At 48.2% G+C, this 285,607-nt stretch overlaps 4 protein-coding genes, 1 long non-coding RNA gene and 1 pseudogene across 14 annotated transcripts; 4 read left to right on the top strand and 2 right to left on the bottom strand.

Annotated features, from left to right (window-relative positions):
- Positions 1 to 257: 257 nt before the first annotated feature.
- LOC132660212 (uncharacterized) lies at positions 258 to 8,672 on the top strand. The gene is made up of 2 exons (XR_009601541.1): positions 258 to 1,333; positions 7,895 to 8,672. It is a non-coding gene; the product is annotated as an uncharacterized LOC132660212 (long non-coding RNA).
- A 7,585-nt stretch (positions 8,673 to 16,257) lies between these two features.
- On the top strand, positions 16,258 to 80,040 carry TMEM181 (transmembrane protein 181). 4 transcript variants are annotated; one of them, XM_027972607.3, is made up of 17 exons: positions 16,258 to 16,446; positions 47,473 to 47,576; positions 54,517 to 54,572; positions 56,024 to 56,114; positions 57,331 to 57,452; positions 60,116 to 60,226; positions 65,984 to 66,064; positions 67,564 to 67,663; positions 68,078 to 68,208; positions 68,422 to 68,513; positions 69,605 to 69,662; positions 72,491 to 72,593; positions 73,135 to 73,186; positions 74,700 to 74,782; positions 75,748 to 75,837; positions 76,642 to 76,708; positions 77,069 to 80,040. In XM_027972607.3, exons 1-17 carry the CDS (start codon positions 16,316 to 16,318, stop codon positions 77,145 to 77,147), a joined length of 1,551 nt encoding a protein of 516 aa, XP_027828408.2. In that variant the 5' UTR covers positions 16,258 to 16,315; the 3' UTR covers positions 77,148 to 80,040. The 4 variants fall into 4 exon arrangements, with proteins under 4 accessions (XP_027828408.2, XP_060275284.1, XP_042109614.1 ...); XM_042253680.2 differs by lacking the exon at positions 16,258 to 16,446 and adding an exon at positions 34,566 to 34,681; XM_042253679.2 differs by lacking the exon at positions 16,258 to 16,446 and adding an exon at positions 34,887 to 36,989.
- Positions 34,887 to 36,971, top strand: LOC132660213 (S-phase kinase-associated protein 1-like; annotated as a pseudogene).
- Positions 80,041 to 80,839: 799 nt separating the features above from the next.
- Positions 80,840 to 89,334, bottom strand: DYNLT1 (dynein light chain Tctex-type 1). Of its 2 annotated transcripts, none has more exons than XM_027972623.3 (5): positions 89,273 to 89,334; positions 86,623 to 86,664; positions 81,991 to 82,114; positions 81,549 to 81,626; positions 80,840 to 81,265 (listed from the first exon to the last, which is right to left on the bottom strand). In XM_027972623.3, exons 1-5 carry the CDS (start codon positions 89,297 to 89,299, stop codon positions 81,195 to 81,197), a joined length of 342 nt encoding a protein of 113 aa, XP_027828424.1. In that variant the 5' UTR covers positions 89,300 to 89,334; the 3' UTR covers positions 80,840 to 81,194. The 2 variants fall into 2 exon arrangements, with proteins under 2 accessions (XP_027828424.1, XP_042109615.1); XM_042253681.2 differs by lacking the exon at positions 80,840 to 81,265 and adding an exon at positions 81,283 to 81,389.
- Positions 89,335 to 92,389: 3,055 nt separating this feature from the next.
- Positions 92,390 to 186,551, top strand: SYTL3 (synaptotagmin like 3). Of its 4 annotated transcripts, XM_060419303.1 has the most exons (17): positions 93,966 to 94,029; positions 104,191 to 104,339; positions 107,217 to 107,826; positions 109,753 to 109,971; positions 123,480 to 123,544; positions 149,454 to 149,505; positions 150,753 to 150,825; positions 153,474 to 153,552; positions 155,081 to 155,205; positions 160,375 to 160,506; positions 172,824 to 173,002; positions 177,674 to 177,776; positions 180,521 to 180,691; positions 182,649 to 182,754; positions 183,746 to 183,851; positions 184,977 to 185,182; positions 186,201 to 186,551. In XM_060419303.1, the coding sequence occupies exons 3-17, from the start codon at positions 107,711 to 107,713 to the stop codon at positions 186,308 to 186,310; spliced, it is 1,842 nt and encodes a 613-aa protein (XP_060275286.1). In that variant the 5' UTR covers positions 93,966 to 94,029; positions 104,191 to 104,339; positions 107,217 to 107,710; the 3' UTR covers positions 186,311 to 186,551. The 4 variants fall into 4 exon arrangements, with proteins under 4 accessions (XP_060275285.1, XP_060275286.1, XP_012038584.2 ...); XM_060419302.1 differs by lacking the exons at positions 93,966 to 94,029; positions 104,191 to 104,339 and adding an exon at positions 92,390 to 92,622; XM_012183194.4 differs by lacking the exon at positions 104,191 to 104,339.
- A 990-nt stretch (positions 186,552 to 187,541) lies between these two features.
- EZR (ezrin) lies at positions 187,542 to 233,175 on the bottom strand. Of its 3 annotated transcripts, none has more exons than XM_060419304.1 (14): positions 232,920 to 233,175; positions 231,595 to 231,682; positions 208,437 to 208,520; positions 206,135 to 206,230; positions 205,017 to 205,291; positions 204,414 to 204,497; positions 203,421 to 203,567; positions 195,096 to 195,192; positions 191,164 to 191,327; positions 190,821 to 190,951; positions 190,046 to 190,206; positions 189,613 to 189,705; positions 188,167 to 188,403; positions 187,542 to 188,075 (listed from the first exon to the last, which is right to left on the bottom strand). In XM_060419304.1, exons 2-14 carry the CDS (start codon positions 231,604 to 231,606, stop codon positions 187,911 to 187,913), a joined length of 1,746 nt encoding a protein of 581 aa, XP_060275287.1. In that variant the 5' UTR covers positions 231,607 to 231,682; positions 232,920 to 233,175; the 3' UTR covers positions 187,542 to 187,910. The 3 variants fall into 3 exon arrangements, with proteins under 3 accessions (XP_060275287.1, XP_027828426.2, XP_027828427.2); XM_027972625.2 differs by lacking the exon at positions 232,920 to 233,175 and adding an exon at positions 232,644 to 232,727; XM_027972626.2 differs by lacking the exon at positions 232,920 to 233,175 and adding an exon at positions 232,565 to 232,727.
- Between the last annotated feature and the right edge of the window lie 52,432 nt (positions 233,176 to 285,607).

The following is a 285,607-nucleotide window of genomic DNA, read 5'->3' on the forward strand; positions in this document are numbered from 1 at the left end:
CGCAGCAAAGAGCTGCATGAGGTAGAAGAGACGGGGGCCTGACCCAGACCTTCCTGCACCCAGGTCCCCTTCTGGTCACTTTGTGCCGTGAAGTGTTTCAGGTTTCATTCCCTCCTCTCACAGAAGCAGTGAAGCACTCAGCTGGGGCCCAGACTCCGAAACTCGTCAGCCCCACCCAGACCTGGTGCCTGGCCTGTGCTGAGTCGGAGGTGCTCTGTGCTGTGCATCGTCAAGGGTACAGGTAAAGGATGTGGGCATATCAGCAGGGTTTGGACATTAACACCCAGGTGGTGTTCTTGGAAACAGTTCAGATTTTATTTAAAACTTATAAAGCATTTATCTCCTTAACAAATGCCCATGTGCACCACTGGATGACAGAGTTATAATTGAGACCAGACTTGCATGGAAAGTTCTTGGTAAAGGCTGGGTCAGAGCACTCTCAATGAGTGGTGACAAGACTATTAACTGTGAGCAGGTTCTAGATCAGTGGTGTGGGATCAGCAGCACTGTTCTGAAAGCTGGGAGATGACGGAACTTATCCTAAGACTCTGTCATCAGAATTGCATCAACAAGTTCAGATATGCAAAGGACACCACACTAATGGCAGAAAGCGAAGAGGAACTAAAGAGCCTCTTGATGAATGTGAAAAAGAAGAGTAAAAAAGCTGGTTTAAAACTCAACATTCAAAAAACTTCATGGCACAAAGTGACTGGTCCCATCACTTCATGGCATGTAAAAGGGGAAAAAGTAGAAACAATAACAGATTTTATTTTCTTGGGCTCCAAAATCACTGCAGACAGTGACTGCAGCCATGAAATTAAAAGAGACTTGCTCCTTGGAAGAAAAGCTATGACAAACCTAGACAGCACATTAGCAGAGACATCACTTTGCCAACAACGGTCCATGTAGTCAAAGCTATGGTTTTTCCAGTAGTCATGTACGGGTATGAGAGCTGAGCCATAAAGAAGGCTGAGGGCTGAAGAATTGATGGCTTAGAATCATGGTGCTGGAGAAGACTCTTGAGTCCCTTGGACTGTAAAGAGATTGAACCAGTCAATCCTAAAGGAGATCAACCCTGAATATTCATTGGAAGGACTGATACTGAAGCTGGAGCTCCGATACTTTGGCCACCTGATGCGAAGAGGTGATTCACTGGAAAAAGACCCTGATTCTGGGAAATGTTGAGGGCAGGAGAAGGGGATGACAGAAGATGAGATGGTTGGATGGCATCAGCAACTCAGTGGACATGAGTTTGAGCAAACTCCGGGAGATGGTGAAGGACAGGGAAGCGTGGTGTGCTGCAGTCCATGGGGTCAGAAAGAGTCGGGCACAGGTGAGTGACAGCTACATATAGATGAGGAGACCAGACTAAGTCCGTATTCCCCAAGGGATGGGTCATACTTCCCCAGTACTTTTAACTCTGATGAAAGGAATACAGACTTCCTTTATTGTAGGGTTTTCTAGAAATAATCAATACTCTAATGTGTTGTGCATGGTAGACCACACAGGGGAAGAAATACTGAAGTTTTTAGTAAACTTTTTTGCCCTTGGATTTTAAGGGAGTGTCTTAGTAAGACCAACGACCCAAGGAATAAATAGAAGTAGGGAAATTGGGTTGGATGCGCTCCATGTTCTTCCTGACTTCAGAATTCTGTGCTTCTGTGAATTTTACTGAAAACCTAAGGCAAGTTTCTTTCACCCTCTTCTCATAGAATAAAAGATCTACTTCGCTCCTGCTCAAGCAGGCGAGAGACCCTTGCTCAAGTGTGGAGTGTGTTTGCTGAGCTGCACAGTTGTAGAGTGCTGGTTTGTTTCTACAGAGTACTTACTGAAGAAGCAGAGCTGATGGAAACAGAGATGAGCTCTTGCCCTTTACAGCCTACCGAGATGCAAATATTCAGCTTGTTTAATTTGCAGTTTAACTCTCGCAAATACAGTCTTTCCTAAGATAATTGAGATTGAGAATGTCAGACTCATTCTGACCTAGCTCATCATCTGTTCCTAGTTAATATTTGGAGAGTTTTGTCTCCAGTTTCACTGGGGCCCTAGACCTTATCTTTCACTCACTTTAGAGAAGAGAACCACGTAGGGTCAGCCCAGTGTTCATCTGGGTTCAAGCCAGTACACCCTAAGGAATGTGATCTCCAAGGGTTGGGGGTTCATATCCAGAAATGCTGGCTCGATAGATGATTTACCAAAGTAAACATCTCTTCTGAGCGCTTGCAAAAGACTTCTTGTCATGTCAATTGCCAGTACTAAGAATATTTGATGACATGAAAGTCAGAGCAGATAATGTCCCCTCAGTTCAGCTCAGTTCAGTCTCTTAGTCGTGTCTGACTCTTTGTGACCCCATGAATCGCAGCACTCTAGGTCTCCCTGTCCATCACCAACTCCCAGAGGTCACTCAGATTCAGGTCCATTGAGTCAGTGATGCCTTCCAGCCATCTCATCCTCTGTCGTCCCCTTCTCCTCCTGCCCCCAATCCCTCCCAGCATCAGAGTCTTTTCCAGTGAGTCAACTCTTTGCATGAGGTGGCCAAAGTACTGGAGTTTCAGCTTCAGCATCATTCCTTCCAAAGAAATCCCAAGGCTGATCTCCTTCAGAATGGACTGGTTGGATCTCCTTGCAGTCCAAGGGACTCTCAAGAGTCTTCTCCAACACCACAGTTCAAAAGCATCAATTCTTCAATGCTCAGCTTTCTTCACAGTCCAACTCTCACATCCATACATGACCACTGGAAAAACCATAGCCTTGACTAGACGGACCTTAGTCAGCAAAGTAATGTCTCTGCTTTTGAATATGCTGTCTAGGTTGGTCATAACTTTTCTTCCAAGGAGTAAGCGTCTTTTAATTTCATGGCTGCAGTCACCATCTGCAGTGATTTTGGAGCCCCCCAAAATAAAGTCTGACACTGTTTCCACTGTTTCCCATCTATTTCCCATGAAGGGATGGGACCAGATGCCATGATCTTTGTTTTCTGAATGTTGAGCTTTAAGCCAAGTTTTTCACTCTCCTCTTTCACTTTCATCAAGAGGCTTTTAGTTCCTCTTCACTTTCTGCCATAAGGGTGGTGTCATCTGCATATCTGAGGTTACTGATATTTCTCCTGGCAATCTTGATTCCAGCTTGTGTTTCTTCCAGCCCAGCGTTTCTCATGATGTACTCTGCAGAGAAGTTAAATAAGCGGGGTGACAATATACAGCCTTGATGTACTCCTTTTCCTCTTTGGAAACAGTCTGTTGTTCCACGTCTAGTTCTAACTGTTGCTTCCTGACCTGCATACAGGTTTCTCAAGAGGCAGGTCAGGTGGTCTGGTATTGCCATCTGTTTCAGAACTTTCCACAGTTTATTGTGATCCACACAGTCAAAGGCTTTGGCATAGTCAATAAAGCAAAAATAGATGTTTTTCTGGAACTCTCTTGCTTTTCCATGATCCAGCAAATGTTGGCAATTTGATCTCTGGTTCCTCTGCCTTTTCTAAAACCAGCTTGAACATCAGGAAGTTCACAGTTCATGTATTGCTGAAGCCTGGCTTGGAGAATTTTGAGCATTACTTTACTAGCATGTGAGATGAGTGCAATTGTGTGGTAGTTTGAGCATTCTTTGGCATTGCCTTTCTTTGGGATTGGAATGAAAACTGACCTTTTCAAGTTCTGTGGCCACTTCTGCGTTTTCCAAATTTGCTGGCATATTGAGTGCAGCACTTTCACTGCATCATCTTTCAGGATTTGAAACAGCTCCACTGGAATTCCATCACCTCCACTAGCTTTGTTCATAGTGATGCTTTCTAAGGCCCACTTGACTTCACATTCCAGGATGTCTGGCTCTAGATGAGTGATCACACCATCATGATTATCCGGGTCGTGAAGATCCTTTTGTACAGTTCTTCTGTGTATTCTTGCCACCTCTTCTTAATATCTTCTGCTTCTGTTAGGTCCATACCATTTCTGTCCTTTATCGAGCCCGTCTTTGCGTGAAATGTTCCCTTGGTATCTCTAATTTTCTTGAAGAGATCTCTAGTCTTTCCCATTCTGTTGTTTTCCTCTATTTCTTTGCATTGATCTCTGACGAAGGCTTTCTTATCTCTTCCTGCTATTCTTTGGAACTCTGTATTCAGATGCTTGTATCTTTCCTTTTCTCCTTTGCCCTTCGCTTCTCTTCTTTTCACAGCTATTTGTAAGGCCTCCTCAGACAGCCATTTTGCTTTTTTGCATTTCTTTTCCATGGGGATGGTCCTGATCCCTGTCTCCTGTACAATGTCACGAACCTCCGTCCATAGTTCATCAGGCACTCATCTATCAGATCTAGTCCCTGAAATCTATTTCTCACTTCCACTGTATTATCATAAGGGATTTGATTTAGGTCATACCTGAATGGTCTGGTGGTTTTCCCTACTTTGTTCAGTTTCATTAGGAGCCCTTGAGGGCTGGCATCCTACTAGGGACTGCCCAAATGGCCGGGGGACAGCTGGTGGCCACCTGGGGACAGCCTCGATGGAAGGGGTCCAGGCCTCACTGTGTGCTCCCAGGAGGGTCCCACGCCCCTGGGGAGCACCTCCCGAGAGGAGGCCAGGGGCTGATGGCCCTGAAAGGGCCGCTGAATGGGGTACTGTGTGGTGCCCGTTGATACCAGGGAGACAGTGCAGGGGTCAGGGCCGCCTCAAGATGATCTGGAAATTCGTTTTTGTCTTACATTTATGGAAGTAAAGACCAACCAGTGGTGACAAGCAAAGCCTGGTTCTTCAGAGCTCGCTCAATGTAGCAGGGGAGTCAGCTCCCATTCAGTGTGATTGGCAGAGACTCAGAGGAGTCAGGGGGAGGGGGCTTCTTAGTGAAGAAAAGACGTGACCCAGGCGTGTCCTGATGGAGGCTTCGGGGAAGCTGCTGCTGCTGCTGCGTCGCTTCAGTTGTGTCCGACTCTGTCCTACCCCATAGACAGCAGCCCACCATGCTCCCCTGTCCCTGGGATTCTCCAGGCAAGAACATTGGAGTGGGTTGCCATTTCCTTCTCGAGTGCATGAAAGAGAAAAGTGAAAGTGAAGCCGCTCAGTCGTGTCCAACTGTATGGACTGCAGCCTACCAGGCTCCTCCATTCATGGGATTTTCCAGGCAAGAGTACTGGAGTGGGGTGCCATTGCCTTCTCTGTCGGGGAAGCTGGAGGTGACTGATTAGAAACCTGGGGTCTGGTGGTTGGTCAGGAATGCATACTGGCTCTCTCTGGTTCGTCCTAAATTGGAAACAGGGATGAAACTAGGGGAACAGTCAGTTGGTAGTCACCTTCTGACCATACGGGGCCATTTGTCAAGGAGATTGTTGCTGGAGGTGGCAGTGTGACTCCCTCTAAGCTGATGTTGAGCACACTGGCCTTTGGGAGTGGCTACTGTGGTGTTGGAGAAGACTCTTGAGAGTCCCTTGGACTGCAAGGAGATCCAACCAGTCCATTCTGAAGGAATCAGCCCTGGGATTTCTTTGGAAGGAATGATGCTAAAGCTGAAACTCCAGTACTTTGGCCACCTGGTGCGAAGAGTTGACTCATTGGAAAAGACTCTGATGCTGGGAGGGATTAGGGGCAGGAGGAGAAGGGGACGACAGAGGATGAGATGGCTGGATGGCATCACGGACTCGATGGACGTGAGTCTGAGTGAACTCTGGGAGTTGGTGATGGACAGGGAGGCCTGGCGTGCTGCGGTTCATGGGGTCTCAAAGAGTCAGACACGACTGAGCAACTGAAGTGAACTGAACAGTGGGTTTCAGGTCAGGGTGTCTGTATAGGGTCTGGCCACTGTCAGTTTATCCCTTCAGCCTCTCAGTTTAAATAAGAGTTTATCATAAGAGTGAAATCAAGCTACCCTCAGTGAACAGTAAATTAACTGGCACTAGTTAAAAAAAAAAAAGCCTTACAGTTCTCTCAATTATATTTTAAATACTGTCCAGAAAGAAGTGCTGTCCAGAAAACACGCATCTCGCTCAGTTTTCTAATTTAGTCTTGTAAAAATGGAAAGGGCACGTGCAGAAACAGTCGTAAGGGATAAACATCATAGGAGCCACTGGAAGTTATGTGAGAAAGATAATTAGGAAATGCTCAGCAGATCGTCATCCAGTTACAGCCACGTTTTGTCACAAACCTCAGTTTTATCTTACTGCCTTAGTTCGCCCCCCAGGAGCACTCAGCGAGTTTGTCAAAGCTTTTTCGCCTTTTCTGTGGCAGACTTGGGACATTCTTATCACTGAAAAAGGCAAGTTCAGGGAACTGGTGCTCACCCACAACAGGGCTAGGCTGCTGCTTGCCTGGCCACCTGCTTCTGACATGTCTGATTACGAACTCTCCCGCCTGTAAATAGGAATACCACCCTGGGGAGGCGGCAGGGGGAGGCGTAGCAACTCTGAGAGAGCTCAGCAGCGCATAAATAGAAAGCCAGTGTGTTCTCGAAAATTCAAGGAGCATCTAATTCTCTACTGACTGACTCACCATGTAGAAGGGGTGGAAGTATAAAATGTCGACAGGTTTATCCACACTCCTTCTTAAGTCAACCAGCCTGCCCTTGTCCGGCTGCTGGACAGACATGGTCATCTTCCCCTCTGCCCCCGCAGGTCCTCTGATGCTTGGGTGTCATCTCCTCTGAGATTCCCTTTCTCAGAGAACCAGACTTTCCACTCAGGGTTGAGTGCACTGACCTGCTGGTAAATATCTATTAATAACAACTAGCTTTCTAGAAACAAACAAAACCCTGAATGCATGATACACCCACATAAGCATTGTAAATTGCCATGATACAAAGAATGGATAGCTCACAATTACAAACAGTAAAATATACAGCACTCTATTATAATTCCATATGGCCATTTGGGTCTCAAAGAATGCATTTGTTGATTTTCTCCAAACGCTTATATCCGTAGCCAACCTATGATTGCAACTGACAAGTTAGTGTAGTTCTGACATGAATGTTGGTTGCGAGTGAGACAGATGTGAAACAACAAAGATGTACATTGCATGCATTGCCAGAACTTTACTTGGAGAGTAATGACACGAGCAGTTCCTGTGCTAAATAGGATAATGGTTTCCAAATACTGGAAGAAAATTTATTAAATTTTTGTGCTATTTACAATGTGGTGGCAACTGACATGATACAATTTTCAAGTTAAACCACATTATTAACATTGTCTCCATGACTTAAGTCTAGAGCCTAGACTGGAAACAATAAACAAAACCAAGGTAACTCCTGATTTATGGCTTTTTGCTGACTTTCATGATGTAAATATTCCCACCAGAGCCCATTTCAAGCAACCAACACATCCCTGAACATGAAGTCAGAAAGAGATAAACAATGAGTAGCAGCTTAATGTTTAAAAATGACTGAGTTAAACAATCAGCTCAAAAGATTCCTAAAAATCGAAACATCAGCTGTTAAGAGCCAGCATGATCTGACTCCAGCACGTTGATGTTTGCATGCGTTGTTTTTCAGAATGCAGAGCAAGCCGGGCCTCAGATCTGACTACAGTGTTGGGATTGTTGAAGCTAAGGGGGCTAAGTGCTTCACCTGAAGTTACTCAGGTGAAGAGGTTCAAGACATAGATATGTAAAACTTTTTCTATGAATTCAGCAGCTATAAACAAAGTGCCTGCTCCATGCCAGATTCCTGTTGAGACAGGTCATCCCAAGATGGATAAAATTGTCCCAGCCCTGCCTCATAGAGTGTATGGTCCCAGCTGGTCACATCCCCTAGGCTTTGCTAAATCCCTTTCCCAGGTCAGCTCTGGAGAAGGCAATGGCAACCCACTCCAGTACTCTTTCCTGGAAAATCCCATGGACAGAGGAGCCTGGTAGGCTGCAGTCCATGGGGTCTCGAAGACTTGGACACAACTGAGCGACTTCACTTTCACTTTTCACTTTCAGGCACTGGAGAAGGAAATGGCAACCCACTCAGTGTTCTTGCCTGGAGAATCCCAAGGACAGGGGAGCCTGGTGGGCTGCCGTCTATGGGGTCACACAGAGTCAGACATGACTGAAGCGACTTAACAGCGGCGGCAGCAGGTCAGCTCATCCTGTCCACTCAAGGCCCAGGGCAAGTGAAACAAGGCAGGACCCCGTGGTCCTTGTCCCCACCACACCACGTGCTCTGCCTGCCTTTTGTCTTTGGAAAGCTTTAGTCAAAGAATAAGTTTATTCAGAGAAGTGAGAAATGTGAAAACAAAGGAGACTAAATTATAATGTAGTCATTAAGCTTAGTCAAGGATATTTAGTTTTTTCTCAAGGGCTATAGATATTATTCTGAGCCATATCCTGTGAGCTATCTCACAGATACAAAACACTAGGCGGAGAAAACTCCATGATGATCAGACTGCACCCAGGAGATGAGCTGCCACAATTCCAAGAACTGGCCTCAGAGAAATGGGAACAAATGGACCCTGGAAATGAAGATTAACTGTACCTAAAACAACCAAGATGACACCTGTCAGACCACCAATGACCAGTTTGAAGATGACTGTCAGAGCTGACTGTGCTGTTACGGCATGTAGCCCCCTCCCCACTTCTGCCTATAAAAGCTCTTGCCCTACTGGTTGCCGGGGTGGTGGTAGTGGGGAAGTTGGGTGGGGAGTTGGCCTTTGGAAAGATGTCCTCCCCCTGCCACCAGTTGCTGGCATCTAAAATAAAACAAACTTCCTTTCCACCAGCCTGGCCTGTTTATTGGCTCTTAAATGGCAAGCTGAGTCCCACACCCCTTTAGGTAACAGAAGCAGACCCCGTTGTGCTGCAGAGGAGCCTGCCTGGCTCACCCCTGTCCTTCGGGTCCTATCCATCTCTCCTCCCACTACTCCACCTCTGCAGCCTTGACCCTGGTACACGCCCTCGTGACCCCCCAACCCAGACTCCTTCCTGCTCCCTCTTCTCCCGGACCGTTTTCTACTAAGCAGCCAGGGTGATTTTTTTAAATAAAAATCCCTGTTTTTATATCACTGCTCAACTTAAAATCCTCTAATGGCAGTCAGGTGTGACAGACCCAGCCCTTGGGCTCTGTTGTTCACCAGCTGGATACCTTGGGGCAGCTCTGTATCTGTTTCCCTGCCTGCATAAAGAGGATCCCAGAGTGCCCGCTGGAGAGGTTCAAATACTCTGAATAGTGTGTCACCATCCTTTCCACTAGGTAAGCATGGTATTAGCATCCTTACCTGCTCCTGACCTCAGCTCTCACACCTCTTTATGCTGAATGATAAATAATGATAAATCACTGCTCTGTATGCCAGAGCCCCGTGCCTCTCCGCGAGCTTCTCACTACACTGACCTTGCCTAAGCGTGCCACTGCCTGACACGCCTTCCCTCGTCAGCCCAGCATCACCTCTCAGCTCATCCTGCAGAGCCCTTTCAAGACCGCATCTGCAACACAGCCTTCCCTTGTCCCAGTCTAGATCAAGTCTCTTGCTGTGTTCCTTCAGAACACACGTCATGTTGTCCTCACACATGGATTAGGATGAATTAACAGTTCATGTCCTGTTTACACAGTGGACTTCGCGAGCATGCCCAGTGCCTTGTAAAGTACCTGGGACAGTGTGGGTGCTCAGTGTGTATAAAATTTCTGTAATAAACAGGGCTTATTTAAGAGACCACTCATCCTAAGCAGTGTCTCATTCAGCAACATTCCAGTGTAAACTGGAAACCTTGGCCAGAAGCCTTGATGTGCCTAAAGGTAGCATTTGGTGTCAACCCTTTCACCCTACTACTCTCATTCCCCCATCCAGCCAGGAGCCCTGCTTAGCTGTGCCACGTGCTCATCCTGACACCAGAAGAACAAGGATAATATCAAGACTTTTCCCAAGAATTCTGCCCTGGAGGATTGTTAGCTGTTGAGCATGCTTGACTTCCCAAGACCATTCCTACAGCTTTCAGGGGGTAAGTAGTCACTTACTGAGCATCTACCAGACACAGGACATCATTGCAGCTGCTTCACACACCTGCCTTGACTCTGTTCTGCCACAGAAGACTGAACTAGAGAAGGGGTCAGCTTTCCCAAAGGAAATCCTGAAAGCCATGAACATTCAGCTTACTAAGGTTGAGCAATTCTTCCCTTGTAGGTGCCACATACTTTGTCTGTTTTAAGTCCTTATGAGAGAAAACTATTAAAGTTAAGTGTTATATCAGGAATTTGCTTTAATACGTCCCAACAGCAAAAACGGTAGGGGAATCAGATGGCACTGGTAACTGAAGCTGGTGGCGAGACGGTGGATGTGTGGGCCGGGAGTGAGCATGGGAATTCAGTAGACTGTTTCTGAGTGTGTGTGAAAATTTCCATAATGAAAGTTTTTTTTTAATTTTTATTTTTACTTTATTTTGCTTTACAATACTGTATTGGTTTTGCCATACATTGACATGAATCAGCCACAGGTGTACATGAGTTCCCAGTCCTGAACCCCTCCTCCCACCTCCCACCTCATATCATCTCTCTGGATCATCCTGGCACACCAGCCCCAAGCATCCTGTATCGAACATAGACTGGCGATTCGTTTCTTACATGAAAGCCAAAACTGATAGAACTACGGGGATTCATTGACAAGTCCACCATTGTGATGGGAGCATACAACATAGTTCTTTTCATTATAGATAAGTCTAAGGCTCAAAAGCCTAATTTCATGGATATAAGTAAAACTTGGCACCCAACAACTAGAGCATCACAAAGTCTTTTAAGACAAAAGTGGAACATTTGTTAAAATTGATCATACAGGAGACCATAAAGCAAGCATCAACAAAGTTCAAATAATCTATAGCAAACAGACTATATTTTTGGAACACAATGCACTTAACGTATAAATCAATGAAAAGACAAAATTGTCTAAATATTTTAAAATTTGAAGTGCATTCTAAATAACCCAGAGATCAAAGAAAAACTGATAATGTCTTGGTCATAGAGAAGATGATTTTGTCACACGAGCAGTGAGCTGCTGGCTATTAATGTTGACAGGAAAAGTTTTCTGTAGACTAGTTAGTGCCTTTCCACTTCTCTATGATATGAAGAGACCCCACCCAATCACTGAAGGGTTTGGGACAGTAATTTAAAGTATTATACATATAAGAAAAGTTTTAAAAAATGTTTACAGTGATTATCAGTGATGGATGGATGGATGATTTCCTTTCTCTTGCCTAAGCTTCTGTATGTTATTTACGTTTCTATAATGAGAAATCATGGATATCAGTGCTTTGGGGGAGAGGAAATACGTAAATGATCCAAGGTAGTTAACCCATTAATGCCCATTCACTGTGGGCCAGGCATGGTATTGAGTGCTCTACATAATCCTACCCACTAACTCATGACTGCAAAGGCGCCAAAACTTAGGGAGTATTCAGCACAAGCTCATTGTTAAAAAGTGGTGGTGTCACTCGTCTCTCTTGGTGGTATCTGTGCTCTTAGCCACAACTGAATGAATGTTTGCCTTCTTGCAGTTTCATAAGAGCATCAGAATAAGATAATGGTCCTTTTGACAAGTGAAAGTGTACAAGGCATAAATTGAGGACGTTCAACAAACATGTATTAAGTACCTATTTGAACTGTGCACACACATAACTGTTATTAGTGTTACTCAGTCCTGTCTCTTTGCAACCCCATGGACTGTAACCCCCCCACCCCCACCCCAGGGTCCTTTGTCCATGGAATTCTCCAGGTAAGAATAGTGGAGTTGGTTGCCATTCCCTTCTTCAAGGGATCTTTGCAACCCAAGGATCGAACCCAGGTTGCCTGCATTGCAGGCAGATTCTTTACTGTCTGAGCCACCAGGCAAGCCCATTAACATTGTTAGTGGTGTGTGTGTGAGTCACTCAGTCATGTCCAGCTCTTGCAACCCCATGGACTGTAGCCCACCAGGCTCCTCTGTCCACGGAGTTCTCCAGGTAAGACTATTGGAGTGGGTTGCCATTTCCTTCTGCAGGGCATCTTCCCAACCCAGGGATTGAACCTGCATCTCCTGCATTGACAGGGAGATTCTTTACTGCCTGAGCCACCAGGGAAGCCCCAGCATTGTTAGTAAGACATGGCTAAAATGAAGGTACTAAACATTCATTCAGTTCAGTTCAGTTCAGTCATTCAGTCGTGTCCGACTCTTTGCGACCCCATGAACCACAGCACGCCAGGCCTCCCTGTCCATCATCAACTCCTGGAGTTCACTCAGATTCACATCCATCGAGTCTGTGATGCAATCCAGCCATCTCATCCTCTGTCACCCCCTTCTCCTCCTGCCCCAAATCCCTCCCAACATCAAAGTCTTTTCCAATGAATCAACTCTTCGCATGAGGTGGCCAAAGTACTGGAGCTTCAGCTTTAGCATCATTCCTTCCAAAGAAATCCCAGGGTTGATCTCCTTCAGAATGGACTGGTTGGATCTCCTTGCAGTCCAAGGGACTCTCAAGAGTCTTCTCTAACACCACAGTTCAAAAGCATCAATCCTTTGGCGCTCAGCCTTCTTCACAGTCCAACTCTCACACCCATACATAACCACTGGAAAAACCATAGCGTTGACTAGACGGACCTTAGTTGGCAAATAAAGTCTCTGCTTTTGACTATGCTATCTAGGTTGGTCATAACTTTTCTTCCAAGGAGTAAGCGTCTTTTAATTTCATGGCTGCAGTCACCATCTGCAGTGAGTTTGGAGCCCAAAAAATAAAGTCTGACACTGTTTCCACTGTTTCCCCATCTATTTCCCATGAAGGGATGGGACCGGATGCCATGATCTTCGTTTTCTGAATGTTGAGCTTTAAGCCAACTTTTCGCTCTCCTCTTTCACTTTCGTCAAGAGGCTTTTGAGTTCCTCTTCACTTTCTGCCATAAGGGTGGTGTCATCTGCACGTCTGAGGTTATTATTTCTCCTGGAAATCTTGATTCCAGCTTGTGTTTCTTCCAGTCCAGCGTTTCTCATGATGTGCTCTGCATGTAAGTTAAATAAGCAGGGTGACAATATATAGCCTTGATGTACTCCTTTTCCTCTTTGGAACCAGTCTGTTGTTCCATGTCCAGTTCTAACTGTTGCTTCCTGACCTGCATACAGATTTCTCAAGAGGCAGGTCAGGTGGTCTGGTATTCCCACCCCTCTCAGAATCTTCCACAGTTTATTGTGATCCACACAGTTAAAGGCTTTGGCATAGTCAATTTGCTAAAACCCCACAACCCCCAACCCAAAACTCCACTGAAACAACAGTAAAGGGATTTTGAAAATATAATAATTCATACACCTCAAGAGCAGGGCAAATGGGAGAGGAGATAATAATAACAAAATTTTGCAAATCATTAAGCAAATGAGCTGGGTTTGATCCCTGGTTGGGAAGATTCCCTGGAGAAGGAAATGGCAACCTACTCCAGTATTCTTGCCTGGAGAATCCCATGGAGGGAGGAGCCTGGTGGGCTACAGTCCACAGTGTCACAAAGAGTTGGACACGACTGAGTGACTTCACTTCACTTTCAAGCAAATGAGCAGATATGCAAAGCCTAGATGCTTTGCCTATAGTGAAGAAAGCTAAAAAACAACCCAGTCTGCACCATAAATTCTTCGAGTATTTTGGGAACTAACAGCAGAGTCACTTTCTTTAGAAGTGAGAGTGAAGATGGGGCAAAACTCAGGATGGGTCCCTGCAAACCACTAGAATGGCTGCAAGTGAAAACCTCAAGGGGGCTCCCCTGGCGGTCCAGTGGTTAAGAATCTGCAGTTCCAGTGCAGAGTCACGGGTTCAATCCCTGATGGGGGAACTAAGATTCCATATGCCACACTACTAATAAATAAATAAAAATCTTGATGAAATCAAGAGTAGTAAGGATATGGAACAACTGGAATTCTTGTACATTGTTGGTGGGAATTAAAATGTCACAATCACTTTGGAAAACCGTTTGACTATATCTACTAAAACCAAATATATGTCTAATCTATAACCCAGTGATTTCACTAGGTATAAACCCTAGTAAAATGAGTGCTTATGCCTTTCCCCAAAAGTACACAAGAAAGTTCATAATCAGAATAACCAAAAGCTGACAAGAGCAGAATGGATAAATTGTGCTATATATAAATATATACACACACAGTGGCATGCTACATAGCAACAACAAAGAGACCAGAGCCACGAAACACTGCTGTCTGGCTGGGTCTGTACTGCTCCACAAAGAAAGTGCTGTCCTGAGACTTCCAGGCACTGGCTTTTAAAAGGCCTGTCCGCTTACGCTATCTTCCGGAGAACCTACCACCGTGCTGTGAGGGAGCCCAAGCAGCTTCATGGAGAAGGCTTTCTGAGAGAGGCCGTTGGCCAGCAGCTCAGCTGAGTTCCCAGCATCAAATCACCAGCAGTGTGAGTGAACCATCCTGGAACTGGATCCTCCAGCTGCCACCAAGAAAGACAGAGGCGTGGGATCCAAAGAACAGAGGGGAGGGAATTCCCCGGCTGACAGTGAAGGGATGGCGTAGATGACAGCTCTGCACAAGGCATAAGGCAGCCAGTTCACAGCTGGTTGTAATTATAGTATATTGTGTGGCTCAAGTGTGTGTGATACAGAATTGTTACATATATACCAGCACCTGTGTACACGTGACATTTTTTCTAGCATTTCCGGCTCTTTGTGATAAAAGAGGTAATGTAGCACATTAGTTACCCCCAGGGTGCTGGAGCCAGAAGATTTGCATTGTCCTTTTAGGGTCTGCAGTAGTTCAAAGTGGAGGGGAGTGTAGGCTGGAGAAACCAGAGGAGGAGTCCTGGAGAAATTTTAAGTTTTCTGGGGGTATCTCTGAGGTTAATTAATATTTCCCTTAATGATAAGCTTTCTGTAGCCAGTCGTAAAATAATTGAAATATGGCATATGCTGGTCTCCTAATCTTTATCATAGTACAGACAGCGTGTGTCTTTCTGCACTGTATTTTTGCTGTATCGAGTTAGTTCTGAGCTCCATTCTTTGTCCTCTTGAGATGGTTAGATACCACGCTCACATTATTGAATTAGGGCTAAAACCTAACTGTACAGTGCAGGACGCTCAGAAGTTATGGGAATACTTGCAAGACCTGAGGGGACAGCTTGGCTACCAGACAGACAAGTTGTTCCCAAATATAAGGGGAGGCAGGAAATAAAACAGGATGATAAAAATAAAGAGCAAGGAAGAGTGGGTGAAATTAGAGCACAGCTAAAAGTAGCAGAAAATACAGGAACTCTGAGAATATCTAAACGTGAGTGATCATTAGACTTACCAGAACTTTGAAAAAATTTAGGTTCCCGAGAACCATATTCTATAATTTAGAGTCAATAGTGAGTTGGGCCCCAAAATGTAAATTTATAAAAGATCTTCTCCCCTGCTTGCACAATTAACCTCACCTGGAAACCTGTCCTGAATTAAGCTGGAAGCACACTGACATCATCTGGAAAAACTGTTTCTCCGCTTGTTATATGGGAAAATTCACAAAAGGAGATGACACTGTCTTTAGATAAGTAGTCCCATGGAGGGTGTGTTGATATGTGAGTTTTATTTTACACACTAGTGTTAAGCTTTGCAGAGGATGAGAAAAACGCCTTTGCACAGACTTGATTTTTTATGTTTTTGGTGGCTATAGAACGTGTGGCGTTTCTTCATCATTAAAAACTATTTATTATAACATAACCGTGATGGGTTTCGTTCAAAATGTTTTTACCAAAAAAAAAATGTTTTTATATCAGGTCAAGTGGAACCGGGGGGGGGGGGGGGGCGGGAGGGGGGGCGCCGGGGCGGAAAATGTCTTTCCGGGAGCTGTCCGTGGTGCTGAACTGATACCCGGCTCCAGCCTTTGACCTTCCAGAAAGGGGGGCTCTGGGTCCCGTCCCCAAGTCTCAGTTTCATTTCAGTTTTCAACTCCTGCGTATTCCCTTTCCCCACCCGAGCAGTAGCAGGGGTGGCCCTTTCTATTTTCGTCCTGGGCGGCAGATGACCTTGTGTTGGACTCCCCTACCCCCACCCCTGTCCGCTCCCTCTCCTCCCTGGGCGGCGGCCGATGGGCGCGGCACCCTCCGCTCCTTAGGGCCCCCTCGGCGGGGCGGGGCGGCGGGGCGGGTACCCCCATCCCCATCCTCCCTGGGCCGGCTCCCCGCGCCGTAGTGCTGGCGCCCTGAGCGCGCCGGGCCTCACCTTGCTGCGCGCCCCCTCCCCACCTCCTCCGCCACCTGCTTCTCCTGCTCCTCGGTCCCGCCCAGCTGGCCACCCCCGCCCCCGGTCCCCGGAGCTGGGAAGAGCGAGGGGGCGAAGGAAGCAATACAAAGGGCGGAGCGGCGGGGAGGAGGGGACGCCGGCGCTCGCGCGGACGGCGGCGGCGCCGGGCGCGGGCGGGCGGCGCGGGCATGGACGCCGAGTACCCTGCTTTCGAGCCCCCGCTCTGCAGCGAGCTCAAGCACCTGTGCAAGCGGCTCCAGGAGGCGTACCGGGAGCTCAAGGAGGACCTCACGCCTTTCCGAGATGACCGCTACTACCGGTAGGGGCGCGCGGGCCGCGAGGCGGGGTGGAGGCGGCGGAGCCGGCCGTGGGGCCGGCCGTGGGGCAGCCCCGCCCCCGCTGACCCCTGTCCCGGGGACGAGCTGAGCTCCGGGGCCAGGCGGGGACCCGCCCTCTCCGCCCCCTCCCCTCCCCCCTGCGCTGGCAAGGGGCGGCAGGCCGGCGGGGTGGGCTGCGGCGTTCGCGTGCTAGGGGTCAAGGGCAACTCCAGGGAGCTGAAGTGGACAGCTTTTTTTTCTGTTCTTGAGCTGAGACCCTCAAGTCCTGAGAAAGGGACCTAGTGGGCTTTGGTCCCCGCTGAGTTCCTCCCTCTCCCCTGCCCTTCCTGTCCCTCCATCCCCACCCCCACCCCTCCACCCTCCGCGGCCTTCGCTCAGGCCTTGCCCAGACCTGGTCTGCGATGACATCTCTCGCCCTCGAGGGCTGCAGGGAGGGCCTTGGCCTCTCCTCCGAGGAACTCAGGCCCCAGGGGCTTTGGTGGAAATCCCCGAGGCCTGGCTGCTGCGGAGGGTTGGGGGCCGAGGGCCTCAGGGCTGGGCGGCACCAAGGGGAAGATGCAGGGGGAAGCGGTGCTCAGCACCCCAGGGAGCGGTGGGTTTGGGCTCGTCTTTGTTCCTCTCCGTCTCCCTCTCCTGTAGCCAGCGTGAGAGCTGTGAGCACCTGCAGCTTCCTCCCTGCGCTTTGCCTTTATCCACTTCTGGTGGCTGCACTTAACTGGTATGTTGCCCTCGAAATGAAAGGACCCTTCAGGAGTCTGGAGACTGGAGCCTAGAGTGATTTTGTTATTAACCTATCTCGCTGACCCTGAGAAACTTAATTGCCAACTCTGCACTTCAGGCTTTCTCATCTGTAAAATGGGAAGCTTGAACCAGAAATCTTGTTTAAGGTGAGCCTTCTAGTGACAGTGCACTGACTCTGTGCTTGAGGATGGCAGGTATGCTGCTCAGCTATCTTTGAAGCAGCGGTGCTCATTTTTGTACAGTCCACTCTGGCTGAAGGTCACATGTATGTATTCACAGGTACTCTGGAGAACAAGTATCACATTTATCATCAGGTTTTTTTCAAAAGCCTAATGGTTTCCCCCTGGGCTAATTGGCACTACACTGCTGACTAATATATTTGTCATAAAATGACTGAGTACAAAAGCCCATTTAAAAAAAAAGTAATCTCAGGATCATATGGGATAGCTTTTAGATAAACCTCACAATCTAGGAGATCTGACCATATGGGTCCCTGATGTCATGGGGCTTATAGGTAATTGGCAAGTGATCGCAGGCTTCAGTGAGTGCTAGGAAGAAAATACGCCAGGTGGCATGACAGAGTGATGGGGTGCTGCTCAGAGAAGGTGGTCCAGGAAGGCCTTTTGAGAAGGTGATGTTTGAGAAGAGAAGAATGAGTTCTACCAGCTAGACAACAATCTGGGGAGGAACAATCTGGGGAGGAGACAACAATCCAGAAGAGGAAGAGGAAGTGCAAGGCCCCTGAAGCCATAATAACGTGATATGTTCAAGGAACAGACCAACACGTTTGGAGCAAAATGGTCAGAGAGATACTCAGGGCCCAGTCATAGCACACTGAAGGCAAGACGAGGAAATATGGGATTCTTTAGAATTCCAGTGTGATGCAATTGGAGGATTTAAGTGATGTGAGCAGTTTGGTTGCCTGTCCCGTACAAGCATTTAAATCTTTGCTCCCAGAGTAACTTCATTGATTGAGTTGGATCTTGAAGACCATGAATTCACTCTAGATGGAAGGAGACACTGAATTCTGGCCTGAGAAGAAGTTTACTGCAGAATCTTTATAATCTTGTATGTCGGTTAGGCTGAATCACAAAGGCTGTTTTTTGGTGAGGAGATGTTTAGGGCATTGAACTGACTTCCCTTGCTCCATTGAATTCTTATATCTATGAGTTGCACCTTTACAAAACTAGGTGAAATACTCTTGAGTTTCTAAGTTGGGAAGCTGGTAGTTACAGCTCCTGTGTTTTGTCTAGCTGGAGATGAACTTGCTACTATAATTTTTGCTCCTGTTCTTCTCACCATCTTCGGTTCCTCATTAGAGATTTATGACTGAAAATCACCAGTCTATTTTTCCCTGGAGGACCAGGATTTGCCTCGTGTAGATGACGGTCCCCCCACAACAGAGTGTGGAAAGGAGAGAGCTTGCTAATGCTGCTTTCAGACGATGGTTGGCCCTTCAGTTAGGTGGCATGGCTGTTTGCATCTTAGCTACGTAATCTGCTATCACTGTAAAAGAGCAGCCACGTCACCAAAGGACTCACAGTCATTTTCGCAAAATGAGACATGACCGCTGTACTAGGAAAGGAGGCGCCGCATAATGTGGGTGAAAAAAACAGGAAGCTGGGTGTCTGAAGTCCTAATGCTTTGCTAATTCCCCTGGCCTTTGCGAAACATTTGAGTTTCACTGGTGATCAGTTTTCACATCAGAAAAATGAAGCAGGGATGTTGTGAGGCTCAAGTGCTTTATGAAGCGAACACTAAAGATACTTTCCAGTACAGATACCAGAAAAACCAAAGCCACCAGCCTAAACGATAAGGTGAAGGACTGACTTGTTGATACCAGCTTAGTGGTGTCTACCAAGTCCTTTCTTTTTTTATGTGGTAGCGATTGACTGTACTTGGCCACTAATAATCCTTTGGGCTATTGCTTCTCATTCATAGTCATGGGGAGAACTGGCTGGCTTTCTATAGCTCTCTAAAAGAGGAGGAATAACTGAAGCCCACAGCAAAAGTCACAGAACCTCTCCTATACCCCCACCAAACGGCACCAATGAAAACAGACATGTGTTAACAAGGACATGGAATTTTCCTGCACTACAGATGGGCGCTAAACTGGTACAATCACCATGGAAAATAGTTTGAGGTATATACTAACATTGAACATGCACATACCTTTTGGCCCAGCATCTCCTCTTAGGTATGTGCCCTGTAGACATGCATATCTGTCAATGGACATACTCTAAAATGTTCATAGCGGCACAATTTGTAATACTCCTGAACTGGAAGGCAGCCAAATACTCACAACAGTAGAACAGATAAATCTGGCTTGTTCCATACTAGAATGGGCATCCCAGGTTATGCTAGTGGTAAAAAATCTGCCTAGAGATGCGGGTTTGATCCCTAGGTCGAGAAGATCTCCTGGAGTAGAAAATGGCAACCCACTCCAGTATTCTTGCCTGGAGAATCCCATGGGCAGAGGAGCCTGGCGGGCTACAATCCGTGGAGTCACAGAGAGTCAGATACGACTGAAGTGACTTAGCATGTGCACATGACATGTCCTTTCTGTGTGTGTGTTATGCTTCGTTAGAAAGCTTTAAAGAACACCAGCTCCTGTGTCTCATTGACTAGATCGGGGCCCTTTGTCCTTTCTTGAACACAGGCTGGCAAGGGGATGGCATCAGACTTTAGCAAGTGTGAGTGCCCCAGAAGCTGAAGGGGAGCCCGTTCCCCGCTCTTTAGGGACTCTTTCCTTCTGTTAGGAAGAAGATGTGGAGAATGGATGTCGGGTAGGCAGTCAGCTATGTCCATGGCATCAAGGGTAAAGGGTAAAGACACATGAAGGACGATAGAAAGTGAAAGTGAAGCCGCTCAGTCGTGTCTGACTCTTGGCGACCCCTTGATACTGTAGCCTACCAGGCTCCTCCATCCATGGGATTTTCCAGGCAAGGGTACTGGAGTGGGTTGCCATTTCCTTCTCCAGGGGATCTTCTCAACCCAGGGATTGAACCCGGGTCTCCCACATTACAGGTAGACGCTTTTACCATCTGAGCCACCAGGGAAGTATATAGACAAGAATATAGAAGTATATAGGACAATAGACGTGACGCTTCAGAGCTCGACTCTCAGGGGATGTGTTGTTGGCTGTTTGGCTGGTCCATCCTTTGCTTCTCAGGTTATTACTTTACCTGTGTAAAAATAGGGGCCATCAAGTTGGGCTTGAGTTTTCTTGGCCAGTGAAGTGATGCTCTGGGGCGTCCTCACCCAGGAGGCTTCTGGAAGCAACATTTATTTCATCCCTTGGTGGATTCTTCAGGACTCTGGGGCTAGCCCTCGGTTCTGTTGGCTTATTTTCACCAGCACATTGAGAAGAACCTCGCTGAGTGAAGCCTTCACATTGACCAAGCTCTGGTCTACTGTGCAGAATCAGAATGCCATTATTTAATTGACCAGTGTGGACCCTTGAGAACACAGGCAGTGGTGGGCATGAAGTCAGTGCTGGGGGCCCTAATCAGATCAGGGCTGCTCAGAGCTGGAATCAACTGGGGGAGCTTTTGAACATGCTGAGGCCCAGGCCCCACCCTCAAGGATTCTGATTTAATCATCCTGGGCTGATCCTCAGCCACGATAGAGAAGTCATGTGTGTGAGGGCAAGGTTGACGAGCATCGAGCTGAATGAGCCTGGAGCACGCACCTCCTTGGCGGGATGGACTTGCCAGCCGGACAGAAGTCTCGGGGTGTTAGCTGAGGCTCCCCCTCCCCTACTCAGAGCTCAGGGCCACGGCCCACTGTCACTTCTGCTGATTCTGCCTTCACCATGCTCCCAGGCTGACTCACCCTCCTTTTTGGATTGAAACATCTGGTCAGTTTGCAGTCAGGTTTAAAGGTCTGAGAACGATTTTTTTTCCCACTTACGGCAAACCTGCCTATCTTTACGCTGTCCCTTGGGTCCTGATGTGAATATTCATGTTTCAGCGGCTGACTTTCTCCTTGTTTTCAGCTTGTTTTCAGACTGTTGAGCACTAATGTCTCCGTCTTTTGTTTCGTTTTTGATGAGAGGAAATGATAAGCGTCGCTGATAAAACATGTGTTGTTAGAACCAGCTTCTCCAGCGCCATCATTTCAAAAGTAGAAAGATCATTTCATGAAGCTTACACACTGGAGAGCTTAGAATTGGGTACAAATCTGGCTCAGTGAGGAAGGCTGGCACTGTTGTTGTCTCTTTGGGACAAGATACAGGTGTCAGATGGGCCGTGGCCCACGGGCCTGAGCAGATGGACATGTGAGCCGCCAGCAGTGATGCCAGAGCAAGTCAGCGACCCCTGGGTGCCCCCCTACCACTGTCTTGGTGGGACATCCCCAGGGAGCATCCCTCCCCCACAGCTCTCCCCTCCCTGCTCTGGGATCCACCTTGTCAGTCACCCCCCCCTGTTCTAAGGTCTGCCCTTCCCCACTCTGACTCCCTCCCTCTGCCTGGCTCCTTTGGGAGCAACCACGCAGTCCTCTCCAGCATATGCTGGTCGGGCTTCCTCCCCCTGTCCCACCCATCCTGTTGTTCTATAAATGGGTTAAAGGTGGTCCTGGCAAGTTGGCTCCCATGTTGTTTGTTTCTTCACTTATTTCACAGAAGACCCCTGACTCCCTCCCACTGGCACCCAACTCAAATGCTCACCATTTAAATAGAGCCGAAAGAAGCACAGCTTCCCCAGGTGGCACAGGGGGTAAAGCACCCGCCTGCCAATGCAGGAGACATAAGAGATGTGGGTTCAATCCCTGGGTTGGGAAGATGCCTTGGCGGAGGGCATGGCAACATGCTCCAGTATTCTTGCCTGGAGTAATCCCGTGGACAGAGTAGCCTGGGGTCACTGTCAGACATGACTGATGCAACTCAGCACACACACAAATAAGCATACTTTGAGCCTTTCAGAGTCCTTGCTTTGCACACCTATGAAACTGCACCCAGCATCTGCTAGTCACTGAGACAGCATTGCTGTGACAGACCCCATGGCTACAAAGACCATGAATCACGTTCCCCTTTGGGAGCCACCCCCTTGGGGTCTGTGAGCAACACCACGGGACACACGGGCCCCCACCCTCCTCCCCCTCTCCTTTGGGAGTTCCCTGCCCTCTCTCCCTGCTTCGTAGTATTCTGGGGCTGGGAGTGGGGGGATGAGGGGTGGGGGGAATCCTCCTGCTAAGAGGGCCCTCCCCTCGTGCAATCTGTCCAAGCGTCACCCAGCAAAGCTTGTTGTGCAACACTGCCACCTCGTGGTCCTGCCTCTTCCTCCATCAGCCCTGAAACCCCGGAACTCGCCACACCTGTCCTGGAGCCACCCTAGCCCAGGTCACCGGGGACCTCAAAGCATCAATCCAGTGGCCCCTTTCAGGCCCTCGCCCAGTGCAACCCTGAAGGATTTGCCCCTGGGTCTGGGACTCTCTCTCAGAGCTCCTTGATTGTTCCAGGGGCCCCAAAAATACCCTTCCCTCACAGTCTCTGGGATTCCCTTGAGGCTCAGCTGGTAAAGAATCTGCCTGCAATGTGGGAGACCTGCATTCGATCCCTGGGTCGGGAAGATTCCCTGGAGAAGGGAAAGGCTCCCCACTCCAGTATTCTGGCCTGGAGAATTCCAAGGACTATATAGTCCACGGGGTCACAAAGAGACAGACATGACTGAGCGACTTTCACTTTCTTTCACGTTCTCCTCTGACACCTTGTCCTCTACATGGTCTCAGCGCATCTTAGGCAAAGTCTCTTCCTGTTTACTGTCTGAGCTTAGAATGGACCCAACTTTTCCTCAAGGCCATGGCACTGTGATTAACGGCGCTAAGCATCTCTGGAAATCACCATTTATTGCTTCAGACCACTCTCAGGCGGGTGACCCTCTTTCCGCCATGCAGTACCGATGTGTAAATTGAATAACGCTGGATCCTATGAGCCAGGCATTAGCAGCTCTCGCTACCTGTTGGGCAGCTTTCCAGGTCCAAAGGAGATGGTGAGTGTGGGTCCCAGAGGCTTGATATGGGGTCAGACCTTTGTCCCTTGGGGACCCCCGGTTAGAGCTTCTGGTTATTCTCTGACTTCTGAAGGTTCCTGGTCCTTATCTTGGCCTGGGGACAGTGTCTTGATCCCAGCTCAGAAACAGGGACATTTGAGGGTGTTTTCTGCTATAAGGTACAGGAAATAGAACACTCAGGTGGGAGTCAAGATATAAATTCAAGTCCCAAGCCACACGTTTTAACCTTGCTATTGGACTGGTCACTATGAGAGAAGACCATGTCATACCTGCTCTCCCTGCCAACCAGCCAGTCAGGAGGGAGACTGGCAGCAAGGGCAGCCTTCTGTCAGCCTTGCCTGACCCCAGGAGGACGTGAGTGTCCTGCTTGCCTGGAATGAGGTCCCGGATGGGAATGGAGGTGCCTGTCGGTTGTCGCCTTCCCCGCCTCTGCCTGTGAGCCATCACAGTGGGGCTCTGATGCGTGCCTTCCAGTTTTCAGTGTTTATGTTTCTGCAGTTAAGACTTGGGTTGGGTTTCTCCATCTCTGGCTGCCACAGGCTGTTCCAGGAACGGCACGTTGACTTCCAGGGGGTCTAAAGAAGGGATTTAGAGGGATTTCTTAATAGGGCAAGGACCACACATTGAGTTATGAATAACACTGAACAGGGATCTGGAGTTTATTTTAAATGAAGGCTCATATGCTCTTTATTCTTTGAAGGGGAATCATGGGATCTGAGAATATTCAAGGTTCAGTTCAGTTCAGTTCGGTTCAATCACTCACTCATGTCCGGCTCTTTGCGACCCCATGAATCACAGCATGCCAGGCCTCCCTGTTCATCACCAACTCCCAGAGTTCACTCAGACTCATGTCCATCGAGTCCGTGATGCCATCCAGCCATCTCATCCTCTGTCGTCCCCTTTTCCTTCTGCCCCCAATCCTTCCCAGCATCAGGGTCTTTTCCAATGAATCAACTCTTTGCATGAGGTGGCCAAAATACTGGAGTTTCAGCTTTAGCATCATTCCTCCCAAAGAACACCCAGGACTGATCTCCTTTAGAATGGACTGGTTGGATCTCCTTGCAGTCCAAGGGACTCTCAAGAGTCTTCTCCAACGGGACCTTAATTGCACTGGCAGAACTTTTTCCCCCTTCAGTGTCCATGAATATGGTCATCTCTCTGCCTGTGTCAACTTAAAAGTCACTCTAAAAATGAGGATGTTCCTGTCTCTAGACAAATTTCAGCTCCCTGTGACTTTCATTAGAAGGTCCTGGTCTTGCTCTCAGGGGCCCAGAATGGATCTACATCTTGGATTACTCAGCAGCCCCTGGGGACACTTTCAGGCAGCTTTGGCAGTGTCCCTCAGTATTCATTTTCTTTTTCCAATTTATAAACACCCTTCAGATGATGCAGTCCTTCAGGTGATGTCGTTTCCTGATGTCTGTACCATACGGGTTATTGTTTTCTGGCCTCTCCCGGTCTGTCTTTAGGATTTAGATTCTTTCTGTACCCCAAGTGATATGATTTCAAGTTATATTGTGTAGTGCAAGAAGGGAAATTATTGGCATTTAACTGAAAAGTCCAGTGACAGATGTAACTTAGCCCAGCTAAATTTAAGAACTCAGAAATGTCACAGGGGCTCACTTTTTCTCTTTCTTGTAGCTTTGCTTTCCTCTTGGCCAAGCTCTTCCCAACAGAGAGCACAGGCAGCCACAGCTGCCGCAGGTTCTCAGGCCCCCAGCTGGGCTGCGTCAGTGAATGCGCGGGCAGTCCGTCATTCGGTCATTCACGTTTCAGGTGTGCGACTGTGCTGGAGGGAAGTCCAGGACGCCTCGAACTGGCTGCTCGCTTCTGTCTGCATCGGGACTCAATAGTGAGGTGCTATGTGCTTCTCAGAGCTCTTCCTGGTGGTTCACCCCAGCTCCGTTTCTATGTGCATCTTAATGTGAGCAGAGCTATGACCCACGCAGCAGAGTCTTTTTTTTTTTTCCTTTAATGCTACATCTTGCCCTGAACCAAGAAGAAAAGAGGAAGATATTTGCTTCCTGGAGAGCAGAGCAGGTGTTAAGCACCCCAGTTATTCTCCGGGGGCCCATCTTTCAGCTGCAGTGATGACTCAGCCCGTGCAGCAGAAAGAGCGTCGTCTGCAAGAGGGGAACAGGCCTCCCATCTGGGGCAGGACGTGCAAGGCTTGAAGCGCGCCTTGTCCCTGAAACAGGAACCCTGGGGCTCTGGATTCGTTTCCAGGGCCACTGTGACAAAGTGCCACGAAATGGGGGCTTAAGCAACAGACATTTATGGTCTCACAGTTCTGGAGGTCAGGATTCTGAGAACAAGATGTCAGCAGGTTTATTTCTTCTGAGGGCTATGAGGGAGAACCTATTCCAAGCCTTTCTCCTAGACTCTGGGGGCCCCGCAGGTCCCTGGGCTCATAGATGGCTGTCTGTCTTCAGATCGTCTTCCTTCTATGCACGTCTGTCTATCCAAATTTCCCTCTATTAAGAAGACACTAGTTCTATTGGGCCAGGGCCCGCTCTGACCTCATCTTAACTTGACCATCTGCAAAGACCCTATTTTCAAATAAGGCCAGAGTCCCAGGTACCGGTGATTAGGACTCCAGTACCTCTTGTGGACTTAGGTTCCTCCCTGCATGTACTTTCTAAGCCAGCAGTGGAATGTTTGGTGAGCAAGAGTCAGGAGGACTGAGTCCTGACTTGGAGCCATTGGTGCCATCTTGGAATCAGGTCTGCACGTCTTGTGGAACCATCCCAGAGCCCCCCTGGCTCTAAAACCAAGTCAGCTGTGGGTCTGAAGGGGGTACCCCAGGGACAGTCTCCCCAGAAGACATGTCTGCAATTTTCTCTGTGATCTGAGCTGCCTGAGGCTTATCAGGTTCAAGTTGGGAAAGGCGTATGTGTATGTGTGCGTGCGTGCGTGCGTGTGTGCCCACATGTGCATATGTGTGTGCATGTGCACACGTGTGAATACCATGTGTGCACACGCATGTGAACGTACGTGTGTTCATCCGTGTACATGTGTGTGTGCACATGCACGCGTGCATGCATGCGTGTACTAAACCTGGGAAAGTCTCAGGAAAACCAGGACAGTCTTCCAGCTAGAAGCCCTCCCACCTCCAAGGGCTGCAGTTGCTGTCCTGCAGCCCCCTTCCCTTTCCTTCCACGGGAAGGTGTCCCCCTTTCTTTAAAACTCTTAGAAAACGTGCTAGTGCAGCACCAGTCATCTGACAAATCCAGTGGTGTCATTTGCCCAGCACCTCTCGGGCTGTGTCTCTACCAGGCTGGTGTCAGGCCTGGGGAGCTGAGGACCAAGAAAGGCCACAGGAGATGGTGGGGGATGCAGCGGTCAAACGCTGAAAATGAAAGGTGCGCACGCTCAGTGCAGGCACTCCGTCAGGTCCAGCTCTTTGCGACACCACGGACTGTAGCCCACCAGGCTCCTCCTCTCTCCATGAAATTCTCCAGGCAAGAATACTGGAGTGGGTAGCTTTTAGGGATCTTCCCAACTTGCATCTCTTGCATCTTTCCTGCACTGGTAGGCAGCCTTTTACCGCCGAGCCATTAGTCTAACAGATTGGGACTGATGCTGAAAAACTCTCCAACTACCAAAATGAGAGAAGGTGAAGGGTGTGGTGTACTGGACACTGATTCCTTGTAAGCAGGGGCACCTGGGGGCCCTGAGTCAGGGCTGTGCTGAGCTGCATATGTGGGATCAGGACTGGGCCCCAGCAGACTCACTAGTCTTCATTTTTGCAAATACCAACAGGTATTGAGGCAAAACAGTGCATTTGGTTTAATGGTCTCTTAGAGGAGAGAATGAGATAATATATGTAAACTCTTTGGCGTGGTAGGAAACTTAAAAAGTGAGTTTGAAAGTTCTGTGCAGTTACCTTACCTTTCAAGATGAAGAAAAGAGTTGAAGCAAACATGTTTGTTTGTGGACTTTAAGACTACGGTAGCTAAACTCCAAAGAGGGTACCCCAAAGAGCCTCTCTTCCCAGGATCCATGCGCTTTTGTTGTCCTTTGCCCTGGGACCCAGGCAGGCTCTGGCTCTCTTTTCACCAATAGAAGGTGGTGGTAGAGATGCTGAATGACGCCTGAGAGTAGGTCACTGCAGCCCTGCAGCTTCAGCTTAGGTGTCTTAGAGCATCTGTCCCAGGAGAAACCAGCCACCATGTGTGAAGTCTGGCTTCCCTGAGACCGTGAGGGGCCCAAGCCAGCCATGTGGAGAAGCCACAGGGAGGAAGGAACACTGCCTGGCCAGCCCCCAGCTTTCTAGCCAGCCTAGCTCAGGCACCAGACATGCCTCCAGCAGAGCGGAGATAAGCCATCGTGTGACTGCAGCCCCAGATGTCATCTGAGTGCATTGTCAAGGGAGACTCCCAGCAAGCACCACCCAGCTGAGCTCAGTCAACACAGGGAACCACGGGAGAGAACCCCTGCTGTCTCAAGTCACCGTAGGAGGCGCCGTCTGCGATGGCTCCCACGGCCCCCTGCACCCTGGCAAGCTCCTCACCCCGTAAGTGCAGGGTGGACCTGTGGTCTGCTGATAAAGGAAGGATCAGAGCAAAGGTGCTGCAATCGTGCATGTGAGATTAGGTGACAGAAGACTGACTTCCACTGACCTCACACTCTCTTTGATTCTCCTCATTTGCTCACTCGGAGGAAACAAAGCTACCGTGTTGTAAGCTGTCCTGTGGGGAGCCCCAGGTGACAAGGAACTGAGCGTGACCTCCAGATCCTGCCAACAACCACAGTGTGAGCCTGGAGGCAGACTCTTCCCCAGGTGAGCCTTGAGAAGGCTTCCGCCATGGCTGACAACTTGACTGCGGCCTGTGAGGGAGCCTGAGCCCGAGGACCCAGCTAAGCTGCACCCGGAATTCCCTACCCCCCGAGACTGAGATATAATAGATGCTGTTCAAGCCACAAAGCCCTGGGGTAATTTGTTCTGTGGCAATAGAAAACCAATAGAGTTACTTCAGGTTAGGGCAAGGAAACCCCAAAAGGGTTACCTCAGGTCATACAGCAATGAAACTTGGGAACAAATACAACTATAATAAGACAGCCAAAACAATAGCCTCATATTGGCCATAAGTGCCAGGCAGAACTCTGCGCTCCTGGTGTCACTGTTGTTCAGTTGCTCAGTCATGTCTGACTCTTGTGAGCCCGTGGACTCTTAATAGCCCACCAGGCTCCTCTGTCCATGGGCCTTCCTGGCAAGAATACTGGAGTGGGCTGCCATTTCCTTCTCCAGGGGATAGTCCCAGACCAGGGATCAAACCCAGGTCTTCTGCATTGGCAGGCAGATTTTTTTTTTTTTTTTAAACCACTGAGCCACCTGGGAAGCTCGCTCCTGGCATTACTAAACTTGATAAACGAGAGAAAGCATTTGAACCACAGTTAGACCCTTGCTTCTAATGGTCAGTTCTTAGGAGCAGAGAAGACATCGAGAAGGAAGCACCCACACGTGATGCAACCAGTGGGCTGGGAAGTCTGCTCCCGCCTACAAACGATGGGGCGGGGCAGTCCTGGGAAGGCAACAGGGGAGAGAACTGAGCGGCTCGTGCAAGTACCTCTGCTTGTTGCAGGGAAGATAAGTCAGCAGCACCGGGCTGTCCAGGAGCTGTCGGACCACAGGCCAACAGATGTTGCTAAACATCAACTGTCATCACGCTCAAGGAAGAGTTAAGGCTGAGATTTTCCTGCCTTGGAACAAAGAGTAGGCAATTACCAAGTTGCTGGCATGGAATTAATTCTATATTCTCTGTACTATCTAGGTCAGAAAAAATTTTCAAGAAATCTGCCACTTAGGAGGGTTCAGTGTAGTTGCTCAGTCGTGTCTGACTCTTTGCAACCCCGTGAACTGCAGCACGCCAGGCTTCCCTGTCTATCACCAACTCCTGAAGTTTACTCAAACTCATGTCCATTGAGTCAGTGATGCCATCCAACCATTTCATCCTCTGTCATCCCCTTCTCCTCCTGCCTTCAGTCTTTTCCAGCATCAGGGTCTTTTCCAATGAGTCAGTTCTTTGCATCAGGTGGCCAAAGTATTGGAGTTTCAGCATCAGTCCTTCCAATGAATATTCAGGACTGATTTCCTTTAGGATGGACTGGTTGGATCTCCTTATAGTGCAAGGGACTCTCAAGAGTCTTCTCCAACACCACAGTTCAAAAGCATCAATTCTTCAGTGCTCAGCTTTCTTTACAGTCTGACTCTCACATCCATACATGACTACTGGAAAAACCATAGCTTTGACTAGATGGACCTTTGTTGACAAAATGATGTCTTTCCTTTTTAATATGCTGTCTAGGTTGGTCATAGTTTTTCTTCCAAGGAGCAAGAGTCTTTTAATTTCACGGCTGCAGGAGGGTTAGGGAAAAAATATTTGTACCCCCTCCAAGTTTCTAGATTGAAGTCTTAACCCCCAGCATGGCCGTATTAGGAGTAAGGAAGTAATTAAAGGTTAAGTGAGCCTCAGTGGTAAAGCAGCCGCCTGCAATGCAGGAGATACAGGTTCGATCCCTGAGTCAGGAAGATCCCCTGGAGGAGGAGATGGCAACCCACTCCATGATTCCTGCCTGGAGAATCCCATGGACAGAGGAGCCTGGTGGGCTACAGTCCACCGGGTCACAAAGAGTCGGACACAACTGAGTGACAACAGAAGGCCTTAGGGTGGGCCCTGGTCTGACAGGACTGTGTCCTGTGAGAAGGGACGGGAGAGACCCTGCACCAGGGAAGGGTCGTGTGAGGACATAGCAGGAGCGTGGCTGTCTGCAAGCCAGGGAGAGCCCTCAGCAGAAACTGAATGGCCAGAACCTGGATCTGGGACTTTTAGCCTCTAGAAGGTGAAGAAACCTTGGAGAAGGGCATTGCAACCCACTCCAGTATTCTTGCCTAGAGAATCCCATGGACAGGGGAGTCTGGGGGTGGGGGGGCTACAGTCCATGGGGTCGCAAAGAGCTGGCCACGACTAAAGCAACTGAACACTCACGCATGCAGTGGGAGGAAATGGACTTCTATTGCATAAGCCAGTCACTCTGCATTTTGTTGAGGCAGCCTGAGCTAAGACAGTAGGTTAGGAGGAACTGGACTAAGCCGTTTCTTTTCCTGAACTGGGGGCCCACTTAGAGCATGAATACTCAGTGTTAGCTGTCACTGGTTATTGTTAACAAAAGAGTCCAGGAAACCACGATGGAGTATCTACAAAATGCTAGACAAACGTCCCTTGTTAAGCTGGGAAATGAGTTGTGTCCCTTGGAGCAGATAGCTGATTTCCTGGGGTAGCACAACTTCTGCAGATGGGCCTCCTGAGTTGTTGCTTTGAACTCTGATAAACAGCTGTGAGTGGGAGTCAGCATGCTGCAGGCTGGTGGGCTTGACTCTGGTCCTATTCTAGAAGGAGATTATTTAAAAGAAATGGTTCACTGACCCTTAGGAGATGAACATCAGGTCTGAGTAGGGTTTTTTAAGAATAAGTGGTATCAGACCAATCTTATTCGTGACATCAAGATCCTTTTTGAAGCAGGTAGTATTAGCAGGCGTGTGGGTAGCTCAGTCGTGTCCAATTCTGCAGTTCCATGGACTGTAGCCTGGCTTCGCTGGTGGCTCAGAGGTTAAAGTGTCTGCCTCCAATGCTGGAGACCTGGGTTCGATCCCTGGGTTGGGAAGATCCCCTGGAGAAGGAAATGGCAACCCACTGCAGTATTCTTGCCAGGCTCCTACGTCCATGGGATTCTCCAGGCAAGGATACTGGAATGTCAATAGGGAGAGTCAATAGTAGACAAGCTGAAATGAGAAAAGGATCAGTAAACTTTAAGACAGGGCAATGGAAATCATCCAATTAGAGGAGCAAAAAGAAGAAAGAAAAAGCATGAAGACAGCAAAAAAAAAAAAAAAAAAAGAATACTGGAATGGACTGCCATTCCCTTCTCCAGAGGATATTCTTGACCCAGATTAGCAAGGCAGGGTGTCAGATGAGCTTCCCAGGTGGCGCTAGTGGTGGAGAACCTAAGAGAAACAGGCTCGATCTCTGGGTCCAGAAGATTCCCTGGAGGTGAAAATGACAACCTACTCCAGTATCCTTCCCTGGAGAATCCCACAGACAGAGGAGCCTGGTGGGCTACAGTCCATAGGGTCGCAGAGAGTCAGACACCACTGAAACAACCTAGCATAGCAGAGCAGGGTTTCAAATACATACATACTCATTTACCCATGGGTCAAATTTCTCAATTCAATAGGATTACTGGAGAATACTGTGGATATACTACAGCTGGATTTTAGAAGGTTTTAAAATAAGAACAAGGTTGACAAATGTGGGCTATCTCTGTGGTTAGAGAGATTCCAGCTGGGGGCTTATTTGCATCGGAGCATCTCTGTGGTTAGAGAGACTCTATCTAGCTGGTGGCCCATTTGCATCGGGCCTCAGCTGGTGGCCCATTTGCATCGGGCCTCAGCTGGTCACGCTGTATCCCTGTCACATTTAATAATGCATGAGACGCCAACACTGGAGGTCCCACGCTGGGGTCAGGTCTTCCTGGGTTCTTTCCAACAGTTCCTGAGAAAAAGCACTTCACCTCTTCAGGCCTGTTTCCTGTCTATAAATGAGGACGATGACCACTGGTAACTGATCAAGCTGTTAAGAGAATTTACAGGCCTTAGGCTTTGTAGGTGCTCAGCAATTGCTGGTTATTCTCATTGGAGAGCATGAATCTGAGCAGAGAGCGGAGGGGGCAACCTGAGACTGGAGTAATGGACCCACGGGGTGGAAGCTGCCCACGCGCTCACTCTCAGGCTGACACAGACTCACCTGCAGCGTGTTCATTCTGAGCTTAACGAGGGAGGTGCCCAACAGCAGCATGCTCGGAGGAGGGGGACCTGGAGGAGGATGTGGAGGGACGTGAGGGATGGCTAAGCATCAGACCAGCTTCCTCCAAACCCCGGCACACGGGGGTCCCACTCCCTTGGTCACAGACACCATCACGGCACCCTTCCATTTCCTCTCCCATCACAGTGCTAACGATGTAATTGTTTGGTTGTTCAGCTAACTGTGTCCCACTAGAAGGTTAGTCCCAGGAGGACAGCGACTCCATGGATTCTGCCTTGTTTCCAGAGCTGAGAAGCATGCCCAGCCCCCATTGAGCACTCAGTTAAGGTTGGAAGAACAGACGAGTGAGGATAAGAGGGATGGAAGTGACGCAGGGCTACAGCTCAAGGGAGGACCACTTCCTGGAGAAGTTACCAGGAGGCAGTGTGGGCCTCAAAGATGTCAACTCTTCTAAGACCTGGAGTCATCTGAAGAGAGCAGGAAGTCTGTGGGGATGTCTCGGGGAGGTGAGGTTGCTGGCCCAGTCCTCCAAGCAGGCATTTCTATACCCGATAAGCCTGGCTGCAACTGAGAGCTCAAAGCCAGCTGTCTCTGGGCAAATGCAGCCACCAACGTGTTTGGTTTCATCCTCAGAGATTAAAATATTTTTTTGAACAAGTTTGCAATGTTTTGGAATCGGAAGGCTGTCACCTGAAAACTCTCATTTGAAGTCAAACTCTTCTCAAAGCGCTGAGTGGCAGCTGTTCCCTTTAGACACTGCTACCCGGCCTGTCCCTGCAGCAACTGGCCTTTACATTTCCTGGTCTTGTCAGGAAGAAACCTGTCCCTCTGAGAGTGTATGAAAAGAATTCGAGAGACAGTCTTTTGTTATTCCTTTAGGAATCGCAGTTTCAGATTGAGTGTGAATGGAATTTCTTGTCCTAATTACCCAGGATTCAGGCTGTTGGTTTGCCTGGTAACCCTGTCCTCACTCCAACTTTCTAACCTTCACCCCATGAGGCCAGACACCATGCATTCTCTTCCACCCCACCCCCACCCCCCAACTGTAGGTGCCCTTCCTCAGAGCCCCCGAGCAAATCCATGCGCGTCACACTTTGCTTTGGTAACTGTTAATACCTCTGCCTCTAAGTTTGCTGAGGGCAGGGGCTGGGTGTTCATGTTGGCATCTTCAAGCTAGTTGACAGCTTAGTGAGTGACTGAGAAACACACAAGGAAGGCAGCTGGAGTCTTTCATTTTCCCTCATTCAGACTGACTTTAAATAGGCCCCCAGCAACATTTCAGGACCTTCAGGGGACATTTCAACCAGTGCTCCAAAAAGGGTCTGGAAATATCTTCATCTGTTCTTGATTTCAGAACTTCAGAACGGTGAGGCAAGATGCTAAATCTAGAAAGTGCTTTTGGTCAGCTCATGTCTCCACACCATTTAGAAACAGCTTGGACTGCGATGTTTCTGAACACTTGCTCCTGTCCGGGTGCCTTAGCTGAACGGTGACCTGCAGGGTCAGGCTGTCAGCTCTGTGGGAGGTGGGACCCCCCACACACACCCCTCCTGAGAGCGCTTGTCCAGGCGCCTTAGCAGAATGGTGACCTGCAGGGTCAGGCTGTCAGCTCTGTGGGAGGTGGGACCCCCCCACACACCCCTCCTGAGAGCGCTTGTCCAGGCGCCTTAGCAGAATGGTGACCTGCAGGGTCAGGCTGTCAGCTCTGTGGGAGGTGGGACCCCCCACACATACCCCTCCTGAGAGCACTTGTCCTGGGAGAGAAAACCTGCACGCTCTGGTAGTCACAGTTCAGAAAAGGTTTGTGGGAGAAGCTGAAAAGCTCCCCTGTCCTCATCACTTGGGTGTGTCAGAGGTTTGCCCCAGTTTTTAACGTCTTTGGGGTCACAAACCTCTTTGTGAAAATGGAAGGTTACAAACCCCATCGCCAGAAAAATGCAGACACCTATGGGGGAGAGCATGGCAACCCACTCCAGAATTCCTGCCTGGAGACTCCCCATGGACAGAGGAGCCTGGTGGGCTACAATTCATGGGGTCGCACAGAGTCAGACACTACAGAAGTCACTTACCACACAGGCATGGGTGTCTATGCAGACACTTTTCAGACAACCGAAGGCATTCCTGGACACCCACGGCCATTCTCTCGCTGAGATGACGCTCTGAAAGCAAAGGGTGGCTGAACTAGCGAGCTGTCCCGTCCGCTGGGCGCAAGGAGTGAGAGGCAGTCCTTCATTCATTCCATTGTGAACCCGTGTCTGACACCCCCCTCCACCCCCTCTCCCCACGGGCCGGCCTCGGCGCTCCAGGGGCTCAGGGGAGGTGGTCGCGCCGCGGGGGCTCTCCCCAGCGGCCTGGAAGCAAGGCATGCCAGGGCTGCCCACCCCTCCACCGGCCCGCTCCCCCTTCCCGGGCCCCTGTCCCTTCCCCAGCCGTGCACCCCCTCCCCCTCCCCCGCCCCCCGGCGCGGCCCCTCCCCGCGGCGAGCCGCTTCCGCGCACGTGACCAGGCCGCGCGTCGCGATCCGGCGAGTCTCCGGGAGCCGGCGCTCCCCCGGCCGCTGTCTCTCCGGCTCCGGCTGCCGCGGCCGCAGTGAGCGCCCCGAGCCCGCCCGGCGCCGAGGGCCGCGCCGCCGCGATGGAACCGTGAGTGCCGGCCCGGGCGAGGGGGAGCGGGGGCTGTGGGGCGGGGAGTCCCTGGTTCCCCCCGGGCCCGGAGTTGGGGCTTCTCCGTCCGGCTCCGGGAGGCCGGCCACGGGACCCCCGCCCACGTGGAGCCCGGGGGCCCGGGGAGGGCGTGCCGCCCGCGCTTCGCGCGGGGCACTCGGCGCAGGGGCCGCTCCACGGGCTCGCCGGCCCAGCTGGAGTTGGCGTCGGAGACCGGGTCAGGGTTCCAGGGCGGGACTCGGCCCCAGCGCAGCGCAGGAAGGCCCTGCTCGCCCCGGGGAGCCGGGGGACCCCGTCTTTCCCCAGCGCAGCGCTATGGAGATGGCTGAGAAGTGCCTTGCCCCCCAGCTGGAGCCCCTGCCCGGCCTTCCTGCTGCAAAGGCAGTGACCCCCTGCCCCGGGCCGAGGCCCTGTTCATCCCTGCTTTCTGTCCAAGCGCCAGGTAGAGGGCGGGGCGCTCCGTGGGCTCTTTGCTGATGCTGCCACGTTGGGAGCTCGCTGCAAGCCTCTTTAGATGTGGGGGACACGAGGCTTACGAGTTTTACAGTCTGCTGACTTCAGGTTTATTATTTCTGTGAAGTGAAGGGGTTTTAATGAGTAAAAAAACCTGTTCGTGGCCTCACAGACGCCGTCCCTGAAGCTTGCAGTTGACGCCACAGAGTCACCTGGGTGTTCCTCAGGGGACATCTGGAAAAGAAGGAGAGAGAATTAGAAAGAAGTTTTTAGTATCTGAGTCCCAAACGGTGGCGAGAAGGGAGTCCCTGTGTCTCTGTGGTGGGGAGCGGCATCTGTGATGGGAGGTGAGGAGGGCAGTTCCCCCAAATCGAAGGCTGCCCTGAGAGGGGACTGTGAGAGTGTCTCTGTGTGTCTGAGGTTTTAGAGGCTGAAAGGTTTGCAGTGCACTTCTGCTCATTTCTCTGTGGACATAGAGAGGCAGGATCTGGGCATGTTGCCTGAATGCAAACACATGTGTTGCAAGGATAGGTTTTTCCTCCTGCTTGTGTAGAAGTTTCTGACCTGATGATTTTAGCTCAACATGGGAAACCTGACTTGCATAACGTATCAGTCCCAGATGGGTGTTTGAAAGGTCTTCCTTTTAATTAACCCCAGAGGGAGGTAGGATAGCGGTAACTGCCTCTGCCCAACTCTGGGGTGCAACATTCATTTCTGAAGTGAGAAGTGAAAGTGTTAGTTGCTCAGTCCTGTCCAACTCTCTGCGACCCCTTGGACTGTAGCCCACCAGGCTCCTCTGTCTATGGGATTTCCCAGGCAAGAATATTGGAGTGGGTTGCCATTTCTTCCTCCAGGGGATCTTCCTGACCCAGGGATCGAACCCACATCTCATGCACTGCAGGCAGATTCTTTTCCATCTGAGCCACCAGGCAAGTCCAGTTATGTGAACAGCACTTCTGAGAACACTGAAATTGTGACCCTGTGGCCTAGTGGCAAGGAGCATGTTGAGGTCCTCATGTACTGAATCTCCTTGGGCCCGCACAGCGTGGCAGTCCGAGTCTTAGAGTCGCTCCCCTGCGGAGGGTCGGCCACCAGATGCTGTCCTGTCGAGCAGGGGGCCCAGTATTGCTTATGCAGAGGTCAGCTGGCCACCATCGTCCAACACTCAGAACCGTACAGACCTGAAAATGAGGAAAACGTCTTTGGCAACAAATGAAAATCCTACCTTCTGGCTGTATTGGCCTTGCTCTCCACCTTTCAGTTTTGCTGTTGGACGCCGCCAACCTGCTGACTCCTGCCCGCCATCTCCTTGAGACCTGACACCATGCCTTCCATTAAGTTGCAGAGCTCTGATGGAGAGATAATCGAAGTTGATATTGAAATTGCAAAACAGTCTGTGACCCTCAAGACTACGTTGGAAGATTTGGGAATGAGTGATGAAGGAGATGATGATCCAGTCCCCCTGCCAAACGTTAATGCGGCAATATTAGAAAAGGTCATTCAGTGGTGCACCCACCACAAGGATGACCCTCCTCCTGAGGATGATGAGAACAAAGGAAGACGAACAGACGATATACCTGTTTGGGATCAAGAATTCCTGAAAGTTGACCAAGGGACACTCTTTGAGCTTATATTGGCAGCAAACTACTTAGACATTAAAGTTTTGCTTGATGTTACCTGCAAGGCTTGGTAATATGATCAACGGGAAAACTCCTGGGATTTGAAAGACATTCAATATCGATAACGATTTTACTGAAGAAGGGGAAGCCCAGGTACACAAAGAGAACCAGTGGTGTGAGGAGAAGTGAAATTTCATGTCTGGTGCCGTAACACTGTAAGGAATATTCCAAATGCTAGTTGCACTGCTTTGTTTATAATGGTTAATATTGGAAAAACAGGCAACAGATGCAGCAGCAAGTCAGCTGTGTTAGCAGAACGTTGTCCTCATTGCACGTGTAGTGTCAGTACAGTTCCCAGACTTGCAGCCCAGTTTCTTCTAATGATCAAAAGTTCCTTTTCTTTGCTCTGAATAAAATTGAACTGTGGGATCCCTATGGAAAGTGGCATTTTGGGCTTTCCCTTTTTGTAAAGCAATTTCTACCTGGTTTATTGTCCAGTTAATTTTGGTTTAGTGACTTTTAAAATTGGCATTGTAAATAAAGCACTTGCAAAACAAAACAAAAAATCCTACCCTCCAAAAAAAGCCTGGAAATCTAAAGCAGGACTCCAGTGCCTGGTGGGGTCAAACCTCGTAAATGTGACGAGGAACCCACGGCACCAAAGGTGAGAAGTGACGGGGCAGGAAGAGAAGCCAGGAGCAAGAACGGGCTAGGGAGACTGGGAGCGAACAGAGCCGCTGCAGGAGCAGGCTTCCGGGCTGGGGGCATTCACGCAGGGCTGTTGCCCTGACCTCTGCTCAGGTGCGTCCCAGCCTATTCTTTTTAAAAGGTCAGGAGAGGTTGCCATCAGAACCAGTCAGAAAAAAAGAGTTCCCAGTTCTTAAAGCTTTATGCTTAAGTTTCCTGCAAACACATTCCTTTTCTGGTAGTACTAGGGAAGCGAGAGGTGCTGGGAGTTAAAGGAGGGGACGGGGGAGGGAGTGTCTCAATTTCTTGCTAAAAGTGACTAACAGGAACACCTGTTTGAGCTGCACGGCCCCAGGTGGCTGAGATTTCTCGGGTTAATTTGTTGCTTTGCTCTGACGCAGGCCATTTCTCTGACGGTTTCCATCAGGTTGCCTCTTGTGTGTGTCTCGATTGGCATTTATGGCCGGTTTTTGAAGAATGTATTTTGCAAGTCTCCTTCCACCTGGGTGCATGTAAGCGTAGAAAAAAAAGGTGTTATTCAGACTTCTGCAGCAGCAAGCAGGTGGCACAGGGGAGCCCTGCGGTGGTGGCTGTATCCCAAGTCTTCTGAGTGTCCTGGGGCCCTAGGGGACAGCAGACCTGAGTGAGTGTCCTGTTCGTTCGTTCAGCTGTAGAGCTATTTAGATTTGCGTCCCTTACTTAGGATGGTCTCTTTTCTGAACCGGAAGGATCTCTGGAACTAACGAAAGATGACAGTGCGTTTACTGTGGGTCAGGTGCTTGTGTGGCAGTTTGTCATTCCACGTAACCCTTATCGCCTCCCTTCCTGGCGAGAGGTTTCTCTTATCCCAGTTTTCCAGATGAGGACACTGAGGCGCAGGGAAGTCCAGGCGAGTTTCTCCAGGTCGCTGAGGACAAAAGCCTGGGAGTGGGCTCCAGGGCCCACGGTCTTGGGGCTCATGCACCCGGCTTCAGTCACAGCTGGCCCTGACCGAGCATTCGCAAAGTTCCCTGTCGTAACTCACCTCGTTATCACAGCAGCCCACGGCAGCAGGGTCCCTCGGTTTCCTGAATTTTACAGTTCAGGAATTAGGGGCTCTGGAAGGTGACGTGGTTCTCCCCAGATCACCCTGCTGGTCGGTGGGGCAAAGGCCTTCCAGCCCGGGCCGCTGGCCTCCGGAGCCTGCAGTTCTTAACCTCTGGGCTGGGGGCTGCCTGGCGCGGGGCCTGCTTCCTTGCTCTGTTTGCCATGGAAAGGGTATTAGATGATCTGACCAACACGCTCCTGGGTCTGTGTCCCTGGGGGTGTGGCCTGGCAAGCAAGGATAACACGTGAATTCATGGCTCCTTGAGCAGCTTGGAACATCGTTCATCAGAATACATTTTGAGTTTGTTGGGCCTTGAATATCTGCCTAATGGCCTTTTGGAATAAGGATAATTTTTTGTGATATATTCAAGTTGGTTGATTGAAATTTCAGAATTCTTGGGACTTGCCTGGTGGTCCAGTGACCGGGACTCTGTTCTCCCAGCGCAGGGGGCCTCAGTCAGGGAACTAGATTCTACGTGCTGTGACGAAGAGTTCGAGTGCGGTAACTAAGATCTGGCACAGCCAAATAAATAAAAATATTTTTTAAAAAGAAATTTCAGAATTCTTACTCTCCTTTGCAAACCCCATTAAATGGTGAGTCGTTTAAAATGGGGAGTTTGGGGAGGCTACGGTAGAGTGGTGGGTCTCCTTTCCACTTCTGACCTTGTGGGTTCAAATCCCACCTCTGTGTCCTGCTGACTGGGACCTTGACGGGTATATGCTCTGCCCAGCCTCTGCTCTCCCATCTGTAAATTGGGTTGATGATACCTACCTCACAGGGAGACACCTGACTGGGTACCAGGTAGGTGCTTAGGGAGTACACCTGATGCATTTCCTGCAGTTGGGTGGGCTCTGATCCAGAGGAGGGGCAATATTACACAGTGGATCTTCAGGGGTATCGGGAGGATGAAAACAGGTTGTTTTTTTTTTTAAGAAAAAGTAGAGGGTAGGGCAAAAGCACCATTCCTATTCATAACTAATGCAGTTGAGTCCCTCCTCTGTGCTTACCACACTCTTCTGAGAGTTTCATTTTTGTCTCCCTTCCTGTGGGTATTATTCTGCCCACCTCTGATTTTTGGACGAGGACACTGATGCCCTGAGAAGTTACCTGCTTGCCCACCCAGCGTCTGCCTAGGAAGTGGGGAAGCCAGTGTTTGAACCCAGCCTGACAGGCACCGGCCGGCCCTTTGGGCCCTGGGAGATGAGACCACTTTTTGATACAGATTGTGAGAAAAATGAAGTCTTAACTGAAACGTGAGAACTAGCCGAGAGATGGAGCATCCCTTTCCACCACCCAGATTCTACGTTTCTAATTCTACAGTGGGAAACCTGGGTATATGGTGAGCAAACAGCAGCATTTGTAATCCTGAAGCAGCTTTAGTCTGTATTTACCCACTGTACCGTGACTCAGTGAGCTGAGCAAAGACAGGTAATTCTTTGGTGTCACGGAGATGCGTCAGAGCTGGACAGGATGTGTGATGGCATCTTCTGGGACAGAAGTCTGCAGGCTGACGCTACATCAGGGCTGGCTAAGGCTCTCACGTGGAGAAAACGTGACTCTGAGCCCCTGCAGCTTCTGGGGCTCTTTCTCCCGCCCGGCTGCATGCTGATCACCCCCTGTGGGCTCTTGTCACCGCAGAAGCTGTGGTGCTCCCTGCCCCCCACCCCTTTCCACCTCGCTGAGACGCACCCTGAAGCGTGTTCTCTGCTCACTCAGGTGTTGTCCACCGCCTGGCCCTTCTGCTCCAGCCGATAAAGAGGCTCATTGAGTGCTCTCCTCCCCCGAGGTTTCTTTCTAATGCTGTTTTATTAACTCTTATGAGGCCTGCGTGGGAAGGAGAAGTGCTTAGTGGGCCAAGGAGCATTGGCCATCAGCCGCTCAGGAGTGCCCTGTGGCCCTGACGGGACCCGGGCTTGTCCGCTGGCCAAGGGTACCCCAGGGCAGGCCCTTGCTGGGAACCGCCTTGGCCAGCTCGCTGACACCAAGGGCAAAGGTCAGAGCCACAGAAGCATTAGAGAAAGAAGTTGCTGCTGCTGCTAAGTCACCTCAGTCGTGTCCAACTCTGTGCGACCTCATAGATGGCAGCCCACTAGGCTTCCCCATCCCTGGGATTCTCAAGGCAAGAACACTGGAGTGGGTTGCCATTTCCTTCTCCAATGCATGAAAGTGAAAAGTGAAAGTGAAGTCGCTCAGTCGTGTCTGACTCTTAGTGACCCCATGGACTGCAGCCTACCAGGCTCCTCTGTCCATGGGATTTTCCAGGCAAGAGTGCTGGAGTGGGGTGCCATTGCCTTCTCCGAGAGAAAGAAGTTACATGTTGACAATTAACGTAGCAGGGAAAATAATGAGAACCTGGGGGAAACCAGGGAAACACTTGGCGTTTGTGAGGCACAGCACACGGCACCCTGAGGGCAGAGGGGAGCTCGAGGTGGGGGTTTTGGGGGGGCTGCAGATGGTTGTAACCCACGGGGAAATCCAGGGACAGGCGTGTGCGCCCCCTCCCTGTCCTGCAGGGGGAGATGGCTGCTTCCTCAGAGCAGCCAGTTGTGGGGGCCCTCCTAGGAGCCAGGACCTCAGCGGGTCCAGGAGGGTGGGGGCTGGAGGGAAGGGCTGGATGGTGGCCTTGGGGACGGATGTCGGCCTCGACAGCAGTGCCTCAGTGCTGGGGACGCCCGGGGACTGTTTCACGTTCAGAAAGGGCCGCCCAGGTGCCTTGAACTAGAAGGTTTCCACGTCTCCATGACTGCCTTGAAGTTTTGCTTTTCGTTTTGGTTTGTTTTTAGGGTATGGGTATCAGTGCGAAGCTTTCGATTCCGATGGAATATTTCATGAAATGTGGCTGACACATCCGGGGGTGGGGGGTGTCTGGAATTTGAGGCGGGAACATCCAGGGTTAATCTGATGGCTCTGGGGACCCGGGCGTGGATGGGGGTGGCTGGCGGTGGGGGGAGGTGTCTCCATCTTTCTGTTCCCGCATCCTCATCTGTGGGCGGCAGCCACCCTCTTACCTGTGGCGTGGTGACAGGCAGTGCCTCCCCTCAGTCACGGGCACTGAAGGCAGGCAGCACCCAGCTGGTTTCCCTCAGGCTCCAGGCCAGCAGAGGGGCAGGCTGGGAAGGGGAGTCTGGCATTTCAGCCTCTGTTGTGGGGGCGCTGGTTTCGGCGTCAGAGGACCAGGGTGGGAGGTGGGCAGAGGATGCTCCTGGAAAGACAGCAGCAGGTAGTGCTTCCTCCGCGCCCTGAAGATCCCTTCCTCCCGCAGCCATGTGTCCCAGCGGACACACCCCCAGGCGTGTAACACGCATGCCCCCAAGAGTCCTGAGGTGCTTGGCTGTCACCGTGAGTGACAGGGGAGTCGCCGGAGGTCTGGCTTCCACGGGAGCGGATGGGGGGACCAGAGCTCGGGGAAGGGGTCAGTGGGAGCTGAGGGGGGTTCACAAGATGACAGGGGCCATGCTGTCCTAGGGAAGCCGGCAGAGGCTCAGCCTGCACAGTGAGAAGGGTCGAGTCTCGTGTAGCTTGAGGGTTTTGTGGACACGTCGACGGTGGGAGCGAGGAAAAGACTCCAGAGGCTTCTGGCCTCAGCAGCCCGGTTGGAGCTGCCCGTTCCTGACGCTGGAAGACTGCAGGGCCTCCGTGGGAGGCCAGGGGTCTGGCTGTCAGCGTGGCACCCCTGAGACGCCCACCCGACGTCGGCGTGGAGACGTTCCGCCCGCGCCAGGCCAGGTCCAGCTGGGCTGAGACAGGACCGTGCTGCGCTCGCCCCTGAAGCAGGCTGCCCTGCCTGGGGAGTGAGAGCTGAGCGGAGCAGCAGGAGCGGCCTCGAGGGGCCCCAGTCAGGTGAAGAGGGTGCTCGCCCAGGAGAGCCCTGCAGGACGGGTGTCCCGCCTTTTCCTCCTGGGAATGGATATCTCCACAAACACCCCTTCCTTGGAAGTGTCCCTGGGAAATGTGATGAATGCCTATGGTGGAGGGGAGGGAGGGCTCGCTGTGATTTGGATTAAAGCTGCAATTTTGGGTGTTGGCTTTCTAAGAAAGGGGTTTGTAGGTTCTCTAGGAACTATGTCTGTGATATCGTAAATCACCTGTGAAACTGAGATTTAATTTAGAAGGGACCCAGAGAGTCCAAGCTGGCGCTAAGGTGATAGTCTTTTCCATCACATTGGAAAGGTCTTCCAAGGGTGGAAAGGCTCCATATAGGCCAGGATTTTTGTGTGTGTGTGTGTGTTAGATGCCTGAGCGTGGAAAGATACACGGACCCAGAGAGGAAGACTGATGTATGGGTCCCCTCAAGAGAAGAAGAGAGACATGGTTGTGAGCCAGCAGGATTGTGTAGGAAGTCTTCCTGCCCTGCTTATCGAGGTAGACTTCATTTGTGGCTGCGCTTGACCCGGCCAGGGTTCATGGGGAGACAGGAGCCGGTTCCCTGCTCCAGAGCCTCTCACCACCAACTAGAGGGAACCGCATGAACACTTTGGTGAAAACTAATAAAAGTTGAGTTGAATAGATGTTTTCTGAGTGCGTACCGTGTGTCTGTCTGGCGTCTGTGCAGCTAATTGATGCTTTATTTTCAAGCTCTCAGCTCTGTAGTGCTGACCACATGTGCTGTAGTGGTTTAATAGTCTGGGCAGCCAGTGCAAGCAATGGAGAAGCAGGAGAAAACTTCATGGAGAAGGTGGGACACAGAGGTGAGCCATGAATACTGGGTCAGATTCTGATAGCAGGGAGAAAAGAGAGCATTTCAGATCGGGAGAGCAGTACATGAATGGGCTTGTCTGGCGGCTGGCTCAACCTCATTGGGAAGCTTTATAGAACTTAAGCCCTATATCCTGGAGTCTGATACTTGTGTGCCTCTGCTCCGTTAAGAATCCACCTGCCATGCAGGAGACCTGGGTTAGATCCCTGGGGTGGGAAGATCCCCTGGAGACAGGAAAGGCTACCCACTCCAGTATTCTAGCCTGGAGAATTCCATGGGCTATACTGTCCATGGAGTCGGACACGACTGAGCGACTTTAACTTTCTCTTTCTGGGTTGAGATCCAGGACAAGTCACCTGCCTCAGTCTGAGCGTTCTCATCTGTGAAATGGGACCGTTAATAGTCCGTACCTCAGAAGCAGGTGTGATGACTCAGGGAGGTAGTAATTCTTGTAGGATACATGCAGGGTGGTAGGAATTTAGGGAAGGATTGGGGGGACCCTCGAAACCCATAGCAAGGAGTTTAAACTGAGTCGAGTTGGCTATGGGAGCCACGGAGGCCTTCTGTGCCGCGGTAACATGTTACGGTGCTGTGATACCCGCAGAGGAAGACGCACCTGGAAGACTGTTCCCGGGCTTACGTGGGAGGGGGACCAGGGCCTGGACTGCGAGGCTGGCATGCAGGGAGCAGAGAGGAGGAAGCGTGGCGACACCTCTTCCGGGCTGGCTGTGCGGGATGAACCTCTTCCGGGCTGGCGGTGCGGGATGAACCTCTTCCTGGCTGGCGGTGCCGGATACGTGAGAGATGGGCGGCGAGTGACCCCAGGGCGCTCGGATGTCAGGATGGAGAAAGGTGGGAGGCAGGAAACAGGCAGTAGAAGCTGAGGTTTCCTTCATGCTATTTTGTTTTTTTCATGGGTTCAGTTTCAAACCTCTTGACCGTGAAGTGAAGTAGGACTTCCGAGATGTTTTGGGAGCCAGTTTCTGAGTGGGGTCCGGGGCAGGCAGAAGGTTGGGGACCGTCCCGGGGGCAGGACTGTTAGAAAGCAGGAGATCCATGGTGGGCGTCCGCGGGTCCGCAGCGTGGGGTCCTGAATCCGGGCTGGAGAGTTTCCAGAAGAGGGTGGGCGACCGTGGAGCAGGAGGGTCTGAGGCCGCGTCCATTTTCTTTTTTTCTGCACCGCTTTCTGGCCTCTTGAGCAGAGATCCGCCCGCTGGTGGCCTGGTCACAGGGCTGCGGGCTGTCTGCTCATGGGTTCATGCTCGGGTATGGGGAGGTTTAGGCTTTAGTTTGACGGCGGGGACGTGTGGGCAGTTCAGCAGGGAGTGGGCTGGGCAGAGGGACCCCCGGGTGCCTGGCCAGGAAAGAACGCCAGGAGGCACAGAGCCCGAGATGCTGGTTGGCTTCAGGGGGCGGTGGCCCGTGCAGTCCTGTGACTTCTTGGCCCGTGTTTCTCCCGTCTGTGGTGGCATCTCGGAGTTCTCTGGACTGGGGTCGGCGGTGCCGGGTTGAAAGCTCTGGGTGAGCTGTTTGAAAGCATTCAGGGACACGTGGCAAGCAGGCCGGTGGAGGAGGGCATGTCGTCAGCCTGTCTGTGGTCTGGGCAGTATCCCGTGGCCCAGGACACCGGGCCACCACATGCCTCCGGCGTGAGGTGGGATCCTGCCACTCGGGAAGTGGGGAGCAGAGAGACATGAGGCCTGGGGCCCAGCCCATTCCCTGCAAACCCCGGCCAGCTGGGCTGGCTGTGTGATGCCATTCGCTCACACTGGGGGCTTATTTTGCCTCCTTGGCATCTTTTTTTTCTGCCCAGGTGGGTAAGACTTGATTGCCGAGCCAGGAAAATAGCTAATAAATTGGATTGAAGTGGAAAGGGAAACGGAAGGTTTTTACTGAGCCCCCAAGGAGAAAATTGGAAGCAAACCCAGAGTGGTCTGTGTGCTGCAGGAACTTCAGCCTTCTCACCTGCTGAGGAACTGTGCTTTTATAGTAAATCACCGATAATGCGTCTTGTTGATGATATGTTTTTAAATTCAAGCATGAAATATAACTATTCTTATTCTGTCCTCTGTTTGGAGGTCATCTATTCTGAGCTGCTGGAAGGCCCTTGGTGCCCTCAGAGCCCCTGAGGGCAGCAGGTGGGGGTGACTTGGTGTAATTCTTTAAAACAACTTTAGGCATACAGAGGAGTGGTGAAGACGGTGCTGGGTGTTTCTGCACCCCTTCGCCAGGCTCCCCTGCATGTCCTCATCCAGCATGTTTGTCAGAGCTCCGGTCCTCACTGGGGCCGTGGCCTTGACGTCTGAGCATGTCTGCACGTCCCCTAGCATCCAGTCCATGTAGCTTTGTGTGCTGTTATGAGCCTGGAGGGCTTCCCAGGTGGCGCTAATGGTAAAGAATCCGCCTACCAATGCAGGAGATGTAAGAGATGCGAGTTTGATCCCTGGGTCGGGAAGATCCCCTGGAGGAAGGCATGGCAATCCTCTCCAGTATTCTTCCCTGGAGAATCCCATGGACAGAGGAGCCTGGCGGGCTGCAGTTCATGGGGTCGCAAAGAGTCGGACATGCCTGAGTGACTGAGCACGCGTGAGTGTGGAGACGCCGCGTGTACCTGCGAGCAAGTCCTCCCTCTGCAGGGTGCACTGAGGCCTCTCACGGGGGTGGGGTGTGTGTGACCCAGGAGACCGTCAGGACTGCCCAGGGCAGAGCTGTGGTATCTCGGGCAAGAATCTACCATCTGTCGGTTTCCCCGCCTGCAAATCCAAGGACTTCCTTGCTGAGCTCGCATCTGGCTCTCATAGTGTCAGGCTTTCAGGCCTCTTACCATCCTTAGGATCCCAAAGTTGAGTTGGGATCAGGCCACTTAATTCACGAGCTCTCGCTTCCCACACCCACCGGGGTTGTTTGTGGTTCTGCGTTCACACCCGAGTCCCAGACAGGAAGACTCCTGTTCCTTCATTCTTTGCCGACCACCCAATCTGAAAGTTCACTCGCGCGGGCCTGGCAGGCCCCGCAGAAGAGCGCTGACTCCGTGTCAGCAGCGCTACGTCAGAGGACTCGGGGGCCCTTTGCTCTGGGAGGCCGCCCTTCTGGGTTCCCGGCCAGCTGTGGCCTTGGGTCTGCAAGGGAAGGGGTGTGTGTGTGTGTGCTCACAGCTATGAACTTGATAAAGAGCAAACAACCTTCCCTCCTTTCCTGGTTCAGAGCCTGAGTCTCCTCCTTCAGGGGATTGTGTCGTCCCCGCCTGCCCCGAAGGCGTGAGAAATTCCTTCCTGCTTCCTCAGCTTCTCAGGCCAGGAAACATTGGGTCATAAAAAGAACAGCGGAAGCAAACCAAAACGGAAAACCCCAGAGGCTCTGATCTCTCCAGGCTTCTGGCATAGGGGGCAGCCTCCCCTTTGGGTCAGGGTCAGGGTCCTCGAAGCCCGCGATCCAGCCTGCCTGGGGCTGCTGGTCGAGGTCCCTGCCACGTCCCGACTGGCCCGCCCCTGATATAGGGAGTTCTGGAAGAGACATGATAACCTTTCACACCACCGTTTGCTTGTGACCGAAGAAGAAAGGAGGGATGAATAAGAGGTGCCAGAGGAATGAGTGTTAGGATGGACCCTCGGGATGGGAAGGCTTTCCTGTTGGCGTACATCTCAGATGCCTGCAGGCGGCTTGCCTAGTGGCGTCAAACCCAGACCCCACAGCAAGGGCCAGGCCGAGCTTCACCCTGACCGGTGGGGCCAGCGAGGGGTCTCAGGCTGAGAGGGACCCTGGACAGGAAGCCCGAAGCCGGGGCCTGGCAGAAGATGAGGTAGACACATGATGCTGGGGGTGCCTGGAACCCCCCCCGACCCCGCCCCGGTCCAGGCTTGACCCTGGCAGCTGATAGTCCCCGTGCAAGGAATTAGGGCCTCCTGGCCTGGGCCCTGCTCTGACCGCTGGAGGTAGGGGAGTGGAGGGGGTCAGCCTCCTGCGTCTCTGACCTGGTCCGTGTGCCCCCAGTGGACTTTGAGATACATCCTCCCCCCATGAGGGTGGGGTTGGCCTGGGGGCCCTGCAGCTCGGGGTGGCAGGAACCCTCCCCATGCCCTGCTGGGCCCAGAACACACCACACGGCCCCCAGCCCGGCCGTGGTCCCTGAGGTTATCTGGACAGTTTGGTGAGCCAGGTCGCCTGGTCTGGGGCTCCCGGGTGGGGGAGGCCCTCGCCTGCCGCCCCTCATCCCGGCTTCTCGCTGCAGGCTGGCGCCCATGCGGCTCTACACGCTCTCCAAGCATCACTTCGTCCTGGTGTTCGTCGTCTTCTTCGTCTGCTTCGGCCTGACCGTCTTCGTTGGGATCAGAGGTAAGGAACAGTTGTGTTTTTTGTTTTTTTGAAATATAATTGATTTATAATGTTGAGTGAGTTTCTGCTGTTCAGGAAAGTGATTCAGCTATACATATATTTATATATATTCTTGTTCATGTTCTTCTCCCTGACGGTTTATCATAAGACGTTGAGTGTAGTTCCACGTGGTATATAGTAGGACCTTGTTTGTCTACCCTGTATGTTATAATTTGCCTCTGCTGACCCCAGACTCCACTCCAGCTCTCTCATGCCTCCCCTCCCCGCCTCAACAACCACAGGTCTGTTCTCTGTACCTGTGACTCTGTTTCTGTTCTGTAAATGAGTTTGTGTCATATTTTAGAGTCCACATAAAAGGGGTATCACCCGGTCTTTGTGTTTCTCTTTCTGATTTACTTCACTCAGTATGGTCATCTCTAGGTCCATCCATGTAGCTGCACCATCATTCCGTTCTTTTTATGGCTGAGTTGTAGACGTGTGCCACAGCTTTATCCACTCATCTGTCGCTGGGCATTTCGGGTGTTTCCAGGCCTGGCTATTGTGAATAGACGTGCGTGTATCTTTTTGAATTATAGTGTTGTCCCAATATAAGCACAAGAGTGGGATTGCACTGGGTCATAGAGCAACTCTATATTTAGTTTTTTGAGAAACCTCTGTACTGTTCTGCGTATGAATTTACATTCCCACCCACAGTGTAGGAGGGTTCCCTTTGCGCCACACCCTCTCCAGCATTATTTGTAGATGTTTTAATGCCGGCCATTCTGACCAGTGTGAAGTGGGACATCGTTATAGTTTTGATTTTCATTTGTCTAGTAATTAGCAACGTTGAGCATCTTTTCCTGGGCCTGTCAGCCATCTGTATATCTTCTTTGGGCTTCCTGTGGCTCAGATGGTGAAGAATCTGCCTGCAATGCAGGAGACCCAGGTTGGGAAGATCCCCTGGAGAAGGGAACGGCTACCGACTCCAGTATTCTTGCCTGGAGAACTCCGTGGACAGAGGAGCCTGGCAGGCTACAGTCCATAGTATCGCAGAGAGTCAGACACAACTGAGTGACTTAGACCTTTTATGTCTTCTTTGGAGAAATGTCTATTTAGATCTTCTGCCTGTTTTTGTTTGGATTGGTTGTTTTTGTTTTTTGGGTTTTTTTTGAGTTGTATGAACTCCTTGTATATTTTGGAAATTAAGACCTTGTCAGTCAGATAATTTGCAGATATTTTCTCCCAGTTCATAGGTTGTCTTTTCATATTGTTTGCAGTTTCCTTTGTTATGCAAAAGCTTGTAAGTTTGATTCGATCCCTTTTGTTTATTTTTGCTTTTATTTCTGTTGCCTTGGGAGACTGACCTAAGAAAACACCGCTAGGATTTTATGTCAGAGAATGTTTTGCTTATTCTCTTCTAGGAATTTTATGTTATCATGTCTTATATTTAAAATTTTAATTCATTTTGAGTTTATTTTTGTGTACGATGTGAGGATGTGTTCCAACTTCGCTGATTTATATGCGGCTGTCCACTTTCCCAGCACCACTTGCTGAGGAGACGGTCTTTTCTCCACTGTATATCCATTCTTGCCTCCCTTGTCAGAGGTCATTGACAGCAGGCGTCTGGGTTTGTCTGTGGGCTCTTTTCTCTGTTCCATTGATTCATGTGTCTGTTTTTGTGCGAATGCCACGCTGTTTTGATTACTCTAATTTTATAGTATTGTCTGAAGTCTGGGAGGGTTATGCCTCCAGCCTTGTTCTTTTTCCTCAGGATTGCTTTAGCAGTCCCAGGTCTTTTATGGTTCTATATAAATTTTAGGATTATTTGTTCCAGTTCTGTGAAAGTTGTTACGGGTAATTTGATAGGGATAGCATTAAATCAGTAGATTGCTTTGGGTAGTAAGGCCATTTTGATAATATTTTTCCAATCTATGGCCATAGGATATTTAACCATTTCTTTAAATCATCTTCAGTTTCCTTTACCAATGTTTATAGTTCTCAGAGTGCAGGTCTTTTACTTCCTTGGCTAGGTTTATTCCTAAGCATTTTATTTTTTTTTATGTGATTTTAAAAGGGATTTTTTTTTTTAACTTTCCCTTTCTAATCTTTCATTGTTGGTGTAAATAAATGCAGCTCATTTCTGTATGTTAATCTTGTATCCCGATGCCTTGCTGGGTTTATCAGCTCTGACAGTTTCATGTGAAGCCCTCAGGGGTCTCTGCACGTGGCACTGTGTCGCCGCTCTACAGTGGCAGGTCTGCCGCTTCCTTTCCGATTCGGGTAACTTTCGTTCTTCCTGTCCAGTCGCCCTTGCTCGGACTTCTAGTGCACTGCTGAGTAATAGTGGTGAGTGTGGGCCTCCTTGCCTTGGTCCAGATTTTAGCAAGAAGGCTTTCTGCATTCTGCCATTGAGTATTGTGTTGACTGTGCGTTTATCATAAATAGCTTTTATTATGTTGAGGTGGGTTCCCTCTTTACCCACTTTGATAAGAGTTTTTGTCATGAGTAGATGTTGAGTTTTATCAAATGTTTTTTCCACATCTATTGAGATGATCATGTGGATTTTATCTTTTATCGACAGGGTATATCACATTGCGTGTGTTGAACCATTCTTGTGACGCTAGGATGAATCCCAGTTGGTCATGGAGTATGATCTTTTTTTTTTTTTTTATGCTGTTGGATTTGGTTTGTTTATATTTTGTTGAGAATTTTTCTGTCTATATTCATCAAACATAGTGGCCTGTAATTTTCTTTTTTGATAGTATCTTTGTCTGGTTTTGGTATCAGGATGATGGTGTCTTCATAGAGTAAATTTGGGAATGTTCCCTGAGGTGAGCAGTTTTTGGCCTTCTTATCATTTACAGTTACCTTGGTGCAGTGCCATTCAGCTCAGCTTAGCTGTACCCACTTGCTCTCAGCCCCTGATGACCCCATCACGAAAGGTGATGCACAGAGGGGTGACCCTGGTCTAGCCCTTCACAGCAGCCAAGGCCTACGCTCAGCTTGGCAGCACTGGGCGCCCTTGACCATGTTCTCTGTGTTGGAAGAGTCTGTTTTGCTCTGGGACCTGCCCTGGGTGTTGGGGAATCCAGAATATGCTGTTTGATGGAGGAGACAGACCATTTAACCGGTTCCAGTGCAGCAGATAAGGGGTGAGAGCAGTGAGCATAGGATAGAGGTAACCATGGAGGCGGAGGGGGGGGGGTGCAGTATGCAGGCTCTGACAGCTGCTGGGTTTATCTATTCAAATTATGGATTCCGGAACTGGGAAATTAACTGTAGGATGGGTTTGGGGACCCCCTGGGCCCACTGTGATGCACATCTGAGGTAAAATCCCATTGATCACCTGGCCTCCATAGGTCCCTACTCTGGTACCACAGCGGAGTTTTGAGTCTCTTAAAATCAGCATCGGTTCAGAGCCAGTGTCCAGCAGTTCCCCAAATTAATCATCTGATTTTCCCCAGTGCTTGTCCTAGGAGAAGACCTGAGGCTCCTCTAGGAGAATGACTGACAGTCCAAGTGTTCGGTGGTGCACTGGGGTGCTTTCTTAAGGAGACCCAGCCTTCCCTTTGTTCAAGGGCCTTTGGGTCTGTGAACTGGCTCATATTTGGAAACTGCTGCTGGGTTATGGTTCTCTGTTTTTATGACGTACATTAGACCTTTGTACGCTTGACTTGAACTTTGCTGCTTATGCAGATCAAGTAAGGGTTTGTTAGGCTTCCTGTGTCTTTCACATCTGGACCACCCCAATCAGGTAGCTCACGCCATAGGTCTGTGGGAATCCGATTGTCTGACTGCCATGACTCTGCTGTCCGTCACAGTGAGCACGCCCACCATGCCTTTGGCAGTTGGTGTCACCTCGTGGCCCCTGCCTCCCCTGGGATCCAGCTCCTGCCCCTGCATCTTGTTTCCCAGCTTCGGGGCCGTAGTTCCCATGGTAAGGCCCGGCCTGCAGAGCAGGACAATCATAGAGCCCTTTAGGGATGCAAAATCACACCAGTGGTGAAAGGCATGTCTTCTGGACTCTCCCAGTAGGTCTTAAATGACAGATCCACCCTAGCAGTCCCACCCCCTAAGTCTGTGACTCCCCCCCCCTCCCCCCGCCATACACTGCACCCGGGCAGGTGCAGCGTCTCTGATTCACTCACTGGAACTACCTTTGGGTCCCTGTGTTAGCCAACCACCCAGTCAGACCCTGGCAGCCCTTTCCGACTCCCTGAGCTACAGCTTTTCAGTGCAGAGTCTCTGCTTAATGAGCCCATATCCATCCGATGGGCCTGAAACGGCTTCACGTTCCTTCTGCTGTCGTCGCACACCGTGTTCCCTGGATTTCTGTCTGCATAAATCAGGAAACTCAGGTCGTTCTTCAGGCACGTAGCGTGCGTCCTCACGGGTCCCGTGCCCCCCCGCCCCGGGCCTGCTGGGATGTGAGTCTAGTTACAGGCCTAGAGGTGAAGAGGGCAGGTCACATGGAGAAGCGGTGTGGTCCCGTGTGGCCACTGCCTCCGAGGAGCCGTCCCTGATTGCTTAGGCGGGGCAGGGCTGGTCCGCAGGAGGAGGCGGGAAGGCCCCTTCCAAGGGGAATGGGGAGAGTGTCCCACTGGGAAAGGACTCGTGGGAATTTAGTGTACCCAGCTTCGTCAGGACCCTCCCGTGTGTCCCTGGAACAGCCTCCTGTTCTCTTCCAGTCAGCACAGTCACTTCAGCAGGGAGACTGCCTGCGAGGCTGGCTGCGAGGCTGGGCTGTAACTCAGCCAGTCGCAGGATGAGATTCCGGTGTGATCTTCAGAAGTCTCAGCCCTGTGGCTGTAGGAAATAAGGGTGTCCATCGGGGCCCACACAGGCGCTTTCAGATCAGGCATGCGGCCCTTGAGCTGAGAATGCAAGTCCCTGAGCCCATCCTTGTCTCTCACCACCTTGTCCAGTCACATGAGGGGCAACCCGCCATCCGCATTAGGTTTGTTAGTTTTCCAAGAATGTTCTGAAGTATCCCTAAACAGAGTCACTTAACTCCTTGCTCCTTGTAATAAATGGCTGGTTAGGCGTATCTAATGAAAATATTTTGCATATGTTCCTGGACCATCCGTGCTCATTTTACTACTGGACATAAGTCGTTAGCATCTTCAATCAGATTAGAGAATCAGTTCCAGAACCCCCAGAGCCAGTGTAGAAAACTCACCCTCTCCCTGCTGATCCTAGGGAACCACTCTGGGTACCAGAATCTGTGTGAGTCAAGGTTCCCCAGAGAAACTGAATCAATGGGAGCTACAGAGGGCGGGGGGAGATAAGAGAGGGATACTTTATCATAAGGCCTTGGCTCTCGTTACTGTGGGGGCTAAGAGCTTCCACAGTCGGCAAGCTGGAGGCCCAGGAGAGCTGACAACGTAGTTCCTGCATCTGAAGAGGGGTGAGGGCTCGTGTTACCAGCTTGAGGACAGAGGAGTGGAGAGCGAATCCTCCCTGACTCCACTTTTGCTGTGTCCAGGCTTCACCGATTTGGACAAGGTCCACCCACACTGGGAGGGCAGCCCGCTTTACTTAGTCTGCTGATTCAGAAGGTGGTCTCATCCAGAAACACCCTCACAGACACGCCCAGAGTAATGCTTCACCAGGTATCTGGGCACCATGGGCCCAGTCGAGTGGAAATACAAAATCGCCATCACAAGCCCTCTGCTCCCAGTGACTGTCTGCTGATACGTGTGCCCAGTCATGTCCAACACTTAGTGATCCTATGGGCCATAGTCCACCAGGCTCCTCTGTCCATAGGATTTTCCAGGCAGGAATACTGGAGTGGGTTGCCATTTCCTTTTCCAGGAGATCTTCCCAATACAAGGATCAAACCTGTGTCTCTGTGTCTCCTGCATTGCCAGGCAGGTTCTGTACCACTAGCGCCAAAGAAAGTTACTTTCTAGACTGAGGCCGTCAGGATTTCAGGGTTAGGAGCGTCTGAGGAGCCATTGGGCTTTGCAGATGAGGGAATGAGATCCAGAGAGCCTTTAGCTGAGGCTCGAGTCAAGACCTCCTGACTCCCAGTTCTTAACCCTTCCTGAGAGACCAAGACTGCCTCACTTCCTGGAGCTGGAGCACACTCGGATTGTGAGTCAGTTTGAAATGAGCCTCTCTTTGGGTTCCAGCCTCCTTCCTGTCTCACTCAGCCTGCGTAGACACACCCCAGAGGGGGGCTCCTGCCCCAGTTGAGTTCTTAACTCAGGCATCTCCTGCTCCAAGCAGAGGGTGGTTGGCAGCAGGCTGGGCGTGGCCACAGGACAGCCCGGAACACCAGCAGGCTGCCGAGGGTTTGCTACAGCACAATCTGGTTCTGAATCGAATCAGGTTCACGGTGTTTCCTTTGACGACTTCTTTTAAGGCCAAAAAGCTCTGAAATATCACGGCGTGAGATTCTTTGAAACTTGATTCTCTGTTGTTTTGGTAAAAACCTTGAGAATATATTAGTATATGTCATGCCTTCTTAAATCCTCAACTTAATATTTTTGGAAGGTTGGATTAATTGGGTGAATGGATCGAGGTGTCTAATCTTTCAGTGGAAGTCTTTATACAAGCTGTGTAGACGGTATCTGTGTCGTTGGTGCTTTCTTAAATCCACACACTGCAGAGAGAGCCTTCTCCTAGAGCAGGGGGCAGTGAGGGGAACTGCGCACGGAATCCCGTGGAAATCGGGTGTGTTGTGTGGTGTCACGTTCTGTTTGCCTGAGCTGGGAGGTCATCGTGTGCAGCGGAGTAGATGTTGTATGTCTGTGTTCGTATGTTTATATATTTTACATATGTATGTATGTGTATTTGTGTATATATATGTGTGTGTGTATAAAGCCTCCAAAGACAGACCAGGAAAAAGACTACCTCTGTATAAAATATGAGAGTTTCTTGGCATTTGGGAAAAAAATCAATAGATGAATTATCAATATAGTTATAACCTGCTTTTTCTTTCTCTGTTGCGCTTTAGGACCCAAAGTGATCCAGACTTCTGCAGCTAATTTTTCACTAAATAATAGCAAAAAGGTAAGACTGGGTCTAAGTGGCAGCTGGTGGGCCCTGTAAATTTCTGAGTCACTAAGAAATGGTCCTGCTTAGAGGGTCATTAAGATCAACCTCCTCCTTGCCCTGCAGCTTGCTTCTCAGGCAACACACATTTCTTACTCCACCTTCAGCTGCTAGCCTCTGGGTCCTAATTTGCTAAAATTACCTTTTCTGCTGTAACTGTGACCTCAGTGTTGAGGATGCATGGTGGTGTTACTCCTTAGGGAGCAGCAGTTCATTTCCAGTGGCTGGTTAGCTCATCCTGATTCCTCTCATGTGCAAATCTTTTTTTTTTTTTTAATCTTTATTGGAATTTTCTTCATACTTTTTGTTCAAATATCCTTCAGTTCAGTCTAGTCTCTCAGTTGTATCCGACTCTGTGACCCCATGGACTGCAGCACACCAGGCTTTCCTGTCCATCACCAACTCCCAGAGCCTGCTCAAACTCATGTCCGTTGAGTCGGTGATGCCATCCAACCATCTCATCCTCTGTCGTCCCCTACTCCTCCTGCCTTTAGTCTGTCCCATCATCAAGGTCTTTTCCAGTGAGTCAGCTCTATGCTGAGGAGCCAAAGTATTGGAGCTTCAGCTCAGCATCTGTCCTTCCAGTGAATATTCAGGGTTGATTTTCTTTAGGATTGACTGATCTCCTTGCAGTCCAAGGGACTCTCAAGAGTCTTCTTCAACACCACAGTTCAAAAGCATCAATTCTTTGGTGCTCAGCCTTCTTTATGGTCCAGTTCTCACATCCATACATGACTGCTGGAAAAACCATAGCTTTGACTATGGAGACCTTTGTGGGTGAAGTGATGTCTCTGCTTTTTAATACACTGTCTAGGTTTATCATAGCTTTTCATCCAAGGAGCAAGTGTCTTTTAATTTCATGGCTGTAGTCACCATCTGCAGTGATTTAGGAGCCTGAGAATGTAAAAGCTCTCACTGTTTGGCAATGTGGCCCCCTCTAATTTTTCTTTCCAGGACCATGAAAGCTGAAAATAACACGTCGGTGATACACCTGGCATATTGATACTAAAAAAATGATTCTTGTGAATATGAAAATACTCATTGTTATCCTTCATTAATTTATTATTTGCATCATCGTATGTACTTTAATTTTTTTTTTTTTCTCCAAGGAGGCCTTTTCTTGTTATTTAAGTGGTTATATTGTCCCAACGCTGTAGAGGGTAGAAACCACCTGCTTAGACGTGGTTGGTGAGAATCAGACGTGGACTGCAGGAGAAGTTAGTCCGTTCTTTTTCGGACGGCAGAATTTCACTTACATTGTCTAAAGGAAAACTACATGTTTCTGTTTCCAAAGCTAATGTTTCAACCTTTTGTGTAAATTTGAATGTTGTATGTTTAAGATGAGGCATTTGGAGACTCAGCTGAAAAAGTCACTCGGATTACTTGACTTCTCTTTCTTTCTGCCTCAGCTAAAGCCAATTCAAATATTTTCCAAACCGCTGTCTACATATAATCAGCAGCTATGGCTGACGTGTGTTGTCGAGTTGGATCAATCAAAAGGTATGAAGCCTGACACTTTAGAATGATTTCTTTTTAAGGTTCAAAGAGCTTTAAAATCTTCTAGCAACTGCCCAAAGATGAATTGTAATGATGGTGATTATTCTTTCTAATACCAGCAAGTTGGAAGCCACCTAAATGTCCTCCAGGGCAAGGGATGATGCCGCCCTCCGGAAGCCCCAAGAGGCCCTCAGGGCTACTGGTCGTGCTCCGGGTGCCAGGCCTCGCCCAGGGGTGCTGGGCAGCCTGGCTCAAAGCCTGCATACTGTGGATGCTCCAGAGGCAGCCTCCTCCAGGGGCTTCCAATGAGAGAACTAGGTCCTGGTGCTCTAGGGACACTTGACAGTGTCCCGGGACACTGTGACATTATGCCCGCCACAGCTGGGGGGCAGGGGCTGCTAGCAGAGAGTGGAGACCAGAGATGCTGCTCACCATCCTGAAGCCACAGGACAGACTCCCCACAGTGAGGAATTAGCCGGCCTCAAAACACCTGCGGTGCAAAGGCCTAGAGATCCCGTCCAAAGCACCCACCGTTGGCGATGACCTCGCTCTGTCCACCCACGGCAGCTCCCGAGAACTGAGAGCATAGGCCACCTCGTTCTCTACATACTGTGATTCAGCGAGGTGCTTCAGTTGAAAGAATTGGAAAGATAACCCAATGACTGCAGTAAATTAAGTGGAAAAAAAATGCTTAGAATAAAAAATCAACGCCTTTTTGTAACATTTTAAAAAGCATTAAAAAATCTGATAGCACTACACATTTGTGTGTCTAGAAAACCGTCTGGAAGCATGGACCCAAACATGAAATCATAGTTTCTCGGGTGATGGGATTATACGTTTAATACTTTATGTATATCTTTGTATTTGTGTTCCTAGATGTTTTTTTAACAATGAGCATATAATCAGAAAAATAAGAGATTATATAATCAGAAAAATAAGAAACTTATGTTTATCTTGGTATGAAGTTAGATTAAAATGTATATGGGAAAGTAAAATATATAACTTTATCAGCCATGAAATAACTTGGCCTTGTGTGAGATGAAGGTTGGTGGTGGGTCAAAGGCAGACCCTCGAGGGAGGGCTCGACTCTGCTGGCGGGTGTCAGCTTTGCCAACTCACAGAGGGACCTCCCTGGGCTGACACACATCCAGGAAGGCGGGCGTGTCTGCTGGTGTGACCGGCCCTCGTGGACTCTAACACCGGGATTCTTCTTCTGTAGAAACATCTATTCAGACAACCTTCACCATGACTGTTAAGGTTGATGGTGTGGCTCAGGACGGGACCACCAAATTCATCCATAACAAAGTTCACAACCGGACGCGGACGCTCACGTGTGCAGAGGTGAGTCCATGCGACCGGTGCACGGCGGAGTCTTGCCGCATTCCTGTGGGTGGAGCTACTTTCTTAGGTAAAGAAGCTAAGTCACACCACTGATTGCATGGAAGACCTACCCAACCCATGCACCAAGACCTTATAAATTCTTAGAAATGTGCACACACGCATGTGCTCACACAGTACACGCACACAAGCACGCACCCTGGCGCCTGATTGTGCTGTCTGTGTCACGCCTGTCTGGCATGGCCACAGATGCCCGCTGATGGGCTCCCTGTCTCACGTGAGCGTGGTCTGCCGCTGTCCGTGGTCTGTCTGGATCGCTCGGGCCTCGGGTTGTTCCCAGCTGTGGGATGCATGTCCCGACCCACGTGGGGCACTGGGAGCCGGGCCTCGTCGGGAGCGGCTGGCCTTTGTTGAACATCCGCCCCACGTGCAGCATGTGGCTCCGGGCTGGGAGGGAGAGGGTCCACAGCGGCAAAGGAGCCCTCATTGTAGGGAACCGTGTTCCGTTGAAACCCAAAGAGTGGCAAGCAGGTCCTGCCGCAGTACGGAGGCTCTGTTGGAACCTAACAGATCAAGGAGGGGCGTGGACAGCACGGGGAGCCCCGAAGAGATTGCGTCTGATTATAGTATCAGGAAGGGCCCCATGGCGGTGCTTTCCACACGTGGTCTCATTCCATTCCTGGGGCAGGAACTGTCCGAGAGCCCCCTTGTGTAGAAGGAGGAACTGAGGCTTAGAGAGGGCGGGACCCTGGCCCAGGATGACACAGATGGCGAGTGCGTGACAGCGCCAGGCCTTCAGCCCAGGCGCTTTGTTCCGAAGCTTGTGTCCTTGACATCCGCGCACACCTCCTGGTAGTAACGGGAGAGGAGACTGGGGAGCCTTTCCCAGCGTGAAGGCGTTCAGATGGGAGTGGTCCTGTCCGAGGCCGGCCGCTGGCTCTGGCCCTTCTGCATCGATGTCTGCTGGACGGTCCTGAGATGGGTCAGAACTGCCACCCGAGCAGACCAGGCCCCCTGGAGGCGAAACTGACGGTGCGCCCTGCCCCTTGTACTCAGGTGGTGTCTGCTGCTCAGCTGAGCCCAGACCCTGCCCTGGGTCCCCTGGGAAGGCCCAGGCCATGGAGCTGGCCCCCTCCTTCTCCTCTGTTCATCCCCTGTGTTAGCGGGGACAGTGGGCCAGTTTCTGAAATGTCTTTTCCTCATCTGTAAAGTTGGGGGGCCATGCCTTCCCTGGGGGTTGGCGGAGAGTGGTGAGGATGGAGGTGGGCGAGGAAGCGAGAGCTGGAGCTGTCTGTGCTGGCATGAGAGCCTGGGCCCCCCCCTCCCTGCTACGCAGGATAGAGAGGAGGGACAGTGGGCGTGGGGGCTGTGGGGACCACCGGCCCAGCAGCTGCCTTCTCCACCCTGCGGACACCACGCACCCCCCTCTCCTCTGCCTCCTCTCCTGTCCCCTGGGGCAGCTCTCCGCCCTGCCAGCTGCCCTCCTGCCGTCTTCAGGACATTCCGGGCTCGGGAAGCCTTGCCCAAGGGCAGGTGACTCAGCCCCAGTCGGAGCCGTGGCTCCAGCAGGTGCCACCGGGAGGCCTGCGTGTTCCTCACAGCCCCGGGCTGGCTTGGCCACTGAGTCCATGTCCACATCTGTGGGGGAGACCCAAGCAGGCCCGTTCTTGATCCTAAAGGATAAAAGCTTGGGGCTTGGCCGGTCCGTGCGTACACACGCTACACCACGGAGACCGCAGGGGCTCTGCGTGGGAGCCACAGGCCAGGGGAGAAAAGGGAAACGCGTGATCCGCCCCGTGCATCCTACAGTGACTGCAGAGATGGGCCACAGAGGAGGGAAGGTTAGGCGGAGGGCTCTGAGCAGTCGTGTCCTCACCAGCGTACCTCCTGCACTAGTGTATTTGTGAAAATGTCAGTTCAGGTTGCATTAACTCACCTTTTTATTCAGGTGACATATTATCATTTAAGTTTATGAAAGTAGGGTTGACTTACAGTGTCGCGTTCCCTTCTGCTGTACAGCGAAGTGATTCAGCTATACATACGTGTATTCTTTTTCGTATTCTTCTCCATTATGGTTTATCACAGGATACTGAATATACTTCCCTGTGCTATCTAGTAGGACTTTGTTGTTGATCCATCCAATATATAATAGTGACCCCCATGGACTGTAGCCTGCCGGGCTCCTCTGTCCATGGGATTCTCCAGGCAACAAGACTGGAGTGGGATGCCGTTTCCTTCTCCAGGGGAATCTTCCTGACCCAGGGATCAAACCCAAATCTCCTGCATTGTAGGCAGATTCTCTACCATCTGCGCCACCAGGGAAGCCCGAATCCCAAACTCCCAGTCCAGCTCTCTCATGCCTCCCCTGCCCATTGGCAACCAGAAGTCTATTCTCGAGGTGATGTACTATTTTGAATCCTATGAAGTAGAGAAGGTCTAGTGATTATAAATCATGCGTTATTTGTTTCTAAATATGTCCATTTGGTTCTTTCTAAGAACTGCTTTTGGCTGGCATCTGAGTTCCCCTGGGCTCCTAGTGAGCTCCCTGGAGGTGCTCTGTGCTGATCCTCTGTGGTTGGAATGGGTCACTTCACAAGTCAGTTGGGAGAGAGAGAGTCTTGCGCGTTTTAAGGACACAGACACAGATCTTGCTTGTGCATTTGCAGAAGTGTGCAGAAATCATCGTGGCTCACCTCAGCTACCTGAATTACACTAAGTATACAGTGACGGTGGGATTCGAACACCTGAAGCGGCCCGTCAAGGATTTGAACTTCACCGTGAGTACACCGGCTGACCACAGCGTTCCCATGGCTCACTTGTGTAGCTCCCATTCTCTGTGGAATGACCGAAATAAATCACAGCTTTGAAATCATGCTCTTTTGGATGGTGGAAGACATGTACAATTCTAAGAACTATTAAAAAAACCGGTTTATTAAGTATACATGGAGTGAAGGATAGCTTGAATTAGCGTGGAATTGGAAGATCGTGGTGTCCTGAGACTTAGCGAGAGTAGCCTTGCAGTTGGAAGGTACTGGGGCAGTCCTCTGGGGAAGGAGGGGCCCCCTCCTCCAGGCCTGAGTGGACTTAGACCCAGCTGACCTCTGGGAGGGGTCCCTGCTCTCAGGTGTGCCCCGAATCGCACAGCTCTGATGGTGGTGTGTGCTGAGTCACTCAGCTGTGCCCGACTCTCTGTGACCCTATGGACTGAAGCCCACTGGGCTCCTCTGTCCACAGGATTCTCCAGGCAAGAAGACTGCAGCAGGTTGCCATACCCTCCTCCAGAGGGTCTTCCCAACCCAGGGATCAAACCCCCGTTTCTTATGTCTTCTGCACTGGCAGACGAGTTCTTTACCACTAGCGCCACCTGGGAAGCTCTGATGGTTAGACTTCCCTGTCTCTCGCCCAGCTGACATTGGCTTCCTTGTCCCCTCTGCTCGTTGGGAGTCAGAATAATGAGCGTGGTGACCGAGAACGCGGGTTTTAGACCAGACAGAAGAGCTGGGTTCAGATCCCGGTGCCACCATTACTTCTGCCGTGAAATAGCTACTTCTCAACAGCCCTGACTGTTGAATGAAGGTGCCAGTGGGTCCTTTCTCGAATCGCGCTGTTCTGTGATGTATTCATGCGACACAGTAATTCACACGACGCAAACGCAGCCTGTGAGCGGTTGGCCCCCGCTTCCCTTCCCCCAGCCCCGCAGTCAGCCATCTGCTGTCTGTCTGTATGGATTTGTCTGTTGCGGACATTTCATACGAGCAGAATCGTGCCCTTCATGCTCTTCCGTGAACGACTTCTTTCGCTGAGCCATGATTTCAAGAGTCCATCCGTGCTTCGCTGGCATCAGCGCTTCATTCCTCCTTTGCTGAATGCTGTTTCACTGTGTGTGTGCCGCCTCTCGTGTACCCAGGCGACAGTGGACGGGCATTGGGTTTGTTTCCATCCTTCAGCTGCTAGGAATAACACTGCTGCGAGTATGTATAGTGAAAGTGAACTCGCTCAGTCGAGACCGACTCTTTGCGACCCCATGGACTCTAGTCAGTGGAATTCTCCAGGCCAGAATACTAGAGTGGATAGCCTTTCCATTCTCCAGCGGATCATTCCAACCCAGGGACGGAACCCAGGTCTCCCATACTGCAGGCAGATTCTTTACCAGCTGAGCCGCAGGGGAAGCCCACGAGTATTTATAGACAGGTTTTTATTTGGATGACCAGGTCCCCTTTACTGAGAGATGTGTGGGCGCCTCCTGCACCCTTAGGTACCTTCCTGCCTCTGCAGTTTCCCCCGTTTCCTGGAGGCCTCTGGACGTCGGCTGGGCTTGGGGCCGTGCCCAGCGCCAGCTCGTTTTGTGTGCTGACAGATGGCGGCCGAGGTCACAGTCACACTACTTTTGTTCCTGTCCTGTCTCTGACCACCCAGAGCGAGTTTATTCATTGCCTGCAGGCGCTGCAGGTGTTTGAAGATGCCTGTCTCATCCCCGCCAAGGACCTTTCTTTTCCTCCCTTACAGATCCCTCGGACTCCGGGTTCTCTCCCCATGGCCCCAGGTCAGCCTGGTCTCCTTTGTTCTGGCCTCTGTGGTTGGTTTCTAACAGTTCAGATGCTGCTCAGACATTACACTCTGCTCCGAAACTTCTTCTCAGAGTTCTGTCTCTCTGCCCCAGCCTCTCCTGATCTTTGAGTTTGAATCTGGATTCTGTTCTTTGTTGTATGACTGATTTCCTCGAACTTTGTCCTCAGAAAATCCAATCAGCGTTCTTCTGTGTCGTGGAGTTCACGAGGTAGGAGTTGAACTCAGAGAGGGCCTGAGACCGATGTCCGAGCTCAGGTGAACTTTGCTCTCGTCCTGTGATGACATCTGTGCTTTAGACCTTGCTGTTTGCATCCTTCTGATTCAAGAATACGGAAGGAAGAGAGCACCGTGTTTCCCCAGCGAGGGATCTCTCCTTTCTGTCGCCTGTCTGAACATCACCCTCTTAAGAGCCTTTTACCAAAGTGCTCAGCAGTGATCCCCCCGCCGACCCCGGGTTTACCTCACTCAACCCTGTCATTTGGGTTTGGGTCACTGTTTGGTTTGTCTTTGATTGTGATTCTCTCCTTTTAACTTTTGTACCTGTTTACATTTCCTCTTACGCAATCATCACAGTAGCTGTATTATTTTGGATTTATTATAGCTGCTCTTATTTGCTGAGCTTTCACTCCTTGCCAGGGTCTGCACTAAGCTTATTCTGTGCATCAGCTTACTTAAATGTTACAATACTTCTACAGAGCAGTTGCTTTATGGAAGTGAAATCTGAGGTTTAATGTGATTTAAGTAAACTGCCCAACTGGGAAATGGAAAAGCTGGAGTTTGAACCCTAATCTCTGATGTCACAATTCATCTGTCCTTAATCACCGTGATTTCCACTTTTCTAGTAACATCAGTTGTTAATAGTTCTGCTTGCATTGCAGACTCACTTGTGTTTTTTTTACAATTCTACGTAAGTGGAGCCGTGCGACAGGTTTGAGTTCTCGCACTCGGCGTAAGTGCCTGGCCGCTGCTGGATGGCGGTGGTGCTCAGTAGTTTAGCCCTCCGTGCTGCTGCGTGAAGGTGGCACGGTTAGTGTATCCACGCACCTGCTAGTGGCGCCTGCGTTGTTTGCAGTTCGGGGCCGTTACAGAGCCGCTGCGAACCCCCGTGTCCAGACCCTCGCGTGGACGCGCGCTCTCGCTTCCCTTGGGTGCGCAGGGATGGGATGCCGACTCCTGCGGCAGGGGCCTGTGTCACTGATGAAGACACGCTGGGTTCACGGCGGCCGTATCGTCTCACATGTCAGTCAGCACCTGTGAGAGTTCCCGCTGTTTCACATCTCGTCTCATCAACACTCGGTGGGTCAGTCTTTGTAATTTTGGCTGTTCTAATAGGTGCGTAGTTCCCACGATGGCTCAGCAGTAAAGAATCCGCCTGCCAATGCAGGAGATTCAGTCCCGCAGTTGGGAAGATCTCCTGGAGGAGGAAATGGCAGTATTCTTGCCTGGAGAATGCCATGGACAGAGGAGCCCAGCGGGCTACAGTCCACGGGGCCGCAAAGAATCAGACATGACTGAGCAGCTAAATGACTGCAACGGTAGGCGTGTGGTGGTATTGTGTTTATTTACAGTACTTTGAAAATACTGGTCTTCTGGCTTGCATTTTTTGACAAGAAATCTCTCATCCTATATTTGTCCTCTATAATGGTTTTCCTCCCCTTTATCCATCCCCTACCCTCACTTTTAAGATTTTTTTCTCCTTTTCTTAAACAGTTTGATTATGGTGTTCCTTGGTGTACTTTTCTTCCTATTTCTTGTCCTTTGAGTACAGTTGAGCTTCTTGGATTCGTGAGTTTATAGTTTTCATCAAATCTGGGAAAATTCTGGCCACTTTCTTCAAATATTTTTTCTATCCTCCTGCCTTCTTTCCGTCGGTAGGAATCCGAGGACTCCAGGTACATTAATACATCTTCTCAGCCGCCTGAAGTTGTCTCAGAGCTTACTGACGCTCTGTGCGTTTTTTCTGTTCCATTTTAAGTCGATTCCTTTGCTCTGTGTTCATGTGTTCACATTTATACCCTCTGCGATGTCTCATCTGCTGTTGATCAGCCTCCCGGTCTCGGCCTCACGCTCCTCTAGCTGCTTGGAGTCCTTATCTACCAATTCTATCATCTGTGATTTCTGGGTCAGTTCGACGGATTACTTTCTTCCTCATCCTGTTCCGTATTTTCTTGCTTTAGTACATGTCTCGTATTTTTGATTCAGTGCCAGAGCTTATGATTGCTGGACTTCTGTACTCTCATAAACATCGCTGAGCTCTGTCCAGGACGTGGACACGATACTTGGAAGCAGCTCAATCTCTTCAGGCCTGGATTTTAAACTCTGCTTGTTGGGAGCAGAGCAGCACCAAGTGTAAGGCTGATGTTGCCCCACCGCCGAGAAAAAATGTGCTGGCAGTGCGCTCCACAGACCCTGTGCGTGTTCCTGCTGCCCGTGGAAGGCGCTGTGCTGGCCCTGCGTGTATGCCAGGGATCCTGCCGTGGAAGGCGCTGCGCTGGCTCTGTGTGCGTGCCAGGGATCCTGCCGTGGAGCAGGCGCTGTGCTGGCCCTGCGTGCATGCCAGGGATCCTGCCGTGGAGCAGGCGCTGTGCTGGCCCTGCGTGCGTGCCAGGGATCCTGCCGTGGAAGACGCTGTGCTGGCCCTGCGTGCGTGCAGGGGATCCTGCCGTGGAAGGCGCTGCGCTGGCCCTGCGTGCGTGCCGGGGATCCTGCCGTGGAAGGCGCTGTGCTGGCCCTGCGTGCGTGCAGGGGATCCTGCCGTGGAAGGCGCTGCGCTGGCCCTGCGTGCGTGCCGGGGATCCTGCCGTGGAAGGCGCTGTGCTGGCCCTGCGTGTGTGCCAGGGATCCTGCTGTGGAAGGCGCTGCGCTGGCCCTGCGTGCGTGCCAGGGCTCCTTTGGGGGATTTCCCGGCCTTGGGTGGCTTATCCACACTCAGGCGCAGATCAACATTAGGCTGAAGGTGTGGGGGCACGACCTTGGCAGGTGTCCAGAGTGAGCTCTGTGCTCTCTGAGTGCTCTGCCCCGTGAGTCACGACTGGTGAGCTCTGTCCCTGCCCTCACCGCGGAGCGTCCACAACTCAGGGAGACCGCAGGCTCGGGTTGGCTTCCTGCACAGTGTGGGGCGACCCGAGGGCGCACCCCTGCCCCATGAGCAGGCCATTATGGCCCTTCACTGCTTCGTGTCCACTGTGTGTGTGTGTCTAATGCTGCAGGCAGGTGAGGGAAATCTGAGTCCTTCACTCAGCTGTTGCTCTGTTACAGTTTTTACATCGCTCAGCTGATTTTAATTCAGCACAGACATGATGGTCCTTCCTGGCACGGTGCAGCGCGTGTCCTGGGGTCTGGGGATGAACCTGGCTGCTGAGCAGGATGGGAAGGGCTGCCTTCCGCCTGCCGTCAGCACACAGGGCCCCTTCCTCGCCCTGTTAGCCGCAGACTTGATATGAGTGAGACTGCTCAGCACGGGAACTGGCAGCTGTGATTCCAGTGTCTTCGTGCGTCAGATTCACGTTTCTGTTTCATTCAGTGTCTTTTAGATCATCATCCCTACTCACATTTTTTGCATTTTTAAAACTGTTTTTTTTCTTTTAATAGAAAGCCTGGCTTTTTCTGTTCCCCCACCCCCCACTCACTGATGGCTTTTTCTAATAAAGAGATTGATAGCAGTGATCAATCTTTGATATGAGATTTAAAAGCCAAATGCTCATTATTATTATAGAATAATTTATCTGCTAGATTCATCATTAGTATGCTACTGTTTAAAACCATTGTCAACTCTTGGTACAAAGTATATGTTCTTTAATATAAAAACATACCAAGTGTTAAAGTGTTAGAACATGTCAGAAAGTGTAGGAGAACATTTTAAATTCCCTGTAATCTCACATTTCAAGATGACTATTGTTAATGATGTGATATACTTCCTTTCAGATGAATTTTTTCCCAAATTGTTTTCCTGCTTTCCATTTTAGTGGAAGACTTACGACCCTGCGTTTTCCCATTTGGAAATCTGGTTCCGGTTCGTCTTTGTGGTGCTTACCTTCATTGTCACTGTGAGTACCGTTCACCTCATGGAATCCTACCAAGGGCAAAGTTAGTTTACAAATTCTGATTGTCTGAACTCTGAAACACTCCATCCAGTGGGCCGACCTGATGGTACTGAATATTCTATACTCTGCCCGGGCGCAGCGCTGCAGGAGTGCGGTGGTGTCATAGTAAGGACTTCTGAGTAGTGTCGTGGCAATTACAGGTGACTGACTCGTAAGTGAATTGTCATCAGCGTTGAGTGACAAGTGCCCTGTAACTTGGGCGGAAGGAGTTCTGCCTTGTTTGAGTGACATTCTCTGAGCGCTGACTCAGCAGGTTTTTGGGTTTTTACATTTGGGGAAGTGGACCAGACCTTTCGGTCTTTGGGCTTTTTTCAGGATTAGGGGATGGATGTGCAGGCTCAGGGCTCCTTTGGGATCCGAGGTGTCTGTCCACAAGGGCACCGTGACTTTGGGGAGCAATCGCTTATTAAAGTAGAAGCAGCCCCATCGGTGCCCAGCCAGCAAGGGTGGGCGTCTGTAAACTGAAGGAAGGAGGAGGGGCCTGCCCCGAGCCGACGTCCAGGGGGTGGGCCCACTCTTTGCAGTGGTGGCTGCTCCAGCTGCCACCCAAGGGACTTGCTGTTTTGCAAACCGACCGCAGAAGGACAGGCTCCCAGGGGACATGGAGGAAGGTGCCAGGCAGTGGTGACCTGGGAGTGGCTGGAGGGCCACACCTGGCCGCAGAGCTCAGAGAGAGTGGGCTCGGCCAGGGCAGCCCCCACCCCACCCCGGGGAGCTCCCTGATGGAGGGAGGTGGGAAAGTGCCATCGACCCTGGGTCAGAGATCCTCGCCATTTCTTAAAGGATTCCTGTTGCCTACGGCTCTGCAGCCAGACTCGGGGGCCTAAAGAACTGGGCCCCATGTTCTCAAATGAGAGAAACGGGCCTGATTCTGACAGACGGGGAGATGGGCCATTAGCCCAGGACGTCCGAATTACTTAGTAGATAACTGGCTTCTGTAAGATCGCAGGAAAAATAAGAAACGGCACCAGGCCCAGAAATCCCAAATTGCGTGATGCTTTAAAGGCTGTAAAGAAGCCTGTCCCAGGAGCCGGGCCTCTTTAGGCACGCGTTTGAAAACAGGCCCACCGTCTGACCGTGGCTGTAAGCCTCGTTCTGGGGCTTTTCCTGTGGGTGCCCTGGTGTCCCCCAGAAGCTGCTGTCCCCTGTGAGTCGCACCTTAGGGGCGTGTGGCCTGTGCCCTGGGCGGTCCTTCCTGATAGAAGCAGCCGGCTCAGGAGGAGGCCAGGCCAGAGGGGTCACGGCCGTGACCATCCTCATCCAACCCCCGTCCTGTGATAACGGCTCCTTCACAGTTGTCCCTGGCGGTCCCGGTGTCAGTTCAGCCCGGGGTTAGTGCAGCAGGTCTGGGCTGGCCCCAGACCTTCGATGCAGGCCAACAGCCGTCAAGGAATGCCGCGTGGCGTGGCCGAGACGGTGACGGGGCCTGGTCTGGTTCGCAGTGCCTGTTCGCGCACTCTCTCCGCAAATTCTCCATGCGAGACTGGGGCATCGAGCAGAAGTGGATGTCCATCCTCTTGCCCCTGCTGCTGCTCTACAACGGTAGGCCCTTCGGCGCGGTCCCCCTCCACACCAAGAGGTGGAGGGCATCCGGGGGCGATGGGGCCCTGAACAGGGAACACACGGGACGTGGCCCCAGGACTCACAGGGGCGGGCATTTTCCCCCCTGCTTGGAGGACTTGGCTCAGGGTGGGAGCCCAGCTGTCTGCCTCTGTCCCTTGCCCCAGAGAACTATTCCTTCCAGAGCTGTGGCTGGCGAGAGCAGGCGGCGCTCTGCAGTCATCCCCAGAGCAATCTGTTCAGTGGCTTTTCAGTTTGCAAAACAAGACAGCCTTTAGTTCACTACCATCCCCTGGGCTCTGGCCGGGGAGAAAGCCATCCTGAGCCCTGCGCTCCTGTGGCTGGGGTGCCCGCCGGCTCCGCCTTCATCAGGCCTGCCTGCCTCTTGCCTTCCAGACCCGTTCTTCCCCCTGTCCTTCCTGGTGAACAGCTGGTTCCCGGGGATGCTGGACGACCTGTTCCAGTCTGTGTTCCTGTGCGCCCTATTGCTCTTCTGGCTGTGCGCGTACCACGGGATCCGGGTGCAGGTGAGCCCTCAGCGCTGACCCTCCCGCTCCAGACGCTGGTGACGGTCCTAAGGTGGACTCGGCCTTGAGAACCTGTCGTCAGCCTCACAGTCCACAGAAGATGTGTGCCGTGTGAACATGATCTGAGTATCTATGATCCAGTGTGGTCTATGAGGGGGTAATGGTTTGCAAGGATTAGTAGCTTCTCTATTTTTTACTTTTTTTTTTTTAAAGGGAGAAAGGAAGTGTTTGACTTTCTATTTGCCTAAATTCTTCATCGTTGGACTACTGTGGTTGGCTTCTGTTACCCTCGGAATATGGCAGACGTGAGTAACTTTCTTCTACGTGAAACCACAGTCTTGGCGAGCATTGAATAATGTGGGCAGACTCAGAGTTGACCGTGTTCTGTGAACTCATCCAGAAGGGAATCTGTCACCCAGGGTTTCAAGGCTTACTCGTGTGACTTGAGCTGCGGGTTCAGTTTTGCTTGAACAGTGTGTAGAGGCATGCCTGAATCTTCTAGTCTCGGGTGGAAAAGGAAAAATACCACGTCATTTGAGATATCTCCTTCCGAGAGGCAGAGGCTTCATTTGTAGGGATGATGCTCCATTTGGCTCCTGGCTTGCCACTGTCCCCAGATGTTTTGATTCTCTCCTTTGGTTTGTGTCTGTAAAGCTTCCTGTCCTCACACCAGCTCCCAGAATTGATCTTTAATATTTCTGTCCGTCAGTAAAAAGGCACCGCGCAGAAGCCTAACGTAGTAACAGCCTGATTCACCCAAACAGAATTTTCTGCAGAAACTAGTTCCATCTCAGGGATATGATTTTGGAAGCTGGCACATCTCATTTCTTGGTACAGTAATGGTAGGACTTAGCTCACATCCACTTCTCTCCCTGCCCACCTGTCATCCAAGTGACCAGTGTTGTTTTGAAATGAGTATCATGAAAGTTTATGTTTACCTTTCTTGCTGTCTTTCCCTGGAGGAGGGCATGGCCGCCCACTCCAGTATTCTTGCCTGGAAGACCCCATGGACAGAGAAGCCTGGCGGGCTGCGGTCCATGGGGTCCAAAGAGCCGGGACTGAGCGGCTGCGCACATTGCTGTCTTCAGGTGCTCATCTGTGTCCTGGTGCCATACGTGCCATAGACGGGGTGCCCGGAAAATCAGCCTCAGAGTTGAGATAGCATAGAGATTCTCTTAATGAAAAATACTATACTTTACAACACTGAGGACTGTGGGCCGTTCAGTAGGTAATTCAAGATTTCTCATAAACCAAGGTTTACTTTTCAAAAATCTTTTATGGTTGGTCAGTGAGTAGATTATATTAGTAAATTTTTTAAAAAGCCAAGGGAGAGAAAGTATAAAATAAACTAGTGATTAATCTATGGCTTTTTTTTTTTCTAACATTGTATCTTTAGAGTCAATGAATTACATGATCCAATGTACCAGTATCGAGTTGACACAGGAAATTTTCAGGTAAGGATTGTTAGTGAAACCTGCGGGTTTTTTTTTTTAGCTGCTGTTTTAAAAAAACAACTCAATTTTTTAACTTAAATTGTGCCGTTGACACAGCTGGCTGGCTAACTGGTTGTTTGACAAGGGCCATAGAAAGCTCATGGGAGGAAAATTGGGGGAGATGTGTGTGAATGGTAGGAGAAAGAAGCCCTGCATTGTCACTCCCCGACCTTGGTTTATGGTTGAAGCGCCAGGGCACAGACGTGCCGATTTCTAGGAACATTGTAGAACAATTAAGACGTTTTGTCCACTTACTTCTCTGAAGCGGAGCGGGGCTGGCTTCGTGGGCCTGCGAGCTCTACAGCCCCAGGGCCTGGCGCTCCGGGTGACGCTGCGCTGTCTCGGTCCTGAAACTTTTCGCACTTTGGGAAGGCGGATCTTTACTTAAGTCTTTACTTAACGCGAGTGACAGCCAGCCGGGAGTGTGGCCTCCTCTCGAGGCCCAGGATGTGTCGGTGCCTCGTGGGTAGCCCGTCCTGGTGCAGCTTCCGCGGAGCCCAGGCATGGAGGTGCCTGGGGCTGAGGGGCACCCGGACCCCCGCCGAGGGGTCTGGAGTCCTGTCCCTGGGCAGGGCGAGCCCCAGAGCTGAATCCTGACCCCAGGTGACTTTCCGGCATTTCCCCGTGCAGCTTTGCAGAGGGTGATCAAGTCTGTGGTTCTTTGTGGGAACTGCTGTCTGAAAAGGAGAGAAGTGTAGTGAATGACGATACCATGTTGAAAAGCGGTTGAGACAGACGTGTCACAGGGATTGGTGCCAGCGCTGATTCTCAATTGGACCCCGGCAGCGGAGTGCCCGTAGCCTTTCCACTCCACTGTTTGTGTGAGGAGTTCTGAAGGTGGTTCAGTGTGTGCCTTACGAACAGCATGTCATAACCTTTGCTCTCAAAGGATATGTGACCTTGTGAGGGAGAGAAGGCATGGGAAGTAGAGACCAGTGTTGCAGCTTGCAGGGGCCCAGCAGGTGTGTCCTTGTGGACCGCAGGCCCCCGTTACTGGGGGGAGGCTGTCTTTATTTGTGTTTTGTCCTTCCTGTCTTTGAATTAGCCCTGGGATGCTATCGTAGGTTTGCAAGGCAGGGTGCCCCTGGAGCTGCAGAGGAGGGGGAGGTGTCCTGGGCCAGACAGAGGAGACACTGTCCCCGAGCTGTGATGGGGCGGGACGGACCCTTGGAGAATCTGACGCCCCAGGAAGGCTCTCGGCTGTGTCTCCTGAGGGGTGAGGCCTCAGGGCGGCCCCTCTGGGGTGGAGACACTAAGGAAGGGGAGGAAGGAGCTGCTTTGACACCTCGTCAGAGAGGATTCTGCAGCCCCGGTGACAGGTGACATTTGACACTGCTGGTTGAGTTTGCACCTCCCAGGCTACTCATTGGAAAAGACCCTGATGCCGGCAAAGAGGAGGCGGGAGGAGAAGGGGACCACAGAGGATGAGGTGGCTGGGTGGCATCACCAACTCAAAGGACATGAGTTTGAGTAAACCCTAGGAGTTGGTGATGGACAGGGAGGCCTGGTGTGCTGCAGTCCATGGGGTTGCAAAGAGTCTGACACAACTAAGCGACTGAACTGAACTGACGCTAATCTACAGTTAGGGAGTTTCTGTCTGGTACGGTCACTGCTCACTTCTCACAGGAGGACGTGGGGCAGGCAGTCCTGCCCAAGGTCACACGCCCGTCCTGCCGAAGGTCACAGGCCGGTCCTGTGCTCTGGCGAGGCTCCCCAGGCCTGCGGGTGAAGCCCACAGTCCTGGGCCACGGCCGCCCCTCCCTCCTCCTCCCCATGTCATCTGTGCAGTGGGCAGTGGTGGGATCTTCCCTCGAGTCGTCGTGAGGATTGAGAGAGAGAAGGAGGGTGAAGCGCTGGGCCAGGCTCCGGCACAGCAGGGTCACTGCGGCTCTGGTCACTTGTCCCCTCCTCAGCCCGGCAGTCAGGGAGGCCAAGGGCTCGGGAGCCCTCGCAGGAAGAACAGACCGAGCAGTCTATTCCTGTTACTAAAGGAAACCCTTGAAATCACGGGCTTCTAGGGAGATAGCTGAAGGGGCCCAGGATGGAGGCCACGAAACCCTTTTCCTTTACAGACGAGAAAACCGAGCCCAGGCTGAAGCCACAGGTTCCGAGGAGGCAGAGCAGATCCTTTGTCTGCTGGCTGTGCGGGGCAGTCCTGGCTCTGAGAAGGAAGCGCTGGGGCGGGAGGAGGGGGTTGGGGGGGGTGTCAGGTGCAGAGGAGGCTTTGAACTCTTGCAGAGGTTCTGCAGAAGGAGGGGCACCATGCACCCAGCCCAGTGGGGCCTGGCCTTCATCAGCCAGCTTCGCTGTCACAGCTCCTGAGTACAGACGAGAGTCGTCCTGTGTTCCCGGCCTCAGGGTCGCAGAACCTAGAGTCTCCTGGATGGTCTGGTTCAGTCCCCTCGGTCCTTAGGAAAGAAAACCGAGGTCCAGAGAAGCTGAGATCTTCCCGAGCAGGGCAGGGAGCCAGGACCTCACCCCGGGGAGGGGCAAGCGGGAGCCACCACGTTTACTGAGCACCTAGTACGTTCTGGGCCCCGGGCCCAGAGCTGCCCGTGCACTGGGGAGGTGTTCGCTCGTCTGCTGAGCAGGGACCGGGGTGTGCCCCTGGGTGAGCCGGCCGCCTGTGCCGCACGAGCAGAGTCTGCGTGTCCTTGTGCTGCTCGCGGCAGTGACCCTCGACCCCGGGTCCTTTTAGAAAGGCTTGGCTTTCCCGCTTACAGCATCGGAGGGAAAGACCACCCTTGAGACCCCACAGTCATTCAAGGGCCCGTCTTGTTTCCTGCCAGGGAATGAAGGTTTTCTTCATGGTGGTGGCCGCCGTGTACATCTTGTACCTTTTGTTCTTGATCGTGCGGGCCTGCTCCGAGCTGGGTCACATGCCTTACGTAGGTGAGTGCTGGTCTCCCACCCTTGGTGCAGGGCCGCCTGCCAGGTCGGGGAGGCGGGCACCTTCAGGCCGGGGGCGGCGGGGGGAACCTCGGCAGGTTTGCTGGGGTGACTGGGCCACGTGGACAGTGCTTCAGGCGAGGGTGAGAGGGAGCGCAGTCAGGGCGGAGGTCAGCTGGGGCCCCGGGGGCCGTGTGTGTGGCTATTGGAGCTGCCTGGATCCTTCTGGAACACACCTTCCGAGCGAGGCAGTGGGGGTGGGGGTTTCCTTCTCTTTGAATCGGGGAAAGTCACCTGATCTCATTGGGTCCTGTCCCCCAGTCTGTGACAACCAAATAGTAACGGCCACAGACCCTTCCAGACTCAGGGAGGTGGGACAGCGTGTCTTCCTGGGCGTCAGGTACTAACAATGGAGTCCACATGGGAGGGGGTTTTGTTCTGAGAGTTTGGCTTTCTTTTCTTCTTTATTTTTAAGCTCTCTGGGATGAGTGGATTTTAATTCCAGTTTGGTGATTTAAGAAGCCTGTATGTATTTCTCTTTCAGATCTCAGGTTAAAATTCTTGACTGCGTTGACTTTTGTCGTGCTCGTCATCAGGTAAGAAGACTTTATTGCTTGATAGAAGCAAACTGTGAGTTTTTGTTCGACTGTCACGAGCATCTTTTGTCCCCGTCTATGGGGTTAGTTTTAGGGTGCTGCTTACCAGGTATCCGCAGGGTCAGAGGCCCTCCCCCGCCTGGCAGGGCCCCGGGAGGCAGGACCGCACTCTGTCCCTGCCCTGATGTTTGTGTGGAATCAGCAGGTGCAGCAGAACACGGGTGGGAGGGTTAGAAGCCAGGGTGCCGTGCTTGGGCGGGTCTGTGGGCGGGAGTTGCTTTTGTTTGCATCCCTCCAGCGGGGGTCCCTGAACCTCACCTGAGGGAGGCGCAGAAGGCCGTGTCTTTGAATGAATCCCAGGTCCTTGCTCCCGAGATCAAAACCCTGAGAGGAGAAGCGAAACCCTGAGAGAAGCGTAGCGTCTGCATTTTGCTCTCCGTTCTTGGTTGTGCGAGCAGCAGAGACGTGGGCGTGAGAGCCTTCCCCTGGTGGGGGCTCTTCGGGGCTCCTCCGGGCCAGCTCCCCACTGCTGCTCTGGGGTCTCAGCTGTGTGGGGTGGAGGATCCTGGAGGCCTCTGGGTTCCTTCGCTGCCCTCACCGAGCCATGTGAACTCAGCCCGCATTTCAAAACGAGCTGGGTTTTATTCCGCCTCTGCGTTCACCTGAAGGTACCGGTGCGTGTGTGGCTGTCACTCGGCTCTCCTCAGCCCTCGTGCGGCCTCACACTCAGCTCACCTCCTTCTACACAAACTCCCCCCACCCCCGCCCCCGCACATCCTCGCCCTCTGGCTGCCCCCGCCCACCGCTTGGGAGCCAGACTCCCTGAAGCGCTTAGGCTTCCTGATCTTTCTTCATCTGACTTTCAAGGGGGTCAGCCCGTTGGTGCAGCAGAGGTTTATGGAGCACCTGCCCTGGTGAACAGGCAGGCAGGCTCCTTCCTCCCTGTTGCAGTGTTTATATTCCAATGGAGGAAGGTGGTGATTAAAAAAAAAAATTAATAAAGAGCGGAAGTGCCATAATGAAAACAGAGGTGTGATGACAGCCGGGGGCTTGTGGCTGCTTTAGCAGGGTGGGGGGGATCTGCTGCCTGAAGTCGGGCCCTGAAGCTCGGGCTCGGGGACAGCAGTGTGTGGGGGTGGAGGATGGGAGGGGAAGGGTGGCCAGGAAGTCAGGTTGAGCCCGGGTTCCCTTCTCAGTGATGGGGGCCCTTCGCAGGGCGTTTGGCCGGGAAGGAAGAGACCTGGTTTACGCTGTATCCAGCAGTCAGTCTGGCCGGAGCGGAGGTTGGACCTCAGGGAGGGGAGGTGGCTCTGGGTACCAGGACCCTGCCGTCACGCGTGTCAGCAGAGTGGCCGTGTGCGCGTGTGTGCACGTGCATGTGTGTGCAAGTCTCCATGCAGAAATAATCGTGACTAGAGTAAGCGAAAGTAGCAAGTCTATTGACATATGAAGCTGGTGCCGTTTCTTGGTACGTTTTTACATATTGTTCCTCCCTCCCTCCCTTCTTTTTCAGCATCGTCATCCTTTATTTAAGGTTCGGAGCACAAGTATTACAGGACAATTTCGTAGCTGAACTGTCGACTCACTACCAGAATTATATCCTTTTCTGGGAAGGCGTCAGGCACACAGCCTAGTGGGGTGGGTAGTGTTTCAGGCCTCTGAGCGTCCGGAAGAGGCAGGTCACCTGTACAGCATACCCTGGGGGCCCCATGCCTGTCCCCCCAAGTGAGAGGCCCCTGAAGGCAGCCGCGGGGCTCAAGCCTGGGGACCCCAGCACCTGCCTCGGCTGTCCTCTTTGTGGGGCGGGGACTGCAGAGGGGCAAGTCACCATCGGCGCCTCCCTCGGGTCAGGCCAGGGCTGCCTGCCTCCCCCTGCTGAGCACTGAGGAGAAGCCGAGGCCTGACTCAGGAGTCCTGTCTCCCAGAGGGCATCCCTTAGCACCTCCCAGGAGTGTCCAGCTGTGGGGGACACTGGTGCCTCAGGGCAGGGCTCCTGCGATCCCTGAGGCCTCGTTGCTCAGTAGTGACCCCCCCTTTCAGATGCATGCCCAAGTCAGCTGTGTGCTCCCCTCTCCGCTCTTAGTGGTGGCATCCATCAGGGGACACTTTGGGGTTCACCCTGGATGTCTTGGGTTCTTTCTTTGGGGCCTCTTACATCCTTGGAGTCAACGCATGATTGTTCACAGTTCAGTAACTGAATCTCACACCAAGCTTTATCAGATGCTCTAAAGGGTCTGTAATTCAGAAAAGACTAAGAAAGACCAGTTTGAGAGTCTTGTTTCCAGGGCATTTCACTGTTGACTCACCCATACCTGTGTGGCCTTCCCACCGTTGTGTGTGCCTTGATGGCAGTAGGTCCTGCCACGGATAGGAGAGGGCACAGCTCACCTGGGGGTTCCAGCTGCCCCGGGAAGGTTACCGTGACCTCTGGCTGGACCTACCCTGTGGCGCCCTGATGTCTGGGCATGGACCCCCGAGGGCCTAGCTGGTTGGGGGCGGGGCCAGCTAACAGGACCAAGGAGACCATGTCTGGGCCTGCTGCTTCCCTTGACTGCTGCCACCAGCTGAATTCTTGTCTTTCTACGGCTTGTTGAACTTTTACCTCTACACTTTGGCCTTTGTGTACTCGCCCTCGAAGAACGCCCTGTATGGTAAGCTGCCCCTGACCCCCTGCCCACCTCCCCTTGGCAGGGCGCCGTGGCTGCAGAACCTGCTCTGGAGCAGGGAGACCAGGTGGGCGCTCACTGTGAGCCCCGAGCCGCAGGTGGAGCCCAGCAGGTTCTTTGTCATTACAGCCCCTCATGCGAGAACCAAGCGAGTCGGTGGGCCCTGACACCAGCATCATGACGCCCCCCCCACCGCCACCGCCCCGGTGCCCTGAAATGATCTGTACAACACGAGTGCCCCGACCATCAGAAGAAAGCCCTGTGTACCCCCAGCCCACCTCCCCAGGGACCAAACCGAAAAGCAAACCCAGCAGCCCTCCCGCCCCGGGATGAGAAGGGGGCGAGCTCTCTGGAGCCCAGGCAGCACTTGGCGCGCCCCGGCCACAGGCTGTCCGTGGAGGAGTTCCCAGCACATGCCCGAGGCCCTGGCGGCGTGCGGTGCTCCCGTCCGCGGTGATGGACCGGCACCGGGGGCTAGCTCAGGCCCCAGGTAGGAGGGTGGCCTGGCTCTTGTGAGGCCCTGGGGGATTCCAGGGGGTGGGGCAGCTGGCTCTCGGTCTCCTCCAGGGGGCTCAGGCCCCTCAGGCTCCCACCAAGCCTCCCCGCGCTGTCCTGGCCTGTGAGTGAGCACATCCCCCGCCAGGACTCGGAACCACCTGTCCAGCTCAACAGCAGCCATAACCGGTGGAGGCAGGACAGGAATCCAGCTCTCTCCGACCCTCATTCTTTTCCTAGGACAGCACCCGGCCTCTCCCGGCTAATGACACAACAATGCTTGTTGGTTTTCAGAGTCGCAGCTGAAGGACAACCCCGCCTTCTCCATGCTCAATGACTCGGATGACGACGTGATCTATGGGTAAGTTATATCCCGCTCTCTGTCCCGCGGGAAGCACTCAGCCTGCCTCTGCGCGTTCACTGAGGAGGCTGGCGAGCCTTCTGAGGCGCTGTTCACGGTATCATCCCTTTCGGTCCACCCGGGCGTGTCTGCGACCCCTGGTTTTTTGTGCTCAGGAGGGGCCTCGTGCCTTCCTGCTGGGCATCTGCGCGCATGGTTCTGGGCGGCGGGCCCTGGCCGTCGAGGGGCTGGAGGAGGGGGAGGCGGTGAGAGGGATGGGGCGAGCCAGCAGGGGCCGGGCTCTCGTCAGGACGGCTCCGCGGCATGGAGAGAAGTCCGCGCTGTCGGAGCCCGGGGTGTCAGAGGTCTCTTCCGTGACAGGAGTGACTATGAAGAGATGCCCCTGCAGAACGGCCAGGCCATCCGGGCCCAGTACAAGGAGGGCTCCGAGAGCGACTGAGGCCCGGCCGCCCGCCGCTGCGAGCGCGCCCCGGCCTGCCTTCCCCGGATGCGTCTGACGCGCAGAGATGCCCTGGCCCTCATTCATTTACACGTTTGAAAGGAAAACCAAAACTGAGGGCTAATTTAAATGTTGGGCCTAAATTTACCGTCACACTGACGGCATTTATTTGGGAAGAGAGGCCCTGACAAAAAATTTTAAGACAGCCAAATAATTTTTTCAGAGATTCCAGATGATGAAAGACAAGCTGTTTTCAATGTTAAGAAATCATTCCTGTTCTTAGTAGAGAGAATTACATGCTTTAAAAAAAAGTTTGCTGATTTTGAGTTCCCGGAAGGCCTTTGTGAATGTGGCCCGCAGCATGGTGGCGTTCCCCCTTCTCGCTTCCTTTCTCCCCTGCCCCGTGGCACCAGTTGTCGACCCTTCAGAGGGAAGCCCGTTTCTGAGGCTGCCCCACGAGGGCGTTCCTTCCCCGCAGGCTGTTGAGGGTCGAGGGAGGCTGGGTGGGCAGGTTCGAGGTGAAGACTGCCACCAAAGCAGAGCCAGGGTCTCGGGAGTTCTGAAGAGGGTTCGACAGGGTTCCTTAAGGATTGACAGGTCGTCAGCTCCGGTTGACAGGGAAGGGTCTCACTGTCAAGAGTCTTTAGAGGCCTGTGAGCCTTACATCGTGAATATGGATGGAGGCCCTTGTGGGTGGGGTGGGAGGAGGGTACCCATGAAATTCCAGTGAGCAGGAGTAGCTCTGTTAAGGACGGTATTCCTGTAGAGCTTTTTTTTTTTTCCCCCCAATAAAAGCTAAACAAGTGACTGATAACAATACTACAGATTCGTTATTGCCAAAAACTTCTTCAGCTTCACATTTGGAAACTAGGTGCAAGAAGGTAACACATTTTTAGATGGTTTATGGAAGAACATCTCTGGGGAGAAGGTAACTTGTGGGGAATCATTCCTGCCCTGTGAGCCTTACACGGTCGTCAGGTAAACGGGTGAACTGCTCTGCGTAAGTGCTGTCTGGAGCTGCTGAATCCAGGAGAAGGCCCTGGAGACCCCCAGCTCCTTTCTGTCAAGGCCAAGTGTGGGAGGTGGAGCTGTCTCCTCTGCCTTTCCTCTGGCGTGCACACTCATCTCTTGAACGGTTCACCTGTGAGCACTGCAGACATCCTGATGCCTACCATCTGGGCAGACACAGCAGGTAGGGACGTGATTGTTCCACCCTGCAAACAGCACCTCCACTGTCTCCATCTGTGCATCAGCTCTCCAGCTACCATGCAGAGCTCAAACGATAGTCCACTTCAGGTAGCGCCGGGGCCTTAGAGAGCTTCATGAAAGACTATTTATTATGACTTCGTACTTCTTAATTTAACGTACCTTTAATATGGATTCCATTTATATTTGTTTTTAAAACCCTGTAAATAAGAAAGTTTGAATTCAGACAGTTGTGTTGTTGCAAGGGTAATTCAAGTTTACATGGTTTTTACATCTGCAGTGATGTGATTCTTTTCTTGATTCTGTATATTCAGAGGTATTAAAATTTTTTTGTTACCAAACTTACTTCTATTAAGACTCACTATAAGTAATTTTATGTAAACTGATGAAAAGTTACTTGTGCTGATTAATGTAGCCTAGTATGTTATAGTTTACAAATTTTAATTGTTATAACTGTCCATAATTTGGAATGTTTTTATCAGTAATTGTAAAGTATCTGAGGCATTTAGCTGTACACATTTAGGCATTTTTACAACTTGTCCTTGTCCTGTAGTGTAACTGTTAACTGATGATTGATCTTCGTACGTTGATTCTTGATAGCATCAGGTCAGTGAAATGAAAAATAAGGGAGTATTTATTAACTTTCTGTAACTAGGTTGGGAACAAGGAAGTTATAAAAGAAAGTACTTTGGGGGAAATGGTTCTTTATTAAATCATGCATTTTCAATTTATCTTCTCTGGTGTATCATATATGTCAACATATTACATCTTCCATGTAAAAATGTGCTTCAAGTATATAGCATTTAGCATGTGCTACAGGTACTAGGTTATAACACTAAAGTCTGCCAGCAACCTTAGATGGTAGCAAGAAAATTATTATTTTTTTGGTCTTGGAGGGTTATCAGAGTACTATAAACTAAAATTAAAAATCCAAAGGGCTGACTTTAGTTCTTCCATGGTAATGGCATGAATAACATCATCTTGGGGATGATTTTTTATACTGGTCTAGTCTGGGGAACCTGGAAGATGACCACAGGCCTTTCCGTTTCCCTAGAGAGAGCTTCATTATCCATGAGGATAAAGGTCCGCTTGATTTATTATTAAATCATTAAAGCAGCACAGTGATGCAGTTTTCTCTCTTAAGCCCCATTTGAAAGGCTAAAGAAGGAGATATATAAAATATATTCAAGGTTTGTAAGATTGTTCCTGTACATAATTACAGATTGCAGTAAAAGTTCAGATTCAGTATGTGAAGCCAGCTTGCTAAATGGGCAGGTTACAGGACAGATGTCACCAGCCTCAAGTATTCTGTGAACTGTTTACTCAAGGTAGAGTTAATGTTCAGTATGTTATGACGTGGTCAGTAGCTTATTTCCTGGAATCCCCTTCACAGGTAGAAACACTGAAGCTTAGAGAAGGGGTGATGAAAAGGGACATCTCATTGAGGACTGGATGTAGGACCCAGGAATGTATTGCCAGACTATGAAACAGGATTTTCTGCTACTGAAAACTGCCTTTTTACAAAAGGACTGTAAATGTTTGTAAAATAAAACAACTCTAAATCTTAGGCTCAATGGGAAAGCTAGAGCTGAATATTAGACCTTGGAAGTGCGTCAGCGAGCACACTACCCTGGGTCCCAGAACGATCACTGTAATCAGAAGTCAATAAACGTTTATTTACGGCAGATTCACACTGTGGGAGTGGCTTCATTGAGACTGTGTTTCTCTGGTTTTTCTTCAAATCGTGTGAATCTTTAGCCTTTTACTACCATTCTGGTGGATGTTAGCACACTGTTAATATTTGATCCTGTTTATGTACAGTGGCTTCCTCTTTGCGTGTGGCATTAAGGTGACCGTTTAGGCACTTTAGGGACGAGAGCAGGGCTTTTTCCAATTCAGCAGGTGATGCAGAGGTGGGTCTACTGTCGTGTAAACGTGGCCCTGGACGAGCCCTGAAGGCGAGTTAAGACCAGGGTTTGGGCCACCCCCCATATAACTTTAAATCAGATAACCTCTCAACACCTTTTTCTGACTCGTTAATGGGCTAATAATTGTGGACCCAAATGAGTCACTGTGAAAACACCGCGTAAGCAGTGAAGTACTAACACGTGTTCCTTGATTGCTGCTGAACGACTGACGCGTAGAAGCTGCGGTGTTGCGGGTCGGGCGCGGGCCGAGAGTGTGGCTTCAGGTCCTTTGGCTAAAAGGACAGTCCAGCCTGCCCACTTCCTGCCCCTGAAGCTCCAGAAGAGGAAGGATCTGAGAGTGAAGAGTGACTGATGCTCGGGGCAGAAATCCAACCAGGACACCGCAGAGCAGCCAAGAGCCCCCAGCCCCCGGGTGGCCAGTCAGCACATTCACTGTACTGGAGAGAACCAAAGCAGAGCTGCAACCTTTCCTGCTCTTTTTACAGTTCGATTCTAAAGCCAGAAGCTAAATATGGAGAATTCACCTGTGATATTATTTAGACAATGAAGAACACACACTTTAAATTGGAATAATTTATTATTCTAACAAAGTACAAAGTATGGAAAATTAGTGTATTTGAATCATTTCAGAGAGTAGAGAAAGTTTCACACTAGCAGACTTCGGCTTTTAGCACCTTTGAGAAGAAACATTCAGAGTTAAGACAAGTGGCAGGACAGGCTCCAGACTACCTGTGATGACAACGCCTCTGACTTGGTGTGCAGGTCACAGAGAGCAGTGTGGTTGTTTCTTTTCTCTACATGTTGAGAGTGCCACAAAAACACACTTAGGATGAGAAAGGTGATCGCTGAATAGCCGGCTGGTGGTTAGAAGATGGGAGGGAAGGGGTGCGGTGGAGGGGGCGGGGCGGGGCTGTCAGATGGACAGTCCGAAGGCGCTGACGATGCAGTACATGGTCTTGTTCTCCCAGCGCACGGTGCAGCTCCCTGCAGGGGGAAGGAGGCAGGCCGCCCTGAAAACCCGAAGAGCTGGGCCTTCCAAGTTCTCAGGATCAGGCCAAACACTCAGGACTCAACTCTGTAGCCAACAAAGAAGGTCGGCCCGTCTCTTCTATAAAACGTTTTGAAAGGTGACTCTAATAAATAATGCATTCAAAGACATGCAACAACCAACACACATTGCCTAGAACACGGCTTTGAATAGTCTAGGTGGCAGCAAGGTCCCTTGGGGACGTGCCGGGGACAAGCCTTCCGGGGAAGGAAAACCTACCGTCAGTGGCGCTGTCCCAGAAGCACGAGCTTGCCGTGTGCAGGCCGGCTCCGTTCTTCTGCATGATCACACAGGTCACTACAGAAAAACAAACTTTTATTAGAGGAATCTACTTGGCAACACACATTCTTCTCTGTCCTCATATGTGTAGATGATCACGTGGCTGACGTTCAAAATGAAAATGATTGTAGGGGTAGAGCGCCTGGTCCTAGGAAGCTGACACCTCACCACGCGCTTACTCTAAAAGCAGCGGATTTGAAGTGCTGTGACGTCCAGGGACGTGGTCCGCAGTCGTTCCCACAGCCACTCGGCCCAGGTGGGTGTGCACAGGCCGGTGACATGCTCCTCCAGAAACCGCCTCTGCTGTCTCCTCTCCCACACTCCCTCTCAGCAGTACTTAAAGAACCACCACCACCATCAACCAGAAGCAAAGGTGCATTACCGATGTACTTAAATGGCTTCCCCAGCTTGGTGAGCTGGCTTAAGGTCTGTTCCACTACGTTTGTGGTCCACTGATTGACTTTGCTGTGCTGATAGGCGTTGCCACCGATGGCACTTTCTATGGCCTGGAAGACAGAGCACAGCCGGTCACTGTCAGCACAGCACCCCTTCCGGCCGCTCCTGAGGGCAGCGCAGTGAGCACTGCGCCCTATGACCTGCTAAGTTATACTCTGCATAAGGTGAAAGTAAGCTTGTTGGGAACCATGAGTACTCCTTTGTAGACATACCTTTTAACTGTATCATATCCCATTCGAATGCTTTATCTTTCACTTTTATTATCATCTTTAAATTTTTGGCTGCACTGGATCTTAGTCGCAGCACTTGGGATCTTTGTTGCAGCGGGTGGGTCTAGTTACTCCATGGCACATGGGATCTTAGTTCCCCAACCAGGGATCGAACCCGTGTCCCCGGCAATGGCAGGCAGATTCTTAATCACTGGGCTATCAAGAAGCCCCTTCATTCATTTTAAACGTTTGTTTATCTATCTTTGGCTGTGCTGGGTCTGCGCTGCTGCACGGGCTTCTCCTCTAGTTGGGACGAGAGGGGGCTACTCTCTAGTTTCGGTGCTTGGACTTTTCATTGCTTCTCTCCTTGTGGCACGTGGGCTCAACTACTCTGGCTCCCGGGCGCTAGAGCAAAAGCTCAACAGCTGTGGCACCCGGGCATGGCTGCTCCTTGGCATATGGGATCGTCCCAGATAAGGGATTGAACCTGTCTCCTGAACTCGCAGGCCGACTCTTTATCACTGAGCCATCAGGAAAGCCCTCGTTATTCATTTTTTTAAAATATGTAATTATATAGCATCTGTCAAATTTTTTAAACATTTTGACTGAATTTAATGTTTGCTGTTGTGATTAATTATCTAGAGATAAGCAATGCATTTTCTTCCCACTGTAGTTAGAAAATACTTCCCTTTGCCTATTGCTTTCTTAAAAGTACAGTAGATAGAGGAATCTTTGTGGGTTGTATAATCAACAATGTACAAACCTATCCAGATAATCATGTGTTTACAAATACTTCCTTTATTCAGCATTTTCTGGTAATGTTATCACAGAAGTATGTTTTTCAGAAAACTAAAGAACTGCTCTATCTATTCCAAAACCTTATTTAAGCTTGTGACACATTTTTTTATTATGAAATTCCTTGTTTTCTCTTCTGCGCTGTATTCTGGGACGGTTCATGCTGTGTGCTTCAGGGGTTATTCAGGAATACACATGATCCCTGGCCTCACCTCTTGGTGAAGTTGGTAGTGAGAATATTCCTATTCTATGATTTTCTGGGCCTTTTATCCTGATGCCTGTCCTGGTTTCAGGGGACAAAGGTATTAACAGGTCTGGGCTCAGCTTTGTCAAATGGGGCTTCCCAGATGGCTCGGTGGTAAAGAATCCACTTGCCAATGCAGGAAGTACAGGAGACTCAGGTTCAACCTCTGGGTCGGAAAGATCCTCTGGAGGAGGAAATAGCGACCCATTCTAGTATTCTTGCTGGGATAATCCCATGGACAGAGGAGCCTGGCAGGCAAGTCCGTGGGGTCACAATGAGTTGGACATGGCTGAGCGAGCAGCTCTGTCAACGTGGGGGCTGTGCTCAAGCTAAACCACTAACTCTAGCCATTCTTTACACATTCACTTTGGAATTCACTGTTTTTCAGGGAGGGAGGAAAACCTTCCTAGAATTTTGGACCCATCCAAGTTTACTATGCAGTACTTAACAATAGCTAGAGCAAGGAATTAACCTACTGCCCAGGGGCAGAAAAAGCTGCTGAAGTTGAGTGATCGGGTGATCAACGAGAAAGGAACGCTGACTGCAATGTTACTTGTGCTTCCAGGGAGACTGGGAAGCTCTGACTGCAGTTGTATCAAACTTGCTGCCTGGCAACCAAGTCAGTTCAGTTCAGTTCAGTTCAGTGGCTCAGTCGTGTCTGACTCTTTGCAACCCCATGAATCGCAGCACGCCAGGCCTCCCTGTCCATCACCAACTCCCGGAGTTCACTCAGACTCACGTCCATCGAGTCCGTGATGCCATCCAGCCATCTCATCCTCTGTCGTCCCCTTCTCCTCCTGCCCCCAGTCCCTCCCAGCATCAGAGTCTTTTCCAGTGAGTCAACTCTTCCCATGACGTGGTCAAAGTACTGGAGTTTCAGCTTTAGCGTCATTCCTTCCAAAGAAATCCCAGGGCTGATCTCCCTCAGAATGGACTGGTTGGATCTCCTTGCAGTCCAAGGGACTCTCAGGAGTCTTTTCCAACACCACAGTTCAAAAGCATCAATTCTTCAGCACTCAGCCTTCTTCACAGTCCAACTCTCACATCCATACATGACCACTGGAAAAACCATAGCCTTGACTAGACGGACCTTAGTCGGCAAAGTAATGTCTCTGCTTTTGAATATGCTATCTAGGTTGGTCATAACTTTTCTTCCAAGGAATAAGCGTCTTTTAATTTCATGGCTGCAGTCACCATCTGCAGTGAGTTTGGATCCCCAAAAAATAAAGTCTGACACTGTTTCCACGGTTTCCCATCTATTTCCCATGGAGTGATGGGACCGGATGCCATGATCTTCGTTTTCTGAATGTTGAGCTTTAAGCCAACTTTTTCGCTCTCCTCTTTCACTTTCAAGAGGCTTTTTGGGTTAACTTAGTGAAAAGAGGGGAACAGATATTCCAGACTGAACAAGTGCAAGGGCCCTGTGGTAAGGAATGTCCTGGTATGTCTGAGGGATTTGTAGGGAGGTGGGGGTGTCTGGACTAGTGCGGGGCACTGGGGAGAGCGCCGGGGCAGGACCAAGGCCAGAAACAGTTTTCCTGGTCGGTTGTTTCCCCAGACCCCTGTACCTTGAGCACATAGTGAAGCTGGTGGCTCAAAGACGGTCATTAGATGATCAGTTGAACAATACCATTTGAAGTTTTCTATATGATTTGGAGTTGACTTTAATGCAAACTGTTGTTAATCCAAGTTATTGACAAATGCCAGAGTGATTAAAGAACTCCAACCTATTTTTGTGAACATCATCAAAAAGCAAAGTGATTAAAAGGCGAAGTGATCTTGTTCTGCCATATACAGTATTCCACACGAGGCATCATTTTCTAGTTGCTTTGCAGGATCTATAACACTCTGCTTTTCATTGTTTTTCAAACTACAGTGTTTCTTAGGAACACAGTGGGGAGCAGGAAGGCGGGTCAGTTTCACTAGAACTGTGAGAAGTGGAGTTGGTTTGTTAGGAAGTCTCCTTGGGTCTCACCTGTTTTCTGCAGTCTTTGACTTGGTTGCCATGGTTTTTCCCGTGGTCATGTATGGATGTGAGAGTTGGACTGTGAAGAAGGCTGAGCGCCGAAGAATTGATGCTTTTGAACTGTGGTGTTGGAAAAGACTCCTGAGAGTCCCTTGGACTGCAAGGAGATCCAACCAGTCCATTCTGAGGGAGATCAGCCCTGGGATTTCTTTGGAAGGAATGACGCTAAAGCTGAAACTCCAGTACTTTGACCACGTCATGGGAAGAGTTGACTCACTGGAAAAGACTCTGATGCTGGGAGGGACTGGGGGCAGGAGGAGAAGGGGACGACAGAGGATGAGATGGCTGGATGGCATCACGGACTCGATGGACGTGAGTCTGAGTCAACTCCGGGAGTTGGTGATGGACAGGGAGGCCTGGCGTGCTGCGATTCATGGGGTCACAAAGAGTTGGACACGACTGAGCGACTCAACTGAACTGAACCCTACGTTTGCGGCTACCCCGGTAGCTCAGCTGGTAAAGAATCCGCCTGCAATTTGAAAGATCTGGCTTAGATCCCTGGATTAGGAAGATCCCCTGAAGGAGGGCATGGCAATCCTCTCCAGTATTCTCGCCTGGAAAATCCCCACGGACAGAAAAGCCTGGCGGGCTACAGTCCGTGGGGTCACGAAGAGTCAGAAACAACTGAGCAACTAAGCACAACACACACAGGAACCCTCCTCTTCTGTTTCCTCCAGATCCCAGCTCTGAGCTCACTAGATGGGTTAATCCCTCACAGCAGCACACGAGGAATGCAGTGTGATTATCTGATAAATGTCTGCCCTCCCCTCCCCATTTTGTAACCTCTCTGGGCGTCAGTCCCCTGCACACACCCTTGACATGTATTTTTGAATGAACGAGCCCATTCCTATCATCTAAAGCGGGTACCACGGTCAATAGAGTGGATGGTTTAGGAATGTAAAGAAAAAAAATGAGCCCCAAGTGTAGCAACAGGTCTTGAGTGACTAGAAGTTGTTCAATTTTTTAATATTCACTCTCCATTAAACATTAGAAGTATTTATTTGTATATCATGAGTCTTTTATGCTAAAAGATTATAGAACCAAGCCTTAGTGACAGTCAATAATAATGCCAGTATATAAAACCTCCTGTCTCATTCAAAATATATAATTTACATAATATGGGAGTAATTCTTATTTAGATATTCATTGAAGTAACAACTGTTATTTGAAATGCCAAAACACAGGCTCAGCTGAAACAACTCCAAGATAGTATTTAAAACACATTATTTTCACTCATATAAGCCATTAATCAAACATTCAAAAAAGAAGCACTTCTCCTCTTACCTCCTTTACGATGTTGCTCACTTCATCAACAACAAAAGCAGTCTGTAAGGGAAAAAATTAGTTAAGCCCGATTGATTTAAAAGATCCTTTCCCACTGCATTGATTAATGCAAATTTAGGTAATGAATATAATTTAGAAATGAAGACCTTAAAAATAATCTAACCAGGCTGTTCATTTTACTGAGGAAAACATTAAGTAGCTCTGAGGACCACAAAGCTAGTGAGAGGCAGGAGACTCAGGGTACACGTATACAGTTTCAAGGTTTTTTGTTTTTTTTTTAATTATGCCATGACCCATAAGACTAAGTTCACTTTAGATCTCAACCTGTCCATCCATTTCAGCCGGCTGCGAGGATCATTAACAAATATGGAAGTTCAATGAGTTACTTGACTTTTGTATGAATTAACTCTTTTCCTAATGTAAACTAATCAGGAGGTTTGAAACTTAAGACGTTTTGGATTTTGAAACCACTCTTAGTGGTAAAATTTACAATGACTTTCCTATTTCTGGTTAATATTTTCCTTCTCAACTGTGTCCGGCTTCAGGACTATACAGTCAGCTGAAGGCATGGGGGTTCTCAGCCAGTATGTCAAGATGAACTGGGAGGTGGGCTGCCAGCAGTCAGAGTTTTAGTGGTTTTCTTTCTTTTTACATGGGGTGCATGTGAATGGGTACAAGGTCCCCTGAGTCCAGGAACCTCATTTCCTGAGCTCTGTGAGCGCTTTCCAGGGGGCAGCCCTAGCCCTCAGCCCCAGTGCATCCTGGTGGGACAAAGGCAGAGAGGTGGGCAGGGAGTATTCTCCCCCGCTGGGCTGCTGACCACGAAGCCCAGTTCCAGCGATGCCCCTTCCTCTGCAGGAGAGTCAGGAGCTGACTGCTTGAAGCCCCTCACCCACTGTACTCAGAAGTCATGCCTGGAGACAAAGCCAGCTCACCAAGGTAACGAAACTCTGTAGTATCTTAAATTACTTCTCCAAGTTTAAAAGACCCTTCCAAGAGGCCTCAGTGGTTCTAAACCATACAAGAAAGTCCCTGTGTGAGCTTCCATGCGGTTAAAATATGAGAAAGGGTGAGGGGTATTTCAGTGGACTTTTAGTGGAAAGTACAGCAGTTGTACAGAATCCACTGGCAGTTTCAGCTTCTGCAGGAAAGATGAACGGAGCAGAGTTACAAAGATGCCAGTGTCCACGTGAAGTTAGGTGTCCACGTGAAGTCAGCAGACGTGGGGGTCAGGTCTGTTACTGTAGGTCAGTAAACAGGGAAGGCAGGCCTACTAGAGAGAAGACAGTCATGGTCCAGCCTCCAGGGCTTTATCTTATGTAAAACACACACCATTCTGTTCAGCCCCTTCATTTCTCAGATATGCAGTTGAGATCTGGAATAAGGAAGTCACTGAGCCACCTCCTTGGTGAGGGCCAGAATGAGAAGGCAGAGTATTAAAAACTCCGGTTTAAAGGACTTCCTCTATATTTCCTTCCTCAAAGTTACTCAATAATTCCTGTAATACAAGCCATTCTCCAATGACTGCAGTTGACAGGGAAAAGCTGTTCCCTGGCCACCTGCTCCTGAACTGTGGCTTCTCCCTGAACATTCCCTAGGTTGCTACCACCCTTCGGACACTGATGGTGACACTATCATAGAAGGTTCGTGCTGGTTGGGAAGGCTGCCTAATACACAGGGCTCCATTTATTTGTACTTCAACCAGAACTATTTATCGAGAAGAAAAGGGGCAACTATTCTGTGAGAGCAACAGCCATCAGCTATCATTCCCTGAATGCTCGTCAGACGGAAGGAAAGCCAGGACACAGCACACGTTGTTACAGTGAATACCTTCTGCCTGGCAAACAGCTGTATGCTTTACCCGACTTCTTCAATGGGGCAATGACTACCCGCCCCACCATCCCACCAAAATCGGAGCTATCGGACTGTCTTCTCAAATGAAATGTGAGTGACGGTGGCCACGGTGGGCGTGTGCACAGCGTGGAGAGCAGGAGAGGAACCCAAGACAAAAAGGCAGGTTCTCGCGGGCGCGTCTGCCTGCTGCCCGCGGCCAGAGCAGCAGCGGTCCAGGACTGGGGGCCCCTTGGGGAGCTGTAACTGGGGGTGCGGGTCAGGTGTGCATGTCACTCTGGAGACTCGCAAACATCAGCCGGCAGACGCACACGCGGCCTTCAGCTCCCCCATCTGCCTGGGCAGGGGTCTGCGCTCGGAGTAAAGGGCGCGAGTGACGGCCGGGGTCGGGGGGCGCGGGGGACGCAGGGGACCGGGAGCCGCAGGGGGTCCGGGGACGCAGGGGTTCGGGGGCGCGGAGGGCCTGGGCGCGGGGGGTCGGGGGCGCGGAGGGCCGCGGGCGCGGGGGGCCGGGGGTTAGGGTTAGCGATCCCCGGGGGATGTTGCGCCCCCGGAGGAAGGCGTCCGGGCCTGCGGAGCCCGCTCCCGGAGGAACGACGGGAGGCGCGCCCCCTCCGCGCCCCCGGCCCCCGGGCAGGGCGAAGACGCCCGGAGTCCGCCAGGCAGTGGGTCACCCCGAAGCTGTCGGCGGGGCGCCGGGAAGGGCCACCGCCCAGGCCCAGAGGCAGCCCGGGCGCCCGCACACGGCCCTGGCTGCCCCCGCCCGTCCCCGCCCGTCCTGTAGCCCACCGGGCGTTACCTCCTCGGCGGCCTGGTAGTCTTCCATCTTGCTGCCGGCGCGTCGCCACCGCCTCCCCAAGTGGCGCACGCTGCGCAGGCGCGCTCAGCCCCCGCCCCCGCGCCCAGACCGCGCCCCCGCGCTCGCGCCCCGCCTCCTCCAGGGCACCGCCCTTTCCCTCGGGCTCGTGCTCCCCGGGGCACCCGCAGTGCCCGCGGGATGGGACCCGCCTCTCCTCCCGCCGTCAGGGAGACGCGCTTCTCCTCGGGGACACCTTCCCTCCACCAGGGTGTCCCGGCAGCTCCCTGGACAGTTCAGTTCAATCGCTCAGTCGTGTCCGACTCTCTGCGACCCCATGGACTGCAGCACGCCAGGCCTCCCTGTCCATCACCAACTCAGTGGAGTTTACTCAAAACTCATGCCCATTGAGTCGGTGATGCCACCAAACCATCTCATCCTCTGTGGTCCCTTTCTCCTCCCGCCTTCATTCTTTCCCAGCATCAGGATCTTTTCCAGTGAGTCAGTTCTTCGCATCAGGTGGCCAGACGATGGGAGGTTCACCTTCAGCATCCGCCCTTCAAATGAATATTCAGGACTGATTTCCTTTGGGACTGACTGGTTGAATCGCCTTGCTGTCCAAGGGACTCTCAAGAGTCTCCTCCAACAGCCTTAGCTAAAACAAAACAAACTGGAAAAAGTCAGGCCGGGAGGGGAAGGGCTGTCCTGGCCCCTCCCTGAAGTTTGTACTTTGTTGGATTCCTTTGAACAAGCAAGTGGGTTTGGACACCTAGTAACAAATTGTAAAGTGATTTCGGAACATGACGGGCTGTCTGAGATATTGTTTGCAGCCCCCTTGGGGGTTCCAGAATTAGGAAACTTTAGATTTGAACGAAGCTTACCTTTGGGGAAGTAGGTTTTGCATATAATTTTTTTTCCCCCTTCAAGTACCATTAAATAAGGTAGAAAATGTAAAATGCTGCACACTTCCTGGCAGCCTTAACCAGAATGATCTAGGCATACCTTTAACTTGTAGACAAGCGAATTTATAAAAATTAGTGGTTGCCCTGGGTAATTCTCAGCAGCTCTCCAAGAAGGGCTGGGATAGATGTATCAGCTGGCACATGATCTGAGGTTAAAACCTTTGACTTTGGGGGCTACATTTTCTGTTGTTTTTACCACACCCTCTCCAAAGCCCAGTAGCTAAAAACCACTTCCCATCCTCCTAGGAAGGGTTTGACCACCGGACCCTGACACTTTGCAGAATTAAGCTGCAGCACCCACATTCAGTTCATCTGCAACCCTTGTTTCTACGCTATAAAAGCTAAGTTCCATGCTGGCAGAAATCCAATTGATTCACTAATGGATCCCCTGCCCCATCAATTGTACCTGGCCTGTGGTAAACACACAATTAAAAGGTGTTAAAAGAATGATTTTCCCACACATTAGTTCTGCTTCCTACCCAGTTGCAGACTGGGAGTGGAGGAAAAGGCAATCACCTTCCTGATTTGTGGGGAAGGGGAGAGGGGAGGGTGAAAGACACAAGGCTGCCTTGCCCTGGACACCTGACCTGACCGAGAGGACCTGCTGGGTGGCGACAGGCTGCTCTCTCACACCTGGTTTCTGCTTCTCCGATTCTGGCTTCCACTCACTTTTCCCAGTGTTTCAGCCTCAAGCCTCAGTCTACACGGGATGCTAAGCCTGCCATTTCTGTGTTTTGTCTTCCCCACATCTAGCTTCTCCTGAGATCCCAAGATCTCTTTTTAGGTGTCCTTCTTGGTCAGTTGACCCCACCTGCCCAGTTCCAGCTCCTCAGCGGCTCTGCCCTCTTTAGCCAGGCAGGGGCCTTTTCCCTCTTCTGATTTTCTTCTGCTTCCATAGGGAGGCCCCGTAGGCCCACTAGCTAAATTACGTGCAAAGCAGGAGCGGACAGGTTCTGAGTGAGGTTTGAGACCTCTTTTCTAAATTGTTCCACAGCCTTTTAAGAATTTCCTGATTCAAGTGAACTTCCTGAAGGGCTGCTGGGATACGGCCTTGATAATGCTTTTGAATCACATGGACGGTATAATGTGTGCGCTCAGTCATCCCCAAATCTGCAGCCTCATGGACTGTGGCCCTCCAGGCTCCTCTGTGCATGGGATTCTCCAGGCAAGTATACTGGAGTGGGTTGCCATTTCCTACTCCATCTTAAGTTCTATTGTGACTGAAAGTCACCAGCATGTGCATAAATCAACAGAGAACACGTGAATGTGAACTGTTTAAAAACTTGACATGACGTCATCGTATCTGCATTGGTCCCACTCTCCAGTTTTAACTGTCAAAGAATATTCATTCAGGGATCTTAATACACGGCATAGTTATATTGAGTCTGCCCCAGAAATGGACGAGTTGGTCCGTTTATCTTCAGGGCTGTGTGTTCACTTAGCACGCATGCAGTGAGTACTCACTTTCTGGCAATCTGTGAGCTTCAGTGGAAGCTGCAGAGTTGACTAGGATATGGCCTCTATGGAAAAATTTGAAAATCGGATTTCTGTCAGTGCGAGGACTTGAATTCTCTAGGCTCAGCGATGTTGCAGTGCTTGGGAAAACGCAGTGCAAGTGTTATGGTCTGCCCAGTTGATGCACACTTTGTTAGGGCTAAGGAATTTAAAATCACCGTGGCAGCTGGCAGGTGACTAGCACTTCTGCTCTGCCAAGAGTCCATCAGAAGTCCTGGAGTATAAACACACTGACTCAGAACTGCTCATGAATCTCCCGTTCTCAGCCGTACTTTAGAATAATGTTAAGTTTTTGTGCAGTCAGTGGATTGGATCTTGGGTTTGTTTTTCAATTTGGGGCTTAGCCATAGGTTGGCAGGTGTTGTGTGCTTTCTTTCTTTCGAGTGGACTCTCTTAAATACACTCTTTGGAAATAAGGATTGGTATTGTCAATGCCTTATTTAGCAAGTGTGAGCCTAATAATCCTAGCCGTGTCACCTCAACAAATGATATCCACAGCCACAGCTGTGTCTCCTGGTGTTGTCTGGGCTCTGCAGCCCTTTGCCATCCAAATCTTATCCTGTGTATGTTCGAGGTTTTCCTTCCTTTTCCTGAGGTTAGGGGTGTATTACTGAGATGTACAGTGGAGTCATGCCAAGTCACTAATAATGATGATACATATGATGATGAAGACAGCAGTTGCAAAACACTCTAGTCTGAGGACTGTAATGTTATAATGGAGAAGAAAATAGACTTGGGTCTAACACACACCAAAGGTGAGAATCCTGTGCTGAGAAATCACGTGCTCACGAGAAGAGCTAAGAAATGCCTGTGTTTAGGTCTGCTGCCATCTGCGAAACACAGGCACAGTGGGACTGAAACGCCTCTGTACCAACGGTGAGTGGCTGTTGCTCTGAACCCCCTGGGTCTCTCTTCCTCCCAGTCCTGGCCCCCACCCCTCATCCCCAAGACCCAACAACTAAAGGATAACTCAGGGCACAGTGGCTGATTTTCTTTCTTTCTTTTTTTTTTTTTTAGTGAAGTATTTATTTGCTACACCATGCAGCATGTGGGATCTTAGTTCCCCACCCAGGGATCAAACCTATGCCCCCTGCATTGGAAACACAAAGCTTTAACCACGGGATCACCAGGGAAGTCCTTGACTGGCTGATCTTCATGCTGTGATGGTTATGAAATAGTGTATCTGTTCTGTGTATATGAAGTCATGCGCACACTGCACCAGTCAGCATAGGCTAGGTTAGAGCTGGAGAAACAAATGACCCTAGACTCTAGGTGGGTGATGACAACGGAGGTGTATTTGTCGCTCACATCCATGACCATTGCAGCTTTGCTATGGCTCTGCCCCATGTCTTCTCCACGCTGGGACCAGGTGGATGGGGCAGCCTGACTCCAGAGTCACTGAGGGAGAGGGAAGTCTGGGGGACAGTGGTGTGAGTGCTGGTTAGGAAGGTGCTATTCATAAGGGCACACATTTTGTCATTCAGAGTAGCTCCAGAGACGCTGCTCAAAATTCTTTTCTTGATAGGGATGAATTCACTTAGGGAGAATTTATCCAGCTGTTCTTATGATCTGTGTCATATTCCGTGTGTACACTGTGTGTGTGCTCTGTCGCTCAGTCATGCCTGACTCTTTGCAAACCCAAGAGCCATATCCCGTCAGGCTCCTCTGTCTATGGGATTCTCCAGGCAAGAATACTGGAGTGGGTTGCCTTGCCCTCCTGCAGGGGATTTTCCCAACCCAGGGATCGAACCCACATCTCTTGTGTCTCCTGCATTGGCAGGCGGGTTCTTTACCACCAGCGCCACCTGGGAAGCCCCCTATGTACACTATGCTTCCATGCAATTTACCCCCAAAAGTCCAGGCCAGTCTTGTTATAAGTTGACTCTTGAGTTAACAGCTGCTCTTTGAGCTGTGATGACACAGTCATTTACACTTGAGGTCAGTGAGAAGCCTCTCGCAAAGGTGGGAACATTTGACTAACTGAAGCCTCCAGTTTCCTTGGGGGTTTCCTTGCTTGAGTGAAACACTGCGGTAGCATAGCGTGGTCTTTCCTCCAGCTAAAAACGTAAACTGTTGGCCTTCAAGAGCGCCTGGGTGTGGTTCCAGGTGGCTTTGTCCCCGGGATCCTTGGTGACGTGGAGCTGATAGCCACAGAGGCTCTCAGCGCCCGCCCAGCCCACCGGAAGGAAAGAGAAGCACGTCAGTGGTTCTAACTCGAAGAAAGCTTGACTTCCTTCCCCAGAGCGAGCTCCCCTGGTCTCCTCTCTTGAAGCTGAGGCAAAGGTAGGCTGAGCATCCGAGTCCAGCCCTTGTGGTGGGTTGTTTGAAGGGTGGGGTGGGTAGAGGTTACAGTTAATATAACTTCTCTTACACTGATGACTTTGAAAAGGTGGGGAAGAACAGCAATAAGAAATTAGACAAAGGATGACTTGTCATTTCATTGAATAGTATACATTGTGACCGTAGGCTAAGAATGATTTAAATGGAATGGAGGAATACTTTAGAGTTAATTAAGAAACAATCCACACTGAAAAACACTCTCCCAAAGCTGTATGGTGTGAATTTTTTCAAAGGCAGTGATGAGCGTCATTTGGTTTCCTTTTTGGCCTGTACATTCTTATACATACAGTTTATCACTATTTTGCTCTGCGTTTACTTCACAGATTCCAATTTTTTTCATCCCCTATAATCTCTAGTCTGGAGGTGGACCATAAATATAATTTAAAAAATTTTTTAATTAAGTTAGCTGGAGTCTAATTTAAATGTCTTGCAATTCAGCTTCTTTAGCCCCGGAATAGAACTTCTTGTCAAAAGGAGAGATTATGGGAAGAAAATACATGTTAGCGGTTAAGTATCTTACTCTGCTAAGTCGCTTCAGTTGTGTTCGACTCTTGTGACCCCATGGACTATAGCCCGCCAGGCTCCTTTGTCCATGGGACTCTCCAGGCAAAAATAACTAGAGTGGGTTGCCATGCCCTCCTCCAGGGGATTTCCTAATCCAGGGACTGAACCCACATCTCCTGCATCGGTGGGCAGCTTCTTGACCACTAGTGCTACCTGGGAAGCCCAAATATCTACTAAGAAGTTAGAACTGGTATGAAAAAAGATTATTTATCCAAGACAGTAGAAGACTCTAAATTCTTAACTTTTCTGTCTAAACAAAGCATAAGGCTTTGGAGTTAAACAGACCCAGATTAGATTGTGAGTTTAGGTAAGTTACTTAATTGTTGCAAGCCTCACTCTGCTCATCAGTAAAATGGGTGTCTTGATGGCATAAGGCTGTAATGAGGACTGAGACTGTTCGCGCAAAGAATGTGTCAAGTCTTCTGGTCCAGAGTAAATGGTAAATAAATAGTAGGGGTTGGTACAACAAAAATTACAGCAACTATTATGAGTACTACCTCATGTAAAGAACAAGGTATTAATATCAGTTCTCATTTCTTTATCCCTTCACGAGAAAAGATCAAGTTTAAGTCTGAAATATCATGGGTTTCTATTGCAGTGTTTAGCTTTGATTCTGAAAAAGCACTTGGGTTTTTTTTTGGTGGCAAGGTATCTATGTGAATGAGAAAGCCTAGACTCCACCGTGAGTGGTGGGGGCCTTTCCAGAAGAGACTTCCAGCCCTCTCCTGTCTCGGTTTAGATGTCAAGTTTTCTAGACTTAAGCCCACATATGCACAATGTCATATATTAAGGACAGAGTTTTGAGGGACCTGAAGCTTATATGACACCTGGAGCCTTCTTTAAGGAAACAGATGCTAATACAAGGTCAAGTCCAGGGCCTGGCAGGTGAGGCCTGAAGTCCGAGGTCACTGGCTTCTGAGAAAATCCACTTCTGGCTCAGAGACCAGAGACATAAAGAGTTTCTAAAGGCTCATCTCCATTCCCATGCCATTCCTGAGGGACACCAGGTGAATCTTCTCGCCTTGGTAAGAAGGAATCCGTCAAGCCTGTGAGCACTACCCTGCCTTCACCTGCGTCCTTAGTGTGGACGAACCAGCGGTCCCTGCAGCTGTTGTGGACGCCTGTGAGGACACTCCACGAGCTAAAAAGAGAGATGACACTTTCAGATGGATCAGCAGGGTCTGTGGAGCCGCTCACCTTTCCCCTGCATTCTAGGTAGAAAGTACTGTGGCCATATTCAGAAGAAAAAAGCAAACTGCAGCTTCTCAAGGAAATAGCTGTGGTAAAACACAGCAGCGGGGGGTGCTGGCTCTGGAGCCGGGCCGAGAGCAGGGGCTTGGCTGAGGCTTCAGCGCTGGGCTCGACCTCTAGCTTGAGTTGAAAGTCTGGCCGGAGATGACAGTGTTCACACGCAGGCGCCTCGCCTGATCGCAGCGTCTCCTCTCCTTCACGGGTGGGGGTGGGGGCGTGGGGGGGGGGGCGTGGGGGTGGTTGATGCCCCCGTTCCTTTGATCCGATGACCAGCTGCTCACAGATGACCATTAGATGGAAGAGCCTGCAGATAAAGAGCGTTTCCTTTCCCGTCCCGCTTTCTCCTACTCGCCCCCAGGTTTCACATTTCTTGTACTTTTCTTCCCCTCGTCAGCTCTGAAAAGCCGAAGTCAATCTTGGCTGTTAGGCGGAGGGGAAAAAAAGAGCAAGCGTGGTTTCAGAATTCACACAATCAGATGTTCCATTTCTCTGGCAAAGGAGGGGTCCCTCACGTTCCCCTTCGGAATGTCTTTCCCACACACTGCCCCCCACCACCAGCCATTTCTGCTCTCTCCACGAGTAGCGAATCCCGCCTTCCCCTGAGCATTCTCTTCTGCAGATCCTTGAGTCTTTTTACTCACCCTGTCAAGTTGTCGCTTATTTGTTCACCTTCCCACTCCCTGGCTGGAATGCGAGCTTTTCAATTGCAGAGAGGGGCTTCTGCTAATTTGATGTCCTCACTCCCTGGCACCCGAGGGGTTCACAGAAGTCCAATGAAATCAGTGCTGTGAGTCAGTACACCGATCACCACCACCTAAATGCATTTGTCTGGATGCAGAGTTCCACTGGGATGCGGCATGACTGGCTACAGAGGAGATGGAAACGTGTGGACTGAAGTCCCGAGCTGGGTTTAGGAGGGGCCCCCACCTCTGCTGTGTGTGTCCCTATCGATCCCAGAAAAGAGGCTTCAGTCCTGCTCTGGGGCCTTCCTGAAGGGGAGGACGGTGATCAGAAGGACTGCTTCCAATTCCTGCTTGCTTTACTCCAGCCGTTGCTCTCGGACTGTACTGAGATAACTCCAGATCTAGGGTTTGATCCCAGGTTGTCCGACACCTGAACTGACGCTGAGATGGGATGGTTGGCTGTGCAGTGCTTCCCCAGATGGCTCTGGGGGACTTTTTCCTTCAGAGTGGCAATACACTGTAGGTTTTATTTATTTTTTAATTGTTAAGAAAAATTAGACTGATTGGTATGGTGGGATGCTGTAGAACAAAGGCAGTCACCATTACAAAATCACAAAAATGCAATCGAGAAAGGAGATTGGGGGCTAGACAGCTCCATGTGGGTGAAGACAGAAGCTGATGCCAGTGTTTGCAACCAAAACACAGTTTCAGAATTCACTGGGTATGTGAGAGAGTGACTAAATATTATCGCAGAAAAACCGGGTCTGGGAGATTGTGAATTTCTGCATGAGATCATTAAAACAAAACACTTTTTAGTATGCTTCTCAGATGCTGAAATGACCTCAGATTTTCAGATGCTTTCCAGATTTCTGAAGCCTGGAGCTTTCTGAGATGCGTGCAGCTCGCTCACCTAACTATGATCCTTCCTTCCGACTTGAATATGTGATTCCTGCTTTGCAAGCAAACCCACGTGTCACAATAGTCACTGTGTTTCTCAACTCCAGCCAAACAGTGAGGACCTATTTGCTGGGTGATGAGGGATCGCTAAGAACCAGTGTCACCACTGGAAGGACACTTGAATCAGAGAGAAGTCAGAGTCGTGATAGAGAAATATACGGAGGAAAAGGGGGCATGATGAAGGAGCAGTTAATTGTGCTTGAAAATTATGAGAAGGTTCCTGAATTAGCGGCGAATTGACCTGGAAGATTAACAATGAATGACGATGCTGATGATGAAACCGTTAGATGGTGTTTCAGGGGACTCCGAAGAGCTCTTCTCCTTTATGCCTCAGCACAGAAAGAATTCAGCAAGAGGCAAAGTGGTAGATGTGTGTGTGCGCTAAGAGCTTCATTTCTGTCTGGCTCTTTGTGACCCCATGGACTGTAGCCTGCCAGGCTCCTCTGTCCATGGGATTCTCCAGGTGAGAATACTGGAGTGGGTTGCCGTGCCCTCCTCCAGGGGATCTTCCCGACCCAGGAACTGAACTCACACCTCTTATGTCTCTTGCATGGCAGGCAGGTTCTTTACCACTAGCACCACCTGAGAAGCCCAAAGTGATAGATAAGAAGTGATTTATTAGAACAGGATACTTACAAGGCTTACAAGCGAGTGGGCAAGGGGATACCATGTCCTGAGTATATAGTGGCTTAAACATTTTTATAATCAAAGGAAACGTAGGGAGGGGGAGAAGGGCTTCTTTGTCTTTCTTGAGTAGATGTGTTTCCATCATCAGCTCCTCCTCCAGATCGAGCAGGGGGTTTTTCTTGTCCCTACATGGTCAAGCTGTGTCCACAAATGATTGTTTTTTATGTGTGCGGAGCGTGTGTTCTACTGAGCTCACTGGGCAGGATGTGGGTCTCATCCCACCATTGTTTTATTGTTTGGGGACATGCCTCATGCTTCTGTTGCACGATTTTGTTGCTAAGCAAGCCTGCTTGGTTTTGTGGTTAAGTAAACCTGCTTTCTTGAGTAACCATTAGCTTACTATTGGTTTTAGTAAGGGGGGGGGGGTCTCCCATAGTTTTTCTACCTACAGTCCCCTAGTGGGATTAACTATTTAATCACCTACTTTGTCCCTTTACTCTGTCCCTATCGATACTGTTACTACTACCACAGTTAACATGTGTCAGTGGGTTGTTTATAATATGCTTTCCACTGTGATCTAAGTATTTTCTGTGTTGGGACTTCCCTGGTAGTCAAGTGGTTTAGGCTGTGTACTCGCAATGCAGGGGACACGGGTTCAATCCCTGGCCGAGGAACGAAGATCCCACATGCTGCATGGCACAGCCCCCAAAAGAGTACTTTACATGCATAAGCGCATTTAATGCTCACAGTGACTCTAAGAAGTGGATCCTGTAATGCTATCCAGTTCGAAAGTGAAAGTGTTAGTCGCTCAGTCATGTCCAACTCTTTGCATCCCCATGGACTGTAATCTGCCAGGCCTCTCTGTCCATGGGATTCTCCAGGCAAGAATACTGCAGTGGGTTGCCGTATCTTGCTCCAGGGGATCTTCCCAACCCAGGGGTCAAACCCAGGTCTCCTGCATTGCAGGCAGACTCTTTTACTGTCTGAGCCACCTCCCTCTACTTTACAGCCAAGGAAATTAAATCCCAGGGGACTTGCTAACTTGCCCAGCTTCAAACTCCATTCCCCTCACTGCCTCCGAGTAAATTAGATCCTGGTAGGGACAGGGAAGAGCAGGAGCGACTGTGTGGAAAGAGAAGAGTACACGGGGTGTCCAGGGAACCGTCTCGAATGTGTTTGCTGCGGGAGCATTGGGGCGTTCTATGGGAACTGAGGATGCAGAAGTCGGAGGAGGCCAGATCAAGGAGGGTGAGAAAGACCTTGCTCATAGTTTAGAATTTGTTAATAGGCGGTGGGGACCTGGGCTCCTGTCCTGGGAGAGGAAGGACGCATTCCTGCCTCAGTCGTGTTCAGTGGCCTGTCCCCCACTCCAGAGATGTCCTGTCCTTTCTCAGACCAACTCCACTTCTCTGCCCAGGCTCAGCCATGAACATCCTCCTGTCCTGTCCTGTCGCCAGCCTGCCTCTGACTCACCATAGTGCCCGCTGGGCCCCTCAGGTCGGTGGGCACAGCCAGACTCGGGCCCACTTGTCCCTGTTAGCACTTTGTGTTATAGACGCCACGCTCACCCCTCACTCCATCAAGGAACATGCCAACTGATTTGCATAGATTTCATGGAATTCTTTGACCATCTCCATTTCAACTCATCCAAGAAATCAAAAGCCTGCAAGAGAGAAGCATGTTTGTGTTACTCCTGTTTTGAATAATATGAAAAATAAGCCAGTGTGGCTTCTAGTTCCCTGCTAGCATAGGTGACTGGAAATGGAATCCCTAAAGATGGACCTTAAGCTTGCTAGGCCACCAGGTGGATGGAATGCTTTCTTGGTATTTACCAAGAAAATATTTTCGGGATTTTCTGACTTTCTTGGTATTTACCATGGACCCATGCTGTTGCTGTTAAGTCGCTTCAGTCGTGTCCGACTCTGTGCGACCCCATAGACGGCAGCCCACCAGGCTCCGCTGTCCCTGGGATTCTCCAGACAAGAACACTGGAGTGGGTTGCCATTTCCTTCTCCAGTGGGCCCATGCGACTTGCTAATTAACTCTGTCACCCTAGAAACCTCTATTGACTAGGAAGAGTTCACTACAAATAAACAAATAGACAAATAATTTAAAAAATAAGTAAATCGTCGTAAGTCTGGGGACACCTTGTCTTGAATAAATAGACTATAGGCTAAGAAGAGTTTTAGTGAATTTGATCTTGAGTGATTTGGAACATGGACTACAGAGTAAAATCTCTGATTTGGCTGTTGCTGTAAAACTTAGAGAAATTTAAATGCCAGCATAACAGGAATAAAGTACAGACAGAGCTCCAGATTTTGTTCAAGAGGACTGAAAAGATGCAGTTGAAATAATTTGGATAATTGCTATTGAAAGAGAAACACTGAGCAATGTTAACCTGGAAGTCAGACCTGGAATTGCACAAGCAAATTCACGATCAAGTTAAAAGCCCAGCACAACTTAAAACAACAAAAACAACCAACCAGTTCTCTATTTTCCCCATTCCATCCTCTAAATCACAATTATACGTGGAAAAAGTGCACAAGAGAATGATACACACAGTTTAATTTGTAAGTAACCTGAGAAATCATTGGATCCTCAATTTCAGTGGTTCTTAAACCCCAAAGACCCAATGCTCACTCTTTATAGGAAATATTTTGTAGCTCACCTTTTACTATCTGGAATTGAAATTCATGTAAAATATAATTTACCTTGCCCAATACCAACAACAATAATTCAGTATCATTACTGTGATGCAAGGAGAAATAAAGGGACATTAAATTATAAGAATATAATATATAATCATATATATTAGTTCAATTCAGTTGCTCAGTCGTGTCCAACTTTTTGCAGACCCCATGGACTGCAGCACACCAGGCTTCCCTGTCCATCACCAACTCCTGGAGCTTGCTCAAACTCATGTCCATTGAGTTGGTGATGCCATCCAACCATCTCATCTTCTGTTGTCCCCTTTTCCCGCCTTCAATCTTTCCCAGCATCAGGGTCTTTTCCAATGAGTCAGTTCTTCGCATCAGGTGGCCAAAGCATTGGAGCTACAGCTTCAGCATCAGTCCTTCCAATGAATATTCAGGACTGATTTCCTTTAGGAGGACTGGTTTGATCTCCTTGCAGTCCAAGGGACTCTCAATATACACTACATTAAAAATATATATATATACACTACATTAAAAGACACAGTGAAGTTGTCCGATGTTCTCATACCTAGAATCACATTGATTTATAGACTAGCATCTACAAATGCAGATCCTTTAGTGATTCAGATACTATTAATACAAGCCACGCTGCCCTATATGATGCCACTTGCGGAAACGGTAAGCAGTTCTAAATGAAACCAGGTACAGTCTTCCCTCAGTTTACACAACAGCTTCATTCTGGAAAACCCAGTATATTAAAACCCTGCAAAATACACTTTGTGTTTCTGTGAGTTAAATTCTATTATCAGATAATTATACCTTTTTCCTAGTTGAGTTATCTGGTAAGATAACCAATATATGTATGGGAATGCAAGGTAATTCTTTGTCACTATGACAACTAAAACTACCCCACAAATTTCTAGACGGAAGCATGGGACTGCCCCCACTGAAAACCCTGAATGAATCCCAATAAGATGAAACACCTGTGGCCCTAACGTGTGGAAGGTCTAAGCCACCAAGTCAGTTGGAACACTGGGAGGACGCTGGAAATCAAAGAGAAAACATCCTCCTAGGTTTCTGTGATATTGAGTTTTCCAAATTTGCTGGCATATTGAATACAGCACTCTCACAGCATCATCTTTTAAGGTTTGAAATAGCTCAGCTGGAATTCCATCACCTCCACTCGCTTTGTTCATAGTGATGCTTCCTAAGGCCCACTTGACTTCACACTCTAGGATGTCTGGCTCTAGGTGAGCGACCACACCATCATGGGTCATTAAAATTTTTTATATAATTCTTCTGTGTGTTCTTGCCACCTCTTCTTAATCTCTTCTGCTTCTGTTCGGTCCATACCATTTCTGTCCTTTATTGTGCCCATCTTTGCATGAAATGTTCTCTTGATCTCTCCAGTTTTCTTAAGAGATCTCTAGTCTTTCCCATTCTATTGTTTTCCTCTATTTCTTTGCATTGTTCACTTAAGAAGGCTTTCTTATCTTTTCTTGTTATTCTATGGAATTCTACATTCGGATGGGTGTATCTTTCCCTTTCTCCCGTGCTTTTTGCTTCTCTTCTTTTCTCAGCTATGTGTAAGGCCTCCTTAGACAACCACTTTGCCTTCCTGCATTTCTTCTTGGGGATGGTTTTGGTCACCACCTCCTATACAATGTTACAAATTTCTGTCCATAGTTCTTCAAGCACTCTGTCTACCACATCTAATCCCTTGAACCTATTCGTCACATGAATGATCCTGGGGTATTCTCTATGCAGTCCTGATTGCATCAATTCAAAAAGTCACCGTGTATAGAGAGGATTTGGACACAGATGCTTCAAGTTAAGGAAAAAAGTACATTTCAATCCAATAATAGAAGGGTTTCCTCATTGTAGTTATCAACCATGTACTTGAATGACTGAAGGTTTATGGAAGCCAGAGTCAAAATCTCTCAAAGTCAAGAATAAAAACTCAGATAAACACTGCACACCCATGCCTCTCATTCTCTAAGCTTTATGGTTCATCAACTGGGAACCTCAGAAAGCACCATGTTTGGGTGTGTATTTGAAAGGCTTTCAATGAATTAAATTTGGTGGTCTGTCCTTGGAAAGCAAGGAGATCAAACCAGTCAATCTTAAAGGAAATCAACCCTGAATACTCTTTGGAAGGACTAATGCTGAAGCTGAAGCTCCAATATTTTGGCCACCTGATTCAAACAGCTGACACACTAGAAAAGACCCTGATGCTGGGGAAGATTGAAGGCAGGAGGAGAAGGGGACGACAGAGCATGAGATGGTTGGATGGCATCACCAATTCATTGGATATGAACTTGGCAAACTCCAGAAGATGGTGAGCGCCTGACATGCTGCAGTCATGGGGTAGCAAAGAGTCGGATGTGACTTGGTGACTGAACAACAATCACAACAACAAGCTCTATCCTTAGTTACTCTGAAATCAATATAATGATGATACATGAAGCACAGTTTTGCATCTTCTGCCAAACCACGGCAGAAGTTTTTGTTCCATGACCTAAAGACACCTTGAGAATCCCTTTGTTTTCTTTCGGTTTATCAGAACTATATACACCACTTTGTTTTTGTTTTTTTTTTTTTTTTGCATTTATATATATATATTTTTTTAATTTTAAAATCTTTAATTCTTACATGCGTTCCCAAACATGAACCCCCTCCCACCTCCCCTCCCCATAACATCTTTCTGGGTCATCCCCATGCACCAGCCCCAAGCATGCTGCATCCTGCGTCAGACATAGACTGGCGATTCAATTCACATGATAGTATACATGTTAGAATGGCATTCTCCCAAATCATCCCACCCTCTCCCTCTCCCTCTGAGTCCAAAAGTCCGTTATACACATCTGTGTCTCTTTCCCTGTCTTGCATACAGGGTCGTCATTGCCATCTTCCTAAATTCCATATATATGTGTTAGTATACTGTATTGGTGTTTTTCTTTCTGGCTTACTTCACTCTGTATAATCGGCTCCAGTTTCATCCATCTCAACAGAACTGATTCAAATGAATTCTTTTTAACGGCTGAGTAATACTCCATTGTGTATATGTACCACAGCTTTCTTATCCATTCATCTGCTGATGGACATCTAGGTTGTTTCCATGTCCTGGCTATTATAAACAGTGCTGCGATGAACATTGGGGTACATGTGTCTCTTTCAATTCTGGTTTCCTCGGTGTGTATATACACCACTTTGATTTGGGGTTTTGTTTTGTTCTGAGCCACCAGGCCAGCCGCAGTGCTCAAGTACAGGACTGTTTGACTGCAGGTTCCTGGCAGAAATCGTCTGCTCCTTTTCACTCCGGCTGCTACTGTTTCTCTGATTTTAATTGTCCTCTCTGTGCTTTACAGGTGGCCCTAGTGGTAAAGAATCCAGTTGCCAGTGCAGGAGACGCAAGAGACATGGGTTTGATCCCTGGGTTGGAAAGATCCTCTGGAGTAGGAAATGGCAACCCACTCCAGCATTCTTGCCTGGAGAATCCCATGGACAGAGGAGCCTGGTGAGCTACAGTCCATGGGGCTGCAAAGAGTCAGACACGACTGAAACAACTGAGCGTACATCGTATTGTTAGAAATGGGATAGGGTGTAACTTATCAGTCATTAAGTCCTGTACCTCAATCACTTAAACAGTGTCTGGCACTTGTTGAATGCTTGATCAATATTTAATTAAGGAATGGCTGATGGATGGATTCCGAAAACCAACTCCATTCGACTTTTCTGTAACTAGCAGCGGATGGCCACTAGGGGGAGGAAGAGTGCCCACTCAACCCTGCAGAGGCCCCTGTGAGGCCACAGGCATGGGTTTGGTAGAGAGCTGCTGCTGCTGCTGCTAAGTCGCTTCAGTCGTGTCCAACTCTGTGCAACCCCATAGACGGCAGCCCACCAGGCTCCCCCGTCCCTGGGATTCTCCAGGCAAGAACACTGGAGTGGGCTGCCATTTCCTTCTCCAATGCATGAAAGTGAAAAGTGAAAATGAAGTCACTCAGTCATGCCCGACTCTTAGCGACCCCATGGACTGCAGCCCACCAGGCTCCTCCGTCCATGGGATTTTTCAGGCAAGAGTACTGGAGTGGGGTGCCATTGCCTTCTCCATGGTAGAGAGCAGGAGTGTTTTTAAATAACCAGACCCTGCGTGTCTGGACTGGGTAAAGGCCTGGCCACCCGCAGGAGTGAACACTGAGCTCTCCAGGAGCTCTCATTTCCAGCCTAGTGCTGACTGGTCCCGCCTCCCGGTGGCACTGAAGGCTGAGGTCAGACACCTGAGCCCAAAGGCCACATGGAGAGAAAGCTCAGGGCATAGACGGTGTGTTTTGAGCCAAGTGCAAAAACCTGCACTTAACATACTTGGGAATCAGACAGACAGGACAGTACTTGACTCAGTAATGTGGTTAATAGGCTAGAAACGAGAGAGAAGCAACAAAAACCAGGGAATGCATTTAGAAGAAATAGGCTCACTGAGCTGGTGGCGCTTTCCCACTTAGCACTTGATTACAAGCTGTTTCCTAGCATTTCCTCTTCCCCAGAGACTCAGAGCCTCGGGGAGCTAAGCTCTGCTGCTCCGTCTGTTCACCTGGAAACAGGACCTTAGGAGGGAGGAGGTTTTGACCCTGCTGAGGCTGGAGCCCGAGTCCTTGGTTCTCCTGCCGTCTACACGGGAGGCCTTTGGGAGCAGGCACTTGGGAATGCTTGGCTGGAGAGCAGAGGCCAGGGCCATCCCCTGACAAGCCAGGCTTCCCTCATCCTCATGTAGCCTGTGCAGTTTGGGTGGGCCAACTGTTTTAACCTTATCCTACAATAATTTGTGTGCTCAGTCACGTTTGACTCTTTGCAACTGCATGGACTATAGCCCATGAGGCTCCTCCGTCCATGGGATTTCCTAGACAAGAATACTGGAGTGGGTTGCTCCAGTACTTCCTCCTCCATGGGACCTTCCTGACCCAGGCATCAAACCTGGGTCTCCTGCCTCGCTGGTGGATTCTTTACCATGGGACCTTCCCAACCCAGGGATCAAACCCGGGTCTCTTGCCTCACTGGCAGAACCTTTACCACTGAGCCACCAGTGTAGCCCCACCCCACAACAGAGAAACTGACGAATAGAGGATCCTTAAGCCAAGGGGTCCTTAGCCTATAGGTCCATGAACTTGGATGTGAAAAAATTTATATCTTAATTTTCATTGACTTGTAACGAGAGGTTAGCATTTCGTCACAAACCCCAATGGAATTAGCAAGACTTGTGGTCTCCACATCATTTGCTGCAGATATCTCAGTATCGCTTGCAATCATTGCTACTCTGAAATTACAGTCACTGTTAGATCACTGCTAGATTTCATACCTCCCTGGCCACATATGTTATTATAATTTAAAATATTTCAGTATAATTGATTTCCTTTGTTATAATGTATTTTATTTTATGCATTTAAATACAGAAGCTTCACCAGATAACCAGAGATTAAAAGAGAAAAGTTAAGAATCTCTGCTTAAAGGGAATGATCCCTTAGGGCTCTATTAACCTCTTTTTCACTGATTTGCTATGGATCATAAACTAATATAATGTGAATTTCTGTTGAGGCTGCACAAAGGGAGTTTAGCTTCCAAAGCATTGAAAGGACATCTTATTACTAAGGAATTCATGTAAATTTGATAACAAAATGGCATTATAGAAAGTACACTAATTGGATCTGCATTTTCTGCTTTTCATTGACATGTTTTATCAATTCAATACCATCTTGGTTGGGGGAAGAAACAGATCAAAGGTGCTGTGTGTCTAGTGTTACTGATGGAAAAAGTAAGTAGGAGGAGTGGAGACCCTGCCAACTCGTATTAACCAGAAATAAGACCCTGTGCAGAAGGTCATTGCTAAATACCATTAAAGGCCATAAATACCTGATAGATTGAGGTTGTGGTGATATCCCTTCATAGATCTTTAATTGATGAAACAGTTTTTTGAGTTTTGAAGTTAATTGTAAAAATTACAGTTAACAGATGAAATTGTAGATATCCTAAAGTATCTTCAATTAGGATGATGTACATTCAGTATTGGAGGAGGAGATGGCAACCCAGTCCAGTGTCTTCCCTGGGAAAGCCCATGGAGAAGAGCTTGGCGGGCTGCAGTCAGTGGGGTTGCAAAAAAGTCAGACACGACTTAGCAACTAAACAATAGCACGTTAAACATAGGCCTTCATGCCTCTAGTCACTCAGGATACAGAATTCATATCAGAAAAATTCAAGTGTGGAAGTCTGAGGCTTTTAGAAACATGAGAAGGCCAATTTAATAAAATTTAAAATCTTACATTGTCATCAGGGCAAAAAATGCAAAGATCTGTCTGTAGAATATTTTGTCTTAAAAATGATGCTATTTTTGTTGTCTTTTCTACAGGTACTGAGCTGTCTGGGCTTTGAACCGTCGTCAGTGCTACCTGTAAACCTGTGAAGGGGGAGGTTAACGTCTGTGTCACTGAATACTCTTCTTATTGCTCTTTGTAAATTCCCGCAGACTGGGGATTACTTCTGCTTATGCAGAAGTTGTCTGCGTAATTTATAACAATCTCTGGCAAAACCTCAGAAAAAAGATATGCTTCTGACTTAGCCGGATGTCAGAGGCTGCGGCAGGACCCGGGGAGAAGGCTCTGCAGATGGCGTGAGGCTCTGGGAGCGATGATCCCAATGGAGGGAGAGCTTCTTGGACCTTTTTTTCTCCTGAGAAGAGTGACCCAGTTAAAAAGAGGAGAAAAGTTACGAGCAACACCGTTGCCAATGAAATAGGAGAGGGAGGGCTTTCAAAAGCACTTGGGGCTGCTGCTGGACTCTGAGCTCCTCCGGGACTGGGGCCCACGGCCATGGAGTAGAACTGCAACGTGGGTCTGAGAAGAGATGGAAATGGCCCACCAAGTCAGCCTCGGTTCCCTCCAGGAATCGGAACGCGAAGTGATCCTCCAGGTTTTGTACCGGGACCGGGAGGTTCAAAACACGGAGGCAGAGAGGATACGGTAGGCGGTCCTGCAGATGGTGGAATTCTTTGCGATTCTTGGCTTTTTCTCTTGGAGGCCATCTCTCCTTGGCGTCTTGCTGCTTGCTTAGCCAGTGCCATTTGCTCCCCATTCAGCCTCTTGTCTGACAAGAGTCTGAAGCAAGGGCTGTGGGTGGAGGTAACCTTTGCTGAGTCACTTAGCTTCGGGATGGTCAGGGAAAGAATGCCTTTTTCCCCACTTAAAACAATGCCTTTGTGTGATAAGTTGGTTGTCTTTCTGCCTGTCCATTTGCCTGCTTTGCAGGAATCGTTCAAGGGAAACCTTCAGACTTCCCATACACCCTTTCAAGGGAAAGCCCTCTGGCTAAGGGTTTTCCTAAATTATTTTTGGTGGTAATTGAAGGGGCAAAGAAAGCAGCTTAGAAACAGCATAGATCTGCTGGCGTCCATTCCGAGCCTTCTCTTCGCTTACTTTTGCTTGCCAGCCAGCTCTGAAGAAACAGGGAGCATGAAGTCTGAACCTGCCCAGCCTGCTCCCAGACTCATTTGTCAACAGAGAACACCTTCTCACTCTGTCTCTGAATGGCACGGGCTGTTTGCCATTAGTTTAACACTTAACAGAGCAGGGCTAGGCTATCAGCAGCGTGCCTCTTGTTAGCTGTCAAGATCCATCTTTAATATAACGATGCTTTGTTTATTGATGTTTATGAAGAATGTGAGGTCTAGAAAATAAATGGGATAGGCTTTTGATCTCATTGTGTTTTTAATGGAAGAATTCTTTTTCAGAGTCTGCCAAGAAAAACAAACATATAAAATAAATCTTTGGACCACCCAATGTTTGAGGAAGGAGGGGAGATTTCTGGGTGAACTGAAAGGAACAATGTTCCTTTTCTACCCTCCTTTGTAATCCCAAAGCTTTCCAAGTGTACTTACACTTTCTTCCACTAAAAAAAAAAATACAGTGAGCAAAATAGAGTTTTCTTTGGTGATGGAAGATCTTTCAGTGACTTAGAAGCATCGTTTTGAATGTCAACAAAGTAACGTGGATATTTTGTTCCAAGGATACTGAAAGTTGTTTCTCGGGATTAGCTTCTCTATTCTAAAAGTGACAGAGATAGTCATACTCCATAAAAGAGTATTCTGGCTAATGGTATGTTTTATGGTCCAATGTAATATCCCTTTGCACTAAGAGGGGTCTTCCCTGGTGACCCAGATGGTAAAGAATCCACCTGCAATGCGAGAGGCCTGGGTTCCATCACTGGGACAGGAAGACCCCTGGAGGAGGGCATGACAATCTACCCCAGTATTCTTGCCTGGAGAATCCCATGGACAAAGGAGCCTGGCGGGCTACAGTCCATGGGGTCGTAGAGAGTCAAACATGACTGAGCTACTGACACATTTGCACTAGGGCTATCTTCCTGGGAGGGACAGGAACTAAAAGTAACCAACCACCTAAAAAATAGTAGCAAAACTATAGCATCAGTTAAATAACTTTATTGGGGCACTTATAACAACAGCAGACAGGTATGCTGTATGCTTACACATCACTCCCTGTCTTGAATGTTAGAATTGATGCCAATTTCCTGCATTTTCCCTCTTCTTTTGCTGTTTTTCTTTACCATTATAATGCCATTTGGGCACAAGGCATGAACCTAGAACAAAGTCAGCAGCCGACTCCTCCGTGCCAGGCGGAGTGTTTCTGCTTTGCCATTTCATCCTCACAGCCACCCTGGGAGGTAAGGCTTTCACAGCTGAGAAAACCTCTGAGCCTCTGCTCCGAAAGATGGCAGGAGATCCTGGTTCACACAGCTGTTAGAACCCGGGGGTGCGGGAATGCAAAGCCCCTTCTCTGTCTCCATACTGTTGAGGCCCTGCCTCTAGGAGTTTGGCTGGCTTCTGTCCTTCGGCTCAGTTGTCTCTTACCACTTAACTCTCTGGGCCACAGGAAACTGAAGACACGCTTGCAGCATCTCAGGTGGAAAGGCGCGAAGAGCGTGAGCCAGGAGTACAAAGAGAAGTCCTGTGCCCGCTGCCGGCAGACGCTGGGGCTCCTGCTGAACCGGGGCGCCGTGTGTCAGGGCTGCAGCCACCGCGTGTGCAGCGAGTGCCGGGTGTTCCTGAGGAGGACCCGCGCCTGGAAGTGCACTGTGTGCTTCGAGGACAGGTGAGGATGGGCGGGGCCGGCCGGGATGGGTGTGGCCGGATAAAGTGGGCGGGGCGGTGGGGCAAGGATGGCTGGAAGGCCTCAGAGATGGTCCAGGACCAACCACCGCTAAAGACAGCTGTCATTCTTCAAACTTAATAGGACATTGTTCAGAGAATTCTTAATATGGAGCTGCCTTTATAGACATGGAAATTATTGTAACTCAAAAACACATTTTGCTATATGAAAAAAAGTTTTGTCTTTAATTTACAAAAGTTTGTAATTGCTGCTGCTACTAAGTCGCTTCAGTCATGTCCGATTCTGTGTGACCCCATAGACAGCAGCCCACCAGGTTCCTCCATCCCCGGGATTCTCCAGGCAAGAACACTGGAGTGTAATGGCTAACGATCAGCAGTTAAGGTTCCCTTTAATTTCTTAACTAGTTAGTTTTGTTAGTTTTCTTAGAGCTTAATTTATCTCTTTGAGGAAAAGTGGAGTGAATTGTAATATAAGGAATATTAGAGTGTCCCGTGGAGCTTTATTAACGCCTTTTTGAAGGAAGAAAGTTGACCTGTATTGATGCTCCACTAAAGAAGCAGTTATGGTTTCCATTAGTGATAGACTAAATCTACATTTATTCTAATCTTTTGATGTTTTGAGATTTTAAAATATTTTAAACATGGAATTGGTGTTTTTGAAATACTCTTCTTGAAAATGATAAAGAACATATATGGCTTGATCAGAGAAGGTGATGGCACCCCACTCCAGTACTCTTGCCTGGAAAATCCCATGGACAAAGGAGGCTGGTAGGCTGCAGTCCATGGGGTCTCAAAGAGTCGGACACAACTGAGCGACTTCACTTTCACTTTTCACTTTCCTGCATTGGAGAAGGAAATGGCAACCCACTCCAGTGTTCTTGCCTGGAGAATCCCAGGGACGTGGGAGCCTGGTGGGCTGCCGCCTATGGGGTCGCACAGAGTCGGACATGACTGACGCGACTTAGGATGGCTTGATCTCATGCTGTTCGAAGCAAGAATGGGCTGTTCATCAATTCCCGAAAACCCAGGGAGTGTTCCTACTTGTCATGGGGGAGTGTGCACAAGGCCATCACAGAACTCATGAGGAGCAGAAATGTTTGTCTGGTGTGAATCTAGGAGAGTAATGTGAGACTGAGATTTGAAAACGACCTCTAAATGTTGCTTAGGTGCGCGCGTGCCTGGGGAGACTGTGAGGTGATTACACGGTGAGGGCACACTGGTGGGGTTTTTCTCGCCCCTTGAGTCGGGTGGATTGTTGTTTATAAGCATCCTGACATCAATGTCCTTAAACTTCCCCTTGCTTTGCGAGGCTTAATGTATTTCAATCACTCATTCAAAGACAGGTCGTTCAACCAGATTGCCTTGCTCCTAAGCACCCCTCTCTGAAACAGCGTGTCACGTCACATCCACATAGTGAGAGTCACCTCCAAACGTATCAAGTTTCCTGTCTGTCAAAGCCAGCACCCTTCAGGTTTTTCTTAGCTTGAGAGGGGAAGAGAAAGAATTCCTGTGAGCCAGCCCTGGGTGCACTTGTGCTCAAGCAGGTCCTGGGCTCTTGAGAGAGGAGGGAAGGTCCTAAGACCCTTGTCAGCTAACCATACGTAGTGAGTTGATAAACACTGATGATGAACACTGTGTCACCAGGTAGTAAATTCTTCAGCACTTCTTTTAGTGGTTAAAGTGAGTAAAGCGAAGTCGCCAAGTCGTGTCCGACTCTTTGCGACCCCATGGACTGTAGCTTACCAGGCTCCTCCGTCCATGGGATTTTCCAGGCAAGAGTACTGGAGTGGGGTGCCATTTCTGTCTCCAGAGGATCTTCCCAACCCAGGGATTGAACCCGGGTCTCCCGCATTGTAGGCAGACGCTTTATCATCTGAGCCACTAGGGAAGTCTCAAAGTGAAAGTGAAAGTTGCTCAGTCGTGTCTGACTCTTTGCAACCCCATGGACTCTATAGTCTCCAGGCCAGGATACTGGAGTGGGTAGCCTTTCCCTTCTCCAGGGGATCTTTCCAATGCAGGGGTCGAACCCAGGTCTCCCACATTGCAGGCAGATTCTTTACCAGCTGAGCCACAAGGGAAGCCCCTTTAGTGGTTAACTGGAAACTTAAAATCAAAACAGGAGGACAGGGGCTGAGGCAACCTCCCAGGAAGGGGGCCCTGTTGAAATCTCCACCCTGGAGAGCACCGTGCCCTGGGGCATTGTAACTGAACCCCTCTAAGCTCCTGAAGTGTGATTTCTAAAACCCCAGCTTCCTGGTGTCGAAATAAGGATGTTTTTCAAAATACAAGAGATAATTGCATTGCTCTGAGAGAACGGACGCAGGAAATCATACGGCGAGAGAGCTAACTAATTTATACCAACCTCCCCTCCTCTTTGCTTCCTTTCTTCAAAGCTCTCTGCCCTCTCTAGTTTTGTCCACTCTGGGCTGCCGTCCAGTCTTGGGGGGTCAAACCAAAGAAAAGGCTTGGTGAAGTGTAAGAGTCTTTGACAGTCTTAACTGGGACCTGGACAGGTTTTCAACCCCAATCATTTTCCTCTCCCTGCTTCTTCTTCAGCCTGAGACCCATCCCTCAAGAAGTGGATTTGTTGTGGGAACAGGAGGAAAACATAGGTTTTAAAATCAAGCAAAAAGAAAATCTAGGGTAGCAGTTTTAAAGAAAGCAAAACCAGTGTTCAGACTGCTGCAGTCAGCGCAGAGGGCCTGTGAGCAGCGCTGGCCTTAGGCTTGGGCTGAGGGTCCAGGAGACAGCTGAGGGTCCTGCCTGCCAGGCAGGTTTTCTGCTCAGGACCCGTGGGGGCTCAGGGGAGGGGGTGGGGGACTAAGCTGGCTCAAGGTGACTTCCCAGAGCACCCGGTGGGAGCGTTTCTGGAAGATAGTCAGGATTAGAGAGGGAAATGAACACAGTCAGGGACAAGGAACACCATGGGGATGAGTGCTGACTCAAACTATTGGAGTTTCAGCTTCAACATCAGTCCTTCCAATGAATATTTAGGACTGATCTCCTTTAGGATTGACTGGTTTGGTCTCCTTGCAGTCCAAGGGACTCTCAAGAGTCTTCTCCAACACCCCAGTTCAAAAGCATCAATTCTCCGGCGCTCAGCCTTCTTTATGGTCCATCTCTCACATCCACGGCTGGCTGCTTAGTTGCTTCAGTCGTGTCTGACTCTTTGCTGTCCCATGAACTGAAGCCCACCAGGCTTCTCCATCCATGGGATTCTCCAGGCAAGAATACTGGAGTGGGTTGCCATTTCCTTCTCCACACATCCATACGTGACTACTGGAATAACCATAGCTTTGACTTAACGGACCGTTGTTGGCAAAGTAATATCTCTGCTTTATAATATGCTGTCTAGTTTGGAGATAGCCTTTCTTCCAAGGAGCAAGTGTCTTAATTTCATGGCTGCAGTCACCATCTGTAGTGATTTTGGAGCCCCAAAATATAGTCTCTCACTGTTTCCATTGTTTCCCCATCTATTTGCCATGAAGTGATGGGACCAGATGCCATGATCTTAGTTTTCTGAATATTGAGTTTTAAGTCAACATTTTCACTCTCCTCTTTCACTTTCATCAAGAGTCTCTTTAGTTCCTCTTCACTTTCTGCCATAAGGGTGGCGTGATCTGCATATCTGAGATTACTTATATTTCTTCTGGCAATCTTAATTCCAGTTTGTGCTTCATCCAGCCCAGCATTTTGCATGATGTACTCTGCATGGAAATTAAATAAGCAGAATGACAATATACAGCCTTGACGTACTCCTTTTCCTCTTTGGAACCAGTCTGTTGTTCCATGTCCAGTTCTAACTGTTGCTTCTTGACCTGCATACAGATTTCTCAGGAGGCAGGTCAGGTGGTCTGGTATTCCCATGTCTTCTAAGAATTTTCCACAGCTTGTTGTGATCCACACAATCAAAGGCTTTGGTGTAGTCAGTAAAGCAAATGTTTTTCTGGAACTCTCTTGCTTTCCTGATGATCCAGCAGATGTTGGCAATTTTATCTCTGGTTCCTCTGCCTTTCTAAAACCAGCTTGAACATCAGGGAGTTCACTGTTCATGTACTGTTGAAACCTGGCTTGGAGAATTTTGAGCATTACTTTGCTACCGTGTGAGATGATTGCAATTGTGCGGTAGTTTGAGCATTCTTTGGCATTGCCTTTCTTTGGGATTGAAATGAAAACTGACCTTTTCCAGTCTGTGACCACTGTTGAGTTTTCCAAATTTGCTGGCATATTGAGTGCAGCACTTTCACAGCATCATCTTTCAGGATTTGAAATAGCTCAACTGGAATTCCATCACCTTCACTAGCTTTGTTCGTAGTGATGCTTCCTAAGGCCCACCTGACTTCACATTCCAGGATGCCTGGCTCTAGGTGAGTGATCACACCATCATGGTTTTCTGGGTCGTGAAGATCTATTTTGTATAGTTCTTCTGTGTATTCTTGCCACCTCTTCTTAATATCTTCTGCTTCTGTTAGGTCCATACCATTTCTGTCCTTTATTGTGCCCATCTTTGCATGAAAAGTTCCCTTGGTATCTCTAATTTTCTTGAAGAGATCTCTAGTCTTTTCCATTCTATTGTTTTCCTCTATTTCTTTGCGTTGATCTCTGAGGAAGGCTTTCTTATCTCTTCTTGCTATTCTTTGAAACTCTACATTCATGTGGGTATATCTTTCCTTTTCTCCTTTGCCTTTAGCTTCTCTTCTTGTCTCAGCTATTTGTAAGGCCTCCTCAGACAGCCATTTTGCCTTTTTGCATTTCTTTTTCTTGCATATGCTTTTTATCCATTGGCCAAATGAGGGTACGAATGACTTAATAGGCTTTGAAGCCTTCTGTTACCAAACATACAGTAAAAAAGTGGAAATTTGTGGGGTACTTTTTGAAAAGTTTATTTTGTGCTCACTAAAGGGAATATTTACACCATACCTTCAGTGTCATTCCTTTTGTTGAAGTTGCTATCTCTCCTATGGTCAGTCAAGGCAGGTCTTGTTTCAAAAAACCTTTTTTTGATGAGTAAGCTTCCTGTACCCTTAAGTTCAGAGTTGAAGTTATCACTCACTCAGTTCAGCTGAACCTTTTCACCCCACAGGAAGGTCAGTGCCAGGAGGCCATTTTTCCAGGCTGGCACTCGAGGTGCTGGTGAAGTGCTGCCTCGGCTAGAGCTCTGGGCTGAAATGTAGCTGAGAGTTATGGGCACTGGGGTTGGAGGGCTACCAGACAGGCTTGCAGGTGCTTCCCAGTCATGTGTTCGTGGGAACCACAATAACAGACCCACATCCATAGATCAGACCAAGAGAGCATTCCAGTGCCAAACAGACGTCATGGGTAGATTTTTTTGATTTCAGATGATTCTACTCCTGCACTGTTTCATGAATACAGATATCTCTGAGACCTTGATTTCCCAATTTGGGGTTTCTTTATTTTGATTCATTTTCAGTCAATTAAAGTGTCTCTTCAAAGATTTTTCTTCTCAGAAGAGCATGTGAGTGGTGGGTATTTTAAGCCATTGCCTATCTGAAGATGCCTTCGATAGCCTTTCCTCATGAGTAAGGACTTCCCTGGATTTTATTCATTTTTTAAACTATTTTGTTTTGGGGTGTAGCTGATTAACAAACAGTTGGTGGCAGTTTCAGATGAAGAACCAGACATTCATATCCATCCACTCTCCACCAGACTCCCCTCCCATCCAGGCTGCCAGACAACTTTGAGCAGAGTTCCCTGTGCTATACAGCAGGTCATTGTCAGCTATCCATTTTCAGCATAGCAGTAGGTTTTAAAATCACTGGGTTTTAAAATCTCAGATTCCAACTTTCCATCTTTAAGTTCATTTAATGTGTTATCATTGTCCTTTGGAATCTACTGTAACAGACACACTGGAAACTAGCTTTATTTTTCTTTATTGATCATCTGGATTTTAGGTAGTAGAAGCATATTGGTTTTTTTCTGCATTCTTGTAATTGAAAGCAGTTTCTAATATCTTCCTGGGTCGGAGTCTCTCCACACTGATTTTCATGGGTTAAGGAGAGTTCCCCGGAGCTGGCTGTGCCTTGGATCTGCTTGTTGTTGTTGTTTTCTTAATTATTTTTAATTGTGGAGAAATTCACATAAAATTTACCATTACAGCTAAGGCTAAGTGTACAGTTTAATGGCATTTGAAACCGTGGGTAATCATTAGTCAAGCCCACTTTATCAGCCTTCACTCATCAAGGTCGTCCAGGAGACTTACATATCCACTGTTATCGTTTTAAAATGTTTATTTATTTTTGCTGCTCTGGGTCTTGGCTGCTGCTCATGGACTTTCTCTAGTTGTGGTGGCTTCTCTTGTTGTGCACAGGCTCTGGGGTCACGGGCTTCAGGGGCTGTGGTGCAGGCGCTTAGTTGCTCTGTGGCATTTGGGATCTTCCCAGACCAGGGATCGAATCCTGTGTTCCCCGAATTGGCAGATGGGTCCTTATCCCCTGTGCCACAAGGGAAGGCCCTCGATGATTTATTAAATTTCAATTAATTATGGCTGTGCTGCATCTTCTTTGTTGCATGTTGGCTTTTTCTGGTTGCAACACGCCCTCCATTCTTGTTCTAAACAGTGACATGTTCGCCAAGTGAGTTGTTTTTCCAGGAACTGGGAGTCAGCGGCCTCTAGTTTGAGCTTAATTGGCTAAGATTGGATAGGCCCACCGACCCGCCAACTGCGCATGCGTGAGGGTCCTCTCCGTGACCTTTTGAGATCAGAGGGCAAAAACTCCAAGCCCAGATGGTGGTGAGCGCCTCCATCTTCCCAGGAGCAGAGACCTGGAGCCTAGACACTCCCGGGCACAATGGCCAAGGCCCACCTTCTCCCAGTCACCCTTCCCCACGCTCTCCACGCCCAGACCGCCCTGCCGCTTAAGTCTTCAGCACATCAGTGCTTTGAACCCCTTGCGTCTGGGAGGTGGGTCTGAGGCCTGCTCCCTCTCTCTGCACTGGGCTGCCTTGCGAATAAACCCTCGCTTTGCTGCAGACCTCAGCGTCTCAGCTCACTGCACGTCAGGGAAACCAACCTGGTAATACCTGCGTGTTGTACAACCATCAGCACCGCCTTCTTCCAGGCTTTTTCATCTTGCTCAACTGAAACTCTGTTCGGTTCAGCAGCTCCCTATTCTTCCCTCGCTCCCCTGCCCCTCTGCTCGCATCCGTCTTTCTGTCTGTCTGACTCCCCTGGGCCCCTCACACAGGTGGGATCACGCAGTGTTTGTCTCTGGGTCTGGCTCGTTTCACTAAGCACACGCTTTTCACGGCTCACGCTGCAGACTTCCTTCCTTCTTAAGGCTGCCCTCACATTCTTGAGCGCGTGTGTACCACATTTTGTCTGTTCATCTGCTGATGGATGCTTGGGCTGCTTCTGCCCTTTGGCTGTTGTGAATAGTGGGTGTGCAAACATCTCTTTGAGGCTCTGCTTTCAGTTCTTCCAGGTGTATTCCCAGAAGTGGGGCTGCTGAGTCACATGGTATTTCTGTGTTTAATTTTTTGAGACCCACCATACAGTCTCCAACAGCTGAGCCGTTTCCCTTTTCCACCAACAGTGCACAAGGGTTCCAGTTTTTTCACTTGTTGTCTTCTGGGTTTTTTTATTTTTTTTTTAATGGCAGTTACTAATGGGTGTGAGGTGAGGGTTTGCTTGTGTTTTGACTCAGTAACATTTTCTTTGGTCAGCTCTGACTATTCTTTAATGCTGCTTGGCATGGCTTATTCGGGAATAACTTAGGTTGGCCTTGCTCTCTCTCTTCCCTTTATATTCCTTATCCTTCAGGGTTTACTGTCTTTTTCTCTCATGTTATGGGAAGGCATCCTTACTGAGTCAGCGTCATTAATTCAACCCTCCAGCTTCTCAATTCCGCCCTTTCCTGCTGGTAAAACAGCTTGCTTTGCATTGTTGTTTTCTAAATCTTCCTTGATTGTAGTGTGTTGTCTCTTGTTGGCTTTTCCTTAAGTCTTTCTGTTTCTTTTTCATAGAAAAGAAGGAAAGAGAGTGTTAGTTTCTCAGTCGTGTTCAACTCTTTGCAACCCACAGGATAGCCATTCCCTTCTCCAGGGGATCATCCCAACCCAGGGATCAAACCCAGATCTTCTGCACTGCAGACAGATTCTTTACTGTCTGAGCCACCAGAGAAGCCCCCTTTTTCCTAAGAGTTGGGTCTTAAATGCCTTTGAAGACGGCTGCTTCCTGAAACTTCCCTTGGTTCCTGCAGTGATATACCTTGAGTAGCCATTCCTGGCCTGCAGGACTCTTTCTCCTGCCTGGGGTCTTTTGTCAGAGGTTCTGCATTGTCTTCAGACCACCAGGTTGAGGGGTTGCCGACAGAGCCCTTGCTCCTTGTCTTTGTGGAGTGGTGGTGGCGCCGATTCTTAGATCTTATAGGGAAAACAGGGTGGTACAGAGTGTTTAACCTGGTTTCCGTTTTCCAGGCTTTAAGGAGTGCAGCACTGTCCAGCTGCAGTAGAATTATTTCACTGACTCATTTTCTGATGTAACAAACCAGGGACTGCAAACTCATGGCCAACAGGCAGCAAAGAGCCCACGGGCTTTATTTTGTTGTCCTGCTCAGTGTCTAATATTTACCCTTCTAATGCCTTAAAGTAGGGCATGGGTCCTCCAGCTCACCATAGCGCCTAGCCCGCCCTCTTGTCTCATCTTTCACCCTCTCTCTTCGTCTAGTTTCTGCTTGGTGCCTGACTTTGTGACCCCTGCCCCCTACACATTCAGAAAGCGTGACAAACGTCAGACCTTGGTGCCACTGGGGCTCCATCTGTGTTAGTCCCATCTTATCCCTTCAGTTCTCAGGATGCTGCCTGCAGGGGTGGGGATGTTCATTTATTCACCAGTCCACACGTTTATTCACCGGCCCCACTGTGTCTCTAAGTTGTGCTTGGGGCTGTGGATACGGCGCTGAATTTAACACAGAGGGGACCTGCCTCCTCTCAGCGGCCAAGTAGAGTTATTCCTGTTTTGCAGGAAGCTGTGGCAGCCACTTGATTAAAATCATTCCTCTACCTTATCTTGATTCCGACTTCTCTCCTAGTTACCTAGGATTTAATCACAACGATCAGTCTTTTTTTCCTGTAAGAACGTTGAAATCAGATCAGCTGAGCTGGTTGGTAGAAACAAACAAAAAAAAAACCTCATTATTTTGCTTTGTAACTAAAACTGCCTTAGATATAAGATTATTTGAAGTAAAAAAATTTTTTTTCAACTGTATAGGTGCATAGGACCATTTTAGCTGGGAATTGCCAAGTGATTAGACAAGCTAGTACAAAGAAATTAAGTTGATGCTTGGTTTTACATTATTTGGCTTCTTCGTTTGGAGTTTTTGTAGTTCGTCTGTCTGATAAACCACCAAGACTTTCTTGAAGCTTCCTTGCCATCAGGGTGCTGGTTAGAGAGCAGGTCTGCCTGGGAGGGGTGTGTTTTAAAGCATTGGAAGAATCCTGGCATGCAGACGAATTTTCTACCTCTTGTTCGCTGAACGGTGGAAATACATTTAGCAATTTCTGGGAACACCATGCTGACTTCTCTTGGAATATAAAGCATGGATGTGACAGCTTACCGACCTGCAGGTGCGAGTAATTTGAATGCAAAGTAAAGATGCGGTCTAGCAGGCCTGTTTGGCTCACTGCTTGCTAATAGTGATAAGGTCAAACTTTCTTTCCATTAGGGTCCTCCGTTCATCGCACTATTGAACATTTGCATGCTAGAATTTGCAAAGTGCTTTTCAACAGTTTTCCCTTTTGCTAATGAAATGACAGCATTAGCGGAGTTCAAGGCTATGAAATGGATGCTGCAACCTCCAGCAGTTTATTAAGAGTGGTACCACGTGCTTGGTGTTTATAATTACAGTGGTCCCCGGGCAGAGTGAGTGGAAAGTCAGATGCAGAACTCAGGTCTCTGACTCCAGACTTTTTTGTTCCCTCCACCATCCCTGGATTTTGCTTTCTGAGATGTATTTATCAATTGACTGAAAGAGTTTTAAAGAGGCAAGTTGTGATTCTACCAGAGAAATTTAAAACTGTCAGTCTCTTGCTGGGCTCTGAAAATGTGCCAAGAAGTTTTCATAGCCAAATTCTGATTGAGTCACTGGGGGAGAAATTCCTTTGGTTCCTGTGAGTCAGGCTACCCTGAGTTGGCCCTAATGAAGGCAGAGACATAGCAAGCAAGATCTGCTAACCTCTGCCTTAGACAGTAACACCCATAAATGGTCCTTCTCATAAAGCCTGGGATTTGTGTGGACAGGGAGCCACTAGGAAAGCTACTAGGGAATAATTGTTCATGAAACAGCTGATTCTGCAGAAAGCGTTTGTGGAGATCAGGCTGCAGTCTAGTTCTCAAAGGAAATAGCCTCAAACGCAAGAAGTGCTTGTCGCTGTATGGTTTAGGACTGTGGTACTTCTATCCTTCCATTCTTTAGTCACAGATAAGCCCAAGAGACCTGTGGGCTTGTGTCCAAATCTATCCCTGCCAAGGAAGCTCGTGCTTGAATTTCACAAGTAATCCATTGGGATTCTGTAAGAGGATTAGTTGGTTGCATCGGATGCCTAGCATCAGAAGATACTAATATCTTACTTTATCTGCTTCTTGTATAGGTTCTGAAACCATGGCTAGAGGAAGACTTTTTAATAAAATGTTGTAAAATGTAATAAAATAAAAATGTTTACTCAGGCATTTTCACCTTTTGCTCCTCTGTCCCTTCAGCTGCTCTTCCTTTTTTCATGATTGTGTATCTACACGTGTGTTTACTCCTCAGTGACAGCTTGTATCTGGCTGGCTCAGCTGCCTTACGGAGTCATGGACCGAGTTGCTGCACAAATCTTAGCTCTGATCTCTCGTCTGGTCTGAGCCCTTGCCCCACCTGCAGCACCTGTCTCATATATAAATGTTTTTGGTCACAGGTAACAGCCTGGAGAATTTGGGAGAGTTAGATGAGTTGGAAGGGTCATGACCCCCAGGAAAACAAATCAGGTTCAGTTCAGTTGCTCAGTCATGTCTGACTCTTTGTGACCCCATGGACTGCAGCACACCAGGCCTCCCTGTCCGTCACCAACTCCTGGAGTTTACTCAAACTCATGTCCATCAAGTCGGTGATGCCATCCAACCATCTCATCTTCTGTCATCCCCTTCTCCTCCTGCCTTCAATCTTTCCAAGCATCAGGGTCTTTTCAAATGAGTCAGCTCTTCGCATCAGGTGGCCAAAGTATTGGGATTTCAGCTTCAGCATCAGTCCTTTCAATGAACACCCAGGACTGATCTCCTTTAGGATGGACTGGTTGGATCTCCTTGCAGTCCCAGGGACTCTCAAGAGTCTTCTCCAACACCACAGTTCAAAAGCATCAATTCTTCAGCGCTCAGCTTTCTTCACAGTCCAACTCTCACAACAAGTCAGGAAGTGAAGTTTATTAATCAGAGGGAGGTCTCTTTGTTTCCACATTTTATTCTTCTCTCCTGCTGTCCTCGTCCTAATGCTTAGACTTTGTCCTGCTTATAAGGGTGGAGGAAGCATCCTCAGAAATAGAGCAGTTGAATTCACCACCCCGCTTATCCCACGAAACTTTCCCTGTGTTTTGGCCCTTTGCTTGTCTTACGTACCAGAGGGGAAACTTCTGTGGAGTTGCTATGTTCTTCTTCACGTGTTTTGTGTCAGTAGGTTTGATATCTGAGTTCCTGATTTATGGGTGAAAATGTTTCCCCTTTTCTCTCACAATGGGTCGCAGCTGCATGTTCCATATGTTTTCGGCTCTGAACGATAGTGACTGACAATCAAAATTCTGTTGCTGGAATTCACGCATGCTCTGTGTGGGTTTTCCCTTTTCTAGACACTAAGCATTGGGAGTAATCATTTGCGTCTTAATCAGAGAATATAATAGCTGCTAACAAGAAGGGGGGAGAAGGCAATGGCACCCCACTCCAGTACTTTTGCCTGGAAAATCCCATGGATGGAGGAGCCTGGAAGGCTGCAGTCCATGAGGTCTCTAAGAGTCGGACACGACCGAGCAACTTCACTTTCACTTTTCACTTTCATGCATTGGAGAAGGAAATGGCAACTCACTCCAGTGTTCTTGCCTGGAGAATCCCAGGGATGGGGGAGCCTGGTGGGCTGCCGTCTGTGGGGTTGCACAGAGTTGGCCACGACTGAAGCGACTTAGCAGCAGCAGCAGCAACAAGAAGGGGAGGAAGTTGGTTGATGTCTTCTGACAACTACTAAAGTTCCACAGAGAAGATAGGCTACTTAAAAAATGTAGATTGGCATATATTTGTGAATTGACTGCACTTATAAGCATTAATTTAAAACAATCCATTTGAGTTCATCTATAGCCTGAAAGTACTTAATGGAGAATGTATTTCAGAAAGTATACTTTATAGAACAGAATTTGACATAAGTTGAAGTTTTAATTTTCCTTAAACTTGCATAACCTAGGAATTGGTACTTCTTTTTATAGCTGATGATTTTAATGGTGTCAATCATTTATAGTGTCTGTGTGTTTAACTTCTTATATCCTGAAAGGCTATTGACAATTCTGCCTTTCTGAGGCTCTATGAAGTTGAGGGCGGTTTCTTCAGAAGTTTGAAAACTTGGAAGCTATTAAGAGCTAACATCCTCTGGAAGCTAACATGCTTTGGGACGTCAGTTTCAAGCAGTGGCCAAACAAAGTCCCCGCACTGCTCTGCCTATGAGTAGGACAGGAGGGGATATAGGGACGTAGACATGCCCAGGGAGCTGCCATCAGACTGGCCGCCCAGCAAGAGGTCACTTCCGCTGTCTCTCAAGTGGTCCCCAAATCTTCAGTGAAGCCCTTTGATCCATGTCCCAGACTTCAGGTCTTCCCAGGAACCTTCTCAGGTGAATCCACTCTGCTGGCTCTTGGTAAATGTTGTGGTTAATTCAAACTAACCTCACCATAACTCAAGGATAATCTCGCTTAGCTGAATAGACAACACTGGATTTCTCTGATTATCCTTCATGCCATTGTTCCCCACCATAAACGTGATAAACTGGTCATTTTGATGGCGATTTTGTTTCTCCCTGTATATTTATTGTGTATGTGTTAAACACGTATGTTAATATGTATGTATTACATGGACTTACAGGGTAAAATATACCCAAGTAGAAACTCCAGCTTTGTAGCTCATTTCGATCTTATCTTTGTATTTATTTTTTACTTTTTATTTTTATTGAAGTATAGTTGATTTATAATGTATTTGTTTCAGGTGTGTAGTAAAGTGATTCAGTTTGATATATAATATTCCTTTTCAGAATAGCAATATAATATTCCTCTTGTAGCTTTGCTGCTTTCCAGTCAACTCACTTAATCTCTGTGGGAAATCTGTATAGTTAGGGATCTGGGCCAGAAATTTGAACTCTGAGCTCTTTTGCTAGAGTAATATTTTGATACTATCTCCCTGCTCGGTATGAGCCAAGTACAGCACCACCCACATCGCTCTCTGAGGCTTCCTTTCTGCTTGTTTTTCAGAAATGTGAAAATAAAAACTGGAGACTGGTTTTTCGAGGAACGAGCCAAGAAATTTCCAACTGAAGGTAAATGCTCTTAAAATGTTTGCTGAAGTGAAGTGTATTCCTAGTTTAAAAATATTTAGTGGTAAGGCTTTTGAATATGAAAAACTTAGAGAGGTATGGTATATGGGCTTCTGTCTGGACGGTCCTCCTGCTCCCTTGTCTGAGTGTTCCTGTCTTCGGCCCTCAGTTCCCGTTGTCCACCACCTTTGCTTGTGGGGCTCCCCTCTGTACCCCCACTTTCCCCAGCTCTAACCCCGCTAGAGCCTGCCTGTTCTCTGTGAAGTTCCCCTGACCTCTGCCCTGGGAGTGATGTCTCCTTCCTCCCAAACACCAGTTTGGGCATCTCTCCCATAACCGTTAAAAGTGCCCTGTACTATATCATCACTGATGCCCTTCTTTCTCTCCATCAGCAGACACTCTGCTTTTAAAATCCTGTTAGCTCCTTACAGCCCCAAACCTTGTTTATGATAATTGATCAAAATGATGGAGTGAATCACTGAAGACCACGATGAGAGAATTGTGTTAGAATTTAACATATTCTGGTGACTCTGATGTAAGCACATGTGATTATCTGCGTCGAGTGTGTGTATGGTCTCCGCACCCCAGATGTCTTTAAAAGCACTAGCCAAGTTGGTATAAGGGTGTCTTTAGTAGCTGGGCGTCAAGGCCGTGGAGAGAACAGGATACGCTTTGGTTATAGAAGTGTCATGTGAGAGGATGCGGGCTGGGCAGATGAGAGGATAACTTAGCAGGCAGAGGTGCACTCACACGTGGTCAGGATAGAGCACAGAGCTGTGCCCCCGACCTGGGCGTGGAGGCGATGATCTCGGGTTGCCCCGGCCTGTGGAGGCTTGGAGCTGGTTTTCAGTTCCCGGCTAGAGACGGAAGTTAGGCTGCAGCAGCGAGAGCCCTGAATCCCAGCCGCCAGACCCCCGGGGCCAGTGACCAGGCCTTGGCCTGCCAGCTGTGTAGAGATGTGTTTCCACAGAGAGACAGAAAGCAACGGAACAAAGTGTCTGAAAGGAGGAAAAAGGGTGCGTGTGGATACACACACACGGTCTCTGAGTTGTGCCCGTGTGACAGTTTGAATCACTTGAAAGATTGAAGGCAGGAGGAGAAGGGGGCGACACAGGATGAGCTGGTTGGATGGCATCACTGACTCCATGGACGTGAGTTTGAGCAGGCTCTGGGAAGTATTGAGAGGCAAGGAAGCCCGACGTGCTGCTGTCCATGGGGTCACACAGAATCAGACACGACTGAGCGACTGAACAACAGCACCGTATCGGGCGTGTCTTCCAGGTTTCCTGTGGCCAGTCGTCCTGCTTGCCTGGTTCTGAGTCAGTTTCTGTGTTTATCTCAGGGTCCTCCCGTGTGTGCACACATCTCTTAGCCAAGATGGAGTCTAGCGAAGAGGCCTCTGGGTAGTTGACCTCACTTACCACGAGGTGACACCCCCTCCCTGTTTGGCCGCCAAGGAGCCTTTCTGCACGTGTGTAGTCAGGAAGGTCTCCTGGACTCCGAGAATGAGGAACATGTGGTCTTTTATCTCCTACCTGGGCAGCAGGACTTAGCTCTTCTCTCGCTCCTCCTCTTGAGACGAACTCTGGCTGTTCAGCCTGGGGCCCGTCTGCCTCCTGTCTCAGTGACATGGGTGCCACCCTCCTCTGTGACGTGTGACCGTGGGGAGTGCACACACGGAGCCTGGGCTGACCTAGAGGGGGTGGGGTGGCTGCAAACACTGCGTGTGTTCAGGGGGAGACAGTCACAATCTGAGGTGGAGAAGTAAGCTGTTTAGCCTTAGCGAAAGTGCGTGCATGTTGACAGATAAAGGCAGTCATTCGTCTAGAGTGTTGATGCTCTGCTTTTATTTTAATGAAAGCACCTTGAACTGAGGTTTAGCTGGTGGCAAATTCTCCCCTGGGTTACATTCCTGACTCTGCTTATTGAAAAAAAAAGTGACGTTTCTGCCGAATTTACTAGAAATCTGGAGGAATGAGTAACAGTGATGGGACTGTTCAAGCCGAAAAAAAAAAGTAGCACATGTGTATGAGTTTTGTCTAGACCTGTGTTTCTCCATCCTTTTTTCATTAGTGTCCTCTTTCCAGCCTACAAACAGCCTTATCAACACTTTGTTTCCCAAATATTACCCATTCATGAGAGTTTAATAGCCCAGATATGTTGCATAGCTATATATGCATGGAAAGTTTGTCTCTGTGTATGGAAACCTTTTGGAGCAGACCACAAACTCTTGCGATATCCAAGGTTTTTTTCATCCTCCAGGCAATGTTTGCTCCTTGAGGGCCATCAGCCTGTGTCTACACGGTACACCGTCTAAGCAAGCATGGCCACCTGGAGTCTTCTTGTTTATTGCTTTGTTCCTTGAAAGTATCTTTTGGTTGGAAGATGTAGGGTCTTCTTCAGGTGGTATATAGGTTCTCATTTTTTTTCACTCCTAGTCCTAGTTCATAAATAATAGGTCTTTAGGGAGTGAAGTTTCTGTTATTTCTCAAAACCAATTCAGTGAAGACATCCTGGAATTCTTTTTAGTATGTTATTGGCAGTTGTGGTATCATTATTTCAGGTAGGGAAGTTGATTTGCAGGCCAGACCATGTGTGTGAATGTGTGTGTGCACGTGTGTGTGCGTGTGTGTGCACGTGTGTGCATGTGTGTGTGTGCACGCACATGTTGCTGCCTCATCTTTTCAGCATTCTTCCTCTTCTAAGTGAGGAGAAGTAGGTCAATCCACCGGGATAACCTAAGAGCTAAAAAAGGGAAGAGGAAAGAAGTGATACCAACTTCCTGGGTTTCTCTTCCTTGTCCAGCGACTTTTCCACCAGAACGAAACCATCAGTAAGAAAAAAAAAAAGAATAATGCAAGTCAGCCTAAGCATGAATCATCCTTTTCAATTTGTGTCGTTTTCCCCAAAGCAGGATGCAAAAGAGAAAGCGGATCTTTCCTTCTCTGCAATGCGTCCTCAAGTGCTGAGATGCCTCCTCTTCCTGGGGCCTGATTGTAGTGGAGTTGGGCTCAGAAGGCGTGGAGAGAGGAAGAGAAGCGCCACATTGTGGAGGGGGGGTCGTAAGGAAGACTGTGTGCCTGACCACAGGTGGGCGGGACAAGACAGGTTGGCAAGGGGGTGGCTGCAAGGTTATCTGGACAGGCAGGAACTCCAGCTCACCTGTCCGTGCCCCTAAAAGAGACTGAACTGAGTTGGGGCTCGCCATCAGATGAGGGCCAGGTAGGAAAACAGGCCACGCACTGATTTGAAGAGACGGAGTTGAGGGACTCAGTTAGAGAGGTGTTATTGGAGGGCCTGGAAAAGCAGAGAGAGACCAGTGAGGGAGCCACAGAGATGTGGCTGCGGGGGGCAGACCCGGCCAGGCCGCCTGCCGCATGGATCTGATGGAGACCAGGGTGAGGCCCCTCCTCCTCGCTCCCTCTCTGGGTGCTGTGCTCAGTCGCTCAGTCGTGTCCAACTCTCTGTGACCCCACGGACTGGAGCCCGCCAGGCTCCTCTGTCCATGGGATTCTCCAGGCAAGAACACTGGAGTGGGTGCCAAGCCCTCCTCCAGGGGACCTTCCCAACCCAGGGATCAAACCCATGTCTCCTGCATGGCAGGCGGAATTTTGCTGTCTGAGCCCCCAGGGAACCCAAGAATACTGGAGTGGGTAGCCTATCCCTTCTCCAGGGGATCTTCCCGACCCAGGAATCTTTACCTGGCGGATCCTTTACCTGCTGAACTACCAGGGAAGCCCTTCCTCTCCCTGCTGGGCCCTACTAGGGAATCTAAGCTCCCGATGTGTTTGAGAAACAGTGGTTCTGCATATTACCTAGTGTGTTTGTTGTAACAGTGTGAACTCAGCTGTCTCCAACCTTCAAAATCCTAAGTGGAAGCTAGGAAAACAAGAGGGTGGCTTAAACCTCAAAAGGGGATGAGACGGCTCAAACCAGTGCCTCTTTCTGGCATTAATTTTCTATTACCGGATAAAAAATTGCTCCCGGACTTAGTGGGTTAAAACAATATTATCACTTCGTATGATTTCTGTCTTCAGCTGAAGGCTTGCCTGGGGCTGGAGGATCAGCTTTCTGGGGGCTCACATGCTTACCTGGCCGGTTACTGCTGCTGGTGGTGAGGGATGGGGTTCCTCCACCCCTGGACCCCTCCAGTAGGCTCCTGAGGGTCCCCACAACATGGCAGCTGGCTTCCCATGGGGCAAGGGACACAAAACAGACCAAAGCAGAGCCCTGCATTACCTTTTCATATTAAAAAAATGTTGTGATGAAATATTAAATTAACCATTTTAGCCATGTTTAGCTACCATCACTACCATCCTTCTCCAGAATTTATCATCCCGCGCTCTCCCCTCTCAAAGCCCCTCATCACATCTACTCTATTTCCTATTTTCTGTCTCCGTCAGTATCTTTTACGGTCAAGAGTTAGAAGTCACCGACCCTGTGCGTGTGGGCGCACATACAGACCAAGCAATTTTTTTAATGTGTTAATGATCAGACTGAATATATAGGCTTTTGCCTTTTAAAATTCAACTTAGCATAAACATGTCCTTATGCTCTTATAAGACTTCTTCCAACATACACTGATGACTGAGTAAAATACATCAGATGAATGTACTACCATTTGTTAACTTGTTCCCTCTTGTCTGCGAGTGTATCACTGTAGTCAAATTGTCATATTACAGATAACTCTGCAGTGAATATCCTATACAGGTATCTTGGCATCTGTGTTCATTAGATTCTTAGAGGGAGAATGACTGGTCAGAAGTGTGAACCCTTGAGATGCCTGATGTGTTTTGCCAGATTCCACTCTGGGAAACACGCGTGCATTCACGTGACCCCGGCATGTTCAGGCCCAAGAACGGACCCGTCGTCACCCTCTGGCCCCCATTAAATCATCCTATCTCTTGAACGCGATTCCAAGTTACATTTGTGATTTTGTTCTGAATGTAAACTTAAGATGCATTCATTTAAAAAATTAAACGATAAAGAAAAACATAACCATGTTAAAAATACCTCACCCTGACAACTGTCTACCTTTAGTGCGTATCATTTCTGTTCTTTGAATATATGTATCCATGCTTGAGTGTGTACTTATAACTGTGTAACTATATATACACGTTTAAAAGAGCATTTAGACTAAACCATAAGGAATTGATGCTCTTGGGTTAAAAATTAAAAATTGAGTAGAGGCAGTTTCATGAGAGTAGAGCTGATATGTTTGTCTCTCTTGGAATGTGGCGGTATTTATTTAACCAAATTGCTACTGTTATAAAGTTAGGGAATTTCTAGTTTTGCTGTTACAATTTTGGGAGTTTGTAATATTATTAAAATAGTTTAAATAATATAAAAAATAATAAAAGTGCAGTGAACATGCTTGTAGATAAATCTTTGGCATGTCTCTGAGGATTTCTAGAAGCAGAAGGAAAAGATGAAAGGTTGGGGACATTGCCTTCAGAAAGGGTGTACCCGTCTCACAGGACGAATTGTCCTTAAAAACAAACAGCTTTGTCGCTTGTAAAACCACATTGGTAGTCCAAAGTAGCCGCTTGCTGTTTCCTTTGCATTCTTGTAATGACTAATGGGGTTGAATGTTGTTCTTCATGGTAAGGGTATTGGCCCTTTACGTCATGATGGTTGCAAACGTATCTTTATGTTTTCTGACATGCAAACTTTTTTTTCCCCTTGTCAATCGTCAGATCTGCCTTTTCCTGTGTAATTTCTTTTATGCTTCGAGAGCCCTTCCTCCCCCTGCCATTGGTTATATAACCATCCATATTTACTTTCTTCTAACTTTATGGCTTATTTGCATTCAACAGTTAATGCATCAGGAAGCCAGCTCTAATGTAATTCTCCCAAACATCAGTTTTGTCTGTACAATCTGCCCCACCGTCAGTCTCCTTCCCGTGGGCTTGTAACCCAGGGCCATTGAGTCACACAGCTCTGGGTGCTGCTCACCTTGGACCCCAGCTGGAGCCCCGAGGGGTTGACCATGTGGATGTCACAGCCAGGCTTTGAATTCTTTGAGGGCTGGAGCGGTGAGCAAATGAAGCAAGGACCGAGCTGTTTGGAGGTGAAAGGTGCTGCTGTACGCAGTAGTATCCGTTACCAGTGGTGGCACTGAGTAGGCGGCTAAGAGTGAAAACTTAGGGTTCTTTTCCTTGTTGGCATTCAGAAACTCGCAGCTACCTTTAATGTCCGTTGGAGTAATTCCAGGAATCGTTATTCCCTCTGTCACCCCATTTCCTTCTCAGATGCTTTTTACTCACCTCTCTTAATGGTATTATTGGATACGTACCACTTAAGATAAACATTTCCCAGATTTCCTTGAGATCAGACAAGGTGTAAGTAATAACCCAATAAAGAGTAATAAGTATTAAGTGTGGTAGTTTATGCTAACTTTCCAACCATTAAAAAGATTTAAAAACAAAAAATATCAGCCGCCATTCTCCATTTTGCAGGGAGAGAATATGAAAAGTATTTTAAATATCTTGTTTTCCTTAAATTTTTTTTCCTGCTTATAGACTGGCTTTTTTTCTCTAAGATTTCGTAATTTGATATAGTTGTGTTGTCTTAAAACAATTCCTTAAATGCCACAGTCACAGTTCGTCTGTGGTGTATCAAAGTGATCAAAACACACAGACGTTCAAGGACAGTCTTTAGGCAGCTGCCTGTGGTTCTGGTATCGTTAGCTCAGGCATCGGGCAGCCTCTGTGCAGAGGGCTTTAATGTGGCATCCAAGGCCCCTGCTCCAGGGTCAGCTAAGCGCTATTTCATATTAAATTCAAAGTTCCTGATTCGGTGGGATCAAGCGAGGCCCAAGAGTATATACAGACATCTCTAGATAACTGAGAGGGTTTTGGTCCAGTATCCCTTGGGTACCAAGAACTGAGGATACTCAAATCCCTAATGTGCAGTGGTATAGCATTTGCATATAACCTATACAGGTATTCCCATATACTTATAAGGAATCTAAAGATGATTTAAACACCTAGTGCTATGTAAATACTATGTAAATAGTCACCAGTGTGCTGCAAATTCAAAAGTTTTGCTTTTTGGAACTTTCTGGAATTTTTGTGTTTTGAAAATTTTCCACCTAAGGTTGATTGAACACAGATGTGGAACCTGTGGACAAGGGGACCGACTATATTTAAGAAGTCCCCAAGTAATTCTTCTTACGCACTTTAAAGTTTGAGAGGCAGTGGTGAAGTAGCACATTTAATGAACAATGGTGATGAACTTTTCTAGACCGTTAGTAACTGGAAAACAAACTGAAACTCGTCTTTACTTTTTGGCATCTGCCAAGCGTATGAAGACAACGCCCTCTTCCGGCTCCTTATTGTATGGGCACATGTTTTACCTTTTTCTTTTCAATTTTTTTTTAAACTTTATTTTATATTGGGGTATTGTTGTGACAGTTTCAGGTGAACAGGGAAGGGACCCAGCCATACATATAAATGTGTCCATTCTCCCCCAAACCCCCTCCTATTCAGGCTGCCGGTTAACACTGAGCAGAGTTCCATGTGGTATATAGTAAGTAAGTAAGTCCTTGAAGGTGATCCATTTTAAATATAGCAGTGTGCACGTGTTTTTAATTTTTTACAGCCATGACTTGTTATTTGAGCTTAAAATCAGAAAGCTCACGACGCTAATACTTTTTAAAACTAATACTTTTCAAGTTTAAAAATGGTCAAATGTGATGTATAAACAATATATTGTGCTTTTGACTCTATTGTTGATAATTGGGGAAATCATGTAGGAAGGCTGCTCCGATAGCAGAGCCTCTGTTAATGGTCTTGGGGATCCACTATACGACTACCCAGGATTCCCTCACAATTGTGAAGGGAAATAGTTTTTCACTCCCCTTCTCAGTGGAGAATGTGATTTAGCTCTTGTGTGACTTTTCAGAGTTTTATTCTTGGATGTGGTCCATCTGATCTGAGGGCCATCCTGACAGCATCCGACTTGCTGTGAGGGCCTGAAACACTCAGGCCAGTGAATTAAAAGAAGTGGGTGCCGGTAAACATGCGGAGACTATCAGAAGGCCTGCCTTTGTTGCCTCTGTGTTGGCTGGTTCAGTAAAGCCCTTGCCTCACAGTTTAAGAGGATTCTACAAGGACGATTCCATCAAGTTTTCTATAAGTTACAAATGCAGTATCTAGTGCTTACTTTCTTGAGTGTGTCTTTATGGAATTCTGTTTATTTTCAGGTATACAATTTTGCATATGCCTTTGTCTTAAAGAAAATGTGGCATCTTACAACGAATATTTTCTCCTTCCTACTCTCTTTAGGAGAAAAAGACAAAATCGATACCCACGAAAGTGTGCTGAGACGATTTTCAGAAGTAAATTTCCCTGATTGGATTGCTTGTCACATCCCTGACAGATTTTTGGACTGGCCCCTTTAAACCAGTTAGAACAGAAGCTATCAAGTCAGATTATGATTAATGCAGTGAAGTAAGAGCTTGACCTTCAGACATTTTGTTTCCACCCTGTGTTTCTAGGTGATAATCTTTCGGGGGTATGTTCTTGAATTTAGTCATTTTTTATTTCATGGTGCCTTTGGCTTTGTCCACAGCGGCAACTCAAAAATTGAATTGTTTAGACTGTGCAGGTTTCTTTGAAACCATCAATTCACCCCAGATATATATATATGTATCTCAAATATTCACAAAGAGACTAGAGTTTTCTTGCTGCTTTCTGGGCCCCAGTGGTCCTCCCAGGACCATTGCTGTGTGTTCGTCTTTCCCACACCCTCCACGCTCTGTCCGCCACCTCCTCACAGTGAGACCATCTACGTAGCCCACATCTTTGGTCCCAATTGTCAAGACCAACTTGCCATCCATCATCATTTTTCCTATTTAAATGAACACAATGGGAAACCAAGGTGAAATATTTGAACTGAGTGATTTCTGAATTAAGAATTCATACGTGGTACATAGATACACAATGGAATATTACTCAGCCATAAAAAGAGACAAAAATGTGTCATTTGTAGAGATGTGGATGGATCTAGAGACTGCCGTACACAGTGAAGTCAGACAGAAGAAAACAAATATCATATATTAATGCATATATGTGGAATTTGGATGAGTGCTACAGATGAGCCTATTCGTAGGGCCAGAGTAGAAACAGCAAATGTAGGGGACAGGCACGTGGGCGCCAAGGGAGAAAAAGGTGATGGGGTGGGATGAATGGGGATTTGGGGACTGACGTACATACATTACTGTGTATAAAATAGATAACTATGAGAATCTACTGTATAGCTCAGAGAACTCTACTCAGTGCTCTGTGGTGAACTGCATGGGAAGGGAATTTTAAAAAGAGGGGATACACACACACACACACACACACACACTTATAGCTGATTAACTTTGCTCTACTGTAGAAACACACATTGTAAAGTAGCTATACTCCAATAAAAGTTAATTTTTAAAAAAAGAACTCATATGTTTGCATGTTTAGACCAGACTACTGATTAGGGTAATTTCCAGGGAGTATCCTGACAATTAGACATTGAACTATTTATATGAATACATTTTTTAAGAGGCCAGACACATATATACTTAAACAATAAATCATTTTAAATTGCAAATTCCTCATTCACTTTTTCATTGTTGTAAAATATGCATAATACAAAATTTACTATTTTAACTAAAGTGTACAGTTCCATCAGTTCAGTCGCTCAGTCGTATCTGACTCTTTGTGACCCCATGGACTGGCCTCCCTGTCTATCACCAGCTCCCAGAGCTTGCTCAAACTCATGTCCATCAAGTCAGTGATGCCATCCAACCGTCTCGTCCTCTGTCGTCCCCTTCTCCTCCTGCCTTCAATCTTTCCCAGCTTCAGGATCTATTCCAATGAGTCAGTTCTTTGCATCAGGTGGCCAAAGTATTGGAGCTTCAGCATCAGTCCTTTCAATGAATATTCAGGACTCATTTCCTTTAGGATGGGCTGGTTGGATCTCCTTGCACTTCAAGGGATTCTCAAGAGTCCCGCCCATACCACAGTTCAAAAGCATCAATTCTTTAGCGCTCAGCTTTCCTTATGGTCCATCTCTCACATCTGTTCATGAGTACTGGAAAAACCATAGCTTTGCCTAGATGGTCCTTTGTCGGGAAAGTAATGTCTCTGCTTTTTAAAATGCTGTCTAGTTTGATCATAGCTTTTCTTCCAAAGAGCAAGTCTTTTATTTCCTGGGTGCAATCACCATCTGCAGTGATTTTGGAGCCCAAGAAAGTAAAGTCTGTCACTGTTTGCATTGTTTCCCCATCTATTTGCCATGAAGTGATGGGACCAGATGCCGTGATCTTAGTTTTTTGAAGGATGAGTTTTAAGCCAGCTTTTTGACTGTCCTCTTTCACTTTCATCAAGAAGCTCTTTAGTTCTTCTTCACTTTATCCCATAAGGGTGGTGTCATCTGCATATCTGAGGTTATTGTTATTTCTCCTGGCAATTTTGATTCCAGCTTGAGCTTCATCCAGCCTGGCATTTCACATGATGTACTCTACATGGAAGTTAAATAAGCAGGATGACAATATACAGTCTTGACGTACTCCTTTCCCAATTTGAAACCAGCTTGTTGTTCCATGCCCGGTTCTAACTGTTGCTTCTTGACCTGCATACAGATTTCTCTACATACAGACCCGTAGCATTAAGTAAATTTTCATTGTTCTTTAACCATTACCAGCATCTATCTCTGGAACATTTTCCTCTTGCAGAACTGCAGCTCTCTACCCTTTAAGCATCTCCTCTATCCCTTTTTCTCCCCACGTGCAGCCTCTGACCATCAGCCTTTCTACTTTCTGTTTCTATTATTTTGATTACTCTAAGCATCTCATATAAGTGGAATCATAATATATTTGCTCTTATTTTACTTAGCATGTCTTCAGTGTTTATCCATGTTGTAGCATATATCAGAATTTTATTCCTCTGTGAGGCTGAATGATATTCCATTGTATACATAGCCCACAGTTTGTGTATCCATTCATCTACATGTGGACGCTTGGGTTGCTTCTACCTTTGGGCTGTTGTGAATATGGTTCTGTGAACATTGATTTACAAATATCCATTCAAGTCCCTGCTTTCACTTCTCTTGTATTTATATCCAGAATTGGAGTTGCTAGATCAAGTGCTAATTCTACATTTAATTTTTTGAGGAGTTGCCATATTGTTTTTTGGAGAAGGCAATGGCAACCCACTCCAGTGTTCTTGCCTGGAGAATCCCAGGGACGGGGGAGCCTGGTGGGCTGCCGTCTATGGGGTTGCACAGAGTTGGACACGACTGAAGCGACTTAGCAGCAGCAGCAGCAACAGCATATTGTTTTTCCATAGCGGCGACTCCATTTTGTGTGCCCACTGGGAACACACAGGAGTTCCGATTTGTCCGCATCTATGCCAACACTTGTTTGTTGTTGTTTCCTTTGGTAAGAGTCATAATGGTGTGATGCGGTATCTCGCTGATTTTGTCTTTCAGTCAGCATTTATTGGGTATCTACAAGCCTGACATGTATTCAGTTCTATGCATGGATTCTTTTTTGATGATTTGATGCCTATTTATATAATTATTTAATATGTATATGTATCTATTTATATACATATAAATGAAATGCTCACCACAGTAAGGTTTGTTAACACACCCTTCGCTGCACATAAGTACCATTTGTTGTTGATGGTATGGTGACTAGTGCTCTACTCAGAGCAACCTTCAAGTGTACAAACTGTTAACTGTAGTCATCATAGCCAGTAGACATTAGATCCCCAGAACTTACTCGTCTTATAGCTGAAACTTGGTGCGCTCTGGCGAGCCACCCCCATTTCCCACCCACCCCAGCCCGCGGCTCCTGGCAGCCAGCACCCTGCTTCCTTTCTGCAAGTTCAGTGGTTTTTGACTCCACATTCAACTGACATCATGTGGTATTTGTCTTTCTCTGACTTGTTTCACTTAGCATAGTGCCATCAGGTCTTGCCATATTGTTGCAAATAACAGGATTTCCTTTTTATGGCTGAATAATATTTCATTGTATATATACCTCATTATCTCTATTTCATTCGCCTCTCAGTGGCCACATAGGTCATCTCCGTGTCTTGACTGTCGTGAATAATGCTGTGATGAACACCGGAGTGCCAATGTCTCTTTGAGATGGTAATTTCATCTCTTTTGGAGGTAAACTCAGAGCTGGGATTGCTGGATCACTGTAGCTCTACTTTTTAAAGAGATAAACCAAGGAAACGCCATCCTCTTCTCCTTAGTGGCTGTATCACTGTGGCTTTGACGTGCATTTCTCTAATGATTAGTGATGTTGAATATCTCCTCATCTGCTTCTTGAGCCATTTCTGTGTCTTCTTTGGAGAAGTGTATACTCAAGTCCTTTTGTTGTTCAGTCACTAAGTTGTGTCTGACTCTGACCCCATGGGCTGCAACATGCCAGTCTCCTCTGTCCTCCACCATCTCCCAGAGTTTGCTCAAATTCGTGTCCATCGCTCGGAGAAGGCAATGGCACCCCACTCCAGTACTCTTGCCTGGAAAATCCCATGGGTGGAGGAGCCTGGTGGGCTGCAGTCCATGAGGTCACTAAGAGTCGGACACGACTGAGCAACTTCACTTTCACTTTTCACTTTCATGCATTGGAGAAGGAAATGGCAACCCACTCCAGTGTTCTTGCCTGGAGAATCCCAGGGACAGGAGAGCCTGGTGGGCTGCTGTCTATGGGGTCACACAGAGTCAGACATGACTGAGGCAACTTAGCAGCAGCAGCATGTCCATCTCGTCCTTTGCTGTCTCCTTCACCTTTTGCTTGTACTCTTTCCCAGCATCAGATAAGGGTCTTTTCCAATGAGTTGGCTCTTCACATCAGGTCGCCAAAGTATTGGAACCTCAGCTTCAGCATCAGTCTTTCCAATGAGTGTTCAGGGTTGATTTCCTTTAGGATTGATTAGCTTGATCTCCTTGCAGTCCAAAGGACTCTCAACAGTCTTCTCCAGCATCACAGTTCGAAAGCATCAATCTTCAGTGTTCAGCCTTCTTTATGGTCCAACTCTTTATTTATTTATTTTAATTGAAGGCTAATTTCTTTACAATATTGTAGTGGGTTTTGCCATACACTGACATGAATCAGCCATGGGTGTACGTGTGTCCCCCATCCTGAACCCCCTCCCACCTCCCTCCCCATCCCATCCCTCAGGGTTGCCCCAAGTGCACTGGCTTTGAGTGCCCTGTTTAATGCATTGAACTTGAGCTGGTGACCTCTTTCATATATAGTAACATACATGTTTCTTTTTTTTTTTTTAGTAACATACATGTTTCAATGCTCTTCTTTCAAATCATCCCACCCCCGTCTTCTCCCACAGAGTCCAAAAGTCTGTTTTTATATCTGTGTCTCTCTTGCTGTCTCACATATAGGGCAATCATTACCATCTTTCTAAATTCCATATATATGCATTAATGTACTGTATTGGTGTTTTTCTTTCTGACTTACTTCAGTCTGTGTAATAGGCTCCAGTTTTATCCACCTCATTAGAACTGATTCAAATGCATTCTTTTTAATAGGTGAGTAATACTCTATTGTGTATATGTACCACAGCTTTCTTATCCCTTCGTCTGCTGATGGACATCTAGGTTGCTTCCATGTCCTGGCTATTGTAAACAGTGCTGTGATGAACACTGGGGTACACGTGTCTCTTTCAGTTCTGGTTTCCTCGGTGTGTATGCCCAGCAGTGGGATCTCTGGGTCATATGGCAGTTCTGTTCCAGTTTTTTAAGGAATCTCCACACTGTTCTCCATAGTGGCTGTACTAGTTTGCACTCCCACCAACAGTGTAAGAGGGTTCCTTTTTCCCTGCACCGTCTCCAGCATTTACTGTTTGTAGACTTTTTGGTAGCAGCCATTCTGATGGTCCAACTCTTATATCCATACATGACTACTGGAAAAACCCTCGCTTTGACCATACAGACCTTTGACCATACACTTTGTCAGCAATGTCTCTTTTTAATATGCTGTCTAGGTTTGTGATAGCTTTCCTCCCAGGGAGGAAGCATCTTTTAATTTCATGGCTGCAGTCACCATCTGCAGTGATTTTGGAGCCCAAGAAAATCAAATCTGTCACTGCTTCCACTGTTTCCCCATCTATTTGCAATGAAGTGATGGGGCCAGATGCCATGATCTTAGTTTTCTTGAATGTTTAGTTTCAAGCCAGCTTTTTCACTCTCCTCTTTCATCCTCATCAAGAGACTCTTTAGTTCCTCTTCACTTTCTTCCATTAGAGTGGGATTATCTGCATATCTGAGGTTGCTGATATTTCTCTTAGCAATCTTCTTTTTCAATGTACATGTCTTATTATTATTGAATATCACCCTGATAATTCAATCTCTTTTTGCAGTTCTTGTGCGTTTCTCCTTAACTCACATTAATTTCAAAATTTGATCCTAGAGAGCTGAATTAGAGATAGCTTTAGGACCTGTTGATTTAAAAGAAGAATTTGAGAACAGTCAAGTAAAAGCTGAAGCACACTTTTAAGTCCAGCTGAGCTTAACACTAATAACAGTTTAAAAGATAGTATCCACCACCCATCAAACACCATCACTGATACTAATGTAGGATGTAAGTGAAAGACATAAAGGCCTTTTTGCGGAAAACATGTTTATAACTCTTAACATGCAGGATTATAAAAATCGAACTACATTTTTCACATTTACTATTGCAAGCTTTAATGAAATATCATCATTTCTTGTGATTCTCCCCGCAGTCTTGATTTCAGCTTGTGATTCATCCAGCCTGGCATTCCACATTATGTACTTTGCATATAAGTTAAATATATATCCAAGGTGACAGTATACACCTCAGTGTACTCCTGTCCCAATTTTGAACCAGTCTGTTGTTCCATGTCCAGTTCTAACTGTTGCTTCTTGACCTGCATACAGGTTTTTCAGGAGACAGGTAAAGTGGTCTGGTATTCCCACCTCTTTCAGAATTTTCCAGTTTGTAGTGATACACAGAGTCAAAAGCTTTAGCATAGTCAATGAAGCAAAATTAGATGTTTTTCTGGAATTCCCTTGCTTTTTCTATTATCCAACGAATGTTGGCAATTTGATCTCTGGTTCCTCTTTGTCTTTTCTAAATCCAGCTTGTACATCTGGAAGTTCAGGGTTCATATACTGTTGAAGCCTGGCTTGGAGAATTTTAGCATTACTTTACTAGCGTGTGAGATTAGTATAACTGTGCAGTAGTTTGAACATTCGTTGGCATTGCCTTTCTTTGGGATTAGAATGAAAACCTGACCTTTTTCAGTCCTGTGGCCACTGCTAAGTTTTCCAAATTTGCTGGCATATTGAGTGCAGCACTTTAACAGCATCATCTTTTAGGATTTGAATTAGCTCAGCTGGTATTCCATCACCTCCACTAGCTTTGTTTGCAATAATTGCTTCCTAAAGCCCTCTTGACTTCAGGTCCTTTGCCTGTATTTGAATTGGGTTGTTTGTTTCCTGAAAAAGAAGAAGAAAGCTGGAAGACTTCTACTTCCTGATTTCAAAACTTCTACAAAGCCACAGTAATCCAAAGAGTGAGGCACTGGAATAAGGACAGTTATGTGGGTTGGACTTTTTAAAAAGTGACTTTTTAAAATTGAAGTAGAATTGATGTACAATATTATGCAAGTTACAGGTGTACAGCATAGTAATTCAGTTTTCAAAGGTTACCTCCATTTATAGTTATTTTAAAATATTAGCTATATTTTCTGTGTTGTTTAGTCAGGAGATTTTGTTTGACAAGGGTGCCAATCTCATTCAATGGGGAAAGGAGATCCTCTTCAATAAAGGGTGCTAGGAAAACTGGATGTATCCATGTAAAAGAATGAAGTTGGACCCTTACCTAACACCATAAACAAAAATTAATTCACAGGATCAAAGACCTAAAAGTAAGAGCTAAAGTGTAAAATACTTAAAAGGCAACATAGAGGGGACAGTGACATATTCTGGGCTTTGATGGCCTCCCCGGTCGCTCAGCTAGTAAAGAATCTGCCTGCAATTCAGGAGACCCCAGTTCGATTCCTGGGTCGGGAAGAAACACTGGAGAAGGGAAAGGCTGCCCACACCAGTATTCTCAGGCTTCCCTGGTGGCTCAGCTGGTAAAGAATCCGCCTGTAATACTGGAGACCTGGGTTCGCTCCCTGGATTGGGAAGATCCCCTGGAGGAGGGAAAGGCTACCCACTCCAGTATTCTTGCCTGGAGAATTCTGTCGACTTGTACGTATAGTCCGTGGGGTCGCAAAGAGTCGGACAAGACAGAGCGACTTTCACTTCACTTCACAATGATTTTTAATTTTTTGAAATGTATTTATGGCTGTGTTGGGTCTTTGTTGCTGCTCACAGACGTTTTCTAGTTGCGGGGAGCGGGACTCCTCTTCCTCGCAGTGCCTGCGCTTCTCGCTGCCGTGGCTTCTCTTGCTGCGGAGCGCAGGCTCTAGAGAGCAGGCTCTGTAGTTGTGGCATGGGGACTTAGTTGCCCGAGACATGTGGAGTCTTCGCGGGTCAGGGACTGAGCCCATGTCCCGTGCATTGGCAAGGGATTCTTAACCAGTGGGCCACCAGGGAAGTCATGATTTCTTTTTGTAATTGAAGTATGGTTCACTTATACTGTTGTGTTTCAGGTGTACAGCAAAGTGACTCAGTTTCACACACGTTTGTGTCTGCTAGTTGTTCAGTTGTGTCTGACTTTTCGCGACCCTATGGACTGTAGCCCACCAGGTTCCTCAGTCTGTGGGATTTACCAGGCAAGAATACTGGAGTGGGTTGCCGTTTCCTCCTCCAGGGATCGAACCTGGGCCTCCTGCGTTACAGGCAGATTCTTTACTATCTGAGCCACCAGGAAGTCCAGTTTCATATATATATATAATTTCAGATTCTTTCCTGTTATAGGTTAACACAAGATACTAAATATAGTTCCATGTGCTGTGTAGTAGGTCCTTGTTTATCTGCTTTATATACAGTAGTGTGTATCTGTTAATCCCAAACTCCTAGTTTTTCCCTCCTCCCCCTTCCTCTTTGGTAACCATAAGTTTGTTTCCTTTGTCTGTGAATCTGTTTTGTAAATAAGCTCATTTGTAATTGAGGAAAAAAGATTTCACATAGAAGTGATTACATATGTTACTTGTCTTTTTCTTTGACTTTCTTTGCTTAGTATGATAATCTCTAGGTCTGTCCACGTTGCTGCGGATGGCATTATTTCATTTCATTGTTTCCTTTCATGGTTAAGTAACAGTCCATTGTATACACACCCCACACCTTCTTTATCCGTTCATCTGCTGATGGATGCTTGGGTTGTTCCCAGGTCTTGGCTATTGTGAATAGTGCTGCTATGAACACTGGGGTGCATGTATCTTTTTGCATTAGTTTTCTCTAGACATATGCCTGTATTGTGCTAATACCATGCTGTTTTGATTACTGAAGCTTTGTAGTATAATCTGAAGTCTTGGGAGGACAATGATTTCTTATATATGACACCAAAGGCAAAGGCAACCCCCCCCCCAAAAAAATAGATAAACTGGACTTCATGGAAATGAAAAAGTTTTGTGCATCAAAGAATACTGTCAACAGAATAAAAAAGGAAAGCCATGAAATGGGAGGAAATATTTGGAAATCACATATAAAGAATTAATATCTAGGATCTTTAGGACAGAACTCTTGAGACCTACTTCAGTTTCTAGAGAAAATTAGAGGCTGTGGAGAAGCAGTTTATACCTGATTATTCTCAGTTCAGCCAGCCCAGGCCAGTTATCTTCAACCTGAGGTGTCTCTTTGTGGAAGAGTTACTACCCTGCTCTTGAGGATCGTTATTAACATAGAAGCCATTCAGAACTTCTGCTGCTAGGATGCAGGGAGCTTAATTAAAGGGGAAAAAGTATTTTCTTTCCTGCAGCTAGGCAGAAGAGTAATGTCTGGTTGCAGAAGGCCACTGCGTGTGCCCCACGTTCTGCCCACGGGGTTATAAGCCTGTTGTTAGTCTCCGTTCTTCTGAAAGGCACCTGTGATGGATTCATGGCCGTGTACTGGGTCTCCTTCCATCCTAGAGTGGTGTCTCGGCCCCAGTGCCACCTAAGCTCAGTTCAGTTCAGTTCAGTCACTCAGTCGTGTCTGACTCTTTGTGACCCCATGAATTGCAGCATGCCAGGCCTCCCTGTCCATCACCAACTCCCGGAGTTCACACAGACTCACGTCTGTCAAGTCGGTGATGCCATCCAGCCATCTCATCCTCTGTCGTCCCCTTCTCCTCCTGCCCCCGATCCCTCCCAGTATCAGAGTCTTTTCCAATGAGTCAACTCTTCGCATGAAGTGGCCAAAGTACTGGAGTTTCAGCTTTAGCAATACCTACAAAGGCTCTGGAATCCAACCCTGAAACCGTTTGTGACAGGATATCATGGTTCTTCACATTCTAAGGGATTTTTAGGTCAAATTTTTGGAAAGATTTTTTTTCCATTTTGCATAAGTGAGCCAAAGATTTGTTTAAAACTGCATTGTCCTAGGGACCTTTTCTTTCCTATGAAAGATGAAAGTCCTAAAACACCTTACCATTGTCTAACGCTGCCCCCTGCCCCAGCCTCTGGTTTTAGTCACCTTTTTCTAGCAGCCCTCCGGACTGACACATACAGTTGTGCAGGTTGGGCACTGTGCAAGGGGGCCACCTAGGCACAGCAGAATGTGTTATTCTAACAAAATCCATATATTACAGCCAACTCCTAGGGCAGACAAAGCATCCTGATGGAGTGTATTTGCATAGTTCCCAGGGAGGCTTTGTGTGAGTAACCCCTACCTGTGCTTTGCTTTGATGCTGGGAAAGATTGAAGGCAGGAGGAGAAGGGGACGACAGAGGATGAGATGGTTGGATGGCCTCATCGACTCAATGGACATGAGTTTGAGCAAGCTGCAGGAGATGGTGAAGGACAGGGAGGCCTGGCGTGCTGCAGTCCATGGGGTCACAGAGTCAGACACGACTTAGTGACTAAATGGCAACAACAACGTATAAAATAGATGACTGATGAGAACCTACCGTCTTGCTCAGGGCACTCTACTCAGTGCTCTGTGATGCCCTAAATGGGAAGAAAATCCGAAAAGAGAGGATACATGTGTACATATAGCTGATTCACCTTGCTGTACAGCAGAAACTAGCGCAACACTGCAGAGCAACTGTATAAAGAAGATTTAAGAATAGGGGTAAGGCAGGTGCTTATAAGAAACCCTGTAGAATGGATGCCCACCTTGAACCAGGCTCCACTTTGACTCTGGCCAAGCACACCAGCTGCCCACCAGCCAGCACCCTGGACCACAGGTCCTGCTGCAGATGCCACACACTGCCACCCTGATGCCTCTCTGGGGTGCCAAGGTCTCCGGGAAAGAGCGCAGAGGGCAGACTCTCTGCAATGCCCCAGTACAGCTCAGATAGCCAGCTCCATCACATGGTCATAGCTGGCTGAGGGGCCCCAGGCCTTGAATCATGGGATTGGTGCGGCTTAGTCTTCTTACATGATCGTTAACCTCCTCTCCGACAGTGTAAGGCCCCACAGCAGCCCTGCACTATGGAAAGTCACGGAACTCAGATAGCTGTGGAGTGAACAGAGTCTTCAAGCAGAAGGTAGCCTGACTCACAGCTTTCCCAGTGAGTCAGCTCTTTGAATCAGGTGGTCAAAGTATCGGAGCTTCAGCATCAGTCCTTCCAGTGAATATCCAGTTGGCTTCCTTTAGGATAAACTGGTTTGATCTCCTTGCTGTCCAGGGATTCTCGAGCGTCTTCTCCAGCATCGCGGTTTGAAGGCATCAGTTCTATACATAGCAGTGTATATGTGTCAAGGCCAATTTCCCAGTCCATCCCACCCCGCTTTCCCCACTTGGTGTCCATACTTTTGCTCTCTAGTCTTATGCCTCTATTTCTGCTTTGCAAATAGGCTCATCTGTACCATTCTTCTAGATTTCACAGAAGTGTGTTAATATATGATACTTGTTTTTCTCTTTCTGACGTCACCTTTTTTTTTTAGAGATGTGGATATAAAAGTAGTTGCCGTATATCCGGTGGTACACAGATGTGTAATGACTTGCCACAGACGCCCTGTGGCAGTCGCAGGCTGGTTTTGGATCTAGAAGCCTCTGCTCTGCCCTGTGGTTCATGGGGATGCCTACTGCTCCATAAGTTCCTGCTTATGAGCAGAGGCTGTGTCCCCTGACTCTTATCTCTGAAAAGAGCCATGTGTATTATACACAACAAATGTGAATGAATGGACGAAATTATGCGGAAGCCAAGTGGTGAAAAAAATGACCTTGTTTTATATGTATCTGGTACAGCTCGAGTGAGGTCACACTTATTGCTAAAATAGCATTAGTTACTATTGTTGTCATATTTATTATAAACCCCCTCTGCTTGGCAAGCCCTCTGGTGCTGGCAACACTGACGAGGCCCGTGTCCTCAAAGGGTTCACCGTCTAGCGGGGGAGACAGATGTGTATGCCAGCAGTTAACAGGGCATCAGAGGAATTTTAAAGCAACTGCGCCTGGCAACCACGAGACGAGCCTGGTGAGTCAGGTCTAGAGAATAAACCACTAGACAGAACGCGGAGGCACGAAGTGGTGTGAAGTGGTGCCTTCCAGTGGCGGTGGGGCTTCTAGGAAGTTCAGTTTCACCAAGACCTGCAGCGGGTGGCAAGGAGAGGTGAGTGCTGGGTCACACGGGACCTCCGAGATGGCTCTCTCCAGCTGCTGTGACAAAGTACAGTGACCTAGGTGGCTTGAAACAGCAGAAAGGTATTGTCTCTCAGCTCTAGAGGTTGAAAGTCCAAAGCCAAGTTTCCGAGGTGCCCGTTTCCTCTGCTGGCTTTCCGGAGAATCCCTCCCCGCCTCTCCGGCGGTCCTCGGTGTCCCTGGCTTGTAGACGCCTCGCTCCAGCCTCTGCCTCTGTGGTTGTGCTGCCGTCTTCACCCCATCTTCCCTCTGTGCGTGTCTGCCCCTCTGTCCACATGTCCCCATTTTGCAAGGACACCAGTCGTGTTGGATCAGGACCCACCCGGATGACCTCACCTGAGCTCCATCTGCAAAGACTCCTGTCTCCAAGGGCGGTTACATTCACAGTTGCCTAGGGGGAGGGCTTCAGCGTATCTTTTCTCCGGGAATGCAACTCAACCCAAAGCAGCTCTGTGTGTTGGCTGAAGAAGCTGCGAAGGCTGGGAACTGCAAGCCAAGGACAGGACCTGGAGCGTGCTTTGGAGGGTGAGGGGCAGTGGGGAGAGGCAGCTCTGGCGGGTGCTGGCAACGCTCGCTGCTGGCCACTCGCTGTCCCACCGGAGGCTGGACGCCGCAATCACAGGCCTTGTTTCTTAAGCAGGATAAGATACGCATGACAAGTACAAACCACTTATAAAATTCAGACAGGATTAAGAATTTTCAGGGACTTGGTCATTGGTTTACGTGTGGTGGTTCCCCACAGAAAAAGCCCTTGCTTTTTGTTATGAACATTTCAAACACGAGCTAGAGCAGAGAGAAGGTCAGCCCCTCATATGGTCACTGGCCCGCTGCCCTCACTTTGCTGTGTCTGGCTTTGTAGGCAAGTTGTCACGTGAATGCCAGCTTTTTTGTCATTTATAATGTTGGGCCCATTACGCAGTCCGCTATGCTTTGGGGGCAGGAGGAGAAGGGGGTGACAGAGGATGAGGTGGTTGGATGGCATCAACTCAGTGCACATGAGTTGGAGCAAACTTTGGGAGACAGTGAAGGACAGGGGAGCCTGGAGTGCTGCAGTCCATGGGGGTCGCAAAGAGTCAGACACGACCGAGCGAGTGAACAGGAGCACAGTCCCCGTGAGCCTAGGTTTTCACTTACAGAGTTGAGACGGCGCCTGGTGACGCCCCACAGCAAATGCAGTCAGAGTGTCCCACACAGCCCCTGGCAGACAGTCAGCTTTGAGGATAATAAATGTCTCTCTGACTTTCTGAATGTGCCTGAAGCCTAGAACCCTGGGACCCGGACCCACAGCTGCTCTCGGTAAAGCCTAAGGAGGCCGCCAGAGTGGGACCTCAACCTGCCAGTCAGGAGACCTCGGGGGGCATCTTTCCATGAGCATTTCCCCATAGTCATTATGCGAATTAAAAAATAAGGTAACAAAAAATAAATGTTGAGTGCTTTTTAAGGAAAGCCCCTGGTAAGAAATGACTGAGGAGTACAAGAGAGGAAACCAGTGAAGTGGTGATACGCAGGGACAGAGCCCCGGGCTGCTCCTCAACCTCACCGCCCCGGGCGCCTCCGTGGGGCTGGGGGTGCGCCTGGGACTCTGCACTGCTCACTAGCTCCCTGCTGAGAGCTGCCCCCCAACACCTGGAGGAAAAAGAGCGTGAGGCACCCTGGCTCCCCTGGGCCAAGCCTGTCCCTCTGCCCGTTCTTGTAACTCCCATGAGCTGAGAATGAGTTTTGCATATCTTAATGGTTAGAAATCAAAAGAAGAACTTTTGTGAGACATAAAAAATTGCAACCTAGACAGCATATTAAAAAGCAGAGACATTACTTTGCCAACAAAGGTCTGTCTAGTCAAAGCTATGGTTTTTCCAGTAGTCATGGCTGAATGTGAGAGTTGGACCATAAAGAAAGCTGAGCCCCAAGAATTGATGCTTTTGAACTGTGTTGTTGGAGAAGTCTCTTGAGAGTCCCTTAAACTGCAAGGAGATCAAACCAGTCCATCCTAAAGGAATCTTCATTGGAAGGACTGATGCTGAAGCTGAAACTCCAATAATTTGGCCACCTGATGCGAAGAACTGACTCATTTGAAAAGACCCTGATACTGGGAAAGATTGAAGGCAGGAGGAGAAGGGGATGACAGAGGATGAGATGGTTGGATCGCATCACCAACGCGATGGACATGAGTTTGAGTAAACTCCGGGAGTTGGTGATGTGGAGGCCTGGTGTGCTGCAGTCCATAGGGTTGCAAGGAGTCAGACATGACTGAGCAACTGAACTGAACTGAAAAATTACAAGAAATTCAGATTTCAACGTCCATTATCAGAACACAGACACACCCACTCTTTAACACGATGGGTGCAGTCACAAGCGCACAGTTGAGCAGGTGGGACAGAGAAGGTACAGAGCCTGGAATACTGGCCATTTGGACTTTACAGATAGGGTGTGTCGATGCCTAGGGTGGTGGTTCCCAGTGCTGCCAGCAGGGGGCAGCATAAAGCCATGTGTGTGGGCCCAGCCTCCCGGGGTTCAGAAAGGGTATTTAGGAATGTGATCGGGAGACCAAGCTGAGGTTTAGGAGGGAGGTACAGGCCTGGGGTAGAAAGGCAATTAGCGAGGGGAGTGAGTGGAGAACGCCCAGGGTAAGTAGTGCAATGGGGCACCCTCCTTAAGGGCTGGTGCGAGAGTGGACCCCCAGGATGGAGGCCCAGGTGTGGGCGGCAGGGAGCTGCTAGAGGGTTGCAGGTGGTGGGGAGAAGGAGCATCGCTTTGGGGAGGGGGGCTGCCACCTGGTGGTCGTGCCTCTGGGCAGCAGTCCCAACAGGCCACGACTGGGAGGACGAGGGGCCAGCTGAGCTGTGACCAGTCCCCGCCCCCCTGCCCCTTGACCCCCAGGGCTCAGAACTGCCCCTCCCTTGGAGTCTGCCTCTGGCCCAGGACAGGCTGGATGAGCAGTGTCTCTGTCTAATCTCCCTCTTTCTCCTGCTTTTCTCTGCTTTCGCAGTGACAGGGCCCTCGGTGCACTCGGGGTGGCTCCTTCAGATTCCAGCCTGTCTTCTTCCCCGAGGCTCCTGCAGATGCGAGCCTTCACTCTTTACAAGCTGGCTCCACTGGTTTAGCGCTCAGCCTTCGGGGTGAGGCCCTTTTTATTTTTAAAGGGTTGTTTTGTAGTCAGACAGGGAAGAGGCTCACTCCTGTTAGAGTCTGGTGAGCACCACGGTGAACCCCAGAAAATGCACATGGGCAGGGGGCCTTACGGTTTGAAATGTGATTTCAGGGCTCACCCATCACCTGAGCCCCCCAGGTTAGGACCCCTAACTGGCAGTGGGCATCGTCCCTGTAGCTCACACGGTAAAGAATCTGCCTGCAATGCAGAAGACCTGGGTTTGATCCCTGGGTTGGGAAGATCCTCTGGAGAAGGGAATGGCTACCCACTCCAGTATTCTTGCCTGGAGAATCCCATGGACTTGGTGGGAGGGGGGTGATCAGATCAGGGTCTGCTTGGGGGTTAGCCATCCCCAGTTTTAAGGTCTGGGGCTTGACATCAGAGTACTTTGCCCCCCACCCAAACACACCCCCCACCCCACGACAGAGGATGAGATGGTTGGATGGCATGTAATTCCTGATTGTCTTACTACCCCACCCCCGCTGCCCTTCCTCCTGTCTTATGGAGATGATGAAATACTTAAGTCTTTCTTTATAGCCTTCTGAAGAAAAGTTATGACAAACCTAGACAGTGTATTAAAAAGCAGAGGCATCACTTTGCCGACAAAGGTCTGCCTAGTCAAAGCTATGGTTTTTCCTGTAGTCATGTACAAATGTGAGAGTTGGACCACAGAGAAAGCTGAGGGCCAAAGAATTGATGCTTTTGAACTGTGGTGTTGGAGAAGACTCTTGAGAGTCCCTTGGACTGCAAGGAGATCAAACCAGTCTGTGCTAAAGGAAATCAGTCCTGAATAGTCATTGGAAGGACTGAAGCTGAAGCTCCAATCCTTTGGCCACCTGATGCGAAGAGCTGAGTCATTGGAAAAGCCCCTGATGCTGGGAAAGATTGAAGGCGGGAAGAGACGGGGACGACAGAGGATGAGATGGTTGGATGGCATCACTGACTCAATGGACATGAGTTTGAGCAAACTCCAGGAGATGATGAAGGACAGGGGAGCCTGGCGTGCTGCAGTCCATGGGGTCACAAAGAGTCGGACACGACTGAGCGACTGAACTGCATCGACAGGAAAGCCTTCCGAAGGCACAACACAGGAGCTGCTCTAACCTCCGAGGACCACGCATCTGGCCGTTCTCAGCTGTGTGCCGGGCACTCTGGAGGCTGCTGGGGAACTTCCCCGAGAGAATCCACTTCTGGTCTCCAGGCTGGGCCAGTGAGCTGACCTCACCCTGTGCACTGGGCTGGGAAACATTGTGTTCACAGGACTGTGGGCTTAGAGAGGGCTATTTTTGGGGTCTTAGTACAGCACATCATAAAATCCCCTTTCCTTGAAACAAAAAGAGTACTATATCAGATGGAGTCTTATTTAGGAAATTATTAGCCTCTATAACTAGAAATAAGTAGATTACATTTTTTAAAAGATTAGTTCAATCTCCGTAACAAAGAATGTTTAAAGGAATATAGTCACTCCATTATGAAATGTTTGCAGAGGACAACTGGAAGCTTAGAAGCTTGAAGTGTTTTTCAAATGATCCAGAATTTAAAAGTCTAATTCAGCATCAACTTTCAGTAAAAGCAATCGTTTCCAGCAAGTATGGTCTCATACTGTGTGTGGGTGTATGTGTGTGTGGAACGTCAGCTTTAGGTGGAATATAATTTAGGTAACACAAAATTCACCTGCTTAAATGTACGGTTTCATGATTTTTTGGTAAAATGTACAGAGTCCCAGGTGGCTCAATGGTAAAGAATCCACCTGCCAAATCAGAAGCAGATGGAGACACAGGTTCGATCCCTGGATCAGGAAGATCCCCTGGAGGGGGAAATGGCAACCCACTCCAGTATTCTTGCCTGAAAAACTCCATGGACAGAGGGGCCTGGGGTTTCAAAGAGTCGAATATGAGTGAGCAACAGCGCACGCCCCAAAATGGTCTCTTGCTTTTTAATCACAAGATGCAGTTAGGAAAATAATAATTTTAACGTATTATATCCTGTATTCCCATCATCTGCATTGTATTCTTACTAATAAATGACCTCTACCGATATCTCTTCCAGGCAAGCACGAGACAGCCGGAGCAAAGCTCTTGCAATCTTATCAGAAGCTGAGGTGAGTGCTGTCAGAGGCCAGGCTGTCCTGTGCCCTCGGGGCTGGAGCACAGAGGACTCACTCAAAGAACGTATAAGTCTCCTGACTTTCAGATGTCACTGCTTTGGAATGTACCTTTAAAAAAAAAAAAGATGATAAAAAGTGCCTGGAGAAGATTCAGAGATATTTCCACATTCTTATGAAAAGCTAGAAGGGTCGAGCATAGGATTTTCTCACAAGACATTTTGTGTCTTAAAACTTTGGGTAGGTTTTCGGGAAACGAAATGTTGTTTTTGATGGCATGTCCAACGAGATTCAGGACTTCCCGGGTGGCTCAGTGGTAAAGAATCAGCCTGCCATTGCAGGAGACGAAAGAGACTCGGGTTCAGTCCCTGAGTCAGGAAGATCCTCTGTAGAAGGAAATGAACCCATTCCAGTATTCTTGCCTGGAAAATTCCATGGACAGAGCAACCTGGTGGGCTACAGTCCATGGCGTGGCAAAGAGTCAGACATGCCTGAGCACCCAGCACCAGTGAGATTCTAAACCAAGCACTTGCTTTTATGAATCATTCATGTCCCTAACATCTTGCCCGGTGCCTGACACTAGAAACATTTGTGGAATGAACATTGGTAGGTTTGAATAATGGCCTGAGAGATAGTAACTTTATAAACAAAATTCTAAACACCCAGCCATCATGAAACGAGCAATAATTCACACACCCAACTATGCTGAATTTATTAAAGTGCTCTTGAAAAGTCTCCACCAGCAGCTTTTGTTTTGTTTTGTTTTTATGGTGAGACTTTCCAATTTCTGGATTTTTCATTGTTTTACTCCATCTGTCCCCTTGCCAACTTCTTTTAGCATAAACTTATGATTCCTCTTACGGTCGGTTTTTATATCCATGACATCTGGGGCATTCTGCTGGGTGCTATCCACTAAGAGGATGCTCAGGTCCACATGGCACCCATGTGTGGAGTCCGGGTGCCAGGGCAGCCAGGCCACAGAGCCGGGGCCCAGCACCCCAGCTGTTTTGTGACCACACGGCTGCAGTGCAGTGCCCAGGCCTGGGACACAGGACTGCGTCTCCCACGTTCAGACCCCAGGAATCAGGGCGGAGTGGATCCAGGCAGGCTGCTGGGCCCTCTTCTAAAAAGTGAGGAAGCGTATTTTTCGCAGAAAGGCAGAGGACTTGAATTACAGGACAAATGTGAATGCTGTATACGTGTAATACTCACAACCCGTTTCTTATCCCTGTGTTTCCCCTCAGCAGCAAGATCTCCGTGGTTCCTCCCACTCCACCGCCTCTCAGCGAAAGCCAGTGTGGCGGTGGCCCGGCCAGGGTAATGCGCCCGTCTGGTGCCCCTGGGTCGGGGTGGGGAGGGACGCGGAGGAGATGGGGCCGAGAGGCTGAGCCTCGCGGCAGAGCGATCCAGCCTCGCCTGGAGGGTCCCGAGGCCAGGAGGGAAGGGGGGCCCCCGTAGCAGGCTGGAGGTGCTGGGCTCTGCCTGGGGTCTGGGTTCCCATCTCCCCGCTGGGGGCCATGGGCCCGCCCCCCACGCTCCCGCACGCCCCGCATGTCAGTGGCCGCGTCTTCCGCCTGCATCCCACATCCGCCTCTCTTCACGGCTGCCGTTTTGTTGCTTCATCCCCTCACCGTGCCCTCGAGTGTGGGGATATGGACGGGCTTCCGTGTGTGTCAGGGGCCTTTGAGGGTTGGAAAGGGAAATACAGGTTGATTCACAGGCGTGTGACTCACAGATGGGGGAGTACCTGTGGAAATGTGGGTGTGCGTGTCTTTGAGTGTTTGTAGGTGCTTAGCGTAAAGAAGACCAGGACCCTTTCCATCCAGAGCAGTTAGCTGTGTGATTCTGGGGGACTTACCTGGGCTCCCACCTGGGAGGCGGCAATAATCACACTTGTCTGGCTCACCTCCCACTGCTGGTGTAAGAAATTGCCCCCGTAATGTCTGTGCTGGTACGTGGAAGTTGTCAAGTGCCATGGGAACACGTGGCCTTGATTATTTATTATTCTACGTATTAAAAGGAGTAACTCCATTTATGCACAGGATATACATGTTTGCTGGTGAGAGAATTCTTTTCCCAGTTTCAGACTGAGACCCCAGTTCAGTTCAGTTCAGTCGCTCAGTCGTGTCTGACGCTTTGTGACCCCATAAATCGCAGCACGCCAGGCCTCCCTCTGCATCACCAGCTCCCAGAGTTCACCCAAACCCATGTCCATCGAGTCCATGATGCCATCCAGCCATCTCATCCTCTGTCGTCCCCTTTTCCTCCTGCCCCCAATCCCTCCCAGCATCAGTCTTTTCCAATGAGTCAGCTCTTCGCATGAGGTGGCCAAAGTACTAGAGCTTCAACTTTAGCATCATTCCTTCCAAAGAACACCCAGGGCTGATCTCCTTTAGAATGGACTGGTTGGATCTCTTTGCAGTCCAAGGGACTCTCAGGAGTCTTCTCCAACACCACAGTTCAAAAGCATCAATTCTTTGGCACTCAGCTTTCTTCACAGTCCAACTCTCACATCCATACATGACCACTGGAAAAACCATAGCCTTGACTAGATGGACCTTTGTTGGCAAAGTAATGTCTCTGCTTTTGAATATGCTATCTAGGTTGCTCATAACTTTTCTTCCAAGGAGTAAGCGTCTTTTAATTTCATGGCTGCAGTCACCATCTGCAGTGATTTTGGAGCCCAAAAAATAGTCTGACACTGTTTCCACTGTTTCCCCATCTATTTTCCATGAAGTGATGGGACCACATGCCATGATCTTCGTTTTCTGAATGTTGAACTTTAAGCTAACTTTTTCACTCTCCACTTTCACTTTCATCAAGAGGCTTTTTAGTTCCTCTTCACTTTCTGCCATAAGGGTGGTGTCATCTGCATATCTGAGGTTATTGCTATTTCTCCCGGCAATCTTGATTCCAGCTTGTGCTTCTTCCAGCCTAGCATTTCTCATGATGTACGCTGCATATAAATTAAATAAGCAGGGTCACAATATTCAGCCTTGACGTACTCCTTTTCCTATTTGGAACCAGTCTGTTGTTCCATGTCCAGTTCTAACTGTTGCTTCCTGACCTGCATACCGATTTTTCAAGAGGCAGGTCAGGTGGTCTGGTATTCCCATCTCTCTCAGAATTTTCCAGTTTGTTGTGATCCACACAGTCAAAGGCTTTGGCATAGTCAATAAAGCAGAAATGGATGTTTTTTCTGGAACTCTCTTGCTTTTTTTGATGATCCAGCGGATGTTAGCCATTTGATCTCTGGTTCCTCTGCCTTTCCTAAAATCAGCTTGAGTGGCCTTCAGAATCCTGCTCCACTGTCTCCTTGGGAGAGGTTTCCTTTGCTTCTTGAGAGTAATTTATCTGAAGTTACTCGCGCACAGACATGCTCAAGACATATTACTGGGATGGTTGGACAGACGGACGGATGGACGGGTGGATGGATAAGACTTGCAGAGGAGGTGGTCTCATTTCTGTTCCTTCTCTTCCTTTTTCCTCTCTCTTCTGCACTGGGAGGTGGACCTGACCCCTGGCTCCAGTCTGCTCACCCCTCCCTTGGGTCACGTGCATTCTGCCCACGTTGACATCCTCTCTGGGCAGAGCTGGGGTCAGGGACATAAGAGAAGGAGGGTAGAGAAGTGAGAATTTGTTTGCTGCAGTCTTTGAGCCCATGACGTGTCTGCTTATTTCTGTGAGGTAGTTGTTAGCTTTTTGACAACCGCACGGTACTGCCCCTTCCTTTAAGGCAGTTGTCAAAACTCAGAGGAGAGACGCTGAATAAAGAAGGCTCCTCCCTCCTCCCTAGAGGCCTGTGCCCCAGATACACGCGCACACACCAGCATGCACCCCGAGAACCCACACACACCTTCGCCCACCCATGCAGGCGTTTGGGGGTTGGTGGCCTGGAGCCTGCTGGGGCAAATGCCAGTCATCAGACAGAAGTCTCACTCTCTCTTTTTCTGTCTCTGCTTTAGTTGCAGGAACTCGGGCAGTTTAAAGGATTCAATAAGTCCGTGGAAAATTTGTTTCTGTCTGTCACCACCCACATGAAAAGTAAGTGGCTGCCTCTCTGGGGGTTCTGGCACCGCCCTGCAGGCCAGGCACACACACTGGCTCCTGGAGAAAGCCAGGGCCCTTCCCCCGTCCCGTGTCTGCATCAGCAACAGCTCTGAAGGCCCGATGTGTGCTGGGGCCTTTCTAGCTGCCAGCAGAGCAGGAGGCCCCAAAGCTTCCAGCAGGTAGACTGGACAGCGGCGTGGATGGCACTGCTCGTGGAGGGGAGGAGGGGAGCGACTGTGGCATATCCTGGGGGACAGGGGAGCCCCGGGGCTTTGTTGGGGGGGTGGACACATCTGGGATCTCGCCTAGAGGACAGGCAATGCACCGACTCAGCCCTGCCCGGCGCACGCGGGAGACACTCATCAACAGCACGAGGGGCATGCCACGAGACAGAGGGGCACTCTGAAGGGGCGCTGCCCAACACGTGAGCTTCTGACCTCACGTGGCTCTTGAAATGTGGCCAGAGGAAAACACACATCGGATTCAGGAGACTTGCTATTGAACCAAGAGTGAAATTTTTCATTAATAATTTTAATACCGATAATATACTCTCACAATACATTGAATGAAAGTGAAGTCACTCAGTCGTGTCCGACTCTTTGTGACCCCGTGGACTATAGCCTACCAGGCTCCTATGTCCATGGGATTTTCCAGGCAAGGGGACTGGAGTGGGTTGCCATTTCCTTCTCCAGGGGATCTTCCCAACCCAGGGATTGAACCTGGGTCTCCTGCACTGCGGGCAGGCGCTTTACCATCTGAGCCCCCAGGGAAGTTCTAATATATTGGATATGTTGCATTAAATGAAATACAGTATTACAATTAGCTTTGCCTGGTTCTCTTTGCTTTTTAAAATGTGGCCACTAGAAAATTTGAAATGACGTATGTGAGCTGTATTATATCTCTGTTGAGTGTTGAGTGGTTTCAAGGTCCATGTTAGAGTGACAAGGGCCACGTTAGAGTGACAAGGCTCTCCTGGGAAAAGGAAGCCTTTTAAAGGACACACTCACCTTTGAGGGGGCACTTACCATGTGGGGCTCCTTCCTTCCTTTCTTTACTCATCTTAATTCTAAACTACTTTATTGCAAAGAAATTTTTAAGTCATCTTTTCAGGGTTTGCTTATGGAAATGGTTATAAGGATACCCCAAGGCTTATTTCTACCCCAAGAAGCAGTATTTAATTGTAAAATCTTTGTAAGGAGCCCCTAAAAACCCAGGTTGTTTGTTCAGCTGTCTTCTTTGTGTTTGGACAACCAGACACTTGGGATGTGTAATGGCCTAAATTGGGGGTAACCTGGTAGGGAGGTTGGGCTTGAACCCCCTTGACAGCGGCCCTACCTGCAGAGACCTATGAACACACGGTTACCATTCAGGGGCCAGCCCCCCGTCCTGTGCCGGGGTCCCATGTCCAGTGGGATGTCAGGGACTCTCCTCTGGGCCCCAGAGCTCGGGGTGCAGAAATCCTGGAGAAAGGTCTCAGCAAAGCTGTGTGCTCCCACCTGTCTTCCTTGTATTTCTTTTCTAGAACTCTCCAAGTCCCAGAATGACATGACCTCTGACAAGCAGCACCCGGAGACGGTCCCCAGGCAGCGTGAGGGCCGGCCAGAGAGGAGGAGCCAGTCTGACACCGCCATCAACGTGACCACAAGGGTATCCCTGGCCGCCCCAACACCTGCCCATCTTCTCTATAGAGTTCTCTGTCCTTTTATTTCAAAGCTAGACATCAGACAGTCTAAAAAACACTTATAAACCCCTCTATTGGGTGCTGGCCAAATGAAGGTTAAAATTCAGATGTATTGAGTTTGGAACGTGGTTCAGAACCAGGGAAAGGCTTCCATGTGACCCCCGCAGCCCCCTAAGGCTTCCAGGCCACGCCAAGCACAAAGGCTCAACTGCAGTCTTGCCGTGTGCCTACTTATTCCTGGCCTGCGGATACACTTGCTCAGGCCAGAGGCTGGCATGTCCTGCTTCCAACAACCTCTGGTTAACATCTGTCCTAATCTCTGAAACTGTTGAAATCATAAACGCTGCACGTCCAGGTGCAGTCGTGAGGGGACTCTGCAGGTACCTCCACCAGAAGAGATAGTACCTGACAAAGGCCTGTAGGGAAAGAATTACTCTTCCCACCAGGATTAACCGAGCCAGAAGCAGATGCACTGGAGTGTGAGGGAAAGCGGACTTTAGGGTCAGGAAACCCGGGTTCTGGTCCAGCCGAGGTAACCTGGCCGTGGCAGGTACCACCACCTGGCTGTTTGCAGGGTGGATGTGACAACTCCAGTTGGCTCAACAGGACAGGTGCCCTTCTGTGCAATACTGGGCTCTGTTGAGGGTATCCTCAGACACACTGTTCTGTAGGCAAAGGGGTGAGGGTAACCTCACCCTCCTGCTGGGACTTGCACGCACTCTCAAGATGCTAAATTCTGCCTCCATTCACCAGGTCATCACATGACCTCCTGAGCAGCCAAAAGCACCCCCCTCTTCCCCCCAGGGAATGAAGATGATATTACCTGTTCCTCCCAGAGCAACACAGTGTTCCTGCAAAGATCCCCCGAGATAACTTAGGTGGCAGTTTAAAGTCTCTGTTATCTAAACATAAATCTGGATTGCTCATACGTGTTCCTCCGTGCCAGGCTCTTGCTAAAAGCTTTCCCTTTTACCCTCATGCCACCCTGAGGTGGGTATTCACATGACCCTGTTTACATTTATGGAAGCTTAAGGAGATTGTCACAGACCCCTGGCAACAGAACCAGAAATGAGGAGGGTAGAGTCAGTCTTGGTTTGGAGGCTGAATGCTGATTCTCCACTTTAACATGTATGCAAGTCACTTGGGGGTCTTGTTGAAATGCAGATTCGGAGTCACTAGATCTGGCCGTGGGCCTGAGATGCAGGATCTCGGGTGTGTTTCTGAGGACTGGCAGGTGGTCTGCCGCCTCATTGTAAGGGCAAGCCTTGGAGAGCACGTGACGTGTATTTGGAAGGTCTTTGAGACTCCGAAGTGCAAACAAGCGTGTGTTCCTTTCGGCTCTCCAGCACCCACATGAGCACCGTCCAAACTTTCGTTCCTGAATCGAGGTGGAAGACAGGGTCAGCATGCGTTTAGGTGACACTGTGTTCTGGGCAGATGGAGCGTATGTTATTTATCAGGTTGGTCAAAAAGTTCATTTGGATTTTTCCGTAAGGTCTTATGGACAAATCCAAATGAAGTTTTTGACCAACCCGATGCTTGATAACATTTCATTCTTACAAAATTCCTGGGAAAGATATTGCTGCTCCCATGATAAAGATCTAGAACCTGAATTTAGTGCGAGGTTAACCACCTTGTCTCATAGCCATGGCTCATGACAGGTGGAACCAGGAATACACCCCAGGTTCGTCCGCCTCTTACTTACACACTCTTAACCTCTTCAACATATGCTCCACCTAAGGAGGACAAATGAACTTCTTAAATCCTTAAACAACCCCTGTGAAGCCTGGGCTGTTACTGTCCCATTAAAGATGAGGACTCGGAAACCAAGGGATGGCCCAGGGGGAGTAACGTGGTCAGAGTGGCAGGGCCAATTGGAGGCTACCCCCGAGAGCATTCCTGTGATTCCTGCCAGGAGACACCAGCAAGATTTGCAGACCTGCACGGTTCCCGCTTCTGATGTCACGTACCAGGTGCTGGGGCGTGGCAAGTATCTGTAGGCTTTGCCAGGTCTATCTGTAGACCTTCTGAAGTGATGCAGTGTGACATCACCCTCCCCGGCTGCTCGTGCTGTTGGGGGGAACTGCCGGCTGACTGCAAGGTAGTCTGAAGGGCTGGCGGTGCCCACGGGTAGAAGCCAGCAGAACGGGGTGGAGGGGTGTGTCCAGAGAGCCCCCACCGGGTAGACCCTTTGTCCCCAGTGTGTCCACTTCACTCCCACACTCTTGGCAGGACACGCTCAGGACTTTCTGTAGGCATTCTCTCTCCCCATATTGCTTGAGGCTGTGGCTGTTTTAAAGAGAAATTTAGCCAGAATGTTTATAAAGTGCTTAGTAATTATGGCATGATCTATAAATGCTAAATAATTACGGGGTCAGCATATAAAGAGCACATCTTTAAATAGGATGTTTGTCAAGCTGCAATTACACATGCCTTAGCTGGTGAGCTCACGACAGTTCCACTCACACTTCCATTGGAACATATAGGAGCCTCTCGCCAGCAGTAAGGAGGCAACGCGGTGGGTGCCCTTTGTACGTGTGGGACGCCAGTGGCCCTCTGCTGCAGGTGACGCTGAGACACAGAACTAGAAAATCGGTGTCTTAAAAGGATGCCGGGAGGAGAAATCAGGTCAGGATTGCTTCCAAGTTATGTCTCTATCCTTTAAGTTTGAGCTTAATTCTCCGGGAAGTATCTGGGCCAAGGTTCATCAAGAAGTGAATTTCTGCTGCCGAACTGCCTTCCTCTGGGGTTGACTCAGTCTGTATGAACCCTGGGAGCAGTGTAGCTGTTTTCTAGCACTCCTGCAAACACTAAACTTTATACTTGTTATTTTAATAATTGCTAATTTCGTGTGTTAGTGGCTCAATTGTGTCCGACTCTTTGCGCCTCCATGGACTGTAGCCTGCCAGGCTCCTCTGTCCATGGGATTTTCCAGGCAAGAATTCTGGGGTGGGTTGCCATTTCCTCTGCCAAGGGATCTTCCGGACCCAGGGACTGAACCTGCATTTCCTGTTTCTCTGCCTTGCAGGCAGACTCTTGACCCACTGAGCCGCACGGGAAGCTGACAGACAGTTTTTTAAAACCTGTGTTCCTTTAGTTTCAGGTGAGCCTTCTCTTTCTAGTCTCCTTTTTGAACACCTTCATTTCTGAAATCCTCCCCTTGGGTGTCCGGTTCCTCCAGCCCTCTGTCTCCTGCCCTGTGCCCACCCTTTGGTGCCCCTGAGCCGCCTGTTCTCTGGAGGGCCTCACACATCACTGGGCGTGCGTGATCTCATGGCCAGGGTTCTGCCTGGCCTCTTCGGTCCCTGCAGTTTGGCCTCGAGCAAGTCTAGGAACGTGCTTCACACCTGAGCATCGTGATAGCCCCTCATCCTGGGATACCCTAACTCTGGGTCTCTCCCCAGCCAGCCTTCAGTACCCACTCAGGTCACACTCCCACTGAAGACCACCCCAGGGTCCCCTCCTGCACTCGCCCTCCCTCTCATCCCATTCACTTGGCTCCTGCCTCCATTTTAATGGTTTGTATCTCTGATGAGCTAGCGAGCCCTGGGGGCTTCCCAGGTGGCTTAGCAGTAAAGAAATCACCTTCCAGTGCAAGAGATGCAGGAGACTCGGGTTCGATCCCTGGCTCGGAAAGATCCCTTGGAGCAAGGAATGGCAACCGACTCCAGTCTTCTTGCCCAGGAAATGCCATGGACAGAGGAGCCTGGCAGGCTATACAGTCCGTGGGGTCACAGAGTTGGACATGACTGACCACACACGCACACTGTAAGTCCTTGGAGAACAGACAAAGCATCTTCTCAGCCTTTCCCTCCTCTTGCCCCAAGGACTTAGAGTGGCACATTGAACACAGTGTTGCTTTAAGAAATGTCTGATGGAATTGAGTTGAGTTCTGGGAAGTGAGAGCAAGAATGAATGTTATAGAGGCAGTCACGTCTCTCGTCTCTTCTATACTAGCCTTAGCTTTTCATTCCTGAACATTACGACCGTAGGGCAGCTGTTTATATTTCCAAGTTGAACTTCCAACCCAGGGTCACAGTCTAAAGTCTCAATTTGGAAACTTTGTCTTTTCAACCAGGAAGAGGTTTCCCCTCCTTGTTCTGTACCATCACTGTCCGATACAGTGGTCCCCAGGCTTTTTGGCCCCAGGGACGGACTTCATGGAAGACAATTTTTCTGCGGACCAGGGTGGGGATTGGGGGTCGGGGATGGTTTCAGGATGATTCAGGCACATTACATTTACTGTCTCTTTATTATTATCACGTCAGCTCCACCTCAGATCATCAGGCATTAGCTCCAGGAGGCTGGGGACCCCTGCAGACAGAACTTTCTAGCCACTGCCATATGTGGTTACTGAGCACTGGAAATGTGTCTAGTGCGAACAGGAAGCTGAACTGATTTGATTCTAATTGATTGGAATTTAAATAGCCCCATGTGACTAGTGGCTACCATATTTGAAAGCCAAGCTTTAAACATTATAGAAGTCCCAACTATGAAATATTTTTATTTAATTTAGAGACATATTTTGATTTTTTCCCCCTTTTTTAATGAGCATATCAGAGATTAAATTCTGCCTCACAGGCTGAATACTATATTTCATGTGGTTAAATGTCTGTGTCATTGTGAAGGTCAAATATGAACTTCAGTTTCTTTAAGATTTGTCCTAATCCTTAAGTACTTTCCTGGTGGCTCAGATGGTAAAGAATCTGCCTGCAATGTGGGAGACCTGGGTTTGATCCCTGGGTGAGGAAGATCCCCTGGAGAAGGGAACAGCAACCCACTCCAGTATTCTTGCCTAGAGAACTCCATGGACAGAGGAGCCTGGTGGGCTACAGTCCATGGGGTTGCAAAGAGTCAGACACGACTGAGCGACTTTCACTCACTCACTCAAGTCCTTAAGTAACCCATCCGTCACTGTTCGTGAATGTCTCAAAGCTCAATGATGTCTGCTTTGGGACCCCGTGTGTGTGTGTGTGTGTGTGTATTTGGTTATCCACATGGAAGCGTGCCCTTTTATTCAGCACCCGGAAGTTTACATATTAGCGACATACACTGTGCTCATTGAAGTCATCACATTTGAACAAAACCAAACTGAGATGATGACTATCCTGTTAATTTTGTGTTTGTTTTTTCAGGTCGGCACACCAGATATTCTGAAACCTCTCAGTCCAGAGAGTCCCAGACGCCCTACGAGCCCTGTTTTGAAGCAAGAAGACATCTCATCCAGTCCAGTGCTCAACACTTTGTTCTCAGGAGGCTTGAGACAGGTGAGTCTCATCTAATAATCCTTGACCTGTGCTGTGTGGTTATCGTGATGTCAAATTGGATTGGTCTGCAAGGGTACGAGTGATGTGCTGTCTTGTGGGATGAACTGGAGCACAGTGAAGTCCTGAGGTGACACTTTACTTAGATTGACAGCTGGGGAAAAAAAATACACCTTGCTAATCTTTGCTGGTTTTCTCTTTTACATTTTATTGTGAGCATATTCATACAGGCAGAGAGTAATTCATAATAAGTCATGTTGTCTTAGGATGAGACGTGTTTAGTTTTGATGAAGTCTGATTCATCAGGTTTTTCTTGCATGGTTCCTTCTCTGTCTGTTTTAATTAGTCGCTTTTTATTTTTGGTTGCGTGGGGTCTTGGTTGCTTCTTTGCCGGTTGCAGAGAGCGAGGGCTACTCTCCGTTGCAATGCAGGGGCTTCTCCTTGTGGTGGCCTTGGAGTGTGGACTTGTGGTGGCCTTGGAGTGTGGCCTTGTGGTGGCCTTGGAGTGTGGCCTTGTGGTGGCCTTGGAGTATGGCCTTGTTGTGGAGCGTGGACTCTAGGGCATGCGGGCTTCCGGAGTTGTGGTGCAGGGGCTTAGATGTGTGCCCCTGTGGGATCTTCCCAGACCAGGGATCGAACCCGTGTTCCCCACACTGGCAGGCAGATTCTTACATCTCTACCACCAGGGGAGTCCTCTCTGTCTTATCTGCCCACAAGTCATGAAGATATTCTGTCATGTTTTGTTCTAGGAGCTTTTATAAACATTTAGCTTTTATGTGTGGTCCCTGCTCCAGCTCACTAATTTTTGTGAATGGTGAAAGGTGCAGGTTGACGTTCTTTTCTTCCAACATATGAATACAGTTTATTCCAGTGCCCTTTGTTAGAAAAAGGACTCTGATTTTTCCATTGACTTTGGTGTCTTTGTTGAAAGGCAAAGGACCATGTCAGTGTGGACCTTCTCTTAGGTTCTCTGTTCTGCTCCACTGACCTGTTTGTCTATGTGCCAAGGCCGGACTGACGTGATTACTGTAGCTTTGTAGGAAGTTGGGTGGTTTAAGTCCTCCAACTTTGCTCTTTTTTGAGATTGCCTTGTAATGTTTTAAACATAGAGACTTTTCATAGGCAGGCCTTTTTATTTGTTCACTTGTTATTTAAAAAACATTGCATGAATGTTGACTCTGTGTCTAAACCCGTGATATGTATTAGAAATGTAAGAAGGAGCCCTGGGTGAGGGGTGCTGAGGCTTCAAGTTAAAGAATTCAGTTAATGTATTCAGTGATCTCAGATGATCATTCAAGAGGGAGGGGACATACCTGTGCCTGAGGCTGATTCATGTTGATATATATGACAGAAACCAACAAAATATTGTAAAGCAATTGTCCTCCAATAAAAAATCAGTTCAGTTTAGTCCCTCAGTTGTGTCCGACTCTTTGCAGCCCCATGGACTGCTTTTTGTGACCCCGTGGACTGCAGCATGCCAGGCTTCCCTGTCCATTACCAACTCCCAGAGCTTGCTCAAACTCGTGTCCATCGAGTCGGTGATGGCATCCAACCATCTCATCTTCTGTCATCCCCTTCTCCTCCTGCCTTCAATCTTTCCCAGCATCAGGGTCTTTTCCGAGGAGTCAGTTCTTTGCATCAGGTGGCCAAAGTATTGAAGCTTCAGCTTTAGCATCAGTCCTTCCAATAAAAAATAAATTAATTAAAAAAATAATAATCACAAAAACTCCCTCAGCTTCAGAGTCCTTATCAAGGAGATTGTATCAGAATTGTTGTTCTTATTTCACTGGATTGCTTTGGTAATCAAATGGATGCTTACCTTCCGTGGTGTAATACAGTGGTTAAGAACTCAGCTTCTAGAAATCAACCTCTTAAAAATAAATAAATAAATAAAAATAAAATAAAATAAAATAAAAAAAAGAAATCAACATCTTGGCTCACCTTCCAGATCCTTTAGTGGCAAGGAGCATGTTCCAGGGCTAGTATTCTAACCACTGTGGTACTGTAGCCTTGGGGTTGTTATATTTTTATGAAAAATAGTGTCCACGTCAGAAAATGATAAACTTCCCCCATCTCCATGAATGTCCAGCAGAATATTCAGAAGTCATAGCAGAAGCAGGCTAGACCTTGAAGAATTGCCAACGTCCTTGATTCAATCCACAAAATGCTGGCAGTTCCCAACCCACCCTTTGGCTCCAACCACTGGCTCCTGTGGGTGGTCCCGCCTCCATCAAAACCACTGCTCTACACTCTCACTACTCAAAGTGCGGGGCACTGGGGTTACCTGGGAGCTTCTCAAAGATCGGACTCTCTAGCCTTCCCTCAGACCTACCGGAGTCTGAATCTGTAATTTAGAAAGAGCCCCAGCAGATTCAGGCTTCCTGCATGGCTCAGTGGTGAGATATCCACCTGCAGTGCATCCATCCCTGGGTCGTGAAGATGCCCTGGGGGAGGAATTGGCGACCCGCTCCAGTATCCTTGCCTGGAGAAGTCCCATGGACAGAGGAGCCTGGTGGGCTGCAGTCCATGGGGTCAAAAAGAGTCAGACATGAATAACAGCACGTGCCAGAAGATTCATGCTCACATAAACATGCAAATTGAGCCCTGTCAATTTCAAATCCAAGTGAAATATACATCGTTTGTTAAGGATTCTTTAGCAGTCTAGGGATGTGCCCTTCAGTTCTTGCAGCCCCTGTTGGGGGACCCTCCCGACTCCCTCCTGCCCTGGGTCACACAGCAGCGGTCCTAGCGGAGCCAGACGGAATGGCCCTCCTCCTCTTGGATGCCCTGAGCTCCTGAGCGTTGGGGTGGTCCTGCCAGGGCCTCTCAGGTTGCTGTGTTGGGGGATGGGTGTTGTTTATACTGGAGAAAGGTGAAAACACTGAATGAACACTTCCCTGAGGGGGAGCTTAAGCAAGGGCAGCTCCAGAACATTCTCTCCTGGGGCTGAACCCCGTGGTGGGTACGGACAGGGGAGGCAGAGGAGCGGCCTCTGGGAGCTTTTCCAAGACCCATGGAGAGTTTGCCTCCACCCCAGCTAACGTACGGACTCCAGCCAGCTTGAGTTTTTTAATTATTATTAACTAGTATTTATTGATGACTGCATCAGGCCCCAGTCGCGGCGTGCGGGATCTTCTGGTGCAGCATGGGCTCTTGTAGCTGTGGCATGCGGCTTGTGGGAAACCAACTTCCTAACCAGGGATGGAGCTGCGTCCCCTACACTGGAAGGCAGACTCCCAACCTCTGGACCACCAGGGAAGTCCCCCAGCTTGAACCTTGATAAGGCTGATCCAGGAGGACGGGGCCAAACCCTCCTAAGGGTTTTACAAACTCATCCAGGGTCCTCTCGACTTGACTCTTAGGCTCCTTCAAGGCCCGGAAACCAACACAGGGGTAGACACGCAGACTCGGATCTGCCCCACAGCAGTCCGCGGGCCGTCCGCGAGCTGCCCACCGCCCCGCACCTGCCCCCTCGCTCAGTCCTCTCTGGGGCGCTGGTCCTGGAACAGCCGGACTCAGTCTGCTTCCCTGTTCCTTGGGCTGTTCCTCTTCCAGGCTCCAGGCTCTCTCACTGCCTTCCCTCCCTCCAGTCTTGGCTCCAAGGTCACTCTCTTAGGAGCTCTGCCCTCTGCCCTGCTCTGCCTCCCTGACCCACCTGCCTTCTGTTTATCCATGTGCTTATCACCTTCTGCCCCTGCGTAACTGGCTTTACTTCTGGCTTATTGTCTATTGTCATTCCCAGGTGCCCCGGAGCAGTGCGTGACACTTAATGGCACTCAGTAAATATTTGTGAGATGGTTGGATGCATTCTTATCAGAGCTATTCTTGAAAGCCTACTGTGCGCTAAATGCAGAGCTGGGAACTCCGCCTCCGGGTCATTCTCACCACAGTCTTGTCCTCGGGATGCTGTTGTCCCATTTCACAAATGGGAAAACTGAGGCTCTCAGAGGGTATGTCGTTTGCTAAGGCTATATGGTCACTGCAGAATTCTGACTGGGAGTCAAAAGTCCAGGCCTTCTGTCGAATCCCAGAGGAATTGTTGGCCTCTTAAACTGACCCCCAGTTCAGCTTTGCTCACTTGGAGCTGGTCCACACCCCGAAGACCTTTCAGAGTGGGTGGGGGGCGGGGAGGGGATGCTGGGGTAACAGGATGTGGTGAATGAGTTCGCACTGAGACTGTTTCTTGGGAAAGTACCTCCGAATTACGGTGCAAATTCAACCTGATGCTCTCTTTGCCCTTTCTTCTAAAGGCTTCTCTGATTTGTGCCCTCAACATTTATTATCACAAGGTTGAATTATTAGACATTCAATCCTAACCTGTTTCCCTTAGACTGAAACAGTGTGTGTTTGAGGACACTAAACTCCCACAAAGCCAAGAACAGTTTTGTCTCTTGCCCGAAGAAATGTTGCCTCCCTTTCTGAGAAACAGGAAGTTGGGGCTAGAAAAAGCTTATTAAATCTATGCTTATTACAAAAGTAAGAACACAAACGGACAAGAAATAGAGGAAGCACTCAACTTCCTGAGCAGTTAAATCAGTGCAAAATTAGAACAAGTGCAGTTCGGGGACCATTTTAGCAAATTTAAGAAGTGACACAGCTCAGTGTTTGCGAACATGTGGAGAGGCAGGTGTTCTATAAACTGCTGGTTGAACTGGAAGGAAAGCAACCAGCTTCAACATGCATGCTGGCTTTCACCCAGCTATTTTAGTTACAGGAACTATTCTTTAGAAATCATCATGAACTTTGTCAGAAAGTATGTATATGTGGATGGTGAGGGCAACATTGTTTATCTTCATAACTTTTTTTAAGTTTGAAAAGTTGGAATTAGCCAAAATGTCTAAAATAAGGCAGTGGTTAAATAAATTATGGGACATTTATTCAGAGGAATACCTTGCAACTATTAAAAGTCATGTGGTTGAAGGATATTGAAAAGAATATAGAAAAATAGATATCGATAAACAAAAATATTAAGTTACAAAATGGTGTTACAGTAGCACAGAATTAGAAAAGCGAAATGACTGTACTATAGACACTGTAAAACAATGGAAAGGATTGTATCAAAAGGTTGAGAAGAGTGGGCTCATGCTTTCTTCTTAAAATTGTCTTGGTCTTTTCTGTGTTTTCGGCATGTTCTCCATAAACATGTAATGTTTGTGAGACGAAAAATCCCAGTTCTTTCAAAAATAAAAATAAAAACCAGAAAAACTCCTCTAGTCCTCAGGAAGGTAGTGTTGGTAATGTGAAGAAACATGCGGTTACATTTGTAGCAATTCCTGGGAGAAAAAATTTATATCCAAGGTCCCCTCTGATTTTCAATTTTGCCTTCACTTCTGTTTTGGAAAAAATCCATGGGTTTCTGTCAGTGTTTTCGTGCAGCTGACGTTTGCCGTGGAGCTGAGGTTGCTGTGTCTGGAGGAGTGACCGCGTGCCAGGAACGCACAGCTGGGCCCCCTGCACCTGGAGGGGCGGGAGCGTGGCTGCTGGAGCGGTTTGCAGTCGCTGAAGTAAAGCTCCAGCTCCCTCGTTGTTTCTCTTAAATGTCAGTCAGTGACCTGGAGCCTTATCGTGCCATTTGGGGTCACTTCTAAGTGGGAACTGTCTCAGAGTGTTCACCCCACCCATCTCACTGTGCTCGCTGGGGTTTTGGAAACTTCCATTTTCCGTTAGTATTTCTGAACTCTGGTTGCACTGACTTTTTTAAAAAGAGTATTGTACTTAGCTATATACCTGTATTAACTTCTGTGTTGTTGTTCAGTCGCTCAGTCGTGTCCAGCTCTCTGCAGTCCCATGAACCGCAGCACGCCAGGCTTCCCTGTCCTTCACTATTTCCCAGAATTTGCTCAAACTCATGTCCATTGAGTCAGTGATGCCAGTCAATCATCTTATCCTCTGTCGTCCCCTTCTCTTGCCCTCAATCTTTCCCAGCATCAGGGTCTCTCCAATGAGTTGGCTCTTTGCATCAGGTGGCCAAAGGATTGGAGTTTCAGCATCAGTCCTTCCAATGAATATTCAGGGTTGATTTCCTTTAAGATTGACTAGTTTGATCTCCTTGAAGTGCAAGGGACTCTCAAGGGACTCTCAGCACCACAGTTCGAAAACATCAACTGTTCAGTACTCAGCCTTCTTTATGATCCAACTCTCACATCCATACATGACTACTGGAAAAACCATAGCTTTGACTAGATGAACCTTTGTTGGCAAAGTGATGTTTTTGCTTTTTAATATGCTATCTAGGTTGGTCATAGCTTTCCTTCCAAGGAGCAAACATCTTTTAATTAAAATGTTGAATAACTTAAGTATCTATACAGATGCTCTTGCATGTAAAAAGAAAAACATAGAAAAACATAAAAATAAATATATTATAGCCTGTTCATCCAGTGGACCCTGGGAGTGACAGTGAATGAACTAAATCTACACCTAACTGTATAGATGAATTCTTAAAACTTGATATCAAGAAAGTACACTACTGGAGAATATGTACACCGTATGATTTTTGTTATATAAATTCCAAGATCAGCCAAAATGAACCGATACTTTGTTTGGAGGGGATATATACATGTGTAATAAAACCAGACAGAAAACCAAAGATGATAAACAGGAAAACTTGAAACACCCTTGACTCGGGAGCAGGAATCGAGGGAGTCAGATAATGAAGGGGCCGTGGAGCATTTCCATAACCCTGGTTTAATCTTTCTTACGTTGAGTGGTGAGCTGCGATTCATGAGGTCGCAAAGAGTTGGACACAACTGAGCGACTGAACTGAACTGAACAATTATTTAATCATACCTACCCATTATAGGGACTTTTCTATGTATTTCAGAGTAAAAAGGAAAAGAGAAAGAAGGGAAAAAAAAAAAAAGGAAATGATCCGCTCAGCTTACAAAGAGTGACCACATCATTTGGTTTCAAAAGCTGAATAAACTCACTAAGCATAGGCACGGTACTCAGTTTTTTATACAAAATAGCCATTGAGCCTCACACCAATCCTATGAAATAGATCCCCACTCTATAGATCAGGAAACCGAGGCTGCGGAGGATGAGAAAAGTACTCAAGATCACACAGCCTCTAAGTGTCAGGGCCCAGGGGGATGTCTATCTGGTTCCACCACCACTGTCTGACTTCCCTATGGTAATGCTCTTCCTATGCTCTTGGGGAAATCAAGATTTATCTATTTATTTGTTTTAACATAGCTGTGGTTTCAGTTGACTTTCCTTGATTTCTACCTTTGTGAAAATCAAAGGGCATCAGGAGGCCTTGCTTGCGGTTACAGCAGATATCGCCTGACCTTCAGAGAAAGTTGCCACACGCTCCCTGCCCGCTTTAATGAGTTCTCCTTTGCTTTTTGCTGAGACTTTTCTTTTCACAATCAGACAGAGCCCTGGGCTCTAATAAAAGTCAGGCTGGGTTCTTAAATGCTCTTTTAGGCCAGGACCTCTCAATCAACCCTGTTTACTGCCCAGAGGCTCAACTTGCTTGGAGATCCTGGTCTGTCTACAGGGAAAACAGAAGCAGAGAAAACCCTCCCAGTGGTGAAGTCCTGAGTTATCGCTGAAAGAATGCAGAAGACCAAAGGATGCGCCCTGCTGGCCTTTCATTATCTGTGGCTGCACTTTCCCCGCCAAGCAGATACGCTGTTGAGTTACTCAGAGACACTGCCATTAGTCAACCGCCCAAGGAATGAAGAACCCCGGGCCCACTTCCAGCTGCCACTTCTGACTTGCCCTGTAATTTTTGGGTGGGTCTCAACCTTCTTTGACCTCTGCTTATCTTACACAATGAAGGATGAGTGTTTCTAGTGCTTTCTGGCTGCTTTATAATTCTGGACCCCACGCGGGCTGAGTCAGCTGTGCTGCATATGAACGCCTGCCCCTGAAGAGCCGTGCACACAGTAGGGCAGGCCTGAAGCCCAGTGGGAGTGTGAAGGATCAGGTCTGCCCTGCCGTGTCACCAGCTCCAGATACGCCCACGGGACCAGCCACGCGGACGCGTTTCTCTGGGAGACTTGCTCTCCAGCTCTCGCGGCAAGCATGTCACACCTTCTTCAGTGGGCTTCCCTGGGGACTCAGCTGGTGAAGAATCCACCTGCAACGCGGGAGACCTGGGTTCAATCCCTGGGTTGGGAAGGTCCCCTGGAGAGGGGATAGGCTACCCACTGCAGTATTCTTAGGCTTCCCTGGGGGCTCAGCTGGTGAAGAATCCACCTGCAATGCGGGAGACCTGGGTTCAATCCCTGAGTTGGGAAGGTCCCCTGGAGAAGGGAAAGGCTACCCACTTCAGTATTCTGGCCTAGAGAATTCCATAGACTGCATAGTCAGTCCATGGGGTCGCAAAGAGTCAGACACGACTGACTGACTTTCACTTCACTCAGGACTTCTTCCCACTCTCGCCTCATTCTTAACAAGTAATCCTCCCTTCCAAAAAAAAAAAAAAATTAGCCTGGAATTCTCGAATCCTCCTGACACCAGCGTTAACCTGCTCGGGTTTGTACCCACTCCCCTTCCTGCCCGGACAGAAGGTGCCCGTTTCCCAAGCAGGGCTTGGACTCCACCCTCTCCTGCCCCTTCTGTTTCTTCCATGGAAGGTAGCATAGCTTCTTTACCTTTACTTTTAAGATTTCTCTCCTTGTCTTGGATTTTCAGCAATTTTATTATGATGTGCCTGCATGTAGCGTTTTGTTGTTTCGTTTAATCTTTTGATCAAGCTGTACGACACGTGGGACTTTGTTCCCAGACCAGGGATTGAACCTGAATCCCTTTCATTGGTAGCATAAAGAATCTTAAGCTCTGGACCACCAGGGAAGTCCCAGGTAGTTGTATTTTTAAATCCTTTCACTCTGGAATCTGCAGCTGAGGGATATAAGTAAAGTCACCCAAGGTCAGGACTCCCGACCAAGTCCTCTCACTCACATCTACTGTTTCTTCAGGACAAGGTGCGCAACTATCACACCGCAGTATTTGCAGACAGAACTTCTTATTTTCCCCAAGAATTAAAAAGCGTTTCTTTATCTGACTCTACCGAGAGTCCCTTGGACTGCAAGGAGATCCAACCAGTCTATCCTAAAGGAGATCAGTCCTGGGTGTTCTTTGGAAGGACTGATGCTAAAGCTGAAACTCCAGTACTTTGGCCACCTCATGTGAAGAGTTGACTCATTGGAAAAGACTCTGATGCTGGGAGGGATTGGGGGCAGGAGGAGAAGGGGACGACCGAGGATGAGATGGCTGGATGGCATCACCGACCTGATGGACATGGGTTTGGGTGGACTCTGGGAGTTGGTGATGGACAGGGAGGCCTGGCCTGCTGCAATTCATGGGGTCACAAAGGGTCGGACACAACTGAGCGACTGAACTGAACCGGGTCTTAGCTGCAGCACATGGACTGTCTAACTGGGGTGTGAGGCTTGCAGATTTAGCTGCCCTGCAACAATGGGAGGGGGTGGGTAGGTAGGGTTTAGTTCCCTGACCAGGAATTGAACCCATGTCCCCTGCATCGTAAAGCGAACCCTTAATCACTGGACCACCAGGGAAAGTCCTGGAGGGAACTTTTTAAATCAAAATACTTCACGAGCTTTCTTCATTCACCTCATAAATGCTTACTGACGATTTACGACGAGCCGGGCACTGAATGGGTGAAGGAGATGAGACGGAGGCAGAAACATGCTGTCCCCAGGTTCCAGTCACCTGGGAGAGAGGGACGTGATCTGCAGGAAGACCTGCTTTTGCTCCAGGGTGCAGGCCAGCAGTCTTGGTCCATCTGGTGCTGAGCTCACTCAGGGCTGGGTTTCAGCCCCTGGGAGGACTGGTCCACTCCAGGGGCCTCGGACTCCCAGGAGGAAAGCCCCTGACTGTCCCAGCTGAGCGTCTGGACAGTTACCAAGCCCCTCCTCCTGTGTGGGGAACCTGGGCTCCAGTCTCTTCTTTCTAACAAGGTGGAACTTCTGGAGGCATTCCCAAGCTGCTCAGCCTCTCAGCGTTGCCTTTCACCTCAGCCAGCACCCTGAGGGAAAGGCAGCATCAAGCGTCACTCTCACCCCAACACGGCTCCCTTTTCTCCTCAAGTTCTGGACACCTGGGCTGTTCGCTGTGCCCGGCGCCAGAGCCTCTCAGCCTTCCTGCCCGGGTGCCCACTGACAGACAGGTGCCTCCAAGAGAAACACAGCCAGGACCACAGGCTCACCTCACTGTGCTTCTCTTCAGCCTCAGGTCCCCCGGCCTCCCGGCTGCCCTGGTAGCCTTGGAGCTGTGTTTGCTGTTTAATTCAGTTTTCTACTTGTTCTACAATCCTAAAGGAAATCAACCCTGAATACTCATTGGAAGGACTGATGCTGAAGCTGAAGCCTGCAATTCTTTGGCCACCTGATGGGAAGAGCCAACTCGTTGGATGAGATTGGTTCATGGTATCACTGACTCAGTAGACGTGAGTCTGAACAAACTCTGGGAGCTAGTGGAGGACGGAGGAGCCTGGTGTGCTGCCATCCATGAGGTTGCAAAGAGTTGGACACAACTTAGCCACTGAACAACAACAACAGCTTGTTCTTGGCAGCAGAGTTGCTGTAGTACAATCTAGTCTCACGTGGCCCAGGGTGGAGGCCCGCCAGGAGTGCCAGGTTAATTATCAGAACTCTTAACACCTCCATTCATCTTCTCTGGAGCAGCTCAGACCTCTGGCCAAGCCTCCCTCTCATTCATCTTCACTCTTGTGCCTCCCTCAGTGGTGTGGTCTGACCACTCCATGCTTTTCTGAGTGTGTAACGTTTAAAACACATTTCCCATCCCAACAGTTGTGTGGGTGTAGGCAGATAACATGTTTCAGGGCCAGGACCTGGGTGTGGTGAAGTTGGTCGGGTTCTTGGCATGAGTTACTTCAGGTTCGGAGTTCTTGGTTTTGTTTTGATCACTCTCTAGTGAGAGAGGCTCAGGCTTTCTTCTTGTTTTTTTCTTTGTTTTTTTTCCCCCAGGATGTTTTACAGTGTTGAGGAACCCGCTGGGAGAATGGCAATCACGTTGAATTCCCCCTGTCTGTAGAGTCAGCCCTGAGACGGCGGCATGCAAAGGGTGGCAAATACTTAAGCAGATTGAACAGCGATCAGGCAGTTTGTTCTTTCGGTGCGACTGATTCTGCTCCACATCATCTCCGTCTAGAGCATCCTCACTTATGGTGGTTGCTTTTCATTCTGGGGACCCACAACAGTTGAAACACAACTTATTATTGCCTTTGCACATTTTACACTGTTGCTCAGTCGCCAAGTCGTGTCCAACTCTGCAGCCCCGTGGACTGCAGCATGCCAGGCTTCCCTGTCTTTCCGTGTCTCACAGAGTTTGCTCAATCACATACCCATTGAGTCAGTGATGTCATCCAACCACCTCATCCTCTGTCGCTCTCTTCTCCCTTTGCCTTCAATCTTTCCCAGCATCAGGGTCTTTTCCAGTGAGTCAACTCTTCGTATCAGGTGGCCAAAGTATTGGAGCTTCAGTTTCAGCATCAGTCCTTCCAATGAATATTCAGAGTTGATTTTCTTTAGGGTGACTGATTTGGTCTCATTGCAATCCAGTGGATTCTCAAGAGTCTTTTCTGGCCTCACAATTCAAAAGCATTAATTCTTCAGTGCTCAGCCTTTATGGTCCAACTCTCACATCCATACATGACTACTGGAAAGACCATAGCCTTGACTGTATTTTACATACTCTGGTCCATTTACTTCTTACCACAACCCTATGTGAACAGCATTAATTTTTCCATTTAGACTTTCACAGGCTAATGAGTAGCAGTTGACTCCAGTCCTATCGAATTCCCAATCACTTGGCCCCCAGACTGTGCTGCCCTTCACGGCTATTGGATGTTATACCATGGATGCTATCTGCCCTTGAAGATTTATCTTTGCAGAATTGCACAGGAGGTAGTTCACATCTCCCAAGTGGTTCGTATTCAGGAATGAGATTGTGTAACCTTATGGCTAGGCAGACAGTGTATCTGGGCAAGACCAGCCCTTCTGAAGATTCCTTACCTCCTTGTTGGTGTTTTTGCGGCTCAGTCGCTAAGTCACGTCTGACTGTTTGCAAGCCCGTGAACTGTAGCCCTCCAGGCTTCTGTGTCCTTCAGTATCTCCCAGAGTTTACTCAGAGTCATGTCCTCATCTCCTTAGGACAGAAAATGTGGCAAGTTATTGTGCAAAGTACAAGATGGCATGTTATTAACTTAATGTGAGTCAGGATGCGTGCTCTGTGTGAATTTTGGTTTATTTGATGTCTTGAAACCAGAACTGCAAAAAGACCCGTTGATTAGCTGTGCAGTAACTTGTTATATCTGTCGTTCTTGCTTTCAGGGAAGTTTAATCAGCATTAACAGCACTTGCACAGAGATGGGCAATTTTGACAACGCTAATGTCACTGGAGAGATAGAATTTGCCATTCGTTACTGCCTCACAACTCATTCTTTAGAAATATGCATCAGAGCCTGTAAGAACCTTGCCTTTGGGGAGGAAAAGAAGAAAAAGTGCAATCCGTAAGTTTCTTTGTCTAAGTTTTGGCATATGATAATAGATTTATTGATTCTAAAATTTATATGGAAAAGTGAAAGTCCAAGAATAACCAAGGCAATAGTAAAAACAAAAAGACGTGTTAAGAATTATCATAAAGCTTAATAACTCAACAATGTGTCATGGATGCAAGGACAGGCAGGAGGTCAATAGAGCAGAACCAAAAGTCCAGATACAGATCTTAGGATACACGAGAACATAAATGATCAAGAGGCTATTAATAATCAATGTGGAAATGATGAAATTCAGTAAATGGTACTGGGAAATTTGATTTTCCATGTAGGAAAAATAAAATTCTATCCATACAACCCGTAAGTAGATTGATTTTCTCCCAGTTGGTATATATGAATTGATATCATTATTTTAACATGTGTCTCCCTGATTAATAACAAAGATGAGCAACTTCATACATGCATCCATCACTTGAAGTACACTCCTCTTCTGTGAACTCCCCATCCATATCTTTCGTCCAATTTTCTATCAAGTTGTCATTTAAAAATTTATTTACAGGGGTCTGGCTTTTTTAAAATCCATTTTCAGTACAACTCTCCATTGGTTATACGTATCTTACATGTCTTCTAGCTGTTACTTGTTTTCTAGCATTGTGATAACTTTTCTTGTAGAGAATTTGATAGTGTCCAATTTATCCTTTTTTTCCTTTAAAATGTCTGCCTTTTGAGTTTGTAGGAGAATTCCACCTGAAAATCTTAAATACATTCTTCTCTGTTATCTTCTAGTGGAGTTTTTTCAAACTTAGATACTTTCATATTGGAGCTGGAACTGATTTTCTGTGTATGGTTTAAAGCAAGCCCCACATTTTGGTCTTTTCCTTCCCCAACATGGAACATTTTTAGCACACAATTTTTAGTACCAGTTAGGGGAAAGGAATACTTTGTTGACCCAATCGAACTCTCCTCTGCTCTGAAACCTTCAGTAGCTCCTCAGTGCATTGCTAAAGCACTCTGGCTCTCCATCACAAATCCCTCCTGTCTTTCTAGTCTTAACTTCTATTATTCCCCTATCTGTACCTTCTGCACCAGGAAAATTGGAATAATCATTGTCCCAAAACTACCCCCTGAAACAGGAAAGTATAGCTCATTCAAAGGGAAAGAATAAAGCAACAGAAGCTTTCTCTGAAAGAGATCTAATGGTGGGTTTACTCAACAAAGACTTTAAAACAACAGCTTTAAGGATGCTCAAAGAACTAAAGAAAGATGTGGAGGAAATTGAAAAAATATATATATAAACAAAATAGAAATATCAATAAAGAGATAGAAAACCTAAAAAGAAAACAATTCTGGAGCTGTGAAAGCTACAATAATTGAAGTGAAAATTTCACTAGAGGAATTCAAAGGTGGGTATGAGCAGGTGAAAGAAAGAATAGGTGAACATGAAGATAGGATGATGGAATTCCTGAGTCTGGGGAACAGAAAGAAAAAAGATTAAAGAAAAGCAAACAGAACCTAAAGGACCTTGAGGACACCATGAAGTGACTCAACATAGGCAACATACCTACCAAAAGGGGGAGAGAGAAAGCATGGCACAGAGAGAAACCTGAAGAAAGGATGGCTGAAGACTTCCCAAATGGGACGCAAGACGTAAACGCCAAAGAAGCGCTTTGAACTTGAGGGATGCTGAACTCAGAGACCCACACTGAGACACATTATCAACAAACATTTGAAAGACAGACTCTTGAAAGCGGCAAGAAAGAAGTGAATAGTCAGTACTAGGGATTCCCCAGTTAGAATATCAGCAGATTTCTTATCAGACACTTTAGAGGACAGAATGCAGTAGGTGCTAGAGAGACAGAGACAGAGAGTGCTAAAAGGAAAGGAAACACACAGCAAGACTGTTCTTCAAAAGTGAGGGAGAAATTACAACATTCTCAGCTAAAGAAAAGCTAAGGGAGCACGTTACCCCTGCCCTGCCCTGCAAGAAATGCTCAAGATGACCCTGGAAGTGAAATGAAAGGACACTAGACAGTAACTCAAGACAAATGAAAAAATAAAGACCTCGATAATGGCACATAGACAGGCAGTTACAAAAGGTCCTGTAATTGTAATCAGTGGGAGGTAATTCCACTTTTGGTTTCTCATGTGACTTAGGACACGACTACCTTTTGAAAGATTATGGGTGTCATTTTGGCTTGTCACTCCACACTTGGTCTTTGACATAATTTAAGAGACTAATGCATTTAAAAGAATTAGTACTTTCTAGTTTTGGACACATGGGCTTCCCAGGCAGCACTAGTGATAAAGAACCTGCCTGCCAATGCAGGAGACGTAAGAGACCCAGGTTTGATCCCTGGGTCAGGAAGATCCCCTGGAGGAGGAAATGGCAACCCACTCCAGTATTCTTGTCTGGAAAATCCCATGGACAGAGGAGCCTGGTGGGCTACAGTCCATAGTGTTGTGAAGAGTCAGGACTGAAGAGACTTGAGCACACACATGCACATCTAGCTTTGTAACACCAGCAAGGGAAAGAGGTGAGGATAGAGCTGAAAAGGAGCAGAGTTCTTATGTTGCTAAGGTTAACATGGCATGAATTCAGTTAGTGCTATAACTTTAAGATGGTCAATGCAATCCCCTTAGTAACTACAAAGAAAATAGCTATAGAAAACCAAAACGGAACAAGCAAGAAAGAAATTTAAATGTTTCACCACAGAAAATCAGCTAAACACAAAAGAATACAGAGGGCACAAAAGCTATAAGGCAAAAGAAACAGCAAATGACAGAGATAAGTATTAATATTTCTTATCAGTTGACACAGGTTTGATCTCTGGGTTGGGAAGATCCCCTGGAGAAGGAAATGGCAACCCACTGCAGTCTTCTTGCCTGGAAAATCCCGTGGACAGAGGAGCTTGGTGGGCTACAGACCAAAGGGTCACAAAGAGTCAGACACGACTGAACACGCATGCAAATGCAATTAGTAGTTAATTTAAAGAAAAATGGATTAGACTGTCCAATCAAAAGACAGAAACTGGCAGAATGGATAAAAGCAGAGAATGTAACTGTATACCATCTACAAGAGACTCACTTGAGATCTAAAGACACAAAGGGAAGATATTCCATACAGATGGTAACCGAGAGCAAGCAGCGGTGGCTGTACCATTATCAGACAAACAGGCTTTAAGTCTGAAAAGATTATAAGAGGAAAAGGACGTTATATATTCGTAAAAGGTTCAGTACAACAAGATGATAAAATGGTCCTAAATGTCTGTACATCTAATAACAGACCATCAAGATATAAGAAGCAAAAACTGACAGAACTGAAGAGAGAAATATTGAGTTCATATTGGGTAGTTCAGTTCAAGTCGCTCAGTCGTGTCCAACTCTTTACAACCCCATGAACTGCAGCACTCCAGGCCTCCCTGTCCATCACCAACTCCGGGAGTTCACCCAAACCCAAGTCCATTGAATCGGTGATGCCATCCAACCATCTCATCCTCTATTGTCCCCTTCTCCTCCCACCTTCAGTCTTTCCCAGCATCAGGGTCTTTTCAAATGAGTCAGTTCTTCACATCAGGTGGCCAAAGTATTGGAGTTTCAGCTTCAGCATCAGTTCTTCAAATGAACATTCGTAATGGAGGAGATCTTATAGAAAAACTTATATGAACATTTTTCACTAACCAATAGCCCTACAGTAATAGTTGGACATATCAATACTCCAGTGTCAGTAACATAACATCCAGATGATGATAAGAAAGGAAATAGAGGACTTAACTAGATAACATGGGTGTGTCTTTTATTATAATGCTTTATGCTATACAGATATATTTGATATCTCTTGTTTTCCAGTGTGTGAGGTCTCGTAATGATCAAGGATCTGAGTCAATCAACAGTGAGGTGTTGATGAGCCTTGAGTCCTGCTCTATAAGAAGCATGACTGAAAGGGAGGCAGAGGCCTGAGGCTAGGGTTCCAGCAGGGATCCCAACTGGGGGAGGGTTCCTGCTCTCTGTGGCTTTGATATAGCAGAGCTGGTTTCTAACCCTTGGGACAGGACCTGGGCACATGGTGTCCCTGCAATCAGTGCCACTGCTGGAAGAGCCCAGAAGGACAGTCTCAGGACCTGAGCAGAGGGGTCAGCCTGGGATGGGGCTCCCGGGGGTGGGTGGCCTCCAGACCTGGGGAGAGGGGCTCAGGGAGGCCAGTCCTCAGCTGTCAGGACGCAGTGTCCGAGGCCCCGCAGGAAGAGCATGGCATGCAGCATATACTTTCCATTTCCACGTTTTTTTCTTGTGGGTTGGGGAGAAGAGGCAGGCGGGGTGAGGACAAGCTGGCACAGGCCTCAGGATCCAGGTAGATGAGAAACCTGCCGCCCACTGAGCCCCCAGGGAGCCCCCGCTTCCCAAGGGCGTCACCAGTGACGAGTGATGGAGCGTGATGAGTGATCCAGATCCGAGGAGGGGGCTTCACACCCCCAGAAAAGTTCCAGAGGATTATAGCCCAAGACTGTGTAAACGGGGGGCTGTGCACCCAGCACTGTCGCTGGGGCGCCCACTGAATGCTTTCTGTCGACCCCAGAGGCAGTGGGAAGCGGCGTTAAAGCAACCGCTGACATGCAGTTCTCCTCCTGAACCCTTTGCCTGCCCTGCACGCTGGGCTCTCACCCCTTGCTGTCTGCATTTGGCCACCAGCTACGTCAAGACCTATCTGCTGCCTGACAAATCGTCCCAGGGAAAACGCAAGACCGGCGTCCAGAAGAACACGGTGGAGCCGACCTTTCAGGAGACCTTGAAGGTACTTGCTGGGCAAACGCTCTTGGGCAGAGGTTTCTGGGGCCAGAGTCCAGCCAGTGGTTCCTTCAAACTCTTGAGTCAGTTAAACGTAAGTGCAGACACTGAAACATTCTGGCAGGGCTCTGTCAATCAGTGGCAAGTGGTAGAAAATAAATTTCAGCCTTTGTACAGAAAAAGTGCTGAGTCTGATGGACCGGTGCATGGCTTTGGATTAATGATTTGCGAGACAATGGTGAAAAGGAAGTAGGCTGCCTCACCGTTTCTAAAGGAGAAGACAATGGCACCCCACCCCAGTACCCTTACCTGGAAAATCCCATGGACGGAGGAGCCTGGTAGGCTACAGTCCTTGAGGCTGCAAAGAGTTGGACACGACTGAGCCACTTTACTTCAGTTTCTAAAATTGGTCTGTTCTGTTGGATTTTTGTGACTATCAGAGAGGTATCGTCAAACCAGGGGCCCTGTAAATGAAACTGCTGAGTTAGTATCCTTGTGAAAGTACTTCTTTGTCATAGTATCTGGCAGACCTGGCTCTCTTCTTTTATGAAGAATCCTTTGGCCACTTGATGCCAAGAGCTGATTCATTGGAAAAGCCCCTGATGCTGGGAAAGATTGAGGGCAGGAAAAGAGGGACGACAGAGGATGAGATGGTTGGATGGCATCACCGAGTCAATGGACCTCAGTTTGACCAAGCTCCAGGAGATAGTGAAGGACAGGGAAGCCTGGCGTGCTGCAGTCCATGGGGTTGCAAGGAGTTGGACCAACAACAACTTAAAAAAAAAAAATTTCTGGAAGAATTGTTCAGGTTTCCATTTTCTTTGGCGCTAAGCATTGTGACTGGTGGCTTAGGGCAGAGACCAGGGAGGGACCGCCTCCCACTGGGGTACAGGGAGGAGAATTGCAGGCGATGTCTAGCGAGTGTAGATGGCAGACAGGCATGGGGGGCCTTGAGCTGGAAGGACAGTCCAGAGGCACAGAGATGTACCCACTGAAGGCTAGTCAGCCCAGGGATTCCATGTGTCAAGCCCGAGAAAAGAGAAGACTTTGTTTGCCTTCTTTGGCGAGTAGGGACATTTGTGAACTCCCAGCCAGGGGCCATCTGGGCAGCTGGCACAAGGGTCCTACTTGGGACATGAAAATAGCCATTGTTTTCTGTGCCCTTGCTGTGACCAAGTGCTTTATGTACCCTCTGAGCCATGTGTTGGCATCCTCACTTAGCAATGGGGAAGTTGAAGCTTAAAGAGTCCTTAAAAGTACACCCAGAACCTAGGATAGACAGGCAGTCCTTCACAAAATTTACATTCATAAGGACTACCCAAGGAATTGCTTTTAAAAGCAGATTGGAGAAAGAAATGGCAGCCCACTGCAGTATTCTTGCCTGGAGAATCCCATGAACAGAGGAGAGTGGCGGGCTACAGTCCATGGGGTCGCAAGAGTCAGACACATGACTTAGCAGCTTTCTTTTCATTCGTGATTCAGTAAGTGTGGGTGGGGCCTGAGGTGCTACTGGTCTGGAATACTCCTCCAGTAGCAAATCACTGACCCTGGTCTTCACGTGGCTTTGCTCACCTAACAGAATTTTGAAAAGCTCTGTGCTACCTCACACATTGTGAGCTTACATATAAAATTACTCGTCACAGGTTTAAGGTGCTTTGTACTGAACAGAGGCAGATAAATATCTCATATTTATAAAATGAGACAAAGATAAGCATTGACTATAGTTTAGATAAATATTATATACTTTGATTTTTAAAGTTTTCACTACCTTAAAGGGCACCCAGAATCTCAATTCAGTGTACCATGAATATTTTATCCAGTGTATTGTGAGTATCTTGGTTATCCTATAAAGCTTCCCAGATACATTGAGAAGAACCGATCTTTATTCTAAGTGTAGAACATCCCAACATGGACCCAGCTTTAGGCTTTCATAGAAATCATACATAAAATGGAAAAGATGGGCCGATGAAGAAGCCGAGCAATCATGAACAGTGTGTCGGAAACCAGATTTCAGACCCTTTAGTTCGGCTCCCTGGAGGTCACATCCCTGGGGCAGGGGGCGGGAGTATGATACCGAGCTTCACCAGTTTGGAGAAAGGTGCATGTGAAGGTTGAGGATCTGAAAGCCGACTCTCAGTTTTCTAGGCACAGCACTCCTTGGGGAGACTTCTGGTGCTCCACGGGGTGCAGGCGCTCCCCAGGAAGACCACTCAGTGGGGGGCCAGGGAAGGGTGAACAGTGACACTCGATCTGAGTGACAGTGGCTGTGACCTTAACCCTCGTTCTCTGGAGTCGGTGACACGTACCCCGTGGAGACTAGCAAGCCAGGGTCTGCCGGCCCAGCCTCCTGGGCCTTGCCGGCAATGGAAAGCAGGTCTTACTTTGCACTGTGGCCTCAGTCAGCCAAAGGGAGTCGTTCTGTTTTGTCAGGAAGGGGCCACCAGTCAGGGAGCCCCTGAAGAGCAGCAAGGGGTCAAGGAAGGCTGCCCAGCGTGCAGAGCTGCCCCGAGGCGGGCAGACCCGGGGGACCAAACGCTTTGCTCCCCGAAGCACCTGGCTCTGAGAGGGCACAGATGCTGCGTGGTGGACTGTTGGTCTGAACTGCACTCGCGGGGCTTATAGCCATGAAGAAAATAACCAGATTAATTAGAAGTTTAAAGATAGAGTATGGAACGAAGGGCAGTGTTGGAAACAGACGAAAAATCGTCCAGGAGCTGTGAGCCCATGCGCACTGTCTGCCTGCCTCCACAGTACCAGGTGGAGCTGGTCCAGCTGGCCAGCCGGCAGCTGCAAGTGTCCGTGTGGCATCTGGGCGTGCTCACCCGGAGGGTGTTTCTTGGAGAAGTGATCGTCCCTCTGGCCACGTGGGATTTCGAAGACAGAGAATCACAGTCCTTCCGCTGGTATCCGCTCCGGGCCAAGGTGAGCTTGAAGGCCTCCCTGGTGGCTCAGATGGTACAGAATCTGCCTGCGATGCAGATGCAGGTTTGATCCCTGGGTTGGGAAGATCCCCTGGAGAAGGGCATGGCAGCCCACTCCAGTTCTTGCCTTGAGAATCCCGTGGACAGAGGACCTGGAGGGCTCTAGTCCATGGGGTTCAGACACAGCTGAGCAACTAAGCACAGCCCCCACCCCCAGCACGAGAACCAAACTGACTTGTCAAAGGGATCCCAGAAGAGAATCCCAGAAGATCCCTGGGAGCCGGGGCCCCTGCCTGCCTGTGACCCTGCAGTGGGAGCTTCAGCCTGGCTCCCTGGTTGGGGGGTGGGCTGGAGTCTCACCTGCTCAGCTGTGTTCAGGGTCCCAAACAGCCCCACCCTCAATGGGGTCCAGACACCAGCAGAGATCAGGCTGGGGGTTCAGGTCCTGGTGACGGCCTGGTAGGTCCACACGCTTCCCAGATTTCGGGGCCACCTGGTGTCAGCTGAGGAGGCTTGACCTTCTCGAGCTAAAGTCTCCCCCAGACCTGCGGGATTGTCACGTGCTGTGCCTCCACCCCAAGCAAGCAGTAAGAGATGGGGATGGCCAGGCCCGTGTTCTCAGGAAGGCCAGCAGGGGCCGCAGGTCAGCTCGGCCGGGAGGGTGAGAGGCCAAGGAGAAAGGGCTGCGCTTCTTGGGGCGGCTGCTTTGCCCATGTTTCTGAGCCAAGATCGCGGACAGGGAGAGAGCACGGATGAGAAAGGGGACGTGTGCTCTGCCACCTCCTAAGAGGTGGCAGCAGGGTGTTGGGTCACGTGAGAGTCTGGCAGGGCCTTTACGAGGGCTGGGCCGGGCCCAGGTGGCCTTGTCCCTGTTTTCCCCGCCAGAGGCCCCGGGGGCTGTTTTTTAGGATGCTTCTGCTTAGAAGTGGGCTTCCCCGGTGACTCAGATGGTAAAAAAAAAAAAAAAAAAACCTGCCTGCAATACAGGAGACCCAGGTTCGATCTCTGGGTCAGGAAAATTCCCCCAGAGAAGGGAATGGCAACCCACTCTAGTGTTCTTGCCTGGAGAATTCCAGGGACAGAGGAACCTGGAGGGCTACAATCTGTGGGGTCACAGAGAGTCGGACAGGAAGCCCCTCTGCTAAGAAGCAGCTCTGGTTTCTGGCCTCTATGGTGTTAAGCCCAGGCCTGGCAGGGTCCCACCCTCCTTCCCATCTCTCTTCTCTAGTGGGGTCTGCACAACTCGCCCTCAGTCCCCTCCAGTGCCCTGTGCTTGCTCTTCTCAGAACCTTAGTTTATCCTCAGGCCACCTCTTGGAATCCCTAAGGTCAGCCCAAGATGGCGCTTAAATCCCTGCTCCTCCTTGAAGGCTCTCCCGATTTTCCCTGCCAGATGTGGTCTACGTGCCCCCCCACCCTCCAGCTCCCTGTCGAGTGGCCCCGTCCTGTCTTCTTCCCCCAGGATCTTATTCAGGTTGAGGCAGGCCGCCGCCAAGGCTGGTCATCTCTTTGATAAGCAGGCAAGGAGCCGAGATCCCCAGACTGAGCGGCGTCCCTCCTAATCCCGGCTGATAGACAGTGACTCTCCACGCTGGATCAGGGTGGGGGTCTGCTCACAGGCCCACCCTTTCAGCCCTGCCAGGAAGGAACCATGGGGTTGTCAAAGATTTCTGGAAGTTGAGGGTGGAGGCTGGTCCCTGCTGGGGGGCTGGAATGAATCTAGACACTTCCGTTCCCCTCCCCAAACCTCTCCACTCACTCACTCGCCAGGTGGGAGGCTGGGGCACCTCCTGCCCCCGTTCCTGGGCTCTCCCAGGCCTGCAGAGGCTTTGCCGGGATGGGGTGGGCAGGGGGAGTTGGAAGGGGACACTTATGGTCAGTGCTGAGACAATGAGAAGAGTCCAGAAGGTTCTGGGGGCTGGGGAGTTCTGCCTCTGAGCTCTGTCTCATATCCCGCAGGCAGAGAAATCCGAAGACAGCCTTCCCACCAATAACGGAGAACTCACAGTCCGGGCCAAGCTGGTCCTCCCTGCAGGGCCCAGAGAGCTCCAGGAGGCTCCAGAAGGTGGGTGGCGTCCTGCCTGCAAGCATCTGTCCTTCCCTGTCACTGTTCCCAAGCCTGGGGCAGCAGATGGCTTGGAAGGCTGCAGCCTTTCCTTTCTGCTGCCCACTGAGCCTGTGTTCCAGGAACCCCCGCCAAACCCGCAAAGCCCAGCCTGCTTCTCTGGACCCCTTGACTTAGGAGGGAAATCAGTGACCAAAATCAGGCGTGTGATGCCCACTCGACGGGCTCTTGCGACGCCTGCCTGGGGGCTTCCTCCCAGGAGGCCGACTCGCACACTGTCTCACCGGAGAAACAGTCCTCTGTGTGGACTGACATCCGCATTATGGTCTGGTTCACCTCCAGCTCCAGGCTGAAGGGCCTGCCAGGCTCCCAGTGACTGGCTCCCTGCTCCCACGCCACGTGGGCAGCGGCTGCTTGGAAGGGAGGAGGGGTCAAGGTCCTCAGCTTCACGAGGTGGGACTGACTCAGATAACGGGGGCACAGGAAAGCAGTGAGGTGGAGAATGAAGACAGGGAGAGGACAGTTCCACATTATTAGCAATGTTGTCATCAGCTGTTAAGTCATGCGACCCCGTGGACTGGAGCACACCAGGCTTCCCTGTTAGTGATCTCCTCTTTGATAGAAGAGGGACTCCTACTGCCCACGTTGCAGGGCCCCCAGCAAAGCAGCAGCTCACACCCTGTGGTCATGCAGCCCCCGGACAGAGGTCTCTTCCCCAGCCCACTGGCTAAAGCTCCTGCGTCCTCCTCTCCTTGGCTCTTCATGCCTCTTGGAAGCTGCCGGGTGCCTGGGTTTTGAATCCTTCCCTGATGGTGCAGCAGTGGGCAGCATGTGAGCAGGGCCAGGGGAGCCCCGCGTGCTGGACATGTGCTCTCTTGCTCTGGGGTCCTGGGGGCTATTAACACATCCTCTGGTTAAAATACCAGTTTGAGGGGATGGCCTTGCATGCTGTAGAAGTCGGGTTGATGATAAATGCCAGCTTTCCTTCCAGGAACAGGGGACGAGCCATCACAGAACGGTCAGCTCTGTTTGGTAGTGCTGGGAGCCAAGAACCTACCTGTGCGGTCAGATGGCACCTTAAACTCGTTTGTTAAGGGGTAGGTATTTGTAATCAATCATTATTCACTGATGACCGTTACACATACAGGCAGGGCTTCCCTGGTGGCTCAGATGGTAAAGAATCTGCCTGTGATGCAGGAGACCCTGGAGAAGGGAACGGCTACCCACTCCAGTATTCTTGCCTGGAGAATCCCATGGATAGAGGAGCCTGGTGGGCTATAGTCCACAGGGTTGCAGAGTCGGACACAACTGGGCGACTAACTCTTCCGCCTTCCTTACACATATGGCATTATCCCTGTAAGGGGACACCAAGTGTAAGCCACTTTAAACTTGTCTTATTTTAGCTTTCCTATGAAAACCCAACATAATGTGTGTAAAAGACTAGTTTCCGAGAATTCATGGGACTCAGGCATGCTGAAGCTAGATTTGGAATACATTTTAAACTAAACCCAAAGCTTATCAGTCCTTACTGTGACACCAGTGACGGCACCAGGGACTGAGGGGACCATGGAGAAAGCAATATGGTTAGTAAATGTCAATTTAGCTCGACACTGACATCTCCTCTTGGATTAACAGTAAGATGGATGACTCTCCTGTCTCATTCTCATTCACTACGGGTTTAATGGTGTCTCCAAAAGTAAAGCAAACACAGGTAATAATTATATAGAATTGCTAAATCCCCAGTCAGTGACATAATGGAAAAATGACGGCTTGTCTAGATAGAACTGGGTCCTAAGCCTGCCACTTATCTGTACGGCCTTGAGCAAGCGACTGACTTAGCCCTCCTGGATTTCTTTTGTCTGAGAACAGGGTTAAAAGAGATAATGTGTGTACAGAGTGCTGCTCTCTGGGTAGCAGGTCTGACGAGCCTGGTGGTGGTCACACCAAGGAGGCAGATTAAGACTAGGGCCACGTGGCCTAGAATCCCAAAGCACCCTTAATCCTCGGAGCAGAATTCCACCCTGAAAGTTGGAACATCCTAGTGAGAGATCACAGAGCCAGGTCTCAAAATTCCCATGCTCGCTCCTCGCTTACAATTTTGGTTCTGCGGTGGGTTTATGAGCACTTTCTGAGCACTTGGTCTCACCAAGGAGCAAGTACCAACAGGGAGTGGAGGCGCATGGTGGGCCGAGCTTACGGGTTTTCAATGTTTCCCTGTGCAGCTGTCTCACTCTGCCAGACCAGCAGAGGTTGAGACTCAAGTCCCCCGTCCTGAAGAAGCAGGCCTGTCCCCAGTGGAAACATTCCTTCGTTTTCAAAGGCGTCACCCCTTCGCAGCTGAGGCAGTCCAGCCTAGAACTGACCGTCTGGGACCAGGCCACCTTCGGGGTGAACGACCGCTTCCTGGGAGGTGCCAGGCTTGGTTCGAGTAAGTCTGTCTGATCTTTAGTGACTGTCTTAACGTTCATACCATTAAAAACAGTGTTTCCGTGCTGGCAGGAGACTTAACTGGCTCCGAAACTGCCTGTTGGTTTGGTTACCAAGTCGTGTCCGACTCTTGCGACCCCATGGACTGTAGCCCGCCAGGCTCCTCAGTCCGTTGGCTTCTCCAGGCAAGAGTACTGGAGCGGGTTGCCACTTCCTTACCCACCATAAATGGCAGTTAGTCTAGTTTCCACAACTGAGCGATAATACAGCAAAGTATTTCAACGATTTAAATCGGATTTAGATCTGCTAAAGAAACAAAAAATTATACGTCTCAAAATGGGCTGGGTACAGCCTTTGCTTTTGTTTCTGGTGTCAAGGATTATTTTCTTAAAGGAGAATATCTTCTTAACCCAAACAAACGGCGATTCAGAAATGATCTCATTAACGGAGGGACTAGGGGGCGATGCTTCTCAGTCTCGCTCAGCGAGTGCTGGCTTTTCCTGGGGCAGCGAGGCTCCCAAAATGCTGCGACTACCAGGATATCCAGACACACTCCCAGGGCCTCTGAGACCACTGGGGAGAAACCAGACTCATGGTTCAATTAGTCTTAGAACGAACCCTGTCCACGGCACCCTCTTCTCACGGAGGGCAACTCCTCTCTGCGAGCTAGCCTGGCCCTCTGCCTGTCCACAGCCACAGTGATATATTAAGGCCTTTGACCCCCTTCTTTCTGGAAGAAACAACCCAAAGCTGTCCTCTCCTCACTTCCTAACTGCAGAGAGGAAGCCCCAGGCTTTTGGAGGCCTGTCGGCCCCTGGGGAGGACACCTGAGCATGTCCACACCTGCTGTTAGGGGGTGGGTCCTCTCCCTTACTCACCCAGAAGGGCACATTTTCATCTGGTCTAAAGTTGCAGAGAAAAACTACTTTCCACTTTGCTGAGAAGGGCCGGTGGGCATCCCCCAGCTGCCGTTACCAACCTGTTAGCCTCATCACTAACCTGTCCCTTTGCTCACACAGAGGAGGACCTGCTGGGCGGCGCACACACAAGCTCACAGGCAAAGCTCCAGTGGCAGAAAGTGCTTTCCAGCCCCAACCTATGGACAGACATGACCCTCATCCTGCACTGATTGCTGTTCAAGTGCTGCAGGGCTGGGTGTGGACACGCACTGTGCGGGGGTCCCTCAAGAGTGTGAAGCTTCCCGTCTGTAGCCAGCCCACCACTGAGACGTTCTTCCATCCTTCTGTGTGTATTTAAGTTAAACAGCTCGATCATCGATGTTACTGAGTCTCAGGTTGGTTGTCTGCTTTGAGAGATGTACAAAATGAACAGATTTCAATAAATGTTCACCAGGTACCCTGGTCCCCCTGCGCTTAGCAAATAGTGAAATTATGTATTTCAAAGAGGAAAGAACATGGTATTCAATTCCTCCCCCCTTGGCTGTGGAAAACTTTCTGGAGGTGGTCAGCTAACCCCATGGGAGTCATTTTGGCCAGGTAAGGGTCACTCGAGGGATGGCAGCCTCTCAGTGCAGCTGCTGGGCTGTGCAGACGGCCGGTTGGAGACAGGACAGAACGGAGTGTGGATGGGAAGGCTGGGAATGAGCAGACAGCTACCGGCTCTTCGTGGATATGCTCGGGAGCGGAGGAGGTCAGAGCAGGTTCTGCTTGTGGAAGGACTGAGATCCTGACCAGGTCAGAAGGGCCCTCATGGCTGAATTATCAGAACCGGTCAGTCTGAATTATGAGTACAGCCCGTGTGTCTTTTGCAAATAAGCAGCTCTGATAGAAAATTCAAATGCGTGCATAGTCAATTACACGCACAAAGAACACTAAAAGCAAAACCAAAAAAAAAAAAAAGTCATTTCCCAGATAGGAAGGCAGCAGTCAACCAGCCTCCTTACTGCCCTCAGGTCATGTCAGATTCAGGGCCGCGGTTTTTAATATGGAATTCTTTTATTATTCTGTAAAAGGTAACAAAATATACAGAATGAAACTTTCCCTTTTTTAAACTAATGTTACAAACCCATGTTATCGCTTACATATAAATACTATGCTCTAGAGCTGATCATTATTTAGGTGTGTGAGTCCAACAATGTAGCCCTCTATCTGTTAAGCAAAAAAAAAGAATTATCCAGAGTACAGTATCCAGCATTGTTTATCCTGAGGGATCGAATGATCACAGGATTTCGTCAACTGAACTGAAGGCCTGGAGGAAGGAAATGGTGCGCGAGCGTAAGGGAGTGCGTCAAACTTCTCACACTTCAAAAAACAAATATACAGAGGTGGATCCTTCATAGAAATCAAGAGGAAAATAAATTTCGGCTAATTTCAGATAGAAAAAAAGTATGGCACAGAATATAAGCCACGATGTGGTTTTAATTATACTGAATCTCGTATCACACATGCCAGCATGGAGGAGTTAGTTATTTCAAACTTTACAGGCATCTTTCCTTAATTGATTTCGTCCTGCTTCAAGCAAAAAAAAAAAAAAAACCGGAAGTGATTCAATAAAAATAAAAACAAGAAATCAGGCCTGTTTGGCACTATGATACAATTGGGAAAAATAAACCAGGGAAACTGCCTCCAGTCCCAGACCCAGAACATTCCCACTGAAGCAACTGCTCTCTTGGTGAAGCACCCGGAGCAGGGAGAGAGTGGCGGCCGGAGGGCTGGGGGCGGCGCAGGGCGGTGTGGGCCGGCCGCCGCGCAGAGCCGAGGATCGGCCCCTCACATGGCCTCAAACTCGTCGATGCGCTGCTTGGTGTTGCCTTGCCGGATCTGCCGCAGCGTCTTGTACTTGTCCCGGCCTTGCCTCATGTTCTCGTTGTGGATGATGTCGTTGTGGGTACGCTTGTTCTCGTCTCTGGCCTGGGACAGCTCATTGGTCAGAGTCTGCAACGGGAAGTGGCCCAGTCAGCTCGAGTGGCCCGTGGTCAGCCCGATGACCCTCCCAGGCGCCCCGGCCCCGCCCCCCGGCCCTCACCATCAGCTGCCGCTGCACCCGCTCGTTCTTCTCGGCCTCGGTGATGCGCTTCTCCTCGTTGCGGTCGTCCAGGATGCCCTCGCTGGACAGCTCGGCGCTCAGCTCCGTGCCCTCCTCCTGCGGGCCCTCATGCACGTGGTAGTTCACCGGCTCGTACACCGGCGGTGGCGGCGGCGCGGTCATCACCAGGTGCAGCTCCTCCCGGGTCTTCACCAGGTCATCCTGGGCTTCCTTGGCCTTTGGAAGCAGGTTGAGAGGCAGGTGAGAACTTTCACAGAGAACCTTGGGCTTGAGTCCTTAAGAACCACCTTTTAACTGAAGGCCCGCTGTCCGTGCGGAGAGCAAGATCCTGCACCCTCCCTTCCTCCGCCGGCTGCATGTGGCGGTCTGCAGCAGCGCCAAGCAGAGGGCCAGGCTCTGGCTGACCTGGTGGCCAGTCCACCATTTGTGCAGCCGCCCCCGGGTCTGGAGACCAGGGTCAACTGCACCGAGAGAAGGTAGACACTTTTCTAAGTACTGTAACTTCTTTACAGTCCCCGTATATGCTTATTGTATATATTTTTGAAAAAAAAAAAAAAATATGATGAAGCCCTCCAGCCACTGAAGGGTTTTTGATGTTGCATTTTACTTTCCTCCAGTGGCCAGATGGGCGTTGCTTATCAAGCTCCTCCCTGCCTCTCAGCACATGGCTCACACCCATTCTCACCCCATAATCCTTCCAGCAGCTGGGGGGGGGGGAGGGGCCACGGGTGGAGGGGCACTGCACCAACATCCTGACCCTGGAGATGTGCTTAAGTTTGTACCTGTTTTGTAACCCACTTCTCTCATTTAATACTTGAGCACTTTCTTAAAAAACCCAAGGACCAGAATCTTCTGCACACAACTCTGGTTGGGGGATGGCAGTGAAGGTCCGTGCAGAGGAGGGGGCCACCGCAGGTGAGGAAGGGCTGGCGAGGGGGAGGAGCCCCACAGCCTGGCAGACGTCTACCCTCTGAACTCGATGGCAGCGCCCCGCCCCCGCCCCCACCCCAGGAACAGTCTGGGGGAGACAGGGGGGATGTGGTTCTATTACAGCCGCAACCAACTAAACCTCTTGGGGGGTGAGGGCACAGCGCAAGCCAGGTGTTGCTCGTCCTGGCTCTCCAACGGGGAACCGATCCTCTTAAGAGGTGAGGCCGCCCACCCATCGCACAGTAAGGAGTAGCCAGAGCTGGACTCGTGGGGGCTGGAGACCCCCAGGGTGCAGGTCTTCCCCAGCACCGCGGGGATGCATGTCCCGAGCAGCAGAAGGGGACTCTGGCCGTCCTGGGGCATCCACGTAATCTGACTTATAGCTAGTTCCTGACGGGGCATCCTGAGCCTGGAGGGTGCGGTCTCTGCTGACCCCCGCCCCGCGGTCCCCCACTGGCCGCCCACCCCGCACCCTCGCCGGCGCCCCGCGCTCACCCGGAGCTGCCACTCCTCCACCTCGTTCTCCTTGCGCCGCCGCGCCTCCTCCAGGAGGGCGATCTTGGCAGTGTACTCGGCGAGCTCCGTGGCCTGGGGAAGGAACGGAAGCCCAGATTATTTCCGGAAGGGTTTCAGCACGCCACTCGTGAAGGAAGGGTCACGTTTTGGTAGACAGTGCCCCATCCCTGGCCGGCAGGGTCCATCGCCCACTGTGTCTGAGGCTGCGACTCACCAGGGCTGCCGCGTCCACTCTCCTCCGCCCGAGGCCAGCCACTGCGGGGCTCCCTCCCCACCGGCCACCTTACACCCTCAGATCACTTTACAGCCCTGCCGCCGTAATGCACAAATGATCATCAGGCAGGTGTCAGTCACTCTGCCAGTCCCCAGGGGCAGCCTCCCTGTAACTCAGCACAAGGCCGGCGGCTCCTACCAATTGCTCCTGGCTCTTGATCTGGTCCGCTGCCTGCCTCTCCAGCTCCTCCTTGGCGCGCAGCGCGGCCAGGCGGTCAGCCTCCAGGCGCCCCGCCTCCTCCTGGGCCCGCTTCCTCTCCTCCTCCAGCTTCAGCGCTCTCTGGATCTGGTCAGAGAGCTCTAGAGAGAGCGCAGAACCAGAGCCGCTCAAGGTATGGTCGGGGACCCCTCAAGTCCTGCCCCGATTTCCCCCCAGGGGACAGGATGGAACCTGGGCAGGAATCACCCCCATGCTGTGGAGTAGGGGACCGGGTTTGGGGCCGCTCCTCCCAAAGACCCTGCGGAGAGCACTGGGCAACTGTTTCCTTGGGGCTCAGAGGACCACATCCCCAGGGTGAGGACACCCTCCAGGCTGGCTGACCCCTCGCCCAGCTGCTCTCATCAAGACTGCTCGCCCGCTGTCGGTTTAGAAGGTGGGCCGTGCAGCACGGCTTGGGTGAGCTTGGCAGAGCCTTCGCGAACCTCCGCATCCTCATCAGAAACGGGGATAATTCAAACGTCACCCCATCGGACCCCGGGGAAATTTAAAAAGATTACGTCCAGAAGCATTTGGCACAGAACCCACAGAACTAGCTTCTAATCCAAGTAACCACTTTATCATGTCTCTTCTGAAAGTCTCTACTTTGGGTGTGAGCTTAACGGAGAGAGGTCCCTCTGGGTTGCCTGTGTGCCCACTATCCGACCCTCCCATCACAACCGGACCAGAGCCCCTCCTCCCAGGAGGCCCCACCCACCTTTCTCAGCCTTCCTGGTTTTTTCCTCGTAGTCCTGAAGCCTGAGCATCAGCTCCTCCTTCTCACGCATCATCTGCTCTTTTTCTCTCTCCACAGTTTCTCTCCTCTTTTTCTCGGTTTCCAACTGCTGCCTGTTTCCAGGAGGGGAAGGTAAGCCTGGTGTCCACACAGCAGCCTGCTCGTCCCAGCCCCAGGCCTGTCCACCCGGCAGAGGACACTGGTGACAGCACGGACCTCAGGTGCCCTGATGGCTCCCCGCCTCAGGGGGCCCGCACACAGGGAACCGCCAGCCCCGCCCCTCACCATTCTGCCCCGCCCCTTTCCCATCGCCCCGCCCCCTCACCGCTCCAGCTGCTTCTGGTGCTTCTCCTCCCGGGCCTGGGCCTTCATCTGCTGCACCTCAATGGTGTCAGGCTTCCGGCGGCGCATGTACAGCTCATGGTTCCCCATGCAGAGCTGCAGGATCCGCTTGTTGATCCGCAGGCGTGGGGCGTAGAACACGAAGTCCTGCAGGACAGAGCAGGGCGGACTCTGACTCGGGGACGCCGGGCCTCTGGCTTGCTTCTCCCAAACCCGACCCCACCCAGTTCTAGATTTCTCCTGTAAAAGGCGAGAGACAGGGAAAGCCCCTGACCCCAGCAACGGGGTGGGGCAGTGGGGGCAGGTGTCCTCCGTGCCAGGGGGGGGGAGCATCCTCCAGGACAAGCAGAGGGATTGTCTGTGCCCTCACCGGAACCCCGCAGCTGGACCAGCGGCTGACCTTGAGGCTAACATCCTCCTCTGATGTCTCCAGCCCCCAGTGGCCCCATCTCTGATTCTTGCCTGGACAGCGTAACTTCTCCTATTTGAGTTTCCGTCTCCTCCACCTCAAGCTTTCACTTCCCACCACTGCCAGCACACCGACTGGGGCATTGCTGGAACTTCAGTGCCAGCTGGGCAGCTCCAGGAGCCCGTATGAATGTCCTGGTGCACATGAAAGCCTTCGGGCTGACCCCCCCTTCCCCTCAGCTGCGCTCTCACCCACAGCAGGCCTCCGCGGTACCCCCTCCTCGGCCTGTTGTGTCCAATCCCACACGCCGGCAGCCACAGCACCCCCGGCTCGCTTCTCCTCCTCTGCGGCTGTCACTTAGGTGCCCACTGCAGCCAAGGGGAGACATCGGCCACAGGGGCTGCCAGCGCCTCACCCTGCCAGCCTGTCCTCTGTCTTCCACCCTGGGACAGCCTCTTGGAGCACTGGGCCATGTTCGCTTACCTCTACCTTGCTGGGACTAAACCCATGCTCTGTGTGGACACCTACTTGCCGGGCGACCGTTCACGCAGCCCTGCTGTGTCTGACCCCATGACCCTGGGCAAGTCCCTCCGCCACTCAGAGAGCCTCAGGGTCTTCAGCTGTACAATCAGTGGCTTTGTTGTCAGGACTGAGTCACAAAATTTTCCTGGGGACTGAGAAAGGCGTCTGGCACAGTGAAAGCTGGCTGATACAAGAAACGCCTGGCTCAGACTTTGGGCTGCCTTACGACACCGCTACTGGAAAGCCTTCTTGAAAACAACAGAAATCACAGCACCCAAGGGCTTCCTGACTCTGGGACCGCGTGGGCCTGGGACACAGTCTTCTTTCTTGGCCCCTGGTCACCTGTGTGACTAACACAGGTGACAGAGGGACAGTGTGGCTTAGAAACTCTGCCTGAAAGTTAGTTATCTGCTTCCTCTTCCTGCTGTCCTTGCTCCTGGGAACCACAGCACCCTCCGCATCCAGATGCCGCTACTGGAACAGGGGAGGGTGGTCTGAAACAAGGGACCAGGGCTGCACAACCCCAGGACTCCTGAAGCCTGCAGGAACCTGCCAGGCGAGCTGGTGGACACGCCCAGGAAGGACCTACTTAGGGCTCGGTCTCTCCACCTGTCCACAATCGCTGGGGAGGGAGTGATGGCAAGCCCTAGAGCCCACGCTGGGGAGGGAGTGATGGCAAGCCCTAGAGCCCATGGACTTCCTGGGCGGGGCTCTCCTTGGGGTTTCACAGCTTGTTATTAAGTCATCGGGTTTCCCAAGGAGCAGGGAGAAACAGGTATTTTATTATCCACCTTTCTCCTGTTACACAGGGGAAAGCCACCTCTCACGACTGCACAGCCGTGCTACCCAGCCAGGTGGGCCCTGGCTGTGGTTCCCAAGTATTTGCAAAGAAACTAATGAAAAATGTCACTTAAAGGAAAAAAAAAAAAAAAAAATCAAGGGTCAGAACTGCAGGTGACACTCCCCAGAGCACACAGCTGCCTGGACACAGGGCCTGTGAGTGCCGGGGATGGCGAAGGCACCCATCGGTGCGTGGGAGATGAGGAAACGCCTTGCGCTGCTTTTGAAGGTGGCCAGTTTCTGACTTCAAGTTAAAAACTAAAGGCTAACAATATTCAGAGATTTCTAAATCCACATCTCCAGCCCAGGCCTCCTGATGTGACTCGGGGCAGGCTGTCTAACTCTGGCAAGAGAATGAGATCCTCAAAACGAAAACCAGGAAAGCTCGAGGAAAGTGAATCCAAGGCCCCAGAGAAGCCGGTGAGCCTCCAGGCCGCCCCTTGCTTCAATTGGCTGGGCAGGGCTTGCTGTCAAGGGCAGGTCTCCACCCTTCTGCTTTTTTCATGGGGCACGAACCAGAGGCCCTTTTCCAAGGGGAGCCAGCTGTATCTCGGCCCAAAGCAGGGACACCCTTGCATCAGGGCTTTGACCGTTCATGACCAGAAGATCCCAGCACAGGAGTCAACACGGGGCCCCAAACCGCTGCATCTGAGCGGTCGGCCGGGAGGAGGAGCCACCAGGCCAGGACGCGGGGCTGGGGCTCAGCTGGGGGCTGCCTGGGCGCTGCCCTCCACATGGGCTCAGGGGTCCCTGCCCGTGTAGTAAGGTGACCTTGGGGGTTCCTTTTCTCTCTTCTAAGTAAAAGTGTAAACTTGGAAATTCTCTACTACCCCAGGCACAAAGCCTGAGACTGGGCAAAGCAGCCCTGGGAGGTCTGGGGGCCTCAGGGACTCACTCATTCCTCCAAACCAGTCCTTTACTCCACTGCCACAAGGTGCCTGAGCAGAGACCACCTCCCCCATGAGCCCCCCACCCCTGAACCCAGCCACCCGAAGCTGGTGCCCACCCCCCACCTCTCGTCTCCATCCAGATTTGTGCAGCTACGCTTTTAACTGCAACTGCACTGCCAGAGGGCACTTCCCTCACTTCCGTTTCACCTCTCCGCTGGTGTCCATACTTCACAGCCCTGCTCCGCTGTGCCCACCATCCTGGAGTCACACACCTGACACGCAGCACGCGACCTGCAAAGGCTTCTCCCTTTTTTCACCTTTAAGTGATGGCTTCACATAAAACCAGATTATAGTAAAAGTACACTCGGCTAACTCAACTCAGTGCATTACAACTGCCTCTGCTTGGGAGTTTATGATTATATCCTTTCAGCTTTTCAAAAGCTAAACTTAAACCCAATTTGAAAACACATGCAACTTAATTAATTCTTCAACAGTCTACCTAAAATTCCTGCTTCTGTCCGTAAACTTCTTAAAAAATGCTCTGAACAATCAGTAACATCTCAAGTGCAGCCTGTACGGGTCGCAGGCTCTCCTCACCGCCCCATGTCACCGCCCACATCACGCGGGTACACTATGACCCTTGGTTCGTGGTGCTGCATATTAATGTGACCTGTTACCATGGCGCCTGAGAGTCTGTATTAAATGTTTGTTTCATTTATAACAACTGTTCAACTACCCATGGAGCAGGAGTCAAGAGTTTGCAAACAGCAGGAGTACTGAAACCGCCTCTCAATAAGGACAATACTTGACCCCATGGTGTTCAGACCTCTGTTTTCCCCTTAGGACTAACCCCCAGGGGAGGAACAGCTAGAGAGCAATGCCACGCGCTCGCTGTCCCCTGAGCGGCAGCCATCAGCAAGCGCGCCCAAGGCCAGGAGGGCTCCGGAGCTGTGTCTCTCAGCCTAACGCTGTTAACTATGGAACCAAGATTACCCAAAACACGAAGTCCTCTTCCAAACCGTAATTTTGGTAAAATTCACAACAGGCTCTAAGGAGGGTAAGAGAATTCCTTCAAGCGGCAGTTTTTTTAAGAACAGATTTCCGAGTAGAAAACAAACTCCTCCCCTCTGCCCATCCGCCTGCACAGGCAGTTCTGAAATCACTGGCTCCTTGTCACGCACAGAAATCTGTTATCTTGGAGATGCATTTGGCTGCCAGAATGAAAAGCAGTAATGGTGACTGCCATGGACTTACGGGAGCCTTCTTGTCGATGGGCTTGATGACAAACTTCTTGTCATTGAAAGAGATGTTCCTGATCTCGCTCCAGGGGAAGCCGATCTTCGGGGTCAACCTGAGGTCCAAGAAAAAAAAAGGTGGGAGAAGTTACATGCGTACTTGGATTGGCTAAAGAAAGGTTTACAAACCCATTTTTTTTAAGTTCAATTACAAAAAGCATAAAGCGAGTCCAAGAATCACAACATGTAATATCCATCATAATCAAGACAGCTACCATCTATGCTGGGCGAGCTGACAGGTGGGGGTCAGTGAACATCGAGCTCTACGAGGCCTGGATAACGCTCCCATTTAACACATTTTTCTCAGTGACTGCGGCTTGTAATCTTGAGGTCAACTTGGATGCCTAGCCTGGCACATCCTTTCATCCTTTGAAACCGCTCTTAACAACCATCCTTTGCAATTCATTGCCACATCACCACCCTGACACCTCTCACGGGCCAGCAGCCTACTTCCCGTCTGCCTGTCTGATTAATGTCCCGTTTGGTCACTCCATTCCCCTCCTCAAAAATGCCAACACAGCCCTCACCCCCACCCAGTTTCTACTGATGAAACCCACAGTCCTTAACTTGGTATCCAAGAGCCTTCTAACCGAGCCCCAGCAGCCGGGTTCAGCCCATCCTATCAACACAGAGTTCACTGCCTGCCACCCCTTGCCTGGAAGGATCTCCCACCCAACACCTCCCCCCCCCACCGCCCCTGCAACCATTCCCAGACCTGCAGCTCAGGCCAGCTCACTCTCCGTCTTTCGACAGCCCTTCGCCCTCTCCAGGTGCCGTCCCTTCTATGACACAAACTATTCTTGTGTTATTCACATTACTGCATTATTACTGAGCTCTCTGAACACCAGGCAGGCACATGTTCTGACGGCCTAGAGTATGTCCCGTGTTTTGCTCTACCCAGAGCAGCTGCTCACTAACAGAGAAGGAAAGGGCTTGGCATGGTTCAAGTCCAGCCTTTACTTGCTGACTGGGTCTAGGTGGCCACTTCATTGCTGCAAGTGGAGGTGTTCAGGTCCCCCCGTCACTGTATCGTTGTCTGTTTCTCCCTTCAGAAAATGTTTGTCTTTAGGTGCTCTGATGCCGGGTGCTCGCATATGTATAATTGTTACATCTTGCTGAGCTGCAGGCTTGGTGTGGATGCGGCTCCTTTGGCTTTCATTTGCATGATGCAGGTCCTCCTGGCTGGCCAGACACCTTCCTGGACGTGTTCCAGGCCAGCGCTTGGATCACACCCTAACGAGAGCCCCACTGCGGTCCTACCCCGTCACGACTCGTCCACCACTGGCCGAAACTCTGGGGTTTTAATTAGCATTCCTGGGAAGGGTCACTATGAATTTAAGACCACATTGCTCTACAAACTTCATAATTCCCACCCTATTCTTTCTTTTTTCCCCTTGGGAGACAGAGCCCCACCCTCCTCACAACTGGGGTGACTAGGATGGGAGGGTGCCATCCCTCCTCCCCAGATGGGAAACAAAGCCCCTCCTCTCTTTCTGGGAAGCACCAGGAGCCCTTTTCTGGCTTTTGCCTGGAAGAGTCCTCCACCCTATTCTTGCAATACATTTACCTTGGATACCTTTCCAGAAGTAAGGACAGATCCTCAAGGCATCTTTCAAAGATGCTGCTGTCAAAAACACTCCTTGCCTGTGTACCATAAACCTCCAACTTAGCAAAGAAAAAGGGCGGAGAGGCTTCCACTGCCTACCAGCATGTCTAACCAAAAACGGATGAGCAACGTAGGTCCTGCTATGATGATGCAAGCCGGGTCAAAGCAGTGGGGTGGCCTCTGAAGGCCAAGAGAGGGCACCTAAGCCTCTTCTGGGACCCAGGAGTCAGGGCACTGGCCAGGCTGTGGTTTAAGGGCCAAGCCCTCCTGGTATGCATCCTTTTGTAAGCGCTCTCCTATAGGACCATCAGTGCCCCTTGAAATACGTCTGGTTAACACGCTTCACAGCACTCAAAAAAGCACGCAGGGAGTTTGTTCAATCATCACATATGAGATATATAATGTTGTTTAGTAGTTAAGTCATGAATGACTCTTTTGCCAAACCCAAGGACTGTAGCCCGCCTGACTACATGGGATTTCCCAGGCAAGAATACTGGAGTGGGTTGCCATTTCCTCCCCCAGGGGAATCTTTCCAACCCAGGTATCGAACGCGAGTTTCCTGCCTTCGCAGGCGGATTCTTGACTGCTGAACCACTGGCAAAGCCCTATCACTTAAAGTCATTTTGTTTACAGGTCTCTGAATACTGGAAAAGGAGCTCAGCACATCATCTGTCCCTGCCGTGGACGTCAGCCTCCGTCCTTCCACTGAAAAGCTGTGGAGGAGAAACACCACGCAGGCATCAGCTGCTTCAGAACACTTTGCTCCAGAACACACGGCCAGCATGCTGGGAAGGGCAGAGGTGCTGGAACCAGCCTCAGCCGTGCAGTCAGCACTGCGGACCGGGCTTCCCACGCCCTGAACTTACAAGAGCCAATGATTTGGTCTCGGCTCCTAGTTTTATCTGGGTGTCTCCCAACAGCTTCTAACACAGAAAACTCGGACCTTCAGGCTAGACAGGCATGTTTCTCTCAAGAGCTGGGCACCCGGTCTCCATGGCCTCCAGCTTCTGCTTTCTGCTGTCCCTGCAAAGTTTATCTTTGTAAGAGTGAAACCTCATATAACAATCTAGAGTCTCCATAAACGTGACTGTAGGAACAAAGATAAGGACTATCCGTGAAAATTCTGATTCACTTTTGAGTTAAAGAACCTCCTTTAATTCTTGGCCATAATTGTAAGCCGACAAAGGTATTTCTTTTTCTTTTCTTGAGTTTACTTACAGGACACAAACAGAAAAAGACCAACAGAGAAAATTTCTAAATGATTTATATAAGTCTGTTATGCTCAGTTATGTCCAACTCTCTGTGACCCCATAGACTGTAGCTCCTCTGTCCACAGAATTATCCTGGAAAGAATACTGCAGTGGGTTGCCATGTCCTCCTCCAAGGGATCTTCCCATCCCAGGGATTGAACCTGCGTCTGTTATGTCTCCTACACTGGCAAGCAGATTCTTCACCACTGTGCCACCTGGGACGCCCAAGTCTGTCCTTACTTTAAGAAGAATTTTTTTTTTAAGTATAATTCGAGAATAACAGGGAACCAGAGCTCTTTGGAGAAACAGCCAATCCCAGGGCTGGAGCAGGGTCTGGGACATCTGGAGGTAAGAAGTGACTTGAAAATCTGGGGTCAGAGGAGGGCATAGGAGCCAACTCAAAGGAGCTCCAAAACGCAAATCTCAATCTGAGCAACAAAATAACACATACCCATGAGTCCATATTAATGTCAGTAACTAAACAATGAATAGAGAGGAGAAAGTGGCTCCTTTCAGTAGAATTCCATTAATATCTATAAACAAAATTATCTTTAAAACAAATCACTTCTCAAATACCACAGTAATAAGTGTTTCATCCAAGTCCCAATAATGAATGTAGAATAGATCCAAGTATAATAAATAGGATATTCAATGGACTCTTCCCTAAATATACTTATCGATCCCAAAAAGGAGGAGAGTATCTTTGCAAGAAGCCAGGCAGATGTCACCTTGCCCTGAGATTCAAGTCAACACCAAAAGCAGGGTATTCCGGCATCACATGCCATGCGGCAGGGTATGGCAGCACTTTTGTGGGATTCTTGCCCAAAGTGCACACCTCAGATCCTATCGTGGGAAAGGGTCAGATCCGAGGTGAGGGATTTTCTCAAGAGTCAATGTCAGTACTCTTCACAGGTGTCAAGGCTGTGACAGACAGACTGTGGGACTGTCCCAGATGGAAGGAGACTGGGGGTCGGGGGGAAGCTAAGGGTGGCGACTGAATGTAGGTGGGATTCCAGGCAGATCCTGGGCAGAAAAGGGACACGAATGGACAGCTGAAATCATGGGAAGACCGTGCACAGACTGTCAAGAGCATCGCCTATCAGGGTGAACACACTGACTGTGCTACCTGGACCCTGCTTTATGTGAAATGCTAACACGTGGGGAGAGGCTTCCCTGGTGGCTCCACTTGCCAAGGCAGGAGGTGCGCACTCGACCCCTGGGTTGGGAAGATCCCCGGGAGAAGGAAATGGTAACCCACTCTGGGAAGTCCCATGGAGAGAGGAGCCTGGGGGCGACAGTCCACGGGGCACAGAGAGTCGGACATGACCGAGCAACTGAACAACATCTGGGCAAGGGCATATGGGAATTCTTTGCACTTAACTATTTTTGGAAACTTTCTGAAGTCTGAAATGATTTCAAAGTGAAAAAATGGTTAAAAACATTTAAATTTGAGACTTCCCTGGCAGTTCAGTAGTTAAAGACTATGAGCTTCCAATGCATTGGTGCAGGTTCAATCCCTGGTCGGGGAACTGATACAGCCAAAAAAAAAAAAATCAAAACATGAAGCAGACGGTGATGATGGTGTTCCACACTGTGACAGGAGTTTGCAGGCATGTGTGTATCTAATATCAGCAAATGAGCACTCAAGAATTGTGAATTTCATTTAAATTTTTACATAAAAAAACCCAAACAACCATATTACTACTCAGTCGCGAAGTCGTGTCTAACTATGACCCCATGGACTATAGCCAGTCTCCTCTGTCCATGAAATTCTCCAGGCAAGAATACTGGAGTGGGTTGCCATTTCCTTCTCCAGGGGAGCTTCCCGACCCAGGCATCAAACCCACCATCTCCTGCACTGGCAGGCTGGTTATTTACCACCAAGTTGCCTGGGAAGCCACAAAACAGACTTGAGCTCTAGTAACTAATGGGCATTTTGGGGTGAGTATACAGATGCCTGCAATCTACTTTAAAATGTGTCCAAAGGAGGGTGTGGGGACAGAGGGTAGTGACATGTAGATGGGGGAGGCGTCACAAAGCAAGAGGTTAAATGCCAGCAGTGGAACCTTGGTTGCAGGCATATGGGATTCGCTATAAAATACTTCCTGTATTGCAGTTCATTTGAAACTTTTCATTGGAGGAGTTTAAAAAGGTCTGGTGGGAGGACGGGCTGGAGATCAAAATTTGGCCTCAGAGATGGGGAAGAGCAGGCAGAACTGCCAAGTCACCCCCCACCCCCACCCCCCGGGCAGGGATGAGCCTAAAGGTCTGCCGACACCTCTAGGTGGAGGAAAAGTCGGTTAACCTGGCCCTGCCCTCCCCTATCAGGAGGGACCAACCCTCTCTGCAGGGCCGGAGCATCCAAAAACTCCCTGCACCCTGTTTCTGCCGCATTAACAGTCACCAAGGCGCCCCCCACCACGTGTCCAGACTCTCTTCTTGGCCAGTCTGAGCTGGGCTTTTAAACCTCTTCCACGAGGTGCTCTAACTCTTTCCGGAGGGGTCCTTGTGGAAACAAACTTGTGTCAGAAACCCAGCTAGTCAATAAATAAAATCTGTTTTGTGTTCAAACTGGGGTACCAACGACAGAAAGGAGAGGATGGTCTGACAACTATGATCCTGATATACCTGTGAATTCACGAATCATAAAATCCCTTTTTGTTCTCCTCGGAGATGCAGGTAAGCCACCAATGATGAATAAGGCGCAAAGATGTAACACCAGTGCCCCTCCCCACTGAAGAGAATACCTGCTGGGAGCAAAATTTTTAGAAACTGGAAAGAATTACATATTTTCAAATGGGTGAAGCATTTCTAACGCTCATCAACGAAATGGAAATCAGGATGTGTGATTACAAGCATGGGTGAGCAATGTGAGGGGAGAGACACCGGCCTTCATCTCGTCCCCATCCCCTCCTGCTGCAGCCACAACCCACACACAGAGGCCCAAAGGAGTAAGCTCTGGAAGCAACGAGGCTGGGGAAAGAGGGATTCCAAAAGGCCCAAGAGCTTGCGGCAGATCAGGCTCCTCTAATCTTCTGGGTTTGTTTTTGGCCGGGCAGTTGTCACAAGGCTAATCTCAACTTTCCCTGCCCCAGGCTGACGCGGGCGTCAGCAGCCCACGCCCTCTCCTCTCTGAATCAAGGGTTTACAGAAAGACAAGTACTTCCCACTTGACTGTTACATACACAATATAAAAGGAACCCCAAGAAACATCCCCCATCCTGGCATGTTTAATACAAAAAAGGATAAGCTTTTCAGTAAAGACACCTGCTTATCTGCAGGGCTTCCCTGGTGGTTCAGTAGTAAAGAATCTGCCTGCAATTCAGGAGCCACAGAAGATGCAGGTTCGATGCCTGGGTCAGGAAGATCCCCTGGAGGAGGAAACAGCAATCCACTCCAGTATGCCTGCCTGGAAAATCCCATGGACGGAGAAGAACGGAGGGCTACAATCCATGAGATTGCAAAGAGTCAGACACAACTGAAGTGACTCAGCCTGTATTCACAAAGCGCACCAGGTCTCTATCACAGAGCAGATTTCTCCCTTGAGCAGCGCTCCAGGTCCTCATGGTGCTCCACCATCAGCTCCACGGCTGAGGGTCAGCCTTTAACACAGCTTTACCACAGCTAAGCGCAGTCACTGCGTTCCTCAGACCCAGCCACAATCTCCTGCTCATCCGAGGAAGGGACTTGTCAGTATTTGCTTCAAAGGAGCACAGCTCTGACTACGGAAGAACTAAGCGACCTGCCCGCAGGAGCGGGGAGGGGGGAAGCAAGGCGTGCCCCACGCCCCCCCGGGTCTTCTTCAGGGAGAAGACCCTTTAAGAGGCCACTCATTCCACAGCTCAGCTGAGGGGTGGGTGGGAGCCGGAGGGGAGAGGCAGGGCTGGGGGAGCCAAGCGGCTCACTCAGGTTTCTCCTAGGAGGAAAGGGGCATTTACGTGGGTGGGGAGGCGTGGTGATGAGCTGACAGCAGCAAGTTCTTGCCCCTGGCAGTGTCCCGCAGCTTGAAAAACCTGTTGGGACAGCCCTGGCTGTGGCTATGTTACAAGATCTGCTCATTCAGTTCAGAGACAGAAGCGGTTTCCCACGCATGTTATCACGAGGCCATGGTGCTCCCCTAGGACTGGTCCTGAGACCCTGACTCATCCAGGCTGGTCACACCTGGGTCCAGCGGAAGGAGTGCACCGAGTCCTCAGGGACTCACTTCTGGGTCTTCAGATGAGTCCTTGCGCTCCTCTCTAAGCGAGCCACGGCCTAAGTGTAACTAGAGTCCTCTGATTGGCACCACGCCTTCCGGTGGGTGGATAAAGGCGCTCCTCCATCCACTCTGGGGCAGGGAATGTCCTACACAGACCTCACCTCCCAGGAGAAAGCAAACTGCCTGCCAATGCAGGAGACACAGGTTCGATCCCTGGGTTAGAAAGATCCCTGGAGGAGGAAAGGGCAACCCACTCCAGTATTCTCGATTGGAGAATCCCATGGACAGAGGAGCCTGACGGGCTACAGGCCATGGGGTTGCAGAGAGTCGGACACACTGAATCACCAAACAACAAACGACATCGTCTGTCAAAAGCAGTGCTAGTCTGCTCTTGATCATGGCGCGGGGGGCAGCGTGCCTGGGGCATGGGGGAGCAGAGACCGCTAACACGAGAGCAGGTAAGACAGGGGAGCTACCACTCCAAGACCAAGCAGCAGGGACCTGCCGTGGAAAACGCGCCCTCAAAAAAAAAAAAAAAAGAAAACGCGCCCTCGCTCAATCAGAACAATCTTTTCCTGTGAATCCAGCTCCTTGGCAGGAAAAAGGCATCTGTGCAGAGTTGGTAACCACGGGGATGGGCAAAGGAAGTCGGGGCGGGGTCGGAGGCAGCCCTGCATTGCAGAAGAGCCCAGTCAACAAACATTAACACTCTGAGAGGCAATCGGATACCTCCCACAAGTTGAGGATTTAGCTAAACTGTCTGTACATAAAGACTATTGTTTACAGAATCTTAAGATCTCGGTAAGATCACAAATATTCTTGGCCAGATTAGCACAAGCCTCAAGCTGCCTAGCACTGCTAGCTGGTAGCTGTGGGTAGCCTCAGAGGAGGGGGTGGGGTGCCCTCCTGCAGCTCTGTTCTGTCTTTCACAAGCTCCAGAGCCTCTGAGGTCATGGACCCTGGTGGTCCCCCTGCTGGGCCCCTCACCACGTGCTACATGGGCTGATAGGCAGGCTGAGAGAGAAATAACAGGAGAGAAGGAACACGCACCTCTGGACCAGCCTCCCACATGGCCACGTCACAGCTGTGAAGCCCTTTAAGCGGCAGACGCTGGGCCGATCAGTTGCTAGGTAAATACTGACGGTAACCCACGTGCATATCTGCCACTTCCCGCACTGTTTCCAGGCCCGACTACCCCACCAACAAAAGACAACATAAAGTTCGACTCACTTATCGTCTTTCTCATAGATATTTAGTCCAAGGGCATCAACGCCGAGCCAAAGGTCTGTTCCTTTCTTATTTTTTATCTCAAAATAGTTGATCCCGTACATTTCCAGGTCCTGGGCGATCTTCAGGTATTCCAGCATGGCGCTGTCTCTATGTGGGGAGAACGGACACGGGTGTGAGCCGCGTGCAACAGTTACACCAGCGCCTCCACTGCGGCGCCTCTGCCAGCCTGTGACCCGAGCAGGCCCCCAGCCGTCCTGGACACTGACCGCTGACACCCTTCACACGTTAGGAAAGGACCAAACTGGATCACACTGGTTCCTCTGGACGCAGAGGACTTCCCTGTATAACCCCATCGCTGGGCATGATCCTGTCTCCCGGCCGCCCACGTGATGCCTCAGGGGGCCCCAGGAGCTTGCCCCGCCTCTGCCCTCCCCGATCCACCTCACTAGGAGCACAGAAGATGCTCGGGTCAGAGAGGAAAGGCCAAGGACACACGGTCTCCAAGGCCCAAACTGCCCATGAAGTGCAGTTGCCAGGACATCAGCGCTGCTGCCAGCGCCCGAGAGGACGACAGGACAGACCTCCCACATGCCCCTCTGGTGCTTCTTTAATAGCAAGTGTTTCTCTCTCGGGATCTTTTTCAACACTGACACCCTTTTAAGGACAACCACCTTATGGACTTTGAATGAAACAGCGTGCCTGATGGTCTGTGAACAATGCTCTGGCCCCCAGGATGAAACTGAAGCATCTCAGACACAAGTTTTTCTTTCCTCTCAAACAAGGAGAAGGCCTGAGGGTGTGAAGGTATAATCTGAACCACTTCTGGCTCTGGGGAAGTAGGGAAGAACACCTGGCTTTAAGAAGAAACCACACTGGCAGCTCGTTACACCTTCCCTGCCAGGAACCGGCCACCAGTGGCCCCGAGCGGGTCACCGAGTCCCCCGAAGGACCGTAACGGGAGTCTCCCCTGAGAAGACAGAGCCCAGCACTCACTTGAGCATCCCGCGGTGCTCGGCGTGCCACACCTGGATGCGGTCCTCCCACTGGTCCCTGGTGAGCTTGTGCTGGTCCATGACTCTGGGTGGCAAAGGAAGAGGGCGCAGGGCCGTCAATCACCCCAAAGTCTGGGAGAGGCGAGTGACCGGCCACGGCCCAGCCTCACCCAAACCATGACTTTTTTTTCTCCCAAATAAAACCATCTACTTCCTAATATACAACATTTCTGACAATTAACAGAACTGGACAATTAAGAACCTGGAATGAGAGGAGCCTTGTCTTCTGGAAAAATTTTGAAAAGGTATTTTATACTAAGCAGCCTCTTCTTCCAAAAGGGGTCAATTATGTGACCACTAGTAAATAAAAGATTTAACAGGGGCCAACTTATCATCCACCAGGGAGAGCCAAGAAGCCACGTCACGCCTGTGAGGCCGGCCCTGCCCTGCTGAGTGTCTCTACCGCAGGCCCCGTTCAGGGGCGGGCGGGCGGAGGGGATCAGGGCCTGGGGGAGTGCTGCGCTGCAGGCCTTGCAGAGAACCCACCCTGCACCAGCCCTGCTCGCTGACCCCAACCCACCGCCCTCAAGGCCCGCCGGCTGACCTCTGGGGGATGAGCCGCTCGGAGCCAAGGTACCCGGCCTTGTGCAGCTCCTTGTTGTAGTCGCCGAACTTGGCCTGCACGGCGTAGGAGCCCAGGAGCACAGCGGTCTCAGGCGGGCAGTAGATCTCGTCGCTGAGGATGCCCTCCTTCACTTGCAGGAAGAAGAGCTTCTGCGTGATGTCCTGGATGAGCTCCTCAGCCACATCCTCGGGGTAGAACTTGGCCCGGAACTTGAACTGCAGCGGGCTCTCCTTCCTGACCTCCTGGGCAGACACCTGGGTCGGGGGAAGCCAGACACTCATTGCAAGGTCCACCCACAGACAGAGACCCGCCAGCCCGGCACAAGCTGAACCACTGGCTCAAAGGGTCCGGCAGGCCGGTTTTCAGAAGGTAATGGTGACTCTGAAAGTCACCTTTTTAGCATGGAAGACAGAGGCAGGTGAGAATCCTGTGACACCCTCACAAGAGCCCCAGCCCTGGTTTTCTGGGGTGGCGATGCTGTAACTCCGGGGCCTGTCCAAGTGACCTGTGAATCCGGCCTCTGTCCATAGGGCCAGGCCAGCCCAGGACCACGGCCTCGCTCTCACTAACTCTTCACGGCCTCCCCCCAGCTCTTGCGTGCCTCCAACTGCCCTCCTGCTGCTAGGTACAGTAATACGGGAGGAAAGCGGACTTGGAGAAAAGGGAGAAACGGTCTGGAGAAAAGACACAGCTTACTGCTTTTCTTTGTAATTGTTAATGGAATTATCCAGACTGTAGAGTTGGAAGGAACTCTTATCACAGGCCCGAACAAAGCAGTAAACAAGACTTACAAAACACTGGATGATTCATGGTTTTTAAGATTAACAGTCTCATTAGGGAGAAAAAAAAAAAAAAAAAAAACAACAAAACTAAGGTCAACTAAAACCTAAGCGATTATGCATCACGTACTCCAGTAAGGAGAAAGACCAGGGTCTAATTTCCATCCACTATCCCAGTTTACCTGAAACCAGCAACCTTTCTGTCTATAAAAACTTTTACACAAATAGAAAGGAACAGAAAACAAAAGACAGAGTTTCAACGTCAACAGAGCAGACCAAACCCAATTAATAGCCTGTAAATAGTTAACTCTGACTTACCTTTTTATCAAGTTTCAACCACGTAGGAAATCCTTTGTTATCCACATACTGGAGGCCAAAGTACCACACTTCCCTAAGGCCGATGGTCTTAACCACCTGTAGGAAAGGGATGGGGGTTGGAACTGTCATGAGGAGCTCTCTGGAGGGGCACTGGCCCCAGGGAGCCCCGCCACGGGGTGCAGCAGACCCTCCACGAGAGCGAGGCACTGGCTTTGTCACACCGGGCAGCCTTCCCTACGCGGCCTGTTACCAACAGACACCAGCCATCCAGTCTTTTTTGTTTTTAGGCCACATGGTGTCTGGGCTCCTAGTTCCCTGACCAGGAATCGAACCTGGGCCGAGAGCAGTGAAAGTCCCGAGTCCTAACCACTGGACCGCCAGGGAAGTCCTTGAAACACTTGCTTTAATACACGTTTCAGCAGTGTTAGGGATAACAAAGCTTATAATGTCACCCTTACTGCTCTGGCCCCCATCAGTTTCCTGAGTAAAGACAGCCAGGTGGGCTGCAGGGGGCACACAGAGACGGGGGACAAACCAGGGTCACCAGCAAAGGTGTGTGTGCCGCAGGTGTGGCTGTTCCCACCAGGGGTGCCCACGTGCAGAGGCAGCAAGCTTCCAGGGACAAGGGGGTGCTCAGCTTCACACGCGCCAAGGGGTGACTCTAACCTCCCCTAGAAATGTGAAATTCTGATACAGGAAGGGAGAATTCAGCCCAGGTCATAGGGAGAGCTTCCGTTTTAAATTCTCTCTAGTACTAGGGAAAAGTCTCCCGTGGCTGGTTAGAGAGAGTCCCACGTTGGTTATTTTTGTGCCTTGAAGCCAAAAAGCAATTTGCTGTGGACACTTGCTGAATATCATCAAAACCGAGTCCTAGGATTTCGCTGTAGAAATTCTATAACACGTAATGTTAAGCCTTGAAAATAGAAAGGTTACCATTCTTCAAACGTATGACTTCTATCAAACTTGAAAAAGGACTGTACGCACTGGAAGCGAAAAACCCGTATCAATACCGAAGTCTGCCCTGAGCCTGCTTCCTCGCTGGCTTTGGCAGAAGGGTGCGGATGCTTGCTGGTGGCTGTTCACTGCTGGGCCAGGGACAGACCCACTCATTTGCTCCCTCCACACACTCAGAAAAGGTGTGTGGAAGGTCTCTACCCAGGACTCCTCATCGTGAAAGACACGAGGGCCGTGTTGACTCCCATCAGGGTTTACCCCCGAGTCTCGGGTGAAGCCTCAGGTCTGGTTTCCATGGTAGTAAGTGCAGGAGGCAGGTTCCCAGACCAGGTTTCCTCCAACCCCCCCGCTGCTAGTTTCTCACTCCCCACAAGCCAAACCTCCCTCCACCTCAACGTCTGGATAGGAAACCTGCCCCGTCTTCCTCGCTGAATGGCTTCAGGCCGCCAGAAAAAGCCCCACATGGCCCAGCCATCCCCGCTCCCCGCCAGCCCTTCCGCTCCATCCACCAACTGCAGTCCCGGCCTAGGTCTGACCCGCAGGAAGCCACGTCCTGTCCACTCAACGTCCTGGCCCTGTGCCTGACGGAGCCCCTGAGTGGACCTGCTCACTGGCTCAGGGAAATTCAGGGACGATGAAAGGGAGACTCCACCGGACCCGGGTGAGTCACCTCCAGCTTCTACATTTGCCAAAACACCGCTCCACTTTCCAGGTCGGTGCTGGGGTGTGAAGCAGCGCCTGGCCACCGGCAGGGCCTCTCAGAAGGCTACCATTGGAGCAGGTAGCCGGGAATGCACACCCCCAACCCAGCCCTGTCACCCTACTGGGCCCTCCCTCAGTCCCAGCACAGAATCTATGGGGCCCAGAAAAGTAGGTCTCGCTCTGCCTAAAGCTCGGGAACTATTCTGTGGAAGAATTATCATGGCCCTCATGGTGGTTTGCTGCTCTTGTTAAAAGGGAGGGGTGTGTGCTGGCACCCAAGGGGCTCGGGATGCTGTGGCTGCAGGGAGAGCCAGGAGATGCCAGCCTGGCTCCTCACTGTGCCCTGTCCCCCACCCTGCACCAGGTGGCAGGGAATAGCCAGGGGGACTGTGGAGACCCCCGTGGGAGAGGTGGCAGGCAGGGCTCGCAGGTTAGGCCCTGGCTCAGGCCCTGGGGTCCCCTCTCCTCGGGGGCTGTGGACAGGGGGCACCCCTGGAGAGTATGGGTCCCACTGGCAGGTGGCAAATAAATGGTCAGCTCCATCAAGAGGAGCAAGCTGCAGATGGAGGTGATGACTGTGCTCAGCCAACAAAGGGATTCAGATGCTCTTTTCTAACTGGGAACCCTCTGAAGTGCAGAGACCAACCTGATCAAAAAGCTGCTTTCCTGTGGTGTTTGGCTGGATGGCGAACTCCAGCTCTGCATCCATGGTGGTCACTCGGACATTGATCTGAAAAAAATACACATCACGCTTAACCGGGTGTTCTTGTAGACATAGCCTGAGTCTTCCACCGAAATCCAAAGGTCCCAAGCAACATGGCAAGAGTGTTCCTCCTCCACACCTGAACTCATGTCTGTCACCACACACACACACACCCAGCTCTGCACACATACGCAGCTTGGATTCAAATGTGTGTCCTTGTGGCTTTAAAAAAAGCACACTGACACTTAGGTCTAAGCTGTTTTTCTACAAAGATACTTTGATGACTGTTAACACACTTTGCACACACACACCATCCCACATTCTGACACCTACAACAGGTCCATGAAGGCCCACAGGCGGGGAGCCGCCCCCGGGGAACCCACACCAAGTCTGCAGGTAATAGGAGAGAAGGCTCTGTACAGCAACTTGGAGACCTCCTCAACAGTGAAGGGAGGTGGGTGAACAGCTGAAGACACACCCAGGAGGACAGAGTGCCACGTAAGAATCCAAAGGATAATTATGAAGGCAGGAAAAACACGGAAGCATTACTAGGACAGGAAGACTGATGGGAAGGCTAGAAAAAATGTCATCGAAACTGCCATACACTTGGTGGTTTAAAAACATTTACTTACAGGCAATTTTCAAATCTATCACTTGAAAAAACCCGGAAGTCACTAGCATAAGAAAAACATACAAATCTAGCTACTTTATATCACAGCCCCGGAGGAAAGTATCACAGCAACTATGGTGCTTAAGAAATGTCTGCTTCTCATCATTTCCCAAGTGAAATACAGAAACAGCTGCTGCTGCTGAGTCGCTTCAGTCGTGTCCGACTGTGTGCGACCCCATAGACGGCAGCCCACCAGGCTCCCCCGTCCCTGGATTCTCCAGGCAAGAACGCTGGAGTGGGTGCCACTGCCTTCTCCAATGCATGAAAGTGAAAGGTGAAAGTCAAGTTGCTCAGTCGTGTCCGACTCCTAGCGACCCTACGGACTGTAGCCTACCAGGCGCCTCCATCCATAGGATTTTCCAGGCAAGAGTACTTGAGTGGGGTGCCAGCACCTTTTCCAAACTCTTCCCACTCAGATGGAAATGTAACGAGGACACAGATTAACTGTATTATTTAGCCTCCTGATGTAAGTTCTGAATGTGTGTCAGGCCCTGGCTGGATATATAGACTTGAAGTCGTAAAGACTAATTTTTGTCTACATCATTTTTTCCCTAATGCTCAAAACTGTGATGATGGATACATACATCCAGTCTGTCTTAAAGGGTCTCTGCCCAACATAACAGAGAGCAGGGAAGATACAACGGCCTAGGTTTTAGAAAGTTTCCTCCCCGATCTCAAGTCTACACATTCAAGAAATGAAGTTTACCAAGAAGCAAGACTAGGCACATTTTAGAGTCTTTATCAAAGCATAAAGCCTGAGTTTCTTCCTTTTCCTGACAGCAATATTTTAAAGAAGTCATGAAACGGCTGTTACGAAGCACAAAATACAGCGAGTCTCTCTCAATTATGGTTCCAAGGGCACATACGAGAGGTGGGAAAAGCAGCCCCAAACGCAGACATTCTGGAACAAACGCAGCTCCAGGTTACACTTAGAAGCCTGCAATGGATGCCACACATGAGACTACAGTGGGGAGATGGGGCTGACAAACGCTGGACCTCAAACAGGCTTTTCTCTATTATTTACTGACTCGGAAACTGAACGACCAGACAAGGTGGGCCAGACAATGAAGACAAAGCTTCTACCCTGGTTGAGATGAATGCAAATGACCAGAGGCTCACACTTCAGACTCTTAACTTCTAAACCTTGATCACCTCTAAATCTGAGGAAGAGAAAAAAAAGTCACCTCCTAAGACCAATGCTAATAATTAACACAAAAAAGTGATCAACACACCATTTTTAACCATTTTGCAAACTTATTAACAGGACTTTAGTGGGGGCGGTGGGAAGAGCTATTTAAGTTTCTGAGCAGGTTCACATTTGACTCAAAGTTCACACAACTCTTTGAAAAATAACCCGCAAAATGAATAGTTTTACTAAGGTTAAGATGTGACAAGCCAGTAGTACATAGAAAATGAACTTCTCAAAAATTAAGCGTTATCAGGAGGGTCTGTGCAACCTGCAAAAACTGCCCCTGCCACCACAGGGACTTAAAATCACCCTCAGCAGCTCCAGCGGGACGTTGTGCCAAGTGTCACCTGGCCTGATCTTTCTAGGAACTTTCCCGAGCCCAGCACGCTGGTGATCATGCAATCTGGCGTAGGACCTGGAACACAGCTGGCGAGCCAGAGAGCAGCCAGGCTCTTCTGACCACGGGCCGGGCCGGGCCCAGCAGTGGGAGGCAGGCGTCTCCCCACCAGCCCTGTCAGAAGGAACAGCTAACTGGCCCCAGTTCAAATTCAGGGAGGCACTAACATTTTCAGACAACCCCCAAGAGCACAAACTCAAGGTAACTGTGATCAGTATATGTGTGTTTCACTAACGGCGCACAGTCAACCATCTTGAGACCAAGGTCAAGACGGGAGAACTCATGAGAGCCAAACACTCGGGTGAACCCCACGAGAATGAGCCCAAGCTGCCCTGCAGGACCGGACGTGTGTGCCTCGACAGGTCCCCAGCCTCCTCACGCCCCTCACAGGGGCTGGGGCTCATGCTCCTCTGGGCAGTCCAAGCTTTCCTTCTGCAAGACCAGCTCAAGGACTACGGGATGTTCAGCATCCCTGAGCCCACCCACTAAACACAGGCATCCCCCCACCCCAATCCTCTAGAAGTATTCACAACACACACCCACCCACACACCTGCACGCGCACCCTCTGGGGAAACTGAGGACCACAGCATGGCTGCCTCCATCAGCAGAGTGTTACTTTACACATCTGTCACAATAAAGCATGAACTTTCAGTTTAAAGTGACACATTTATTCAGAAGATGGGGGCCATTCATCTGCATGTTTTGGCCACTTACCCAGGGTTGTTGTTGTTTTAAAGAAATTGGGCTTAGGCATCCCAACTCTCCTGTTTATTATCCTGTCCAGTTTCCCTGATACAATCAGTTGCTTTAAGTGTAACCTGGAAAAAGCGAGCTCTTGTGTTTGTAGTGGTGCCACAGAAATAAAGTGGGATTACGTGCTTCACGTTACAAAAGTGAGAACGGTCCCACGAGAAGCTGGAGGTCCAGGGCTTAAATGCGTCACCATGCAAACCCAGAAGACTCACAAAGACTGGAGAAAACCATTGTGTTTTGCCATCTTTACTGCCTTTCTATTCTCCCCCAGATCACACACTTTTATTCAAAGCAATATTCTCTGCAGGCAGCAAAATCCCATAGGAATGTGCAGTGGGAGTGTGCAGTTAGTCATTTAAAATCTACCCCTAAAAGGGCAGTGTTTTTTCCCCAGGCTGAAACCCTTTCTAACATTCTGCTGTGTCTGAAGGGGGCAACAGTGATAAAAGTGTAATTTTGCCCAGGTACGCTCACCCCTTACAGACACACAAAGAACCGCGTGGCTGGCGTAGATGATAAATAATTCATGTTGCTCCTTCAATCGTTCCTCCATGTGAAGCTATGGCATGAAGATGCAGTTAGATTTCTAAAATGTCAGAATCTAAAGGAACCAGACATAACCACACTTCACTAACTATAATGGGAATTCATAAGTAAGTTTCAATATGGGAGTCACATTAGCACTCTACAATAATGAGATGAAGCTAAAGGAACCAGACCTAACCACACTCCACTATTTATAATGGGAATTCATTAGTAAGTTTCAATATGGGAATCATATTAGCACTCTACAACAGTGAGGCTTTTTTAACCAGCTGTATACTAGGTCAGAATTTTAGAGTAAGATTATGTGTTTTAGGGGCTTCCCAGGTGGCTCAGTGGTAAAGGATCTGCCTGCCAACACAGGAGACCTGGGTTTGAGTCCCTGAGTGGGGAAGATCCCCTGGAGGAGGAAATGGCAACCCACTCCAGTATTCTTGCCTGGAGAATCCCATGGGCAGAGGAGCCTGATGGGCTACGGTCCACAGGGTGCAAAGAAATGAACAGGGCTGAGCACACATGCACCTTGGCTCCTCCTCTGGCTAGGCGCGCAGAGGGGTGGGAAATTCACGTGAGAATCACGAGCCGGCTGGGGGACTGTTTTCATGGACAAAGAAGAAGTTCACACCTGTTTCCACATGCGCAAAGAGGGAGATGCTCCTCTCCAACCAGACGCACGATACAGTACAGGTTCTGTTGCTCCAATGCAACCGACAGCTCTTTTCCCAATAAGGAATTAAAGGTGTTAAACCCCAATCTGGTTTTTAAAATAGACTCGGAATAACAACTCACCCTCTTAAAATGAAATAAACCTCCCGTCCCCTTGGCTCATTCTGTCCGGCAGATGGACACTCAAACACAAGGCAGACGGACAGCAGGACCGGCCTCTGAGCCCGGGTCCCCTCCTGCCCGGGCCCCCGCGGTCCCAGCCCTCAGTGTGGGGGAGGCATTCCCAGCTTGGTCCGTCGTAAGATGGAAAGACTTATCTGTAAGGGATCTTCCAAGTCTGCATTCTACAGCTTAATGACAGGAGGGGCTTCCGACACTGCGCCATCCACCCCATGGCTGGCACTTTCTGCACAACTACCTGAACCTCGAGAGGGGAAAAGGCCTAGGGGGTGGGGAGGCAGTATTCTGAGGTCACACAGCTTGAGGGTCTCGGTTTCCGTTTTCTTTGTTTAGTTAATCAAAAGGCTTTAAGGGTGTGCGGTATTCATGCAAATTGGGCCTTAAGTTGAGGTTTCCCAGATTCTTCTGACTACAGAGATTTTTTTTCCCCCCACGGAGTATCGCAAAAAAGCAGCACTTTTCAGAATATACTTTGGAAAACATGATTTTTGAGCCTTCTCAGTGTAATTTTATCAAAGTGGTATCTAAAATGCCTTCTAAGAGTCTGAGATACGGAAGAGAGAGTTGACGATAAAATACTATTATTTTACTTGTAACCCGTATACGTGTAAGCTGAATTTCTGGCTGTCAAATTACCTCCCTCACTAATCTCTCCTCACTTTGGTAAGGAAATCTAGTCTTGCAATTTTTCCTTTGAGAAATGTCTACTTCCTGCTGAACTACTTTAAACTCAGTGTAAGAAAGATAACCTCTCCTGCCACACTTTTTACAAAATAAATTCACACTGTACTGAAGACCAAGACAGGAGGGAGAATTTCAAGACCGGTTCTTCCACAAACAAGCAGCTGCTTTACATCTTAATAGACCAACCCGGTTTAGGTGATTTAGAAGCCAGAATACTGCAGGGGAAGCAAGTTTGCAGTGATTTTACTATATACTCGGAGGAATCAGGAAACCCACTCAAAAAGGGAAATTCAAATAGTAACATTTGAATGTTTGGACTGCAGGCAGTGGACTCAGCAATAACAGATTAATCCCTATATTATCACACCTGCATTTACTCAAAATTAGTGTGAGCACAACTATCTAAGCACCACCAGGATTACGCCGAGAGCCTGACCTTTCATGATCATTTAAAATGTCAGCGCTGTTTCCAACATCCCCACCCTCTTCCAAAGTGCCACTTCAGCAGCTTCCACAGTTTTCAAATATTTGGATAAGAACCTTCAAATGCTTAGAAAGGCTCTGACAGGAAGTTGTCCGGTAAAATTTCTCCCACAAATGGGAGAATGAAAGCCCAGGAGTGTGATGAAGAAAAAAGCTTTACAACTGAAACAAACTGTAAAATCTTCAAACTTCAGGTGCTATTTTGGTTCACGTACTGAATAATTACTGAGACGATATTGTATTTTGGTTTTTCATCCTTGAATCATTAGTCTGCAACAGCTTTGTTAGAATATAACTTACATCCCATAAAACTCACCATTTCAAATGTGCACTTCAGTGGTTTTTAGTAACTTCTCACAGTTATGCAACCAACCCACTAATTTTAGAAACATTTCATCACCCCAGAAAGAAATGCCATGCCTGCTGGCACTCACTCCCATTACTCCTTCCTCCCAGCCCTGGCAACCAAGAGTCTACTTTCTGTCCCCACAGACTTCTCTGTTTTGGACACTTCACATAGCAGAATCACTTTACCATGTGGCCTTTGGGGTCTTGCTTTTGTCACTTGACATTTTCAAGACTTGTCCCTTGTATCATGTATGAGCACTCCCCCTTTTTTACTACCGAGTAATATTCCGCTACCTGGATCACTTTCGTCTGCCTATTCGCTGTTGGTGGGTATTTTGGGTTGCAGACCTTCCTTATTACTTGCCATGTTCTTTGGTGATGATAAATATGAAACAGCTGGAAAATGAGTCATTTGAACTAGACTATGGTCAATGTGGTATTCAAATGGATAAAAAAAAATTTAGGGGCGAAGATGAAAGAAAATGCATTTTTTAAAACCAAAATGCAATTTAAGTGTACTGTGTCATTTAAGTTGTAAATAAAAATACGCTGTGTTCTCAGGAAGAAGGTGCCAGCTTGCCAAGCAAAGTCAGTGCCAAGCACTGACTCCTGTCCACCCCGGGGCGCCCTGGCGCTGAAGGCCACCAGGCCTGTGAGCCCCTTCCCTTTACAGACAAGGAGCGGGTGGGCAGAGGGAGCAGCCCTCCCATGGGCTGAGGGGAGAACCCAGGCTCTCTCGTTCAGGGGTCTCCCAAGCAACTCAAGTTCTTTCTCTAAATTTTCAGCAGCAACAGTCCTGTTTTGCATTTAACTCCGATGGTGTACAGCACACCATCGCCAGCATTCAATAAAGTGCCCAATATCTTTTTTTAACTCAACACTACCTCTGCATTTTCCTTTTGTGGAGTCACCCCCAAACCCCTCCAGGGCCCGTTCACCGAAGCCATGCCAGGCCTGCTTCCTGGGCACAGAGGAGGCAGGAGCGCAGCTGCTCCCCCAGGGGCCCCATGCTCCGCCAGGGGTTCTCGAACGCACCGCAGAGTTAACCTGGAGAGCTTGTCGAGACAGCTTCCTGGGCCCTGGGCCCAGAGGTGCTGACTCAGGAGGCTGGGTGGGCCCGGCTCTTCCCCACTCACGAGAGAGGCCACACCCAGGCAGCCCGGCTCTGGAGAAAGAGGCCTGGCTAACACTCTGAACATGAATGAGCCCCAGCTTCTTTTGGCAAGATTAACAGCTCCCCCGACCCCAGTTGGCAAGATTAAGGGCTCCCCCCACCCCAGTTTTGTTTCCTTATAACTTTTTTTCACTGGGGAGGATATAGACCACTTTCAAAAGTCTTCACTGAATTTGCTACAACATTGCTTCTGCTCTGCACCCTGAGCCTCTCACCCTGCACCCCACCCACCACTGGAAGTGTCACCCACTGGTCAGCCAGAGATGCCCCCAAGCTTAATGTATTCATGGCTACTACTGATCCTCCACCACAGGAAAATACTCTCGACTAGGCTTTCGTTCAGTACTAGACCTGAACTCACACAGGCAGGTTTTCTTAATGAGGCTGTCTCCTCAGAGGAATCCCTGTTCTAGTCCTCTTTGCAGCCTGATCTCCTTTAAGATAAAAATCAATCTCTCTGAACAATACTCCAACTCAGTGAAGTCCCAGCATTAGCTATGACACACAGTGGCCATTTACAAATGCTGGCTAACAGGTAACTACCCTCTGTAAATCATTACCATGAGCTCAGCAAACCTGATTAAGGAATCAGCTGAGTGTAGAAATGCAGACCTGTTTCTACCAACAGGTCGAATTCAGCCAACTTAGAAAGCAAAGCCAGAAAGCCCCAAAGGCCAAGTGATCTTTTATTGTTTAGCCCACATCACTAATCCTCCTCAGATAGTCGAGGTAATAGCTGATATATTACAGATAACTTTGTTTCTATAAAATGAAGTGGTTGTCTTAGATGTTCAGTGCTGCCCCCAGTAACACTTTATTATGAACAAAATTCTACAAAATAGTTGCCATTAAAAATCCGATGACCACACTTTACATCGCTATAATTTCTAATAAGCATACAGATTTTTAGAAGTGTCCAGTGTTCTTGCCTGGAGAATCCCAGGGATGGGGAAGCCTGGTGGGCTGCTGTCTATGGGGTCGCACAGAGTCGGACACAACTGAAGCGACTTAGCAGCAGTGTTCTGTTCATGAAAGGCAGTTGAGAAAACGCCTATGCGGTACACCATTCTTGTAAGCATAGAGAGCTCAAAACAAAAACCAGTATGTCAAAAAAAATGAAAACACTGTACAGAGAGAAGACGAGTAAAACAGAAACGTGGCCTTAAAACACAAGTTTTCATTAAACGGAGTAATGTCTGCAGTAAACTGATACTGACTACAGTGGCAGAGACATCAACTACGCTGTCAGTCCAGAGGCAGGGGTCGCTCTAAACTGCTGCCACCAACAGCAGAGGCTAATGTCACCATGCACCTGAAGGCAAGCTGGACCAGAAATTCCAGAGTGTAAGCTCGAGCTCTTAGCACCAGACTTCATGTGGTTTACTGACCTTTAGAGCAGGTGTGAAGAACGGCTGAATACATCTTACTAATAATAATATAGCCCCATGGCAAACCTGACCGCCAGTGGGTGATAATTTTTACTATTACTCCTTCCTTTTAAACTCAAGATAAATTATGTGTGTGTGCTTGTGCCCAGTCATGTCAGACTCTTTCAACCCCATGAACTGCAGCCCACCAGGCTCCTCTGCCCATGGAATTTTCCAGGCAAGAATCCTGGAGTGGGTTGCCATTTCCTTCTCCAGGGGACCTTTCCCAACCCAGGGACTGAACCCCTGTCTCCTGCATCTCCCACATTGCCAGACAGATTACCACTGTGCCACTTGTACCCAGTCGTTATCTCCTGTCTTCTTTTTCAAGGTTAAAGAAGAAAGAGTCAAGGTGAAGAAACCAGCTTGTTAGGCTTAGGAGAAATTTCCAGATGCCAAAGAAAACTGGCCTTCTAGCTCCACAAATCTTGTAAAACAAAAAAAGTCTATGGAATTATCAGACCACAAACTGCCAGGCAATGCAGTAAGAATTCCACACACCATCAACTGGTCTGAGGTACAACAACCCAGCTGAGACACATGGGTAGGACAGACACAAACTCGCATTCTATTCAAGTTTTTGTAGAATTGTACAATACCAGGATAATATAGCAGCCTCTTATTGCCTAGTAATAGGAATAATAAAACCATCCAACTTTAGGGCTACAAGAGCCCACTCATGACAACTCCTGAGGAGGTCACGGTGCTGACCTCGCTTCCTGATTCACGGATAGGCGCTATTCCTGGGACTACAAGGACAGGGGGATGCCTGTGTTGGCCGCCTCTGGTCTCCTGGAAGATCCCCTGGAGGAGGGCATGGCAACCCACTCCAGGATTCTTGCCTGGAGAATCCTATGGACAGAGAAGCCTGGTGGGCTACAGTCCATAGGGACACGACTGAAGCGAATTAGCACACACGCGCACAATGATGAAAAGTCAAGTCAGATCTGGAGAGTTCGGCGTCAAATGAGCCCGTGTGACTCTATTACCAACCAAGCAACGATAGGGAGAGCTTCTTGGTTCTCATCTTCAGAGGGTCAAGATGCCCTGGGGTGGGCACCTACCTTACGTTACAGAGAATTTGTATCACTTTAAGGAGTATTGGGAACTTGGAGTGGATCATGAAAACCCACACCACATACCTCTCATTTCCAAACTGCTCTCCTCCACCACCTTTGGGCTAAAGCTTACAGGGAAAAAGCTAAATTCTTAACATGCTATGGATAATAACAGGGCCGAGTGAAACAAGAAAGCTGGGTCTTGGAATTTCCCTATAGCTTGTTTCAGATATCTACATTACACCATATTTTAGCTCCTATTTACGTTACGTAAATGTATATGCTCTAAGTAGAACGGTTAGAACAGGGAGGAAAGAAAAGTGAAAGTCGCTCAGTCATGTACGACTCTTTGTGACCCCATGGACTGTACAGTCCATGGAATTTTCTAGGCCTAATACTGGAGTGGGTAGCCCTTCCCTTCTCCACGGGATCTTCCCAACTCAGGGATCGAACCCAGGTCTCCCGCGTTGCAGGTGGATTCTTTACCAGCTGAACCACCAGGGAAGCCCAAGAATACTGGAGAGGGTAGCCTGTCCCTTTTCCAGGGGACCTCCCCGGCCCAGGAATCGAACCGGGTCTCCTGCATTGCAGGTGGATTCTTTACCAACTGAGCTATCAGCGAAGCCACAAAGTAGCGAGGAGGGGTAACTGTTTCGTAGGATGACTCTAAATGGGTATTTAGGTAAAAGTTAGCCTGAATACCTTCTTTCAAAGGTTGAGAAACTGAGGCCTAGAAATTTCCTTACCTATTAAAAATATTTATAGTTGTATAGCTCTTAAAATGTTAGTCCTAAAGCTGTATCTTCACTGATTTTAAAATTTTGAAAAGTTTGTTATTTCCAAATTCCAGGGTGCGAAGTCTGTAAAGTCTATGGACAGATGATACAGACAGGAAAAAAGAGCTCAGATCCACTAAGACCCATCGTATTTATAAATTTTATCCACTGTATGTATAAATTTCAAGAACATGAAGTGAAATCCTGAGTCTTTCTAAAGAGCTCCTTTTCCTCTGAAAGTAGGCCACTTCCTGCCCTGAGACCCACTTCCTGTCAGCCAAGGCTGCCTAACAATACAAAAAGCGGACAAACCAGTCCTGCCTGTGCTCATAACTAGAGAAAATCCTGACCTTAGAGCTGGAAGGGAACTTTCTGAGTGTCCCACTAAAAAGGAGGGTCAGTCCCCTCCTCTACTTTAAAACCGGGGTTTTGGAAACAGTCAGTGCTACACCCTCCCTGCAGTTCACCAGCCAAGGCACTGCCTTTGGAAGGAGGAAACTGAAGCCGTGAGAAACCGCTTGCCAGCCCCCTGACAAACGCAAGCATCCTCCCTCTCATCCAAGATCCAGGTCTCCACTGTGGGGTAACCTGGTGGTTTCCCTACCTGCCCATGGCACGTGAAAATAATATCCCTGATACCTGCTGGCTCTTGGTTTTTACGATCTTTTATTGGGAGCGTCTGTGAACAGGAACTGACTTCCTCTACACTGGGAATCACATACACCCTGTGTGTACATTTTAAACTAGACACATGGACACCACTTTCCGTAGGAAGGGCTAAAAACAGAGAGAAAGTTTACCTTTTGCAAAAGAAACTTGTATCTTCCTAGAAACACAAATGATCTATACCCACCTCTGTTCTCCCCGCTCCAGGCAGGTGAAACAGATTACCATTCGAGGTCACTTTCTCTGTATCTACTGGGCTGTGGGTTCTTGATTCTGTGATATACGTCATTTCAGCTTTACTAGGTGTGTCAAACGATTTCAGCACTGATTTAGTTCACTGAAAAGGGAGGTTAATCATATCCACAAACTTAGGATCCCATAAAAGAACGCAAAGTAAGGGACAGGGCCAAAAGGGCTATCACATGTTACAATGGTGTTTAATTCCAGGCTCATAAAACACAGGAAATTAAAGGCCTATCAACTAAACCTCATTCCACCTCGAGTGCAGTGTTTTCTTAGCAAATTTAGAAGTTTGTGAACAGTTTTCCAATCCAGTGGCGGGGAAAGCTTGTGAAAGAATGAAACTGTCAAAACAACGTAATTCCTTTGCTAACCTGATGTTTTAGCGAAGGGCATATGAAATAACCCACGCTAAAACCTTGTACTATTTCTTAAATAGATCGTTGCGCCTAGTTAAGGTCACACGCGCTGCGGTGTTATTACTAACTTCTACACTGGGAACAGTGTTAAACAGTATTTCTCCTGTAAGGAGCTTTGATAAGGTGTACTTGAACTTGACCAAGAAGTCTTTACTTCTACCGTCTTTCAAAAACAGACCCCAACCAATGGCTGTTTTTTTTAATCCAAGCTAAACAAATAAAAATAAAATCAGCAAACAAAATCTGCTGAGTAAACCAACTTCAGTTGAACTTGTGCTTTTAAATCACTTTGTTTCTGAAATTACAGGAAGTTTATAAAAAAAATAATCTCTTCAATTTATACTTTGTCACAGTCAACTATGTTACATCTGGAGCGGGATTATAATTCTGTAGGCGGTTCCTGGACGGGAGTGAGGAGACCCGGAGGCTGCTTCTCAACCCCGCCCACCAGCCCCTGCAGCTCCCCCGCTGCCTCATTTCCTTCGGGTCTCACCTCCTCCCACCCCACCCCCAGTCCCAGCACAGACTGCACACTCATCTCTTCAAATGGCTGCTCAAGATTCCACTAAGTAATGCCCCACCCTCGTGTGCTCACTTCCAATTTTCAGCTTCTGAGAATGCAGCTATTGAGACAATGACCTATTTCTAGTTGGGTCACCCCATCCCCCACCAAGGAAAAAAAAATCGTGGGAATACAGAGTCATAGAGGAACCAACTGGGAACAGACAGTTCTGTGTGTTTCCAAGTCACTGCAATTCTGACCTGAGTCTCCTTTAACAAAAGGTGTGTGGAGGGCAAGAGGACCCAGGTGGGGTTAAGTCAGTCCCCCATCTCGTCAGAGCACCGAAGGGCTAAGAACTGCGGTTCTCCTCTGGGGGTCCAGATCCTGGGGGGATTTGGTGATTTGAAAAAGTGATGGCATCTTTCCCTTCTGCCCCTACAACATACTTTAAAAAAAAACAACAACAAAAACCAATCTTTTTATTTTGGAAAACTGAAAACATTCACAAAAGCTCCAAGACTCCTGACTCATCCACTCTACCACTTAAAAAAATTTTTTTTTTGCTGGTACATTTTAAGACCATTGTATATCACTTCACTTGTAAAAACTTCAGTATGTAGCCCTAATGGACTTTAAATATATTTTAAGCTTGAAAAGTGAAAGTGAAGTCGCTCAGTTGTGTCCGACTCTTTGCGACCCCATGGACTGTAGCCTACCAGGCTTCTCCCTCCCTGGGATTTTCCAGGCAAGAGTACTGGAGTGGGTTGCTATTTCCTTCTCCAAGGGATCTTCCCGACCCAGGGATAGAACCCGGGTCTCCCGCATTCCAGGCAGACGCTTTAACCTCTGAGCCACCAGGGAAGCCCATTTTAAGCTTAGATACATATATAAGCATACACAAATACAAAACCACCATGTCCCATCATAGCCCACAATTAAAAACTATTCCTTAGGTGGTGCTAGTGGTAAAGAACCTGCCTGCCAATGAAGGATACGTAAGAGATGCAGGTTTGATCCCTGGGTCAGGAAGATCCCCTGGAGAAGGAAATGGCAGCCCACTCCAGTATTCCTGTCTGGAGAATCCCATGGGCAGAGGAGCCTGGCGAGCTACAGTCCATGGGGTCGCAAAGAGTCAGATATGACTGAGCGACTTAGCACTTATTAAAGTTTAGTCAATGTTCAATGGCTCCCCAATGAACTGCCTCAAAACTATCTTTTTACAGTCAATTTATGCAAATCATACAATGCCCTCTGCAACTCTGTCATTTTATTATATTTCCAAACTGCCCTGTTTGGCCAGTTTCTTAATAAACATCAGGTTTTCCCCACCCTATCTCCCTATCTAAGTCCCACTTAAGAGTCCCACCCAAACAGCAATGTATTATGTAAGCAGATACTTGAACACCCAACAAGCAACATCCATAATTATGTAATCAAGGCAATGAAACAGCTTGATGAGAATACTAATATATATTTCTATAAATAAAGAGGCAGTTCCAATTTAAAACTTATGTTCTGAGCTTCTACCAAGTGATCTGTGATTCAGTTTTCTCTTTAAAAACTTAAAGAACAACATTGGATATGTTTCTAAAACCTGTTTTACCAAAAAAACCTATTGACGTAGTAATGGTACAACAGGCAAAATATTATTCAGAAGGTATAAATTTCACTAAAACAAATGCTTTAGAACTGATGGAAGAATCCAAGCAGGTATTGCAAATGACTATGCACTTATCACCAAACCTATTGTGAAAACAGGTTCCTGGAGAAATGTTACCTTGGCTCACGGTCCAATGCAACGGTGATTTACCAAAAAACAAAAAAAAATGTCACATGCTGCTGGCTAAGTCACTCCGCTCCGGGTTTCAACTCTTCAACTAAGAAAAGAATCAGTGAAAAGGATACAAGTACCTGCACCTCTTGGCAAAACCAGGATGAGAGCGGACCCCAGCTCCCATCACCCCCAGACAGCAGGTATCTTTCTCCACTAGAGTGTAAGGGTCTTGAAAGCAGGCATTGCCCCCCATCCTGCTCACCAACATATTCCCAGGACCGAAATAACCCGGCATACAGTAGCTTCTCTACTTGCTGAATGACAGATGAATTTTCCGGAGAGTTGTGGTGGTATTCATTGTGGGAACAGGAGAATAAAGGAGGCAAAAAGTCTATGGAATTATTAGGCTGTTTAAGTCAGGGAAACAAAAAAGGATGCCCACCATGAGGTATGAAAGCTTTTAATCAGATCAGAATTCACTAGTTCCAAGTGGAGTGGCCACATACACTGTCCTCTGTGGTGACAAAGAGGAGACACTGCTACACAGTGCGAGGCAGGTCCTGGGACCTCATTCCCAGAGAGGAGGAAGGGCTTGGGGACAATGAGCGGCAGGCACGCTCCCTACACACTGACCCTTCTTCCCTCTATCTGCCAATGAAGCAAGCACTTAAACGTCTCTTCCAGAAGCAGATAATGATGCCCCCACCCCTAAACCACTTGGCTTCTCACTTTGGGGCCAGGAAAGACAGAAAGCAAAGAAACAAGTTTATCTGTCGCTGTTTTGCGTAGAAATAAGTTGAAGTAAACAAAGCAGTAAGGGGTGGACAGTAAGAGGAGGGGCTCTTCTTTAGCCAAAATGATCCCAGCTAGGGATCAAATTATAAAACCATCTTCACTCAAACACTCACACGTAGACAATAGTTAATTTTAAATGATCAGTGATGGAAAAAAAGCAACCCATTCATATAACACTCTCTTTCCAACTCAAATATCGGGTACAAATTGCTTTCTTTTAGCATATGCCAGAAACCTGTCATTATACAATGGCTGAGCAAATGTGACACAGGATACCACCACTTCCCTAGAGAAACAAGATCCGCAGAACACCAGCCTTGTTTAAAACATTACCACAGCGCCAGCCATGCCCGCTCCTTGGTGATGAAGCTCACAGGAAACATCCAACCCAGGCCTGCGATGCGCTGGACGCTGGCTAACGAAACAGATTCTTTGTACTTTGACAAAATAGTTTTAAAAATTGGAACCAATGGGGTGGATCCGCCTCCATACACTATTAGCTTAGTCATGAAGTAGATAGGAAGTTACACCAAAGGCTCAGCAATTAGTTTTATCCTAAAGCAGGGATTGGCAAATTTTTTCAGTAATGGGCCAGACAGTAAATACTTCAGGCCTTGCGGGCCATTATTTGGTGGCTGTTGTATATTATTGTTCTTACTGCTTGGAAAAACCCTTCAAATTGTAAAAACCAATCCTAGCTGGTAGCCCACAGGCAGAGGAGGCCTTTCCCTACCCCATCCAAGTGGAAACAATGGTTTACGATACCTGAAACGACAATTTTTTTATATAGACAGTTTTAAATTGATCATCTCTCAGGCAAAAATAGAAAAGAACATTACGCTGTGGGTAGTGACTTCAAATCTAATAGAATGGAGAGCAAAGTCTAATGCTGCTTATTATAAAGTTTCATCCTTTATCAATAAAAGTCCGGTCAGGGTCAGAAATTTTTCATTTTGCTTACAAGGTTTGTTTTCTCAAGTATATTAGGTTAAAAAAAATAATTATTATGATAACACACTTTTTTCCATTTCCTTTGAAACAGCATTACTGTTTATCCATGGGTGTTTAAACAGGCTTGGAGGATGGAATGTGAATCGTAAAACAAGGCAAACAGTAGCAACCACTGCTGGTGCCTGAAATGCCCTTCTGCCTTTGGGCACTGGTGAACTCCTATGCATCCCTCAACACCCACTTGAGGCATCTCCCCCAGCTGGGAGGCTCTCCAGGGCATATAATATTCTGCATCTCTATTACCATACTCACCATACTGCACTGCAATTGTTTACATAATGGACTCCCCTTCAAGGCAAAAACCTCTTATTTTTATAGTCGACACCTAGCACATAAGGGCATATAATAGGACTTCAATAAATGAGGAAGGAACCCATGTGATTTACAAGGGAATTCTGGCAATGAGAAGACATAGAGGATGAAAAAGAGCGAGTATTCCCTTTCACTAAATAACTCGAATGTTTCACATTGCTGTTTTCCCTGGAAGATCTATTGACAAATTTCACCTGGTTTATAGCAACCCAGGGACAAAAGCCCTTAGTTTTAACTATAGGTTACACTGGGAAGTTTGTAAATTATGTTTCAAGGGAGAAGCATACATAGGAAATTAAAGTTTACAACACTGGAAGAGAAACTGTTTGGATTTCACAGATACAAGCTTTGTCTCAGTTTATTTTTTAAACCTTTTATTCTTTTAACTTAAAAAAATGTACTTGGTTGCACCGGATCTTAGTTGTGGCGCATGGGCTTAGCTGCTCCATAGCATGTGGGATCTTAGTTCCCTGGCCAGGGATCAAACTCGTGACCCTGCACTGCAAAACGGTTCTCTGCCACTGGACCATCAGGGAAGTCCCCTGTCTCAGTTTATTTTACATAACATTCTTTTCACTTAATTTTTTTTTCTTTAACTTTCACTTTACAGATGAACAAATTAGAGCCTCACAGAAACTAAATGGCTTGCCAAAGTACAGGTAAATAGTAAATTACAAAACTATTTTTACGGTTCTTTGCATCTTTATTTTATTTGGAAAAGTTATGTACATTAATTATACTGGGCTGGCCAAAAAAGTTCATTTGGGTTTCTCCGTAAGATGTTAACAGAATATATATTTTAAGTATTTCACTTAAGTCAAAAGTCTCTAACTCATAGCACAATGTATATTTTTCTTTCTTAAAAAAGATAACTATTTACAGAAGTCTGGAATAAGATCTTTATTCTTTATGTCAAAAGCCATAGATAGCATGTTAGAAGCAAAATAAGGCAGCTTTCTGGTCTCTTCAATAGATATTCCATATTTAATTAGTGGTGGCAGATGCACAGAAAGCGCTGAAATTAAAAACTAATTGACTAGTTGAATCCCAAGTGTAGTTAGTACTGAAGTTAAATAAAACATAAGGGATAATTCAAAATGTATTCACTAATTTTCAAAAAAAGACTGAACCCTACTACTTCAGATTTGAATTGAAATGTCTAATTACTGTAAGAAAGAGGTGTACTGAATTATCCCAAGAATTCCCAAAGTGTCAGACTCAAAGTTTAAGTTAAAAAAAGTAAAGAATTATGTTAATTAACTAGTGTGATATTGCTTTCTTTTTCTAAAATGCAAGAACTAGTAAAATTATTCAAAATGTTGTTAGAAATTACAATACTATTATTTAGGATGGTAATTAAAAGGAAAGGCCAGTGTGGAAGGATAGGAGAAAAAAGAGGAAAAAGGAATGAGATCTCTTTGTTCCCAGCCATTTAATAGGAAATGTTGGCCTCTTTTCTCCTTTAAAAACAAAGAGCCAAAATTTGAAAGCTCGCTGGTCACTGCCAAATTAAGCTCTGCAATTGAACTCCCTGCAGAGAGAACTTCAAATCAGAGATACGCTCTGCACCATAGCTGGGCTTGCCTTTCTGCAGCCTCAGCCCCATCCAGTGATCTCCCTTTTCCCACCCTGGCCACATTCCAAACACCAATGTCGGCCCCCGTGGCGCTGGAGCTGGGACCGTGTATCCACGCCCTGAGCGCCTCTGCCAGAGGCGCTGGGATTACACTGGCCATCGCTGCCCACACACAACCACCAGAATCAGCCCCACCAAGGCAGCCGCATCGCATTGCTGGGGCCCGAGGGAGAGGGACATATAAAAACTGTCCTCTTCCTATGAAACCATCGGTTCCCAGACTCTGGGAGTGCATCGGAGCCATCTGGGGAACTTATTTAAAGCACAGACGTCCAGTCCTCCTGTCCCCAGAGATGGGGATTCAGCAGAGGGCCCAGGAACCGTCACATGTCCAGATATTGGCGAACACCCTGAAGTGACAGTCCAGTACTAAATGAACGCTCGCTTTTAACAATGTGTGTCTACAGTGTGCATGTACACTCAGGAGAAACCTCAAAGCTGCTGGGCCACCTTTAGTTGATATAGATTCAAAAATACTATCATTGGCGAAGTCTGGTATTTGCAAGATATTTGGCAGCGGGCCACTGTGAGAATCATGAAAGAAGGTGAGTTCTTTCATCAGTCACAGTTGCAAATTTATTAACAACATGTACCCACCAAACTCTTGGCCTCCCCTCTCACACTCGATCCTTTTCCAGGCTCCTTATCTTGGAGGATGGCGTGAATGGCACCGCCATCCACCCAGTTGCGCGAGCTGGCGCCCTCTGGCCCAGCACAACCAGCCCATCACCGAGCCCCAACAAGGTCACCTCCCAAAGAGCTCCCAAACTCATCCTGTGCTCCCCACCAGGTCCTGGGGGCCACTGCCTCTCAGCACAGCGCCTCCCGCCTCCAACCCTAACTCTAACACTAAACCTAACTCTAACACTAACCTGAAAGAGTGCTCAGTTGTGTCCGACTCTTTGTGACCCCGTGGACTGTAGCCCACCAGGCTCCTCAGTTCATGGAATTTTCCAGGCGAGAGTACTGGAGTGGGTTGCCATTTCCTTCTCCAGGGGATCTTCCCAACCCAAGGATCTAACCCGGATCTCCCGCATTGCAGGCAGCCACTTTACCGTCTGAGCCACCAGGGAAGCCCTATTCCTAACCCTAACCCTAAAGGCAGGTCTGACCAGGCCACCTCCTTCCAAGTCAAAACCCTTCAGAGTTTCCCTGGAGTTAAGCCCCCACGGGGCTATTTCCAGACCTTCTCCTGGAAGCCTACACTCGCCTACTCTTTCCCACCGCAGGGCCTGGGTGCAAGTGGTTTCCGCGGGCGGGTGTGTCCCCACCTGGACACCCTGCACTCTAGCTTCTCAGCATAGGCAGTGCTGCTCCTGACCCCCAGCCCAGGGCTCCCCTGCAGGCACGCCTTCACACACACTCAAGTTACCCCACGACCACTGTCTGTCCCTCCCACCAGACTGGAAATCCACGGCAGCAGGGGCTGTTTCTGCGTCTGCTCACCAGCCTCAACGCCAGCATGGTAAACGAGTGCTGGACAAAGGGATGGGCGCACAGACCGTTCCCTGTGCCTTCCACCGGGACAAGACAGACGACAACGCCCAGCCCGCGTGTCTCACCAACACGTGGGAGAGTCTCAGCTGCCTAACTCTCCATCTGGGTGTGGTCGAGGGGGGGAGATAGAGAAAAGTGACTCCACGTGTCCTCGGTTGGGGGGGGTGGGGGGATGAGGGAGGTAGAAAACGTATCACTATATTCAGTAAACTCTGACCCTGTTAAGATCCTTAATGGAAAAGACTACAGAGTCAAGAGGCAAGGGCATCTCAGAAATTATCTGACGACTCTAGCACAGGGCAGGATTCCAAACACAATTTCAGTTTTTCTACTGAAGGGAGTTGATCTACTTTTACATTAGAAACTTCCATATCGGCACTTCAGGGCTAAATGGCTAAGGCATCACGGGTGCCACTGAAAGGCAGCTCGGGCTAAACTTCTCAGAAAACAGCTGAGAGCTTGGCCTTGACACAACAGCCTTTTCATCTCTAAGCCTGACTGCAGCGGCTTTCCTTCCTGCCGCCCCGTGGGTCCTCTGTCACAACGAGGAAAGAGGGTGGGGGAGCGGGGAGGAAGCAGGAAGGGGAAGGAGCCCGCGGGTCACCTTCAGTCGACCGTGGGCACACGGAGCAGGCTTCCTGAGCCACGGCCCTGAGCACCCAGCCCACGTCTCTCCCAGATGAGAGATACCAACCAGGCCAGAGCGGCCAGCTGGGCAGAGGGCGTGGTGCCTTGTGGACCTCAAACCATCCTCCTTGGCCATCCATCCATCACAGCCCAGAGCAGCTCTGGGAAAAGCAAAACCAGACGATGGACCACAGCCCTGCAGTGCCCGGGGGACCAGCTCAGGGGACTGAGCAAGACTCCTCGGTCCGCCTGCCCAGTTCCACACTGGCTGGCTTTTCTACTCAGCTGTGTCACACGTTACCTAAGCCTCTTTCCCTCCTGGATGGCCACCAGCGAGTTTTCCAGGTCCCCTTCCCAGCATCTGCCTGAGCCTGGGCTCGGGTCCCAGACTGTAAGCTCGCTGAGGACAAGATCGGCTGCAACCATCTGCGCAACAACTTTGTGCCTGGCACCCAGAGACGGGGCCAAGGTGCTCTCTGAAAGCAGACGGGCAGTCTTCTTAACAAGCAGGACCAAGAGAAAAAGCAGCAAATAGATACCATTTCCTTTATATAGTTGTTTTGCGAAGAGTCATCATCCACTGACTATTCAGACACAATCAAAAATATTCTGCTGCCGAATTCAAGGGGCCAAAGGCAGCCCAGATCCTGACTCTACAGCCAATTTTACGATTTGCCCTCATTTGTGTTGTTAAAAATCACCATGGGAAGTCACCTACCAAAACTTTTGGTTTGGGCTTGAATAATAGGAATCAATAACTGTTCTAATAACTGTTCACCTGCAGAGCTTGCTGAGGATGCATCCACTTTAACATCCAAGGAAGGAGCAAAAAACAGTAACAAAAACTAGATACACTAACAGCCTTAGATGGCCCATCAGCCAGTAAGCTCTTAAGGACCTGCAGGTGGCCCTCATGGGATCCACATGGACAAAGAGTTAAGTGCATTCATTTCACAAGGCAAAATCTCCAAGACCCTACTCCACCAAAAAGGTAGGAGGTAGGAACTTCCATGGTCGACAGCTGTGGCTCTCATAAAAGGACACCTCACAATACCACCTGCAAATAACTGTAAATATTATATAAAACATAGTCTTTCAAAATCTTACTCTGGGTTACTGCGACCCTAACATACAAGGAGGTTACAAGTCAAGGATGGCCACTACTATCCTTCCTTAAAGAATTCAACAACTACTTTGTCAGAAAAACCTTGTTAAGTTTCTGGTCCATCGTAAAGGAACTTTAAAGCCAAATGAGATAAAAACATACCTGCCCTAAGAAAGAAAGACAGAGCCTTAAAAAGCAAGGCCATTCCCACACATGGCACAAGGGTGGACTCTGCGGACATCGTGCTAAGTGGAGTGAGCCAGTTACAGGAGGACAAACGCTGTGCATATCTCACTCATGTGGGACACCGAGAGGAGTCAAAGGCAGAGAGACAGAAAGGAGAGGGCCGGCTGCCAGGGGCTGGAGGGAGTGGGGAGAAGGAAGTTAGTGTTTAAAGGGCACAGTTTGGGACGAGGAAAAAGTTCTGGAGGTGCACGGTGGTGACCACTGCACGGCAATGTGCACGTACTTAACGCCACTCAACTATACGCTTAAAAAACACTGAGATGGTCAAGTGCACGTCATGTGAACTCCACTACCAAAAAACAAACCAAAAAAACACGAACGCCAGAAAAAGAACAAAAGCAAATTACAGATCTTTATGAGAAACAAAAGTAGTGACTGACAGGAGACAGGGATACCGACTGTTATCTGAGCGATATTTTAAAAGCTGAACTCTCAACATCATTTCTTTAGTGAAAGCCACACACCGGGAAAGGTTAAGTTCCTAATCACTGCTCTGAGTAAACCAGAACAGGGCTATGCCCTGAGTAAAGCACTATGTTTAGGTCCGTTTTATACCACAGGAACTGTAAAGCCTGAAGGTCATGTGCCAACTACCAACTGGAAATGAAAAGAAGAATTCAGTGTAGGAAAAAAAAACTGTCTGCATCGTGAATGAATCATCTTGATGATGTAACTGAGGCGAAAGCTCTACTGGCTTCTCAATCTGTTAGCCTATGAAGGTAGTAATTTATTTAACCTAACAGTAAAACAAAACTTATAAAGTACTCCTTTCAGAGAATCTAAAATGTGATGGTAGAAAACAAAACACATAAGCACTCACTACAGAAACAACTCGTTTGAAAAACTAGAAGGTTTCTCATAAACTCCATAGGTATATGAAGTTATGTATTTTATGTATGGGGTGTATTTTCATAGGAATCTTTTATTGTAATTTTCAATGAATCCAGATATTCTCGCCACTGGGATTCAAAACTCCAAAAATCTTCAATTATCTCCTCCCCAATTATCTGGTCACCAGTTCACCTGTGTTCAAGCTGGTAGAACAGATACCACTTGCTAAGAAATGCTGCTCACAAAAAAGCTGCCTTGTTCGCCCAACTTAAATGAAAGCCGTGTGAAGCCCAGGCTGGCCACCATCCCACCCGAGAGAGATTCAGGCGACACAAATCAGATTCGGGGAAAGTGGGTGTAAGAGGTGCGGGCGCAGCAGCGCTAGGGGGTCAGCTGATGTTTCGGAGGTGCGCCAGGAGCCTGCTTATCAAACTCCAGGGCTGCCTGCCTTCATCTGCAATTCAAGTTCATTACCAAAGCCCTCTCCGAAATAGGAATCCTGCTGTCACCAGCAAATTCCCGGGTTAACAGAGCACGGCTTCAGTAGGATGAACTGGAACGAGGCTGCCCCCAGAGAGAGTGCCCCCCACCCCCCCCCTTTAAAAGAGAGCGCCAGGGGAGGAGTTGGGGCGCGCCTGCTCCCAGACCCGGGAAGGCAGCGGGCGCGCGCCGTGGGAAGCCACCTGCCTCTCCTGCGACTCAGGCTCCTCTTCAGGAAAGAAACTTCCAGGTTGTCTTAGGACAGGGCTTTTCCACCGTCCGAAGCCGCCTAAAAGGCATTCTGATTTTTCTCAAAGATCCTAACCCCCAAGGCTCGGCGGCGGAGGGGGCTCGCAAACAAAAGGACCGTAGAGAAAAAAGCATCGCAATCTTGTTTTCTCCAAGAGTTCCACTAAGGGATGACGAGGGAGAAAGAGAGGAGACGATCCCCTCCCTGCTCCTGGCCTCTCGTCCGCCTAGAAAAGAACTCTATTCTTCCCTCCGCCCCCCCCCAAAAAAACCCGAAAAAGCCCCAAACCTTGCCCAGATAACTCCGCTTGAAAACCGTGCTCAACACATCCCGCCTTGCCCACACACACCCAGGGACTTACCGGTTTCGGCATTTTCGGTTCCGGACGGGTTTCCTCGCCTTCCTTGGAAACACGCTCTCCAGCAGCAGCTGAAACGCCCTTTCCCGACCTGCAGGCGGAGGAAGCCCAGTGAGCGTGCCCAGCAGCCCTCCTACCGATCCCACAGCTCCCGCCGCTGCCGCCGCCCCGAGACTCGGCGCCCGCCCCGCGCTGCCGCTTAAGAACCGGCCGGGCGGGCGCCACGATAAGTCACCGCCCAACCTGCAATTACCGCGGGCCGGGCGAGCCCAGCGCCGAGGGGGTGGCGGGGGGCGCGGCGCCGGGGGGCGGGAGCGCCGAGGCGGGGCCAGGCACCACGGGGCGGGGCCAGGCACCACGGGGCGGGGCCCGGGCGGTGGGGAGCGCGGCGCCGGGGGGAGGAGCTCAGGAGAGGGGTGTGGCCAGGGGCGTGGCCCGCCGGGGGCGGGGCGCGGAGCCCGGGCGGAGGGTAGGGCAGAGGAGGGCAGGGGCGGGGAGCACAGAGGAGGGGAAGGGCGGGGCCGGGCGGGGCAGCTGCTGGCTAGGGGTCTGGGCTGCAGGCAGGGGGCCGGGCCGGGCCGGAACCGGGGTAATGGGGGGCTGTCCGCCGAGGAACTCCTCGGGGCGTCCCGGAAGCCCGCGGGATCCCAGAAGACGGAGAGTTTCACTTTGTGAAGCAACCGTTTACCCTAGGGCTGAAACCGCAACCGTCAACCCTTTGAGAAATACTTTGTGAAAATGGTCCCCGCCCGGACGCGGGCGCGGGGCCCGGGGGCGCGTCCACGCAGCCCGGGCTCCGCCGGCGCTCCGGAATAGGGGCCCGAGGGGCCGGGCTGTGGCGCGGGAGGTCGCGCGGCGGCCACGCGGGCAGCCTCGGCTCCACCTGCCGCGTGTGTGGGCCGCGCCAGGGTCCCGCCGGTCCTGGGCTCCCGCGCCTACCGCCCCCTCGGCCGGGCTGCCCGCGCCGCCACACCTGTCGTCCTGTTCCGGCCCCTCCGCCGAGCGCGCGGCGCGAACCCCGCTCCCGCCGACCCGGGCCGCGCCCCGCTCACCCGCGGCTCTTGCAGAGGACGGCTGCGCTCCAAGCGATCCGTGCGTCCGAGCAGTGCGCCCGAGGCCCGCGCTCCCGAGAGTCCGGGGCGGGGCGGGGCCCCGGGGCCGCGCCCCTGACCGCCCCGCCCGGCCCGCGAGGTGCGGCTCGCGGGGAAGATGGCCGCGGGGACCCCGGGAGGGGGCGCCCCCCACCTCCCCCACCTCCCCCACCCTCGGAAAGACCTCTCCTCAACCCTTCTCTGTCCTTCCCCTCGCCTTCGGAGAACTTTGCTGACCTTGACTCAGCTCCCGAGGGTGGAGGAGAGGTGCGAGATCGTCCCGCGGTGGGCTGAGGGAGCGGAGGGACGTGTAAATAAGACTGCAGGGGCCGGCAGGCTGCCACCACGGAGGAGCGGGGCCTCTAGGGGTGCGGCCGTCCCCGTGGTCAGGTCATTTTGTCGTCCTCGCCCCCGGGGCCGAGACGGGATATTTTTTGAGAACCGGGGACCTGGGCCGCTGTGTCTCCCCGCGCACGTGGCCGCCTCCTCCCTCGGATTCCGCGATGATGGGCACAAGTATTAAAAGGCGCTCCATAGCCCAGCGCTCTTGGTTAAAGGACACACTTGTGGCCTCATTTGACTTGATTAACTCAAAGTTTAAGGGGGGGAGGGGGACAGAGAATAAATCTCCTTAGAAATTCTGGGAATTATTTTTTTAATTTTGTTTTTGCAAATGGTTCTCAAAAGGAATTAAACACAGACACGGACTTTGGTGGCCATTGGTATTTGTTGCGCAGCGATTAAGAGAGCTAACGAGAGCACTGGTTCTCAAAGCCTGCTTCCCAGACTAGCAATAACAGCATCACCTGGGAACTTGAAGAAATAGAAATTCACAAGTACTTCCCAAAACCTACAGAATTAGAAACTCTCCGCTTGGGGCCCAAAGTCGGAATCTTAAAGCCCTCCAGGTGATTGTGATGTAGGCTAAGGGTTGAGGCCAGAAATTTTCCTGAATTCCTTTCCTGGTCTAACTCCCTATTTGAGTTGAATAAGTTATTTAACACTTTAACATCTGTAAAATGGCATAATTATGGCACCTATTTCATAGAGTTGTTATGAGGATTTAAGGAGTCAAGGACTTCCCTAGTGGTTCAGACGGTGAGACCCACATTCCATCCCTGGGTCAGGAAGATCCCCTGGAGAAGGGAATGGCAACCCACTCCAGTAGTCTGGCCTGGAGAATTTCATAGACAAAGGAGCCTGATGGGCTCTAGTCCTTGGGGTCACAAAGAGCTGGACACCACTGAGTGACTAGCACAACAACAATGAGTGGATACATGTAAGATGCCTAGAAGAGTGCCTGAAACACAATAAGAGTGCAAATCTGCCCTGGCACAGAGAGCAACTAGTGACTCTGGGCAAGCACTAAACGGTAAGAGTCTCTTAGGTGATGGCACCCCACTCCAGAACTCCTGCCTGGAAAATCCCATGGGCGGAAGAGCCTGATAGGCTGCAGTCCATGGGGTTGTGAAGAGTCAGACACAACTGAGCGACTTCACTTTCATTTTTCACTTTCATGCATTGGAGAAGGAAATGGCAACCCACTCCAGTGTTCTTGCCTGGAGAATCCCAGGGACGCGGGAGCCTGGTCGGCTGCCGTCTATGGGGTCGCCCAGAGTGGGACACGACTGAAGCGACTTAGCAGCAGGATAGAGATACTAGTAGGACCCACTTCATGGGGTTGTAGGAATTGAATGAGGTAATGTGTGCAAAGTGTTTAGCACCATCCTGGCCTCTTAATGCCTATCCTCTCTTTGGGATGGACTGCTTTAGGGATAGCCCTTGTCTCCTATGACCCCTACCCCCACCCCACCCCTAGCTGCAGGTCCAGGGCATTTCAGACATCCAGGTGAGTAGGGAGGCCTTTTTTGAGATTTGGTCCTCAATTTGGGCAGGTCTGTTCCCTCTGAAAAAGGAACTTTTAAGAAGTAAAAATGTAAAGGGAACTGCATTAGTAAGGTAACTGAAAGGTATTTAACCTTCTAGTGATAAAACTTCAGGTTGGACATGTCATTCCTCCCATGCTCTATCTCCAAGTCTTATCACTGCCTGGAGCCTTGTTAGTCATTTTTGGTCCCCAACTATACTGATAGGATATGCCTCTAATTTTTTTTTTTTATCTCACCCAGGTTACAGTATTTTATTTTAACTGGATGTTTGAAATTGCAGTAGCCTAATACCTTCTGGAGCATTTCTACACTTTACCCTTCAGGGGAATACTAAGAAATGAACTGACCTGTGGCAGTGTTGTAAAAATGAAAAAAGATCACAGGTTTTAGAAGCACACAGAGCTAAGTCAATCCTGGTTCCAACTCACAAGCTGGTCATTTTGGGCAAATCTCTTAACCTGACCGAGCTCCCACCTCTCCGTCTGTAGGCTGGAGATGTTTATTTCATAGTGTTCTTGTGTCCCTGAGTCATACAATGTGAGCATTCAACTAACTCAAAGGCAACTTGTAGGTATAATTTTATGGCATAAGTTAAAATAGTACTTTGTAAATCAACTATATTTCAATTTAAAAAAATCTACAAATAATGCTGGAGAGGGTGTGGAGAAAAGGAACCCTCCTACACTGTTGGTGGGAATGTAAATTGGTACAGCCACTATGGGGAACAGTATGGAAGTTCCTTAAAAAAAAAACAACTAAAAATAGAGCTACCATGTGACCCAGCAATCCCGCTCCTGGGCATATATCCGGAAGAAACTATCATTCGAAAAGATACATTCATTCTAATATTCACTGCAGCGCTATTCACAATAACCAAGACATGGAAGCCACGTAAATGTCCACTGACAGATGAATGGGTAGAGGACATGTGACATGTGCGTAGGTATATGTGTGTGTGTATTTGTGTGTATGTTTATATGTGTGTGTATATGTGTATGTGTGTATGTGTATGTATGTGTGTATGTGTGTGTATGTATATATATATTCTTTTTATGACTAAATAATATTCCATATAAAGAATGAGAAATAATGCCATTTGCAGCAATATGGATGGATCTAGAGATTATCATACTAAGTGAATTAAGCCAAAGATAAATATCATATCATATTGCTTGTGTGTGGACTCTAAAAGAAAAAAAAATTCCAAAATATAGAGACATTCACAGACATAGAAAACAAACTTATGGTTACCAAAGGGGAGAGGGAGGTGAGGGGAGGGGTAAATCAGGGTAAATCATATATGTTAGGATTAACATATATGCACTGTTATATATGAAGTAGACAACTAACAAGGACCCACTATATAGCCTATAAGGGAGAAGAAGCTGAAAACGAAGCTGAAAAGTATATATATATACTTAACTGAATCACTGTGTTGTACACCTGAAACTAATGTGATATTGTAAATCAGTTCAGTTCAGTTCAGTCGCTCAGTCGTGTCTGACTCTTTGTGACTCCATGAATCGCAGCATGCCAGGCCTCCCTGTCCATCACCAAGGAGTGGTGGCTACCTGGGCACAGGAGGGCCTAGAGGAGCCATCCCACGCGAAGCTCAGGAAGTGTGGCTGTGAGGAGATACCCCTCATCCAAGGTAAGGAGCAGCGGCTGTGCTTTGCTGGAGTAGCCATGAAGAGATGCCCCACGCCCATGGTAAGAGAAACCCAAGTAAGATGGTAGGTGTTGCAAGAGGGCATCAGAGGGCAGACACACTGAAACCATACTTACAGAAAGCTAGTCAATCTAATCACACTAGGACCACAGCTTCGTCTGACTCAATGAAACTAAGCCATGCCCGCGGGGCAACCCAAGACGGGCGGGCCATGGTGGAGAGGTCTGACAGAATGTGGTCTACTGGAGAAGGGAATGGCAAACCACTTCAGTATTCTTGCCTTGAGAACCCCATGGACAGTATGAAAAAGCAAAATGATAGGATACTGAAAGAGGAACTCCTCAGGTCAGTAGGTACCCAATATGCTACTGGAGATCAGTGGAGAAATAACTCCAGAAAGAATGAAGGGATGGAGCCAAAGCAAAAACAATACCCAGCTGTGGATGTGACTGGTGATAGAAGCAAGGTCCAATGCTGTAAAGAGGAATATTGCATAGGAACCTGGAATGTCAGGTCCATGAATCAAGGCAAATTGGAAGTAGTCAAACAAGAGATGGCAAGAGTGAACGCGATATTCTAGGAATCAGCAAACTAAAATGGACTGGAATGGGTGAATTTAACTCAGATGACCATTATATCTACTACTGTGGGCAGGAATCCCTCAGAAGAAATGGAGTAGCCATCATGGTCAACAAAAGAGTCCGAAATGCAGTACTTGGATGCAATCTCAAAAACGGCAGAATGGTCTCTGTTTCCAAGGCAAACCATTCAATATCACGGTGATCCAAGTCTATGCCCCAACCAGTAACGCGGAAGAAGCTGAAGTTGAACGGTTCTATGAAGACCTACAAGACCTTTTAGAACTAACACCCAAAAAATATGTCCTTTTCGTTATAGGGGATTGGAATGCAAAAGTAGGAAGTCAAGAAACACCTGGAGTAACAGGCAAATTTGGCCTCGGAATGCGGAATGAAGCAGAGCAAAGACTAATAGAGTTTTGCCAAGAAAATGCACTGGTCATAGCAAACACCCTCTTCCAACAACACAAGAGAAGACTCTACACATGGACATCACCAGATGGTCAACACCAAAATCAGATTGATTATATTCTTTGCAGCCAAAGATGGAGGAGCTCTATACAGTCAACAAAAACAAGACCAGGAGCTGACTGTGGCTCAGATCATGAACTCCTTATTGCCAAATTCAGACTGAAATTGTAAATCAACTATATTTTTTTAAAAAAGTATAGAGACAAGGAATGATTGAAAAAAAGAATGGTCACTGCAGAAATTGGAAAATTATATCAATAAACTGAATCAACTATTAAAAATAAAATAGCACATCAATTTTGCATATACTTTCCTTATGTCTTACATTACTGGAAGCATTAAATCTTATAGTACATGTTACTTACTGTACAGGTTTTTATCTCCCCACAAAAACACTTATACTGTATCTTATGCTTTAAAAGGACTTTCCAAGGGTAACTTAATTTCACCTATGTTAGAACCTAGGCCCCTTCCCAACCACTGCACCCCCACCTCATCCCTGCAAGTTACACACAAAACTGAACTCCATGGAATCTCTGCCAGTTGCTTTGGACTGTGATGCTGAATCAGGTGTGCATTAGACTCACTAATGGAACCTCCTCCAGAAAACATGGGTCAATAAGTCTCAGGTGAGCCCGGGGATCTTGTCTTCAACAAGTCTCCAGGTGAGCCCGATATACTCAAAGACTGGAGAACCGCTGACATAGGATGTGGCAGGAACTTGACAAATGGTACTTACCTTGCCTCACCCTTCACCCTTCTTTTGTAAAGTTATTCCCCTGGTTTGTAAGTCATGGTTTTTGTTCACATATGATAATCAGTACCGTGGAAGGAAGTGAGAAAGCCTGAAGCCAGGAGTCTTAGATACCATTCCCTACTCTCCTTAGACTAGCTATTGACCTGGTACAGCTTGCGCCTCGTTTCAGGGTTTCGGTTTTTCAGCCAGAGGAGGGAAATCATACATCCACACGTGAGCCCAGCTGAAAGGCTGTTTGTTGCTAAATTGCTCAGAGTTATTCAGGCAAGGTGACAGGAAAGTAAGTTAGGGCGGCCCTCTCAGAGGCTTTTGGGCCTCCCTGATGGCTCCCATGGAAAAGCGTCTGCCTGCAGTGCGGGAGACTCGGGTTCGATTCCTGGGTCAGGAAGGTCCCCTGGAGAAGGAAATGGCAATCCACTCCAGCACTCTTGCCTGGAAAATCCCATGGCAGGCTACAGTCCGTGGGGTCACAAAGAGTCGGACACGACTGAGCGACTTCACTTTCACTTTCTCAGAAGCTTTAGACGCAGACAAGCAAGAGAGACCTGTCTGCACAGAACATCCACGTCTCCTGGTCACAGACTGCCCGTCAGCCACCTGGGAACCTGTCTCCATGCTGGTGCCAGGCTAATCTCAACCAAGAGCAAGCTCACAAATAGCGTGACAGTTTCTAGAGCCTGTTACTTCTAAAGAACAGTCAATAGGCAACAGGGAAATAGACTACCCTTGGTGAAACAAGGATTTGTGTTATCTGGCTGGACTCAATAACCTTGGGTGAAAATTCAGGAAGGTAGGTGAAAGAGCATAAGAAGGAGTAAGTACGGCCTGCGAGGTGGTTACCCTGCCTTGTGCCTAGAGATCGATTTGGTAAAGAATCTGCCTCCAAGGCAGGAGGCTGGGAGTCAATCCCTGGGTCGGGAAGATCCCCTGGAGGAGGGTGTGGCAACCCACTCCAGTCTTCTTGCCTGGAGAATTCCATGGACAGAGGAGTCTGGCCAGCTACAGTCCATGGGGTCGCAAAGAGCTGGGCATGACTGAACACCTAGTACACACACACAGGACAGTAATCTAGAAGACTCTTGGCACGGTAATCTAGAAGGGACGGCACTGTTCATGCGATTTGAGTCTGCTAATAATTCTGGCCACGAGGTGTTCTGTTTTGTTTCTTTGGCTTACTTAAAACCTTGCATAAATAACCTTAGTAGTCTTTATGTAAAAGAGTACTAATAACAGCACTTGTTTGACTAATAAAATCCCACATGTCATAGCTTATTTTATTGCTCTTTTTCTTATATCTGATCAATTCAGGAGTTAAAAAAAAAAAAGTTTCCAGTTTCCAGCCATGTTGTAAGATGAGGCAGTAGACAGGGAGGACCTTGAACATCATCTACGCGGATACCCACGTTTAACAGAGGAAAGAGCCCCACAGAGGCTCAACTGCCTACACTCCTATACCCAAGCTTCTCTTGTCAAGACAGCCCAGGGACGGCATCTTGCCAAATCAGCGGGACAGACTGCTCTGTCTGATCTTACGCCTCTCCAAGCAGACTAGGATACGTGGAGCACGCCCAGGGAACATTCTCCTCTTGGGGTTCTCGTTTGCTCCTCGCCCCCCTTCTCCTGTTCCCCCTCCCCCCCCCACCCCGCCAGGCTGGCTCTCCTCTCTTACTCCTCCCCCAGTCTCTCACTGCAGGCATATCCCGGAGCTCAGGTGACTCAAAGTTCATTCCTAGCCCCTTATCTATGGACCCTCTCTTCCCAGGTCATCTCAGCTGCTCCAAGGCTTAAATGCATCTCTAGCCCCAACCTCTCCCCCGAGCAACAGTTGTGTACTTTGTGTTTCCAGTAATCTGGATTTTTTGAAAACTACTGTCCTTCCAACCTTCCTGTTGGCCCTGAAGCCAGAGGTCAGGTTGAATTCCTCTCTTTGCCTTGACCCTACTCCATCCCCTGTGCTTCTGATCCAACGACCCCATTTAAGAATATATCAGATTGAGTCTCTCTCCCGCAGTGGATTTCACAGTAAAATGCAGACCCCTTCCTTGTCCTTTCTTGTCTTCCTTGTCCCTGGGTGGTCTGGCCCCTTCCTGCTTCTCCAGCTCTGTGTCCCTCCCTCCCCATCCTTGATTTCCCCCAGCTGCCCACCACAGGGTTCTCTTCCTTGAGGTTCCCTCTGCCTGGAATGTGCTCTGCCAGCCTGGCCTTTCCTAGTGTTCCAGTGTTTTGCCCAAACACCCCTTCCTCTGACAGCACTGCCAGTTCCCCATGTGGAGTGCTGGCCCTGGGATCACTCCCTGCCACTTTACCTGATCTACTGTGTCGAGAGCACTTGGCATTCTCTGCTGTAGACTCGCTTGTTTGTGTCTTTTTTTTTTTTCCTGTCTCCAGCACAAAAATCAAAGCTCCTGGCTGTCTTTCTTGTTCGTTGCTGTACCCTCAGCAGCTAAGACTAGCACCTAATAGTTGTTCAATAAACGAAAGAATGAACACTGCTAGTTAGTACAAAAGCCAGGTTACATTACTCAGACTAGTTTTCCTTCCAACATACCACACCGTCTGCTGGATTGCCAACCATGGAAATGGCTTATTAACCTAGATGTCAGTTGTCCAAAACACCACTGAAATCCAGATGACAGGAGAAAAAACACATAAAAAAAAAAGAATCCATCTGTTTATAAACTTTCAAGGGTTCTCTTAAAGTTTCAGTTCAGTCCAGTCACTCAGTTGTGTCTGACTCTTTGCAACCCCACAAACTGAACTGCAGCATTCCAGGCTTCCCTGTCGATCACCAACTCCTGGAGCTTACTCAAACTCATGTCCATCGAGTTGGTGATGCCATCCAACCATCTCATCCTCTGTCATCCCCTTCTCCTGCCTTCAGTCTTTCCCATCATCAGGGTCTTTTCCAATGAGTCAGTTCTTTGCATCAGGTGGCCTAAGTATTGGAGCTTCAGCTTCAGCATCAGTCCTTCCAATGAATATTCAGGATTGATTTCCTTTAGGATGGACTGGTTTGATCTCCTTGCAGTCCAAGGGGATTCTTTGGTGCTCAGCCTTCTTTACGGTCCAACTCTCACATCCATACAAGACTACGGGAAAAACCACAGCTTTGATAGACCTTTGTCAGCAAAGAAGTGATATCTCTGCTTTTAAATATGCTATCTAGGTTTGTCATAGCTTTTCTTCCAAGGAGCGAGCATCTTTGAATTTCATGGCTGCAGTCACTGTCTGTGCTGGTTTTGAAGCCCAAGAATATAAAATTTGACACTCTTTCCACTTTTTCCTCATCTATTTGTCATGAAGTAATGGGACCATATGCTATGATCTTAGTGTTTTGAATGTTGAGTTTTAAGCCAGCTTTTCACTCTCCTCTTTCACTGTCTTCGCTTTTTGCCATTAGGGTGATGTCCTCTACGTTCTCCATAGGGACTCATATCCCACTGAGCATTAAATGTCTGAATCCTAAAGATCTGACATGTACCCTGGAGAACTGGAACTTAAAAAAAATAATAAAGCTGTATGCCAACAAGGCAAACAAATGCTGTAGCAAGTGATAGATGTTACCTGACCCGGCTGACCTCACTGAATGGCGGAGGGACTCACTCCAGAATGAACTCAGCTGTATCACATCTTGAGCGATGCTTTGGGCTGAAACATGGACCACATTCTTCATTTGACAAATATTTACCGAGCTCCTACTCCTTGTCAGACGATTAGCTATAGGGGGAGCAAAACAGATGAAACAAGCCCCCAAAGTTTACACTTAATTAAACTTGGCCTTCAGCTGTTTGGAGTTTACCAGATTCTCCATGAATTTCTATGAACTTGGCAGCGTCCCTTGGACAATGTGAAATTCCAAACCACTTCCTCAGACTGGGTCCTCAAGTGACACCGCACCACCGCCCCCCCCCCCAACAATTTGATTCCGGAATGCCTGGATGGCAGGGTGGCAGAGCCCAAAGACAGCTGTACGATCTGAGCTGATGCCAACTCCGCCATTAGCCAGGCCTGTGGGCACGTCACTTCAGAGTACACCCTAGATACAAGGCTGGCATTGCAGGGGGCTGGGCTGGAGGAAGGCGGTCCCTGCAGAGGCATGGTGGGCCGGCTGCCCCTGCTTCTGCTGATGACTTCCCACGTGGGAGTGTGGGCCTTGTCCCGCCACTTGTCTAACTTTAACTAAAGCTTGAAATCCTGATTTTCATATGAAATTTCCCAATTTTTAAATATTTGCAGTTTTTTTTTTTTTTTTTCAAAACATTTTGCAAGCCAGACAAAACCCGCCTGCAGGCTGGGCGTGCGCCTTCTCCCCTCTACAGGCCGGCTTTATTGTCTGTGTTCACAAGAGCTCAACGTGGGCAGCGACACCCCATTTACCTCCCTGATGCTGCCACTGTGGGTGTGCTCCTGCACTGGGGCCACGCTGCTGGCTGGGGCTGCTCCGTGTGTGTGTATGTGTGTTTGAATGTGGCAGAAAACACACAGGCTGGCCCCAGGCCCTGCCACACAACCTTTTCATCCTGAACACAGACTGTGCGTTCTCAGGGGTCACGCTTTCCATGCTGGGAACTGTCACAGCTGAGAGTGCAAGGTCATACACCTAAGGGAAGCTGGAAGAAGAGGTCCCCGGGTTTGTAGTGGACACGCCTTGAACGAGGGGTCGAGGCTTGTCCTCCCCGCGGGCCTCCATGTGCACTGCCCCGTGCAGTCCTGGGCTTGCCCCCCAGCGCCGCCCTCCCTTCCACCCTCCTGCACACTAACTCAGCAAGAACTGGGGGCTTCCAGCGTCTGACCTTTCCTTGCCGGACGAGTGTGTTTTGCATCTAGACTAGCGATGCCCCCACAGCCTTGGGACTGCGGACCCCACCAGCTGCTCATCGCCTTGGCTGCAAAATGTGCTGGGAGAGACGACCTGGAACAGCACCCCGTGGTTTGGTTTAGAATGTTCGTGCACTCCCAAAGCTCAACCACATTTCCCAATGTGGCTTTATCAGCAAGCAAGCTCTGGGGGTTTTTCTCGGCGGTTTCAGACCTGGGATGTGCAGAGAAGAGATTTTATTCAGCGCCTTCAAACTGCAGCCTAGGCCTCTAATCTCTCTGCCCCAGGCTGTTTCATGCAAGTTGAAAAGAATGATCATCCCTCAAGTGTCATTTCAGTGCAGTAAATTTCCTGCTGCCATTCTCTTTATGCCTCATGAAACAAATGAATGTGTCCTTTTATTAAAGATTTCAAGGTGCTCTCAGCCAGCAAGGCTTTTTATCTGCATGGTTTTCATCCCCGCAGTATCTGAGAGAGAATCTGGGCTCTAGAACGCCTCCCACATCCTTCCCCCCATTTCCCCAAGGCCCTTGGAAACTCATCCTTCCTCTCCTGTAGTTGTTCAGCCACTCAGTCGTGGCCGACTCTTTGCCATCCCGTGGACCACAGGAAGCCAGGCCTCCCTGTCCATCACCAGCTCCCAGAGCTTGCTCAAACTCATGTCCATCGAGTCGGTGATGTCATCCAACCATCTCATCCTCTGTCATCCCCTTCTCCTCCTGCCTTCAATCTTTCCCAGCATCAGGGGCTTTTCCAATGAGTCGGCTCTTCACATCAGGTGGCCAAAGTATTGGAGCTTCAGCATCAGTCCTTCCAGTGAATATTTCAGGGTGGATTTCCTTTAGGATGGACTGGTTTGATGTCCTTGTAGTCCAAGGGACTCTCAAGAGTCTTCATCACCGCAATTCTTTGGCGTTCAGCTTTCTTTATGGTCCAGCTCTCACATCCATACATGATTACTGGAAAAACCATAGCTTTGACTAGATGGACCTTTGTTGACAAAGTGATGTCTCTGGTTTTTAATATGCTGTCTAGGTTTGTCATAGCTTTTCTTCCAAGGAGCAAGCGTCTTTTAATTTCGTGGTTGCAGCCACCATCTGCTGGGTGATTTTGGAGCCCAGGAAAATAAAATCTATTACTGTTTCCATTTTCCCACCATCTATTTGCCATGAAGTGATGAGACTGAATGTCATGATCTTAGGTTTTTGAATGTTGAGTTTTAAGAGTTTTAAGAGAGTCACTCTCTTTCACCCTCACCAAGAGGCTCTTTAGTTTCTCTTGGCTTTCTGCCATTAGTGTGTTACCATTTGCATATCTGAGGTTGTTGATATTTCTCCTGTGAATTTTGATTCCAGCTTGTGATTCATCCAGCCCAGCATTTTGCATGATGTACTCTGTATAAAAGTTAAGTAAGCAGGGTGACAATATACTGCCTTGTCGTATTCCATTCCCAATTTTGAACCAGTCAATTGTTCTGTGTAAGATTCTAGCTGTTGCTTCTTGATCTGCATACAGGTTTCTCAGGCGACAGGCAAGATGCTCTGGTGTTCTCATCTCTTTAAGAATTTCCCACAGTTTCTTGTGGCTTCTCTCATTTTCTCTATCAGGAACACCCGTCTTCAGCAACTCTATCTTTCCCTTCCTTTAAAACACTACTCAGGATGCAGGCTCCCATAAATAATGAATTGGACTCCATTCTCCCTAAATACTGTCTCAGTTCTCAAAACATGTGAGCTGAGACCTACTTGGTCCATGTATTTGTTATGACAAGTTACATCAAAGAGAATTTTTTGCTAGTAAAAGCATTTTAATTTAAGTCAGGAACTTGATGATGGGGCCTTGAAGACGTTTGTCTTTGTTCCCTGTGGCTACCTCAGCGTCTGACACACAACAGAACTCAGTCAACATGTTTCTCTCATTAGTGTGGTGGAATGGATCAGGATATTTTCCTTTGTGACTTCTACAACTAAAGTTCTTAGCAAACAGTAGCAACCAAGATGTTGCAATGGGTGACTCACTGAAGGTTTATCCCAGAGACCTTTCACAGAACAGTCTACCTACGAAAATAGACTCTGGTTCTTTATGTTCTAATTGCTCTTTTTCTTTCCCATTTCCTCATCGTCCCAATGTGCTTAATGTGTATCTCTTTGTTTATATGCGTTTTCTGCAAAATGTGTATTGTTCTGTGTACACACACTTGTAATTTGTATAAATGATATAAAGTTGTGTCTCTCCTGAGTCACTTCTCCCCACTCAGCATTGCTTTTATCATCCACCCATATTGCTGTGGGTTCATCTAAACCATTGCTCCTTGTACCTGCATAATCCTTTGTGTAAGTATCCACCAAGTGTCGCCTGTCCCGCCCGCCCCCCAGATTGAACTTTCAAGTTCCCTCCAATGATGCCATGAATACTGCGTACAGATTCTGTGGACCTGAGGATTTCACTGGGAAATATAACCGCAAAGACTTGTTGGATCCCAGGAATGTGGTCTTATAGCTTATCATCCAGGGGGCACTTTAATAGCCACACCAGGACAAGAAGCATAAACCGTGATTCTCTCAAGTAAACGGAGATGTGTGCTCACGCTAGTCAACTGGGCCCCCAGATGGCTCTGCACCTGCATGGGGGCCCCTGTGTCCCCATCTCACCAGCCTTATTTGGTATCATGACAGTAAGCACAAAATGTCTCAATACTATTTTAATCTGCATTCCTCCAATCACTAACATGTCTGATGTGTTTGCTGACCTTTCGGATTTCCTTTTTTTGGAAATTATTGCTATCCTTGGCCTATTTTTGCTGTGGTTTTATTGCTGTTTGCAAGTGTCCTCTATTATCTGGTTACTAATGCCCTGTCAGTTTTAGACATTGCAAATATGTTCTCCATCAGCTAAATTAATTTTGTCCATGGTGTTCTTGATAATCAAACTCATCTGTTTTCTTGTCTTTATAATGTTTTCTGTTCTGAACATTCAGTTGTGGAAGCACTTTCTTTCCCCAATTTCAGAAGAACGTTCTCCTTCATTTTCTTCCCTTATCTTTTCAGTTTTCCCTTCCTATCGGTCTTTAATCCCCCTGGAAATGTAGTCCGCTCTTTCATGGAATCAATAGGGATGCAATTTTCTCTTTCTCCATACAGAGAGGCAGGTTTCCCAGCTCATTCGCTTCACGAGCCCTTCTTTTCCTTTGATTTGTAGTGACAGCTTTATTGTGTGTGAAGCTCCCCTGTGTCCCTGGGTCTGTCTACAAGTTCTCCATTCTACCTCATCAGTCTGTGTGTGTTTGCAAGCCTACCGCATGATGGCTTCGTAGTAAACGTATCTTAATAGCGAACAGAGAAAATTTCCCCTCATTATTCCTCTTTTTTCAACACAGATCTCCATGAGATCCCATTATATACAAATGAATCTCATGAAAGTCTCTGCTGGGACACATCCAGAATTGGCAAAGCCGCTCCACTTAGATGTTGTCTTTTAATATTATGGTCCTTGTTTGGTCATTAAATGTGAAGGGTTTATACATTTTAAGTTTTCACTATAGAATTCAGAGTGGTATTTCATTTCTACTCAGTTATAGTCATTGTGAACGTTTTGAGCACAGACCTCTAAAAAAGTAAATGGCAGCAGTATCATCGGAGAGGGGCTCTTTTGCTGCTAAGGGATCAAGACAGTGCCTGGCAGGTGAGTCGTGTGGACACAACGGGAGACTGGCCTGGCCTTCTGCATGCCCAGTCACTCTGGGAGTGGCACAAGAACCCTTGCCCCCACTCCAAGGTGTCTGGGCAGCAGGCCACAGGTCAGGTTGCCCCTGAAGGCATCAGTGCCTGCTTGGCACTTGTACTGGTTATAAATGTCTGAATCACCCTCCATTCCTTTCCTCCTTCCCACCCACGTCCTCTGGTCTAATCCCTGACAATTCCATCCTTCCCCATCTCTTCTGTTCCCGCCCAGCTCCCACTGCTCTCCCCAGCCCAGTTTCCAGCCTTCACGGCACTTTCTTGGCTCTCCCAGTTAACGCTGTCAGTCCACACTCACCCTGAAGCCCCAAGGGTCAGTGTGGATTCTACACTTTGGGACTGGGGACCACAGTCCATGTCAGGGTTGCCCAGCTGGCCCTGAACATCTCCATCTTGTTCTTACGTTGTAGCCCAGACCATCCATGTAACTGACGTTATTTTCTCAACCATCTGGTTGTATATTCCTTGATAATAATCCATTTTATTAATATGCAAGGGAATGACAGAATTACAAAAAGAAAGTATTTTTTCTGCATCTTTCTTTAATGTCTAGCTGGGTGAAAGACAGGTAGATTCTCATGTCTGCCTTTGCGTTCAGTTGAATAGATTTGGTAGAGTAAAGCTGGCACGTGCTTTTCCATCATTTGACAATCATTTCAGGAGCTCCATCTAACATGCTTTGACATTACATGTCAGGTCGCCTCTGGAAAAGTCCTCTGTTCGCTCACACAAGAGTGAGAGGGTAGGGGACTTCCCTGGTGGTCCAGTGGTTAAGAATCCACCTTGAAACCCAGGGGGCGCAGGTTCCATCATCTCTGGTCAGGAACCCAAGAGCTCATGTGCTGCAGAGCAACCAAGTTTGCACACTGCAAATCCTGATCCCACGCACTCTGGAACCTACGTGATGCAACTAGAGAGTCTGTGCACCGCAAGGAAAGACCTTGCATGCTGTGACTAAGACCTGACACAGCGACATAAATATTTTTTTAAAAAAGAGAATGTAGAAGCCAGATTGGACCCCAGTGCTACTAAGAAATAGTTCTGACTTCACAAACCCACTGAAAGGGTCATGGGGACCCCCAGGGGTCCCAGCACCTCACTTTGAGAACTCTGGGATGCGATCATGTGAAAGTCCTGATATTCTATTGTTTCCATCTTTACTTAATAAGTGACCATCCTATGCTAGACACTGGACTGGTCTTGATTATTGGAGCCTTGTTTTAACTCCTGAGCCTGTGTGCCTGACAGGTAAACCCCTTCTCCAAGTGTTCCAGACCCTTCGAGAACCTGTGTGCATGCTAAGTTGCTTCAGTTGTGTCCGACTCTTTGTGACCCTATGGACCATAGCCCATCAGGCTCCTCTGTCCATGGGATTCTCCAGGCAAGAAGACTGGAGTGGTTGCCATGCCCTCCCCGCCAGGGGATCTGCCTGGCCCAGGGATCGAACCTGCGTCTCTTATGTCTCATGCCTCAGCAGGCAGAGGCTTTACTGCTGAGCCACCAGGGAAGTCCCTTGAAAACCTGGGTGAGGACTTACTCTTTTGATTCCACCTCCATGGAATTAAAATTTGGGGGGAGAGTCCTACCACCTGTCGACCATTTCGATACGCACAGACATTACAGATCACCTGTTCTAGTGACTCTGGGAGGTGGATGTGAATAACGTTGTCGGGAAGAAGCTGAGGCTCAGAGATGGCGTCACTCACCCAGGGCACCTGGCCAGAAGGCAGCAGACACGACTGAAGCTGGACTGTTGAACGGCAGAGCCCCAGCTCTCTCCAGAGCACCGTAGTGGCTCCCAGTCTCCACCTCACCCCCACCCCCCGCCGCCTCACCCCCATTCCTGCTGCTTCTGTATCTGAATGGGGACCAGGCCACCCCGAGGTAGGAGGTAGGCGCTCAGTCTCCTGCAGAGCCACCATAATCCTCGCATTGTTCCCCCTTTATCTGTTCATTTACAAAACAAATACTCATTAAGAAGTCCCTTACCGCCAGCCTTCCACAGGATCTATTTTTCAATTCGGCACTGATAGCCAAGGTTGGGGCCACGTCATGCTCCAGCTTGCAAACCTTTAGGCCTCACTCAGGGCCGAGGCTGCCCAAGCGGCCAGGAAGCACTAGGACCTGGGACCAGATCATCCACGGGGCTGGGGAGCTGTCGGGGGGTGCAGAGGGCACAGCCAGGCCGGCCGGCGCCCTGCAATCTCAGTGGGGGGTGATCATGAGTGGATATGCGGGTCCAGGCTGGAGCCGACCAGACTGAGGGAAAAGTCCAGGTCAGAGGAAGGACTGGAGTCCTGCGAGAGGGTCTGCAAATGAATGGAGGGCCCTGCCCAGGAGACCAGCTGGGGGCAGGCAGAAGTGGGGTGGACCGAGGCCAGCGGGATGTCACGCCCCGCTTCACCGAAAGCTGGGTCGCGGGCCCAGAGGGGACACGGCCTGGTCCCCTCAGTGAGGAGGGCTGCTGGGGAGCCCCGGGGGCAGACACTGCCCCGACAGCTGTGCCCCCACGGGCTCTGGAGCCCCAACATCGCCCCCCATCCCTCCCCACACCTGGCTTCACTCTCCCGGGCCCTCCCTCGCCCAGGCCCGTCCCGCATGCTCTTCCTCTGGGCCTGAACTTGCCCCTTTGCACTGGCCAGGTGAGCTCTTCCGCCGCGCCAGCCCCTGGCTTCCCTTCTGAAGCCTACGTCTCCTTCAAGACCAGGCGCAAAGGCGGCAAGCTCAGGCCTTCCCAGTCAGTTTGCCTACAGAACGGACAAATGCCTCTAATGGCTTTGCTGTATACCTCTGTTAAAATACTCCTCATTTTGCCTGGGGCTGCTGTAACAAAGCATCACAGATGTGATGGCTTGAAACAACAGACAATTGCTGTCTGGTTATTCTGGAGGCTGGAGGGCTGAAATCCCTGAGTCACAGGGCCTGCTTCCTCAGAGGCTGGTAGGGGAGCACCTGCCTCGCCCCTTCCAGCTTCCGGCAGCTCTGAGCAGTCTTTGGATTGTCAAAAGATGGCTGCCTTCAACACATGTCTCTTTCTGTGAGAGCATCGGTCACCGCTCGGCAGGGCCCAAATGAACCTGTAGACCTGGCTCCAGAAGGGAAGGTGAAAGTGTTCGTCGCTCAGTCCTGTCCGGCTCTCTGTGACCCCATGGGCTGTACCCGCCAGGCTCCTCTGTCCATGGGATTCTCCAGGCAAGAATACTGGTGTGGGTAGCCATTCCCTTCTCCAAGGGATCTTCCCTACCCAGGAGTCGAACCTGGGTCTCCTGCATTGCAGGAAGATTCTTTACCATCTGAACCACCAGAGAGGGTTGAATATAAATGTCCCCAGCACTTTAGGGATGCCCATTACCGGCCACTCGCCAGATTCTTCTCCCTCAGAGCACTCTCTCCCACAAAGGAGAGTCATCTGGGACCCACAAGCTTGCACTGAATTGATCTGGCTGTACCTTACACACACACACACACACACACACACACACACACACACACACACAGAGGCCTGATGACTGATGTATTGCTTAGCGTGGCTTCCTCTAGGTTCACCTTCTTTTCCTCTATATTAGGCTTTTCTTTAAACTTAACCTTCATTTTCTTAAAGTGTTTACTTAAGTATGTGTTTACTTTTGTTTTGTATTTTTTTGCCATTTCCCCATGGCTTTTGGTGTAGCTCTTTGTTTTTAGGCTACGCCACGTGGCATGCAGGATCTTAGTTCCTCAGCTGGGGATGAAACTCATGGCCCCTTCACTGGGAGGGTGGAGTCTTGCCCACTGGCCCTCCAGGGAAGCCCCTCACCTCCTGCTTTGAGTCACTTAGTTGGCTTCTGCATCAAATGAATCTTTGGTGTTACAAATTGTCTCCCAGGGAGGCCCGAGGGGATCGGCACAGCACAGGGGCTAGTCGCTAATGTCTATAAAATACTACCCTGGCCCCCGCAAAGGAGAATCATTTAAGAATTTGTGAGGCTTCATCTTCAAAAGTAGCCGAAGAATTCAAATTGACAGATGATCCCAGAAAATCTTTTGCAGTCAGGGGAATTAGGTTATTCCCAAGAACACTCAGCGGAGAAGGCAATGGCAACCCACTCCAGTACTCTTGCCTGGAAAACCCCATGGATGGAGGAGCCTGGTAGGCTGCAGTCCATGGGGTCGCTAAGAGTCGGACAGGACTGAGCGACTTCACTTTCAGTTTCATGCACTGGAGAAGGAAATGGCAACCCATTCCAGTGTCCTTGCCTGGAGAATCCCAGGGACGGGGGAGCCTGGTGGGCTGCTGTCTATGGGGTCGCACAGAGTCGGACACGACTGAAGCAACTTAGCAGCAGCAGCAGCAGCAGCAAGAACACTCAGAATACCACATATAGAGTTCAGATGATCTTGGTATACTTGTGGGACAGCAGCGATTGTAAAACGAAAGTAGTTAACGTGTATGTGCTCTGTTGGGGAGGCTAAGGGGAAACAGGTGTTTAGCCTAGAAAACCACTTCTCAAATTTCCTATGAAGTCAAGGGTTCTTGGGTTTAACTTTGAAACAAATTGAAAAAAAAAAAAAAGAAGCCATCAATTATTTTGGATTAAGGGTTCAATCTGCTTCACCCTGACCTCATCTTACTTGATTATATCTATAATGACCTCATTTCCAACAAGGTTATAATGTGAGGTGCTGGGGATTATGATTTCAACATATATTTGGGGGGAAAGCAATTCAGCCCGTCACACCTGGCATGGTAGTTAAATGTACACAGGCCAATAGCCTATACGATAGCCCAAGCACCTTGCCTAGAGTTGGGTGGTTTTGGAGTGACCCAGACCTGGGTGTTTCACTCACCCTCTTGTGTAAGCCTGAGCAACATCCTTAAACTATCTGTCTTTTCTCATCTATAAAATAACCACAATATCTAGAGTTATTGCTGTGATATTTCTTAGTCAGTCTGCATACATAGTGAGTACCCAGGAAATTGTCATTATTATTATTAATATTGTGTGTTGAACAGAATAGATTCTCGATAGGTAAATATTAGTCACCACTTCCTCTAATAAATATTTACTACACTGGCGGGCCTGCAAACCTGATGAGTTTTTCCAGAAGGAGTTTGGAGAAACAGTGGCCAAGCCCTGGAGCATTCCGTCTCCTGGCATCGTGGGAGCCCCTGAGGAAGTGATGGAGCAGCTGCCCATGCCTGCTCGATGGCAGGGAGATGCTGGCTCCCACCCCCGCAGCACAGCGCGGAATCCTGGCTGGCTCTGTGGGAACGTGAAGGTGGAGCTGGCAGGGACTGCACACCCTGGTCTTTGTTCTCTAGGCCGTGTGCGCGCGCGCGCGTGCATGTGTGTGTGTGTGTGTGTATGCACTGGGAGAGGGCCTGGGAGACAGGGGACAGGAGAGCCAAGCATCTTTTTGAAAGAATATATTCAGGATGGAATGAAAGACAGCAGCCAGAGCGTAACCTCCAGCTCTGGGGACCTTCCTGATTTCTATAAAGACTAGATTCTCCTCCAGAAAAGAGTAGGCGGTGGGTACAGCTAAGGAGGCGGAATCAGAGACCTGTGCTGAAAACACAAATAGAACTCGGAGTGGCTGGGATGATCTCGGTGAACAGAGTTCTCTTCTCTCAAGTGGGGCTGACAAAAATCTGCCCTAATGATAGGAGGACTTCCCAGGTGGCTCACTGGTGAAGAATCTGCCTGCAATTCAGGGGATGTGGGTTTGATCCCTGGGTTGGGAAGGTCCCCTGGAGAAGGGAATGGCAACCCACTCCAGTATTCTTGCCTGGAGAATCCCATGGATGGAGGAGCCTGGTGGGCGACAGTCCATGGTTGCAAAGAGCTGGACATGATTTAGTGACTAAACAACAACAATCAAATAGGAACAGGATTCAAATGCCAGCTGCAAGTATTTATGTCCTTCTGTTTCAACGGGTTTCCTTTCTTAAGAACAAACCCTGGCCTGAATTATGGCTTCCTTAGATTTTAAATGAATACTTCCACCATAAAAACTAATCACCAACTCCTTGAAGTTTATGAGGGAATTGTTTCAAGGAGATACAAAAAAGGGAGTTACAGATTTTTAGAAAAGAAAAAAATGGTGGAATTTCATCCAGAAACCACACGTCTAAGAGTCAGACATCACTGCACCAGGCAACATGTGTGGTGATCAACGCTGACAGACATTGCAAAACATGGGTAATTTTATTATTAAAATTGACATATTTCAGCATAGCAGGTGAGGGCAAGGATAAGATACACACAGATAGCCAGAACACAACACAGAATGAGGGAACCTCTGTGAGAGGTACAGAGAGTGATGAGGTCAAAGAATAGAGAGCTCACACCTTTGGGGGGCAATAAGAGCACCTGAGCTTCTTTCTTCAATGTGGGATCAGAGCAGGAGAAAGAGAAGGGAGAAAACTGCAGTAACAAGTGATCCAATGTAGAAAATTAAGCACTAACTAGCAAGGCTAGGATCCTAATTTGGACATTGATTGCCACATTCGGTTTCCATTCTGATTCTGCATTCATTTATCATATTTACGTTTACCCAGGTAAGGCAGTCTGCAATACAGGACATGCAACTATCTTGTCCAGTGATCTATGCAACCATAACATAATGTAAAAGTACAGAATTCTAATTTAGAAGCCTAGATAAATATTAGCAAAAGCTGCCCAATAATTTCAACAATAAACCATATGACTAATCAGAGACTATTAGCATTTCAGTTCAGTTTAGTCGCTCAGTCATGTCCCACTCTTTGCGACCCCATGGACCACAGCACGCAGGTCTCCTATCCATCACCAACTGCTGGATTTAATTTGCACTAAAAAGTAGCTAAAACTTCATGTGTAGTTTGGATGGCAGCCAGAAAAATGGACACTAATAATGGGCAGTTCCTCAAATCCAAAAGATTGATAACACTACAGTGATATTTTAGGTAAACATGGCAACTCCTTTTAGAAACTTATTTCAGTATATTTTCAGCATTGAGCCTTTAGGTTTGTTATTTATAACTTTGTGATCTGAAGTACACTAAAAATAACTCAAACTGTTTAACTCTTTCACTATCTGCATAATGTAATTCTAAAGCTTTAGGCTTTGAGAAAGTTGGGTTACCCATTTGAGTTTCACAAGGTGCATTAAATGGGGGACTGTCTAATCTGGGGACACTCTAGGAAGTGATGTCACAAAGCTCTGCAGAAAATCCCCAGGGTTCCAGGACCTCTGCTTTCTGAAGCAGGACATACTACTGCAGAGGACCATGCCAGGCATGATCCAGTCAAGTGCTCAGTATAAATGAATCTTGGAAGATATTACATTTTGGTGGGGTTCCAGGCTGAGCAATCAAAGACAGAAATGAGTTGGAGAAAACACAACTTCTTTGAGACCCTTAGTTGTTAGGTCTTTTTAAGACACAAAGATAGAGATTTATCTCTGCTAAGTTCAGAGACTAGGTCTGAGTTTCTTGAAATTCTGGAGAAAGTTCAGCAAGAGACTGAAAATACATTGAAAGTGATTCAAGCTTAAAGGAAAAGATCATAATGCTCTTTAAAAAAAAAAAAAAAAAAAAGACAATAGCAGTAAGAGCAAAAACAATCCCTGAGGTTACTAAAGTACCAGGACTTTGAGTACTGCCAATTAAACACACACACACACACACACACACACACACACACACACACTTTCCTCTTAAAGAAATGACTTATACAGCATGTTAAAGCATATGAAAATATAAAAATATAAAGCTCTCTGGTAAAGGAGACTGACTAAATTTGGGGAGAGGTGTAAAAGAGTCGAGTTATTTATGTAATTGAAATTAAGTTTCATCAGTTTAAAATAAATTGTTATAACATTTTTATAACATTGTTATAAAATAAATTATTACATAACATTGTTATTTTATGTAATGTCCATTAATCAAAATGAAAATATCTACAGAAGAAACATAAAAGAAAATAAGAAAGGAATCAAAGTATATCACTTCAAAAAATCAACAAAACACAAAATGAGTCAATTAAAAGAAAAGGACAAAATAACTTTAAAAACACACAGAAAACAATGAACAAAATGGCAGTGGTAATTCCTTTCAGTAATTACTTTAAATATAAATGAACTAAACTTCCCAATGAAAGGACATAGAGCAGCTGAGTAAAAACCAAAAACAAGATCTAAGCTTTTCCTGTCTATAAGAAACTCACTGGGGGTTTTAGGATATATATAGGCTGAAAATGAAAGGATGGAAAAAATATTCCATATAAATGGTAACTGAGAGGGCAAAGGCAGAACTTGAGATAAAAATTGTCACAAGCAACACAGGACATTATAGAATGATAAAAGGGTCAGTTCACTAGGTAGATACGACAACTATACATATTATAAGTATCTAATATCAGAGCACCGAAACATATGAAACAAACAGAATTTTTGACAGAATTTAAGGGATAAATAAACAGTAACAATAATAGAAGGAGATTTCAAAACCCCACTTTCAACAAAGAATAGAACCTCCAGACAGAAGATCAGTAAGGAAACAGAGGACCTGAACGACACTATAGACCAGCTGCACCTAGCAAGCGCAGTACACGCCAACTAACAGAAGCGTCTCAGGTGCACAAGCCACATTCTCTAGCAGAGATTACATATGCAGGAAGGTCACAAAACAAGTCTTCAACAAATCTAAGCAGCTTCAAATCACACCAGGTATCTTCTCTGACAAGGAACAAAACTAGAAATCAATAGCAAATGGAAAACTTAAAGATAGGTGGGAATTAAATAGCAGAATTTTGAACAGCCACTGGGCCAAGGAAGAAATCACAAGGAAAGTTAGGAAGTGTCTTGAAAGAAATGAAAATGAAAACACAACATACTAAAACTTATGGGATGCAGCAAAAGCAATACTAGAAGGAAGTTTATAGTGGTAAACGCTTATAAGAAGAAAATAAGAAAAATCTCAGAACCTAGTTTCATACCATAAGGAACTTCAAAATGAACAAACCAAACTCAACTTTAGCAAAAGGAAAGAAATATCAAAGATTAGCAGAAATAAGAAAAACAGAGAAGGGAAAACAATAGAAAAGAATTAACAATAAAAAAGAATTTGTGGTTCTTGAAAACACAAAATTGAAAAAAAAATTTTAGACTAAGAAAAAAGGTAAGGCTCAAATAACAAAAAATTATAAATGAAAGAGGAGGCATTATAACTGAAGCTCAAAAGGAAAAAGAATCATAACAGACTCTTATGAACAATTATATACCAACAAATTAGATAACCTAGATTAAGTAAAGGCATTCCTAGAACAAACAAAACTGAATAGTGAAGAAATTAAAAATCTGAACAGACATATAATTAATAAGGATGTGAATCAGTAATCAACACACTTCCAACAAAGACAAGTCCAGGAGCAGATGACCTCACTGAAGAATCCTAGTAAACATTTAAAGAAGAATTAACAGTATTTTTCAAATATTTCCGAAAAAGTAAAGAGGAGGGAACACTTTCAAACTGATGTTATGAGAGTAACATGTGTGTGTGTGTGCTAGGTTGCTTCAGTCGTGTCTGATTCCTTGTGACCCTATGGACTGTAGCCCGCCAGGCTTCTCTGTCCATGGGATTCTTGAGGCAAGAATACTGGAGTGGGTTGCCATGCCTTCCTCCAGGGGATCTTTCCCACCCAGGGACCAAACCTGCGTCTCTTACGTCTCCTGCACTGGCAGGCAGGTTCTTTATCACTAGCACCACCAGGGAAACCTCTATAAAAGTAGCGCTACCTCGAAATCCAAAACCCAACAAAGATACTGCAAGTAAAGAAAACTGCAGACTGTGTCCCTGATGAATACTGATGCAAAAATACTCGACAAAATGCTACCAATCAGATTCAACAGCCCATTAAAAAGATTATACATCATGACCAAGTGAGATTTATTCCTGGAATGCAAGAATGGCTCAACATAAAAAAATCAATTAATGTGTTGATAATAGGTCACATTAATAGAATAAAGAAAAAACCTACATGATAATCTCAATTGATACAGAAAAAGCATTTGACAATATTCAACATCTTTCATGATACAAAATCTCAACAAACTACAAATAGAAGGAAATCATCTCAACATAATAAAGGACATATATGAAAAATTCACAACTAACAGCAGGTGCAACAGTGAAAAACTGAAAACTTTCCCATCAAAATCAGAAACAAGACAAGGATGACAACTCTTGCCACTTGTATTCAACACAGAACTGGAAGTTCTGACCAAGAAACTTGGCGAGAAAGAGATAAAACACATGCAAATAGAAAATGAAGATGTAAAATTATCTCTATCTGCAGATGACACAATCTTATATATAGAAAACCCTAAAGATTCCCTCCCCCAAAACTGTTAGAACTAATTAAAAAATTCAACAAAGTTGCAAGATATAAAATCAACACACAAAAATAAGATTCATTTCTATACCAATTATGAACAACCCCAAAAAGGAACTTAAGAAAACAATCCCATTTACAATCGTGTCAACAAAGAACAGAATACTTAGGAACTTAACCAAGGAAGTGAAAGACTTCTACACTAAACACTACAAAAGATTGTTAAAGAAAAAACAAATTTTAAGAAGACAAATAAATGAAAGGCATTTTGTGTTAATGGACTGGAAGACTTAATACTGTGAAAATGTCCATTCTACCCAAAGCAACCTACAGAGTCAATGTACTCTATCAAAATACCAATGGCATTTTTTTGCAGAAATAGAAAAAAATTCTAAATTCATACGGAATCTCAAAGGACTCTGAACAATGATGACAATCTTGAGGGAGAAAAACAAAGATGGAAGTCCCACACTTCCTGATTTCAGCATATTATATAGACCAATGGCATTTAGACTGATGGTGCATACACCCTTAGGTATATGGTCAAAGGATCTTCTGCAAGGTGACAAAGCTTCACAGTGGGAAAAGCAGTCTCTTCAACAAAAGGTGCTGGGAAAACTGTATAACCACATGCAAAGGAATGAAATTAGACCCTACTTTACACCATAAGGAAAAAATAACTCATGAAAGCCTTAAATGTAAGACCTGAAACTATAAAACTCCTAGAAGAAATCCTAAGGGAACGCTTCATGACGTGGAATTTGGCAATGATTTCTCAAATACGACACCGACAGTACAAGCAACCAAAGCAACCAAGCTTAAAAACTTCACAGCAAGGAACCATGAACAGAGTGAGTAGGCAACCTATGGGATAGAGGAAAATGTTTGCAAACCACACATCTGATCAGAGGTTAATGTCCAGAATGTATAACTCATCAACTGACAAGCAACCTGATTCTAAGAATGGGTAAAGAAGGGTTTCCTTGGTGGCTCAGTGGTGAAAGAATCTGCCTGCTACTGCAGGAGACAGAGATTCAATCCCTGATCTGGGAGGATCCCACATGCCTCAGAGTACCTAAGCCCGAGCACCGCAATTACTGAGGCTGCGCTCTACAGCAAGAGAAGCCACTGAAACGCAAAGCCCATGCTCACAACCAGAGAGGAGCCCCCTCCCCCCTCCCACCCACTCTCAGCAGCTAGAAACAAGCCAGTGTGGCAACAAAGACCCAGCACACCCAGAAATGAATACAATTACGCAAACGTAAATTTAAAAAACTGAAATGGCCAAATAACTCGAGTAGACATTTCTCCAGAGAAGACATACAAATGGCCAACAAGCATATGAGAAGATGTTCAATGTTACTAATCATCAGGGAAATGCAAACCAAAACCAAAATGAGATATTATCTCACACTCGTTAGAATGGCTTCTATCAGAAAACAAAACAGAAAATAATAGGTGTTGGTAAAAAACAGGATCTCAGTGAAATTTCAAATATCATTCAGCCTTAAAAAGAAAAAAAAAGGAAATCCTGTCATATGCTACGACATGAATGAATCTTGAAGACCTTATATGCTAGGTGAAATAAGCCAGTCATAAAAAGACAAATACACGTGACTGCACTTATCTGTGGCATCTAAAGCAGCCAAACTCAGAAACAGGAAGTAGAATGGTGGCTGCCACGGCCTGGGGGGAGGGGGGAAAAGGTAGCTGTTGTTCAATGGGTGCAGACTTTCAGCTTGCAAGATGAAAAGTTATAAAGATCTGTTGCATAAGTTAACATACAGTTAACAATACTGTTACAATGGCTCTTAAAAATGGTCAAGATGGTGTTTTTTACATAATGTGCTTTAAACCACAGTTTTTAAAACCTCAAAAAATAAAATAAATAATTGTAAAGTTATTCCCTAATATTGATGGTTACATCTCTTGTCTTTGCTCTACTTTTGTTTTGTCATTAAGTACAAATATGCGTATGCCCTATGTTAGGGGGATATTAAGTGTGCTGCTGCTGCTGCTGCTGAGTCGCTTCAGTCGTGTCCAACTCTGTGTGACCCCATAGACAGCAGCCCACCATGCCCCACCGTCCCTGGGATTCTCCAGGTAAGAACACAGGAGTGGGTTGTCATTTCCTTCTCCAATGCATGAAAGTGAAAGTGAAAGTGAAGTTGCTCAGCTGTGTCCAACTCTTCACGACCCCATGGGCTGCAGCCCACCAGGCCCTTCCGTCCATGGGATTTTCCAGGCAAGAGTACTGGAGTGGGGTGCCATTGCCCTCTCCGATATTAAGTGTACCCAAACCTATAAAAGAATCCTATAACGTATAAAAGTTAGATAATTCAGACTACATGTAAGATGCTCAGTCTGCCTTAAAGAGAACCAGGAAGCAATATTAACTGAAAGTAAGTAAACTTTTAATAGCCCTTATCTCACTGCTACCTGCAGTAATAATTTGAATAATTCTTACTGGTATCAACTATTCCTTAATTTAGGCAAAAATCACTTGATAAGTACCAGCTAAATGATAGGCATTGTCCAAACTACAGAATCAGAAAGGAAAAGATGGCCATAATAAAATAATAGTGTTGTCTTCTTTTAAGGAATTTGCAATCTAACAGAATGGAGGGGGGGAAAAGACAAAACAGTACAATTAGAGGTCTTGGGTACACAAAAAGCTATTTGAGCCAACCAAAGATATTTATCGATTTGAATTACCCAGTATTTTTTTCCCCGTCTTTCAGTAACAGAACTGGTACTTGCCTTGGATATCTGTTCATTCCCCATTCTTGATCCATGTGGTTTGGTGAACTGACTCAAACCCTAGGTCCAAGTCTGGTCCTGTGACCCAAACATGGCCAGAAAGAAAGTGGGATTCCCCTTGTCCACAGTGCTTAGTTTCTTTTCTTTTTTCTTTTTTTTTTTTTTCACAGTGCTTAGTTTCAAATCCTTAATTCCTCCAGTGGGACTCAATTCTGGGTTGTTTTATCTTTTTAACTCTTGAGAGAACCAGAAATGGACTTCTAACTATTAGGATGTGAGCTTGGCCCTGCTGACTATTAAGCACAAATGGAAGAAAGCACAACCCAGAGAAGAAAGAAAGGTTGGGTTTGGAGAACGCTGTTTGAGTTCCTAGGACTGACTTTGCCAATCCCCCTCAATCTTTCAGTTAATCGAACTAAGAAATTCCCTTTTCTTTCTTAAGCCTTTTGGAGTTGGATTTTCTGTCGTAATAAAAAATCCAGAGTAGAACCATGCCTTTAAAATTCAGCTAATTATAGATCATTATGACTGATATTAACCTGGATGTAAATTTGGATTATCATACAACCACTGAAACATCAGGACATACAGAACATTTTGTAGCCCTCTTTTAAAAATTCTAAACTGTGATGTGTAAGTAATACATCTAATAGGTTCTATAAAAGAACATTCAGAATGTATACCTATGCTTTTATTGAAAGAAAGCACTTAGAAAAATAAATTATTAATTTAAAAGAATCCTATTTTGCTAATATTCCTTCCATTACTAGGGTATTTGAAAGATAAAAGCCAGCCCATTGTTTAAAAAATATTCTAGACCTTGAATTCACCAGCCAACAATGAAAATAAACCTAAATTTGCCTAATACTTTGAACTTTTTACAAGCTTTCAACATATTTAAACGTATGTATACTCCAAAGCCCAAGATTATCTGCGATGTCCTTTGTATTCATCATTATTATTTTTTCTTCTCTTAGTAAATAAGCTTTCTAATTTATAACTGGGCTCAGATTTCAATTAGTTTGAATTATCTGAGCAATGACTGAGCAATAGGAGAAACTTAGGGCAAAAAAAAAGTAAAACTCATTGAGTGTTCATTATATATTATCTAGAATTTCCAGGACTTCCCTGGCAGTCCAGTAGATAAGAATCCACCTACCAATGCAGGGGACATGTATTTGATCCCTGGTCCAGCAAGACTCCACGTGTTGCAGAGTAGCTAAGCCCACGTACCACAGCTCACTGAGCCTGCGCTCTAGAGCCCTCCAGCCAAGATACTGAAGCCCATGCATCTAAAGCCTTTTCTCTGCAACAAAAGAAGCCACCGCAGTGTGAAGCCCCTGCTTCACAACTAGAGAGGAGTCCCCGTTCAACGTAACTAGTGAAAAGCCTGCATGGGGCAATCAAGACCCAGTGCAACCAAAAATAACCTAAAAATTCCATCATAGAATTTCCAGGAATTTTCTAGAATATTATGCAGAATTATCTCAAAGTGCTGTGCTGGCATTGACAGCCAGACTTTCATCTCATGCACTTGTAAGAATAGGCCTCAAGTCCTAACCCCTTCATATTTGGAAAGTTGTACAAAGACAGCTTTAAGAATTAAACTTGACAAAAGTGCGATAAGTGTCTACAAATATACATTCAGGTTTATAAGACATGAAACATATTAAATCACTGAGCTACACTTAGGAATCTGAAAAATAATGGGAGTGTTGGGTCTGAATCATTGTCATTGGCAGCTGAGAAAGTTGATCTCTGGGGTCCAGGTCAAGGCTGTCAGGCCCTACGACCCTCTTCTACCAATGCAAATGACTATTCCCTGGACCTCATGGAAATGGAAGAACAAGAACTAGATTCCCTTTAAGAACTTTTTCCTTGCTGGTAAATTAGTTGTTCAGTCGCTCAGTCATGTTCGACTCTTTGTGACCCTATGGACGGTAGCACGCCAGGCTTCCCTGTCCATCACCAACTCCAAGAGCTTGCTCAAACTCATGTCCATCAAGTTGGTGATGCCATCCAACCATCTCATCCTCTGTCGTCCCCTTCTCCTGCCTTCAATCTTTCCCAGTATCAGGGGCTTTTCTAATGAGCCAGCTCTTCACATCAGGTGGCCAAAGTATTGAAGATTCAACTTTAGCATCAGACCTTCCAATGAATATACAGGACTGATTTCCTTTAGGATTGACTGGTTTGATCTCCTTGCAGTCCAAGAGACTCTCTGGAGTCTTCTCTTCGTATATGTAGCCAATGAATTTTGATTCAGGGGCTAAATGTTTTTCAATAAACTTACTGCACGTTCTATTAATAATCAAGTCCATCTTCAAATCTGGAGGAACACTTCATTGTGTAATATAAATGAGTACCTAACTTGACTGAGAGTAACAGAACACTGCATAGCTTGGCTTGACACATGGGTTTCTTTTGGTTTCTTTTCCACACAAGATGGATTGATGGTTCCAGTGGGTCAGGGCAGCCATCAGGACCCTTGGCTTTTTCTAGCCTTCTGTTTGGCCTTCCCTATGGCTCAGTGGTAGAGAGTCCTCCTGCAGTGCAGGAAATGCAGGAGAGTCTGGTGCTATCCTTGGGTCAGGAAGATCCCCGGAGGAAGAAATGGCAACCCACTCTAATAGTCTTGCCTGAAAAATTCCATGGACAGAGAGCCTGGTGGGCTACAGTCCAAAAGGCGAGAGTCAGACAGGACTGAGTGACTGAGCACAGCACAGCCGTCCGTTTAGCAACCCTCCATGTGTGACATTTGTCCCTCATGCTCCTTGCCAGGTGGTTGCAAGATAAATGCTCTGCATCTAGCATCATGGCCGTGTTCAGTGGGGAAGGGCAAGGGGCAAAAGGCACATGCTGGGTGAGTGTGTCCCTTTTAAAAGGGTCCACCCAGAAGCTCCACCCAGAAAATTCTGTTCCCTCTCATTGTTCTGAATTTCTTCCAATTTCTTACCCTCCTCCACACATACATACCAGGGGTTAGAAGGTATAAATTAGTAGAAAATACATATATTGTCTCTCTAGGTTGACAAATCCATATTGAACTCTCGTCATAACTAATGATTCATTGAGTAACTCACAAGCTGACGTGTTTACTGTCATTTGAAATGAATTTATAATGTGTTGCTCTTGGTTTGATTAAAAAAGAAAAGGTTTCTGCATGTTGGATCATGAGCACCCTCCTGCCTCAGTGCCTCCGCGTTCTCTTTATACCCTACATGGGACACTCTTCCCCGATAGCTAATGGCTCTCATGTTCTCAGGTCTCCAACTAAACGTCAAATCCTTGCGAGCCCTCCTTGTTTACACTATTTAAAACATCATGTCTCATCAGCTCTGACCCCTTCCTCTGCTTTAATTTCTTTGTAACACACTTAACAGGGCTTCCTGGTGGCTCAGTCGGTAAAGATTCAGCCTGCAAAGATTCAGCCTGCAATGCAGAAGACCAGGGTTCGATCCCTTCTCTGGAGAAGAAAATGGCTACCCACTCCAGTATTCTTGCCTGGAATTCCTTGGACAGAGGAGCCTGGCGGGCTAGAGTCCATGAGGTTGTAAAGAGTCAGACACGACTTATGGACTAAACTACCACCACCACACTTAATGCCACTGGACCTTAGAATATATGATTACGTAGGTGTTCATGGTCAGTCTGGCTTCCTTGAAGGTAAGCTCCATGAAGGCAGGCAGCTGTGTTCTCTGCTGTCTCCAAGGGCCTAGAGTAGTCCCTGGCACACAAAAGGAGCTCAGTAAGTGTTAGCTGAACGAGTGAATGATTGAATGATTTAGCTTATCACAGAACTTTCTCTATATGATTGGCTAAGGAGTCATTGCTGGGGTCCAAGGAAACAGCTACCTAGTGAGCAAAAGAGGGCACAATCCACCAACAGGTCACCTACATAGCTGCCTCTGGTCTATGGAAGGGGCTGCTGCTGCTGCTAAGTTGCCTCAGTCGTGTCCGACTCTGTGCGACCCCATAGACAGCAGCCCGCCAGGCTCCCCCGTCCCTGGGATTCTCCAGGCAAGAACACTGGAGTGGGTTGCCATTTTCTTCTCCAATGCATGAAAGTGAAAAGTGAAAGTGAAGTCGCTCAGTCATGTCTGACTCTTAGCGACCCCATGGACTGCAGCCTACCAGGCTCCTCCATCCATGGGATTTTCCAGGCAAAAGTACTGGAGTGGGGTGCCATTGCCTTCTCCGATGGAAGGGGCACCTTTTGTTAAATAATTACATAATAGGAAATTCTACTTTCTATAAGCTATGAGTGTAGATACTTTACAGTAGCTTTAATTTCTAATATTTTCAGAACTTAATTGGACCCGATAGATTAAAAAATATGTCAGATTTTTAAGCATACCAATGTTTCTGAGACAACCCTTTGACTTACCTGAACAGTCTTACACAATGCAGTGATTACAGAAGCAGCTAGTAACAACTTATGCCTGTGGCTAAAAGAAACTTTATGTTAAATGGGTTCCCAAGCTGTTTAGATAGCTGCTTTATACACTGTTGTTGTTTAGTCACTGAATCGTACTCAACTCTTTTGCAACCCCATGGACTGTAGCCCATCAGGATCTTCTGTTCTGTGACTTCCCAGGCAAGAATACTGGAGTGGGTTGCCATTTCCTCCAAATCTAATTGAAAAACTGAACTTGTATCCTAAGATTTTGGCTTCCCTATTCACTCCAAATTCTTAAATATATAGATAGGAAATGAGTTATTTTGTATTTTTAAGAAAGCTAGAATCAAGGAGGATACACTGAAAAGTCAGGTGATTTAGGGAGTTCTAATGGTCTCCCTTAGGGAACCCAGTGTCAAAAGACCAACCATGAAGTGAAAAGTAATTATACACAGGGGGAAAGGCACTGGAGGACAGAGGAAGGGGGAGAAATGACAAGAAGGGAGGAAGCGATTTTCTCATGAAAGCTGACAAAATAAGGAAACATGTTAGCTTACTTTTGCTAAAAGGTAAGAAGGATGACTATAAAATTATTTGTTCTGTTAGCAAATGATGTGATTGTCTTGTCCCATTCAGCATGTTTCCTTCTCCAATTGTGATACATACTGAAATGTGGAGAGTTGGGGTGACTGTGAAAATCTGTATTTTCCATTTGCTCTGTGAAGTTAATCACATTTTGCACATTCCTCTGGTAGCATTTATCTTGCTGCACTGTGATATCTGTTTACATTTTTGTGTCCTGGGGTAGGTCAACAACTCGGCCAGGGCTGGGCCTCTAGACTCATAATCTCCTTTGCACCAGTAAAAGCCAATAAACATCTGGTTAATCAATTAAGGAGCAGAAATACCATTGCTTTATAGTCGCTCAATATTCAATTAAATTCAGAAGACCTTGAAAATCCTTAGTCTAGAGATGAAGTCTAGTAATTTGTCACCAGTCAATGGGGTCCAACTATTGTAAAAGAGAGGATTAGAATTACTTAAAAATTCTCTAAACATGTAAGAGAGTTTTTTTTTTTTAGTAAATAGAATATTTAGTTAATATACAGGAAATCTATTCCAAATATAATAGGAGGAAATTAATTTTTAGAGATAAGAAGAGCTTCCTACCATTAAACAACTTTGCAAAAAGTTTGGGCTTCCCTGGTGGCTGTGTCTAATTATTTCTTCCCTTTATGGTTGGTTTTTTGGCACTGAGTTCCCTAAGGGAGACCATTAGAACTCCCTAAATCACCTGACTTTTCAATGTATCCTCCTTGATTTCCAGCTTTTTTAAAAATACAAAGTAACTCATTTCCTACCTATATATTTAGACTTTGCAAAATAACTTTATTTTGGAAATAAAGTTATTCTGCAAAGAGTTTATTTCCAAAATAATACTCAAATTTGTGTTGACTTTGCCCATATTTATGATACTTTACAATTTTTCAAATATTATAGCTTGCTTCCCAAATTGAAAATTTTAGGGGTCAGTATTGACACACTCATTTATCCACTGGTCCACTCAACCAATGCTTACCGATCCCTAACTATGTGGCCAAGCACTGAGGATATTACAGTGAATGGATATAGACTTCACAGAGCTCAGAGTTATCAGACAATTATGCACACACCCAAAAACTCAACGTGATAAGGAGCTAGATGGACCTGACCTGGGGTTATAAAGAAGCTCTGCCCTAAGCAGGCTGCTCAAGGAAAGCTCTCTAGGAGAAATGATGACTACACAGTATTTGAGGGGAGGTAGATTGACCAGGTCAGCAAATGAGGGGAGAGGGATTCTGCAGAAGGGACAGCAAACCAAGCTTCCTGTCAGGGACCAAGGTCCACGTGGCTGAAGCAGGAAGCCTGGGGGGTGTGGTGTATCTTGGGAAAGTGGGGAGTCACTGAAATGCTTTTAGCCAGAGCGGGATGGGGTTGAGCGACCAGTGGCAAGAGTGATCTGCCTTTTCAAAGACCCTGTGTGGACAGAGGAGTAGGGGCCACTAGACTGTCTGGGGCATGAGGCGACTAAGGCCACAGGCAGGACACGATGGAGGCTGTTTCCCCCACCCTACAGAGAGGGACTCCTTCTTAGCAAAATCAGTGCTTTGACACCAAAGTAAAATAAAAGCTGAAAACATATTTTCCAATCAACAAGAAAATGGAACACCAGCCACAATGAACTCAGGTTGTTTTTGTTTTTTTAAATTTTGAGCCAAAGTTAAGGGCTATAACATGGGAAGAGCATCTCAGAAAGCTCTGAGAACCAGCCCACGCCTTAAGAGGTCTAGACACAGTTTCACAAGGTTTTTGAGACAGAGGGCTCTCCATCCAGTGATGAATTACTGACAATTTGTATCATCCAGATCTAAGCATGACCGTGGTGTGTCATGTGACCCCTTACAAGACCAAGAAAGATTGTTACCTTTAAAAAAAAGTTAATATTAATTCATTTATTTATTTGGGTGTGGCGGATCTTCGTTGGTGCATGTGGGATCTCAGCACGGGACTATTTGGAGAGTTTTTAATGAAGTAATTAAGTTTAAATCAGGTCCTCAGGGTGGGCCCTGATTCAGTGTGATCAGTGCTCTTGTAAGAAGAGGAAACTTGGATGCAGAAACACACAGAGAGAAGACTGTGTAAAACACAGGGAGAAGGTGGCCATCTGGAAGCCAAGGAGAGAGGTCTCAGAAGAAACTGTACTGCCACCTTGATCTCTGACCTCTATCTTCCAGAAAGAGGAGAAAATAAAATTATGTTATTTAAGCCACATCATCTTTTGTATTCTGTTATGGCATTCCTAGCAAACTAATACACAAATCATACTGCCCAACAGTCCTATTCCTAAAACCCAGTTTCATGTACGAATTCCATACCATGGTTCACTTATTAATAACAAATAGTATTTCCTGAGGCCTTACCTTATGAACCGCGGTGTTGGAGAGGATTCTTGGAAGTCCCTTGGACTGCAAGGAGATCCAACCAGCCCATCCTAAAGGAAATCAGTCCTGAATATTCATTGGAAGGACTGATGTTGAAGCTGAAACTCCAATCCTTTGGCCTCCTGATGCGAAGAGCTGACTCATTTGAAAAGACCCAGATGCTGGGATAGACTGAAGGCAAAAGAAGGGGACGACAGAGGATGAGAGGGTTGGATGGCATCACTGACTCTATAGGCATGAGTTTGAGTAAACTCTGGGAGTTGGTGATGGACAGGGAAGCCTGGTGTGCTTCAGTCTATGGGGTCACAAAGAGTTGGACACGACTGAGTGACTGAACTGAACTACCTTTTATGTCAGACACTGTGCTCGACCGACCACTGTCAATGTTATTTAATCCATACAAACCCCTAGACATAGTATTACTGTGATCTTAATTTTTATGAGAAAGAAAGCTAAGTGTAAGAGACTTGGCTAAGTTCATCTAGTAGGAAGGTACAGTCAGGAGTTTCCAAGGCAGTGCCCTTAGTCTCTGAGTCACCTCTGTGACAGTGTGAGGAAGCTGGAGACTTATTGCACCAGGGGGTCCAGAGGCACGGCTGACTCAGCATCAAGTTCTTTTCCAATGAGTGGGCTCTTCTCATCAGGTGGCCAAAGTATTAGAGCTTCAACTTCAGTATCAGTCCTTCCAATGAACACCCAGGACTGATTTCCTTTAGGATGGACTGGTTTGATCGCCTTGTAGTCCAAGGGACTCTCAAGAGTCTTCTCCAGCACCACAGTTTAAAAGCATCAATTCTTTGGCACTCAGCCTTCTTTATGGTCCACCTCTCACATCCAAACATGAACTGGAAAAATCGTAGCTTTGACTGTATGGGCCTTTGTCAGCAAAGTGATTGTCTCTGCTCTTGAATATGCATAGCTTTTCTTTAGTAGGTGAATGGATACAGTGTGGTACATCCAGATAATGGGATATTATTCAGTACTGAAGAGCAATGAGCCATCAAACCATAAAAAGATGTGGAGGAAACATAAACGCATATTACTAAGTGAAAGAGGCCAATCAGAAAAGATTATACACTGTGTGAGTTCAACTATACAGTGCTCTGGGATTAGCAAAACTACGGAGACAGTAAAAAGATTAGTGGTTGCCAGGGCTTGGGGAGACAGAGGGATGAATCAGTGGAGCACAGAGGAATTTCAGGGGAGTGAAACTGCTTCGTATGATATGATAATGGCAGATACATGGTATTATATATTTGTCCACACCCATAAAATGTACAGCAGAAAGAATTAACTGTAATGCAAACCATGGACTTTGGATAATGATGAAGTGTTCATGTAAGTTCATCCCTTGTAACAATGTACCACCACGGAGTGGGGGGTGTTGATAAGTGGAGAGGCTGTGCATGTAGGGCAGGGTAGGGAGCATATGGGAAATCTCACCTCCCCTCAGTTTTGCTGTGAACCTAAAACTGCTCTAAACAAATGAATGTCTTTTTTAAAAAATGTTTATCAATTATATCAGTGTTTTATCAATTTATCGCTCTAGATTCTTCTTAATTCCTGCAGAAACCGTCAGTAGCTCCATTAGCAGTGTTGAGAGGACAGCAACACTTCAGAGCTCAGATGAAATATTTTGCCTTTGCTGTTAGCAGGAGTCACCGGATTCCTAGACCGTGGCTGAACTTAAGCAGAGACAAGGTTGGAAGAAAACACCAGATCATCAAGTCACAAAGTCCTTGATGACTGAAGCTGAACGTGTTCCTACTGGTGCCACAGTGGCGCCCCTGTTGATTTGCACGCTCGAACATTGGTAAACATTTCGATGGGGTGCACGCAGGGCACACGTACAGACCGCTCCCTCCTCTTCAGGCCTTCAGCTGGCATCAGAGGTTTAAGACCTTGGAAGGCTGACAAGAAAAACACACTTTGAATGTCTGTTTCAAAAGGCAATAAATGGGATGGGATAACATGCTTCATCTCGTGGAATACTGAACTTGTCCTGAACGTAAAACTGCCTATGGAGCACCATTGCGAGAAACAGCGAAAATGCAGCTCTCCGGCGAGGTGGCCCCCAAGCACCACCATCTCTCCCCACCAGCAGTTGCTTCCGGCCTTCCGTAGACATGCCTGCCACCACTTAGGAACACTCAAGACTTTGAGGGGGAAAGAAGCAGTGGAATTTCCCCCATACATGGAAGGGTTAAGCACTGAGTCAATGTACAGCAAATGCCACACCCAGTTTGAGGTCCATGAGGGTGAAGTAATTTATCTGTGAGTCATATCACTGAATACACTCTATTCTACAGAATGTTGGTTAGCAACTCCCTTCCAAACTTGGGGTCCGCTAGTTCCGCAATGTACAACATTTGAAAGAGAGAGCTGCTCTTGTGACTTAGCATCAGGCAAGGACACAGATCTGACCTTGAAACAGGTTCAGGTTTTCAGCAATAGATTTAGACTCCAAAATGTTATGTTGCTTGATTCAGTTTTCATACTAAGTATGAGAGCCCAAGGGGCAGAACCACCCCAGTGCCCCTGGCGAAGGGGCAAAAGACAGACACTTCAGAGGAATGTTCAGTTTAGAACTAGGAAAAGAAAAAGAAAAAGGAACCCAACCCAGTGACCCTCTTGTTTTATTATGTCATGGCCTTTTCAGAGGCTCTGACTATATCATTAACTTCTTAGCCATTGGCAGGACTTCATACTGATTGGTGCTTTAAACTAGAACCTTAAAGCCCAGTTATTGCAACCACAGATACTATTAAAAGAATCCTACATTTGTGAGTCAGGAGGAATGAGCAGGCAAGAGGGTGAGGCTGTGTGTGTCTATGGCTGGGAGAAAGGTGTGATGAGTTGCTGTTTTGTTGCTAGGCAATAGGTTTTATGTGACAACAATTCCCTTTCTCTAAAGAACCCAGAGTGTTCTTTTTGTTTCACGAAAGCAGTGCATTTTCTTAGTACAAGAAGTACGCACAGAGTTTATATTAATTCGTAAGATCATAGTAAACAGCGTTTATGAAAGGGAATGCTATTCTACGTCTCTGTTCTTTTGTTTGCTTTTCATTGCCACCGGAGAAACCTTTGCTTAAAGAGACATGGCTCTTTCCTTTTCTCATCTGATTACCATTATTTGGCTTGCCTGGCTGTGGTTTGTGTGGCTGCAATTCCCTCCAAGAGAGTTCTCTAAACTCCTCGGGGCTGAGTAGTCTTGTGTGAGCTTGCCTCTGAGCTCCTCAACAGGGAACATGTCTGCATTTGGAAAGGTTATTGGATTTGATGTTACAGTTTTTAGGCTAGTTAGCTAGTCTTGATGTGAGCGTGTGATGGTCTCTTCTGTATTTCTTCCTGTTTTATTGATTCCATCCACACTTAGTGGATATGTGTTGCATACTGTTGCGTTATAGTTTCCCAGGATAGGCCCTGGGTCTCTTGCATCCTTACAGCCTTTACAGCGTCTGACTTGGGATATGGTAGATGCTTAACAAATGCTTGTTGAACGTCAGATGAATGGGCGGATGCACAAAGGTTAATGAAGTGCTGCCTTTCCCAATGACACGATTTTTCAGTAAATTCAGGGCAGGCCCAGAAAATAATCAACTGCTAATGGTAACTGCTATTACAGGCAATGTAAAAAGAGGCAGAGATCTAAAGACAGTTAATTCGGAGACCTGTCTTTCCTCTGTAAAACCACATGTTTTATACAGAAATATCAGTCAAAATCTTTCAGCTATAGATTCAGAGCACTGATATTCTTCTAATTTTAGGAGACTATAGAGTTAATTCTAAAAGTGGAAATGGCTTGAGAACTAGCCCCAGGTTTAATGGTTTTTTTCCCCCTAATCTAAGGTTTCCTGCTAAAGCAGAATTAGGGCTTTGCTACCATGTTACGACATAATCTGAAAATGTATCTCTGACAACAGGAAATGACATGTGGGCTGGTCTTTGTTGTTGACAGTCCAGAAAAATCTTCGGATGTAGTTTGTCTCTTGGGTGTCAGAAGATTAAAATGCTTCCCCTGTCCCATCCCCACCACCATCTGGGACATTGATTTTTGTTCCCAAAGAATAATGGTTAATGTTCACTGAGTGCCAGCTAATGCTCTGAAGTCTTCATATGAATTAATCCCTTCAGTCCTCACAGCAGTCTCACAAGCTGGATGCTATTTTGGTCCATTTTACAGAGGGAGAAACTGAGGCACAGAGATGTTGAGTAACTTGCCTAAGGACTCTGCATCGAGTATGCAGCAGAATTGAGTCTGGAACCCGACAGACTCGCTTGATTCCTCTCTCCGAAGCTTCTAGGACACTGCCACTGAAACAGGAGACAGACAGGATGACCTACACAGGAACTGTCCCCACACCAGGGGTGGCCTCTCCACCCCACGGCCGCACTCCCCCTGCCCTTGTTCTGTGCTGGTTTAGGGCCAATGGACCACTGGCACCAAGGTGCGAGGGTCTTGCAAATGTAGTGAAGGCAAGAGCCAGCTCAGTCCCACAGCTTCCTTGTCCCTGAGCTGAACCTACGCTTAGCTGAGCTGACCTCCCTGGGCTTGATTTGGGACTCACCCCTCCAGACCTGCACTCTGAAAGCCTGGGACCAGTCTTCTTGGAGAGCCAGGCAAGGCCCTGACACCAACTGCCTCTATTAGCATCTAACTTGGCATTGGCCGAGAGGAGGTACCCTCCCAGAAAGGACAAGCCTGGGGCTACACCCAGGGAGATGTCTTGACTTTCATTACAGACAGAACATTCTGGCACTGCCATCCTGTCAAAAAGCTGCCATAACATAAATGGCCCTCTCCTCCAAGGGATGGAGGGGTGGGGAGGGGGCAGGCACACACACACACACTCACACACACACACACACACACACACACACACACACACACTGCATGTTTTTATGTAAGAGGTTTGCCTCTCACAAGACGCTCCTTTATCAGCAAACACTCCTGAAGGTACAGCCCATACCTGCATTCCAAAGACCACACAAATCACTTCCCTCCCTTCTAAAGGCCCTCTCTCCTAGAGTGAGTCACAGCAACTGCCGAAGAGCAGTCAGCGGTGGGCCCCACCCTTCCCACAGGAAGTGAGAAAAAGCAAATATATAGTGTTTCTCTCAGCGCTGCTGCACATGTTAAATAGGTGATCTTTACCAGCGAGAGCTGTTTACAAGGTACCAACAGCTCTGGAGAAGTACAATGGGTCCGGGGACCCGGCAGTAGCCTGGGAGAGACCACAGGACTCCTATAAACTCTTTTGTGAACGGGGCTTTGAAATTCCAGAGCCCGCAGGAGGTGGCTCCCTCTTTGATTCTGCGTTGCTGGGCCTCCAGGAATGCATAAGGATTGGGGCACTTGGGACACCTGAGATTGTAGGGTCAGAGAGGGAGCCCCAGGGGAGAATTCCAGAGCTGGGGCTGGGCTTTTTCAGCATTAAAAACAAACAAACTGTCATTTCTTCCATGAACCTCAGTGCCCTAAATCTTGTGCAAAGAAGTGAATGTTTGTGAAACTCTAGGACCCAGCAAACGTCTAGGGGAGGTGGTGTCTGAAAGGCCACTGGGGTCCTTGGGATAATACTGGGTACAAATTGCCATTCAACAGGTCTTATGATGTGGCCACTCTGGAGGCAAGCAGCCCCAGTTACCTGTCCTATTCCAACTAGCCAGTTGTAGACAGTCTTCAGTGGCTGGAGCAAGCCATCATTCCACTTATTTTCTCTCCAGAAAGACAAAGGTGCCACCTAAGAAACACCTCTGGAACCACACAAGGCCGTTACTAAGTGAGGAAGACAGGTCACAGAGAGCCTAGGTGCGCTGGGGTCACCGGGGCAGGGTCCGAAGTTCCGCGTTTCTGCCTGTTGGTGACCAGGCTGCTGCCCAGGGGTCTCTCCTTGAGTACTGGGGGTACTAGAGAGGGCTTCTTTGGTGGCCCAGACAGTAAAGAATCTGCCTGCAATGCGGGAGACCTGGGTTCGATCCCTGGGTTGGGGAGATCCCCTGGAGAAGGAAATGGCAACTCACTCCAGTATTCTTGCCTGGAGAAGTCCATGGACGGAGGAGCCTGGGAGGCTACAGCCCATGGGAATGCAGAGTCGGACACAACTGAGTGACTAACACTTTCAGTTTCACTTCTTAGAGAGCACTTAAGAGGAGGTCATTCAGTGGACCCTGGGAGGGTCAGGGAGGCTTCCTGGTGCATGAGCAGTTGAGATGGATCCTGGGTAGTGAGATTGCATGCTGATGAGAATAAAGATACCCCAGGTCCTCCATAAGGCAACAGGCGACCTGGCGAACCCTCACCATGTACAGCCACTACTCCCTGTTCAAGGCAAGGACCTGTCTGCCAGCTATCCCTGGGAGTGGGGGGCATGGAAGGGTGGAAGAGTCTAGAAGCTTGCAAACCAAACTGCCATTCAGCAGGTGGGAGGCTAGGTGGGTTTGGGAAATGAGGATAATAACACCAACCCCACAGGAGCTCAAGCAGCCATAGATATAATACTTGGTGATATTGTTGCTGTTGTTATTAGCTGACACAAAGGAATACTGTGTCTCCTGTTTATTTCTGAGCCTTGGGCCAGCATGTCGCCAAACAAAGGGCTCCCAGCTGAGGCAGGAGACCCCTCCTTTTCACGTGTGGTCCTCAGGGTGCAGGGTAGCCCATGAAGCTCGGATGGATGGGAGAACGGCTTGGCCTTGACAAGAGGGCAGGAGGGCCTTGCTTCCAGGGACTAGGAAGAACTGAGATTGTCCCCGTTCCTAGACATCAGCAGGGAAAGGACTCAAGGAAATCCGGACTGATTCATTGGTGGGAAACGATACTTTATGCTGAACAAGCCTGTCCTTACACTGAAACATCACCATATGGCAGATCTTGTTTCAGCCACAGTGTGCCAGGGGATACTCGAACCCGAGGTGCAACCAGTTCCAGGATTGGGATTCCCTCGTATTGGGTTTTCTACTGAAGTCATCTCCAGGCCCGGCTAAGCCGCACACGCTCCACGGGAGCGAGGGCTGTGCAGAGTGCAGCCCCTGAGGTGCTTGCAACAGAATGTGTGGAGCTCACTTGGCCCAAATATTTCCCTCTAGAGATAAACCAAGCGATAAATGGAAGGTATCAGGCAATGTCAAGCTCCAGCTAGGCCAGACCTCTCTGGAAGAGCAACTGGGAATGTTGATGAAATGGGCAGAATCTAAACAGCAATGATTTATTTTCTACAATCTCTGGCACTTTTTCGTCCTTATATTTTTCCCCCTCCTCCCCTTCTCTTTAATAGGGCAGAACAAACAATCTTGAGGCCAGTTGGCTGAGGTTGTGTTTTCCTCGGATGAATGATGGTTTCTTACATGGCCGTTACTAAGGCATCAATGCTACTCCAGTTTTTTTTCCTTTTTTAATAATCTTTGTTTTTGGCTGTGCTGGGTCTCCGTCACTGCTCACAGGCTTTCTCCAGGCGTGGTGTAGGGGGGCCACTCTCTCGTTGCGGTGCACGGGCATCTCACTGCGGTGGCTTCTCTTGTTGGGGAGCACAGGCTCCTGGCACGTGGGCTCCAGTAGCTGTGGCCCCACAGGCTTAGTTACTCCATGCCATGTGGGATCTTCCCACATCCGGGATGGAACCAGTGCCCTCTGCATTGCAAGGCAGATTCTTAACCACTGGACCATCAGGGAAGCCCCTACCCCCATTCGTCATCTGTTCTTTCAAAGATTTAGCCAACATGTCAAAATGTGTCCCAGCTTTGGAGGGGAAGAGACATAAGGCCATCTCCAATGTCTCCTCTTTTCCCTGGCACTTGCTGGAGACCCCCATCCCCTATGGCCTGATCTCCTTGCCCCACCCTCCTGAGAAGCCCCGTCTCAGCCATCTCACCCCCGACACACACACACCCCAGCCCAGGTGGCTCCCCCATTGGCCTCTGGCTGACCAAAGTTTGCCAGCCTGGAGCCCTCCCACCATAGACTTCGGGATCCCAGGTCTCCCAAGGTGACAATGTAGTCATCTCAACCTCATTCATGGAGGGAGAGGGCCTTCCAGGGACACCTCACTCCCTCCTTGGGTCACATAGGTATTTTAGCAGCTGCAGGTATTGGTTCCACCTGGCAGAGAATAAGCAGTCAGTAAATAGAATACTTGCTGATACTATTAACAGCTGCAGGTTTTTGCAACCATAGGCATGGCATGGTGTGAGGGTATTGGGTCTACAGAGACGGGCAAGATGTGGTCCCTGCCTCTGGCTGTTTCAAGGTCACTGTGGACAACTGACGAAGAGTGTATTCTTAAATTGAAGGTGACGAAAGTCAAGCAAGAATAACATGCTTCATGCTCCAAAGCATGTGAGGGCTTGGCTGACTCTCCTGTGACAGGGGAGGTGACATTCAGGCTGCCTGTGGTCTGTGTCCTCCCACATTCATATGTTGAAACCCCCGATGATGGTGGTATCAGGAGGCGGGACTTTTGGGAGGCACTTAGAATAGCAAGGAGAGATAAGAAAGCCTTCCTCAGTGATCAGTGCAAAGAAATAGAGGAAAACAATAGAATGGGAAAGACAGAGATCTCTTCAAGAAAATTAGAGATACCAGGGGGTCATTTCACGCAGAGATGGTCACAACAAAGGACAGAAATGGTATGGATCTAACAGAAGCAGAAGATATTAGGAAGAGGTGGCAAGAATACATAGAAGAACTGTAAAAAAAAGATCTTCACGACCCAGATAATCACGATGGTGTGATCACTCACCTAGAGCCAGACATCCTGGAATGTAAAGTCAAGTGGGCCTTAGGAAGCATCACTATGAGCAAAGCTAGTAGAGGTGATGGAATTCCAACTGAGCTATTTCAAATCCTAAAAGATGATGCTGTGAAAGTGCTGCACTCAATATGCCAGCAAATTTGGAAAACTCAGCAGTGGCCACAGGACTGGAAAGGTCAGTTTTCATTCCAATCCCTAAGAAAGGCAATGCCAAAGAATGCTCAAACTACCTCACCATTGCAATCATCTCATATGCTAGCAAAGTAATGCTCAAAATTCTCCAAGTCAGGTTTCAACAGTATGTGAATTATGAACTTCCAGATGTTCAACCTGGATTTAGGAAAGGCAGAGGAACCAGAGATCAAATTGCCAACATCCACTGGATCATCAAAAAAGCAAGAGAGTTCCAAAAAAACATCTACTTCTGCTTTATTGACTATGCCAAAGCCTTTGACTGTGTGGATCACAACAAACTGTAGAAAATTCTTTAAGAGACAGGAATACCAGACCACCTGACCTGCTCCCTGAGAAATCTGTATGCAAATCAAGAAGTAACTGTTAGAACTGGACATGGAACAACTGGTTCCAAATTGAGAAAGGAGTACTTCAAGGCTGTATATTGCCACCCTGCTTATTTCGCTTATTTGCAGAGTACATCATGCGAAATGCCAGGTTGGATGAAGCACAAGCTGGCATCAAGATTGCCGGGAGAAATATCAATAACCTCAGATATGCAGATGACACCACCCTGATGGCAGAAAGTGAAGAAGCACTAAAGAGCCTCTTGATGAAAGTGAAAGAGGAGAGTGAAAAAGCTGGCTTAAAACTCAACATTCAGAAAACGAAGATCATGGCATCCGGTCCCATCACTTCATAGCAAATAGATGGGGAAACAGTGGAAACAGTGGCTGACTTTATTTTGGAGGAATCCAAAATCACTGCAGATGGTGACTGCAGCCATGAAATTAAAAGATGCTTGCTCCTTGGAAGAAAGATATGACCAACCTAGACAGCATATTAAAAAGCAGAGACATTATTTTGCCAACAAATGTCTGTCTAGTCAAAGCTATGGTTTTTCCAGTAGTCATGTATGGATGTGGGAATTGGAGTACAAAGAAATCTGAGCGCTGAAGAATTGATGCTTTTGAACTGTGGTGTTGGAGAAGACTCTTGAAAATCTCTTGGACTGCAAGGAGATCCAACCACTCCATCCTGAAGGAAATCAGTCCTGAATATTCATTGGAAGGACTGATGCTGAAGATGAAACTCCAATACTTTGGCCACCTGATGGGAAGAACTGACTCATTTGAAAACATTCTGATGCTGGGAAAGATTGACAGCAGGAGGAGAAGGGGACAACAGAGGCTGAGATGGTTGGATGGCGTCACGGACTCAATGGATATGAGTTTGAGTGAGCTCCAGGAGTTGGTGAAGACAGGGAAGCGTGCTGCAGTGGACTGCAGTCCAGTTGCAAAGAGCTGGACAGGACTGAGAGACTGAACTGAACTAGATCATAAGGCAAGAGCTCTTATGATGGGGAACAGGGCCCTTATTAAAAAGGCTCCAGAGCCAGGCCTCCCCCCTCCCAGCGCATGAGGGCATGGAGAGAAGGTGTCAGCTGTGAGCCAGGAAGAGGGCTCCCACCAGCCACTGACGGTGCTGGCGCTTGACCAGCCCTCAGCGCTGTGGGACATGCATTTCTGTCCTCTATAAACCACCCTGTCTGTGGTATTTTGTCATAGCAGCCTGAGCAGACTAAGACAGGCTGCTTGTTCAGGGCTGAACAGACATCAAAGGGAGAGGGCACCTCAGGCAGCGACAGAAGGATGTAAAGGTGAAGAGGTGGGCGTGAAAGGCAGTGGTCTTTTTCGGGAGAGCATCCAGGTCGGCAGAGTGGGGGCGATAATGGGGCCGGGGAGGGGGAGGCTGGAAAGGCACCACGGGGGTTGATGTGAGGGGCCTTGTCAGAACCTTGACCTGTGAGCAGTCAGGAGCTAAATGAGGACCACAGTGACTCTAATGATGGGACCCTGAGATTCCATAGGAGGTGGGGTGATGTCATGGAAGGTCAGGTGAAAGGAAAGTTCAGGGGTTCCCTGTTCAGAAGGGTCCAGAGAATCTAGTGCAGAACCATACATGCCTGCGAATTTGACAGGTTTCATCATATGTACGTGGCACTCCCTTCGTGGCACAGGTGATGAAAACTGCACTAAGTGGCTACTCGGCCTAACTGCCTTGTGACATTCTCCGGAATGACCACAAATCACACGGTTGAGTCCACAGTCATCCTATTGAAGCCTGACCCCCAAATAAAAGGATTCGCCTGGTATACAAACCCATTAGAACACTGGCATTCCACTGAACAAGTCTCCTTCACATGTGGGTATGGTCATTCTCTTGACACCAAGAGGGTGCCAAAGGGAGCAGTTCAAATCAAAGCTTAGGTTTATCTGGAGAGAAAAGTCCTAGGAGAACCTTGATTCACTAGATTTAAAAGATGCTACCCCAGAGACTTCCCTGGCAGTCCAGTGGTTAAGACCCTGTACTTCCACTACAGGGGCATGGGTTTGATCCCTGGTTGGGGAACTAAGATCCTGCACACTCTGTGGCAATGGATGAATAAAAAACAAATAAGACTCTAGCACAGAGGAAGCCCCTGAGTTGAGTTTACCTCTTGACTCTCAAGGGTTGGTGGGTCTGCCTGATTTGTGTGGAAACAAAGATGGCTTTACAGAGAAAGTGGGACATGAGTTTCAGGCCCCACACCTGCATGGCCCATTGCGAAGGTCCTGTGCCAGTTTTTAAATTCTTATCTTTATGTTATTTTTCTTGGGGGTGGGCTAAATAAAACATGGGTACATTTCCAACGTGAAGATGACATTAATCTTGAGCAGTAAGCAATGGGAGCTTTTATTTAAGCATTTTCTGATTCAAGATGGCTCCCTTGAAGTAAGGAGGCTTCAAGGGAAAGAATGAGAGCTTGTGTTCACTGTGTTACAGATGCTGACTTCAACAGACACTTGACCTCAGGAAGCTAATTTGTGCTGTCAGGCCCGACTTTTCAGAATCCTTTTTTCCCCCAAGTGGGGCACAGCTGGCTCAGCAAGGGTGACTAGAGAGACTGCAGCATACCTCGTGAACACCTACTAAATGTTTAGTGAACAAATGCTTGTAATTGTGGTACAAACATATTCGCCCTAGCATGCCTGAAGTCCTTGGATTTTTGTGTGGTTTGAATAATTTCAAAAACACAAAAATGTTGCAAGAATAACTCAAAGAACTTGTTAGTTCTTGAACAACTTGAGAGTAAGCTGTAGGCATGATAGCCTGAAAAACTTCAGTGTAGAGGGCCTACAAACAAGGACAGTCTTCTACACAACCACGATGCAATCATCAAGACCAGGAAATCAACGCTGGAGCATTATAACCACCACCAACCCCATTCAAGCTTTACCAGGTGTCCAAACGGTGTTCTTTGCAGACAAATGATACAAGCCAAGATGAGGCATTTCATTTAGATGTCGGATTTCTTTTACCTCCTTCAGCCTAGAATGGTTGCTCAGTCTCTCCTTGTCTCTCAAAACGATGACACTGTGAAGGTTATAGGCCAGTTCATTTGCAGAATATTCCTCAGTTTGGGAGTGTCTGATATGTTCTCATGATGAGATTCAGATTGGGCATTTTTGGTAGGAATCTCACAGAAGTGATTCATGTTCTTACTGCATCCTATCAGGTGACACGTGATTGTCTTTGTCCCATTATCAATACTAATTTTTTTGGACAGCTGCTGCCTCGGATTTATTGATACAAATAACACAGGAAGATGCCAGCCTCATGTGGACAGCAGCCCAGGAAGACACTAGTCCTTCTTTCCTCACCCTGGCATGTGGAGACCTTTATGGGGCATGGCCAGCTTTAGCAGGCTTGAGTTGAGCTGGAATTAGAACTGGAGCTGGAGCTTGGCCAGTTTGAGCCTTGGCCTTGGCCTCTGGCCAGCAGAACTTGAGACCCTTGCTGCAGGGACCAGCATGCTTCCAGAGCTTGGAAGGACAATGTAGGCAGGTCAACTGAACTTATGGCTGATGCCCTTTGAGACACTGAGCTTGCTTCCTTGGACTTCACAAGCACCTTGACAGCTACCAAGGCATCCATACTCACAGCTTTGGCATTATTGGCCTACATCTTCTTCAGGCCCTTCTTATCCTTCGTGGCAAAGCACATGTTCCTCACAAAATTGCTATCTTAAGAATGGTATCTTCATAACGTCTTAAGGCAATTTCTGTGCCATTTTCAGGAGTGCTTGTGCATGGTACAGGTTTTGGACTTGGCATGTCTGCACTGTAGCCCACCAATGAGGTTAACTTGGATCACATGATTCGGGTGATATCTTTCAGGTTTTCCATCATTAACTTCCTTATTTTCCCTTTGTTTGAGACTATGCAAATAACTCATTGCTCACCAAACTTTTATTCACTTAGTTTAGCATTCATTGCTGTTTCCTGTTTAAATTAATTATTGCTATAGTGGTTACCAAAAGGTGGTTTTCTAATTCTATCATTGTATCTAGATAATCTGGATTGGTTGGCATACTCCTATGAGCTTGAGGTGTCTCTCTATCTGTCTGTCTACCTGTCTACCTATCATGCTTCCTTACTGTCTAGGCCAATGTGATGTTCCAGGTTCATCTTATACTTTCCCTGACTCAGCCCAGGAATCAGGGAACCCTGGTTGCTTTTAGTAAATAACGGGCTTTAGAAATCAAGATTTTCGTGCTAAGTGTCCTCATTACTACTGGGGTCTCGTTGATTTAGATTCTCTTAATAGTAAGAAGTCAAAAATCTATGTGTACAAACAACACATGCGTATATTGAAAACCTTCAGTACATAGTAATACCACCAATTCCAATGTGATACAACATGGTTAATTCTAGCTCCTTCCCTTTCTGTATTTGTAGCTCTTCAACACTGAGGACCTGACTCTCATTATCCTCAATATATCTACTTATTGCCTCAATTTATTTGTATAAAACCAGTCTCCTAACTCTGTCAGGCCACTATCCTGTTCAGTACACCTTTGTGTGAGCAACTGGGCTATGAAGTGAAATTATTAAGGAGGGAAGGCTTTGCTTTGTTTTTAGAATAAGAATAAGATGGGTTGTACATACCTCCTATTTGTACATCAGCAGGATCAGCAACATGAATCAGCTTAAGAAGGTGACCTCAGAAATTCTGAGTTTATCTAGAATCTAGTTTAATTCTAGATTGGTTGGCATACTCCTATGAGTTTGAGGTGTCTCTCCTATCTGTCTGTCTACCTGTCTACCTATCCTGCTTCCTTACTTTCTAGGCCAATGTGATGTTCCAGGTTCATCTTATACTTTCCCTGACTCAGCCCAGGAATCAGGGAACCCTGTTGATTTTAGTAAATAACGGGCTTTAGAAACCAGAATCTTTAGAATCTAGAATTCTGAGAGATTCTCAATTTCTCAGAAATTCTGACTTTTCACTGGCAAACTTCTTGCAAACCTTATCTACAGGGATGAAATAGGACTTCCCAATATTCCCAAATCCCTAGGTTACTGAGACTATCAGTAGGTCTTGCTAGTTTAAATATGCAATTAAAGAGTTTTTTTGTACTGTATCCTATCTAGTATTTTTAAGTGTTTTCTAGTTAGAGTGTTTTCAGATTTGATTGCCCACTGTTACCAGAAATTTCAGTCCCGAACACCTAGTCTGAAAATACCTTAATTGAAATGGATACATGTATACATATAGCTGAGTCCCTTCTCCATTCACCCGTTCACCTGAAACTATCACAACATTGTTAATCGGCCATTCCCCAACACAAAATGTTTTCGGGGTTAAAAATAATAATAAAAAGAAAATACCTTAATTGAATAATTACTCTGAAAGATACACTACTATTAGCAAGGGAGCTGTTATGCAGCCAGGTCTAGAATACATGCCACTGCCTCTCCCTCGGAAATTTCCATTTTGGGGAGAACACCTGGGAAACATCTACACAACAGCTAGACATCAGGCTTTTTTAAAGTCTGCCCATCTTGACAATCTATCCCCAGTGGTATGAAACAGCTCCTTCCAACCTAAACTTTTCATGCACCTGGTGAAGCTGCCCTATCTATCTGTCTATCTGTCTTTCTATCTATCTCCCTTTAGTCAAGATTCCCACAGCAATGATCACAATGTTTCAGCTAGTGATCTCTGTCACCAGAAGTGAGTATGAAGAAGGGGCTTGTGACCAAGGACTATGTGAAAGTATCTAATGATTGCTGATGTTATCCAGAGAAGGGTTTATCTCGCATTCCAGGCATTTTAAGGATTCCTGCTGTAAATAAGGCTTCCATCATGAACCATCCTGCCTAGATCCACCCAATATAATTCCTTAGTTTTACTGTCAAGGGAATAATCAAGATTCCCCAGTGTAAGACACAGTGAATGGCCAGGAACATTTCTGTATTTCATTCTGATGGAATCTGAGTTACACAATCTCTAAACACAGCCATTATAGAATCAGTATCCAGCACCTTTTGAAGCTCAGATGCACCTCTGAACTGACCTTCAGGTGCTCATTCCACTGTGTGCATTTCTTGTGATCTACTGATTCTTTTGGCAGGAACACTCAGCCTTCATCTTATCGATCGTGTTTACGTTAAATGTGGCCCTTTAGTGACTGCAGCATTCTGTAATGCAAACTCGCTGCCTAGGACCTTGAACGAGCCATTACTATAAACTCCCAAATAAAGCAAAGAAGCCTATCATGCGTTTCACAGTAAAGTGAGTAATGTCAGTAAAAAATCCTTAACCTTGCAGATTATCGACACAAGTCCAGGTCTAAACATTGTGTAATACTACAAGTATTAAATGTGGCAATTAGGCCCCAGGCTGCTGGGACCATTTGTTTACTAAAAAAAGAACAAGGACTGATATCTGGTAAAATAATTTCCCCCAAACCCACAAATTCAGCTGAAGTTCTAATTCTGGGTAAAGCAGAGATAGTAAAATGCCTTACCAAGCCACATATTAGGGGCAATAAAACCACTCAGCAGAGCCTAAACCAGATCCTAGTCCTCCATTTTTCTTCCTTTGGCATGGCACGGAAAGCCAGTCTACAACCACAGGAAGCAGCTTTTCTGACACCCTCTTAATCCCTTTGGACTCCAGGCGACCTGCAGATTGGCGATCAAATGCGTTAGTGTGGCTCTCAGGATGGCCTGCTCTGACTGCCTTCATCTCCCAGCACTCCCACAGCCTGAGCCCTTGAGCTTGGTGCTGCCTACAATCCCCATAGCCTTCTCCAAATGGATGCCCCTACACACATCCTTAAATTCTTCTGTGGTAGAAATTAGCTCTCAGCTGCTCTATTTGCTTGCTCATCTCTCACCTCCTTTACATTTCGAGCCAGTTACAGCAGTCACCATGACTGATTCATACTATTTGTATGCTTGGAACACAGAAAGAGATCCAGAATTATTTGTTGAATGAATGAATGAATGCTTCAAATGGGCCATTTAAAATGTAGATTCTCGTGGGGTCAGATTCCAGGCTGGAGGCTGTGTTCACTTGCTTTGCAATTGTAGAGGGCACTTTCATTACCTGCTACCGTTTGGTTCCTTAGTTTTGTCAACAGAAGATATTGTGTTGGGGCAACAGTAAAGAGTTAGGGGACAGGCAGGTTTTCAAAAGGAGTCCTTTACTGGAGCAAAAAATAATCTAAGTCAATCACACCCTCAATTACTCTTGCTGGCAATGAAAGGAGTTAGAAGGATGAATCAAAACCATTATACTAAGCAATATTGGCATCTGGCATCTATAACATTACAGGCTCAGTTCATATTACTACATTTTTGCAGCTAATAACTTCAGTTATTATGTTAATTTCAATAGCTAATTTTATAATTTATGGTAAATATTAATTTCTCATATCATATATAATTGAATATTAATTTCTCACTCCAAGACACAAGTTCTATTAAAGATTTCTAAGTCTAAAACTATAGGTTAATGTGGCCTAAAAAAGTGAGTTTATTTCATTTATTTTATACTGAATTGGTTGTTCAATTGACTGAATCAAATAATCCAAAGAGCTATTTGGGTATTAAGTACAGGTTGCCTAAGACACACACGTCTGAATAGGGAAAAAGGAACTCCACTTAAATTCAAATTTAATTGAACATAATGCTTTGCAAGTTTCTGGAGGCTCAGTTTACCTAAAACATACTTGGGTGTGTAGTGATTTGCAAAGTTTGCATTTTTGTAGTAACATCCAGGGCCACCTGATTGAGCAACACAGCACATTTTATAACTTTATAGTTGAAAAGAAGACTTAAAACCTTCTCTTTGCCTGATTCAGTTCAGTTCAGTTCAGTCGTTCAGTCATGTCCGACTCTTTGCGACCCCATGAATCGCAGCCTGCCAGGACTCCCTATCCATTACCAACTCCTGGAGTTTACCCAAACTCATGTACATCGAGTCGGTGATGCCATCCAGCCATCTCATCCTCTGTCGTCCCCTTCTCCTCCTGCCCCCAATCCCTCCCAGCATCAGGGTCTTTTCCAATGAGCCAACTCTTCGCATGAGGTGGCCAAAGTATTGGAGTTTCAGCCTGATTAGCAGTGATGAAAACAATCTGTTAATTGATCAACGCAAGATCAATCAACAAAAATGAATGGCTTTTAAGGGGAAAAACATCCCTTGCATTGTATTTTTTAAATAATGCCTTTAATTTTTTTTTATTACTGCCTAGTTCCTGTTCTTAGCTTTTTGTGTTTGTTTTTCTTTTTTGTCTTGTCAGACCAAATCATTTTCAATATGAATTAAGGTCAGAGTTGAAGCATGGGACCAGTAGGAAAGAACTATTATTGCTATAAAATACAGTCTATTTCCCTAATGTCTGCTTGTGAACCAGGCTATTTTGTCGAAATGTTTTCAGAAAGCTCTATTAAAGAATAACTGATGTCTTATACCTAATAGATTTTTAGTAACTATTTGTTCAATGAACAACAGACACAATTAAAGCTGAAGCCACTATTTGGAAATGATGTTGCTGAAGTTTCGATAAGGAATTTTAAAGCTATAGGTGAAAATAAGTGGTCTTAATGTAAATTATTACCTATGGAATTTAGTGCTGCCTATGTAGCTCTGTAAAAGGGACAATAAATGGATAATCATCAAGTCGGGTACTTTCTTTCTTCAACAGCCAAGGAAAAGGGCAAGAAGAAGAACATTTTTTAGAATCTATATACACCACACACTAATCCAGGGAACTTCACAGATCTCACTTGCAGCAGATAAAGAAAATGAGTTTCAGAGAAGTCTGGAAACTCCTACAACATCAGACAGAGAAGGAGGGTGATGGGCTGGGGATTTGGAGCCTTGGAGCCACTGCATGACTTGTATTTGGAATTTCCATCAATTTCTGGTAGCTCTGTGGGGGGTAAGTGTATAAAAATGTTTGAAAGCCACTGTTAAGACCAGTTTGCTTCTTGGTTCCTAACCAACCAAGTGGATCTAACTGAGGCCGCTCTGTAAACAGTCCAGTCTCCATATCAACCGACACAGCAGAACTCAAAATCTTTTCCAAAACTTTGCACTGCATGTTGAATATGGTCTGTTGTTCAGAAGTGGAGAATATTAAGACCCCTGGCATCATCACCATTTTCCCTTCCTAGCAATCCTTTTCCTAAGCCAGCAGCAGGACAAACGTCTTCCTGAGAAATTATGGCACTGACTAAGCTCAACT

Source organism: Ovis aries, chromosome 8 (assembly GCF_016772045.2).
Source record: "Ovis aries strain OAR_USU_Benz2616 breed Rambouillet chromosome 8, ARS-UI_Ramb_v3.0, whole genome shotgun sequence".
Lineage (NCBI taxonomy): Eukaryota > Metazoa > Chordata > Mammalia > Artiodactyla > Bovidae > Ovis > Ovis aries.

What these genes read in the sequence shown, in the direction of transcription:
- TMEM181 (XM_027972607.3), top strand. Translation starts at nt 16,316, where the DNA reads ATGGACGCCGAGTACCCTGCTTTCGAGCCCCCGCTCTGCAGCGAGCTC. An exon ending in TCAAGGATTTGAACTTCACC is followed by an intron (nt 60,227 to 65,983) that starts GTGAGTACACCG and finishes TTTCCATTTTAG; the next exon opens with TGGAAGACTTACGACCCTGC. An exon ending in ACCACGGGATCCGGGTGCAG is followed by an intron (nt 68,209 to 68,421) that starts GTGAGCCCTCAG and finishes TTTTTTTTAAAG; the next exon opens with GGAGAAAGGAAGTGTTTGAC.
- DYNLT1 (XM_027972623.3), bottom strand. Translation starts at nt 89,299, where the DNA reads ATGGAAGACTACCAGGCCGCCGAGGAG. An exon ending in ACTACCAGGCCGCCGAGGAG is followed by an intron (nt 86,665 to 89,272) that starts GTAACGCCCGGT and finishes TTTCCCTTACAG; the next exon opens with ACTGCTTTTGTTGTTGATGA. An exon ending in CTGGGACAGCGCCACTGACG is followed by an intron (nt 81,266 to 81,548) that starts GTAGGTTTTCCT and finishes TTCCCCCTGCAG; the next exon opens with GGAGCTGCACCGTGCGCTGG.
- SYTL3 (XM_060419302.1), top strand. Translation starts at nt 107,711, where the DNA reads ATGGAAATGGCCCACCAAGTCAGCCTCGGTTCCCTCCAGGAATCGGAA. An exon ending in ACGGAGGCAGAGAGGATACG is followed by an intron (nt 107,827 to 109,752) that starts GTAGGCGGTCCT and finishes TCTGGGCCACAG; the next exon opens with GAAACTGAAGACACGCTTGC. An exon ending in CAAGAAATTTCCAACTGAAG is followed by an intron (nt 123,545 to 149,453) that starts GTAAATGCTCTT and finishes TATCTCTTCCAG; the next exon opens with GCAAGCACGAGACAGCCGGA.
- EZR (XM_060419304.1), bottom strand. An exon ending in ATCTATGAGAAAGACGATAA is followed by an intron (nt 195,193 to 203,420) that starts GTGAGTCGAACT and finishes CTTGGACCTCAG; the next exon opens with GTTGACCCCGAAGATCGGCT. An exon ending in CACCAGAAGCAGCTGGAGCG is followed by an intron (nt 190,952 to 191,163) that starts GTGAGGGGGCGG and finishes TCCTGGAAACAG; the next exon opens with GCAGCAGTTGGAAACCGAGA.